This window comes from Leptidea sinapis, chromosome 16 (assembly GCF_905404315.1).
Source record: "Leptidea sinapis chromosome 16, ilLepSina1.1, whole genome shotgun sequence".
NCBI lineage: Eukaryota > Metazoa > Arthropoda > Insecta > Lepidoptera > Pieridae > Leptidea > Leptidea sinapis.
Genome location: NC_066280.1, coordinates 115,267 through 403,624, shown reverse-complemented (window position 1 = coordinate 403,624; position 288,358 = coordinate 115,267). Strand labels below are relative to the sequence as shown.

Below are 288,358 nucleotides of genomic sequence, written 5' to 3'. Positions count from 1 at the left end.
ATTAATATACATAGCCATAATAGCCATCTTAAAACTAGTTTTAGGTAATGTAATATTAGAAAAGAAAAAGAGAGAGAAAATGTATATATGGACAAAAAGACGTGAGTAATGATGGTAATGGTATATTAAATTTATTATTTAAATAATTGAAACTAATTAAGAAATTTTATATTAATTACAAATAAAAAAATTTAAAAACAAAATTTTGAACGATGCGTGACTCGAACCCGCGACCCGAGAGGGTTCCATGCGAGCGCTCTTTCCACTGAGCCAATCGTTCAAGTGACGTATCGTTGATAAATTTTGTATGTATTGTTCAACTTTCAGGTTGTGGCTTCAAGTCAAAGGTCAAGCGATGGTAAATAGTAAATGTATATAAAACTAGAACATTCGCAAGACCAGTCATTTTGTCCCTAATGATTCAATTCCCATCGAACTTAAAAAAAAACCTTAAGGCTATATATGAAATAATCTTATTACGGTAAAAAAGTACAATTTGAGAATACTTGAGCCTGAGTTTAACACTATTCCCACTGATTTGCTAAAATTGTAAGAACACACATCAAAAAAGTCTAAGCAACATGCATGATATTACAAATTTACCATTTATATTAATTAATTACTAAGTCTTTATTCACTCAAAGTGCATAGGTATGTAAACTTTTTTGTTATTGATGACATACTGGCTGGTTGTAAAAAAAAATTCGATTATGTTTTGTTTTTTCATAAAATTAAATGAAAGGGAATTTGTTTGAATTTAAGTGCGTTTTTATTGCTACGCTTAGTCTTGATTTTATAATTTTACCAACCATTTAAATAAAGTTAGCGACTAAATTGAATTGTTAGATATTCTTTACGTAATGGAGCGACGTCATTTGACGGCAAATGAAATGCAAAGGCCGTAGGGATGTTGCAAGCGGGAAGTAATCAATCTCAGGTATCTCGGCATTTTGGCATTTATAGAAGTGTTATTTGTCGTCTTTGGCAGCGCTTCAATAATACAAGGGAACCCGCTGAACAGCATTCAGGCCATAAAAGGAGTACAACCACTCGGCAAGACCATACATACAACTAACTGCCAGCCGATGTTAACCGCTCGAGAGATAAGTTTGAGGCTACAAAATTCAGGTGGTGTTGATGTAAGTCCCCAAACTGTGCGAAATCAACTAGATGAGTAGGGCCTACGAGCTGGACGCCCAATTAGGTGCTCACCGATACGTCACGGGAATCGCGCTCGTCGAAATTAATGGTGTAGAGAGCGCAAAACATGGACCCAGGAACAATGGGATAAAATTATGTTTTCCGATGAGTCGCGATTCGGGTTTAGGCCTGATACAAGAAGGGTGCGAGTGTACCATCAGCCCTGAAATACTGAAAGGCTTAGGTGTATTCAGGAAGCTCAACAGTTATGTTATGGACGGGTATTATGAAAAACAGGCGAACTGAGCTCGTTTTTCTAAATGGAAACATGAACGCTGAAAATTACGTTGAGGATATTCTCAGACCTTATGTCCATCCATTTGCACAAAACTTTGGCTCCGAATTTAAGTTAATGCATGACAATGCGCGTTCACATACAGCTTGGCGAACCAGTCAATACTTGGCAACGGAGAACATCCGGGTATTGCCCTGGCCTGCACAATCACCAGACCTCAACCCCATGGGCACGGGGCCCACGGGGCCCATGCGGGCATGAGCACGCATGGGACATGCTCCAGAGACGTGTTTTGACCTGGATGGAGTGACAACAAGCCAATAGCTGAAGGATTTGCTACAATTCCTTGGGAGCGAATACCGCAAGATGACATAAACAGTCTCATTAATTCAATGAATAATCGTTGCCAACAAGTTCTGAATAGCAGGGGAGGCCATACTTTGTATTAAATTCTCCTATTCTTTCACAATAAATTCATTTTCTTTAGAAATTTGTTAAAAAATGTTTAGTTGCGTATGTAACCTTAGTTTCTGCAGTATATTCTAATATGGTTAATTTCTGTTATTAAAAAACTTATAAACACAACAGCTGTTATTCTTACATCACAGGACCCTAAAAATATTATATTAAAAATAAAATACAACGCTATAATGTGAAAAACCATCCTAAAATTTAAATTAGAACATGTTGCTTAGACTTTTTTGTAGTGTGTATAGTGATCAAGTTGAACCGAATATTTTGGATCAGTTTTTGACTTATACTAGCCTTTCCGTTGTGGGAATTTCTGATCGCGCGTCTTGGCTCATATCGGCGTGATTTTGGGGCGTTCGCGAAGCGTTCTGTAAATGCGTATTATTTTACGTGTATTAATAGATTGCTTATAAGTAGGATGAATTGAGTGAATGTATCTGAAAGCTATTGAAACAAGCTATAAGACCATGCAAAATAAACCATCAAATAAACATAATAAGGGTTAGCACTTGATGAGGGAATAGTGTGCCGTACGGCACTATCGGTTCGGTATTCGTGTATCTGAAACATCGAGTACCCTGGGGCACTGCCGATTTCGGAAGGCTAGACCATCTCAGTGAACCTTGAAATAAAATATTCTTCCAGAAGGAAGCGAAAATAATAGAAAACCGAACGAACGAACGAACTTAGACAGGGTCAGTCTCACTGTCTAGCAATTCAAGTTATCTAAGTGTAAAATTGCAAAATATTTTGTAACATTTTAGCCCTGTCTAGTTGCTATACATCCGTTTTCAGTGATATATGTTTGGCCTTTACACAACGGCAATTTTGCCATAATGGTGGATATTGTGAAGTTCGGAAGTCTTTGCAAGAACATTTCCTAACTTTTAAACTAACTTTCTTGATATTGAGAAATTCAGCGACTGTTCAGCTCTGAAATTCATTAATACATTCTATATAATACAACGGTCTCTTTATATGATGCTTACTGTGTTTTGTACTTACTTGTACTTTACTTGTATAGGTCAATATGGGCCTGTACTTTCATATTAAAAGGCCGGAAACTCAGTATTTGATTACTCACAAGTATGTAACCGCACGTAAGCGGCCTTATGAGGAAGCTCATTGTCTCTCAGCGGGCAATTGAGAGGGCTATGCTCGGACTTTCACTACGAGATCGAATCAGAAATGAGAAGATCCGTAGGGGAACTAAAGTCAGCAACGTAGCCCAGGTAGTTCGGAAACTAAAGTGGCAGGGGGCAGGGCACATACAGTAAAGTCCTCGAATGACGACCAGGCGACTTAATATTGATACGCCCCTCACAAGATGGACGGACGATCTTGTCAAGATCACCGGTATACGTTGGATGAGGGGCTTTTTGATTATTAATTAATTATTAAGGTAAATAAATAATAGTCTACATACCATTTCTTAACTAGTATTTTAAATAATAAACTACATACTACTCCTTAGTATTTTAAATAATAAACTACATACTTCTCCTCAGTAAATAGTAAACTAGCTAACATACAGATTCACAAATCAAAATTGGTCACTCATTATGCTGTCACGCCGTGTATAGGTTAGTTTATTCTAAGTCTATATCACGAAATACACAAAGTAAAAGACAAAAGCCTTTGCAATTTGGTGATTTTAATGCTGTTTGATGCAATTTAATCAAAGGACAATAGCAAAATAATTTTCAAGTTGGGTGGCTTGAATCTCCGCTTTACACACGACTCAGGTACATACCCTCGCTTCGCGCAGGAGATAATGTTAAAATTGCTTCGGTCGGAACTCTCACCATGGAGGAGTGGCACAAATGTTTTCAAAATTAGTTGAGTCGTATGAAAAAGTGCATTAACGCAAAGGAAGAATATTTTTAGAAACAATAAATTCATTTTTGACCTTTAATTATATTTTTTTCTTATTAATTCCGGAAAACTTTTAGTGCGCCCCACGTATTACACGGTATTTTATAAAATATACGTAAAAACGTTTTGTCTTACTTGTATAAGTTAAAGGAAAGAAAAATAATAATTAATCTTTAAGAAAAACTCAAATGAGTTACGACTACAGTAGTTCCATCAATCTACACACACTGTTAACAAGTAAAGGTATTTATTATGCGAGCAATTATAAACTGAAACTGATAACTTAAGGCGACACTAAATGCCAGCGACCTTGAGCGATATGAGTTCACCGCTGCCGGCCCGCCATCTATGTAACAAAGCCAATATTTTCAAAATTCTTGCGTGGAAAACAGTTTATATATATTACAATCCTCGTTATTCACTACTAATCTGAATAAATGAACCTACACAAAAAAGTTCAAGCTATAAGAATAACTTTTATGAGAGAAGTACCAAAAAAATGCGTCACGCCATGCCAAAAAACTTGTTTAACTTCAAAGAAAAGTAGTAGTTCAAAAAGGCTCGGCAGTGTTAACTATAACCAACAGCTAGCATTAGCAACCTACAAATAAGACTTAAGGATATGTTTGACAGGATTAAGTAGTGTTCATAGCTCGAAATGCTATACTTTCACCACAAAACTTGTCTAAAAACACCATGTTTGCGTGTTTTCTGCTTACTCTTCACCTTAAACTGGAACCTATATTATCAATATAAAATACAAGCTTAAACCCGAAGGCAGGTCCCACTATCGCAGGTCGACTATGGACATATCTTAAGGAAGGTACTCCCAGGGAACTCAACTGATGTGTAAAATAATTGCTCACAAAATACCTACCAGCACCACTCACCACGAACAATCTTGTATTTGTGAGGTCCACCGTTTCGAATCTAGAATATGCAATATATAAAATGAGTTATTCTATTATGAATTTTTGAATAGCTACCGTTCAAATAGCTCATTAATTTTTTTTTTCATTTTCTATAAGGATTTTATAATAAAAGCTATTAAATAAATATATACAAATAGAATAGATTCACAGGAAATCGTGGGAAAATATGAAGCAAAAAAGATACGTTAAAAGTAATGGTGGACTTAAAATATTCACAAATAATGAATAATAACGCTTCGTTTAATTGGAGTATTATATTCTGCTTCAAAATTTTTATTTATTTATTTTATTTTAATTTTTCAAAAATATATAAATAATGTAATAACTTAATATAGAAGGGCCCTAAATAAATTGACTGACTTGGTATTACATGAATCTCACAACTGAGTTGCGAGACTTTGCTTTTTTACATGTTATGTTTATGATGGCATCTCATTTCTTTATGTAGATAATCCAACTTTATTTCTTTCCGGTACCTTCTACTTTTTGATTACCAACAACAGAATTTTCTTAAGGCCCACTGTACACTTATGAGCTTTTTTTATTTTTGTAGGTAATTTTCCTCGCTTTTTTTCCGATACTACGTAATGAGCTTCTGTGAAAGTTTTTCTCAATGTCTCTATGCTTTTTTCTCGGAGGATTTCAGTTACACATTTATCACAAATCGAGATGGTAAATGCATCTTAGTCAAAAATTGAGAATTCCTGCGCCTTGATATATCCAATGTGGGCATTAATTAGATGTGACTCTAAAAAAGTGTCACGTAAACTTGCCACCACCACCTGCATAAATAGCTTTGTAATATCATATCTAATGTATGGAATTACAAAGTTATTTATGCAGTTAATGTATCTAGAAAACTGGACCGAAATTGCAAAACATTTAAAATTTTCTTAGATTTATACATAACACACTAATTATATTCTAAAATTGAAGCTTCTTTGTCTTCTAAAAGTACCTTAAACTTTTGATGATCGATCAGTAAGTCAGTCAGTGAGTTACAAAATTAAGAAACTTTGCCTAGTTATAATTCTTATACTACTACTGGTTCAACTTGAATGAAATTTGAAATATAGAGTGTTTATACAATGTTTGCTTGCTTTTCATCATCGTTCTTATCAGACTTCTAATTTTATCCTCAACGAGGTTATAGGGGGTCGAAAATGGCCTGAACTGCTTCGAGAAAAGGATAGTACGGGCCGTACCGCTTCTTTTTGGTCGACTTGGCGGGGGCAGTAAAAATACGACGAAGTGTCATTGAAGATGGTTGCCCGGTGCATCCCCAGGGTGAGGCGACTGAGGGCTTTTATGCTTCCTAGGTGGTACACCGGGTTCCGCCGCCAAGCAATAATGTGCAAGCATATAGTTTCGGTTTAAAGAGCGCAGTAGCTAGTGAAATCACTGAGACTACTACTAATATCTTATGTCTTAAAATGACGAGCGCAATTGTTATTCCGCTCAGACTCAGACAGGGCACGTCACTTACTATCAATTGAACGTCTGGCTCGTCCCGACACTCTTTCTTATAGACATAAATTAAAATCACTCGCCTTTCCATGACGGAAACAAGAAAGCACCTGTGCACTCTTTTCGTATCTAGCTCGATCCTGATTAAATGATCACCACCATTCATGACGCCATAGGTAGTGTCCCTTAAACTTTTATAATTTGTGTGGGCCCGATAGCATTCCCCTTAAAGTGCTGCACACATGTGTGTTCGAATTTGTGTCTGACTTTTCCGGCTGTCCTGGTCATCAGACAATTTTCTACAAAGTTATGGAGCTCTTTATCAACCGCCAGCTCTTGGGAAAGCTGGAGGAGCAATAGCAATAAATGTTGTAAAGTGTGGCTTCACTACCTTCTCAAGAATGGTATCTAGACTTGTGCTGACGTTATGCTACCTTTTTCACAAAAGTATGGCTCAGTCACTGCTTCATAGCTACCAAACCATCACTGAAGTCGGATAGTAAGATTATTGTAATTTTTGGAGTCGGTGTCATCCAAGATAGGTTTGTTATTACATACATAGTTATAGGTGAGATGTGCTTGAGTCGTGAGGAGGCAAGAGGCGAGAGCGCGTCGCGGCGGTAGGACACCGATTCCAAAAATAACAATAATCGTAACTAGAATAAGATTAATTAATTATAAAAATACGCAATTAGTTTTATACTTTTTAGTGCACATTATATCTATTGTTTTGGAATAGTGTTTTTGAAGGCGGTTGTTTTTTTGCGGTTTTGTTGGCGGTTGTTGAAGCCTCGTACAGAATCATTTCACTAAAACCAATCGTATGAAGAGTTTTAAAAATTGCATTTGGCTCCATACCTACTCTGTGTAATGCAATCACAGCGATTCGGTTCTCTTTATCATTTTAATATCGCAAAATATTGTACAATATATTGGCGCCAAAATGAGACAACTCAATCAACAATCATATAAAAATGATAGATTCCAAATTGTATATTTATTCAAATGTAATATTTTGTTTATTTTTAATTGTAACAGTATTTATGGCCAGACTAAGTATAATAATAATGATACGAGAATTTAATGGATCGAGTCTTTATTTGCGTTCACTTTTAAAACTTGCACTTCGCCGGTCTGCCGCTGTTGTCGATGGCGGTGCCTTCAGCAGATCGCATCGCACAAAACACTAGTACTGTTCTATCTTCTTTTTTCTTCTTAATCACTTTCCACTTTTTACTACTCCTTCTCTTATCTTCCTTTTTTCCCTTTTCATTTTTGAGACTGAACTAGAATTGTCGTAGGCCACGCTTAGTACGGCTTATATACCCCCGGATCTGTTCTATTTTCAAAATGATTCTCCCAATACATTTTAAATTTAAATTGTACTAGAAATTTCTTTTAACTATTTTTATCCTGCTTACACATTTTCCATCCTTTTTACTCTTTTCGATTTGAACTTACTAGAAATTTTCATTAACTTTACAAAACCCAAAATTTCAATACACTGGTTGGTGTATCGAACCCGGGTCTACAGCGTCTAAAGGAAACAATTTTCAACTGAGCTACGAGTATTGCTGACGGAGATGTTGAAATTATTACTGTCTAGAAATTTGACAATTCTCGTCATGTACGTTGCTGCACGACATGAAGTTTGACAATTACTCTCGGCATTTACGTCGAACATTGCTACGCGGCAATAATTATAATTATGACATATATTATAGTTACAGAGGTCCTACCATCAACTTTAAATAAGCGATGCGAATCCGACGCAGTTCAGTTTAGGTACCTTGACTTATTATTTATTTTCAGTATTTTGCTTTACAAAAAAGTCCAATAAAGTATTCTCATCTCATCTGTCATCAATAAAATTTTCCTTTTCTGTATGTTTTCACTATATTTTCAAAGTTATTAACAACACGATTCACTTTCCTATTGACCAGTCAATAAGGACGTATTGAAAGGTCTGCCCTTACTACTAGGCAGTTCAGAAGGAGAACCGTGACGCTTCATTGAATAATAATATTGTGTCTGGAAATGCTCTGATTTCACGAAAAGCTTATTTAAATTTGTAAAATTGAATAATTTTGTTTGAATAAAATCTTATCTTATGTTGTAAACCAACAAATCAGATACATTTCGTAAATTTAAAGTAATTTTTAATATCAATTTAAATCACAACATTCGCTTTGGGAACCAACTGCGCCGCGATAGAGTAACGGCACAAGAAACTCCACACAACCGTCCTTTTTGAACTCGTTTTTACCAACAATACAATGCTGGGTGGAAGCGTTATTAAAAACGCCAACGTTGATGTGGTTTTTCTCTCTGTGTGTTGATACCGTATCAAAATATATTGTTTTAATTAATTAAATTTTACTTTTTTATTACAATTAATTATATATAAATATAGCAATTCCTCTCCACTAATGCACAGTCAGTTTATACGTTTGTGTTTGTACAGAGCTATATCATGCCGATGGCGTTATTAAACAGCAAATCTGGAGTTGATATGGAAGAGGTATATATTTAATGATTTTTTTTATAAGCTTTGATAACTTTAAAATATTGTGTGTGTGCTTATGTACGCACGCAAGACAGTCATTCTTGGGCGTAATAAAACAGAAATCCTAAAAAGTATTTATGCCTTGTGCTATTTTACGTTTATATAGACAGATTAATTTTGTAATAACGAAGGTATAATTCCAACTATCGTCATCATCAGCAGGAAGATGGAATGCTGGTCAAAAGCTCAAAGGTTTCCACGACGATTGGTCCTGCGCTGCTCACATCCAACGCATTCTAGCAATAATCTAGGACTTTACTGCCCCATCGGCCATCTGTCCATCGAGTGTGCAGGGCACATTTCGTGAGTACAGTTCCCAGTTGTACGGGAGTAGGTGCGACATGGAAAATTTACATGACCTTCGTCTTGTCCATGTTCATTTTGAGACCTACTCCTACTGATCCTGGAGATGGACTGACATGGGGGCATTTCAATACAAACACTGCAACGCTTCGATATATCGATAATCAATGTGGGGCCTCTGGAGAGACAGAAGTACCGCTCAGGTCTCGATCGAATCAAAGGCTGTCTCATAGTCCACGAACGCCAAGCATAGTGGCTGGTTATACTCATCCGTATTCTGTATAACCTTCTACAGCGTATGTATTTGGTACATGGTGCTAAGTGCCTTTTTGGAATGCGGCTTGAGCGCACGAGACGACTCGTGATAGCCCTAGAAAGCAGCTTTAATATACATGGCTCAGAAGTGGTATGGGTGTCAAGTTCTTCAAAAGCGTTTTATCTCCCTTTTTGAAGTACACTGCTAGCGGCGTTTTGCCCTCGCGGATGATGGAGTCGAATAGCTTCAGGAGGATCTTAAGCACAGGAGTACTACTAGCTCTCAGAAGCTCAGAAGCCCCCCCAAACACAATACAACCAATTTAAATATTAGAATGCCACGTAAAGTTAAGGTTATTTAAATATCATAAATTTATTTCTATAAAACTAGAGAGAAATGACTTTTTTTGAAGTATTACTTCTTTCGGCACGTTAGGGAAAAATTAACATAGTGAATTTTTAAGATGCGCGCGCACATCGATATCTGACTACGTGTTAAAACCAATAAAATAAATGCACCTAATAATATACCTAAAAGCCTACTTCACTGAAATTATACATAACTTTGTTTCTAAGTACCTACCTAAAAATCTGAACCTAAGTATGTATTGTATTCCAATATACTAGATAATTATTTAATAAATATCACAAAATATCACAAAAGCACATAAAACCATTTAAAGATATTTAATTAATACATAACTACCACTACCCACGGACGAGTAAAAAAAGAAGGACTCCGCGCCGTGATATAAGCAAGTGAAGCACCGTTATGCTAGTGTGTGTGCGGTTACGGGGGATACTAGTTACATAATATTTTCTCCCTTAAATAACCATCTGTGGCCACAAATACTTATATAGTATCGTTTTTACACTTTTACACAACGCACGACGGCATTTTTAAAATATTTTATTGAGACGCCAACTGATCTGTCACAGACAATGACAATTCTCATAAAGGCCGCCTATTGGCCTGTAGTAGTGTAAGTGTGTGCATGGGGCTATGTATTTACACGTTAATCGGCTTGTTTTGGTGCTACACTGTTATGTAAGGTGACCCTGAATAATTTCAAGGAAATAATTATTCATTTCTTACATAACTTTATGGTGCCCATATCTAACGACACTTAGAAGCAATGAAACGAAACAAAACCTAACACATTTCGGAAAATCACAGGGTTAGGCTAGATCGAAATAATAATAAAATTTAAAGGTTTATTAAAGTAAACAGTACATTAAAGAACCAATATGGCGTCTAGTAAGCATAAAAATAATTTCTAACAAAATCTCTTTTACTAATTAAACCAATTTACAAATCAAATATCTTTTGATACCAATACCGTTCTTACAAAGAACACAATTTTACAAATTAGAGGTAGGAATATAGGCCAAGTGGCTTAAATACCATTTTTAAAACGAAGTATCACTGATTCTTACAAATTAAAAATAACAACTTCCGCCACTTCCGTCGTTGCCATTACAATAGATTTCATTAGCTTGACTAAATCAGCGTCATCTAGTTAAATTCAGCTTCATCTTCTTCATAATTAAGTAGGTTATCATGACGTAGGTAGGTAGTGCACCCACCATAGGTACCTGGTAAACCCTTTATTCACATACGATTGACGTTACTTTTATCGATAGAAGAGAAGGTTTTATCAATGTGAACTTGGAACTGTCAAAGTTGGCTGGCTTACTACGGTGAATTCATTGATTCGATTGTACAAAAATCTTGATTTGAATGTTGAGTGAATCTTGCTTCTACTATAGTGAATCTATTGATGCTCTAAATTTGGATTGTATAATTCAATACAAATGACCAATTAATGTTCGAGCTGGAAGAGTTGCTATCGATCACATTGTGGATGATACAACTAACATTCCTTCTAATGGCACAACAATAAGATATTTACTTAAATAATCGTTATTAAACTAATCATGCGGTATAATAATATTTTCAATGGTTATTTAATTACAGTTTAGTTTAGTTACAGTTCTTTCTAAAAACTTAAATTATGAGGCATAATTTTTTTGAAGGATAATTATTTTGTTACGACAAAGAATTATAACTTCATGCGTATGTATTTGCGTACTTCATAACTATTACATATTGAAATTTATTTAATTTTTGTCTATTGGTTGTAATTCAGTATAGTTATTGAGTTACAAGAGGCTTATGATAGTTGAAGTATGATACAAATAGTCTAGTTGAGCAACTAATGTCAGGGTGTAGAATTTCAGTTTCACTGTGAGTGCGTAAGAATTTACTGTGATTATTATTTTTCCCTACCGCGCCCAAATTATTATAACGTCAACAATGTATAAGTTTATTAATACACTAGCTGATACGCGCGACTTCGTGCACGTACACACATGACGAAGCACGTAGTACTTACAAAGGACACAATTTTACAAATTAGAGGTAGGAATATAGTTCACCTGGCTTAAATACCTTTTTTAAAACGAAGTATCACTGATTCTTACAAATTACAACAACTTCCGCCACTTCCGATGTTGCCATTACAATCTTTGTTTCTTTAAACTTTATTACCTTTATATCAAATGAAGACATCGCAATTTTTTGTCTAGATAAAAGCCAAGTGGCTAAGGACTAAAACTTAGAAATCTTAATTATTAAAATATAATATCCACTAGGTTTTCCATGATGCGCACACAAATGAAAATCTCTATCATTTTATTTATATTGATATTATATTACTTGGTTGTTTTTCTTGTTTGAGTGGACAAGAGTGGTAACAGGTGCGAAGATGGTTCTCATCCATTTAATATCTCAATTCAATTCGATAATTCAAAAATCTTCGAATGGCTGGTGCCTGGGCCGTGGGGCGGGTCATTCTGGTCCATGTGCGTGAAAGGTTACTGCCTTGTATGACTTGTCGATCCTATCATACCGAACTTTGCATTTCTTGGTATTAAAAAGCGTGATGTTAAGTATTTTTTATAAATTCAAATGTTGCTATAGCGTAGTAGTTGGGTGGACCTATTGTACTCAATAGGTTTTATTGATGTTTAAGTACTTAGCTCATTTAACTACCCACGTTTTAACTTAATCAATTAATTCGAAACGTTCGAGTTCTGTCTGTCAAGACACTTTATCTCGGGAACGCGTGGAGGTATCGAGTTCAAATTAAAGCTGTAAAATATACAAAAATATACGTTAACGTAAACAAGATACCGCTAAAAATAGATAAAATATATTCAAATATACGTTGGCCGCAGATCCGTACATTTCAACATTCTCAAGGGAATCAAAGTTTATAGGGTGTAGCAGCTGCCCGCGACGTCGTCCGCGTATGTGCTATAAGGCACTCCCGATTTCTTATTCAAATCAATCATTGTGGCAGTCAATAGAACTTTAGATCCAATCTCTATAGTAGATAGTCACCATCCACCATTAATCATATCATTAAATCTGCTGCCTACCAGATATTTAAATGTAAATAAATCTGATTATAAGCAATTATTTAGTTTTCATAAAGGGAATTATGAAAGTATAAAACAAGAATTATCATCTACAAACTGGTCATCTATATTTGTTGACGGTATGGACGTTGATAAAATGGTTTTAAAATTCTACTCTGTGCTAAACAAACTTATCAAAAAGCATATTCCCCTAAAGCGTAAACGAAATTCGAAATACCCTCCTTGGTTTACAAATTCTCTTATTAGGTTACTAAATGAAAAAGAAAAATTTCGTAGACGATACAAGAATTATAAAAATGAAATGGATAAAATACAGTATAATTTATTAAAAGACAGAACTCAAGTTATCTTAAATAAGGCCTATGATAAATACATAATGAAAATTCAAAATGATATTAAGACAAATCCAAAAGCATTCTCGTCTTATATAAAATCCAAGCGAGACAATAATTCCAACTTTCCTGCAGTTATGAAATATAATGATATATCAGCAAACGACGGCAATGACATTGCAAAATGTTTTGCAGAATATTTTTCTTCGGTTTATATAAAACCACTATCTTCTTCATTTACGTCAAATAGCTTATTAAGAACTAATTTCAAAAACTATTATAACAAATTACAAATTAGAACTGAAGAGGTAATAATTTTACTTGATAAAAATAAAGGAGCTGGTATTGATGATATACGCTCTATATTTTATAAAAGTTGTGCAGCTGAACTCTCGTTGCCGCTAACAGCCATTTACAATGCATCTCTAGACAATTCATTCTTTCCGACGGAATGGAAGCGAGGTCTAGTAGTACCAATTTTTAAACAGGGCAACAATTAATGTGATATTAAAAATTATAGGCCTATCACTGTCTTGTCCACCCCTGCAAAAATATTTGAATCGCTTATTTATCCACACATTTCGTGGCAAACTAAACATCTAATTACGGAAAAACAACACGGTTTCGCAAAAAATCGATCCACTCTTACAAATTTGTTAAATTTTACTGGATCAATTATAGATAAAATAAGCGATGGAAATGAGGTTAACGTAATTTATACTGATTTTAGTAAGGCATTTGACAAAGTTGAGCACTTCATATTACTAAAAAAGCTTAAAAATATATACACAATTCCGAAACAAATTCTAGCGTGGTTAACTTACTTATCACATCGACCACTGGTTGTCAAACTCAATGGATATCATTCCAATGAATTTCAGCAACTTTCTGGTGTCCCCCAAGGCTCTCATTTGGGCCCGTTACTTTTGAAACTTTTTATTAACGATATTTCAAAAAATATTATTGATTCTAGTTATCAATTATATGCTGATGATCTAAAAATATATCGATCGTGTGTCACTTTGGTGCGCTACAAACCTTATGCAGTTTAATAAAAATAAATGCAATCATTTAAAAATATCAAGGAAGCATATAAAGTTTAAAACCACGTATAATATAGATGGCGTTTTGATTAAAAATACTGATGAAATTAAAGATCTAGGCGTAATTATAGACAATGAACTTAGTTTTAGCAGCCACATTGATAAAATTGCACAAAAAAGTCATAAAATGCTTGGTTTTATTTTTCGAAATACTCGAGACTTCAAATCCACTGAGTCGCTAAAAATACTGTTTAATTCTTTAGTAAGACCTATCCTTGAATATAACGCAGTAATTTGGTGTCCATACTACAAAAAATACATAGCTCGAATAGAATCAGTGCAGAAAAAATTCGTGTCTAGACTCAGTTATATCGATAAAACTTATCATATTTATGATTACCAGAAAAGGCTAATTAATCTTGAAATTGATTCCCTGGAAATGCGTAGAAAGGCGGCCCAGTTGATTTTTCTTGACAAACTCATAAACAACCATTAGGTTTAGTTTAGTTTAGTTTAGTCTATTAAGACTGTCCAGATATTCTTCAAAATATTGGCATTTGTGTACCGTCATTTAATTGTCGAATAGGTACTTATTCCCCAATATTTATTAAATTTTATAGAAATAACTACGGATTAAACTCTCCCATTCAACTCATATATATAAGCAATAATCAAATATTTAAATTAGATAATAACATCGATATATTTTCAAATATTAACTTTTATAAAAAACAGGTGTCCTTGTCATTAAAAGGCTGAAATATAGATTAGTAACTATGTAGTATTAGTAGTAAATTCATTATTGTTATTTTTCTAATTTGTTTTTAGCAATAGTTTTTTAGTTTAGTAACGATGTGCATACCTTTAATTTAGATATGTAAATAGTAACACTTATTAATGTTTAACTTTTCGTATATGTAAAATTATGTATCTAGTTGGTAAGCCTTAATAAATAAATAAATAAATAAATTCATGTCAAAATAGGAAATCTATTTAGTAGTTTTTTCGGGCATACAGACAGACATTCCTTAAATACCTTTTTGGCTTTCGTATTGTTTGCGAAAGCGAGTTTTTTTTTAAATGTATACTTTTTCATTATTACAATTTTATTATCTGTGTAGAATAGTCATTCATCATAATTTACATAGTTGAACAAAAAAATCATTAATAAACTTATTTCTCAAAAGTTTTTTTTCTTGGAAAGCATAACTTTAATTAAATCGGTCCAATAGTTCCAGAGATTAGCCCGTACAAACAGACTTTAGACAAATATTTGAATTATTATGACGATGACGATAAAAAACCGAATGCGCGATATTATGTTGCGATCCGGTGGCGGGCGAATGGAACGGGCGTGCTGGCGGTCGGACAATTGCGGGCGGGGAAGTTCATCATCATCATCAGCCGGAAGACGTCCACTGCTGGACAAAGGCCTCCCCAAACGATTTCAACGACGATCGGTCCTGCGCTGCCCTCATCCAATGTATTCCGGCGATCTTGACCAGATTGTCGGTCCATCTTATGGGGGGCCTACCAACAATGCGTCTTACAGTACGTTGTCGGCATTCGAGGACTTTACTGCCTCAACAGCCATCTGTCCGTCGAAATATGTGCTGCCACTTCAATTTCGCAGTCATTTGGACTACGTCGGTGACTTTGGTTCTCCTGCGGATCTCCTCATTTCTGATTCGACCTCATCGGGAAAATCCGAGCAATGCCCTCTCTATTGCCCTCTGAGCAACCATGAGCTTTCTCACAAGGCCCATAGTTAGCGTACCGTAAGTCATCACTGGCAACACACCCTGGTTGAAAACATTCGTCTTCAGACACTGTGGTATTTGGGACGAGAAGATTTTACGGAGCTTCTCGAAGCTGCCCATCCGAGTTGGATTCGACGAGTGACCTCTTTCGCGTAATTGGACCTGCCTAACAGGATTATTTCTCCAAGGTAGACGTACTGACAGTTCCCAATTGTTATGACATTACGTACGTACATTTCACATGATCTTCTTTTTTTTTTTTTTGAGAGGAGGAAATACTGTTACGTATTTACTCCCCGAAACGGGGCGTAATATGTCGGACTCGAGTGTCCGCGTAAGCGGACGCCCCATACCGACTAAAACCTCCTCTGTGCTGTTAGCAGCCCTGGCTTTCACAGCGAAGTAGGACGTGGGCCGTGGAGGCCGCAAAGACTACGCAACAACAGTCACGGGGCGTCTCCTAAGGAGACTCGAACCTCAGACCGGCTGTGTGCTTGTGGGAAGGAGAGAGAATGAAAATGAAAATGAAGATGAAATGAAGATGAAAAGATAAGAAGAACACACTCGCCGGCGAGTGTGGTGATGTTTAGTGTAATGTATGTAAGTGTGTGTGTATGTGTTTATGATTGTATGTATGTATGTTTGTTGTGTGTAAGTAGTGTAAATGTTAGTGTGCATGTATGTTTGTGTTTGTGTCTGTTTGTGGAGTGTGTTTGTGGTTGTGTAAGTGGTGTATGTCAGTCCGTCAGTCAGTCCGTGTGTTAGTGAGTGTAGTGAAACGATTACAGGACGAGGACTAACGTCTCGTCGGGTATCAAAACAATGTGTGGTGTAACTAAGGTGCGGGCCGCTGGCCATCGTCAGAGTGACGAGTGCCAGTGGTTTGCGGTGGTTGACCGCGCCTACGCCTGCGAAGGCGGTGTGTGCGTGTCTGTGTCGGTGCTTGTGTGGGTGTCGCGTTCGCGATGGTGATGTCGTCATCCGGGTCTACCGTTACGTGTCTGGGACGTCTTATTGGGTTGAGACTATGGTGAAGGGGGGTGTACCCACATGCCTTCCTAACCAAGATGTTGGGATGGTTAGGCGCCTTGTCAAAGAAGCGTCGCGAGATCTCTTTAAAGTGTTGAGCTATCGTCGGAAGCTCTAGGTCGCGGTGATGGTCAACGTTTCGGATGAACCACGGGGCTCCAGTTGCCATGCGCGTGAATTTATTTTGAACTACTTGCAAACGACGTAAGTAGCTCGGTCGGGTGTGCGCGAAAACGACGCTTGCGTATGACAGTATGGGCCGTACGATGGTTTTGTACAGCGTCACTTTGTGTTTGAGCGGAAGTTTGCTTCGCCCACACACAAGTGGATAAAGGCGACTGAGGACAAATCGGGCTCTATTGCATACCGTATCAATATGTTTCTTGAAGTTCATATTGCTGTTGAACGTGACTCCTAAGTATTTGTAATCCTTCACCCACGGTATGGGTGTTTCATACAATTTAATGACGTCGGTCGGTCGTTTTTTAGCGCGGATGCTATTCGCGTTACCGAAGAGTACCGCTGCACTCTTGGTGGGGTTCACTTCAATCCGCCATTTTCTGAACCAGTTGCCTAGTTCATCGACGGCGGCCTGAAGTACTTTAATGTTCCTGCTCAAGGTTGAGCGGTTCAATAGAGCGGAGCCAAAGTAGAGTGCCGTATCGTCAGCGTACTGAGCGAGCTGGACACTCGGAAACTTGGGAATGTCGCTCGTGAAGAGCGAGAAAAGAGTGGGAGAGAGGACTGAATCCTGTGGCACGCCAGACCTGATGGGTCTGGGTGAGGATAGGGTGCCCTCTACTCGATATCGGAAGGAGCGATCAGTAAGGTAGGCTCGTATGATACGCACGAGCCTGTCTGGCACTCCCAGTTGATACAGCTTGAATACTAAGCCGTTGTGCCATACCTTGTCGAATGCCTTCGCGACATCGAAAAACACGGCTGCCGTGGTAGCGTGAAGTTGACGCCGTACGAGAATGTACTCGGTGAGTCGGTGAGCCTGCTGGGGACACGAGTGAGCGGTTCTGAATCCGAACTGTATGTCGGATATCAGGTTGAGCTCCGCGATGTAATGATTAAGACGCGCGAGAATTAATCTTTCATAAAGTTTCCCGATCGAGTTAATTAAGCTAATAGGCCTATAGCTACTCGGATTAGCTTTAGGTTTATTGGGTTTTGGGATACCGATAACAATGGAATCTTTCCATTGTTCGGGGAACGCGCTATTAGACAATAGAATATTAAAAATGGTAACCAATAAAGTAATAAGAGTCGAGGGTAGGATTTTAAGAACCCTATTGTTTATAGTGTCGGGCCCCGGGGCCTTCTTGGAGTGAAGCTCCTTAATGATTAGCTTCACCTCTTCGTAAGAGGTGGGTTTTATTACATCGCCTGAAGGGCTCAGAGCGGAGCGACGTTCAACTTCACGATCAACTTCGTCAACGTGTGTCGGGTCGGCTGCTGCATTTGGAGAGCACTGACTCTCGAGACTATCGGCGAGGCATTCAGCCTTCTCATCGTCATCGAGCGCCGGCTGCAGTCCCGGTCTGTCCAAAGGAGGCATGACAGTGGGCGGCTCCTGTTTGAACGCGCGAGGCAGCTTCCAGAAAGCCACATGTGATGGCTTAAGGTTGCCGAGCAAGCGGTCCCAACGTTAGCCGCGGAGTTCCGCGATACGTTCCCTTACCACCCGCTGTAGGTAGCGGAGGTGGCGCCTATTCTCGACCGACGGATACCTGTCGTAAAGTCTAGTGGCTCTGTGCTTCTGCGTGAGTAAGTTCCTGACCTCTGGAGGCAGGTTTAGGCGATGCGGTTGCATCGTCGGAACCTGCCTGGAGCAGGCCTTGATCCTATTCTGTATATGTGACGTCACATGAGAGATAGCACTGTGAGCCGTGTCGACCGAGTCGATGACGTTCGGTATAAGGTCAAGGTCGTCGGACTTGATAGACTCGAGATCCTTTTCCAGCCGTTGCCAGTCGGTCAATGTTTTCGTCGGTGGTTGAAAGTTAACCGGTGGGCCTAGATTTAGGACGACGGGCCGGTGGTCTGACTCTAATTCGTGAAAAACCTCGATTGAATTTACATTGAGCGTTACGTTCTTAAGTAACGCAACGTCTAGAATGTAGGGTCGGTGTGCGACGTTATCCGGATAATGTGTTGGTTCGTCGGGTGCTATTACTGAAAAGTTCAGCGTGTCTGTCAGCGAATCTAATAAGATTCCGTTTCTATTTGTGGCTCTACTGTTCCAGCTGGAGTGTTTGGCGTTAAGATCGCCACCCACTATGACTGCAGCCCCGTGGCCGAGTATATATCTGTGTATAATACTTTTTTGTTGGGCGGAAGATAAGCTGAAATAACAGTGATCGGCTGGTGATTCGCCATACTGACCCGGATGGCAGAGGCCTCGATGTTAGTGAGGACCAGAGGATCTATAGGTATACAGTGTAGAGACCTGTTAAAATAAATGAGGGTGCCGCCCATACGGGTGGTGCGATCATTCCTGACTAAGTTATAATTAGCGATACGCGGATCGCGTATACGTGGTTTTAGAAATGTCTCTTGCACTAAGAATAGGTCTAATTGATGTTCGTGAGCGAACTCCTTCACCAAGTCTAGTTGAGGCTTAAGGCCTTGGGCGTTAAAATACGCTATACGGAGCGTATGTGGTTTAACCCGTCCGCTTACGTAATTAGGCATCGCGAATGTTTTTATACTTTCGCCCTATATCGGTGAGGGCACGGAATATTTTGCCGTTGTCTGCCATAACTTGCAGGAGCGACGGCGTGTCGTCCCGGACAGCATCGAGCCTGCTGGCCAGGGATGTGATTTTATCAATGTCGAACAGCTCTGACAGTTCGAACATGAAGGCAAAGGTGCTGCCGCCTTTGTTACCTGTTGCCGCGGACGCGGGCGCCGGTGGCCTCGGTCGCGGGACCGACGCCGCCGGGCGGGACGCTAGCGGTGGCCGGAGGGGCGCGGGGGCCGCGAGAGTGGCCTCTGTGGCAGCGTTGGCAGCCAGAGGAGACCTCGCCCAGGCGTTTACCTTCGGCGGGCAGGTTTGAAGGTCGGAGTGAACTCCACCTTCTCTGCTCTGCCTTGCGGCTGGCGGCGCCCTGGGTGACGCTTGTGTTTGGGTGCCTTGGGACACCCGCGATAGCTCGCGGGGTGCCCCTTTTCCCCGCACAAGACGCAGGCCGGGGGCTCCGCGCATTGCGCTGGTCGAGGGCACTCCGGCGTGCCGTGTTTTCCGAGGCACTTCACACACCTCGGGGTGTGTTCGCAGTTGCGTGCCGAGTGCCTATATAACTGGCATCTGTGACACTGACCAGGCCCGCCGCGGTTGCGAGGAGCTTCGGCCCGGATGCCCTGAAGGGAGCAAACCGATTTAATATTAAAAATTTCCTTTCCCTCTTGCGTGAGGTCGAGGACGACGAGAACCATGTTAAATGGTTGTTTGTTGGTGGTTCCGCGCATACGGTGCACCTCGTGTGCAGGGTAACCCTGCTCTTTGAGGTCCGACAGAATGTTGGCCTCGTCTAACTCTCTGGGGACGTTCCTAATAACGACCCTCAGACGCTTCTCCTCAGGCAGGGCGTACGTGTGGAAACCCACACTCAGCTCTCTAAGAAGAGATGTCAGGGCGCGGTGGTCCGCTACCTCACTGATCTCTAATTTGATGAGAGATTGGTACGCCCTCGCCTGGAAGGAGAGCGTCTTCGGGATCCTATTTTTGATAACTAACCAGCGGCCTCGGTCTCCTATAAAAATAGGAGGCGGGCGTTTGGTCGGAGGCGGTACGCGGGCTTTAAAGGGCGCGGGCGCGGACGCGGGAGTGGAGCCAGTCGTGGCCGCGGCTTTCTTGGCGGGTGTGCCATCAAGAGAAGGCGATTCGCGACCGCGCTTCTTCTTGCGACTGACGGTGATGAAGCCGTCAGCATCCGACGCGACACTCTCCGTTCTCGACGGTAGAGCGGTTTCGGGCTGGGCCGGTGAAGCACTGGAAGCCTGAGGGGCTTCCGTGCGGTCAGGACTGACCGCGGGGACCTTAGGGGTCGCCTGCGCGTCAAAGTACGCCTGAAGGACAGGCGGGCGGGCTGATCGGGTGATCACCTTTCTCGGTTTGACCGAGGCCACGGAGCTTGCGTCGGAGTCATTTCCTAATTCCATTTCGGATTCCCCGTCGGAACCCGAAACGTCGGATGACGAGTTATATTTGTTGGATTTCACTTTAATAGCGGCATCCACTGTCTCGTTGATTGATTCTTTCATTAGCGGAGCGATCTTCTCCGTGAATAACCTATCTAGTAGGGCGCTTAGAAGGCCCTCGTCGGCAACCATTGGTGAAGCCATCGTTGTCATATTTAGTAACTAGGTTGAGCGGGCAACAACCCCCGCTGCCCGAGTCAGGCAGAGGGGGAATATAATAATAAAGTGGACAACTATAGTTAAGTTGTACACTTGCACATTAATAAATAATATTAATAATAATAAAGTATGCAAAATTAAAAGAAATTAATAATTATAAATAAGACTTAGCTTTGCTGGATGTAGACTGGCTGGGCCGGAACCCCGATGCACGCTGTGTAGGCCCCCGCGGAGAAGACACACACGGCACGAACTGCAACTCACAAACACACACGATTAGCGTGCAGAATCGCGGAACACAGCACAGGTGCTAAGTAACACGATCGTAAAACCGGGTAATTAGCACAGATAATAACTAAGCTACGTTCCGCGAAGGAACGTAACAGGTGCGAGACTCAAAGAGTCCCGAACAATAGCGCGCGATAACAATAGCTAGCCCAGCTGGCCTGAGCAGATAGTGCGATAACGCAGGTAATAAAAATATTCGAAGGAGGACAGATAACGCGGTACGTGTGCTCGCGTTGCCTGCCTGAATCGAACTCGACAGGATCTTCATCTTGTCCATGTTCATTTTGAGACCTACTCCTTGGGAAGATGTATTGAGGCCATCGAGCATATGGCTTAAGTCTTCAATGGTCTCTACCATGATTACGATATCGTCTGCGAATCGAAGGTGAGGTGATGTACTCGCCGTTGATGATGATGCCCAGTTCTTCCAACTTCCAACGCAGCGATAAACAGCTTGGGCGATATGACTTGATGAGATGGCGATGAGCTTATATACATGGCTCAGAAGTGATACGGGCCTATAGTTCTTCAAAAGCATTTATCGCCTTTTTTGAAGAATAGCACCACTATACTTCTGTACCATGCTTGCCGCGTTTTGCCCTCGAGGATGACGGAATTGAATAGTTTCTGGAGGGTCTTAAGTACAGAGGTATCACCAGCTCTCAGAAGCTCAGCTGTAATTCCATCATCACCCGGCGCCTTGTTGATTTTAAGCTGTTTTAGGGCCATACTAATCTCGTACGGGCTGACGTTTGGGATATCTTCGGTACTGTGTCGGGTTAATTATGCATTTGGGTCTTCAGCCTTTTTGGTACGAGTAACAGGTGCCCGTGTGGTCGTGAATAACTGTCTGTAGAACTTCTCGACTTTCCTCAAAAGTTCGGGCTTAGACGAAACGACCCGGCCGTCAACTGTCTTAAGATTTGTCAGCTGGCTTTGCCCAATAGACAAATCTCGTGCGAATACTTTTGGGCCTTTGTAACGCTCTATGGCCGCCTTCACACAATCTACATTTTGCCGGCGGATATCGCGAGTCAATAACTTGGAGATATGTCTATTTAGCTGCCTATACTGGGAAGCATCGTCCGGTGACTGAAGGGTCATTTGGCGTCTTATATCCATCAAGTTGAGGGTAAAGTCTGAGATTTTTCCGCTTTTTTTTTTTGAACGGCTGGCCTTGAAATCGACTGTATTTCCCCATAACAATATGACCAGAACAACATCTGTCATCGGTCTGCTAGATATTATAACAATATGACCAGAACAAGATCTGTCATCGCTCTGCTAGTTAACATTACAATAACCAACGCTGTTGATTATGCATGTATTAATCGTTAAATTTTGACCAAGAGAAAGGCCGAATTAATAAAAAGAATTATCTTGACTCTTAAATAATTACACAATCTGCAAACTGCAGATTATGTAATATAAAACTTTATATAATTATTACCAAGGATCGTTGTAATGATTATGCGTAATAAATTTTTCTTTCAGAAATTACTTCTTCCATACACTCATATCAAAAAATTACCAACCAAAGAGTTTCGCAGGCGCATCGAAAACTCATTTAACCATTGGCTGCGCGTGCCCCAGGATAAGTTCGAAGAAGTTGTCAACATTGCTGAGATGTTTTACGTCTCTACCATAATGTGAGTAAGAAACTTTTATATTTTGAGAGTGGCTTGAAGGTTTAACAAATGAGATAATCCAACTGTGATTTAGACTCAGGGTATAGCGGCCCTTCTCTCTGTGATCGAGGACCTATTATGGTACTCATAATATACCGTTTTCTCAGTCGTCTCATCGAGACCCAATCTAAATCTCAGATAGCTCAATTAATCTTTCTCAATATTTAAATATCTACCTAACTTTCTCTGATAATAACTGTACGACTTTTATTGTAATAAGTACCATTTATTTTAATATTACTTAACGAAAGTGCTCGATGTTTGTTTTCAAGTCGATTAAATATACTAGATCCAATGAATTATTCTAGAGATAGACTAATATGATGGAATAAAATCTAATTTTGATGTTTGAATTGAACATTGAACAGTTTTGTGTTTAATTTCAGTGAGGATGACCTGCTCGACGGCACAAAGTTACGCCGCGGTGTTCCGACAGCTCATTGCGTATTCGGGCTACCGCATGCAATCAACGCCATCCCTCACGTGATATTGCTGGTTCTGCAACGTTGCGTGTAGCTGCATCCAAAAGTAATCGCCTCGATACCCTTCTGGCATCATTTAAGACATTTCATTCAAATAAAGCAACAGTCACGCAATTCGACGTTGTTAAGACTATAGAAACACGACACACGCTTTGGCTATTAAAGAAGGCACAAGAGGCAGAGGTTTCCCACCACCGTCATATTATATGGTATAACAATAAATACTGAATACTTTGCCCTGTGCTGCCTCGGGGCGTAAAAAGAATAGGGTAGTCCCAGGTCCAAGGGTGTCGTAAGAGGCGACTACGGGCATTTTGAAAGTGGGAGAGTCACGCTGCTGTCTTATGACGTCAGCACAATCGGGCCAGACTCGTCCGGGTTACTTACCACACTCGCACAGAATACCGGCGTGAAGTAGCGGCCTAGTGCCGCTATGTTTCGCATAGGTTAGTGTCAAGGACCGGAGGCCATTGTATCTGTCGTTAATTCGGTAGCATAGAAAGCGTAAGAACTTGTTTCGAATATTTTCTATTCGAGAATATAATATGTAGAATACAAGGGATTCCAGATTTGAGAGGCATATTCTAAGTGATCACGAACGAAGGTGCATTATCTTCAGTGTCTTGACTTGATGGAAATCACGCGAGCTTCTTATAATAAATCCAAAGGCTTCCATAGCTTTTGATATGGTTAAATTTATATGTTAGTTAAATAATAGCTTCGAATCAAGTACAACACCAAGATCTTGATTATGATTAAATAAATAAAAAAAAATGGGTACCCACCCTGAGATATAATAATTTTTTACGTTTAAATTGGAGTGAATTCCCCTGATATTGCAAAAGTCCACGTTGAGCGTGGAGCGGGGTGCCGTGGTGTTATTGCCTCGTTTGTCCTCGGTCATGCGCGGTTCTGTGCCCTCCCCAGAATACGACGGGTAGCCCGAGCGAGAATGCTCGGGGAGGGATCCTCCGACTCTGGTAGAGCCGGTACCCTCCTGGGGTAAAATCTCTTTGAGCACCGCTGTCATATTAAGGAGGAGGGGGGGTGGATATGGCCTCCGGTCCTCGACACTAACCTAGGCGAAAAGTAGCGGCACTAGGCCGTTACTTCACGCCGGTATTCTGTGCGAGTGTGGTAATTAACCCGGACGAGTCTGGGATTGTGCTGACGTCATAAGACGGCAGCGTGACTCTCTCACTTCTAAAAAGCCCTTAGTCGCCTGGGACTCCCCTATTCTTTTTACGCACCGACAGGGCAATTTTCCATAAATTAATTTTTCATTACACCCGCATAGAGAGATTTGTTGAATAAAATTGTAATGGGTTCCTACACATATGGAATCAAAACATTTAACTAAACATATTCCAGTTAGATGATCCGGATCATTAGATTTTGATATATGCCTAGTCCAGCCATAAGTTCTGTTAAAAATAAAAATGCATTTTTTTTAAATGAAGTAATGTAATATCATTAAAATTTATACCTTCATATTTATTAACGTTTCAGCAAAATATTTAACAATATTCTATTCGAAATGGCCACCTTTAGCTTTTATACTGACCTTTATTCTGTATGGCCACGAATCTATCGATTTATGCACTGGGAAATTTCACCGCTGCTTGCTCCAAAGATTTTTTAAGAGACTCAATATCGCCGTGTCGTTTAGTGCAGGCCATGTCCTCTAAAACTGACCATAATTTGAAGTCTAAAGGATTGAGGTCTAGGCTAGATGAGGGCCAGTCTCCAACTCTTAATCCTTAATCCTGACACATATTTAAAACAATGTTGTTTTCTTACTTTCAGGCTGCCTCGATCGTTTCCGAGGAGTGTGTAGAGTTGTTCAGGGGCAAGGAGCGGAGGTATATACGCGGGATAATTTTATCTGTCCCACCGAAGAGGAGCACATGGTGGCACAGGCAAAAAGTATGAAACCAATTAAGTAAGATGTGTAATAAGATAACTAGATAGATAGATATCCATGCTGGTGATCTCCAAAGGCTATTTAATATTGTACATAACCTGCCAACATTAGCATCCAGACCAATCCAGACCAACTGTCAAGCCTCATTACTTTTGATAAGCACCGCCCATATGTGTTTTGGCTATCAGCCCGACAGAAATATTGGCGGTCATTGATAAACTAGCAGTCTTCTGTATATGATAAGTCAAATATATTAAATATATACAAATATATTAAAATGATGGTTATGTCAAAATCGCCGAGCAGCTTTCCAGTTAGCCGATTCGAACACGCAAGTCCTAGTCGCTGTTGAAAGCTGCTCTTGGTAACTTTAACTAGCCGTCCCCGCCGCCGTCGCTCAAAATGAATGTCATTTTGCCCTATATGCCAAAAGAGAAAGCCCATCTTCTGTGCGCTCTTTTGCCTACAATTTGACTCTTGACGGTAACAGAAAATACCGCAGACCATCCTGCGGTGCCAGAGCTCTATGCCTGAAATACAGTTCAGACAGATCGGCGAGCTCTGTGTTCGTTGAAGGTCAGGAAGTCGAGCCTGCCGGGTGGCATTTCTCCAATCGTGATTATAACGCGTGCCCCTGAGTTGACGCCGGTGCTAACACGTTTATTCCGGCATTCTCAGATTCAAGAAGCGTAGTCCCGTGGATGTCAGCTCTTGTCAAGGAGACAGTTCGGATCCGGCAAACTACATGCCTATAGCTATTACCTCCCTGCTCTCCAAAATCATGGAGAGCATTATTAACCGCAAGCGCTTGGTTTACCTAGAAGGTCACCAGTAGATCAACGACCGACAGTATGGCTTTCGTCATGAACGCTCGGCAGGCAATTTTCTGGTATACCTAAGAAATAGATGATTGGCGGATATGGAAAGCAAGGGGGAAAGCGTGGATATAGCGAAGGCCTTTGGTCGTGTATGGCACCAGGCACTTCTCTCAAAACTTCCATCGTTTGGAATTCCCATGATCAATGCAAGTGGACCTCCAGCTTCCTCACTAGGCGCAACATACAGGTCTTTGTCAACAGTGATAACTGCGATACGACTTCAGGTAACGAGCGATAGCTCGAACCTGAAGTCTGTGAACACTGGAGCCCCAAGGCTGTGTGCTATCTTCTACATAGTTTCTTTTGCATATCAATGATACGTTGGACACTTCCAACATACATTGCTATGCAGACGACAGCACTGGTGATGCCGTATACACGAGCCATGTAGGTCTCTCTCGGGAATTCATAAACCAGTGCCGGGAGAAACTTGTGTCTTCAATGGAGGTCTCTCTTCAGAAGGTCGCAAAATGGGATAAAATGAACCTTGTCCAATTAAACCCACAGAACAAGTTTGCGCGTTTACCACAAAAGAAACTTTATGTCGTATCATCGCTCTTCGACAACATTTCCCTTACAGCCTCGCCTAGTCTCAGAATACTGGGTCTTGAAATCTCGAACGATTGCCAATTCCGCGATCATCTGAAGGGCAAGGCCAAATTGGCTTCGAAGAAACTGGACATCATAAATAGGGCATGGCAATACTCCAAGCCGGCCCACATTCTACCGCTCTACAAAGCGCAGGTCCGGCCACATATAGGGTATTGTTGTTATCTCTGGTCTGGTGTACCCCAAAATCAGCTCGATCCATTTGGCCGCCTGCGACGAATAGCTGCTTGAATTGTCCGAGACCCAGTGATCTGTGAACAGATGGATGGCGTTGCGTAGAGACTTTATTGTGTGTCTTCTACCGCAATTATCACGGTGTTCCGAAGAGCTGTTGTTTTACCTGATTTCTGCCGCTGAATTTCACCTTCAAACGACACGCCACAAATTATAATATCATCCATACCATCTGGATGTGTGACGGTCTTCCACATTGCGGTTTTCAAGGAACTTTCACCTACACCTTCCTTAAAGGCCCAAAACGCTCTTGTGATTCTTCTGGTGTTGCAAGAATGTGGGCGGTAGTGATTACTTAATACCAGGTGACCCATGAGCTTGCTTGTCCTCCTTTTCCATAAAAAAGGCTTATATTAAATTATTATTATTAAAAAGTTATTATTTATTATTAAAAAGTTATAATAATAGGTGTTTAGTTATCCAGATCTAACCTGGTACGTTTTTAGAGATCCGATTGGATGATTTTTACGTCCGGAACTATGCCTTTAAACTGATTTTAGTGCCGATATAAATGCGCAAGCACTGGAGTTCACGTTCTTAGAACAGTGAAAGAAATGCTATTGACTTTTTTTACGAGTGGGAGACTCCTTTGCACAGGATGCCGGCTTGATTATGGGTACCACAGGGGTACCTTTTTTTGCCGTGAAGCAGTAATGTGTAATCACTATTTTGTTTTGGTCCGAAGGGCGCCGTAGCTAGTGAAATTACTGGGAAAATGAGACTTAACATCTTATGTTTCAAGGTGATAAGCGCAATTGTAGTGCCGCTCAGAATTTTTAAGTTTTTTAAGAATCCTGAGCGGTACTGCATTGTGGGCAGGACGTATAAATTACCAGATTTAATGATTAATGTAATATTGGTTGTTGATTGAATTCTGCTTAATGTTTCAGAATGGCGTGGCATATTTAATTTCTGTTTGCGTTTGATGCAACTGTTCAGTGACCAGAAGACAGATTACTCTAACTTAGTAATAAAGTTAGGCATGTATTTTCAAGTGAGAGATGATTACTGCAATATATGTAAGCCAAAGGTAAAATTTAGGATAATTCATAGTGTTTCTGTTTGTTATTTGTTATATTTGTTTGGTTTTGGTTATAACTGTTTGTCTTTGGCCTGTGCTTCCCCGGGGTGTAAATAAATAAGGGAGTCCCAAGCCTAAGGGTGTCGTAAGAGGCGACTAAGGGTTTTTAGGAGTGAGAGAGTCACGCTGCCGTCTTAAGACGTCAGCATCGAGGGGCCAGACTCGTCCGGGTTAATTACCACATGCGCACAGTTTCACATAAGGTTGTGTCGAGAACCGGGCAACTTAACATTCATTTAAGTGGCACGTGAACAGTAGTAACAAATTTAAATTTAATTATATTTAATATAAAATCTTATCATATTAAGAATATTTCCAATGTGTTAATAATAATGATGACGATATAGTCTTAATGTTATTATGTATCAAATACAATTATTATTACATTTCAGGCTTTACAAGAATGTTCACCAGATACCAATGAGGTAAGTGTAATTCACTGTAAGGCTAACTAGGTACAAAGTGATTATGCACACTATATTGACTATTATAAGTGATAAAAACAGAATAATGATGAATTCTAGGTGCAGTGTCTATTATTAATAATTCGTCACTAGAATATTACATAACTTCTCTGTTTAAGTCCATATAAGATCGGGGCGGTCCCTTACTGTTAGAATTCGTAAGGCTGTTAATATTTTTAAAGCCACAATTATTCATCAAAATCACATTAATTGAAGATTTCCACGATGCTATTCACTGATGAAGAAATTTTCACGATTGAACAGAACAATAACGAGCAAAATGATATAGAACCTGCTGCATTATATTTATAAGTTATTGAAGTTATTATAATTATGTAATGAATATGAAACAATAATCTTATGGCTTACAGAATTCTGGAGATTTCTATGATGATCTAACAGAGTCCAAGTTCACACTACCGATTATTCATGCTACCAAGACGTTGAAACGTGACGCTGTATTGAGTATTCTTTTTGTTAATATTTACCGTGATGAAGTTTTGTCAGTGTCACCTTGTTGTCTAAAGCACGTACCACTTTAATTGTGACTAATATCCTTAACCCTCTCAGATATATTAAAGCAAAAGACCAACGACCTTACGCTGAAGCAGTACTGCGTGTCTCTGTTGGAACAAGCCGGCAGTCTGCAGTACACTCGGGATCTCTTGACTAAGCTCGATTCCGAATTGCGAGATGAGGTATGGATTATTTAAAAAGAACACAGTTTTCCAGAACGTTTTAAGTCCATGCAAAGGAATACATTAGATGATAGATGGCAACTCATAAAATACATATTGTTTTGAAGGATGCCTTTTTCGTCGGTGGTCGGGTATTTGGTTTCAGCTCTCAATTGGCCGGTACATATAAAAGTCATGGTCGTCGATACCTCGATACACTCCGCTGCCTGTGTTTCTTCACACACCTATAAGTCATTGATATATAGCAAAATTCCTTTTATTATGTGGGACAGAACATAGTGTAGTGAACTTGCTTTTGTGGAATTGCTTGGAATAGATTAGATGATAGATGGCAATAAATAAAATACTTATTGTTTTGAAGGACGCCTTTTTCGTCGGTGGTCGGGTATTTGGTTACAGCTCTCAGTTGGCCGGTTACGCCGGTACATATTATGAAAGTCATGGTCGTCGATACGTCGATACACTTCACTGCCTGTGTGCCTTAACACCTATAAGTTATTGATATATGTATAGCAAAATTCCTTTAATTATGTGAGACAGAACCTATGTTCTGTCTGTGACTATGTCACAGTAGACATAATATTATGTAAGTAGTGAACTTGCTTTTGTGGTCTTTACACGCTGCCACATCAACCTGGTTTTGCTGCCCTTAAGCAGTAATGTGCGAGCAATATTACGTTTCAATTTGAAGGACGCTATATCTTGTGAATATACTGGGTCGCACAGCGAACAGGCACTTTAGTGTTACTCACTGTAGTCTTTGTTTAGAAGAAAGAAATTTACAAATATATGTATTGTCTGAATTAATGAATATATTAATTATCTTTCCAGATTAAGAAGTTTGGAGGTAATCCTCCTCTGGAAGCTGTTTTGGACGACCTTCTTACCTGGCGAGACACATAATTTATATTATAATCTAAATAGCTACATATAAATATGTGTGATAATGTTAACATTAATATTATTTACCATATTTAAAGGGGCAGCGGGCAAGAAAACCTGTAGAAATTATTTAAATTATTTTATGAAATTGTTTCAAGATTTGTTAATTATATCGGTTTAATAAAATATCAAAAGTAAACGCTATTTACTTTTCTACCCATTAATAAATATTTTACTCCGAAAATAAAAGTTCAGTTTGAACAGTTTCAAATAAAATAACATTGTACTAAGAGGCGGTTAGGCTCCAGTTTAGATAAACTCACAATTTTTGTTTTTTTATGAAAATAAGGGACGAGCAGGACGTCCAGCTGATGGTAAATGATACGCGCTGCCCATTACAATGCAGTGCCGCTCAGGATCCTTGAAAATCCCCAAAAATTCTGAGCGGCACTACAGCTGCGCTCGTCACCTTGAGACATAAGATGTTAAGTCTCATTTGCCCAGTAATTTCACTAGCTACGGCGCTCTTCAGACCGAAACACAGTAATGCCTACACATTACTGCTTCACGGCAGAAATAGGCGTCGTTGTGGTACCCATAATCTAGCCGGCATCTTCTGCAAAGGATGCTCCCACTGGTGGTTTTATTTACTATTTTTGACTAGGGCATTGTTTTGACGACAAATTCATTAGATAGGGTTGTGGAAGGACAGTGTTCTGTAGTGCGGTTAGCCACAAAAGTTTTCCATGTACTTGGTAGTTTACGTAACCATGACAAAGCAATCGTAGAATCTGTCTTTGTATAAAGGGAATTATTATTAAAATTGAAGCTTTTCTTTTCTCCTTCAACTAATTTAGATAAAAGAATCGCTCCGCACTGTTCTACCGAATCCTCTGTTGATCCCTTGCTGAAGGCCCCCACCTGATCTTGGAAATATTTTGCCATATACAGATATTAAATCCAATGCCCCATATTCGTACTCGTAAAAGAAATTTCTTTAAGGCAGACTATCAAAGTTTAAATACCGTAGTCAAACAGGTTGAATGTAAGTCACTCATGTCACCACTGCCTGCGATGAGGCTGTGTGTTTTACACGGAAATAAACAATATCGTTGATACATACGTGCCCTTGATGAAACCTAAATCACATAAATACCCCATTTGGTTCAATATAGGTTTAATACGCATTCTCAGACTAAAACAAAAACTTTGGGCTCGTTGGAAAACCTATAAAAATCCTCGTGATTATCAAGAATTTTCTCTGTTAAAAGCGCTGCGAAAATGCTTCTTAAGACATGTCATAATCGGTATATTTATTGTGTTGAAGACAGGGAGTCTCGAGATAAAGCAACATTAAACATTTTTGGAAATATACTTCATCGCTAAAGCAATCTAACTCAGGATATCCACCCGTACGCTGGTTTGTCCTCCTATTCCATAAAAAGAAAACTACGTACAAATTTACGAAATTCTTCTATGTTAAAATTTAACCAAACTTTTCTAAGTAAGAACTGAAATCTTCTAAGTTAATATTGCAGTTGCACGAAATCTTTCTGAGTTATTTATTTATTTATTCACTTTATTTTTGTAATAGTTCACTAGTACTCACTGTTAAAGAGCCGACGACGAAGGTCCAATGTTAACTGTATACTCACACACGCACACTTTGAGTAGAAACAGCACTACTAAAGACTGTATCTCATTTAATCTGTGGTCAAACAGTTTGCTGTACAAAATCACGCGAAAAAATGTTAGCACCTGTTAGCAGTTGAGAAGCGGCATCTAGCCGTAAGTGGAAAGAATAACATAAATGTATCTAACTTACTTTTCAACAAACTTAGGTTTCAACACTTCTTCATATATATTTTAATAGCTACGTTACTTTAGATGCTTTCGCAGCACTAAATTCCACAGCCTGTATTGGCATATTTGGCGTTGATATGCGTTGACGATCAGTTCCGTGGTCACTTGGAAGAGAAGGCCAAACTGGCCTCTAAAAAGCTTGGAGTACTCAGTAAGGCGAGTCAGTACTTCACCACAAGTCATCGCCTCCAGTTGGAGGCGATATAGGGCGCAAATTCGGCCTCACACGAAGTTATGTTCTCACCTCTGGGCGGGTGCTCCCCAGTACCAGGCTCGAATCATCGACGATCAAGACATCTCCGATCGGCTTGATTCTTTGGTATTACGTAGAAATGTGGGTTCTCTCTGCATCTTCTACGCATTTATCACGGGGAGTGCTCAGAGGAGCTATTCGAGTTGATTCCAGTCGCCGAATTCCACCACCGCACATTACCTTATAAATACCACCCGTATCACGTTGACGTCTGGCATTCCACAACCGCGCGTTTTGCAAGAAATTTCTCGCCAGCACCGATACGACTTAGGCACCTTCAAGAAAAAAGCATACTCCCACCTTAAAGGCCGGCAACGCATTTCTTGATACCTATTGTTGCGGATGTCCATGGGCTGTTGCATCACCTCTCCCCGTCCCGTGAGCCTCTTGCCCGTTTGCCCCCTCTTATATATATAAAAAAACAGCAATGTGTCAAATAGCATAATATTATTATGAGGTAGTGGGGAGTGGGATATATAATATGGGAACAAGAGACTCAGATGTATATATAAAGATTTTCAAATTATGAATATTTACAAATAATACATATACCTGAAAATTGCGATGACGATCAACATTTTGGGGTTTTTAAAGAATTCTGATTGATACTGCATGTTAAAAGCGAGGCGTCTTATATTACCTTCAGGTGCAGTTATCTTGCTCTTTTCGTCACAAAGCTAAAAATATTATGAATTATGCAAACAATTCGCCACCAATAATAATAATAATAATAATAATAATAATAATAATAATAATAATAATAATAATAATAATAATAATAATAATAATAATAATAATAATAATAATAATAATAATAATAATAATAATAATAATAATAATAATAATAATAATAATAATAATAATAATAATAATAATAATAATAATAATAATAATAATAATAATAATAATAATAATAATAATAATAATAATAATAATAATAATAATAATAATAATAATAATAATAATAATAATAATAATAATAATAATAATAATAATAATAATAATAATAATAATAATAATAATAATAATAATAATAATAATAATAATAATAATAATAATAATAATAATAATAATAATAATAATAATAATAATAATAATAATAATAATAATAATAATAATAATAATAATAATAATAATAATAATAATAATAATAATAATAATAATAATAATAATAATAATAATAATAATAATAATAATAATAATAATAATAATAATAATAATAATAATAATAATAATAATAATAATAATAATAATAATAATAATAATAATAATAATAATAATAATAATAATAATAATAATAATAATAATAATAATAATAATAATAATAATAATAATAATAATAATAATAATAATAATAATAATAATAATAATAATAATAATAATAATAATAATAATAATAATAATAATAATAATAATAATAATAATAATAATAATAATAATAATAATAATAATAATAATAATAATAATAATAATAATAATAATAATAATAATAATAATAATAATAATAATAATAATAATAATAATAATAATAATAATAATAATAATAATAATAATAATAATAATAATAATAATAATAATAATAATAATAATAATAATAATAATAATAATAATAATAATAATAATAATAATAATAATAATAATAATAATAATAATAATAATAATAATAATAATAATAATAATAATAATAATAATAATAATAATAATAATAATAATAATAATAATAATAATAATAATAATAATAATAATAATAATAATAATAATAATAATTATAATAATAATAATAATAATAATAATAATAATAATAATAATAATGATAACATTTTTTTATATAATAAAGAAAAGAAAAATAACAATATATATAGAGATATTAATTTATTAGAGATAATAATAATAATAATAATAATAATAATAATAATAATAATGATAACATTTTTTTATATAATAAAGAAAAGAAAAATAACAATATATATAGAGATATTAATGCTTTAAAACATGGAAGGATTATTTAATAAATAGAATGTTACCAAACTAGGCAGCAGCGCGAATCGCAAAAAGGAAAGTTCTCAGCAAACGTTAGGACTTATTTTACCTACACTGATATTATGAACTTCCTATATTTTGTTTTCCGTGCAAGCTATTTTGGCATTAATTTGTGAATAAATAATTAAATATTTATTGTATCCTATATCCAACAAACAAAGCTCAGAACTTCATAAATTTATGAATCTGTAAAGAAAATATATATCACGTAGTGATGCGGATACATGCATTAACGAACACCCGCACTAGCTACAAAGTATATAATAAAAATATATATTTATTTATTTTTTTATTTATTTACATTAAAGTTTACAAAAGAAAATACTTAAAGCTAGCATCAGAAAACCACATGGGTTTGTAATATATGCTAACAAAGAGATAAATCAAGGTACATTAACTACAGAACATTAGTGCCAGTTAGATAAATTGTGTAAATATATTTATTTTTAGTGACTTTAAAAGTATGACTTCAGTTTTTTCTTAATATTACAAGGATTTATACAGTTCCGTACATCAGTGGGTAATTCATTGATTAGGCGAGGAACTAGGTAAGCATTCGTTCGTTCGCCATATCTATTGAGCGCGCTCGGAGCGCATAAAAAGCCCCGAGTGACGGCCCGCGTGCATACAGGATGTTGTACTTTATCCCAGTATTTAGTATTGAAAAAGTTTTCTTTTAACATTGAATATTTCATCAGTACCTGCACCGGTAAAATTTTGCAATGTTTAAAAATTTCAGTTTCGGAATAGTCACTATGATTTTTGTTAGGCAAAAGTTTTAATATTCTTTTTTGAAGCTTAAATATTTCATTCAAACAGGAGTTATATGTACGTCCGTACCTACTCAAACCATATTGTATATAAGATTGAGCCAGAGAATTATATAACATTAATTTTACATTAAAGGGAATACGATTTCTTAAAATCGTCATATTAGCAAAAAATTGCCTAAGTAGACGTATTCAATGTGGTTATTCCAATTAAATTTACTATCTATATGTAAAAGTTGCTTATTTAATCAAAACAAATCTTATAACTATATTTACAATACTACGACTACATAAAATTAAAACTATCATATCATCTATATGTAGGCCTAAATATGTAACAGAGTCGACTACTTCGATAGCGGGGCTTTTACAAATGCTGTTATTTGAGTGCAAACAACTATGGTCGTGGGCAAGAATGTCATCCATTGGACGTTTTGCGAGATTTGGTGATCTTATGATTATTAGCTTAGTTTTACCTGGGTTAATTACCAAACCACCACTTATTCAATGAATTAAAATCAGCCTGCAGGTGGTCGCGAGCATTTTTAAGATCTTTATCAGCGATCAGAAGGCATGTATCATGTATCATATAAAAATGCTCGAGTAATATAATATTATATAGATAAAATATATCCATTATGATACCATCCTCACTACAATCGATGTATTTAATTTAGTTTTTGCTCTTGCAATAATAGCTTTTGTAGTTATTCTTAAAAGATTCCTTTGAGTGCAAATTTCGAAGTGGTGCAGTTTATTCCAACACTCAGTGGCTGCGTAGCGAAAGCTACGACGAAATGCGGATGTGTGGAAGATGGGTATATTTAAAGAGTCGTGCGAAGCGCGAGTCTTATGTGGAATGTCAGCATCACTTCTCCATTTTAACTTTTTAAATAGATAAATAGAGATTTCGTTCTTTATTACACCGAATAGTAAAGTAGCAAAGTGCAATTTCTTACGACTCCCCATTTTTAATTATAACTCTCTATTTAAATAAGGAGTAACGTGGTCTTGCCGCGGGATGGAGAAACAATATCGTGCACAAGCGTTTTGAACACGTTGTATGAGATGTTTAGTACGCTCCAATAAGCGTGGACCTATGGCTGCATCCATATAATTAAATTTGGAAAGAATTAAAGAATCACAGAGGAGTACACGTAGGTCTTTCTTTATTGAGTTTCTGATTCGGTATAGTACTTTCAGTCTATAAAAGCAACTGCGAACAATCTGAAGTATATATTTTTCGAAACGTAAGTTTTCGTCTATGAGCAAACCAAGATTTCGTGCCTCGGTTACCCTCTCTATTTGCTAATTATTAATTTTAATGTTGGGTTTACCAGTTACTACTTTTTTAACTTTATGCCGAGTACCTATAACCATATACTTCGTTTTTTCAAATTTAATAGCAATCCATTGGATTTCGACTAGTCAAAGGTCCGATTAAGGTCTGAGATAATTTTATTGAAAGCTTCCTTATCATACGGCTTGAAAGACAGGTAAATTTGTATGTCATCAGCAAACATATGAAATTTCCAATACGGTGGAGGCAGTGTACATGTATGGGCTGGCATATCTTCAGAAGGTCGCACAGAGTTAGTAGCCATAGAAAATGGCACCCTCACTGGGCAAAGATATGAGATTCTCAATGAGTATGCAGGGCCGTATTTAGCAAATATGGGTGATGGATCGATGCTGATGCATGATAATGCCCGGCCACACACGGCTCATATCGTACAAGAGTATATTCAGGAGGTCGGTATCAGCGTGATGGCTTGGCCATCAAGAAGTCCTGATCTCAACCCGATTGAACACGCCTGGGATGAGCTTGGGAGGCTAGTCAGAAATCGCAGACCACCACCTACTACCCTCAGGACACTAAAGCAGGCCCTGGTAGAAGAATGGGAGAATATTCCCCAACATCGGCTCCGAAACCTAGTGTTCAGTATGCCAAACCGGCTCGAAGCTGTAATCAGAGCTCGAGGAGGCAATACCAGTTATTAAAAATTAAATAAAATGTAATACATTTTAGTTTTATTTTTTTACACTAAACTAAAAATGTCTGTTTTCATTGTTTTATCTTTTTTAAGTTAAAAATGTTACTAATGTATAATTTTAGTTTCTAAGAATTAAAGCCTATAAAATTTGCAACAAAACGTTTTTAATCTTAAATCTCTACCTTCTATAGTTAAGAAAAAAATTTAATTTGAAAAGTGTGATACTTACTTTTGCAGGCCAGTGTATATCTAATTTCTCGTTTTGAAGCTGTATATCGATTGACACTTGTTTAACATTAGGTAAAGTAAATTTAATGCACTTCGTTTAATTACCATTAAGTAACAAGTTATTAGCTTCAAACCAATGTACAACTTTAGTTAAAGCATTGTTAATAACATCAAATTTTGGTAAGCAACGGTGTATTTTAAACATGAGTGATGTAATATCATCAGCAAATAACACAATTTGATATTTATCCTTTGGATCAATTCAAATGAAATCAATCAAAATTACTCCATTCATGCAGGTCAAGGAAATGACTTTTCTATTTATATTCCCACCGCCTATGAGGGTTGAGCTTTAATAAGAAGAAATGACAAGAAAGTCATTGTGACAATCACTCATTCACAAATCATTTCAGTTACAAAATATCACGACGTAAGAAAAAAAAAATTTAAATTAATACGTAAAACAAGAGTTATTGAGTACAGTCACGGCCGACTACTACTGTATCATCAATAATAGGTAGTAGGCCATGGTACAGTAGATGCATCAATCCACACACACCATAAATAAATAAAGGTATTTAGCGATGATTTTATTAGCAATTATGAAAAATATAATTTTTAATTTTAAAACCATGAAGCAGAATTTCCGGCTACAGGATCATCCTGCCACCGCAAGTAGCGCCCGTTCACGAGCATGACTCATGGCCTCCCTCGACCCTATTTTAGGGAAGGGAACGACCCGTCCCACGTCGCCGCCACAAGCAGTGACATTTAAGCGAGCATGATGAAAACTGTCACAAAACTCCACCAAATAACAAAAAACAAGAATGTTCATCTACAATATATTTAAAAACACTCACTAAACACCTCTACCTACAATTTGACCATTTTGCTCATATTATTATAATTATAGATACTATTATATTTAATTAAGGGTAATTAAAGCTCAAATCTTGTAGAGCAATTCATACCCAAGCTTTCTTATCATCTAAATAATCCTTTCAATTGTAATACGATTTTTCCATAAGTTTATGTTTAATATAGGCTTTGAACTTGTTGAGGAACATTTCCATTATGTTCTCAGGAAGCTTATTATAAAATCTAACGCAATTACCGATAAATGACTTGTCGCGTTTACTAAGCCTAGAAGTGGGCACAGTTTATTTTTGTTTCTAGTATTTATATTATGTTTTTCATATACCTTTTAAAATTTATTGCCCTTTTTATGAACATATACTAAATTTTCATATATATATTGGTTAGAAACAGTCATAATTAAATAAACCTAGTCACCGAGAACTTTGCTTATGTTGCTAATTTATACTTATATACATACTCTTACATATTTAAAGTATTTATATACGTACCGTTTACACAATAATATCTTTATTTATTTTTAGTGTGTGTGGATTGATCACACCACTTAACCCAATAATTTTTGAGGTTTTTTGATGATTTATTGACTTATTTTATTTTTAGCGTTTGATTATTTTTGTTGAATTACTTTGCATAGATTGTAGGTTTTGCTTATAAATAGGCAATATCGCTAAAACTTCTAATTAATTAAGCTCAATCTTCCGAAGCGATGGTAAATAGTAAATGTATATATAACTAAAGCATTCGCAAGACGTGTTATTTTTTCCTTAATGATTCAATTAGTTTTAATTTCATTTAGAAACACGTTGTGTCAATTTTTAAAAATTTATCAATAGAGGTATCTTTTTATTTCATCACGCGGTCCCTTCGAACATACAATAGATGGTACTTTAGAGCTATAATATGAAATAATCTTATTAGGAAGAGAATTCCATAGGTTAACAGCTTGTACAGCAAATGAATTGTTGAAAAAGTAGGTTTTATGAACAGGTGTACAAAGCAAGAGATTATGGACAGACCGAAGATATAGTTGGTGGTAACTTAATTCTGAAAATTTTTCCTTGAGATATATAGGAGTTTTAGGATCAAATAGGACACGATAGAGATGTATAAGTATATGGGAATTTCTACGCAAGCGGATAGGGAGCCATTTGAGCTTTTTGCGAAATTCAAACACGTGGTCATACTTACGTAGTCCAAATATAAAACGAATACAAATGTTCTGCAATCGTTCAAGCTTATCCAACTGGAGTTCGGTTAAATCGACATATGAAATGTCAGCGTAGTCAAGAATGGACAGGAGCGAGTAAAGTTTTCGTGGGAATAGGAAGAAAGTTTTGGAGATTTTTTTATGATTGAGAGACAGCATAGAGCTTCCTACTAACTTCTTTTAACTGATGGTGCCAAGACAAATTCCGATCAATGAACACGCCCAAGCTTTTAACAGAGCAGCTAAAAGGAATAAGAGTTCCACCTACACAAATGGGAGGTAGATTACCCCACTCAATTTTATGGGTTAGTTGTGAGCTACCAACAATAATACATTGAGTTTTCGACGGATTCACTTTAAGACCATGGGCAGTACTCCATTCCACTTCATTCGTTAGTTTGTTCGTCGCTTATCCATGCCAGATCGGATATCATCGGTAATTTTTGTAAGCGCAGTAGTTGTACTATGTCCTGGACGAAAACCAGATTGGAGAGGGTTAAGACTACTGTGCTTATTAATAAATATACAGAATTATTGATGGACTAAGCGTTCAAGAACCTTGGAAAGAAAAGGTAGTATAGATATGAGGCGATAGTCAGAAAAATTATGTGGTTTAGAAATTTTTAGTATTGGAATAACATTAGCGTCTTTCCAGGCTACAGGAAATTGGCCAGACGTTATGTAAAAATTAATAATATGAGAGATTATAGGAACTAGGATATCTATGACAGGAAGGATCATATTACGACTAATGCAATCACTACCAACGGCCTTAGATGTAACAGATAAAATGTTTTTTTTAACGTCACAATCAGTGAAGGGAGAGAAGTTGAACGGTGGAAAATCAGGGGTTGGGATTAAGGAAAGGGATTTAAGCGTAAGAGCTTTAGTGTTATTGTCAAGGAAAGATGAATTTTGAGAGAAATGTTGATTAAGTTGTTCAATATTTAGATTATTAGAAATTGTTTGTTGTTGCTTCCCAACTCCTAGCGTTCTTAGGAATTTCCAAACTTTACTGGTTGCGCCGTTCTCAACAGACGAGTAGATGTGGCGTCGCTGCGCGTCCCTGCACATTGTATTGCAACGATTCCTTAATCTTACATACTTTTCCCGGTTAAGATCAGAGTTATTCTGCTTATAAATATATTTAGCTCGATTTTTAGAAGTATGCAGTTTTTTAATATCATCAGTAAGCCAAGGGGCAGGTAAATGCTTTATCTTCACGGGTTGAACTGGTGCATGCTTATCATACAGCTGTATTAGCAAAGAATTAAAAAGATCAACTTTATCATTGATACTATTAGAATTAAAAATGACATCCCAATCAATAGTTTGTGCATCTATAGAAAGATGTTGCATATCCATCCCAGAAAAATTCCGCTGCATCAGTATTTGGGGTTTACGTTAAGGGGGGCGTACTTTATAGGAGAGAAAAATGAGTTCGTGAAAGGAAAAAGCATCCGCAGAGCATTGCCCATGCGAGTTTACATACTCGGGCTTAGAGACTATGATGAGGTCAAGAAAGGACGGAGTGGAGTGAGGAAAGAAGTGGGTTGCTGTAAGAGGAAGTATATGGAGATTATAGGAATCAGTAACGGACAAAAGCTTTTTTGAACGATGGTCATCGTTAAGAAGACAGGTATTAAAATCACCCATCAAAATCAAGTGATCATATAGTGGTACAAATTTCTCGAGGATATGATCAAAGGAAGTGAAGTAATAAGTTATTTAGTCTGCGGCTGGTATGTCAAACGTCACAGCTGTCATTAGATAACAGTTGACACGTACATCTGCCAGTCACACATTACACTACAGTCTACACTAATAGCAATGGTAATTTAATAGGTATTATGTAACAACTACAGTTTTCATATTATAGTATCAACAACGGAATTTGATTTATTACACTAAAACTACAATTTATTAAATATATTATACACAGGAAAGAAATAGCATAGGCAATATAAATCTGATATTTATGTAGTATGACATTTACACTGTGTAACAATTGAAAATGTTTGAAATATAAGCTGCATTTAGTAATATCAATGTTTATGGAAAATTGTTTATTTAAAATGTTTAATAAATAGCATAAAATAGTAATATGACGTTCGATTTTATTTTTTGGTATTAAAAAACAGAACAGGAGGTAAATTAATACTGCAGGCATGTTACCAAACTATTAATCTATAACACAAATGTTACAATGTGGTGCATTACATGTTAGGTATATGCATTCTTTATATTTTATCTTAATTATCAACACAGGATGGTAATGAAATTTTGTAATAAGTTATAAATACTAAATAAAAATAGTTTAATTCATATGTATGTATGTACCTACATAACATAAAAATTCATACTAGGATAGCTTAGGCTTTATGTTAGTGACATTGGTACTAAGAAGTTACAAAGAGCTTGCAGTTAACTAAACCTATGAATTGTACAAGTTGTTTAAAGATTACATTACCTTAAAGTACTTACAGATTAATGATACCTATTACTTATTTTTGACCGTTCTTTTGGACCTGGAGGTGAGACTGGCAGTACCCTGAGTCAGGGGCTTAGATGTATGCTGTGTAGTTCAGCTCTCGACTCAGCTCGGTGATGTTAACCATCTGGGGCTATAATATGGATGCATCCATCCCTTGTCCAGCACTTGTTTATGCCGAATCTCTGCCTTGCCTACATAAATAAGTTATGACGACTCTTTGTTAAAAACTCTGACACAGTTATACCGCTGCCCTTAAATCCAGTTTTGGAGAACCAAACCTTAACCCGCAATGCTACATCCGCAAACTTTACCACTATAGGACGAGGTTTCTTTTCGGAAGGACGTCCTAAGCGATGCGACGACTTGATGGTAGCAACAGAGAATCGAGTCACACCAATATGTTCCCCCACAACTTTACAAACACGTGAAGAAACGTCTTCCGACTTTTCTTCGCTGACTCTGTGCACTAGTAGCATTTTGCGCCTTCTACGCATCTCCAGACGATCAACCTCTATACCAAGGAACTCCACCTGTCTCTGCAAAGTATTCATGGCAGAGAGCACAAAGGTCCTGAAGCTGTTAAACTCTGCAGCCAAGGATGTGTTTGTAGTGGGTCCATTATCGAGGCCCCTGATTGGAACTCGCTCATCTTCTGTTCGAACATTTCAGGCATGGCATTGAGTGAGTCTTTAAATGCATCCATGATGACTGGTGACAAGTAGTGATCGTAACAAAGGGATATTGAAGAGGTGAACTTAATTGACTTTCACTAGGAGAATAGGTACTGTCTGGTGGGTACTATTTATCACATTTAACACTAACTCTACTAAAATAATGGTATAAAATTACTATTTTTTAATTTTAAGATTATTGAAAATACGGAGCTCTTTAAAAACAGTGTTAACTTTTTTCACACCTACCCTCGAAAGTCGATGATTTGAGTGAATGTATCTGAAAGCTATTGAAACAAGCTATAAGACCATGCAAAATAAACCATCTTATAAACAAAATAAGAGTCAGAACTTGATGAGGGAATAGTGTGCCGTACGGCACTATCCGTTCGGTATACGTGTATCTGAAACATTGAGTACTCTGGAGCACTGCCGATTTCGGAAGGCTAGTTAACCATCTGAGTGAACCTTGAAAAAAAATATTCTTCCAGAAAATAATAGAAAAGGGAACGAACAAACGAACTTAGACAGGGTCAGTCTCACTGTCTAGCAATTCAAGTTATCTAAGTGTAAAATTGCAAAATATTTTGCAACATTTTAGCTCTGTCTAGTTGCTATACATCCGTTTTCAGTGATATATGTCTGGCTTTTACACAACGGCAATTTCGCCATAATGGTGGATATTGTGAAGTTCGGAAGTCTTTGCAAGAACATTTCCTAACTATTAAACTAACTTTCTTGATATTGACAAATTCAGCGACTGTTCAGCTCTGAAATTCATTCGCATTAATACATATACATATATAATACAACTGTCTCTTTATGTGATGTTTAATGTGTTTTGGTTTTATAAACGGTCCTTGTACTTTACATGTACAGGCCAATATAGGCCTGTACTTTCACCTAAAAGGCCGGAAACGCAATATTTGATTACTCATAAGTACGTAACCGAACGTAAGCGGCCTTATGAGGAATCTCACTGTCGCTCAGCGGGCAATGGAGACTTAAGTACATGTTTGTCACATTAATGACGTGGAATTTCTATAAAATGCATTTCTACATCATTAGTTACAATAATATACATTTAACAAAAGATTAGTAGCAGTATTATATAGTATATAGTCAAGTTTTTAGTTGAAAATATTCGTCTAATGAATATAAGCAGTTTTTACTAAGGTATATTTTCAATTTAGACGAGAAATTCCTATTTGACGATACCTCTCTTATTATTTTTGGGTTGTGATTATAGATTTTTATGCACATACACAAACAGTTTCTCTGAAATAATGTAATTCTACAGCAAGGTACTTGTAGTTTGGTGGGGTCCCTGGATGGGAAAAGAGAAGTGTTTTCATGTTTACTTAATTTGCTAATTTTTTTTCGAACAAACATACAGCACTCAAATATGTATAATTCAACAATTGTTAAAAAGTTATATTTTTTAAATACGGGTCTGCAGCTTTCAAGGGGTCCTTTTCCCGCTGCAGCCCTCAAACTTTTGTTTTTGCGCTATTAAGACTCTTTTTATTACTGTTGAGTTACCCCATATTATGATCCTATACCTAATTAAAGACTCCACGTAAGCGTGGTAGGCCGTTAAAGCCGCTTTTTCCGATATAGTTTTTTTATTCTCCTTATTGCAAAAACAAACTTATTAAGACATTTTGCATAATGATTCAACGTAAGCTTTCCAATTAAAATTATTATCCATTATTATGCATAAGAATTTGGTATTTTCAACCTCATCAATTTTAATTTCATTATATGTTATGTTTCTAAGGGGTGGATAAATGGTATTATAATTTTTAAATTGTATAAGTTTTGTTTTTATTATATTAATATTTAAATTGTTACTTTCTAACCATTTGCCGATTTTAATGATTTCATCATTTATGACCGAGTCGCGTGGTCTTTTGAGTTTGTGTCAGGGATAATTATTGTAATGTCATCAGCATAGAACACACACTTATTTTCTGTAATATTGGGTAGGTCGTTGATATACAGTAGAAATAATAATATTGTTCAAGTACACTGCCCTGAGGTACCCCGGCTTTAGTTTGATTCCAACTTGATTCATATCGTACTATATTTGATCTTCCGTCAATCTTTTCAATCTGGACACACTGTTGCCTATTTTTAATATAACTTTCTAGCCATTTTGAAGTGACACCTCTAAGCCCATATAAATTATATTTGTTTATTAGAATTTCGAAGTCGACACAATCAAAATCTTTGGTCATATCAAAGAATTCTGCTGTTACTCTAATTTTTTGATCTATTTTTGTTATCAGATTTTTAACTAATGTATATGCGGCCATTGTGGTAAATATACAACTGTGTTTTAATACCCCTTATTACACAACAGTTGCATAAATAACTATTACCACAGGCATAAGCATCTGTGTAAAAAGGCACGTCCCATGTGTTCCTTTCATATGCAACTGTTAATGAAACTAAATAATTAATTCTTTAGTTTCATTAACATTTTCTCAATCATCTACGGATTCCTAAAAGCTTGCAGCTTATATAAAATACAGTGCGGAATAGATTCGTGGAAATATAACTTTGGTTTACATTCGGATTTAAAAGCCATTAAGGCTGAAACGTTATTTCGCAATCAATAGCAGTACTCTATGCATCTCAATGTGCTGGAGGTCATATACGGTGTGTTATTAAAACACTTTAGTTATTTATTATTTTACTGGAGTCGTATATTCGCCTACATATCATTGCGACAGTTATCCGAACTACTAGCCTGTAGTAGTATCCATTATATTGGAAATGACATCAAGAAGAATTCTAAAGGAATCAATTGTGAGAAAATAAATGCCTTTTATGCCTTTTTACAATCTGTAATAATTGCGTATATAAGCCTTACTCTCGGTCTAGGTAATCTCATAATTAGCTTTTCATTTACAGTTTTTTACCAGTCGGAGGCTCCTTTGCACAGGATGCCGGCTAGGTTATGGGTACCACAACGGCGCCTATTTCTACCGTGAAGCAGTAATGTGTAAACTGTAACCATTACTGTGTTTCGGTCTGAAGGGTGCCGTAGCTAGTGAAATTACTGGGCAAATGAGACTTAACATCTTACATCTCAATTATTTTATCTTTTGATGATAACTTTCAAATGCTGCAAAAGTTTTCAGGCTATGAAAAAACAACCAATGATACTTTATTTATGGTTTTTAAACGATCCATTGCTTGGCGTGCAAGTATTTGGTATTTGGCCAATAAAATTTTAGTAGTAGGGGCCGGTGTCGACTGTATGGCGCCTAGATCAACGACATAATTATATCATTCCACTTGTTTTACTGCCAGCGCGCACGAATAACTATTATCATCATGACAGTTGTCAAGTCTATGGACTTGTGTGAATCCGCGCCTATCTGCGCGCTAGTGACAACTGTCACCCAGTTCTCCACCAACCTTTGGAGATACTCGTGACAAAGCTGTCACCATGCCACTGGGTTTATATGGATAGGGTGACGAAATATTCTTTCTCTTAGCACCAGATCCAACTGCAAAATTTTTACGTTCATCGAGCATTTAATGAATTTTGTTTTCTCTAAACTCTGAATGTTCTTCACCGATCGTTTTGAAATTTTTGTGCAACGTTTAATTTATAAAGGAACACGTTATTATTAAATTTGATATATAGATCATTTTTAAATATTGTTTTATTTACATAAGTGCAAATTATGGTAAAAACATAAGGCTAGGCGTATGCTGAGATGCAGGTAATGCAGCAGAGTACAGTACAGATTTTGCAGGGCAGGACAGGCGAGGCAGATGCAGGCCACGAGCGTATGCTGCGACGCAGCAAGACAAGTTTTCATTGTCTAGTATAAGGAAGAGGCGTGTTCGATTTGACGAGTATGGACATATGTCCCTTAGGTTAGGCGCCTATTTCTGCCGTGAAGCAGTAATGTATAAGCATTATTGTGTTTAGATCGGCCGTAGCTAGTGAAATTACTGGGCAAATGAGACTTAACATCTTATATCTCAAGGTGACGAGCACAATTGTAGTGCCGCTCAGAATTATTGGTTTTTTCAAGAATCCTGAGCGGCACTGCATTGTAATGGGCAGGACGAATCTATTACCATCAGCAGAACGTCTTGTTATAAAAACCGTCGCCGCCATGGTGTCCCGGTGAAATATAGCCCTTAACCCCCTGTTGTTGCAGATGTCCATGGGTTTTTGCCTCACTACGTTCCATTTTTAAACGTTTGCCCTCTTATGTAAAAAAATATCGATTGAAAATTATTACGTAATTGCTTAGTGGAATATTTCTACCGTAGCTGTTACTGGCTCTACCAGTTAGGTACACTACAGTACTTGCGGTACTCCTCATGTTATGATCTGATATCATATCTCGGCACCCGTGTTCCCCACAGCAGTATGAAACCTTTCGTTTATTATAATACTAGCTATTGCCCGCGAATTCATTCGCATTGAATAGTTACTTTGGGCAGTTTTTTATCTTTTAGGATACTTTTCAAATAATACACATATAAACTGCCCTTTCCGCTGCTGGCAGCGCTCTTCTATTTATTTATTTATTTATTTATTGGTCTACCAGCGATTTTACATAAAAATATTTCTTAAACAATTAACAATTTAAATTACATGTGCAGGGTATGCAAAATCATTTAAAGGTAAACACTACATGCTAATTTCGCTTATCGATACATTATTACAAATCTAAAAGTGAGTTAAAAACTAAAACCGGTGAAAAAAAAGTATGAAAAATTTGAAAGTCTGCAATAATCAATTGAGAATTGTTTAACAGATAGTTCGAAACAAATAATAAGCGTTTTAATTACATACAACTAAGTATAACAAAAATCTAAATCTAAGCTAAGAAATTATATAATAAAATAAAATACACTAATCTTTAATTAAAATATATAACCTATGTTATAACTAACAGAGCAAAGTAATCTATCACACTCGTAACTGGCTGGCTAGATTGCTGATAACTAATTTACGAGTAGTGTTAGGGGAATCAATATTTATATCAATTAATGAACTGAATTTATTATATACTTTACACAAGCGAGGGATAGTGCAGTTGGCGCCAAAGACTGTTCTAGTGCATGGAGGCATGACCGGAGTAATTGCAGTTCGGGGATATCTGCGTGGTACTCGGAAATTAATTTTACATAGTAAACTGGGGCAGTCTAAATTGTTTCTTAGCAATTTATATAAAAAATTTAAGTCCAAAAATTCTCTTCTTTGTTCAAGAGTCATCATGTTAAAGTGTTCTAATCTTTTTTTATAAGACACCACCGTTTTGTAAATATTCGCTGAGTATGATAGATGCCACATGAACCTTTTCTGCACACGCTCCAGTCTTAAGTAGTGTGTAGAATAATGTGGGCGCCAAACAACGCTACAATACTCTAAATGACTGCGGACAAGGCTGTTGTAAAGACAGATTTTTGTTTTGGCATCTTTAAAATTTCGACCTTGTCGCATAATAAAACCTAATAATTTTGACGCTTTGCTTATTACAATTTCTATGTGGTAGAGATAAGTCAATTTCCTATCAAGCATAACACCCAAGTCCCTTATGAGTTCAACTTCTTTAAGAGTATTACCATACAGTTCATACCTTGTCGGAATAATATTATTTTTGCGAGTAAATTTAATATGCACACATTTACTGCAGTTGAGTTGCATGCCATTAGATTCACACCAATTGGTAAGTTTATTTAGATCGTCCTGTAATAGAATCGAATCACTTGGTGAAGAAATTGTTCTCGTTATTTTTAAGTCATCGGCATATAAATATGGTGTGCAGTGTTCAAAACAAGAAACAATGTCGTTCACAAATATATTAAATAAAATTGGGCCAAGATGTGAACCTTGTGGTATACCTGATGTTACCAGATTAGTTGAAGAGCTAAATCCATTAATGACTACATAAAACGAACGGTCTTGTAAGTATGATGAAAGCCACTTCATCACTGGGCCTGAAAACCCATATAACGATAATTTTCCAATGAGTACTCCATGTGGAACTTTATCAAATGCCTTTTTAAAGTCGGTATATATGGTATCCACCTGCTTCTGCGAGTCAATAGCTTCTGATAATGAAGATGTGAAACTAACCAAATTAGTTGTGGTAGACCTACCTGGCAAAAATCCATGTTGATGCTCAGACACGAAACGTTTGAAATGCATTTGAATTGTCGGACAAACTAAAGATTCAAAGACCTTTGCAAAAACCGAAAGAATTGATATAGGCCTGTAATTGTGTATGTCTTTCTCGTCTTCACTCTTATATATTGGAACAACTTTTGCTTGTTTCCATAAAGCTGGAAAACTACCCGAGTTAAGCGAGGCTTTAAAAATAAGATATAAAGGTGAAGTTAAGCTTGATGCACAATTTTTTATGAATGCCGGTGGTACATTGTCCGGTCCCGCACCTTTTGCAATATCGAGACTTTTCAGCTTTTTATAGATGTCATTCTGATTTATTTCTATGCCTGCAAGATTTTCACTAACGTCCAGATAGAGAATCTTTCGTAAATAAGATAATGAGTCTAAATTACAAGAACTATTTGATTCATCATATACCGAAGCAAAATAACTAGAGAACATATTGCAAATTTCCAATCCGCTAGTTGAGGTTTTAATTCCGTTACTCATTGCAGCTGGATATGTGTTAAAATTACTACGTTTACTCTTTAGGAACGTCCAAAATGCTTTCGGATTTTTCTGAATTTTCTTTTCCAGGTCTTCATTAAAATTTTTATAGGCATCACGCGTAATTTTATCACAGCGATCACTAAGCACTCTTAGTTCTATTTCATCCATTGGATTATTATATTTTTTAAATCGTTTTAGCATTTTGTGTTTTTCTTTAATTCTTTTTACAACCTTACGATTCATCCATGAAGGGTACCTACTGCTTTTAACTTTTTTTAAGGGAACATAATCTGTGATAGCAACCTGTAAAATCTCGTAGAATACTTTAACCATTTCATTTATATCACCTCGGTTCAATATCGAATTCCAATCAATTCCCTTCAAGTACTCATTAATGGAATCGTAATCGGCTTTATAAAAATTGTACCGCACGTTTGAAGTATTAGTCGCAAGTCTATGTTGTCTCGTATAAGGAATACTAATTTCAAGGGGGGGATGCATTGGATCAATATTACTAATTGGATTATAAGAGTAACTGACGGAACATACAGGTAAATCTACGAGTACAAGATCAAGTATCTTTTGCCTATTATTAAGAACATAGTTACATTGGCGCAGGCCATTTCCTGATATAAAATCCAGTAATCTCTGAGCTGGGGGTATGTTATAGTCAGCTGGGTTTAAAGATACATTCCATGAAATACAGCTAAGATTAAAGTCGCCAATTATACATGTTAACATATTATGTTGCTCTGAAACTCTATTGCAGTTATTTAAAAAAGTATCGAATAATTTCTTATTTACAGGAGGTGGAATATATATACTACAAAATGCTATATGGCGTATACTGTTAAAATGGGGCACATCTACAACCACCCACAAATCTTCACAATCGCTTTCCCAGTTACAAACTCTGTTTGAAAATATATTGGTCTTGACAGCGATTAGAACGCCCCCACCATCAGACTTAATGTTAAGCTTTGCAGTCTCTCTGTCTCTTCGATACACGGTGTAACGAGTGTCAAACAATTCACTACTTGAGATTGAGCTATTCAACCAGGTTTCAGTCAAAATAATAATGTCATAATTATTAACTGCTATGTTACGGTAAACATCTTGGGTTTTGGTTCTTAGTCCGCGAACATTCTGGTATAACATATTAATCGAGGCGCCTTTTTAGGATTATGACACCATTACGTGACCTCAACCTTACACTCTAACTTAAATTACTAAGAAAGTCTATGCTTTTTATTACTTTGTAATCAGAAATATCGTCCTTGCGCATTAGAATACGACCATTTCGAACCCAAACATATTTATATCCTTTTTCTTTGGCTTTGAGTCTCGCCGCGGCATGTAGAGCTTTATTCTCAGGTGACAGATGCTCCATGACATAAATTGGTTGTTTTTCCCCACTTACCCCGATTCCAATGTGAGAGGTGTTCAATTTATCTCTTGGGTTGGTCTTATTATACTTTATCACTGCTGCCAAAACAGTGTCCCTAGTAAGCGGAGAATTGAATTGCACTATGACAGATCTCGGTCGAGTACTTTGACGATTTACCTTTGCAACTCTCATTACATTCATAATTTTGTCAGTAGCTATATCTAACCCTATTACACTGCCCAGCTGCTCCACGATTTTGATTAGATTTTCATTTTTTCTTTCAGGAACACATTGCAATTCCAGGTTGTTGTATCTAGATCGCTGTTCAAGTTCGTTAACACGTGTGTTTAGGGTATTAATAGTCGCCTCTAGTTTGGCATTATGTTCTTTAAGATCCTTCACAGCTATTTGATTTACATGGTGTTCTTTCAAGAAATCCTCGTACTGGTTGTTTATAAAATTTATAGAATTTTTCATGTCTGTGATTTCTTCCCTTATTACTTTCAATTCACTATTTAGTACGCTTTTTATGGAAGTCCGCATCTGTGTTAGCATTTCTTTCATTTCGGCCCGTACAGTTTCACTCACCATCTCACGTATTTCTTCCAGCTGAGATGATTTTTCTGTTTCTGGTGATGAAACTGCTACTCTTTTGGTCGATCTTTTCGTGACATTTTTGTCATAGGCTAAAAGGGTGTCTTTAGTACGTACGGGTGTGTTCTCACTGTTGCCTTTCAGCCTTCTTGACATACAAGCGGGACACGTCCAGTCATTCGTGGAATCTGTATCTGTGCTAAATTGCCCGGTCGACTTCAAACAAGCACGGTGGTATCCGTTTTTACATTTTGTGCAACACAAATAATCTTCTTCATCATTTACTTCGTTACAACAGTTCATGTGTACCTTGGACATTTTTAAACTTCTTTAATTGAATTTAATTCAATTAATTTTAGCGTTACTTTTTAAATTACTGTGATGAACTCAACAATCAATTTATTAATAATAAAAAAATAGCGTACTCCAACCAGGGGCTCGAACCCCTGACTATGCCTTTACAGTCAAAGAGTTGCCCGCGGAGCTATCTGGCTATGACTTACTACGTTGAAATTGTTGAACGTAATACCACACTAATCATATTTTTTAAGTGGGTAGTCGCAAAAAATCTCTCTAGAGTTCAATGACCGATCACAACATTCGCAATAACAGAATAATATTATAATCATAGAATTTGCATCACAAACACATTGAATCACTGTTTACTAGTCTAATTAAATTGTTACAGAATTAGTGTTTAGTTTTTTACTAACTATCAATCGGTTTTGTTGTTTCAACTTCACTTTCAAAACAATAACTTGACAAGAACACGAACACACGTCTTACTTACGCGGCGTACGCACGCAGTCTATGATACAGCGGATATCCCTTGACATTATGGACATTTTCTTTAATAGTACTTCTTTTTGAACTTTAATAATGCTCGAACAATTAATGTTTATAGATTATTTATATTATGATAGTGCCTAAATACAAATTTTCTATACAATCCGCCATCTCAACCCTTCCATTTAATTTTTCTGTAATAAAAGGTAGCCTATGTCCTTTTTCAAGCTTAGTGGTTTAGACGTGAAAGCGTAACAAATAAACTTAAATTCACATTTATAATATTACTAGCTGAGCCAGCAAACATTGTATTGCCATATAAAATAATAATAAAAAATTTTGAGGTATAAAAAGTAGAAGACGACCATTTCTCAGACCGACCTAATATGGTACATTAACTCTATTGTACTACAATAATCATAATATTCGATTGCCATCTTGCAACTCTATTGGGTATCTGTGGATGGAATAGAATCATATTAAAATCGCGATACAAAAATAGGTGTTGATCGTAGATGGATGAAAATTGAAGTTATATGTATTTTTTAATTCTGAATCATAATAAGATAACAATAAAAAAATTGTCAAAAAATAATTTAGGGGTATGAAAATTGATGTTGGCCGCTTCTCAGACCTACCCGATATACACATAAATTTTCAAACAAGTTGGTTTTGTCGTCACGGAGGAGTTTGGTAATAAACACCGGGATACGAGAATTTTATACTGAGTGGCCGAGAAGTTGACGTCAAAAGCTACAATTTGAATTTGGCTCATTTTATTGGCCAATGTTCTGGAAAGTTTTTAAAAATAGTTAGAAGCCATAGGCTCCCCATTTTATTTTATTTTTGATACCTTGAACGTTTTCATGAATTTAGCTGGAGCAGTTATCTTGAACTTACGACTCAATTCTAAACTAGTTTCGCATTGTCTAAACTATTCATAGTTTCTTATGTGGTTATTGCAACTGTAGTTAATAATTATCAACAATAAAATTAACTGAAAGTGTTCAAAAAAATTTGGAAAAAAGTCCTAAACCACAATTAGGTGAAAAAAGCGGATAAAAGGGGAAAAAAATATTATCTCCTAAACTACGCAGAATCGTAAAACATACATAGGGGTGATTCGGATACTCATCACCATGAGGCTTTCAGGTTTTAGCTTTGAACGTCAACTTCTCGGCTACCCTGTATATAAGAAGGTCAGAAAGACAAGGTGGTATCGACAGATTTCAAAATTATGTTTTCTTGCCAAAGTGTTTGAGCTCATCATCTTTTCCATAATTTTCATAATCAACTTTTCCCTAGCCTTAAAAATGTGTTAAACCAACAACAGCATGGTTTTATAAAAGTAAGATCAACGGTTACTAATTTACTTGTTTTCACTGACTTCTTAACTGATTGCATGGACGGTGGTCAACAAATTGACGTATTTTATACAGATTACACCAAAGCTTTCGACTGCATAGATCATAGAATCCTTCTTCAGAAACCTGCTGGTCTTGGTATTAGGGGTAACTTATTTAGATGGTTGAGTTCGTACGTAAAAAACAGAACTCAGGCAGTTGTTTTAAATGGCTACACCTCCTCATGGATCACGATACCTACTGGAGTTCCTCAGGGCTCACTCCTAGGTCCTTTATTATTTATCTGTTTCATAAATGACATCGATACATGCTTTCATCATTACAATTATTTACTTTTCGCTGACGACATGAAGATATTTCGGCCCATCAACGATATCTATGACGTTGATCTCCTTCAGGAAGATCTCAATAGACTAGCAACATATTTTAGTAATAATAAGCTTTGGCTTAATATACCTAAACGTCTTTTTATAAGTTTTTTCCGTAAAAAGCTAATCATCAAATTTAATTATACTTTAAATAATCAATTTCTATTGCGGGTCGATTGTGTCACAGAACTAGGTGTAGCTCTTGATTGCAATCTAACTTACGAATGTCACATCGACAATATTGCAAATAAGGCATCACAAGCACTTGGGTTTATAATACGTTCAGCGAACTGCTTTAAGAGAATGAAAACATTAAAAATTATTTTTTGCGCTTATGTTCGTAGTCATTTAGAGTATGCTAGTCAAATCTGGAATCCTTTTATATATGATACATAGTATAAGAATTGAACAAATACAGAAAAAATTTAAAATGAAAGAAATTATAAGTTTAGAATTCCCAAAACAGATTACAAAACTCGGTGTACTCGATTTCATCTCCTACCATTAACACTCCGTAGATCCATGGCTGATATTACGACTATTATGAAAATTTCTCAGGGTAAGATTGACAGTCCAACCTTGTTATCTAAAATAAACCTCAATATACGGTACCAACATTCTAGAAAAAAGAATCTCCTCCATATTCCACTCATGCGCACAAACTATAGATCACACTCCTTTATACCACGTACTTCGTATAATTTTAACAAACTAAAATCATCCGAAATAGATCTTTTTTGTTCCAGTTTAGGTACTGTTAAGAAACATATTATACAAGATTATTTGCAAGTCACAGAAAACTAATATAATGACAACATAATATATGTATACTTTAAGTCAATTTAAATTGCAAAAAAACATAGTAATGCCTTTAATAAGTTTAAGCATTTGTAAAAACGTAAAAAAAGTACTATTTAATACCTATTTGTGGAGGCTTTTAATTGGCCTATATATAAACATGTAGATATATGTATTTGTATTGACGGCTATTAGCCACCCTATGAAAATAAAATAAGAAGTACCTAGGGATTATTTATCTGGTTTTTTTCGATGTGACTTGGCTTGGCTTGTATCTGGAATAAGTCCATGTGTATAAGGGACGAGGATCTAGCTTGAATAGTGTTTATAATTTTTATTTCCTTATCTTGAGTTCCTTTACAAATCCCACTCCAGGATAAGGCCACAAAAATATACTCGTTAACGACCAACAGTTCGGGAACACAATTTTTTGTAGGCAATAAATTATTATGAAATCATTTATTCTTTTTGTCACCATCATATAATAGCTACTGCCGTCAAGGTTTGCTCTTCACTGACTCCTAAGTGGCTTAAACTGCCCAGAAATTTTAAATGAGCCCTGTTATATGGGTATCAATTCAAAGGGTAACTGAAAAGAAATAGAAAAATTAAAGACTTTTTTTAAAGATAAGTGCCAAATTGTTATTTGTATATTTAAATATACAAAGAATATACTTTTTTTTATGGAATTGGAGGAAAACCGAGCGAAAGGGTCACCGGGCGTTAAGTGATCAGTGCCGCCCACTTTCTCTTGCAACACCAGAGGAATCACATTTCGTATCATCGTCGAAACACTGCACAAGGAAGCTCATTCCACAGCTTGTTAGTAAGTGGAAGAAATCACCTTGAAAACCGCACTATGGAGGACCGCCATACATCCAGATGGTGGGGATGATATTCTAATTTGTGGCTTGATTATTATATTATTGTACTCAATATATTTGTTTGGGCTGATTCCTCCCTCTGACTTTCCGAATAATCATAATATCGAATACCCACCATTTGGTGAGATTATCAAACAAACTTCGGCATTAATTGAAAATGTACTAAAACGACGTATTCAAAAAAAAATTGCATATCGAGCTTGAAATTCAATGTATCTATTCTACACGTAGTCAGTACAAATTTAAAAGTATTTAATAGTTAAAATTATAAAAATAAGAATTGTTTTTTCCTTACACACGTCTTAATTTTGAAAAATCGGTCCAGCCCTTATGTAGAGTTCACTAACATACACATAAGCAGGAGAATTACATTATATGGATGGAATTGAGAATCTAAACCAACCTCAAATTCACTGAAACACACAAAAAAATCATCAAAATCGGTCCAGCTGCTTAGGTAGTTCAATTGTGAATCTAAACTATTCTCAAATCCACCTGAAGACACACACCAATCTCAAATTTACTGCAATACACAAAAAAATATATCGTACATAAAATTTATCGTAGTCCAATTAAATTATATTCGATTGCCATCTTGAAACTCTATTGCGTATCTGTGGTTGAAATAGAATAATATTAAAATCGCGATACATAAATAGGTTTTGATCGTAAACTGGTAAAAAATTGAAGGTGTATGTATTTTTAACGCTGAATCTTATGATTTATTATTTAATAAAAATTAAAAAAAAATATTTAGGGGTATGAAAACTAGATGTTGGCCGATTCCCAGACCTACCCGATATACACACAGATTTTCAAACAAATTGGTTTAGCAGTTCCGGAGGAGTTTGGTAACAAACACCGGGTCACGAGAATTTTATATTTAAGAGGTAATGTTGATGATAAAAATAAATAATTAAATGAGCAACGTCTCGTGATAACAAGACCATTCATATCACGCGCCGCACAGAAACGAAGTTCCTATAGAACGCTGTTCATTCATTTTGGAATGGGTGGTAGTTTTTTGACTTTCAATAAGTGATTTCACATCCTATTTTGAATAAAAATATTTGAATTTGAATTTGAAATTTGAATATAACATAAATGACTTTCTTAATGATGCCACAGATTGGGAATGGAGTGACCACCCTCAGGCTATTAAATAACAAGTTTAATTGTACAATATTACTTTCTAAACATATATATTCGATGAATTTGTTGCGCCCATTCTTCTCAGGTCTGAGGCATTCATTTTGGAATGGCTGGTAATTTTTTTTGACTTTCAATAAGTGATTTCACATCCTATTTTGAATAAAAATATTTGAATTTGAATTTGTGTTTCTCGGTCGCTTTGGATAGGGTATGTTGACAAGTAGATCCTGCTTCTCCGGTGCGCGGGCACTTACGAGGCAGTGTATTTTAATGGCAGTGCCATTAAATGCCTCGTAAATAAGTGTATCCTATTCTCTGAAAAAATTCAGGTAGTTAAATCACGTGAAATGTTTGCAACAATCTGAAAAAAAAACCTCAATCCTACCAACTCTGTCAACGCACCACATGCCACGACTGAATACTTTGCTGTTGTGAGGTCCGCCATGTTGAATCTAGCGCTGCTGCAATAAACAAAATGAGCTATTTTTCTTTGATTAATTAATGGTTGTCTTCCGTTCAAATTTCCTTTCATAACTTTTTGTTGTGTTCTGAAATGAAACTATTATAATATTAGATATGTGTCACAAATATGCGTGGGAAAATTTTTAACACAATAAAATCATATATACTAATGAATGAATTAAAATGTTCTGCAGAAATAATCACTTATAGTTTTTCTTTTATATTTAGCTTTGTAATAAAATGTTGCGTAATATTTATTTATATTTCATAAGTAAATTTATAACTATCGCAACCACTTGCGCTATGTCGGACTTTGGTTCTCCTACGGATCTCCTCATTTCTGATTGGATTCGATTGCATGTGTCCAAAAAATGTCATTAAAATTTAAAAACAATTTTTTTTGAACGATAACGGACTCGAACCCACGACCTCTGGCGTTCCGTGCCAGTGCTCTGGGAACTGAGCTAATCGTTTGAGTGACATATCGTCATAAAATCTTGTATGCTTTGTTCATCTCTCAGGTTGTGGCTTCATCTACAGGATCTACTTAACAGTTGATAACCTGCTGAACCCCAATATTTGCATATTAGGAAATTGACTTGAGATGTCGCTCTTATAAATCTATACAATTTGTTATGGTTTTAAAGTGATAACCCTCACTTCTAGGATTAATACACGAATAAAATTTGAAAACAAATTATTATGAACGATGCGGGACTTGAAACTACGACCTCTGGCGTTCCGTGCCAGTGCTCTGCCAACTGAGCTAACCGTTCGTGTGACATATCGTCATAAAATCTTGTATGCTTTGTTCAACTCCAAGGTTGTGGCTTCATCTACACTCTACAGGATCTACTTTACAGTTGATAACCTGCTCAACCCTAATATTTGCATATTAGAAAATTGACTTGAGATGTCGCTCTTATAAATCTATACAATTTGTTATGGTTTTAAAGTGATAACCCTCACTTCTAGGATTAATACACGAATAAAATTTGAAAACAAATTTTTATGAACGATGCGGGACTCGATATTACGACCTCCGGCATTCCGTGCCAAGCTCTGCCAACTGAGCTAACCGTTCGAGTGACATATCGTCATAAAATCTTGTATGCTTTGTTCAACTCTCAGGTTGTGGCTTCATCCCGCATCCCCACAGTCCCGCATGTTCATAGCATGTGGTTTTAAAATTTTATTTGTGTATTAATCCTAGAAGTGAGGGATATCAATTTAAAAAAACATAACAAATTTTATGTCAATAAATTAAAGAGAGCATGTACACATATCATACTAATACCAGAATCAAAGAAAAATTATTAATGCCCGCTTATTGGTCAAGTAAACCACTTTGCATAGATTGCATTGATTTAAAAAAAGTGGCAAGGTGTTAGCCACTTGTTTTTATTAAAGCTCAACTTTCTGAAGTGATGATACCTAAATTGTAACTTGATATAACTTTGATATTCATAAGTGCCATTTTTACCTACATTATTTTGATACCGCAAGTATTATAGGCAGTGTTGACAGGGGTTGGTTAAGTGAATCCAAGCAGCTGCTTTTCACCACTAGCAATATGTCAAAATATTAAATCCCAACCACACCACCTTGATGTCTGGCAATGAATAGCCGCAACAGTTTTTATTTATATGAAAATAAGGGACTAGACGAGCAGTACGTTCAGCTGATGGTGTATCAATGATACGCCCTGCCCATTACAATGCAGTGTCGCTCAGGATTCTTGAAATACCCCAAAAATACTGTGTGGCACTACAACTGCGTTCGTCACCTTTAGACATAAGATGTCAAGTCTCATTTGCCCAGTAATTTCTACTACGGCGACCTTAGGACCGAAACACATTACTGCTTCACGGCAGAAATAGGCGCCGTTATGGTAGCTATAATCTAGCCGGCATCCTGTGCTAAAGTACGTCCCACAAGTAACCTGGTCACTGGACACAATTATTCTATTCTATTCGCTATTCAAGTTTGGCTGGAAGTCAACATTCCGAACTTTGCAAGAGCTGAAGTATGCCTATAGTTTAGCCCAGATTTTTTGTCTAATAAATCTCTAGTATAAGCAGTTACTGAAAACAAAAAAAGCGCGTACACCTTCCTTAAAGGCCGGCAACGCTCTTGTGATTCCTGTGGTGTTGCAAGAGAATGTGGGCGGCGGTGATCACTTAACACCAGGTGACCCGTACGCTCGTTTGTCCTCCTATTCCATAAAAAAAAAATCTCAGTGCGCAAGTCTATAGCAACCAAACAGCTGTAAGGCTGGCATCAGAACCGAAGATACTCATTTCAAATGGGATTCTTTATTATTTTAAAAACAAATTAAAATAATTTTATTCAAATTCTCATAGAACTTGTATGATCTTTTAAAGTATTTTTATATGTTTGTATAATTATAATAGACTGTTCTCTCTAGGTCTAGTATCTGTTATTTAATTTAGTAAATCATTTGTAAGACTGTCTGTTTCTGAATAAATAAATAAAATAAAATAAAATAAAATTATTTATTACTGTGACTTCAATAATAAAGTACAAAATATAAGTGTTATAAAAAATAAATACAGTTTTATTGGTAGCAGAACTTATAACAAGACTATGATCACACAATTATTATAATCTACGTACGCAGCTATCTATTTGTTAAGATAAACTGTATTTAAGTAACACTAACGAGGCACAGACAGACCTACGTTCTAAGCGTGCCAAATATGCTGCGCGTTTTCGCTCTGTGTGTTGATACATTAACAATAAGAGTTTATGTATAAATATAGCAACTCCATTCCTCATCAGCATCAGTCAGTTACTACACTTGGGTTTGCACTGTGCTATTTTGTTACAATGTCGAGCGTATACTACGAAGATTCACCTGTCGAGGAGGTATGATATATATTATATATATATATTTTACACAAACTTTCGATTGAATAATTAATCCTTCATTAGATTTAAAATATTTAATAATAGCTGATGAGCATGGTAGAGGGTTTTTTTTAATAATAAGCATGTTTGGAATTGAAGATTATCTCACGTCATATTCTAGTTCCGGTTCCCGCTTTCGCTCCCGTTCCCAACATATAATATGAATCAAGAAAGATTTCAATGGCGTAACCAACCTATTATTGGTATAGTTATAGCTCATCGATGTGAATATCAGTTTTTCACAAATCCCGCGGGAACCATGGAATTTTCTGGGATAAAATGTAGCCTACGTCCTTTTCCCAAACTTAAGTCTATGGCTGTACCAAATTTCATCAAAATCGGTTTAGTTGCTCCACAATACAATGTTTTTTTTTCACACATTCCAAGTCTTGATGTGTCAAGCCTTCACAGAGTTTGTGAGTGAATTGTGACCACGATGAATTATGTTAAGATACTTTAGATAAAATAATTAAATTTATTTAATTTTCAAGTGATTTTGTTTTGGAGAGGGTGTTGATGTTACTTAAAATGACATTAAAATGCATACACTGTTATTTAAACCATGAGTTATCATTACCAGACGACGAAGCTTGGCCGACTTATATAGATATATATAAATTTGTCAATAATGTTACATAATATCAAGAATTATTTTGAAAGTATGCTCCCTGTTGTTATAACACAGTTGTTTCACAGCACAACGCTCAAGCCGTGACTCAATAAATACTCTAATAGAAAATATGTCCATACAAAACAAATATTGGAAATAAAAATAATTATGGGCCCCAAATCGAAATTAAAACTATCCTATCTCTCAAGTTGGACTAAACTGCACTCCATGAAGTAATCCTGTTAAAATCCGTTAATTAGCTTAGTTCACTGGAAACAAAGATCAGCACTCTGGATTTATATAATTATATTAGGATTGGATATAAGAAAATTAATACAATCAGGCATTGTTTGCAGAAATCCATTGCTATTTAAAATTTTACAAATGATGCTCTTATAGGCTACGATCATCGTTAATAATATTTAAAAAAATATAAACCTTGACTTTCCGACTAATAATGACCATTATTAGTTTTACCATTATTGCTATCTTCAACACTTCTCGCCTCGCCTAGTTACGGAATACTGGGTCTCGAAATCTCGAGCGATTGCCGATTCCGCGGCCATCTGGAGGGCAAATTGGCTTCGAAGGAGCTGGGCGTCATAAATAGAGCACGGTCATACTTCAAGACGGCCCTCATTCTTGCGCTCTACAAAGCGCAGGTCCGGCCACATATGGAGTATTGCTGTCATATCTGACCTTGGGGACCCGAGTGCTCTGGTTGGATCACTTGGCGTTCCGTAGAGACGTCTCTTCATTGTGTGTCTTCTACAACATCTATCACGGGGAGTGTTCCGAAGAACTGTTTCACCTGCTTCCTGTCGCCGAACTCTACCTTCGCACGACACCCCACAAATTAAGATATCATCCCCATCTGGATGTGTGGCGGTCTTCCACAGTGCGGTTTTCAAGGAGCTTTCTTCCATGTACTACAAGGCTGTGGAATGAGCTACCTTGTGCGGTATTTCTGGAACGATACGACATGGGTACCTTCAAAAAAAGCGCGTACATCGTCCTTAAAGGCCAGCAACACTCCTATGATTCCTCTGGTGTTGTAAGAGAATGTGGGCGGCGGTGATCATTTAACACCAGGATATAATATATAGGTGCATTATATTTTTTTGTTTCAGCAACTCCTCCTTCCATATACTCACATCAGACAAATACCAAGCAAAGAGATGCGCAAGCGTATCCAAAGTTCGTTCAACCATTGGCTGCGCGTCCCCAAGGATAAGTTCGATGAAATAGTCGACATTACTGAGATGTTACACGTGTGTTCCCTTATGTGAGTAATAAAGAAACATTTCTTAGCACGAAGATTGTCCGCGATAATTTTGCAGTGGGAGGTTCCTTTGCACATGATGACGGCTTGATTATGGGTACCACAATAGCGCCTATTTCTGCTGTGAATCAATAATGTGAAAGCATTATTGTGTTTCTTCCTGAAGGGTACCGTAGCTAGTGATATTACTGGGCAGAGACTTAAGCTTTATGCTCTTATGTCCCAAGGTGCCCCTCAGACATTTTGCGTTTTTAAAGAATCCTGAGCGTCCTGCTCATCTCGTCCATTATTGTCAAAATGAAAAAAAAGTCCGCCTTACGTCTGAGGCTGAGATCTATAGATCGTACTTAGACTTTTCTAAGACTTTACTCACGTAAAACTTAGCTGAGTGTGTGCTTAGCACAATCTTTGATTTGGTATTTATAGTCATTTTACATCTGTAATTATGCTAAGCTTAAGCTAAGACAGCCCAATGCAAAAATAAATTTTTGGGTTTTATCACACTCAGCTGAGTTTTAGGAAAGTTAAGTCTGAGCAAAGTCTAAGTATCTAGTAATTATTGACTAGCTATTTGAAATTCTCATTAAGTTACTATGTAAGAGTAATCTCAAGCACAAACTTACAGCTACGTACATGTAAAGTTAAATACATACACATGTAGGCATTGTGTAAGGCACATGTACCTATACACTACTAAGACCGCGTCAGTTATTCCTTGAGGAGTAAATATTATATTTTTATGTCTATATGATTACAGCGCGGATGACATCCAAGATGACACCCAATGTCGGCGCGGTATACCATCAGCTCACGTGGTTTACGGCGTTCCGCTCGCCATCAACTCTTTCACTATTGTGTTGATGAAGATTCTAGAACGTTGCATGCGGCTGCATCCAAAGGTATTCGGTCCATTACAAACGACACACTATTCAAATAAAGTAAAGTATGAGATAAAGAACGTGTACTGGTTTGGTAAGGTAATACTGTAGACCACGATACCTGACGGGTTTGCTAATAAAGTATCGCCTACTTTATGGCTTTATCAGTAAGAGTGGCGCAAAGGTTTCAATACGGTACGGTAATGTTGTAGCCTGAATCCTTACGATAATTTAAAGTTAAGATGAATTACTAATTTCAGGCTGCCTTGATTTATCGGGAACAAGTTTTGATGATGTTCAGGGGGCAAGGAGAGGAGGTATACTGGCGAGACAATTTTGTCTGTCCTAAAGAAGAGCATTACAAGAGGATGCTGACGAAAAGTACGTAAAAATGTTTATTGAACTGTGAATTTTAGAATTATCGGAAACTATGATGATGGTAAAAATTGTCAATTATATAGTCTCAGGCACTTGAAACATTGAATGTTGAGTTGCATTGTACCACACACACATTTTACCAGTGGAAGGCCAAAATTGCTGGTACAAAAATTTCATTTCAATTATTTCCAGTCTTGCATAGTGAACCAAGGACTTTGAAGACCATATACAACTAGTGTACTCTAATTTTATTTGTAAATATTTATCGTGACACAGCCAAATGGCCCAACGGAAGACCAGCGTTGGTTTTCAAACCAGCAAACATTCTGAGTTGGGACCATTTGTTGAATCGTTTATAGTAAAAATGTTTCAGTTTTTTTTTTGTTTTTTCTTTGTTTATCAATCTTAATTCACCAAAATGGCGGCGATGTGGTTCGCCACCCATCACGTCTCGTTTCTCGGGGGGGCGAAAAGCGGCCCATAGAGCCGTTTGCTACGTTGAATGTAAGAGGAGGAGTGGAGTAAAGGTAGATGAAGTATGTCAGATGATGGATGAACGATCCATAGATATCTGTGCGTGAATGAAACGAAGAGAAAAGGATGTGATACCACGATTCATGGTCCCTACACGGCATACTGGTCCGGAGTCCCCCAAACCAGCCGAGGCTGCCAGGGAGTTGGTGTGATTCTTTCCGCTCGAATAGTAGAATGTGTGATAGAGCATGAATGTGTTAGCCCAAGACTCCTCTGGATTAGGTTAAAAGTCGGACTCACTCGCTTGTTCATCCTTGGGGTCTATGCACCGACAGATCTGTGCGGAGGTGGGTCATTAAAAGCCAAAAAAGAGAGAGAGGAATTTGGGACAGCATGAGAGAGGTCTTGAATAAATGCGGAGAAAATGAACGGATCGTGATGTTAGGGGATTTTAATGAGTTGGGTTGAAGTAAAGCGTGATGGGTATGAAGGAGTTCTGGGTACGTTTGGGGCCGAGAGAGTGAATGAAAATGGGAAAAGCCTGCTTGAAGTATGCTTGGAATGGAATCTTTGCGTGGCCAACACAATGTTCAACCACAAAAAGATCCATTTGTATACAAGAGATGAGGGTGAGTCAAGAAGTATGATTGATTTTGTAATTGTGGATGAAAGACTGAGAAAGAAAGTACTAGATGCTCGGGCATACCGCGGTGTAGGCCTCGACACAGACCACTTCCTGGTCATAGCCCGAATGCGCGGCCTTTTTAAACGTTGGCGACACCGACAAGCTGAGACTACGAGTGTTTTGGACAGAGTAAAAGTGGAAAATCTACAAGAAAAAGAAAGGAAAAACGAGTATGTAGAGAAACTGAAAGAAAGTTTTAAAGGCATAGAAGAGATAGGTGTGATTGAAGATTTGTGGGAGACATTTCAGAAAGGGGTCGCGAATGTTGCTGTTGAGGTATGCGGGGTAGCTAAAAGAAGGAAAGGAAAAAATAACTATAATTTGTGGATGGATAAAGAGGTACAAATGGCGGCGCATGAAAAGAAGAAAGCTTGGTTGGATTGATTAGCAAAAGGCAACGGATGACGAGATAAAGGAAGCAAGAACGAAGTATAAAAGATTGAAATCAGCAGCGAAAGCAGTTGTGTCTAGAAAGAAAGAAAACGTAAGGATGATTTTGATAGGAGGCTCACTGAAGATTTCCAGTCAAACATTAAGTTCTTCTGGAAATCCATCTAAACAGCCAGATGAAAAACGTCTACCTCGGAGCTCAGTATAATCAGGAGTCAAGACGGGAACATTATAAGAGGAGAAGAATGTGTGTTAAAGAGATGGAAAGAGTATTTTGAAAGTTTGTTTGAAAGAGAGGAAGTGCATGAACAACATCCGGCAGCTTCTATTGAAACTAATATAAATGTTGATGAAAGTGAGATAAGCATGGATGAAATAGTGAAAGCATTGAAAAGTATGAGATTAGGTAAAGCTGCAGGGTATGACAGGATTACCGTTGAGATGCTGAGGGCTGGTCAGGACATAGTGGCTAGCCAGCTGTACCGCCTCTTCAATTTGTGCTGGCGAAATGGGCAAGTACCAGGAGACTGGTGCAAAGCTGTAATCGTGCCATTGTATAAGGGAAATGGGTCACGACAAGACTGCAGAAATTACCGCGGTATAAGCCTTCTCAGCATCGTCGGTAAATTGTATGCAAAAGTGTTGATTGAAAGAGTTGTGAATGAAACAGACGAAAAAGTATGGGATGCACAAGCGGGATTTAGAACGGGAATGGGATGTACGGATCAGGTCTTTTCCTTGCGGTGCATAGCCGAAAAGTTTTGGCTAAAAACAAAAAGGTCTATTGCGCGTTCGTGGATCTAGAAAAGGCCTATGATAGAGTGGAGAGGAATTAATTGTGGTCAGCATTGTCCACGAGCGGTGTGAGCAGTGTCCTCATACGAGCATTGCAATCTCTTTATAGAGATTCTAGTGCTTGTGGAAGGATAAACAGTGCATTCACTGAATGGTTTAATATCGAAAAAGGTATTAGACAGGGATGTGTAGCGTCACCGTGGCTGTTTAATCTGTTCATGAACAATTATTGCATGATAGATTAAAAAGAGAATGAAAGTGGGTTGAGAATGAATGAGTTACTCTTCAAATGTTTTCTCTATGCTGATGACCAAGTATTACTTGCATCTTCAGCCGAGGCTTGCAAGAGATGGTAACTGCTATGAATGGAGCTTTTGGTAGAAAGGGAATGAAGATGAATGTAAAGAAGACGAAAGTGATGGTGCTTGAATGAGATGAGGTAGTGACAGACTGCAATATCGTGATTGGAGATGAAAAAAATTAACAGGTGAATGAGTTTGTGTATCTGGGTTCTAAATTTACAAGAGATGGAAAGTATGAGAGTGATATTGAAAGAAGAGTGAATGCAGGAAACATGGTGATTGGAGCTTTGCACTCCTTTATGAACAGTCAGAAGGTGTCTACTAAGGCTCGCTTGGCTGTGCATGAGGGGGTGTTGGTTCCAACACTCATGTACGGAAGTGAAAGTTGGGTATGGCAGAAGAAACATGAAAGCAGAATAAATGCAGTTGAGATGAGAGCGTTGACAAGTATGATAGGAGTTAAACTGAGTGACAGGATGAGAAATAGTGAGGTAAGGAAACGTTGTGGTCTGAAAGAAGATGTTGTGACAAAAATTGAGAAAGGAGAAAAATTGAGAAATGCTGAGAAGGTTTGGACATTTCGAGAGAATGAATGAAGAACGATTGACGAAGAAAGTGTATAAGGCCAATGTGAATGAAAGTGTTGGAAGGGGTAGACCTAGGCGGACGTTTCAAGATCAAATCAGGGACGTCTTGAAAAAAGGCCAGGTCAAGAGTACCCTAAACCGGAGAGCATGTATGAAAGGAATAATGAAAGTGGACGAAGCGAAAGAAGTATGTAAGGATAGTAGTAAGTGGAAAGAAGTGGTCTCTGCCTACCCCTACGGGAAAGAGGCGTGATTTTATGTATGTATGTATCAATCTTCAGTTTATTTTTATTTTATATCTTTTGTATTTCTACATATTCGTTTCAAAATAAATAAAAAATTCTTTCTTTCTTTCTAATATGCTTCTGACTATGATTCAAAAGATTGTTCTTAAGAGCTTTAGAAAGGTTAATAAGCCTGGAGATAAAACCAGAAAGCTTGGAAAATATTTTTATAATGTTTTAAAAATGTTCTCTGAAAGTTAGAGACCTATCAACTATTTCGCATAAGTCTTTTATGCTCTGAGCTTCCTTTAGTTTATGATCCCGCAAATAGTAATTCATAGAGGATGATTTGTTCTTGTTCGAGAAGCATATGCACTTATATACATTTAACAACATTTTAGTAAGGCTGCCGCAGCTGTTTACATTGTTTAGTTCTTCCTGTAATATTATGTGGTCATCATCCTGCTGTATATTCTTAAATCTACTATTTTAAATCATCAGCATACTTTTTAAAATTACATTTTAAGCCTTACGCTAAATAATTTATAAATATGATAAAAAATAGTGGGCACGAGTAAGATCCTTGAGGTGACCTCATGAGTATTGGCTGTGCTCTCGATACACGACCTTAGATTTTAAGGACTTGAATTCTATTTTTGAGATATGATTCGCACCACCTAATCACCTATAATGAGCCATGAATACCCATTGCCAAAATCTTAACTAAAATCTAAGTCGAAAGCTTTACTAAAATCGGCATTTATAACATGCATTTCCATGATGAATACTTTTCGCGACCTCCTCAATAAATCCAATCAAATCTTTGTAGTTGATTTTTTGATAAGAAACTATTGTCACGGGAGTGGGTCAGGGATTGGAAATAATACTCCGCTTATAGGAACGAGTATTTATTTGCGTTCACTTGGAACACTTCCACTTTTCACTACTTCTTCTTCTTTACACTTTCGAGTCAGAACTAGAACTGCCGTAGGCCACGCTTAGTACGGCTTATATACCCCGGGATCCGTTCTATTTTCAAAATGATTCTCCCATTCCATCTTCAAATTTAAATTGTACTAGAAAATTCTTGTAACTATTTTTATCCTGCTTACACATTTTCCATCCCTTTTTTTTGTTCGATTTGATCCTGAACTTACTAGAAATTTCCTTTAAATTTACAAAACCCAAAAAAATCCATACACTGGTAGGTGTATCGAACCCGGGTCTACAGCGTCTAAAGTAAACACTTTTCCGCTGAGCTACAACAATGTCTTGAAGTCTGACAACTCTCGTCATATACTTCGAAGGGTTGCTACGCAACACTGCCCCCTCCCAAGACATGATCGTCCCGATCATCGTTGCTTCCGTAGTACTTAGCCACCCGATCGACATGTACGATTTTCGGGGGATTTCGAGGGGTACGCTGGATCCTGAGAGTCACATCATTTATCCTTGTGATTACTTTGTATGGTCCCTCCCAACTTGGTTGGAGCTTCGGAGACTTCCTCTTTCGCCTTACAGGTTGTGTAACCAAATCAGGGTTTCCTCTTCAAAACTAGGAATATTAGCTCTTCGATCGTAGCGGGTCTTCATCCGTTCACTTGCCTTAAACCCTGTTGTTCTAATTTCCTCATAGATGTCACCATCTTTTTCCGTAACTCATCCACATATTCTGTTATACTTCTTGGAGTATCCGGTGGACAGCCTGAGAGTAAATCAGCTGGCAATTTCAATTCCCTTCCAAAATTGGCGTAGGCAGGAGTCACCGTTGTCGTCTCGTGTATTGCGCTTCCATACGACATAAGAAACAGTGGAATGTACTCATCCCAGTTATCCTGATGACTGTCCACTACTTTTGCCAGATGTCGCTCCAATGTTTGGTTAAATCTCTCCACCATCCCGTCCGACTGTGGATGATATGGCGTAGTTCTGGTCTTATGGACTCTCAACATCTTGCAAACTTCTTGAAATACTTTTGACTCGAAGTTCCGCCCTTGGTCACTGTGCATCTCCAAAGGCACACCGAATCTGCAGAAAACTTCATTCACCAGCTTCGTCGCAACGGTAACTGCTTCTTGATTCGGTAGAGCAAATGCGTCCGGCCACTTCCAGAAATAATCCATCACCACCATTATGTAACGGTTTCCAGATTTGGTGACTGGGAACGGTCCGGCCATATCCAGAGCTACTCTTTCCCACGGAGCCCCAACATTGTACAATTTCACCAGTAAAATCGTTCTTTAATTTTTGTGAGAGTTCTTCTTATTCCCAAATGTCCATCTGAAGAACCATCGTGATAAGCTTTCAGGATCTCGTTCACCTTCTCCATGGGAACGACCAGTTGCAGATGGCAATCCTTTCTTTGCGGGGTTTCCCATTTACGGCAGAGCAACCCGTCATGCATCACCAAACTGTTCCATTGTGCCCAGAGACTCTTGGTAGCCGTACTGTGTCTAGCCACTTCAGACCACGGTTTAAGTGATCCACTTGTTAGCCAATGTAAAAGTGGTTGAAGATCCTTATCATTTTCCTGAGCTCTCCTCATTGCGTCGTTGCTACAGTTCTCGTCGATCGAATCTGTTCTGATCAGCCGGATCATAAAATTCTCTTTCTCCTCCTGACGAATGCAATGTTTGCATGCCATCGGACAAGGCCTTCTAGATAACGCATCTGCATTTCCATGACTTTTTCCTCCTCGATGCTCGATTTCAAAGTCATACTCTTGAAGTTGCTCAATCCATCTGGCCACTTGTCCTTCCGGATTCTTGAATTCTAGTTACCACTTCAAGGCGGCATGATCAGTCCTTACGAGGAATTTGCGACCCAACAAGTACTTTTTGAAATGTTCTAATGTATTCACCACGGCCAGTAACTCCCTACGAGTTACACAGTAGTTTCTCTCCGGCTTTGATAAAGATTTGCTAAAGTATGCAATTACAACTTCTTGATCTCCTCTCTTCTGAGTACTCCACCAATTCCGGTGTTGCTAGCATCAGCATCCACTATGAATCTTCCCTCTGTGTCAGGATATCCGAGGATAGGTGATTCAGATAGTCTTTTCTTCAACTCTAAGAAAGCTTGTTCGCATTCTCCATCCCAGGAAAAGGCTCTTTTCTCCTCCGTCAGTCGATGTAAGGGCTTAGCAACATCGGAAAACCCTTTCACAAAGCGTCGATAATAAGAGCATAGTCCTAGAAATGCTCTCACATTTGTCTTTTCTGTCGGCGTCGGCCAGTCTTTGACAGCACTTATCTTGGCAGGATCCGTCGCAACGCCTTGCTCCGAGATAACTTGCCCCAAGTAATTCACCTGACGTTGAAAGAAGGAAAATTTCTTTGGACTCAACTTCAAGTTGGCACCCTGCAGTTTTTTTAAGACATTTTCGAGCTTCTTGAGATGATCTTCAAAACTTCGTCCAATAATGATTATGTTATCCAAGTAGACAAGGCTGGTTTCTCCCAACATACCTGCCAGCACATGCTCCATCAACCTTTGGAAAGAAGCTGGGGCGTTGCATAATCCGAAGGGCATAGTTTTGAACTGCCATAACCCTTTTCCGGTTGAAAAAGCAGTCTTCTCCTTGTCTTTAGGGTCCAGATCGACTTGCCAGTAGCCACTTTTCAAATCAAGAGTAGAGAATCACGTCATGCCACAAAGTGAATCTAATGTGTCATCGATTCTTGGCAATGGATAACTGTCTTTCTTAGTTACATCGTTCAAACGCCGATAGTCCACACAAAATCTAGTTGATCCATCCTTCTTCTTCACCAGAGCCACTGGAGAACACCATGGACTCGATAAGGGTTCTATCACACCATTTTCTTTCATATCCCGAATCATGTCTTCCACTTCTTGTTCACGTGCAAACGGAATACGTCTTGGTCTTTGCCGTATCGGAACAGTGTCTCCTGTGTCGATCATGTGTTTCACCAAACCAGTTCTTCCGATGTCCCCGTCGTTCTTCGAGAACATCCCGGCGTAGCGTAGTAGGAAATTTCTCGCTTTTATTAACTGTAGCTTGGCAAGATTGTCCTTACAGCCATCCAAAAGTTTCTGTATATTCACATCCTGGCTTGCAGCTACGGTCTTCCTCCCTTCTTCACACTTTCTTAACCAAGCTATCTCCTCACAACCTCCTATCACTGTTCCTTTCCTAATGATTTGCTTGTCCTCATGAGGATTAAACACGGGAACCATCGCAATTTGGGAGTTTCCCACAACAGTCCTGGCTGGGATCCATTTCGTGTCCAATGTCTCTCTTTCTATTAAAGCGCATTTACAAGGTCTTCCTCTGTCATCTCTTGGCAGGACTACCGGGACTAGGGTCTGCGATCTCGGATTTAAAATAGTGTCTCGTAAGCACAACACTTTCCCAAAAGTTCCACCTTTTATTGGAATTTCTTCACCTTCATGCTTCAATACACCATGTTTCATATTAATCGTACACTGATGATTTCGAAGAAAATCCAACCCAATGATGCAGTCATCTGTGATAACCGCGATTACCACTTTTTGCCAGTACAACGTATTACCGATTTTCACGGCCACGACACTTCTCCCCCTGGACTGGTACGCGCTGGCCGGTAGCTGTTGTGAGTGTTAAGTTTGCATTTTCTCGCATATGTCGTCTTCCGATGCTCTCTAGTCTTCTTTGGCTAACGACTGTACGTGAGGCTCCCATATCCAAAGTGAAACGGCAAGATTTTCCATTTATCATTTCCTCTATGTCTGCTTAACGAAGATCTTTGGGTCTTTGCTTCTAACAGCCAGCGCCCACCCCGCTGCCCTGGCCTTTTCTAGTTTTCCTGCTGCTCCAGCGGTGATGTTGAGACCGCCGCATCCTTGCGTTATGCTCTCACGCCTGGAGCAAGTGCTCCTAATGTGTCCTCGCTCTCCACACCCATAGCATACTGGGCTATATGCTTGCCTTCGGCTGGAATCTGCTGGTACAATTTTGCGGAGTCTCAACGCCCGAGAATCGTGGCGAACCGCTTCCACTTCCAACGCATGTGCCATCGCTTCCTTCAAGCTACTATGATGGCTCAGTCGTACGGCTGTTCTTACTTCGGCGTCCGGTATTCCATCGATGAACACTTGGAGCAACGTTTCTTCTATTGCAGCTGGCGACGACTGATATGTTTTACGCACTAGCTTCTCAGCTTCGACGGACCACTGCTGCAGAGTTTTGTTGGCCCTTTGACTGCGGTCCTTAAGCTGCGCCCGATACACATGCTCAAGGTGTTTATCACCATAACGTGCCTCCAACGCCTCAAGAAGGTCTGTGTAGGTTACTTCCTCCTTCCCAGCGCCGAGTGCTTCCAATACGGAAAGTGCTTCACCACGGAGCGCTAGTGTGAGGGCAGAGTGTGCTTCTTGGTCACTCCAACCACTTGCTCTTCTGACCGTCTCTAATTGTAGCTTGAAGGCGGCCCAGGAAGACTTGCCGTCGTAGGGGGGTACTTTCAAACTTCTGGTCGATGTGATTCCGCAGGTGACTCCTGGGTTGGCTGAAGGACCCCCACATACGACCTTCCTATTGAGCTGATGAATAGTTGCTTCCATATCCCCCATCTTCCTTTCCACAGTGTCAATCCGGGCGATCTCCTTTTCTACAGTGTCAATCCGGGCGATCTCCTTTTCTACAGCGTCAATCCAGGCGGAGTTTTTCTGCACCATTGATAAAATTTCCTTTAACTTTACAAAACCCAAAAAAATCCATACACTGGTAGGTGTATCGATCCCGGGTCTACAGCGTCTAAAGTAAACACTTTTCCGCTGAGCTACGAGTATTGCTGACAGAGCTGTTAAAATTAACAATGTCTTGAAGTCTGACAACTCTCGTCATATACTTCGAAGGGTTGCTACGCAACACTATGCTGCTGTGGGTGTATATTCTGTTTTATATGCAAGTAGATTTTCTGGTATACTATCGATTCAAAAACATTCCCGAGAGCTGGTAGGATTGACACTGGACGATAATTTGAGATGAAATTCCTATTTCTTTTTTTGTATATGGGTGTCACGCGTTTTCCTTATTGAGAAGACACGTTCACGTATTATACAACCTACACAAAGTAACAGATAGATTTTCATCATATTTAGTTAATACAATATTGGGAAATCCATCCATGCCCTTACCTTTATATTGGTTAAGTTTTTTAACTTTTTTTAACAAAAACCTTAGATTCACTTAATGAAATTTCACCAATTGAGGAACAGCTTTCGTTTTCAATCAACGACGGAAAATTAATATGTGAATGGGTAGCTAATCCTGGGTGCTGAAGCTTAAATAATGATTGAAACTGTTCTGACAATAATTCGCATATTTATTGTCCACTCAATCTCTCCAAACGGTTACCGTTTGGAGAGATTGAGGCACTGTTGCGTTTTAATTTATTTACAATAGACCATATTATGTGTTTGGAGTTTTTTTCATAGCTGTGGCGGCCTTTTCTTTAAATGTGCAATAACATTCTCTATTTTTTCATATTTATTTCAAAAGTCACTTTGTCTCGAGGATTTTGATATAGCTTTTATATATCTTGTATGAAATTTAATATTTTGGATTACTGAATTAAAGAGCTACTAAACCAAGTATAATTAACATGTAAAGTCTAAGTCTCTTAAGACCCCTATTTCATAATAGTAACATTGAATTAATTCTTATCATCATTCCAGAAACTGCTGGCGTTTTCCTTTTCTGCTACCGTGCATTGCAGCTGTTCAGTGAAGAGAAGATAGATTACACTGACTTCGTGATAAAGCTAGGCTTCTATTTTCAATTGAGAGATGATTACTGCAACATCTGTCAGCAAAAGGTAATAAATGTCTTGGGATTATTTCCAATTTATCGAAATTTGTCGGTACATATTAAACTTTATAATAATTATAATATTATATACAAATATTTTATTTCAGGGATTAGAAGAAATGTCACAACTAACCAATGAGGTAAGTGACCCTATAGATAACACAGCTTATAGTTAATTCTAGCAAAATGACAAAGTGTACAATCATAGCTGTGACGTAGTTTCGCAAGTGGCCGGAGAGGTGCAGCGCGGTAAAAACACAGCAGCAATCATGGTATAGTGTCTTAACTATTTATTGATGCAGACAATCTATGAAGTCGTATTTCAGCTGACGTTTATCAAGATGGCCTCTTAGTTAATGTTGTTAAATCCCTAAGTGATACACTTGCAAGAATCTGCTACTTGTCACAAGCAACTAATTACGCAAGCCTGGCTCGAAGCCAACTTCCCTATTTAATGCTGAGATGTATAGAGTGTACTTAGACCTTAACCAGACTTTACTTAAGTAAACTTAAGCTTAGTGTAAGATTAGCATAATCTTTAATTAAGTTTTAATAGTCATTTGACAGCTGAAAATATACAGAGCTTAATCTAAAACAAAAGTTGCATTGCATTGCAAAAGTCAAGTTTGAGTTTTATCACACTCAGCTAAGTTTTATGTAAGTTTAGTCTTAGCAATGTAAAAATAAGTACGCTCTTTATAGATCTTAGTCTAAGAGCTGTTTCTTATCAACAAAAATATCTACCCATGCCAATTCATAGACTTTAGACAAACCTACCATAAACTTTCTATAGTAGCGTAATAGGCAAATTATATTGTAATGCAATTTTAATTGAAAAAGAAGAAGAAGGCCGCTGGATTTTTTGTTCTAGAAGACCAGAAGAACCGAACGGAGATCTGTTTTTGATGTTTAATAAGTTTTTTTGACGGCCGATAATGGGTATATCATAAAATTATAATATTATAAACAATGCTAGCAGTATTCTTAATTAATTAATCAACCGGATTGCATGTGTGATAAACTTAGTACAAGTACGATTCTTCAGAAACACATATGGCTCAAATTCACCTACCCAACTTATTTCAAAATTATATAACAGTAAATTCCATAGTAATAGTAGTATAGATATAAATTTAAATATATTCGGCAATTTTAAAAATACGCTTTTGAACCCTTTTAATTTGGATGCTTAAAATTATAGTTTTAGTAATAGTGAACATACATATTATAGTAGTATTACTTAACTTACAATAATAAATGAAGGCAACGCTGTGCATACCTATAAGTTAGATATATAAGTATTCAATATAAGAAATTTTACATTATAAGTAGTCATAATATTAAGTATATATCTAGTTGGTAAGCCGTTTTTTAATAAAGAAATAAATAAACTTATTGATTTACAGAACTCTAGAGATTTCTATGACGATCTAACAGAGGGCAAGTTTACGCTGCCGATTATTTATGCTACCAGAACTTCGAAGGCGGACACTGTATTGAGTATCCTTTTTAAATTATTTCTATGCACAATATTGATAACCTTGTTTCTGACGCTGTTAAGGGTTAACAGCGTATCAACCCCTGACTTCCGTGATTATAATTTCTCAATAATTTCCTTCCTTTGATTTGATTGAGAATAGTATATTCTTGCACAAAATAACGGATCTTAGAGAGTCTGCTATATGATTCAGCGATAGATACATCTTTTTACCGTAATACCTTAAGAGTTTCTTGCTGCGTCCAGTGAGAAAGTTGGAGTTCCACATACATAAACTCTCGGGAAACCCAAATGATGGACGTTTTGAGAGAAGCGCCTTATGCCATACACGATCGAAGGCCATCGCTATATGCAGGCTAATTGCGAGGCCTTCCACTTGCTAATTAATTCATAAGAGCTGCCCATCTATGTATTGGGTATACCAGAAGATCGTCTGCCGACCGACCATAGCGAAAGCCGTACTGTCGATCGTTGGTCAACTGGTGTCCCTCTAGATATACCAAGAGCTGGCGGTTAATTATGTTCTCCATGATTTTGGAGAGCAGGGAGGTAATAGTTATACACCTGTAGTTTGCGGGATCCGAACTGTCTCCTTTTTTTTGGATCGAATGGACAATGGCTGAATTCCATCTTATTCTTATCTTATCTATCTATAGCTTTGTCTATATCTATAGAAATCAAGTATCTATCTAGACAAGATATTTTTTCTTATCCAGTTTGTGTGTTTCCAGTATGTACAGCTTCCTATTAAGTGCTAGTCCTTTTGGACAGCCTAGCTAAACTCTCTAAGAAAAAAGCGATTGTATGAACCATGCAGTGATTGATAGATTCACAGATGATGTCTACAATATTGTAAAAAAGGGATAGCCAAAATCCACTACGTTTTCAGCAGCTGTTCCCCTTCAAACTTAGCCCGATTATACTTCGTCGCCATATTATTTTAATTACTATTTCAAACTTATCCCAAATGATTGCACGTTTCATACTAAACTAAATTTAAATTTTTACGTGGTATTTACATTCTCTTTGCTTTTGAACGTACATTTTTTCACACACATGTTTTTCGCCGCAAGGGGTTTTTTTAATATGAACAGAGCAACGTCTGTCGGGTCAGCTAGTATTATAATAATTGCGTTTGTTGTCACGAAAGCCATTCTATCTGTGCGTGATGCTGAAATACAACCTATTACAAAATGTATAGATAGCCTTTTTAAGCAAGAACAACAATAACTTAAAATTTCCTTAGCCCTCTCAGATATACTTAGGCAAAAAACTCGCGACATTACGCTGAAAAAGTACTTCGTGAGTCTGTTGGAAGAATGTGGCGGTCTGCAGTACACGCGGGAAATCATGAAGGACCTCGACTCCAGCTTGCGAGATGAGGTAAGAAGCTATATTCCTTAAAAAAACACAGTTCCAAGGAAATTCCTGAACGTTCCATGTGAATGCATAGGAATTATCGATATAGATGGCAATATGCTTATACACTTCACTGCCTGAGAATGACTACCCGGTAACAAAACTTAGTGTAAAGCTACCCGTGAATAATGCATTCAGTTACTTTTGCCGTGAAGCAGTAACGTGTAAGCATAATTTTGTTTCGGTGTGAAGGGCGCCGTAGCTAGTGAAATTACTGGGCAAATGAGGCTTAACATCTTTTGACTCAAGATGACAGGCGCAATTGTAGTGCCGCTCAAAATTTTTGGGTTTTTCAATAATCCATAGCGGCACTGCATTCTAATAGGCAGGGCGTATCAATCAACATCATCTGAACGTCCTGCTCGTCTTGTCACTTAGTTTTTATGAAAAAAAGTTATATCATTAAATATTTGGTTTAAAACACCTTTAATAAATAATATACACACACCTAAAAGGGTAGCAAGCTGCACCTTCGGTTTTGTTAGTAATGGCTGGAGTGGTGATTATCCACCGGCAGGAGACCTACAGTATCATTGTTGCTCGTATTCATAATATTTGTACTACTGGCCAGCAACATATTGCGTATTTTTATGAGATAAAATAACGAGGCGAGACCACGTCCACCTGTCGGTGAGTGATAAGCCTGCTCGGCTTTTTCAATTTATGAATTAAGAAGTCTCATTACTCCGTACGAGGCTAACTTCACAGGGTGCCCTTCGAACCAAAACAATAATGTATGCAGGCAACCTGTGCAAAGAAGCTTCCCCCACTGGCTTTCCGAAACCGCGAGAGTTTCAACTTTAATTATGTTTATATGTTATTACCATACCAATAGTGGCAGATTCAATCAGTCCTAACTTCATGTGCATGACACCGAAACAATAGTTGTTTGGTTTCCATGAAATGTAGTAATAACGTATCAAACATTTGAAATCTAATTCTAGCATCTACCCATAAAGATTTGCCATGTGAACTTTTTTTTTATTATGTTTTCAAGTCGTATAATATATAATGATATAATATATGAAGATAATGTATTGATTTATTTAAATGGAATGATATAATATATAAAGATAATGTATTTATTTATTTATTTAAGATAAAGAAAATACAAGATACATTCCACTACAACTACAACATACTTTAAAAAAAGGATAATTCCGTTTCTACTTTCAGGCAATCACATAAATTTTTTTGTGACATGAAGTGTAACGTAAATAATATTTTACGTTTATTACATTCCAATAGGGTAACAATTGATAAAGTAAGTTTTAATGAAAAATAAATACCAAAATCCAGGCCCGCTGATAGCACACGGGCTAGAATCTGTTCCTCTGTAGGCTTTGTTAAGTTACTCGGGTATACATTAATATTTTCATGACTGATTACAGATTAAGAAGTTTGGTGGTAATCCAGCCCTAATTGCCGTTATGGACGAGATGCTCAGCTGGCAGAACTCATAGATAATGTTGCATATATCAATATAACACAATAATATGATTTATTATTCTGATACATGAATGGTTAATAAAATTGTTAAGTAAAATCCGACCTGGTACCTGGTAGGGATCCAGAAACACTGTATAAATTATATAAAACATGTTATTATAAAGTTATATTAAAATTGTTAATTGTGTGGGTTTAAATAAAATTAATAAAATATATTGAATTATTATTTTCAAGCCATTTCGTAAAGTCATGTTCACTAGCTTTAGTTGCAAGTAAAGGCTATTTACGAAAAAAAAATATTTCCTTATATAATAATAACGGAAGAACTTTATCATGGTTCATTACAATATTCATTTAAACACAGGGAAATATTAATACTTAAAAAAAGAGTTTTCGATATGATATACTATGTAAAGAGGATCATTATAATATCAAAACTTATTATTTTTTTAAGGAAGCTGAAAACAATAATTAAGAACATATTTTTTTATATAAAAGGAGGACAAACGGGCATACGGGTCACCTGGTGTTAAGTGATTACGACTGCCCACATTCTCTTGCAACTCCAGAGGAATCACAGCGTGGTCGGCCTTTAAGGAAGGTGAACGAGCTTTTTTAAAGGTACCCATGTCGTATCGTCCCGGAACATCGCTCAAGGAAACTCATTTCACAACTTTGTCGTACGTGGAAGAAAGATCCTTGAAAACCGCACTGTGGAGGACCGCCACACATCCAGAAGGTAGGGATGATATCCTTATTTGTGGCTTGTCGTGCGAAGGTGGAATTCGGCGGCAGGAATCAGGTGAAACAGCTCTTCGGACCATTCCCTGTGATAAATGTGGTAGTACACACACAATGAAAGCGACGACTCTACGCAACGCCAAGTGATCCAGTCGTTCACAGAACACTGGTCGTTGACAATTTCAGCTGCTCTGCATTACACGTGGTCAAATGGATCGAGCTGATACTGGGGTGTGCCAGACTAGAGATGACAGCAATACTCTTTATGTTTTGGCGTGTTCTATTTATGACGCCCAATTTCGCTTTGCCATCTAGATGACCGCGGAATTGGCAATCGCTCAATATTTCGATTTCCCAGTATTCCGACAATAGGCGAGGCTCTAAAGGAATTGTTGTTGAAGAGGGGTGATTCAAATTCAAATTCAATTTTTTTTATTGAAAATAGGATGTGACATCACGTATTGAAAGTCAAAAACTACCACCCATTCCAAAATGAATGCCTCAGACAGACCCTTATTCATAGAATAAATATGTTTACAAAGTAATATTGTACAATTAAACTTATTATTTAATAGCCTGAGGGCGGTCACTCCATTCCCAACCCGTGGCATCATTAAGAAAGTCATTTATGTTAGCCTGAGGGCGGTCACTCTATTCCCAATCCGTGGCATCATTAAGAAAGTCATTTATGCTATTGTACCTTTACCACCACACAAACCTTTACCACACAAACGTTTTTTAACAATTCTTTTGAATAACGTGATACGACAAATGGGGTTTTTTTAGTGGTGAACGCGATTTAAAACAAATGGAGATAGTTCAGACCCTGCTATCTATAGGACTGTATCCTCTCAATAAATAATGTCGAGTGGTATTCTACCATTTGTTTACCCAGGGTGTTAAAAATAGTTCGCGAAAGACGACCAAAAAGCCGCGTTCTCCTACATCATGACAACGCTTCCTCATACACGACCAACAAAACTAAGTCAGTTTTAGATTCCAAAAAAGGGCAACTCGTCACCCATCCTGCACATAGCCCTGACGTAGCACCCTGTGATTTTTGTATTTTCCCCAAAGTCAAAGATTTGATAAGAGGTATCACTTTTACCAAGTCCGAAGAGGCAGTGATAGCGTTAAATGTTAAATCAGTACGTAGAAAACATACGTTCAGATCTGTGGTCCTCCTGTATTAAAAAAAATTAACAAATAAACAACTGACTTCAAAAAAACACATCCAAAACAATAGATAAATAGATATGCACTAAAAAGTATGAAAATAAATGCGTATTTTTACACAATCTAATTAATTAATCTAAATCTATTAACGATTATTGTTATTTTTGGAGTCGGTGTCAGCCAAGGTAGGTTTGTAACTACATACATAGTTATAGAAATATTAAAAAATAATTATCAAAATCGGTTCACCCACTCGAAAGTTTTGAGGTAACAAACATAAAAAAAATATACCGTCGAATTGAGAAACTCCTGCTTTTTTGAAGTCGATTAAAAAATGGTTCGATCGCATGAAAAGATGTTTAAAATATCAAGGAAAATATTTTAAGAAGCAATAAACATAATATTTTGGTTATAACATGTTGTTATTTTAAGTTACGCAAAACTTTTAGTGTGACCTACGTATCAAGAAGCCACCGAGCAATAGTGGAAAACGTCACAAGTGTACCAAGATGAGATTTGAAGTTCAAATTCAAATTCAAATATTTTTGTTATTAAAATAGGATGCGACATCACTTATTAAAAGTCAGAAACTACCACACATTCCAAAACAAATGCCTCAGACCTGAGAAGAACGGGCGCAACAAACTCAGCGGGCTTTTTTTATCGTCGAAAAAATATGTTTACAAAGTAATATTGTACAATTGCAAACAAAATTTTACAAACTTATTACTTAATAAATAGCCTGAGGGCGGTTGCTCCACTCCCAACCTGTGGTATCAATAAGAAAGTCATTTATGTTATTGTAACCTTTAACACACAAACGTTATTAAACAATTCTTTGAAGAAAGTAATACTTTTGTTTTTTGTTTTGTGATAAAATCATATAACTCGACTTAGCTGAGATGTCATGACACATGACATTTTCTAGCAAATTCACTTTTGTGTCTATGAACATACATTACTTTATCAAGAATATATTGAGAAGCAACAGTCAAGATGTGATGTGAATCATGATGAATTTTGCTCTCAATGATTTTTCGGGACCTAGGCTATAAATAGCGCGAATAGCCCTCTTCTGCAGCACAAATATTGTATTAATATCGGCAGCGTTGCCCCATAGCAATGTACCATAGGACATAATACTATGGAAATACAAAAAATATACTAGTCGCACCGTATCTATGTCAGTTTATTATCTAATCTTTTTAACCGCGTATGCTGCAGAACTAAGTCTGTTAGCCAATACTTCAATATGGGGGCCACATTGTAATTTCGAATCCAGAGTAATGACAAGATCAATATCACCTCTCCGTTTAACAAAACGGTACGGAAAATTTTATATATTTCGTTTTATTGCTATTTAACAATAGGTTATTAGCGCTTAACCAGTACACGATGTCAGATAGAATATCGTTTACTTCGTCATACATAACTTGGTTTCTTTTCACTTTGAAAATCAGTGAAGTGTAGTCCACAAACTATTGTTGCGTAGCAACGCTGCAACGTAAATGACGAGAGTGTCAAACTTCAAGACATTGTTAATTTCAACAGCTCCGTCAGCAGTACTCGTAGCTCAGCGGAAAAGTGATTACTTTAGACGCTGTAGACCCGGGTTCGATACACCTACCAGTGTATGGAATTTTTTTGGGTTTTGTTAAGTTAATGGAAGTTTCTAGTAAGTTCAGGATCAAATCGAACAAAAAAAAGGGATGGAAAATGTGTAAGCAGGATAAAAATAGTTAAAAGAATTTTCTAGTACAATTTAAATTTAAAGATGGAATGGGAGAATCATTTTAAAAATAGAACAGGTCCGGGGGTATATAAGCCGTACTAAGCGTGGCCTACGGCAGTTCTAGTTCTGACTCGAAAGTGTAAAGAAAAAGAAGAAGATAAGAAGAAGTAGTGAAAAGTGGAAGTGTTCCAAGAAGAAGAAGATAGAAGAGACTTAGTGTTCGGTGCGGTGTGACGCGTTGAAGGTACCGCCGCCCACAAGAGGGACAGCGGCAGACCAGCGAAGTGCAAATTCAGAAAAAGTGAACGCAAATAAAGACTCGTTCGTATAAGCGGAGTATTATTTCCAATCCCTGACCCACTCCCGAGTCGATTGGTGTCAGAAGTGGGATTGGAAAGATGCCATTAGTGCCCAGGAACGAGAAGGGAGTGACCACGCGAGCGGGAGCAGCTGCAGCGGCAGAGGACGAGTCACATGAAGCATCCGGCTCTGGACTCAGTGCGACCGTGTCAGCACCGTAGTCTCCTGCCGTAGACATCAGCGCGCTCATGCAGTAGATGGCCGCCATGATGCAAGAGCAAGCGCGCCGACAGGAGGAGCACCTGCGGGTCCGGCAAGAGGAACAAGCGTGCCGACAGGAAGAACAGCTACAGGGCTTGAAAGAGGAACAAGCACGCCGACAGGAGGAGCAGCTGCGAGGCCTACATGATGGCCTTTCCAAAGACATTTGATCCGTTGTGCAGAAAAACTCCACCCGTATTGACGCTATGGTAAAAGAGATCGCCCGGATTGACAGTGTGGAAAAGAAGATGGACAAAGTTGAAGAAAACTTTCAACGGAAGATGGGAGAGATGGAAGTTACCATTAATCAGCTCAGTGGGAGGGTCGTGTGTCCTTCAGCCAACACAGGAGTCACCTGCGGAACCACATCGACCAGAAATTTAAAAGTACCTCGCTACAACGGCAAGTCGTCCTGGGCTACATTTGGAGAAGGTCAGAAGAGCCAGCGGTTGTAGTGACCAAGAAGCGCACTCTGCCCTTACACTAGCACTCCGTGACGAAGCACTCTCCGTATCGGAAGCACTCGGCACTGGGATGGAGGAAGTGACCTACTCGGACCTTCTTGACGCATTGGAGGCACGCTATGGTGATAAACACCTCGGTTGTTTCCGGGACGATACGACATGGGTACTTTCAAGAAAAGCGCGTACACCTTCGTTAAAGGCCGGCAACGCTCTTGTGATTCCTCTGGTGTTGCAGGAGAGTGTGGGCGGCGGTGATCACTTAACACCAGGTGACCCGTACGCTCGTTTGTCCTCCTATTCCATAACAAAAAAAAAAGAGCATGTGTACCGGGCGCAACTTAAGGACCGCAGTCAAAGGACCAGCGAGACTCTACAGCAATGGTCTGTGGAAGCTAAGAAACTAGTGCGTAAAGCTTATCAGTCGTCATCAGCTGCAATAGAAGAATTGTTGCTCCAAGTGTTCATCGATGGAATACGGGACGCCGAAGTTAGAGCAGCCATACGATTAAGTCATGATACCAGCTTGAAGGAAGCGGTGGCACATGCGTTGGAAGTAGAAGCGGTACGCCACGATTCTCGGGCGTTGAGACTCCGCAAAATCGTACCAGCAGATTCCAACCGAAGGCAAGCATACAACCCGGTATGCTTTGGCTGTGGAGAGCGAGGACACATCAGGAGCACTTGCCCCAGGCGTGAGAGCACAACGCAAGGTAGGAAGGATGCGGAGGTCTCAACATCACCGCTGGAGCAGCAGGAAAACTAGGAAAGGCCAGGGCAGTGGGGTGGGCGCTGTCCGGTAGAAGCAAAGCCCCAAGGATCTTCGTTAAGCAGACAAGTGACGGAAACACTTTAGTTATAGAAGGAATGGTAAATGGAAAATCTTGCCGTTTCACTTTGGATATGGGAGCCTCACGCAGTGTCGTTAGCCAAAGAAGACTAGAGAGCATCGGAAGACGATATATGCGAGAAAATGTAAACTTAACCCTCACAACAGCCACCAGTCAGCGCAAACCAGTACAGGGAGAGAAGATCGTGACCATAAAAATCGGTGATACGTTGTACTGGCAAAAAGTGGTAATCGCGGATATAACAGATGACTGCATCATTGGGTTGGATTTTCTTCGAAATCATCAGTGTACCATTGACATGAAACACGGTGTATTGAAGCACGGAGGTGAAGAAATTTCAATAAAAGGCGGAATTTTTGGAAAAGTGCTGTGCTTGAGGGACACTACCTTAAATCCGAGATCGCAGACCTTAGTCCCGGTAGTCGTGCCAAGGGATGACAGAGGAAGATCCTGTAATTGCACTATGATTGAAAGAGAGACATCGGACACGACATGGATCCCAGCCAGGACTGTTGTGGGAAACTCCCAAATTACGATGGTTCCCGTGTTTAATCCTCATGAAGAGAAGCAAATCGTTAGGAAGGGGACAGTGATCGGAGCTTGTGAGGAAATAGCTTGGTTAACAAAGTGTGAAGAAGGGAGGAAGACCGTAGCTGCAAGCCAGGATGTGAACATAGAAAAACTTCTGGATGGCTGTAAGGACAATCTTACCAAGCTACAATTAATAAAAGCAAGAAATTTCCTGTTACGCTACGCTGGGATGTTCTCGAAGAACGATGAAGACATCGGAAGAACTGGTTTGGTGAAACACAAGATCGGCACAGGAGACACCATTCCGATACGGCAGAGACCAAGACGTATTCCGTTTGCACGCCAGCAAGAAGTGGAAGACATGATTCGAGATATGAAAGAAAATGGTGTGATAGAACCGTCGTCGAGTCCATGGTGTTCTCCAGTGGTTCTGGTGAAGAAGAAGGATGGATCAACTAGATTTTGTGTGGACTATCGGCGTCTGAATGATGTTACTAAGAAGGACAGTTATCCATTGCCAAGAATCGATGACACCTTAGATTCACTTTGTGGCATGACGTGGTTCTCTACTCTGGATTTGAAAAGTGGCTACTGGCAAGTTGATCTGGACCCTAAAGACAAGGAGAAGACAGCTTTTTCAACCGGAAAAGGGTTATGGCAGTTCAAAACAATGCTCTTCGGATTATGCAACGCCCCAGCTACTTTCGAAAGGTTGATGGAGTATGTGCTGGCAAGTATGTTGGGAGAAACCTGCCTTGTCTACTTGGATGACATAATCATTATGGGACGAAGTTTTGAAGATCGTCTTAAGAAGCTCGAAAAAGTCTTTGCAAAACTGCAGGATGCCAACTTGAAGTTGAGTCCAAAGAAATGTCAGGAGAATTACTTGGGGCACGTTATCTCGGAGCAAGACGTTGCGACGGACCCTGCCAAGATATGAGCTGTCAAGGACTGGCCGACGCCCACAGAAAAGACACATGTGAGAGCATTCCTTGGACTATGCTCTTATTATGTATCATGTAGCTGTTATAATAGAGCATACAGTCATATTTACATATTTCATGAAAAGTTAAATGTTTTCAGATCATTGGTTTGTGATAATTTAAATAATTACTGATTTTTTTTATCCCCATTGTTACATTTTTTTTTCTAAATACTTATCTCATTTGTAACTAATTCATTATAGTATTGTATAATAGGCGTGTATAGTATTGTGTAACTTATATAGCTTGTAATTAGTTGTTAATTTGTATTACTTTTGTTTTGTGGTTTTTATCTTACCGTTGCTTACCTTTTAACTAAAAGTGTCGTATAAATTGTTGGAAACTTCACTGGTGAAAGTGTAAGTTTTAAGATTTGTTAATATTTAAGTATCATAATACTGTTTGTTTCCTATACATGAATAAATAAATAAATAAATTATCGACGCTTTGTGAAAGGGTTTTCCGATGTTGCTAAGCCCTTAACATCGAGTGACGGGGGAGAAAAGAGCCTTTTCCTGGGATGAAGACTGCGAACAAGCTTTCTTAGAGTTGAAGAAACGACTATGTGAATCACCTATCCTCGGATATCCTGACACGGAGGGAAGATTCATAGTAGATACTGATACAAGCAATTCTGGAATTGGTGGAGTGTTATCTCAGAAGAGGGGAGATCAAAAAGTTGTAATTGCATACTTTAGCAAATCTTTATCGAAGTCGGAGAGAAACTACTGTGTAACTCGTAGGGAGTTTCTTGCCGTGGTGAAGACATTACAACATTTTAAAAAGTACTTGTTGGGTCGCAAATTCCTCGTAAGGACTGATCATGCCGCCTTGAAGTGGTTACTAGAATTCAAGAATCCGGAAGGACAAGTGGCCAGATGGATTGAGCAACTTCAAGAGTATGACTTTGAAATCGAACATCGAAGAGGAAAAACTCATGGAAACGCAGATGCTTTATCTAGAAGACCTTGTCCGACGGAATGCAAACATTGCATTCGTCAGGAGGAGAAAGAAAATCCAATAATCCGACTGATCAGAACAGATTCTATCGATGAGAACTGGAGCAACGATGCAATGACGAGAGCTCAAGAAAATGATATGGATCTTCAACCACTTTTACATTGGCTAGCAAGTGGATCATTTAAACCAAAATGGTCTGATGTAGCTAGACACAGCATGGCTACCAACAGTCTATGCGCATAGTGGGACAGTTTGGTGATGCATGACGGGTTGCTCTGCCGGAAATGTGAAACCCCGAAGGGAAAGGATTGCCATCTGCAACTGGTCGTTCCCAGGGAGAAGGTGAACGAGATCCTGAGAGCTTATCACGATAGTTCTTCAGGTAGACATTTGGGAATAAAAAGAACTCTCACAAAAATTAAAGAACGATTATACTGGTTGCATTGCCGCGATGATGTGGAAGACTGGTGTCGTAAATGCAAGAGTTGTGCATCTGTCAAAGGACCTCAGACCCGGAGCAGAGGAGCTATGAAGTTGTATAATGTTGGGGCTCCGTGGGAGAGAGTAGCTCTGGATATAGCCGGACCGTTTCCAGTCACCAAAGCTGGAAACCGTTACATAATGGATGGATTATTTCACGAAGTGACCGGAAGCATTTGCTCTATCTAATCAAGAAGCAGTCACCGTTGCGACGAAGCTGGTGAATGAAGTTTTCTGCAGATTCGGTGTGCCTTTGGAGATGCACAGTGATCAAGGGCGAACTTCGAATCACAATTATTTCAAGAAGTTCGCAAGATCTTGGGAATCCATAAGACCAGAACTACGCCATATCATCCACAGTCGGACGGAATGGTGGAGAGGTTTAACTGTATGCACGCGGGCCGTCACTCGGGGCTGTTTATGCGCTCCGAGCGCGCTCAATATATATGGCGAACGAACGAATGCTTACCTAGTTCCTCGCCTAATTAATGAATTACCCACTGATGTACGGAACTGTATAAATCCTTGTAATATTAAAAAAAAACTGAAGTCATACTTTTTAAGTCACTTAAAATAAATATATTTACACAATTTATCTAACTGGCCTAATGTTCTGTAGTTAATGTACCTAGATTTAACTCTTTGTTAGCATATATTAGGCTTAGCTAGGCGGGAGAGGGATAGATGGTTCTGGTCCTTTTGCTGTCATCGCTGAGCCTCTCCTGGCCAATTCATCAGCGGCATCATTCCCTCGTGAGTTACTGTGACCCTTTATCCATTGAAGAGTTACTTGGTTGTTATTTTCGCATAACTCCCTCAGACATTGGTGACAGTTGTATATTAGCTTAGAGGTGATAGTGTGGCTTTGTAGGGCTTGTAGTACTGATTTGCTATCTGAAAGGATGCGGATGGAGTAGTCTTTTACCTTTCGAGTCAAAGTAGTAGTGACTGCTTCTATGATACCCATACATTCTGCTTGGAAGACAGTGTTATGAGCTCCTAGTGATGCAGCTATTCTTATATTTAGGTCATCCGAGAACACTCCGTATCCCGTGCCCGACCTTGTCTTTGAGCCATCTGTGAAAATCCTGAGGTTTTTCGTACTGAGGTCCTCTTTCAGTTCTTCATACAGCTGTATTTTGTATCTCTTATCGAATATGTATTCCTTTGGAGATCTATCACTTACTGCCAACAGCAGAGGCTCCTTTTCAATCACCTCATTTAGAACCTCTGGGTGTGGGGATTGAGTGGTTTTCCAAAGATTTAATGTCTTCAACCTTACTGCGGCGCAGGCCGCCTCTTGTTTTATATAGAGGTGTAGTGCCGGAAGGTTCAGCATAGCTTCTACAGCCGCGGTAGGTGTGGTTCGCATACATCCTGTGATAGCCATACACGCTAGTCTTTGGAATCGTTGCAGTTTATTACAAGTAGTGTTCAGCTTGGTGCGTGGCCACCATACAACTGCGCCGTAACATATCATAGGTCGTATCACAGCTGTGTAGAGCCATAGTACGATGTTCGGGGCAAGTCCCCATGTCTTTCCTAACATTCTACGGCATTGCCAGAAGGTTACGGTAGCTGTATTTATTTTTGTTTCCAAGTGGGCCGCCCAGTTTAACTTGCTGTCAAGTATAACTCCTAAGTATTTCACTTCGCTGTTTAGTTGGAGTTCGGTGTTAAACAGTTTTGGCAGTTTATAGTTACCCAGAACTCTTTTGTTTGTGAACATTACCAATTCCGTTTTATGTGGGTTGACTGATAGGTCGTTATCTATGCACCATCTTTCCACGATTTTCAATGCTGCATTTGTTACTTCACATATAGTACTGGCAAACTTTCCGCTTATTAATATAGTTAGGTCGTCTGCGTAGCCTACCGTAAAGTAGTGATTTTCGTTTAGAGTGGTAATTAGATCATTTACTACCAAGTTCCATAAAAGAGGTGAGATAACTCCTCCTTGGGGGCAGCCTTTAGCTACAAATGCTTTCTGTGTCTCACTTTCATTTAGTAATATCACTCTGTGTTTGAGCATGTTTTCAATCCATGATGACAGAGTTGTACATACTCCATGGCGGTGTAATGCTTCTTTTATTTTTGTAAATTTTGTCTTATCGAAGGCTCCTTCAATGTCCACGAAGGTTCCTAGACAAAAGGTTTTTTTCCGAAAGTGCGCCCTCTATAACGTTCACTACAGCGTGAAGTGCAGATTCGGTGCTTTTACCCTGACTGTATGCGTGTTGGTTGGGGTGTAGGGGTATGTTCTTAAGGTAATTCTCCCTCAGTTCTCTTTCACACAGCCTTTCTAGGGTCTTCAGGGTAAAAGAGGTAAGACTTATGGGTCTGTAAGATTTAGCGTTAGAATAGTCACTTTTACCTGGTTTAGGTATGAAGATCACTTTAACTTCCCTCCATATCCTAGGGATGTATCTATGCGCTAGACACGCCCTGAAAATGTTGATCAGCCGGTTGTGGAGACCTTCTCCTCCCCATTGCAACAAGGCGGGAAAGATCCCATCGGATCGCCATCGATCCCATGTGCTATTTGGTTTTCGATGTTATCTACTCCGATTATCCTGGCTGGGAGTGTTTCGTCCTTTAGACGCGATTCCATCAGCAACTTGTACTGAGTAAGATTCGTTCTGCGGGGTTTCCTCCATGTTAAAAAGTATCCATCTGTGGTCTGAGCAGGATGCTTCTTTCGACACATGCCAATTGGATATATAATCAGACATTCCCTCTGTTGCTAAGGTGATGTCTATAATTGATTTGCTCCTTCTATTTACAAAGGTGGGTTCTGAACCTACATTCAAAATATTAAGGTTAGTAGAAAAAAGGTATTCAGTGAGTTGCTTACCCCTTTTGTTGGTTGTTTGCATGCCCCAGAGCGGGTGATGTGCATTGCAGTCTGCAGCCACAATAAGCTCGCTCTTGGTTGTCTCGCAGTAGTTCACCAGTTTGACAAGTTCTTCCGGCGGTGGGTCTTCCCCGTCAGGCATATAGACGGAGGCGACCACTATCGCTCTCTGGTGAGTTGGAAGGATGTGTCTGTCCAGTATTTTTATTGCGCATAAGTCTCTGTAACAAAAATCTGTTAGGGGTTGCACATGTAGATTATTAGAAATGTAGATACAGGCTCTAGGGTGTTCTGGTCCTGAGTAATGTATAAGCTTACCTCCGATATTGGAGAGATGGCATATCCGGCCCCGCCTAACCCACGGCTCCTGGATTAGGGCGAGAGCTGTAGGGTTAACCTCCAACCATTTCCGAAGTTGGGCCGTTGCGGTTTCGCTATGGTGGAGGTTTATTTGGATGGTGCTGCACTTAGAAGGGGATGCCATCTTTGGATAGCACACCCTCCTCGCCATCCTCGATGCAGAGCTCTTCAATGCCCTTGGTGCAGTCGGCATCGCCTTTGGTGCCCGCCGCCAGAAGCTCTTCGAGCTCCTTTAGGCTGTCGAGCACTTCCTCCGAGGGAGAGCTAGTGGCGCAGTTGCCGTCTGCTGGGTCAATTGTTTGAGCGTCCATGGGTTCCGGCAGTGCATCACTGTCGTCTATATTATTCCCTGTTGTTGTCAATGCCTCACCGTTTGTATCCTTAGAGGGGGGGGGGGTCTCGGTGTATTTACCTCCTGGCCCCTGGAACTTCAGATATACTGAGCCCAGCATGAATGATAGCCGGCGCTCATGCTCCAAGATTTTGGGGATTTGGTCCTCCAGGATGCTTACCACTATGAAGCTGTGGTCGTTGTGGTGATAAAGGGCGTGTAACAACCAGCTGTCTACTTTGGCCCAAGAGTTTTGGAACCGTAGCATCCCGCCGATTGCTTTGGTGTCCTTCCATTCACCTGGTAGTAGAATGCCACACCTGACGCGGTTGGGAATTTCCCAGATGTTTTTTACTGCCAGGGTGTCACCGTTAGGGAGTTGGATTTCCGGGACAGCTGTTTTCAGCCACTCCAATGTTTTAAGATTAGAGCACCACAGTTTTAGGATGCCCCCATCATAGACGGGTTTGCCCAGAAACGCAGGTCCTTCTCTGTCTTCATTCATAGCGGCCATCATGGCTGTCATGGTCACCCCTCGGAGAGTTGGTGTCATCCAAGCGAGTGCGTTTGGTGGATGTCGAGGGTTGGGCTACTCTGCCTGCTTTGTTGGAAGGAGGCCTTCGGTTGTCTGGGGCCTTCCTAGGATCATACCGGGCTTGCTTGACCGGCATATCCGAACCTCGTGAGGTGCTGGGTTGCGGTTCGGGTTCAGAGGAGGGCATTGAGGCGCTAGCTTTCTGAGCGTTGGCCTTGCGAAGTCGAGCTGCTATGCGCCTTTGCCGCCTGTTGGGTCGATGGCGATCTGTGTTGTCATGTGCCGAGTGACTTTCCCCTATTCGGGGTTTGTTTTGGTTTCGGCCCTTGTAAGATACGAGGGTCCAACCTGCCTCCAGTCTGCTGACTGATTGGGCAGACACTGCTGATGCGGCGTCTGTGCCCATAGACGGTTCCCTATTAGGCTCCTTGGTCTGGAATTTCTGGGTGCCAGCAGTGCTGAACACGCTCCAGAGGTCTGTGTGGTCCCGGTGGATTTCTCCGCCGGGGAATTAGTTTGTTTTGGGGTTTTTTTGGATCTTGGGTTGTCCATACTTTACCGGGTAAAAACTTCGTTCCCCTTGCTCCCCACCCTCCACCGAGCCCGCAACTGGGGATGGTTAACTTAACCATCAGGGCTGCAAGGGGAATATAGGTCCAGCTGGTTGGCCTCTTGCGCGACATCGGGAGCTCGAGATGAGCGGCTGATGGATTCGATCCTATCCATCAGTTCCTCCACCCATTCTTACCCCGTCAGCATGGCTGAGCACCTCCCCTTGCGGGGACCATCCGAACCTCGCCTGTGGCTTGTCCATTTGACCATTACCCTCGTGGCGGCTACTCACGGGGCTACCGTTTAGCTTGAAATCAGGACCGAAGGAAGCGTATTACGTTACAGGGGTAACTAATCCCCGACCCCTGTCCCGCTCAACCTCCCAGGACTCCGTCATCCCCGCGTACGGCGATCAACTGCGCAGGCCAAAGACGCAGGTGGATGCTGTAAAATCTTCCGGTTGGCACCCACTAACCGCCGGAAGAGTGGAGCAGATATTAGCCATTGGCCAGCAAAGGACTGCCATTACGCAGCGATTAGTGAAAATCGAGCGCAATAACAAATCAGTCACAGGCGCAATGTTTCCAGGGTGCACCGGAGAGGTAGGTGTCACTCTATTCAGAACGCCTAAGAGAGGTTTCATCGTGGATCGACACCACCACCCACACGTGGAGGTTTCTGCTAAGCACCCCCCTATCCGGGGGTATATAAGCAGTACTAAGCGTGGCCTACGGCAGTTCTAGTTCTGACTCGAAAGTATAAAGAAGAAGGAGAAGAAAAGTGGAAGTGTTCCAAGAAGAAGAAGATAGAAGAGACTTAGTGTTCGATGCGGTGTGACGCGTTGATGGTACTGCCGCCCACATCAGCTATCAGTGATTCTCTATCAGTGGCAGACCGGCGAAGTGAAAGTTCAGAAAAAGTGAACGCAAATAAAAGACTCGTTCCTATAAGCGGAGTATTATTTCCAATCCCTGACCCACTCTTGTGTCACTATATTACCTTATATTTTTCTTATGATTAGGAATATCATTTATAAAGGAAGAGGAACGGTCAAGAATAGACCCTTGTGGCACCATCGATACTGAGAGGAGGAGATCTCCTGCCATTCACATCTTCTGAATTCTATTGCTTAGATATGAAGTCAGAAGATCGACCACAGTACCTTTTATGCCATAGTGACATAGCTTCCTGACCAGCGTTGAATGTTGAATACAATCAAAAGCCTTAGGTAAATCACAGAAGATGCCAAGTGCATTCTGCGATTTCTCCCAGGCATCAAAAATATTCTTGATTAGCTCGACACCTGCCTCCATTGTTGAACGTCCCCTAGTAAAGCCAAATTATTTGAAATGAAGTAACTTATGAGAGTTAAAGTAAGTAAGCAATTGGCTTAAAATAATATTTTTAAAATTTTTACTAAGGGTCGGCAAAACCGACACAGTACGATAGTTATTTGGTAAAGAACATTCCGACTTAAATATTGGTATAATTTTACTATGTTTCAGAAGGTCAGGAAACACACAACGATTAATAGAGATATAAGAGTGAATTTGACGTTTGACGTTGAGGTGTAAAAATCGTTCGCATAAATAAAATTTATAAAGAAATAGTTTCAAAACATATTAAAGTATAGAAAGCACTTGTTTTTGCCTATAGCTGTGTGGCCTAGTGTTTCAAATATAAAACATTTGGAGAAAAACAGTGAAGTGTTGTGTTTAGTGAAATAACAGCTGACGATCAGCTGACAAGTCAGGTATTCCTTTGTTCTCTCAACGGTCACGGAACGTCTATGTTTTTGAATCTTAAACGCTATCTAAACTGTTTGAAGGTCTGTTTTGATCATATACTTACCAGGTTTTGTGTAATAGATAAATCAAACTTATCAGCTGTTGCCTAAACATTAATACTTATATATTTTAAATAAAACCAGACTCAGTACTATAAAAAAAATCGGACATCTAGTGACTTTTCTACGAACTCACGCAATAAAATACGTCCTTCAAAATAGTGAATTACAAATGCTCCTCTTGTGGAAAATTCTTGTCGACAGCAGATGGCGCTAGGTGCATCAGCTGTTATTCACTATGTCATAAACAATGTTCACTCAACTTAAGCCCAAATGCAAAACAAGCGAAATGGCAATGCAAAACATGTCAGAGCAAAACTGCTGAAGCGTTGAACTCTGAGGATACATGCATGCAAGCTGAGCAGCAGCAAAGTGATGATTCGTCTGTCTTAGCCCGGGAAATGCGATTGTTACGCGAGGAGATTTCGGCATTCCGATCAGAACTATCCCGCCTTACAAACGTGGTAGATGAAAAGATAGGTGTTGATATGGATGAAAGTGATATAGTAAGTGCGCAACGTGTCGGACGCGGACCGCGATCTACTACCGGCCGCGACGCGAGCGCGGACGGCCGAGGTGCGATTACTGCCCCGCTCTCGAGTACTGACCGCGACCCCCCCCCCCCCCGCAAGGTCCATAGTTGTGCGATTTGTGCGCCTACGCCTGCGCGATGCCATGCTTCAGGCCGCCCGAGTACGGCGAGGCGTTGATACATCGGGAATTGTTGCGCTGGGCCCGACACGTCGAATTTATGTTCATGAGAGTCTGTCGCAGTACAACCGATTTTTATTTTATTTAGCTAGGCAGCAGGGAACCAAAAAAAATACGTTCCGAAGAAGATATATCCAAGGTTTTTGGATGCAGTCCGGTTTAAAAGTTACAGTAATTGTTATTAATGTATGCGTTTTATTTTTAATAATATCGTTGGTCTGGTATGTGTATTTTGTTTTCTTGTCGCGTTATTATTATTATTTTTATCTCATATTACTGAACAATCATTATTATTTTTGGTTGTCGAATTTAAAACTCTGTTACAACTTACTGACATTTTCTTGCTGTATTTTTTATCGTAGTTTACTTGAAATATTTTTGAGATGGTTGTATCGCGTTTGGTTGTGTTGCTCACGTTGTAAAAATTAAACAAACGTTAATATACATTTTCTGCAAATGTCATATTTTGTTGATATGATTTTAATGGTGCCAAATAATGAAATTTTCTTGTCCCACAAATACTTTTTAGTCAAAGAATTTTTTGATTTATTGAAAAATCTAGGTATAAATTTATTACCTCCAGCTATAAAATTCACTTTAATCTCATTTTACATCAAAGCAGTCGTGTGGCAGTGTTCTATCTTCATATTTCTCTTTTATAAAGAGTCGTATTATAATTTTTATACAACTGATTTGTTGGGAAAAGGGAGAATAGAATCAGTATTAGTTTATCCTTATTATTCGAGACTGGAGGGAGACCAAAACAATATAAAACTTTTCAAATATTACTTAGGTAACTTTTTAGATTTTTTTTTCTAAATCCGGGTTCGCTAAGCACTAACCATGACGAATTTATTGTAGCAATGGAAAGACACGCTGTTGATGTAATGGCCATAAATGAAACTTGGTTGAGAGATGGGGAAGAAGGTCGTGTACCTTTGGTACCCTGTTATAGACTAAAACATATCCCACGTCCTATAAGTGTCCGAAGACGTGGGGGAGGTGTAGGATTTTACCTAAAAAGGGTCTTAATGTACGTATACTTTCACACCCACCAAGTCCACAGGTTGAACAGCTATGGATAAAGATAAATCTCAGTAGAAAATCCATCGTTATAGGTACGGCCTATCAACCCCCTTGGATGGATAGTAACATGTTTTTGGACGCTTTATCAGAATCTATAGGATCTTTTGCATGGTGTGACCATGTCATATTACTGGGCGATTTCAATATAAACCTTCTGAATCACGACCACACTAACACAATTAAATTACACAAATTCATACAAAGCACGAATCTTACTCAACATATTACTGAACCTACACATTTTACTAACAACAGTTAAACGCTACTAGACCTAGTATGTACCGATGCTCCAGTCCACAATATTACTGTTGATCATATCGAAGTACTTAGCCATCATGCTTTTATATCCTGCACCCTAAAAATTATGAGGGAAAAATTCAAGCCTAAATGGATAACCTATAGGCCTATCAAAGATATAGATATGGATCTATTTTAAGTCGCACTAAAAAAAATTAAATTAGACTACATTTGCGAACTGAACCACGTTGGTGACATGGTACAGAGTCTAAATCAATTGATAATCACCCTTTTCGACTCCTACGCACCCGTAAAAACGACATCTATTAGGGAAAAATCGTATCCGTGGATCACGTACAACATCAAACTGATGATGAAAAGACGCGATGATGCCCTAGCCTTATCCAAAAGAAATATTCAGCATAGACTATACTATATTGAGCTTAAAAAATATACTAAAATGGCAATAGAGAAGGAAAAGGCTGCATATTTTAGTAAATATGTTAATTCCAATTTTAACAAACCTAAGGCTCTTTGGATGCACATAAAAAACCATGTACGTATCAAGCCGCAAAAAGATATCGTCTTACCGTCACACCTTAATGATCCGCACAGTTAACCAGATTTCTACTGTTGATATCAATTTTTTTTTGAATTTTTAGTGAATAACTCATACAGTAGCACCGTTTATAATTTTGAACCAGTATATGAGTCTACAATTTTAAAAATTCTAAAGACATTGAAATCTCAAGCCATTGGTAGTGACGGTATTTCTCTCGAAATACTACGCCTCATCCAAGCTCACATTTGGCCAGTCCTGATACAGATAGTGAATAATTCTATGACCACAAGTACCTATCCGGATCAATGGAAAAAAGCAATCGTTCGTCCATTCCGTCTATTCCATAAAAAAAAAGGTACCAAAGCGTAGCTGTTACAGACGATAATGGTAGCACACGTTATTCCCGATATAAGTCGATATCAAGAGGTGTACCTCAAGGTTCTATTCTTGGTCCATTACTTTATAACCTTTACACTGCTGATATAATAAATAATATACAGCATTGCAAGTACCACATATATGCGGACGACATACAGCTATACATTTCGTTTCCTACAGAGCAGACTCAAGTAGCCATAAATTTGTTGAACGCTAACCTTCAACGTATTGCTGAATGGTCGTAACGAAGTGCTTTAGCCTTAAATGCAGATAAGACTAAATATATGATCCTTGGTACACCTTCTCTGATAATACACTTTAAAAGAGCTAATCCATCGATAAAGATTAAGGGAATATCGCTGGAACGCGTGAATGAAGCTCGAAATCTTGGCATTGTGTTCGATGAAAGCTTAAGGTTCTACAAACATATCGACCAAGAGATACGCAATTGCTTTTATCGCCTAAAATTACTCTACTCTACTACTCTATTTCTAATAGAAATCAAATCACTCCTAAACTCCGGCAGAAGCTATGTGACGCTTCGGTGCTTTCTAAATTAAGCTACGGTGATACGGTTTATGGCAACCGCATACTTGTTCGAACACAAAATTATATTCAGCGAATTCAAAACGCGTGTGCTCGCTATTGCTGGGATATTCCACCACGATCGCACATTACAACATATTTGAATGATGTCAAAGTTCCCAATATGGAAAGTCGTAGGCGCACACATTTTGCAGTTTTACTCTTTGGAGTTATAACATATCATATGCCTCCTTACCTATATAAAAACTGTCATGGCTAGGGGATAAAAACAGGGCCTATAGGACCAGGGCATCACACTGGATGCTAGACGTGCCTAAACATCATACAGCTGCCTTCAGAGGTAGCTTTCGTTATAGCGCGACCAAATGCTGGAACAACCTGCCACCACCATTGCGGGACCTCAGTACAATATCAAACTTTCGAGTAAAAATGAAGCAATACGTAATGGCGGGTCGGATTGGCCAGTTCTGGTTGCTCAACAAATAATGGGAATTAACAGTACTAGGTTGGACATTTTGTTGGTTTTTTTTTTATTTTATTTTTATATAATATTATGTTGGGATAAATATTTATAACTGCCTAATAATTTATAACTCAGCGCCGCAACGTCAAGCGTCAAACGGGAGCTACTGAAAATCAGTGCTGTGACCAATAGTCACGGGTAACCTGAGTAGCATCCCTTTTGACACACACTGCCAGCTGCTATAATATAATATCTGGGGAAAGTTACTTATTTAAGCTTTGTAAAATATGTTCTAGGTTAGTTTTTATAATTTTTTCCTTTTTTGTTCTTATTTTTGTAGCTATGTATTGTTTTATGTGTGTGTCAAATAAAAGATATTATCATTATTATTATTATTATTATTATTGTTATTGTTATTGTTATTGTTATTGTTATTGTTATTGTTATTGTTATTGTTATTGTTATTGTTATTGTTATTGTTATTGTTATTGTTATTGTTATTGTTATTGTTATTGTTATTGTTATTGTTATTGTTATTGTTATTGTTATTGTTATTGATATTGTTATTGATATTGTTATTGTTATTGTTATTGATATTGTTATTGTTATTGTTATTGTTATTGTTATTGTTATTGTTATTGTTATTGTTATTGTTATTGTTATTGTTATTGTTATTGTTATTGTTATTGTTATTGTTATTGTTATTGTTATTGTTATTGTTATTGTTATTGTTATTGTTATTGTTATTGTTATTGTTATTGTTATTGTTATTGTTATTGTTATTGTTATTGTTATTGTTATTGTTATTGTTATTGTTATTGTTATTGTTATTGTTATTGTTATTGTTATTGTTATTGTTATTGTTATTGTTATTGTTATTGTTATTGTTATTGTTATTGTTATTGTTATTGTTATTGTTATTGTTATTGTTATTGTTATTGTTATTGTTATTGTTATTGTTATTGTTATTGTTATTGTTATTGTTATTGTTATTGTTATTGTTATTATTATGAATAATAATAATACAATTATTGAAGACAATTGCAAGGTATGGTGCTATGATATGACACAATTATTGAACTTATTATTTTAACAGAAATGCCCCATATATCAGCAGTTTTTTTTGTCTAGAGAATCAAAAGTTTTAATTATTTCTGCAGGACTAACAAAACTAAAATTAAAAATTTGTTGACATTCTCTAACATTTTCCAGAAGAAGTGACTCAGCAACACTGGTGGAGGAGTAGTAAGGTCTCCAAGTCCTATAACCAATAATGATATTTTCAGTGTGAATCACCAGCGCATTATAAAGCGTGGTTGAAAACAAATATTTCTGAGTTCATCTAAACTGGAGCCTAACCGCCTCTTAGTACTATGTTAACCTGCTGGATTATGATTTACACGCTCATATTATTATTACGTTCAAACTCAATATCCTACTTTTATTTTCGGAGTAAAATATTTATTTATGGGTAGAAAAGTAAATAGCCTATACTTTTAATATTTTATTAAACCATACAATAAACAAATTTTAAAACAATTTTTAAAATTATTTAAATATCTCGCTGCCCCTCTAAATATTATTTTCCAACTACATCTAAATTACCACGCCACTACCACGCCATCTATATATGTATATGTAAATATATATATTATAATATAAATTATGTGTCTCGCCAGGAAAGAAGGTCGTCCAAAACAGCTTCCAGAGGAGGATTACCTCCAAACTTCTTTATCTGGAAAGATAATTAATTTAATTATTAATTCAGACAATACATACACTTATAAACATAAAATGTCTGTTTGCTGAGTGACTCAGTAATTGCAGCGTCGTGAAAAGACCACAAAAGCAAGTTCACAACACTATATTCTGTCCAACCTCACATAATAAAAGTAATTTTACTATACATATATCAATGACTTATAGGTGTGAAGGCACACATGAAGTGAAATGTATGGATACGTACCGGCGTAATCGGCCTATTGAGAGCTATAACCAAATACCCGACCAACGAAAAAAGGCATACTTCAAAACAATAAGTATTTTATGAGTTGCCTTCTATCATCTAATGTATTCTTTTGCATAAACTTAAGACCTTCTGTTAAACTGTATTATTTTTATAGAATCCATACCTCATCTCGCAATTCGGAGTCGAGCTTGGTCAAGACATCCCGAGTGTACTGCAGACTGCCGGCTTGTTCCAACAGAGACACGCAGTACTGCTTCAGCGTAAAGTCGTTGGTCTTTTGCTTTAATATATCTGGGAGGGCTAAGGAAAATACACACAATTAAAATAGTACGTGCTTAAGACAAAAAGATGACAGTGACAAAACGTGTTGTTTATTTATTTTTATTATATGCAAAAAAAACACGAATTAAATCTAAAAATAAAATTTATGAACGATGTGGGACTCGAAACAACGACCTCTCGCGTTACGCGCGAGCGCCTTTTCCGCTGAGCCAACCGGTTGAATGACGTAAATTTCATAAATCTTGTTAGTTTTTTGTTGAACTCTCGGGTTGTGGCTTCATCTACAGGATCGACTTTACAGTTGATAACGTGCTCAACCCCAATATTTGCATATTAGGAAATTAACTGATTTGTAATTCTGAATACACACATTATGTTGAAAACTTATGAATGCCCGAAATTAAGACCGCATTGAACCGATGCAAGTTGACGAGTATTACTAGAAATAATGCGTGTAAATTAATAATAATATTAACAAAAAGGATACTCAATATAGCGTCACGTTTCGACGTCTTGGTAGCATGAATAATCGGCAGTGTGAACTTGCCCTCTGTTAGATCGTCATAGAAATCTCCAGAACTCTGTAAGTCAATACATTATTGTTTCATATTCATTCCATACTTATAACAAATACTATAATCACCAGCATCGCGTCCGGATGCCTGCAGAAACTTAAAAAGACTCCTAGACTTCTGGAATGATCTGGGCTGGTTGGATTAAGAAGACATTTTAAAAACGCACAATGGCCTAAGTGACTTAGTATGATGTATGACGCATCAAGAGACTAAGTATGTAATTAGCCCAGGTACACTAACTAATACTTATAATAACTTCAACAACTTATAAATATAATGCAGCAGGTTCTTTATTATTTTGCTCGTAATCTTTCTGTTCAATCGTGAAAATTGCTTCATTATTGAAGAGCATATTTCTGAGAAAATGTCCTAGCGGAAATGTTCAGTTCACGTGATGAACGGTTTGTTATGTTTGTAAAGTGATAACCTTGACTTCTGGGATTAATGCACAAATAAAATTTGAAAACAAAATTCTATGAACGATGACGATGACGGGACTCGAACATATCACCACTCGCGTTCCGTGCGAGTACTCTCCCAACTGATCTACCCGTTCGAGTGACGTAGGTATCGTCATAAAATCTTGTTTGCTTTGTACAACTCTCAGGTTGTGGCTTCATCTACAGGATCTACTTTACAGTTCATAGCCTGCTGAACCCCAATATTTTCATATTAAGAAATTGACTTGAGATGTCGCTCTTGCTAATCTAAAAAAATGTTATGTTTTTAAATTGATGGCCCTCACTTCTGGGATTAACATACAAATAAAATTTGAAAACAGTTAATAAATGATGAAATTTATTCTTCTTAATTAGAGTTTTGATGAATTGTGTTTGTGGCTTCAACAATATTGACAGTCTTTGTATTTCTATCGGTACGGGACCGCTCTGATCTTACATGGACCTAAACAGAGAAGTTATATAATATGTTTGTAACGAATTATTAATAATTGAAAGAAAGAAAGAAAATGTTTTATTTTGAAATGTATAAGTGAGTAGTTTGTGCAAATACAAAAGATGTAAGATAAAAATAAAAATAAACTTAAGAGTAATAAACAAGCAAAAATCAAAATACTGAAATATTTCTACTATATACGATTAAAAAAATGGTCCCAACTCAACATGTATGCTGGTTTGAAAACCAACGCTGATCTTCCGATGGGCGATTATTATTATTTTTTTATATGAGAGGGGGCAAACGGGCAAGAGGCTCACGGGATTGGGAGAGGTGAGGCAACCGCCCATGGACATCCGCAACAACAGATGTGTCAAGAAATGCGTTGCCGGCCTTTAAGGTCCCTAAGTCATATCTGTTCGGGAAGACCGCTGCCGGTAGTTGCTTCCACAAAGTGGCTGTGCGAGGCAAGAAATTTCGAACAAAACGCGCGGTTGTGGAATGCCAGACGGGATGGTACTTTGCACGTAATGTCCGGTGGTGGGATTCGGCCGCTGGAATCAACCCGAACAGCTCCTCTGAGCACTCCCCGTGATAAATGCGGTAGAAGATGCAGAGAGAACCCACATCTCTACGCAATGCTATAGAATCAAGTCGATCGGAGATGACTTGATTGTCGATGATTCGAGTCGCTCTTCGTTGTATGCGGTCAAATGAAAGAAGCTGGTACTGGGGAGCACCCGCCTAGAGGTGAGAACAGTACTCCATGTGAGGCTGATTTTGCGCCTTATAAAGTTGCAGGTGGTGGCTTTTAGTGAAATGCTGTCTCGCCTTACTGAGTACACCAAGCTTTTTTGAGGCCAGTTTGGCCTTCTCTTCCAAGTGACCAATACAGGCTGTGGCAGTTAGGGGAGTGGTCTCGAATCGAGGAGATGTGACAAAGAGAGACTTTTAGTGGTGAACGCACAAACTGGTGTCATCTTGGGGTTGAATTGGACTTAATTTTGTCGGCCCCATTCCGAGACTTTCCAAAGCATAGTCTAGATTTCAGACACAAGTTTGTTCCGGTTCTCGTCGACGCTATCCCAGAACATGTTGGCACGGCCGGTGTAGGAAGCATACCCTGTGCTGTCGTCCGCATAGCACTGAATATTGCTGATTTGCAGCATTTCATTGATATGCAGAAGAAACAGCGTAGGGGATAGCACGCAGCCTTGCGGGACACCAGCGTTTATGGGTTTTAAGTCGGAGCATGCATCGTTGATAACAACCTTGATGCTCCGATCAGCTAAAAGCTAGTGACCCATTTGCACAACTTCCCGGGAAGCCCATAGGATGGCAATTTCGCTATAAACGCTTTATGCCACAACCGATCGAAGGCCTTCGCTATGTTCAAACTCACCGCCAACGCCTCTCCCTTCGACTCAACCGCTTGCACCCATTTATGGGTGAGGTATTCAAGAGGATCACCAGCTGAGCGACCTTGACGGAAACCGTACTGGCATTCGCTGAACAGCTGGTGCCCCTCTAGATACCCCAAGAGCTGGCGGTTGATGACCGTCTCCATTACTTTGGAGAAAATGGAGGTAATGGCAATGGGGCGGTAGTTGGACGGATCTGAGCGTACACCTTTCTTAAGGATCGGGTGCACTAAAGCCGCCTTCCATAATTTCAGGACTACGCCTGATGAGTAGGAGAGCCCGAAAAGACGGGTAAGGACCGGCGCCAGTTCCAGATCACATGTCCGCAGCACAATCGGGGGAATGGAGATGTCCCAGGAGATCAGCTTTCTCTTTCGCGTCATGGGCCAGCGAGTCATCATCCCTGTGCAGTGGCGGAATGGTTGGCTGGCAGAAGTTTCCTTGAACAGCCTTGGCGAGCGACCAGAACGCACGTTCTGCACGAGTTTCCGTGGGAAGGTGTGCAAGTCTCTCGCCAATTCTGCCAATGTGCTTCGACTTCGCGTCAGCAATAACTCTTTTGAAGGACCTAGAGGCATGATTGAAGTGTTTTTTAAGTTCGATGAGTGTAATTCACATCCTTAGATACCACCGCATTGACCCAAGCCTCATAGCACTTCTGCTTTCGGCGAGAGGCCATTTTGCAGGAGCGGTCAAACCATGGTTGGGACCTGCCACCGATAGGCACAGAGGAGGATGGAATGAAGAGTTCCATACCTTGCAGTACTACATTAGCAACAGCGTCAGCAGCGGCATCTGGATCTCCCAGCAAAAAATAGATCTGCCTTCACGGGTAGGATGCAAAAAAGCACCGCAGCTCGTCCCACTCTGCTGACCTATAATGCCACACGCGGCGACAGCCTAAGAAGCGGGGCCGTGTTAGGCGCGTGATCGGCACAGTGCTCCGGATCAGGCAGTGGTCCGACGATCCCAGAGGAGGGTCAACGGAAACTAGGTAGCCGTCTGGATGTGAGGTCAACAGAAGGTCCAACAGTGAACATGTATGATCTTGCATACCTGGAATTCGTGTTGGCGTAATAACCAGTTGCGTCAGACCATATGCTAAGGCACGACTGAACAGATCTCCCTGCATGATCGGTGGTACGTGAGCCTAGCCGAATGGCTAGGAGTTTAATAGCGTGGTGGGCGTGAAAATCGCCAAGAAACACGATCTCTGCAGTGGGGATCTGCTCCAACACGGAATCTGTAGCCATTTGGATGTGTTCGAGGAGCCGGTCAGTCTCTGCGTTACCGCTATGGGACCTATACATGCATGCATGCCGGCATGCGTAGATTCGCGGATGGTCATCGCAGTCTACACGCAACCAGATGATGGATAGGTCCTGTCCTTCAAGAAAACTCAGGCGTCGAGAACAGACATCCTCCCTGACGTAAACGCACACGCCAGCCTGTTGTATAAAGAAGTGTCCCAAATTATACCCCGGGTATGAAAGGTAAGATGAATCGGCCAGGGAGGATATCTGTGTCTCGGTTAAAAAGAGCAGGGCTGGCTTCGCCGCCTCCAGGTGAAAGTGGACGGCATTTAAATTTGAGCGAAGACCCCTGATGTTGCAAAAGTCCACAGCTAGTGTGGAGGAGCGTGTTTTGAGCCTCCTGCTCTGTTTGCCCCGAGTCAGCGCTGATTTGCCCCCTCCAGAATACGCGGGGCAGTCTGGGCAACCACTATTAGGTACAGGCCCTAATTGTGGACGCCCAGGGACGGATTCTCCAGGGCTGCATAGCCTGGTATCGTCCTGGAGTAGTCTATTTTTAGTCCGTGCTGCCATTTGTATTTGGGAGGGGGGGTGTAGGCCTCCGGATACCCCACTCACCGAAAGAAACACAGCGGCATAGCCGCTATTTCACGCCGGTTTCGAGTGGGGGAGTGGTATTTCTCCGGGAGTGCCGGCCCAATTCGATTGTGTCCGTGAGGACCCAACATGGCACGGCACTACCACTCCTAAATTCCATTTAGTGACGTCAAGAAAAATATTTAGATATAAAATAAAGCAATAGTTTTTAATGGTAGGAAACTAAAAGTAAAGTGGTATAAAAATAAATCTTATAAACTTACATAATGTAACTTAATATATAATACATATTGTTTCGATCTGATGTAATTAACGATGGGCAATAAATGAGTTAGAATGTTGTACTTGTATACTCAGTGGCCGCATGTAAATAAATAGGTAATTTCTCATAAAAATCCCAAAAAAAAAGAAAAAATAAGTAATTTCTGTTTGTTGCTTGTTATGTCAACTGTCAAGTATAATAAAAATAACAATCCATAACAAATAGTTCATAAAACTGCTAACCGCCAATAAATAACTGACAACTGCCTAAATTATATATTTAAAGATCTATTTAAAGATTTAGAATTGAGAGTATATATTTTGGATTGAAACAAACTTCACCTCACAAAGATAATGGAGAAAACATATTTGATGAGTACCTATTCTTGTGCATTGTAATAAATAAAATATATTAGGTAAAATACTTTTACAAATACTGGTGTCATGTCTCAGTTTTTCCTCTTGTTTCTGATGATTTAACAAAGATGTGTTTAATTTTTAATTTAAAACTTTGTTTCTTGCATTGCAGGCTCCTCATTGGTGGTGGAATATTGTTCCAACACTTGGACGCAGCATAACGAAAAGTTCATCTAAAGGCTCCGGATCAGGCAGTGGTCCGACGATCCCAGAGGAGAGTCAACGGAAACTAGGTAGCCATCTGGATGTGAGGTCAACAGAAGGTCCAACAGTGAACGTGTATGATCTTGCACATCTGGGATTTGCGTTGGCGCAATAACCAATTGCGTCAGACCATATGCTAAGGCGTAGTCGTGAACAGATCTCCCTGCATGATCGGTGGTACGTGAGCCTAGCCAAATGGCTGCTGAACTGTGTTGTGGTATTATTCATAGCAGCTTTTCGAGTATCACAGGATCTATGAGTCGAAAACCAGGAAAGCTTTTTATATAATTAGTAGGAACTTTGTATTTTATATCGACAAAAAGCAGGCAGGCTAAGTTACGTCTATGTCTCATTTTTAGGATGCAATGTTTATTTAGGTATGGTGTCACATGGGTTATGTTAATCAATCATCAATCATTAATGTAATGTTAAAGCAAAAACGAGTACATGCATTTTGAACACGCTGGATAATATTCTGGTTTTTTTTTTAGTAAGCGAGGACCAACTACTGTGTCCATGTAGTTAAATTTTGAAAGAATTAGTGACTCAACTAATTAAACACGTAAACTGTCAGTAATCTAGGGTCTTAAACAATATAGATAAGTTTGCAACCTGCTTCTCAAATTGCAATTCACTGTCCTTTATCAACCCCAAATTCCGTACTTCATATATTTGCTCAATGGATTTGCCTTTAAGCCTCACTTTCTCTACTGTACTGATTTTACTAACTTGATGCTTACTACCACATATCATAAACTTGGTTTTATCTGAGTTGCGTAGCAGGTCATTTTTCTCGGACCCCATGGCTATTCTGGCCAGGTCTACATTTAGCTTTTGTATAGTTTGATCAATGTTAGCAGGCAAGCAAGAGGGATACCTGTATATCATCTGCATAAATGTGAAATCTTTTTAATATGAGCATCATATAAAATGAAAAGAATGTTACCCAAAATAGAACCTTGGGGTACTCCTCTTTTTATATTCACCTTTATTGATAATAATGCATTTTTCTGTAGTTTCACATATTGAGAGCGATTGTGCTTGAGCAATTGAAAAATGGTTTAATAGCTACTTGTAGCTATTAAACCATTTTAAAGCAATGTTATCAACACCATAATATCTGAGTTTGGATAACAGCAAAGTAAGATTAATTGAGTCAAATGCTCTAGAAAAATCTAGCAATACTACTAGTAATGTACACATTACACTGTCTTGGTCATGTAATATATTGTCTGTAACATCAAGCATAGCAGTCACTGTACTTCGACCTTTTCTGAATCCTGACTGTAGTTCAGGTAAAATATTATTCTCTTCAGGATATTTTGCAAATTGTGTACAAACAGCTTTCTCTAACACCTTTGATAAACATGGTAATACACATATAGGCCTGAGATCTTTAATCTCACAAGGGTTTGAATTTTTTGGTAAAGGCTTCACAATTGCTGTTTTTCTTATGTCAGGACATGTGGATGTGCTAAGAGACATATATAATATGATGTTTTTTATTACCTCTAGTGTATATGGAAATGTCATTATAAGCATGTCTAGTGTAATGTTATCACAACCCTCAGCGTTTGACTTAAGACTCTTTATAATTTCGAAATTTTTATCAAAATCAACCATCTTAATGTGAAACACAGCATCACTGTAACACTTATAATATGTATGACTACATACATCTATGTAAAACTAATAGACACTGGATCTTCATAGAATTAATATTCATTTTGTTTTATCACTTACTAGCTGTACCCGCCCGCTCCAGTGGGCGAATTTAATAAATTTACAGTTTGGAAATGGGAATTTAATATTCTAATGCCCACCACCGAAATCTTTTTGGCGATCGGTTGTAAATCCGCTTTTAGATCATTTCTGTATCACATCTAGATGACTCTTAACTAAATTTGGAGGCTGTAGGAGCTATGGTTTCAAAAATTAATGTTTTTCTGAATGTAAAAGAACATAATCCGTTTAATATACTCCGTGGAAATCCAAAAAAGAATCAAGAAAAAATGTTTGTCTTTTGTTTAATTGTTAGTTATTAGCGAGAAAATGTTCATAAAAGTAAAACAGCAATAAAAAATGAAGGAATTCGAAAAATAAGTAGTCATAAACCATCTAGGATAAATTTCGCATCGGATTGTGGTAGTTTCATGTCGATACAATCAGTGCTTAAGCGTGAAAGAGCCTCAAACAACGACCATTTTCATTTTAAATAAAGATTACAGTAAATATAATATTATGCATAATCACTTTGTACCTAGTTGGCTCTTGCAGTCAATTTCACTTACCTCATTGGTAGCTGGTGAACATTCTTGTAAAGCCTGAAATGTAATATAAATCATATTTTATACATACTAACGTTAAAACTATATCGTCATATTATTATTATTAGCACATTAAATATATTCTTAAGACGTTAAAATTATGTTAGTTAAATTTAAATTAGTTACTTCTATTTACGTGTGCGCCACTTTAATGAATGTTAAATTTTTACTTAATAAGCCTGAGCTCCAATGGGGTGGGCTCCAGTTCTCAACACTAGCTTATGTGAAACATGGCAGTACTAGGCCACTACTTCACGCCGATATTCTGTGCGAGTATGTTAATTAACCCGGACGAGTCTGGCCCGTCATAAGAACGCAGCGTGACTCTCCCACTTCTAAAAGCACTTACTCGCCTCCTACAACACCCTTGAGCCTAGGACTTCCCTATTCTTTTTACGCCCCGGGGAAGCACAGGACTAAGATAAACAGTTATAAACAAAAAAAAAACTATGAAGTATCCTAAATTTTACCTTTGGCTTACAGATATTGCAGTAATCATCTCTCACTTGAAAATACATGCTTAACTTTACTACAAAGTCAGAATAATCTGTCTTCTGGTCACTGAACAGTTGCATCAAACGGAAGCAGAAATAATATATGCCACGCAATTCTGAAACGTTAAGCAGAATTAAATCAACACCCAATTACATTACCCATTAGATCTGTTTCTGTCTAAGGACTTTTAGTGTTCCGTACCCGTTGTCGGTCTAACTAACCGTTTGTCCATCTGTCTGCAGGCTGTAAGCAAAGACCGATCTCCTGGCCACTTTATTTTCCACGAACTCGACTCTCAGCTCTTAAAAACAATGTAAATACACCGCCAAGCATTCCACGTTTTCACGTTGTCTAAACCCACAAATCAGATAGAAAACTGTTCACCGAGTTCTGTTTTCAAAGGACCGTAAGAAGATTGTTTTTATGACAATTAGGGACGAGACCAAGACGTTCAGCTGAAGGAACTTGAAAAACCCAAAAATTCTTAGCGGCTAGTGCCGCTAATTACGCTCATCATCTTGAGACATAAGATGTTAAGTCTCATTTTCCCAGTAATATTACTAGCTACGGCGCACTTCAGACCGAAACACAGAGATACTTATACTTTACTGTTTCACGGTAGAAAAATCGCCACTATGGTTCCCATAATCTTGCCGGCATCCTGTGCAAAGGAGCATCGCACTAGTAAATTTAAGTAAAAAAGTCGATCGCATTTCTCTCACTATCCTTAGAACGTGGGCTCCCGTTCATTTATATCGGCACTAAACTCACGTTAAAGGCCATAGTTCCGGACATAATAATCAGCCAATCCAATGTTTAATACGTACCTGGTTAGATGCCAGACGTCTACGTGGTGCGGGTGGTACTTTGCAAGTAATGTCCGCCTTACTGAGTACACCAAGCTTTTTAGTGGCCGGTTTGGCCTTCTCTTCCAAGTGACCACGGTACTGAACGTCGCTCAATATACTGAAGACAAGTATGCCAATATAGGCTGTGGCAGTTAGAAGAGTGATCTCAAATCGAGGGGATACGACAAAGGGAGACTTTTTAGTGGTGAACGCACAAAATTGTGTCTTCTTGGGGTTGAATTGGTCTAAATTTTGTCGGCCCCCTTCCGAGGCTTTTCAAAGCATAGTCTCGATTTCAGACACAAATTTGTTCTGGTTCTCGTCAAAGCTTTCCCGGGTTTAGTTGGCACGGCCGGTGTAGGAAGCATACCCTGTGCTGTCGTCTGCATAGTAATGAATACTGCTGATGTGCAGCATATCATTGATATGCAGAAGAAACAGTGTAGGGGATAGCACGCAGCCTTGCGGGACACCATCGTTTATGGGTTTTAAATCGGATCATGCACCGCTGATAACAACCTTGATGCTCCGATCAGCCAAAAGGCTAGCGACCCATTTGCACAACTTCTCGGGAAGCCCATAGAATGGCAGTTTCGCTAAAACCGCTTCATGCCACACCCGATCGAAGGCCTTCGCTATGTCCAAACTCACCGTCAACGCCTCTCCCTTACACTCAGCTGCTTGTGCCTATTTATGGGGAGGTATGCAAGAAGATCACCAGCTGAGCGACACTGACGGAAACAGCACTAGCAGTCGCTGATCAGCCGGTGCTCCTCTTGGTATACCAAGGGCTGGCGGTTGATGGTCGACTCCATTACTTTGGAGAAAATGGAGATAATGTCAATAGGGTACCACCCTACCCGTTGGACGGATCCGAGCGTACACCTTTCTTAGGGATCGGGTGCACTAAAACCGTCTTCCATAATTTCGACGGGTAAGGACCGGCACCAGTTCCGGAGCACATGTCCGCAGCACTATCGGGGGAATGCGATCGGGCCTGCTCGATATGTGAATGTCCAAGTTGAGAAGCGCTTTTAGCACGTCGCCATGCCAAATTTTTACCTCCGGCATGTATGACTCGCACCTCGGAATATGCGGTGGTGGTGCACCTTGGTCATCCAGAGCCGAGCTGGACGCGAAGAGGGAGCCCAGGAGATCAGCTTTCTCTTTCACGTCACGGGCCAGTGATTCATCATCCCTGTGCAGTGGCGGAATGGCTGGCTGGCAGAAGTTTCCTTGGACAGCCTTGGCGAGCGACCAGAACGCACGAGTTCCCGTGGAAATGCGTGCAAGACGTTCGACTTCGCGTCAGAAATAACTCTTTTGAAGGACCTGGAGGCATGATTGAAGTGTTTTTTAAATTCGCTGGAATTCATATGTTTAGATACCACCGCATTGACCCAAGCCTGATAGCACTCCTGCTTTCGGCGAGAGGCCATTTTGCAGGAGCGGTCAAACCATGGTTGGGACCTGCCACCAATAGGCACAGAGGAGGATGGAATGAAGAGTTCCATACCTTGCAGTACCACATCAGCAACAGCGTCAGCAACGGCATCTGGATCACCCAGCGAAAAACAGATCTGCCTTCACGGGTAGGATGCAAAAAAGCACCGCATCTCGTCCCACTCTGCTGACCTATAGTGCCACATGCGGCGAAAGCCTAACAAGCGGGTCTATGTTAGGCGCGTGACCAGCACGGTGCTCCGGATCAGGCAGTGGTCCGACGATCCCAGAGGAGGGTCAACGGAAACTAGGTAGCCAACCGGATGTGAGGTCAACAGAAGGTCTAACAGTGAAGGTGTATGATCTTCCACATCTGGGATTCTCGTTGGCGTCATAACCAGTTGCGTCAGACCTTATGCTAAAGCCAAGTCGTGAACTGATCTCCTTGCATGATCGGTGGTACGTGAGCGTAGCCATTCGGCGTAGTGGGCGTTAAAATCGCCAAGAAACACGACCTCTGCAGTGGGGATCTGCTCCAACACGGAATCTGTAGCCATTTGGATGTGTTCGAGAAGCCGGTCAGTCTCTGCGTTACCGCTATGGGACCTTTACAGGCATGCGTGGATTGCGACTATGATTTCTACAATCCAAAATGGGACATTAAGGCTTTTTTTTAAAGAGATAATTATGCTTCACTTGACATAATACGACTGGTCTCATTAGGTACATTTGTACATAATAGTGGCGACGGGGTAACGCCCACATGCCACTTCCATTAGTTTTTTTTCTGTTTTCAGAAGACCACCAATATGGCTGTCGGGTTGATACCCTGAACTCAGTTTTTTTATACTGCTTCACGGCAGAAATAAGCGTCATTGTGGTACCCATAATCTAGCCGGCATCCTGTGCAAAGGAGCCTCCCACTGGTGATAATGGGTGGTGTTTATTAAAAGGAATGAGGCTTGACAGTTGGTCTAGATAGGTCTAGATGTTATTGTTGGCAGGTTATGTACAATATTAAGTCACCTTTCGAGACCACCAGAATGAATATCTATTTATCTAATCATCTTATTACACAGCTTACATACTTTTTTCCTGCATCGTCATGTACTCCTCTTCGGTGGGACAGATAAAATTATCCCGCGTATATACCTCCGCTCCTTGCCCCCTGAACAACTCTAAGGCTTCCTCGGAAAAGATCATGGCAGCCTGAAAGTAATAATATGACATGGTTTTAAATAAGTGTCGAGGTATGGGCTACAATAAAACTTTGATTTCAATAAGAATAAAAACATGCACATGATTATAAGATACATTTGTTAACGGCAACGTTACCCCATTACTATGAGATGCTATCGGCATCCCTGCCGATATACTTGCCGTACGCCATATTGAGTAGTTTTTTCCGTGTGTGCGTTGAGTTTTTGATTGTTTTTGTATTTATACCCAATATTCAGTAAGTTGCTATTATTATAACACAGTTTTATTATATAAGACATCAAATTATATAAGTATAATAGTATGGATATAAAATAATTGTTGATATAAATTCTACTTGAAATGTGTGTAGTCCCAGGCCCAAGGGTAAGAGGCGACTAAGGGCTTATTGAAAGTGGGAGAGTCTCGCTGCCGTAATAAAACAGATATTACCGCAGGAGGCCTTTGATCGTGTATGGCACAAGGCGCTCCTCTCAAAACTTCCATCATTTGGGCTTCCCTCTCGGGAAATTTATTCAAGTGGACCTCCAGTTTCCTCACTGGGCGCAGCATACAGGTCGTTGTCGACGGTTATTGCTCGAATCCCAAGCCCGTGAACGCTGGAGTGCCCCAAGGCTGTGTGCTATCTCCCACGCTGTTTCTTCGCAGAAGACAGCATTGGTGATGCCGTATAAGGGCCATACAGGTCTCTTTCGGGAAAACGTCGACCATTGCCGGGAGAAACTTGTATCTTATATCGAGTCCTCTCTCGAGAAGGTCGCGGAATGGGGTAAATTGAACCTTGTCCAATTAAACCCCCAGAAGACTAAAGTTTGCGCGTTTACCACTAAAAAAAAACCATTTGTCATATAGCCGCTCTTCGACAACACTTCCCTTAAAGCCTCGCTTAGTATTGGAATACTGGGTCTGAAAATCTCGAGCGATTGCCAATTCCGTGGCTATCTGGAGGGCAAGGCCAAATTGGCTTCGAAGAAAATGGGCGTCATTAATAGAGCTCAGCAATTATTCAAGCCGGCCCACATTCTAGCGCTCTACAAGGCGCAGGTCCGGCCCAGTATCAGCTCGATCTATTTGACCGCTGTCAATCCGCAGTCGCGGACCCAGGGCTCTGTGAATGGCTGGATCACTTGGCGTTGCGTAGAGACGTCTCTTCATTGTGTATCTTCTCCCGCATTTAGCACGGGGAGTGTTCCGAAGAGCTGTTTATCCTGATTCCTGCCACCGAATCCCAACTTCGCACGACACGCCACAAGTTAGGATATCATCCCCACCATCTGGATGTGTGGCGGTCCTCCACAGTGGGGTTTTCAAGGAGCTTTCTTCCACGTACTACAAAGCTGTGTAATGAGCTTACTTGTGCGGTGTTTCCAGGACGATACGACAAAGTTGATTCAATTTCCTATCGTTCAGTGTATAAATATAAAGTCTAAATACTGAACACCTATTCACATAAGGGTTATGAATGTACGGTCTAACGCGTGCAATCTCTGTTCATCGCCAATTTCGTGGGTGTCGCTCTGCAGCAATATCTCAAATTATTACTATGAAGCATGTTAATTTCAGTTTGGTGAAAAGAAATAAAAATAAAAGTTGATTATAAAACCATAAACACTTATAAACAAAACCAATTGTTTTCCTTGAAAATCCTCATTTATTCCTAAATATAACTGTTTTTCAACTTTTGTCGAAAGAAAGGTCTGTGTAAAATAAAATAAAGCTACAAATCAAATAATTTGCACTTATTATAATACATTATGTCACTAGCTTACAGATAAATTCACTGAAATCACCGTAACTATAAGCATTCTTGTGCTACACGTAAAATAGTACGCATAGATAACGCGCCGCGCGCGCGTTTATCCTCTTGGTAATTGGGCGATTTTCAACAATCAGAGCGCGGATAACTTAATAGGTTAAACTATCTTTGTTCTACATATTCGCGCTATTTATAACCTAGGTCCTAATAAACATCTTAGCTGTTGCCTCTTAATATGATATTCTTCATAATTTTATGAATGTACATATAATAATAGGCACATAAGTGTTTTTGATAGAAACTGTCATAACCATAATGTTAACACCAGGAACAATCCTCTCGCTTACCGTCGCGGATTAGATAAGACGCTCTTTCGGTATCTCCTAATTTAAATTATTAATAAGTGGTTTCAAATGTTTTTTTGTGGTCAAATTGTACACAGTTCAATTGTTAATTAGTGAATAAATTTAATTATAGATAATACAATTTCAAACAATGATGTTGTAATAAATAAACAATTGCAAAGTTTTGTGAATATAAGAATCATTGTGTGAATAGCAGTGAGCACGTTGCGCATTAGCGGACAAACCGGTTGACGCCTACCGTCAGTTTTTTAATACTGCTTGCTACACTTGATTTCTATTGAAATGTATAATTGCAACGCATGTAAAAAATCAGTGCGCCAATCTGAGAAAATCATCTGCTGTCGTCCTAATTGTACGAGATCTTATCACTACCAATGCGTCGGATTGAGTTTAGACAATGCTAAGAAAATACCTTCGTGGAAATGTCCATTATGTGTGAGCAAACTGCCCAGAGCTGGTGACAACACAGATACCCCGGTAAAATGTCTCGAGGATGTATCGTATATCACAACCAGGAAGGCTAATCCATCAACTGCTCGATCCACGGAATACAGTTTGGGCAGCCCGAGTGCGCTAAAAGACGAGCTACCTTTATTAATTTCTAATGCTATAAAAAGTGAACTGTCGTCGGTTAAAAGCCAAATTTCATCTATAGAATCAACTCTCACTTACATAAGTAATCAATATGACGATTTGATAAAAAATCTGAGCATCACTTCTGCCGAATTAAAACGCCTGAGAGAAGAGAACGAACGGCTACGAGCAGATGTCGACACGCATACCACGCGTATAAAACGTTTGGAGGAAGAAAATGCAAGCCAACAACAGTGGAGTCGTTTGCAGAATATTGAGGTGGTGGGTGTACCAGAATCGAAAGATGAAGATACTACTGACATAGTGCTTAAACTGGCTGAAAAGATAGGTATTAGCATTCAGAGTGATGATGTGGAATTTGCGCACCGAGTCCAGGCCCGTCGAACAAGTAGTGCCGCTAAGGGTCGCACCATCATTGCTCGTTTCCGTCATCGTCGTACTAAGGACGCGATCATAGCAGCATCCCGTAAAAACCGGAATGTTAAACCGTCTGATGTTGGAATACGTGGCGAGGTTAGTACATTAGATAATACCAAAATTTACATAAATGAACATCTTACTAAGAATAACCGTACACTGTTTAGAGAATGCAAACAAAAATGTAAAGATATGAATTTTAAATTTATTTGGACAAAAAACTGCCGAATTTTTGTACGTCGCAACGAAGCCTCGCCACCTATCTCTATTATAACCTCGGGGGATTTAATCAAAATATGCTAATTAGTTTATATGTACAGTTGTTTAGTTTTAATTTGTTACTCGTTTTTATCACTTGTTGTAATTTAATATGCATCACACCATACACTTTACACAACAACAACACATACAATAACTATACGAAAGAATACCAACACAACTTAGTAATAACTCACATTCACACTAAAAAACTGTTTTACACACATAATACATCTACATCTACATCATAATACATAACTCTTTCACAAAACAATTTCTTTTACAGTAATTTCAAAAATAATAATGTATTTCCAAACAATTGCAAAAAGTTTTGTATCTATATTTTTTATACTTATTTTCCTGATAGTAGATACTGTATATATATTATATTCCCGTCACATATTAGTTAGAGCTGATAACTCTCGGTTACAATCAACTAATAATTACATAAAATTACAAATAAAATTTAAATCATTATTTTCTATTCAATTTATCATTAACTTTTACGGACAATGCATAAAATAATTACTTATTTATTTATTCATTATGTCTTCCACACTGAATAGGCAAAATATAGGATTAAACTTAATCTATCAAAATGTAAGAGGACTGCGGACAAAGACAAACATATTTTTTAATAACCTATCAATATCACAAATAGATATAGCACTTATTACTGAGTCGTGGTTATGTCCTAGTATTTTAGACTCGGAATTGTGCGATTCTGCGCGATTCGACGTATTTCGTCGTGACCGTACCACGAGTGGTGATGCGTTTGGTGGGGGAGTATTAATTGCTTGTGGGAAGCGATTCGGTGCTCGCCGGCGCTTTGACCTTGAACACGATGATCTGGAATGTATGTGCATATTTATACCTGGCCGCACTCTAGGCTCACTATGTGACTTAAATATAATTTGTGCTTATATTCCTCCTAACCAGATACTTCCATCACGGATACAGAAACTCTGCGAGATATTATCGCAATTATTTATTTCTCACCCTGATGATCATTTTATTCTGGCAGGGGATTTTAATTTGCCATGTATTGATTGGAAACAGGGGCATCCTATTGTACTAAAAAAAGGAAGCATCGTTATCCAGAATACTGCCACGGAGTTATTAAACTTAACAGCATTTCTTGGGTTAATTCAATATAATTTCTTTTTTAATACTCATAACAACCTACTAGACTTAATTTATTCCAATACATCTTTAATTATCAATAAATCAAAATCACCTTTAGTTAAAGAGGATATTTTCCACCCTGCAATTGATATTTGTGTTATTGATATCGTATTACCGTCAATAAAACGTACTAATACGAAACGTTATTTATATAATAAGGTAGATTATAATGCTGTAAACTACTTTTTTTCTAATTACGATTGGACTTCGCTTGAATGCTTACCACTGCATGACGCGATCGATAAATTTTACTCCATATTGTATGAATCGATATCGCAATTTGTACCTCATAAAACTGTTTCGCACACTTACACATATCCTATGTGGTACACTAAGGCTCTCATAAAAATAATAAAAGAGAAAGCAAAATATCATCATCTATGGAAAAAATACAATAATCCGAACGACTATGCTTCCTTTTCTAAATTACGTCGGCGTGTTAAAAACGTTGAAAAAAGTTGCTATTCAGAATATATTAGGAACTCTGAGGATAAAATAAAATCTATACCTAAATTAATCTGGACTTATGTTAAATCCAAAAGAAATAATAAATCTGCTTACCCTGGCGTGATGCTTTATAAAGATGAGACTATCTCAAATCAATATGATATTTGTAATGCTTTTAATGATTTCTTCTTCAAAAATTTTGTTTCACCTGCATCGCAATATAAAGTTTTTTCAGAGGAACGGTCCATTTGTCATGATACAATCAGCAATATTCAACTTACGATTGACGAGGTAAAAAAATTACTAAAAACTCTTGATACATCAAAAGGCCCGGGTTGTGATAAAATTCCACCAAGCTTTCTGGTCGCTTGTTCTGCATCACTATCAGCGCCTATAACACTAATTTTTAATCGCTGCTTTCTTGAAGGATATTTCCCAAAAATATGGAAAACTGCTAATATTGTACCAATACATAAAAAAGGGTCTAAAGCATCTGTTGAAAATTATAGGCCTATATCAATACTTAATACGTTAGGTAAATTAATGGAAAGGGTAGCACACAATTACCTGTACCCCATAATCATTCGTTACTTACCTCTAGATCAGCATGGTTTCATACATGGTCGCTCCACTAATACCAATCTTGCTGTTTTTACTAATTACGTTCAGCGAATGGATGATGGTTATCAAATTGACGTAATTTATACTGATTTTGAGAAGGCGTTTGATCGAGTCGACCATATTATACTTTTACGCAAGTTGCAGGAACTAGGGATTCGTGGTGATCTTCTTCGTTGGATGGAGTCTTACCTGTACAATCGTTCGCAAGCTGTGGTCTTGGCTGGGCATCGTTCTGACCTTGTGGATGTTCCTTCTGGAGTTCCGCAAGGGTCAATTTTGGGACCATTACTATATTTATCTTATTTATATGATATTGGCGACTGTTTCCAGTTTGCTAAATTTCTTATGTATGCTGACGACACTAAAATTTACGCTCGCATTAAGACTGAAATAGATTCAATAAACCTTCAGAGTGATTTAATCAGACTGTGTGACTATTATCATGACAACCGTATTGGAGTCAATGTAACTAAATGTTTTCAAATCACCTTTACGCGAAAAAGAAATAAATTAGAATACCAATACACATTACTTGATGTTCCTTTAACACGAACGAATAGCATTAGGGACTTAGGAATAGTGTTTGATACAAAAATGTCAATGTCAGATCACATTGCTGCAATAACTGAAAAAGCTTACAGGAATCTAGGTTTCGTTATACGTGTAAGTCAACCTTTTTCAGGTTTAGAGTGTATAAAAGTTCTTTATTTTTCATATGTTCGTAGCGTCTTAGAATACTGCTGTAATATCTGGAACCCATACTATAGGATATATATCGATGAAATAGAGAATATACAATCAAAATTTGTAAAGGTATTAGAATATCGCCTTCAGCATTATGGTTCTAGTTATGAGGAATCCTGTAATCACCATAAATTAATGCAATTAAAAAACCGGCGAACTTTACTAGATATGTTATTTCTGTATGACGTGTGCAACAACAAAATTGACTGCCCCGAACTTACATCTTCATTCATGCAATTTAGAATCCCGAATAAGCGTACAAGGCATACCACCCTTTTTAATGTCCCAATTACTCACTCTATTTATGCACAGAATTCGGTGGTCTGCCGTACCCTTAGCTGCTATAATAAACATTTCTTACCAACAGATATATTCGTCCATACTAAAAGCTCTTTCAAAAAGGAAATAATTTTAAGTATACTGTAATCGAAGAGTTGAAAACGACTTAAGACATACGCACATACACTCACACGCACATACACTCATACACACATACACTCATACACACCTTTATATTTATGAGTTAATTATTTTTTATTTTGATTTAATCATAGTTTAATTAGAGCGTTAAATGTTATACCATAAATAGTGTGAACCTGTAATTGGCAGTCGGCCATTGCATAATATTTTTGTTATTAGTTTAATTTTTGTGTGCTGTTGGTTCAATAATAAAATAAAAAAAATAAATAAAAAAAAAATAAGTTTATAATACTAAAGTCGAATTAGTGAGTCTTTTGTGGGGCTTATGTTTATGCTTTTACATGATCCGAGAAAAAATTCAAAACAATTGTATCATGAAATTGTTAAAAACGTTAGTGCAGTGGTAAAGATTGCTATAACATTTGACTTCTTAATGATACCACAGATTGGGAATGGAGCGACCAATCTCAGGCTATTAAATAATTAATTTTATTCTACGATATTACATGGTAACCATTTACCATATGTTTATGAAAAAAGTAGCCCGCTTAGTTGAATGTGCCCATTCTTCTCAGGTCTGAGGCTTACTTTGTCCAATAGTAAGTATAACAACAGCTATAAGTTCGGCCTTAACTCAGGAATTATCAAAAATAACAACTGCACTATCTGATCTAAATCCAAATGTATCAAAATTAAACAAAGAAACTTTAAATATAAAAAACTCTGTATCTGAAATGGGAACTCGGATCCAAGAGATTGAAAACTCCTTAGATTTCGCATCGGAAAAACAAGCAAGTTTAGAGAATAAGATTAAAGAAATTGAATACAAAATATCCCCTATTACTACCTTGTCTACGGATTTCGAAGGAGTTAAACAGAAATTATTAGTGATGGAACAACAGGCAAGATCATGCAATATTGAAATATCAAATCTTCCAGAAAGGCGTGGCGAAAATTTACTTTCCCAGTTAGAAAAACTATTTAACGCGATCAAGCACCCACTTAATGCGTCGGACATTGTATCAGTCCACCGTGTTCCACATGCTGATCAAAAAAAGCTTATCCCCTAAGAACATCATTGTGAAGTTACCGACACGCATAATGCGAGACAACTTAATCGCAGCCTACCGAGCAGCCAAGGGCTTAACTTCTACACAACTATCCTATATATTACGGGCCCCGCTCATAGAATATACATAAATGAGCATTTAACGCTTAACAACAAGCGTTTATTTCGCTCACTCGCAAACTCGGGAAAATGCCAAAAAACATAACTTTAAGTATGTTTGGGTTAAGAATGGAACCATATTTGCTCGTAAAACAGATACATCACCCATTATTGTTATTCGTTCACAACAAGATATCGGTAAGATTAATTAATCTGGTGTTATTTAACAACAAGTATATTGTAATTGTAGTAAAAATAATTACACTACATGAATTTATGCGATTAAACCTTAAGTATAGAATAAGCCTTAACTATAGTCAGCTATATAACTATTTCATAAAGTCTAATAACTATAAATTAAAAACAATAATTTTAAAAGTTACCCATAAATGCATTTCAAAACTATCCATATCAATATCATGTTTATCTGTTAATATGTATCATAATGATTGTCATTGTAGATATAGTAAATATTTATTAGTTACTTATTTTAAAGAAATATTTCTGTTTTGTAAAACATATTCTGATTCCATGTGTGCAAGGCATAATTACATTTAATGAAGCATATTATGACATGTCCATCAAATATATTTCTTACTATAATATTATTCAATATCTTGCAATTACCGTATTTTTGATGTGTCTATTAATTATCAATAATATATATATATATATATTAGTACTACAATTAATTTCAAAAAGATGTACAATGGATAAATACAATCTGTGTCTTTTCTATCAGAATTGTCAACTTAAATTAAATCCTTGTTGTCCCAACATAATGACTAGGATATTTACTTTAATATTTGTGGTCTTGGAACTTATTGGTAGGTGGTATTTAATAAATTTAGGAATATGCTTTATATCCTTATTATCGTGTTGTGTGTTTATAAAAAAAATAGCAGTAGATTTTTAAATGACTCTTTATTATAATCTCTCAATTTTAATTTGCATATTTCAGAAAGGGATAATTAAAATCTTTGATGCAATCATGTTTCAATGTGCTATACATATGTCTATTAATTCTATAGTTAAAACCTCTATTATTATTTTCATAATATCCAATGGCTATTAAAAACACGCTTAGTATTTAATATCAGAACTGCAGGGGCATTCGTACAAAGTTACACACACTTTACACTAACATATTGACTAACTGCTATGACATTATCCTACTTACAGAGACATGGCTTATACCTGATATAAATAATTCTGAATTTATTGACTCCCGTTACTGTGTGTTCAGACATGACAGAGACCGCTCCATAACTAACAAAAAAGATGGTGGAGGAGTTCTAATAGCAGTGCTTGAACACTTCCATCCCATTCCAATGCATCCATCTATGGTAAGTGCTTATCCAATTGAGTGTATTGCTTTACAACTACTAAGTGCTAACCCCCATGTAATTAACATTATTATAGCTATTTACATCCCGCCAAATGTATCTGACGATGTCTATGTCAATTTTCTTGACACATTAGCAAACCAAATGAACAAGAGTTCCGTTAATAAGTTCATTATTGTTGGTGACTTCAATCTGTCATCTATTGACTGGATTAGGTCTCAGGATCACATAGATATATCCGATAAATGCCCACTAACGACACCCAGAATTCATTTGCAACAGTTTTTGTCATTAACTAATAGTTTTCAGTACAACCCATTTAAAAATCACTTGAACAAATTGCTTGACCTAGTCATTAGCAGTGTGAACTGCCAAATATTGCAACCCAGTAAGTGTCTAGTAAATATTGATGTACCCACCACCATCCGGTGTACATCAATATTGGGTGGATACCCATATATATTTTAACATTTTTTGATATATTTACTCCACTATTAAAGAAAAAGGTTATGAGGTATAATTTTAATAAAGCTGACTATATATCAATTAACAAGGAGATTGATAATACTGACTGGGGCTCGTTACTAAAAGATACATCCTGCGAGCTATCCGTAGCAAAGTTTTATGAAATCATTAATACTACTATTAAAAATAACATACCACTTTTAAATCTTAAAATTATGCAATTTACCATTTGGTTTTCACCGTCTCTAATACACATTTTTAAAAATAAATCCCGAGCATGGAGTAGGTGGAAGAAATATAATAATATCTCGGATTATGAAACTTTCTCAATGTTTAGAAGACGTTTCAAGAAAGAATGCGGATTATGTTACAAAAGGTACATTAATTCTGTACAGGATAGTGTTCACTCTAATATTAAATATTTTTGGAACTATGTAGCCAACAGTAAAAAAAAGATTGGTATTCCACATCATATGACATACAAGGACTTCTCTTCTAGTAATCCTGAAACTATTTGCGATATGTTTTCTTCTTTTTTTGAATCTTCTTATGAGCCATCAAGTCTTAATTTAGATAATTGGGCCCCCCTTTTATGCACAAACACTAATAACACTAATGTAAATAATCTGAGTGTCACATTATCAGATATAAAAATTAAACTGAAATCTCTGGACCCTTCAAAAGGACCGGGACCTGACGGAATTCCAGCTAGGTTTCTTAAAAATACATGGGAAACCATCTCCTATCCAATACAAATAATATTTAACAAATGTCTAAATGAAGGAATATTCCCTAGCGTTTGGAAGCATGCAAATTTAGTTCCGATTCATAAAAACGGACCTAGAAGTAATGTTGAAAAATACCGCCCTATCTCAATAATTTCATCTTTGTCAAAGGTCTTTGAGAGTCTTGTACATCATAAAATTTACCCCCTACTTCACAACAGTATATTAGAACATCAGCATGGCTTTGTCAAGGGAAGATGAACCACAACAAATTTTATTTTATTTCCATAACATTGACCAAAATATTCAAACTGATACTATTTACACAGATTTCCAAAAGGCGTTTGACAAAATTGACCACAAAATATTATTGGATAAAATCTCCTACAATGGCATAAAAGGCAACTTGCTTCGTTGGTTTGCATCCTATCTTACTAACCGTACCCAGAAAATCATCATTAGTGGTTATGAGTCTCGACCTGTTAACGTAACATCCGGTGTTCCTCGGGGATCTATTTTAGGACCTTTTCTATTCGTTCTATTTATTGTTTCCACATGTTTCCTAAATTCAAAATTCTTACTTTATGCAGACGACCTGAAGATATATAAAACCATATCAAATCTGACACTATTCTCTTGCAACAGGACTTAAATAGACTCACCGACTATTGCAACGCAAATAAATTGTTCCTGAGCATTCCCAAGTGCCACTCTATAACGTTTTCTAAAAAAAGAAATATTATTACTCCCAATATTCCCTTTGCAGTTCAAATCTAGCTAAAATGTGCATTGTCCTTGATCTTGGCATACAGCTTGACTCTAAACTACATTTAGACCAGCACATCAACAATATTGTAGACAATGTATAGAAGATGTTTGGATTAGTCATGCGCGTATCCCGCCAGTTTAAACAACATACAACATACATAACACTTTACAAATCACTAATACGTCCTCAACTTGAATACGCTGTACAGGTCTGGGATCCTCTGTACAGTAAATATACCGATATGATTGAGACTATACAGCGTAAATTTCTAAAATCGACTCATTATAGATGTTACCGATTTAAATTATCATACCCCGATCTGCTACAAAAATATAACTTACAGACCCTAAAGTCCAGAAGGAATCTTCTTGGGGCTAAAACATTATATGGATTATGTAACAACAAATATGACTGCAGTGATTTAGTACACAATCTAAACTTCCAGGTCCCAAGAGTTATATGTCAGCGCAGTGTACGAAAGCGTCCCCTTTTTGCAGTTAGCCCAATTCGAACCAACTCCGGCGCACACGCGCTTCTGCAACGCCTATTTAGCATATACAATGAAATCTTTTCAGATATTGACATATTAGGTATATCGGAACGACAATTCAAATCAGCAATTAATAGCACATTGAAACAGCATCAACTTAATTAATGTTATTTAATTAAATTTAAACTTAAATCTCATTGTTATGAAATTAAATATTCTCATTAGAGACTTATATGTAACATCATAATAATATTGTAAGCAACCTCTGTTTGTAATAACTACTTTTCTTTCTTGTTACCTAACATTTATTTAGTAACCCGTGGACATTGTCGTTGGTTATGCACTTAGTACTACTTATGTTTTTTTATCTAGTGTGTAATTGTTTTGTCCCAAATAAAAAAAAAAATAGGTAGTAGTTTTTGACTTTCGATAAGTGATATCATATCCTATTTTGAATAAAAATATTTTATTTTGAATTTAGCTTATGATTTTATTCGCTATTCATCACAAAGCGACCTAGTAGCGTACTGCAATTCGACTCGATTACAATGCAGTGCAACTATAACCCCCTGAGGCTTTCGCTATTTACAATTAAATATTCATTATCATCAGATACTTGACTCTCTTACGCATCTCATGGCAATCGTAAACATATAATTATATACGATGGTGGTGGGATATCTCTGCCTCTTTTGCCTTCTTTAATAGCCAAAACGTGTCCTCCTATGGTCTTCACTACGCCGCATTGCATGACGTGTCCTTTCTTTGCTTTTTTTTTATTAAATTTCTCATATTATGCACGAAGACGTAGTGTTAGGGTAGGTCCCCCACAAGATGAACCGACGAACTGGTGAAGATAGCCGGAATACGTTGGATGAGGGCAGCGCAGGACCGATCATCGTGAAAATCTTTAGGGGAGGCCTTTGTCCAGCAGTGGACGTCTTCCAGTTGATGATGATGATGCCACAAGTGCCTTGAGGCGATTACCTTTGGATGCAGCCGCATGCAACGTTGCAGAATCAGTAATTGCAAGTGAGAGATTGAGTTGACTGTAAGTGGGAGCCCGAACGTGGAATGAGCTGTCGGAACACCGCGGCGCAACTTAGTGCCGTCCAGAATGTCATCCTCACTGAAATTATATACAGTACTGTTAAATCTTCAATAAAACATCAAAATTAGATTTTACTCCCTCATATTAGTCTGTCTCTAGATCCAGTGTATTTTTTGGACTTGAAAACAAACATTGAGTACTTTCGTTATAATATTGAAATAAATCTGGTGCTTAGGTATTAAAATAAAAGTCGTTCAGTTATCATCAGAGAAAGTTAGGAAGATATTTAAATATTGAGAGGCCCAATTAATGGGCTGGCTGAGATTGAACCTTTTAGTTCTAGATTTGGTCTAGATGAGACGACTGAGTAAACGCATTAAACACATTATGTGTACCATAATACGTCCTTGATCACCAAGGGACGGGCCGCTATGGCCTGAGTCTAAATCAGAGATGGAGAAGATGGATTATCTCAAAATGTAAAAGTTTCTTACTCACATTACGGTACAGATGTAAAACATCTCAGTAATGTTGATGACTTCTTCCAACTTATCCTGAGGCACGCGCAGCCAATGATTAAATGAGGTTTGCATGTTCCTACACCACTCTTTTGTTGGTAGATTTTTGATGTGAGTGTATGGAAGGAGTATTTTCTGAAAGAAAATTTTATTGTGCACATAAACAAATAAAAATAAAATATTTTTATATTAAATAGGATATAAAATCTTCTAACTTATTAGCCGAAAGGTGCTTCAGACCAGTGAAAGAACGGGCGCAACAATATCAGGGCTTCTTTTTTTTATAAAAATTTGGTTACAATGTAATATGGTACAATAAAATTTATTATTGAGCAAAGCGAAGCTGAGCGGACCTCCCACCGGGTGACTCCAGTTGATTTCTATGTTAAATTGTTTCCGGGCCATTTCTGGACCGAAGTTAAAAAAATTTTGAAGTCATAGAAAGCTTTCGAATTTTTCCTTTATTGTCTGTCGGCTGGTATTGTCGAGAAATAAATTTAAATTTCGACTTGATTCAATTATTATAATTAAAAACAGACATAATTTACAAATTTATGTTTATTTAAAAATTGAGCCGATTGATCAAATCACACTAAGTTTTAATTGTAACACTGCTAATTTAGTTTTGTCTTTGTACAGAGACTTAGTTTTCCTCGCTTTAGTCAAATAGATATACGCCGCAGCAAAGCGGTCCGACAAGCGACTGAGGCATCCTAATTTAGTAGCAGGCAATAGGCCCACAGGTGGGCGGTCGCACTATTCCCAATCAGTGTTATCATTAAGAAAGTCATTTATGTTATAGTACCTTTACCACGCAAACATTTTTTAACAATTCTTTAGAATTTCGTAATACATATGTTTTGGACATTATCTGGGCTCTTGTTTTAAAAGCATATACAACACCCCACAAAAGACTTACCTACTCGGCAGTAGTAGGCATTGTAAGTTTATATTTGTTCCTGGCATTATATATCCATATTAACATTATGGTTATGACGGTTTCTAGGAAATTCACTTATGTGCCTATGTACATACATAACATTGTCAAAAATATATTGTGAGGCAACATTCAAGATGTTTATTTCTTTAAATTTTGCTCTCAATGATTCTTTATGACCTAGGTTATAATTAGCGCGAATATGCAGCTCAAAGATGGTATTGATATCGGCAGAATTGCCTCATTGCAATATACCATAGTTAGGACATAATACTATGAAAATAACTAAAGTAAACTAGTCGCGCCGTATCTACGTCGGTTATAAGTCTAATCTTCTTAACTATTAGCCAATCCTTCAATATGGTGGTAGTAAAACTGCATTGAAATTAGGTATAATGTGTCATTGATTTTATAAAAATATAATTTAATATTGATTATAATATACAGACACATTGATAATATTAATTATTTATATATAAAATAATAAAAAAACATACAGACACCAAAACAAAACCGAAAGGTATCTACAGTAAGGGTCCCATTTTTACAAATTTACTAACAACTGCTCCCAAAAAGTTTTAAGATTACAATTATTATTTTTTGTATCTAATATTATTTATGAACGTCTTTTTGTTTAGGGTTTATTACAATAAGGTAATGGGAGAAGAAGAAAATGATCCATTAATTCTTCTGCAGTTAGCAAGGGATATACTGAAAAAACTCCTGCGTAAACAAATAGCACTCACTGTCTACATCCGCTACCTACCCTAAAACTTGTTTTAGTAGTTTCATAGTTCAGCTACCTATATACGCACTTGTTTATTAAAAATTATTACATTCACTGCAACAATGACTTTTTTACATCATTTCCTACATCATTTCTACCTCGATCATCCCACAACCGACAGCATCAATATTTTGTCATTTCTGTGCGTTAATCTATGATCGGCTTGGCGGCGATCGGCGTTGTCATGGCAACATATTTATTTGTTAGATAAAGAATGAAATCAAATAAAATGTTATAATTCATGATTTCTTAATTGTGTTATGTAATTCTATGATTTTTTTTCTACTTTCGTAATAAGTTCCCATAACACAAGACGGCATTTTAATGTAGTACCTATATCAATGATTTTCGGAGCGCTAGTGACATATTTACCTCTTTTAAATCTATAATATCATTGCTTACGCTACATATACCAAAAAGAAACCCTGGAAAATATATGGAAGTCTCGGAAGGAACTCAAAATTTAAATAACCAGTTTTACTAATTATATGAATAAAAATATTATATTTGAGTATTAGTTTCTCTCATTAAACCTTACCTTAACTTATAAAATCTGAATCCCTTTAGAAACGTAAAGAAGTAACAAATATAAACTCAAGCCAATAAATAAACATACAAACTTTCCCCTTTATAATATGAGTGTTATTTTTGACTAAAAACGAAAAAAACCTCCGACTGAACAGATCTTGATCGGAAAATGGGACAGACCGACGAACGTAAAACTTATAGCAACCCACGTTTTTTCCTGAATTCAAAAAAATACCTAACTACTACTCCACCGATGTCACTGTCCAAATTGGGTTCTAATTTCAAAATACGCAGCTCAAATTGAAATAGTGTTTACATTGCTGCCTATTGACCAATTATATTTTAAACAACTGCAGAAAAGGCAGAAATGTATAGCCATAGCAGTCAAAGATTATTATGGTGTCATTTGTGGCGTGTGCCATATTTCAGCTTTGATTTTGTATGAGGTGCATTGTCTATAAGTATAGAACGTCATTGAAACTAGCAGACCGATGACAGATGATATTCTGTTCATATTGTTATGTTAACTAGCAGACCTATGACAGACGTCGTTCTGTTCATAGTGTTATGTTAACTAGCAGACCGACGACAGACGTCATTCTGTTCATATTGTTATGTTAACTAGCAGACCGATGACAGATGTTGTTCTGTTCATATTGTTATGTTAACTAGCAGACCTATGACACACGTCGTTCTGTTCATATTGTTATGTTAAGTAGCAGACCGATGACAGATGTTGTTCAGGTCATATTGTTATGTTAACTAGCAGACCTATGACACACGTCGTTCTGTTCATATTGTTATGTTAACTAGCAGACCTATGACACACGTCATTCTGTTCATATTGTTATGTTAACTAGCAGACCTATGACACACGTCGTTCTGTTCATATTGTTATGTTAAGTAGCAGACCGATGACAGATGTTGTTCAGGTCATATTGTTATGTTAACTAGCAGACCTATGACACACGTCGTTCTGTTCATATTGTTATGTTAACTAGCAGACCTATGACACACGTCATTCTGTTCATATTGTTATGTTAACTAGCAGACCTATGACACACGTCGTTCTGTTCATATTGTTATGTTAAGTAGCAGACCGATGACAGATGTTGTTCTATTCATATTTTTATGTTAACTAGCAGACCTATGACACACGTCGTTCTGTTCATATTGTTATGTTAAGTAGCAGACCGATGACAGATGTTGTTCAGGTCAATTGTTATATTAACTAGTAGACCGATGACAGACGTTGTTCTGTTCATATTGTTTGTGAAGTAGCAGACCGATGACAGATGTTGTTCTATTCATATTGTAATGTTAACTAGCATACCTATGACAGACGTTGTTCTGTTCAATATTGTTATATTAATTAGTAGACCGATGACAGACTTTGTTCTGTTCAATATTGTTATATTAACTAGCAGACCGATGACAGACGTTCTTTTCATATTGTTATGTTTACTAGCAGACCGATGACAGATGTTGTTCTGTTCATATTATTTCATATTATTATATTGTTGATAATGTTCTGTATATTCATAAGCATATTAATGAATTTGCTAGAAATTGCGACAACCATAATGTTAACAAGAGGAGCAAACTTCTTCAAACTCAGGCTATTTAATTATACATTTTATAGTACGATATTTTAACAAAATAAAATAAAAAACCCACTGAGATTTATTCATCTTTATTTCAATTTTTTTATGGTCCAGCCGTTCTCCTGTTATAAGTGTTCGAACAACTATATTGTGTATTGTATATAAATTGGAACTAAATATTTTTTATGATGATCGCACACATAGGGATTATAAAAGCTATAGTTTGTAAGGCTATCTAAGTTTACCTATCTAGGTACGAATGTATAATATGATGATTAAATGCAATATACTCGTATGAACTATGCTAAAAGTTTTATTTCGGTCAGCATAAACATGCAGATTTTGCGACTTAGAAACGCGTGACCAAGCTACGTAGAGCTTGTCATGGGTAAAACATGACGTGCCAAAATGTATGCCGTTTACATTTAAGGTTTGTGATTTGTTGAAAGTAATTGAAAATGTAACTGCAGACGTTTAAAATTAATAACTCACTACGTCCGCAGTGAACCTACAGCGCGCCCGTCCCAATCGCCCGCCATCGGACCGCAACATAATATCGCGCACTCGGTTATTTATCTTCATCGTTATCACTATTTAAATATTAGTCCAAATGATGTAGTGTAAAAGACAAAGTTTACTTTAAATACCACATACGATAAAAGCATTTTTTTGATATAAGAATTAACTTGTTACTACTAAATGTGCGTTACAAATAAATTAATAATTTTTATTTCATTTATGGTTCACTTGTTTTGCGATAATGACTGACACATAAAAGATAGATATTTATAATATTTTTAACTCCTACGGTATTTGCAGGACACGCATGAATAGCTCGCAGATTGCAAATTGTTTCCTACTTACTTGTTGACACTTATCTTTATATTTTGGATAATTCACATTCTTATCTTTCCTATATGTAATTCTGATGGGCAACCTATATTATTGTAAAAATTCATTAAAATCCACTCAGTGGTTTTTGCTTGACAGAGAAACAAACATAAATTTTTTTAACTTTCGCGTTTATAATATTGGTAGGATAACATAATCAGTACAATGTAGTGCGGTCGTAGAATAAGGTAAAATGCTCCAAAGCAACCTTGTTCAATTAACCCCACAGAAGATTACTGCTTTCCCCTTAATGCCTCGTCTAGTATCGGAATACTAACAAGGCCATTTGGCTTCGAAGAAACTGGGTTCATAAATATATTTATCTACACCCATGCTCTAAATCCTCTATTAAAGATTCTGAAACAGTTAGCTTATTGCCAACATAAAAACACCCAATGTTCTAATAACCATTACATCATCCAAAAGAGTGTTGTAATGTTGTACTGAATTTCATAACAACACTCCTATGTTTTTTTTTATCCCTTCATGCGCAAAGAGTTCCAACATACAGCCACATTCTTATTGCTCGATGCGTGGTAGGTATCTGTGTGAATTTCAAAAAAAGAACATTTTCGTTTACGCGCGCTCCACACTCCCAGAACGTCGCACGCCGTAAAAAAAAGTAGGTTATTCGAATCCCCGCCATTTTTCTTCGATATTTTTATTGTTTTGTTTACAAAAAATGAGCGATTCATTTTAAACGCTGCAAAAGAACATTATATTCGAGTGAATTTTAATTATTGCACTATACAAAATGTAAATTACTACTAAAATAAATAATTGTTTCATAAATACTTAGTTTATTTGTATATAGTCAGTAATGAATGATATTAGGTAAGTAAGCTAACTGTTCCAGAATCTTGTAGAGGATTCATATTCTGGGTGTAGATAAAGTCTTGTATGCAACTATTGATAATTAGGTATTAAAACTTTCATGTGATACTATTATCACACTCGGCTTCGCCTCTTGTGATAAATCCACATTCATGTTTTAATACCCCTTATTACACAACAGTTGCATAAATAACTATAAAATAATGATAGGGATTAATACAAGCCTGCCCACATTTAAGCGTTCTACAGAGTGCAGTTCCGGCCATATATGGAGTAGTGTAGGCGAATCCCAGTATCAGGTCGAACCATTTGACTGAGTGCAATGCGGAGCTGTTTGACTTGTCGGGATATGTGAACGGCTAGATCATATTGCCGTTGCGTAGAGAAGTCTTCATTGTGTGCTTTTTACCACATATTCCAAAGAGCTGCTAGACTTGATTCCTGACCCCAAAGTCCACCTTCGCACGACACCCCACGAATTAGCCCACCCCAATATCAACCCCAACATCTGAATATCTGGCGTTAATCTATCACGATCAAACAAACTATGAAATTAGCTTAATGTGGTGTTTCTCGGACGATACGACATGGGTAATTTGCAAAAAAAGGTAGGTACACCTCCCGAAAAGCTCGGCAACAATCCTGTGATTCTTCTGTTTTTGCAGGAAAAGTATATTATTCAAACTGTACGTAATGTGTGTAACTTTATGTATTAATAAAACTTTAAATCGTTGAAGTAAAACTTTTTAGGCGCGACTTGGGAGAACAATATTTTTTTAAAGTACTTTTGTAATAAATAATATTATATATCTATATATATATATGAGATTTCCACGTATATAGTCACTCATCACGATATCTCTGGAACTATTAGAGCTAAAACTTGAAAGGAGACATTTTTTTTGGGCCCACTGGATATGGTGATGTTTATTAATCGTATTATGCTAGTAAAATTGTAATTAATTTATAATTGTCAACAGGCCATATTTAATTGTAAAATCTAACCGGGTTCATGAAATTATAATAAAAAGGCAAACACTTGATATATTTCCTGCATACAGTTGCGGTCACCATGGCAATAAAATGCGTACAATGAAACATTTGTAACATTCATGTGAGAAAATTAAAATATTACTGAAAAACATGGTGGTAACAGTGTTAGTCATTTCAATTATTGTTTTAGAGATTAAACTAACTAAGCATCAAGTACATAGTTAAATATTACCGTGCAATGGAATAAAGTAACATAGACAAGGTCTATATCTGTGAACTCACAGTTCACATCTGTCCTTTTTATTTTTATGTTGTCAAAACGGAATTCCGTACTTTTCGTTTCTTTCGAGTTACGTGAAAGTTTATTTTGCATTATGATAATTATTTAGTTTCTTTCATAGATTTTAATATCGCATTTACAGCATATTATACTCCAGAGAGTCGTTGTGTAAATTGTGCAGTACGATTTCATCGTAATGTGCGAAAACATTAATTAGTGTCTGAGATGCCTGGAGACTTGAACTGGGCCTCCGGAGAACACAAAATTGTGTTCAAAATAAATACCTTCTACGGGGTAGGATACATTCAAGGCACACAAGAGAAGAAACTTATCTACTGTTTGACCCATCGATTTCTAATACTAGAGCTGCTCTTGCCGGATATTGTTGCAATGGTTTGGTGGGTAGACATTCTGTTGGTTGCTGTGAACATGAAATGTGTGTTGGGTGGTATTTAGGGAAGGGCATCATGATGAGATTGAGCCACCTGCATCGTTTCTGGATAAGATTCTAAATATAAAACATGATAATAACTATTTAATTAATATATGACTAATAAATATTTATACCATATTAACAATGTGTTTTTCTTCCTATGATGAACAGTGTACAATACCTTACCTCAATAGTATTTATATGAAATACTTATTTTATTAAGACATGACTTTGAAATTATAATCATGGTTGTTAAGTATTTTTTGCAAGCTTTCTGGTATAGTGGTTATGGTGATTGCCCCGACTGCTAAACTGAAGTATTGGGGTGTCAGTGTACACCCACCTGGGACTATCAATATACTTGTGTGATGAACATTTTTGTTCTGTGCATCATTGTAAACCATCTTTTATCAGCTGTATCCTTACTTTTCGTGCAGGCTCTGTTTATTTTGATATCAGATAGTACTACTTACACCCCTACTTAATTATGGCTGTTTCTGTTTTATGTCAAGATATTACGTAATAGCTTATTACTAACATTTCTATATGATTTTTAGGTTATTTTGACGTTCATATTTTGTCGTATTTCTCAGTATTCCGGTTAGACCATTTCTAACTTAATATACCGTTGTAATCTAGAGATTATAAGGAATAAATTAATATAATATGTTTCAATACTATACACCATATTTCGAGGTGGGCCTAAACGTCGAACAAAAAAAGAATGTCTCCTTTGGTAGGAATATTCTTTTCACCGAGTAGAGGTCAGCTAAGAACGGATTTTACAAAATTCCACCAGCACGAGGTTTTTTTATAATGAACACAACAACGTCTGTCGGATCAGCTAGTGTATTAATAAAACTTTAAATTTTTGAAGTAAAACTTTTAAGGCGCGACTTGGGGGAACTTTATTTTTTTAACGTAATTTTTTCTGACGGAGGTAACGCTGAGTAACAAATTCAATTGAAACAATTTTTTTAGCCGTTATAATTTTATGGTTTTAAAATAAACATTTCAATATGCTCAGTAATATTTTTTGAAAATCTCCAAGGGTATAATTTGCTTATTTATTACTATTTTTGTAATAAATAATATTATATATGATGGCAGAATTTTTCTGACATTTGCGACATTTCTTAATTTGTTTTCGGTTTCTTCGTCCATTATTAATATTATTAAAGAGTTCGAGCCCATACAGCCATATTCGTTAATATTCAATAACAACGTCACATAAATATTATGTACTAATATTATCATCAATTTCTTATTATCAATTATTTTATTTAATGAGTCAATATTCTAAAATATGCGAATGGTATTAATGAATTAAAAATAGAATATAAAATGAAAATAATAATCAGTCAAATAAAATGGCGGAATCCCAGAAACATATTACTCTTTCATCGAATGTTTAATTCACACTGAAATAAAAAAAATCAACCTCCTCGTTGTTCTTGTAGTGTTGTATTGTTTGTAAATAAAATAATCACTCTGTATAAAAAGCAACAATACTTGTAGTGTTAATATTGAGGGTACTTTAAATTATAATTATTTACTTGTAATTATTTAGTTTGTAATGATGTTCATAAAATTTCTTAGCACCTAAATGTTTATGCTTATGTTTTGTTATTTTTTTTCTGTATAATTAATATTTGTATGTAGTTTTATGTTGTTTCCTTTTTCTTTTAAAATTAATTAAGTATTAAAGTTTAAATTTAAATAATATTATATGTATTCCGACGACCACATTGTACACGGTAAAACTCGAATGAGTTTATATATGTACAATAATTTTGTCATCTATAATATGTAATTTGTTAATAAGAAATAAATAAATAAGAACTTTAAACCCATAACACTTTTGAGCCATGTATATAAGCTGTTTTCTAGGGTTATCACGAATCGTCTCGGGCGTAGGTTCGGCGGTTTCTAGCCTCCTAATCAAGCCGCATTTCGAAAAGGCTTTGGCACCATATACAGAAGACGGAGGAGTAAAAACAGTCACTATGCTTGGCGTTCGTGGACTATGAGAAAGCCTTTGATTCGGTTAATACCTGAGCGGTGCTTCAGTCTCTCCAAAGGTCCGACATTAATTATTATCGATATGTCGAAGCGTTGTAGTGTTTGAATCGAAACGCCACCACGTCACCACGTCAGTCCGTCTCCAGGATCAGATCTCGAAGACTCTCCGACTTTGCCGAAGATCACCGCTATGGACAGACTGAGCATCAATATCAACTGCGAATACATCACTCACCTTCGATTCGCAGACGATATCGTAATCATGGCTGAGACCATGGAAGACTTAAGCCATAATATGCTCGATCGCTTCACTACAGCTTACTAAGTAGATCTCAAAATGAACATGAATGACAAGACGAAGATCATGTCAAATTTACATGTCGCACCTACTCCCGTAATAATTAGGGACTGTACTGTACTATTCTCGTTCCAAATATCACAGTTTCTGAAGACGAAAGTTTTCAACAAGTGTGTGTTGCCAGTGGTAACTTACGGTAGGCAGACGTGGTTGCAAACTATGGGCCTGATGAGAAAGCTCACGGGTGCTCAGAGGGCAATGGAGATGACTATACACAAAGTTTTCCTGCGAGATCAGAAACGAGGAGATACCTAGGAGAACCAAAGAACGACATAGCTCAAATGATTGCAAAACTGAAGTGGCAGTGGGCAGGGCACATAGTTCGACGGACAGATGTCCGGTGGGGCAGTAAAGCCCTCGAATGGCGACCTCGTGCCGGAAGACGCAATGTTGGTAGGCCCTCCACAAGATGGCCCGACGATCTTATCAAGATCGCCGAATACATTGGATGAGCGCACCGCAATACCGATCGTCGTAGAGATCTTTGGAGGTAGCCTTTGTCCAGCAGTCCATCTTCCGACTGATGATGATGATGGTTCTAATTATACCTTCATTTTTACAAAATTGTTCTGTCTATATATACGTAAAATAAAACGAGAAATAAAAACTTTAAGGATTTTTGATTTATCATGCTAAAGAAGTATAACTTCTAGAGTGCACACACATTAATTTCAAAAGTTATCAAAGTTCATAAAAAAATTATGAATAATATACCTCCTCCATATTATCTCCTGATTTGCTGTTTAGAAACGACATTGTCACAATATAGCTCTGTACAAACACAACCTAAAACAAACACACGTATTAACTGACTGTGCATAAGTGGAGAGGAATTACTATATTTATATATATTTAATTAATTGTAATATAAAAGAAAAATTTATTTATTTAAAATAATATAATATTTTGATTACGTATCACCACATAGAGAGAAAACCTAAATCAACGTTGGCGTTTTTAAGGACGCTTCGACTCAGCATTGTATTGTTAGAATTTTTTGAAACGAGTGCAAAAAGGACGGCTTTGTGGAGTTTCTTGTGCCGTTTCTCTATCGCGGCGCAATCAACCGAGGTACATTTGTACATGGCGTATTTGTATGTTTTTATTTGCCTTTTAGTACTTATCTTTCATTTAAAATAGTGATATTTGCGCTATTCAAAATGGGTCCGTAAAGATATACATATATTATATGGAATATATGAAGTTGTTTAATATATAGGCATGATGGTTCAATATGTTTTTTGCTATTTTTATCTAAGCCCATGCTTTAAATCCTCTATTAAAGATTATAAAACAGTTAGCTTATTGCCAACATTAAAAAAGCCAGTCCTAGGAACCATAACGTTCGTAAACGTAAACTACACACACGGACTAGTTAAAATGCAAGGACTCCGCGCCGTGATATTAAGTGTGTGCAGTTACGTGGGATACCAGATAACACAAATTATGTCCCCTTATAAGTCATAGTATTTTATAGCCACATGACTTTTAACTCCGATTTTTAATTTCTGGTAGTCAGATTGTTTCCTAAAATAAAAATAAATATCGCAAGCATAGTAGGTATGAGTAAATAAATAAACTACATATGTTTTTATATGTACACTACAGAACACTACAGAAACAGAACAGAAAGTAAGGGTTGCGGGTTTAATTCCTGTGTCCATGTCTTGTTTGCAGTGTCTTTGTTTTATTTGATATAAAAATTACGTACTAACATTTCTTATTTCTATGAATACCAACACAAAATGCATTCTAAAATTCGTTTGTTTGCCACTGACGTGGTATCAAATAAGTACTTTATAGTGATTTGGTTGCTAAGTAAATACAAGTGATTGAAATTTTGACAGAGTACTGGATCCCCGACAGTTCGAATAGCTTTGCGTTGCACGCGATTTAATGTTTAGAACTGATACTGGGATGCACCAAATCAATGATGGGAACGATACTCGTATTGAAGTAGTGCTCCACACTTCGTTAAAAAAATGTTGTTAAAGACATACCTGTTATCACTGCATCTTGAAACAGATAGTGACTTATCTACTTAGACCACCATTAAATGGATTACCAAATTTTTCGGGTAAAGTCTCTGTTCATTTTCCGGTCACACTGGATGTTACTATCACGCCTAGCGGAGGTTTTGTGTCCCAAACATCGAATTAATTTGTATTATGTAAAGAACAAAAAATAGTGTGATAACTAAAATGTTCTATCTATGAAAGGTATTTCCTTAACACTTTTATTGCATCCTTTAATGCGACGTAAACTGATCCGTCACAAACGATGGCAGATGTCATAATGGCGGCTGATCGGCTTATATTAGTGTAAGTGTGTGCGTAGGGCTATGTGTTTACACGTTAACAGGCTTGTTTTTATGCTTCACTGTTATGTAGGTAACACGGAGTCCTTATTTTTTTACTCGTCCGTGACTACACAAAGAGATTTAATGATTTTTATAGAAACAATAGTGCCAAAGTTTAAATTATCAACTTTATGCATACGTAATAATTTCCAAATTAGAACAGCTAGAAATACGTGTATTTTTGCAGTTTATAGAGCTGTATTAAACTTTTTCACTGCTAAAAGCTTTATGTAAAATGTAAGAAATGTATTAGTACAGAGGAGGACTTCATTTCGTCTTCGTTTTTAACACCATTTTTAATACCTTGGGCTTAAAATATTTCAGCCGCCCTTAGTTATGTTGAAAGATTAGCTATATCAAACAGAAAAGTAGAGAAAAAACCGTGTGGTGACGTGGGACACCGAGTTGGAATGAAGTTCTTTCTTATAAAAATATGAACTTTACTGATTTACTATAAAAATATGGGCAGTTTCCACTGTCTAAAATAAAAATAAAAGTGTGAGTATACTTATGTATGCACGCAATAAGTTATAATTCTTTGGCGTAACAAAACAAATCCTGAAATTTATTTATTCGTCGTGCTATCCTGCGTTTGTAGAAAGAACTGTATTGTAAAATTGGTGAAATAAATTATTGAATATTAACTAATACGGCAATATTGGCTTGATCCCTTTTCCTGTCCCCATAATGTACGAAGAAACCAAAAAATTTAATTAATGTCGCAAACGTCAGAAAATTTCTGAAAACTTTTATTTTTAGATCTGCTTGTGCGCGCGCAACGTATAATAGTCAAATAAGTTTATCTTCAATAACATCGCGGTCGTAAACGTTATTATGTTTTGCTTTTATGTCAATGTAATTTTGCAGTTATAAACCTATTTACATATGATTTAAATATTCGTTTATTGTATTTTGGTTTGATTTGGCCTTGTTACCAATGCTCTAAATAAATAAAATAAACAATAAATAATTTGTCAGAAATGTGTCAAATGTCAATAATTGTTACTCGTCAATTATTTGTATATCTTGCTGATGATTATTTATATAATATAAATAATAATAACAAGATATTATCACGTAGCAACGCTTCGACGTACATGAAGAGAGTTACGTTCCGAACGTTTTTTCCCGGTTAGGGTACCCCTCCACATCGTCCCATAAGGAACTTCGTTCCATAAAACGGAACTATAGACGGCGGCTATCGAAAGGAAGGGTGAAGATCTGGAAGTTAGCCTAGATATAGCGAAGGCCTTAAGCTTCCCTAGAATTTGTGCAAGTGGACCTCTAGTTACTCACTGGGCGCAGCATACAAGGTGTTGTCGATGATTATTGCTCAAACCCGAAGCCCGTGAACGCCTGAGTGCCCCAAGGCTGTGTGCTGTCTCCTACACTGTTTCTTCTTCCTGTTTCTTCTGTATGTCAATGATATGTTGGACACCTTCAACATATTATATTGCTATGCAGACAGTACTGGTGTTGCCGTATGCACGTGCCATGCAGGTCTCTCTCTCGAGAAATTTTCGACCAGTGCCTGATGAAACTTGTGTCTTCCATCGAGTCCTCTCTTGAAAAGGTCACGGAATGGGTAAAATAAACTATGTCCAATTTGATCCCCAAAAGACTCAAGTTTGCGCGTTTACTACTAAAAATCCCCATTTGTCGTATCACCGCTCTTCGACAACACCTCCCTTAAAGCCTTGCGTAGTATCGAAATACTCGGTCTCGGAACAAATCGAACGAATGGCATTTCCGTGGCAATCTGTAGGGCAAAATTTGTAGATAAATCGCCATGCGAAGAAAACCGGCGTCAAGTGCAAGCTATGTTGTCGCATTTCAATTGGTCAGAGTGAGTCCCGGAGGCCCACTCCCTTTACTTCCACCACAGTTCCGTAGGTCTACCCCCTTTTCCTCCCCCAGAGCCCCGTAGGTCCTGCTTCACTTCCCACACATTTTCCTGAAAAGCCAGTAACGCATCTGCAAGATCTCCGGTGGTGCAGTTTTACATGGGCGATAGTGATCACTTTCCATCAAGTAAGCCTCATGCCCGTTTGCTCTTTTTTCCACAAAAAAATCATTATTACTATTCGAAAAGTACGTATTTTTTAAAATAGACTTTGTTTTTCTAAAAATACTTAATTCAAACCTCGATCAAAGGCCCAATGACAAGAATTCATTAATATTTAAGAAAATCGCTTGATTTTTACAATAAATATATTCAGCAATTATAGTATTTTACTATTCTTTAACAAAATCATATTTAAGATGATATGACAATATTACTAAAACTAAAAGTGGCTTAATTCATAGTTCTGTTTTTGTCAGTTAATGAGTTCCTGCACTAAACCGATCTTATAGTTACAAGGACTGGCTTTTTTAATGTTAGCAGTAAGCTGAACTAACTGTCAGAATATTTTATAGAGGATTCATATTATGGGTCTAGATAAAGTCTTGTATGCAACTGGTGATAATTAGGTATTAAAACACTCATGTGATACTATTATCACACGAGGCGAAGCGAGTTCCCCACATTCGTCCGAGTTAACCCACATTCGTGTTTTAGTACCCCTTATTACACAACAGTTGCAAAAATAACTATTACATAACCTTAACTAGCTATAACATGCACAGTCTTGTATTGCAAAATCAATAAATTAATATTAAAGTTTCACGAAAAAAGACTTTGCTCGAGAATTATTGATTCTCACACAGGAGTGAGGTCCACACCTCAACTCTTATGTCGTCTGTCAACAAATCTCTGTTTTTGTGTATTCTCTTCCCTTCCAGGCTATATTTGTTTTTCGCGCTAATAACATTCTAAGCGGTATGTGTCTGCCTAGAGTTTTTCCAGTTTAAAAGCTTCGGTAAAATGTTGATAAAATATTTTTTAAGGTAAGAGTGCTGTAAATTGTCACACTAACCACCAAACAAAACCATGTAAGTAGCATTTTATAACAAGCTGATAGATAGATACTCGTAGATCAAAGCCCACGCTGACGAAGTAAGTAGTGGGCACAAGGATAAGTAGGCATAAGGAATTTATTGATACATTAATTTATATATTTTTTAATAAGTAAATATTTCCGCAGCTAATTATAATACTCCAATTAAACAAAGCCTTATTCATTATAACTCTATATTTTAAGTCAACCATTACTTTTAACGTGTCTATTTATTTTGCTTCATTTTTTCCCACGATTTCCTGTGAAGCTATTATATTTGTATCTACTTATTTAATACCTTTTATTATAATATAATTACAGAAAATGACATTAATTAAATGAGCTATTTGAACGGAAGGTATTTAAATATTCATAATAGAACAACTCATTTTATTTATTGCATATTCTAGATTCGAAACACACAAACGTTGATAGAATTCGGCGTGTGGAATTTGTCGGCCGAAATTTTATCACTTTAGTGTAGGTATTTCGTGAGTCATCTGCTATGTTAGCATTTTGTAGTTGAGTTCCCGGGGCAGGGCTTGACCTTCCTTAAGATAAATGTCCATAGTCGATGCGTCATGCTCGTGAACGGGCGCTGCTTGTGAGGCATGGTGGGCGCCGCCTTCGGGTTTGTGTTTGTATTTGTATATTGATAATATAGGTACCATTTTTAGTTATCAGTTTCAATAATATATACTTACTCGCCCCTAGAAGCCTAATCTAGGCCTGCGAGACGTACATGAAATCGAATATCGTTTGTCACTTTCTAACGGTTGAAGCTAGCGCGACGTGCATTTTAGCCATCTCAGTGGCCGCCGGGAGCTTGCGAATGGTGCCCGTGACGTTAAGGTAAGTCCCGCCATTTTAATTGAAGTATAGTACGCCTGCGAGACGTATGTTGAGGCTTTGTGTAACTTTTAACTAGATTTGTGATTTTACTTTTGTTTGTTATTAATGTCTATTTTTGGCATTGTTTCAAGGATAAATATGTCACGGTCTAAAAGATTACACGAAGATTAGCAATCTTGAATGAGGAAGATAATTCTTCTTTGGGAGAATCAGATTCAGAAGTTGAGAATGACCAGATTATCGACGACATTCAAAGCGAAGATGAAAATAATTATGTTACTGATTACGTTTCGTCTTTACAAGAATTTGGTCCCTCTGAAGAAACCAACCCAGGCTTTGTAGCAGAAGCTGATCCATCAACTGACGCTGACCATGTTTCACTACTTGCCAACTCGGGGCGAATTTATCGTGTTCGTAGTAATACTCTTCGAGGTAAGAATGGACACATTTGGTCAACTGTTAAAGCTCAAACATCTCACAGAACTCCAGCTATGAACATAGTCCGCATCTATCAAGGTCCAGCTCGCATGTGCAAAAATATTTTATGATCCTGTGCAATGATATCTAAACGCCAAAAGGTAGGAAAAGTAACAGCGACTCATAGAGATGTCATCGATTTAGAAATTCGTGCATTCATTGGATTATTAACTTTGACTGCAGTCATGAAGGATAATCATCTTTGAACACATGAACTATTTATTATGAGCAAAGAAAGATTTGAGTTTATAGTTAGATGCTTCTGGATGGATGACAAGACTTTGAGATCAACTCTCCGACCGAATGATGCCTTTGTAGCAGATAGAAATGTTTGGGCACTGTTTATAAAGCAATGTCGAATCAACTACATTCCTGGATCTGGGGTGACAATTGATGAACAGTTACTCAGTTTTAGAGGTAGATGTCCTCTTCGGATTAATATACCAAACAAGCCGGCTAAATACGGCATCAAGCTCCGATGATGTGTGATGCAACTTCCAAATACATGATTGACGCTGATCCATATATAGGCAGAAGTACAAATAGTGGGAGGGGGGTACCACTTGGTGAATTTTATATAAAGAAATTGTCACAGATTATTCATGGATCGAATAGAAACATAACTTGTGACAATTGGTTTGCATCAATACCGTTACCCAAAAATTTACTTCAACAGCCTTATAAATTGACTCTCGTACTTACTATACGATCAAATAAACGGGAGATCCCTGAACAATTCGAAATCACGTCCCGTCGGTAGCTCTATTTTTTGTTTCGATGGCCCTCTGACACTTGTATCGTATAAGCCATAGCCTTGCAAAGATGGTATAATATCTTCTATCCTCTTGTGATGAAAATGCAGTAATAAATGGTTCAAGTGGTAAACCTGACATCATTCTTTTTTTACAATGAAACGAAAGGCGGTGTAGATTCATTTGACCAAATGTGCTCCTCAATGTCGTGCAGCCGCAAGACTAATAGATGGCTGATGGATGTATTTTATAGCATCCTGGACATGGCTTTTGTAAATTCTGCTATTATATATGGCGACAACATGATCAAATATAATAAAAAGCCATTGAACAGAAGAAAATCTATGAAGCAACTCAGCACAGAGTTGGTCTCGCCTTGGATGGAGAAGAGACTTGAAGCTCCAACATTGAAAATATCATTGCGAGAAAATATAAGCCAAATTCTAATTAAACCTACTCCTTCAAATAATTAAAATCAAGAAGAAGAAAAAAACGTAAATACTGTGCCTTTTGCTCCGATAAAAAAAGAAGAATGTCAAAATTAGTGTGCTATAAATGTAAATATCTGTGTGTGGCGAGCACATGTGTGTAGACTGTTCCTAAAGTTTAACTAGTCTTAGACTGATAAGTTTAAATGTTTTACAATTTGCGTTAAAAAATATATATGTTTCTGTTGATTTTGAAGAAGTAATTCTTTTTGTTCTAAATTATGCATATTGTATGTTCGTTGTAATCAATGACTGTGATTATAGTTATAATTTATAACAGTGTTGTTTCATTTTGAGTTTATATTTCAAATTTTAATTTCTGCTAAATAATATTTCTTTTGATTATCTTTGCAAACTGATGGTAATTTATATATGTACGCCTCTGAGACGTATATTAAGGCTTTATGTATGTCCGAAATAGATTAGGCTTCCAGGGATATACTAAATACCTTTACTTGTTATCAGTGTGTAGAAATTGATGGCCCTACTGTACTCGTAACTCATTTGAGTTTTTCTTAAAGATTATTTATTATTATTTATTTTTTTTATTTTTTTTAACATAAACAGGTAAGTCAAAACGTTCCAGTAATTTTGGTGCATAATTTATGTATATTTTGTAAAATACCATGTAATACGTCGGGCGCACTAAAAGGTTCCGGAATGAATAAAAATAAATACAATTAAAGGTAAAAAATGAATTTATTGTTTCTCAAAATATTCTTCCTTTGCGTTAATGCACTTTTTCATTAAACTAATTTGAAAAATAAAAACTAGTTTTATGGAATAGGAGGTAGTTTTTTTAATTTTATAATTTTTAGTGTCACTTTATAAAGTAATATATAATCAAGCTTAATGAAAACTCATAAAAAAGCACACACAACAAGCGTACACAAGCGTACACAAGATACAGACTCAGTGCTCTGTGAACGGCTGGATCACTTGGCGTTACGTAGAGATGTGGCTTCATTGTGTGTCTTCTACCGCATTTATCACGGGGAGTGTTCCGAAAAGCTGTTTAGCCTGATTCCTGCCGCCGAATTCCACCTTCGCACGACACGCCACAAGCTAGGATATCATCCCCACCATCTGGATGTGTAGCGGTCCTCCACAGTGCGGTTTTCAAGGAGCTTCTTCCACGTACTTCAAAGCTGTGGAATGAACTTCCTTGTGCGGTGTTTCTAGGACGATACGACATGGGTACCTTCAAAAATGCGCGTACACCTTCCTTAAACGCCGACAACGCTCCTGTGATTCCTCTGGTGTTGCAATAGATTGTGGGCGGCGGTGATCACTTAACAACAGGTGACCCGTACGCTCGTTTGTCCTCCTATTCCATAAAAAAAAAAACAATTATATCATCGAGATAGACAAAAATTTTCATAAAAAATGTTCATAAAATTAAACTACTGGGCCAAACTATATAAAAAAACTATGGGACGAAAAGAATTACGTAAATCTCAGAGTTATTGGTGTGCATACATAAAAAAAATACCGATCGAATTGATAACCTCCTCCTTTTTGAAGTCGGTAAAAAACATTTGTGCCGCTCATCCGCGGTGACCTCATAAACGTGTTTTTCATACTCTTAGACAGCCTCTTCTGGTGATGAATATCGTTGACCGCTGGTTCTTAATATTTGGGAACAGAAAAAAGTCACAAGGTGCCAGGTCGGGACTGCATACAGGATGGCTCATAAGTTCACGTTCTACGTTTTTCACCTTCAAATTCGCCTCTTAGTACGATATTAACCAGCTGGATTACGATTTATTTACACGATCATATTACGTTCAAACTGAATATTATGCATCCTACTTTTATTTTCGGAGTAAAATATTTATTTATGGGTAGAAAAGTAAATAGCCTATACTTTTAATATTTTATTAAACCATACAATTAACAAATTTTAAAACAATTTTTAAAATTATTTAAATATCTCGCTGCCCCTCTAAATATTATTTACCAACTACATCTAAACACTAACACGCCAATTATATAATTATGTATATTTATATTATAATATAAATTATCAGTCTCGCCAGGTAAGAAGGTCGTCCATAGCTGCTTCCAGAGGAGGATTACCTCCAAACTTCTTAATCTGGAAAGATAATATAATTATTAATTCAGAAAATACATACACTTATAAACATAAAATGTCTGTTTGCTGAGTGACCCAGTAATTGCAGCGTCGTGAAAAGACCACAAAAGCAAGTTCACAACACTATATTCTGTCCAACCTCACATAATAAAAGTAATTTTACTATATATCAATGACTTATAGGTGTGAAGGCACACATGAAGTGAAATGTATGGATACGTACCGGCGTAATCGGCCAATTGAGAGCTATAACCAAATACCCGACCAACGAAAAAAAGGCATCCTTCAAAACTATAAGTATTTTATGAGTTACCATCTATCACCTAATGCATTTCTTTGCATAAACTTAAGACCTTCTGTTAAACTGTATTATTTTTATAGAATCCATACCTCATCTCGCAATTCGGAGTCGAGCTTGGTCAAGAGATCCCGAGTGTACTGCAGACTGCCGGCTTGTTCCAACAGAGACACGCAGTACTGCTTCAGCGTAAGGTCGTTGGTCTTTTGCTTTAATATATCTGGAGGGGCTAAGGAAATTACACACAATTAAAATGGTACGTGCTTTAGATAAAAAGATGACAGTGACAAAACTTCATCAAGGCGAGGTAAATAATACGAAATACATACTACATATTTTGTTTTATATTCATGAAGTATGCAAAATTACACAAATTAAATTTAAAAAGAAAATTTATGAACGATGTGGAAATCGCGACGTCTCGCGATCCGTACGAGTGCTCTTCCGCTGAGCCAACCCGTCGAGTGACGTTAAGTTCATAAATCTTTGTCTTTGTTCACCTCTCGGTTTGTGGCTTCATCTACAGGATCTACTTTACAGTGGATAGCCTGCTCAACCCCAATATTTGCATATTAGGAAATTTATTTTAGATGACTACTTTAAAGAATAACAGTTAAAACTAATTTTTAATTCTCAATACAAACTTATGAGTCTTCTCGCGTTAGTTTGAATTCGCGAATTTAAGTCCGTATTGAACCGATGCAAGTTCACGAGTATTACTAGAAATAATGCGTGTAAATTAATAATAGTATTAACAAAAAGGATACTCAATATAGCGTCACGTTTCGACGTCTTGGTAGCATGAATAATCGGCAAGGTGAACTTGCCCTCTGTTAGATCATCATAGAAATCTCCAGAATTCTGTAAGTCAATAGATTATTGTTTCATATTCATTACATACTTATAATTACTTCAATAACTTATAAATATAATGCAGTAGCAGATACTATATAATTTCGCTTGTTATCGTTCTGTTCAATCGAGAAAATTTCTTCATCAGTGAAGAGCATAATTCTGAGAAATTAATGACCTAGCGGATCTTCAACTCACGTGATGAAATTTATTCTACTTCATTAGAGTTTTGATGAATTGTGGGTTTAACAATATTGACAGCCTTTGCATTTCTATCAGTTCGGGATCACCCTGATCCTATATGGACTTCAACAGAGAAATTATATAATACATTAGTGATATACATGTGATAGAATTCATGTTCATTCTGTTTTATCACAAATTACAGTCAATATATTATGCATAATAACTTTGGACCTAGTTAGCTCTTTACAGTAATTTTCACTTACCTGATTGGTAGATGGTGAACATTCTTGTAAAGCCTGAAATGAAATATTGATTTTATTTAATTCATAATAACGTTAAAACTATATCGTCATATTATAAGCACATTGAAATATTCTAAAGACGTAAAGATTTTACAAAAAATCCTTTTATCGACCTAGAATTTATTCCTATTTCGTCTCGAAAATAAGAATAATAAATAATTGAAGTGAAACTTCTTTAGAATCGTTGTGATTTCAAACTCGATGAAACGAAAAAATAAGTCCATAGAGACTTGTTGACTTGGTTTTTTAAAAATCCAAGATGGCCGTCGCTCAAAATAATGATTTCAACATTATGGATATTGTATCCGAGGTTCTCGAGGCTGCAGAGAACGAATTTGGGATCATTTTTGAAATCCAAAATGGCCCCCGCGCAAATTTACGAGTTCAACAATATGGATATTGAATCCGAGGTTCTCGAGGGTGCAGAGAACGAATTTGGGATCATTTTTTAAATGCAAGATGGCCGCCGCACAAAATTATGATTTCAACAATATGGATATCGTATCCGAGGTTCTCGAGGGTGCAAAGGACGAATTTGGGGTTATTTGTGAAATCCAAGATGGCCGCCGCTCAAATTTATTATTTCAACAATATGGATATTGAATCCGAGGTTCTCGAGGGTGCAGAGAACGAATTTGGGATATTTTTTTAAATTCAATGTCTATATGTACCAATAAAGTGTCACGTAAATGTGGGACATTTTTATCCAAGAAGAGGGAGAGGGAGATTGAGACCGCTTGAGATAGAGCGTGAAAGGGCGAACTAATAATACGAATACAGGTTAAGCGCGCGGTCGCGAAAACGTAGAACATCTTCCTCGTTAGCTTTGTATCGTGCAGGTTTAGCGATTTAGATTAGGATGATTGATATAAACGAGATTTGAAAATTAGTTTTCCAAAGAAGTTTCACTTCTGAAATGTGTACTTTGTACGCACGATATTTTTTATTATTTTATTCTTGTATAGTCCTAATTTTGGTTCTTTATTCGCTTCGGCTATTAATTTATGTATTTTGCAACATGTTTTGTACGGACAGCGTACAAATTATTGATTTAATCTTATTTTTAACAATGTATTATTAATGAACACAACAAGTTAGTACTCAATACTAGAAATCAATTAATGCATACAATATAATACTTTTGTGTATGTTTATAATAACCAAATATACTAATTCAAATTGTTATACAAATTGGTTTTAAAACAATATCTTTAAAAAAACGTATACAATGTGTGTCCGTTAGATTAAATTAATTTTCTTGTATAGCGGTCTTTATTAGTGTGATAATTTTAAATTATTGATAGAATAGTTAATATAGCTATATGTGATTTGAATTGTGATTTATTAATAAATATTCATTATTGAATGATGATTATACAACTTTATTTATGGTTAAATAGTTTTACTTAAACTTTTATCTACCGCTTTTCTGGCTGAACTAAAATAAAATTTTATGAAGTGACCCGAAACAGGTATAAAAATAAACGTGGAACGAAACAGGAATGTGGGAGGATAATTCGAGGCGAAACAGGAACAAATCCATAGTCGCTTACGACACCCTTGGGCCTGGAACTTATTATTTTTACGCCACGGGGAAGCACAGGGAAAAGTTAAACAGTTATAAACAAACAAAACTATGAAGTATCCTAAACCTTACCTTTGAGTTACAGATATTGCAGTAATCACCTCTCATTTGAAAATACATGCTTAACTTTACTACAAAGTCAGAGTAATCTGTCTTGTCGTCACTGAACAGTTGCATCAAACGGAAGCATAAGTTAAATATGCCACGCAATTCTGAAACGTTAAGCAGAATTAAGTCAATAGCCAATATTACATTACTCATTAGATCTGTTTCTGTCTGAGGAGCTTTAGTGTCCCGTACTCGTTGTCTGTCTAACTATCCGTCCGTCTGTCTGCAGGTGTAAGTAAAGGTAATACTAAAGGAAGGAAGGAAGAATTCGGCATGAGTCAGTAAAAACAGCTCATCGGTACACTCCCCGTGATAAATACGGTAAAACACACATTAAAGTGACATCTCTACGCAACGCTAAGTGATTCAGCCGTTCACAAGCCACTGGGGACAATTCGAGCTGCTCTACGTTGCACGCGGTCAAATGGATCGAGCTGATACTAGAGTGCGCCAGGCAAGAGATGACAGCAATACTCCATATATGGCCAGACCTGCGCTTTGTAGAACGCTAGAATGTAGGCCGGCTTGAAGTATTGCCGTACTCCACTTATGACGCCCAGTTTCTTCGAAGCCAATATAGTATAACCTTCAGTCTGACCATAGTGGGCAACTTATAAAAGTAAATACAAAATTGGACAATGTCAGAACAAAAAAGGTGACGATTATACCAGTTACGGGTAGCCGTCTTGAGAGTCTTAGGAATAATTTGGTAAATACCATACCATTTTACACTGTGGTGAAACAGCTAATTTTCACTATAACTTAGTTTTCAATTTCTTCTGTGATTAATTTGACAGGATTTTTACTCCAGTAACGGTAACAGTAACGGTAACAGTAAACAACAACAACAACAAACAACAAGTTATATGACCTTTATTATGAGAAACATTACAATAATAGTGTAGAATTTAAAATATATATATGTAAATAAAAACTCCACGCTCTTTGAAGTAGTTGGTCATGAAGCGAAAACACGTAATGTGTTGTGTAGTGAACATGAATGTGAAGTGAACAGTGAAACTGGTAGATTAAATTGCCGTAACACCCGTATCTGTTTAAATATTAATAATCGCGTTATAAAGACGGAATTAGAAATTGCAAATGAATTTGATAAAGACTACTCCGAAATTCCGATTATCACCAAATTACCATATTACCAAAGACCTTAACTCTTCATCAAAAGCAGCACATGATATGCTTAAATTACACGTACCAGTATCTTCCCTTGATTTGGAATTTAAGTATATTACAGGTAGCGATATAATAAAAATCTTAAAATTAATTAACCTAAAAAATACAAAAGACCTATGGGGCCATTCGACTTATATTGTAAAATACATACTTGACATTATAGCACCTGAATTAGCAATAATATTCAATGAATGCATAGACGAGGGTGTGTTCCCTGACCTCAAGAAATACAGCAAAGTTATACCTTTGTTTAAATCGGGCAATTCTTTTGACCCTGCTAATATCAGGCCTATTTCAGTGCTGCCTGTTTTTAGTAAAATTTTTGAAAATTTTTGCTTCAACAACTACAAAGGCAATTTTGTAAATTAATGAACAAAAGTCAATTCGGTTTCACTAGGGGCTTATCAACAATTAATGCGGAACTAGACTCATTGAGTTCATCTTTAACGCCTGGGAAGAGTCACAGGATGCATTGGGCATTTTTTGTGATTTGTCCAAAGCATCTGACTGCATCCACCATGAAACTCTACTCCTAAAACTAAACCATTAGAGAATGAAAAATAGAGCCCTAAATTTGTTGAAATCATATTTAAGCGAAAGAGTTCAGATAGTCGATGTAAATGGCAAACGGTCTTCGGGTAAACCTGTGGGAATAGGTGTTGCACAGAGGTCTATTCTCGGTCCTTTCTTGTTTCTTATATTTATTAACGATCTGTCGTTTGTGGTAGATGATAGCCACGAGATTGTATTGTTTGCTGATGATACTTCACTTATTTTTAAAGTGAAGCGACGTGTAGATATCGATGACGAGGTAAACAATGGACTCTCAAAGATAGTGCGTTAGTTTGAATCGTTTCAATCGTGCAGATTATTCGTATAATCTGCACTTAAATAGTAAAAAAACAAACAAAGTTTACGGTTCTTTACACCAAACACAGTGGAGGTACAAACCAACGTACTTATAAATGACCAGAGATTGGAACTTTTGGACACTACAGTCTTCATGGGTATCACGTTAGATAAAAAGCTTGAGTGGGGTCCACATATTGCCCAACTAGCAGAAAGAATCAGCTCTGCGGCATATGCTATTAGAAAGATTAGAGAGTACACAAATGTTGCGAGCGCTAGATTAGTGTACTTCAGTTATTTTCACAGCATCATGACGTACGGTATTTTACTGTAAGGTCATGCTGCTGACATTGATATAGTGTTTGCTCTGCAAAAGAGAGCTGTTCGTGCTTTATATCAGCTTGGTTATAGACAGTCTTTTCAAGAAGAATTTAAAAAAATAAATATTATGACTGTTCATTGTCAGTACATTTATGAAAATTTAATATACGTTCACAAAAATCGTCACCTTTTTGCTCTTAATAGCGATTTTCATTATATAACACAAGAAATAAGGGATTACTTGTAACTAAGTCTAGTAGGCTTCATAAGATACATAATAGCTTTAAGGGTAAATTTATACACTTTTATAATAAAGTCCCAGCCTCTGTTCAGGCATTATCTATAAATAAATTTAAGTGTTTTATAAAAAAAATTGCTTTGTCGTAAATCCTATTACTCCACAGCTGAATATCTAAGTGATCGGACAGCCTGGGACAAGATTATGATTATTTTATAGCGATAGAAATGACTGTACAATATTGTATATTTTTATTGAAAAGAGCGCAAAAAAAGAATGCTGGAAGAGTTTCTTGCGCCGCTTCTTCTCTCTCAGAGCGCCATTTGTTTTCGAAGCGGTAGTAGTATTTAGTATATTAGAAATTACATCAAAAAGAATTCTTAAGGAATCAATTTTGAGAAAATAAATGCCTTTTGTCAAGAAGCCTTGGATTTGTCTTGTTTGATGACCGCAGATTGGCAATTGCTCGAGATTTCGGATACCCTGTATTCCGATCCTAGGCGAGGCTGCGAGGGAAGTGTTGTCGAAGAGCGGTGATTCGACAAATAGGGTTTTTTTTGTGGTAAACGCGCAAACTTGCGTCTTCTGGGGGTTAAATTGGACAAGGTTCAATTTATCCCAATCCGCGAATTTCTCAAGAGAGGACTCGATAGAAGACAAAAGTTTCTCCCGGCACTGGTCGACGATTTCCCGAGAGAGACCTGCAATGCCCGTGTATAAGGCATAAACAGTGTAGGATATAGCAAACACCCTTTTTGACGTTTTTGACGACGTGCTCCGATATAACACTGGCGATTAGCCGCTTTAATAATCTGGAGGCACGGTTATTTTTTCCTATTTTGAACTTTGCAGTTCGGATCCTTTGAGCCCAGTGCAACCCATGTTCAATAGGCCTGTTTTTTGCAGTCAGATGCTGCTTTAACTAACGCATCGAACCAGGGCTGTGACCTGCTTTCCAGAACTATTGTCATATATTTGTATATATTTAATATATTTGACTTATCATATTCAGATGACCGCTAGTTTATCAATTACCGCCAATATGGCTGTCGCGTTGATACCCTAAACACAGATGAGCGGTGTTAATCAAAAGTAATGAAGCTTGACAGTTGGTCTAGATAGGTCTGGATATTATTTTTGGCAGGTTATGTAAAATATTAAGTAACCACCAGCATGGATATCTATCTATCTTATTACACATCTTACTTAATTGGTTTCATACTTTTTGCCTGCGTCGTCATGTAATCCTCTTCGGTGGGACAGATAAAATTATCCCGCGTATATACCTCCGCTCCTTGCCCCCTGAACAACTCTAAACCTTCCTCGGAAAAGATCAAGGCAGCCTAAAAGTAAGAATATAAAATGGTTTTAAATAAGCGTCAGTATATAAACTACAATAAAACATTAATTTCAATAAGAATAAAAAAAAATATGCGCGTGAGGTTAAGCTATATTTATTAACGGCAACGTTGCCCCATTGCTATGAGATGCTATGGGGCAACGCTGCCCAGATAAATACCATCTTTGTGCTGCATATTCGCGCTATTTGTAACCTTGGTCCTAAAGAATCGTAAAGATCAAAATTTAAAGCTATAAATATCTTAACTGTTGCCTGTCAATATATTTTTATAATGTTATGTATGTACATAGGCACATAAGTGAATTTATTAGAAACTGTAATGTTAACAACAGGAACAAACATAAGTTTATAATGCGTTCTTCTTAAGTCGAGTTAGTAAGTCTTTTGTTGGGCGATGTTCATGCATGATCAGAGAAAAATTTCAAAACAATAATTATTCTATTATGAAATTCAAATGAATTGTTATAAACGTTAGTGCAGTGGTAAAGGTTGCTATAACATAAATGACTTTGTTAATGATACCACAAATTGGGAATGGAGCGATCAACCTCAGGCTATTAAATAATAAATTTTATTGTACGATATTACATTATAACCATATATTTATGAAGAACGAAGCCCACTGAGTTTCTTGCGCCCATTCTTCTCAGGTCTGAGGCGTACTTTGTCCAATGGGTGGTAGTTTTTGACTTTCAATAAGTGATATCACATCCTATTTTGAATAAAAATATTTCAATTTTAATTTACCCTACAGCAATACGTATGGTTTCATTCACTATTTATCACAAAAATACATCGTAGCGTACTGCAACTCGACTCGATCACATTGCAGTGCCACTATAACCCCCTGAGACTGAAAGATATAATGAACTAGTCAATCAACCAAGGCTTTCCCTATTTCGATTCAAATATTCATTATCATACTTGTCAATCTTACGCATCTCATGGCAATAAGCCCATCGTCAACATATAATTATATATGATGGTGGCAGGATATCTCTGCCTCTTTAATAGCCAAAACGTGTGCTCTTATGGTCTTCACTACGCCGCATTGCAAGACGTGACCTTTCTTTGCATTATTTGAATGAAATGTCCCATATTATGCCGGTAGAGGCAGTGTTGGTATGCCCCCCACAAGATGGACCGACGATCTGGTCAAGATCGCCGGAATACGTTGGATGAGGCGAGCGCAGGAAATCGTAGTGTAAATCTTTTAGGGAGGCCTTTGTCCAGCAGTGGAAGTCTTCCGGCTGATGATGATGATGGTGATGACGATGTCAGAAGTGCCTCGAGCCGATTACCTTTGGATGCAGCTGCGTGCAACGTTGCAGAACCAGCAACAGCAAGTGGGCGATGGAGTTGACTGTAAGTGGGAGCCCGAACGTGGAATGAGCTGTCGGAACACCGCGGCGTAACTTGGTGCCGTCCAGAATGTCATCCTCACTGAAATTATAAACAGAACTGTTAAATCTTCAATAAAACATCAAATTTAGATTTTACTCCCTCATATTAGTCTGTCTCTAGAACAGTGTATTGGATCCAGTGTATTTAATGAACTTGAAAACAAACATCGAGTACTTTCGTCTTAATATTAAAAAATAAATCTGCTGCTTATTAAAATAAAAATCGTACAGTTATCATCAGAGAAAGTTAGGAAGATATTTCAATATTGAGAGGCCCAATTAATGACTGATTGAGTAAACGGTTTATTATTTGTACCATAATACGTCCTCGATCGCCAAGAGACGGGCTGCTATGCACTGGGTTTGAATCAGAGATGGAGAAGATGGACTATCTCATTTGTACCTTCAAGCTACTCTCAAAATGTAAAAGTTTCTTACTCACATTACGGTACACACGTAAAACATCTCAGTTATGTCGACAACTTCTTCCATCTTATCCTGAGGCACGCGCAGCCAATAGTTAAATGAGGTTTTCATGTTCCTGCGCCACTCTTTTGTTGGTAATTTTTTGATGTGAGTGTATGGAAGGAGTATTTTCTGAAAGAAAATTTTATTGTGCACATAATTACAATGAATCAAATTCAAATATTTATTTGTTATTTATATTATATGAATATGAATTAAATGACAAAACAAATCTTATAACTATATAGAAATCTTATAAATAAACAGAAGAAATATATATATAAAAATTTGCTAGAAGTTACTTGCTGACCATCTAAATTATTGCTTGTTTTACCATATAAATTATTTTTAGTGTTGGGCCTATGTGGCTTTCTAATTTGGGAACATATTTTTCAAAATCGGTTCAGTAGATCCAGAGATTATTCCCTAGAAAATTGTAATAATGATGATACAAAGTATTTTTTTTTCGTCATTATTCTTTTTATGGTTCAATCGTTCTCCTGTTATAAGTGATGAATGAATGGATGATTCAATGAATGAATGAGTGAATAATTGAATGACGAATGAATGAATGATATATTTATTTATTATAGCCTTATACATTTTAACAGGGCTACTGGTGTTTGAATATTACATAAAATTTAATTAAATAAAGAAAAAGAAACAAGATAGGATTAATAAGTTAAGTTATACATAAACTTAATTAAAATAAAAGTGATGATTTAAATGTCAACATAATAAAAGTGCAAAGCCAATGTACATAACTTTAAAATATCGTTAGCCGTTAGGTAGTCCTAAAAAATTAAGATAAAATTATCACTAAAGAATTCTGAAATATTATAATAGCATTTGTTTATGAGCAACTCATGAGTTCTCCTTTTTAATTTTTTTAAAAGTACTGCTTTTATAGTCGTCAGGATGTTTATGGAACATAGTCATTGCCATGTAGTGTGTACTCTTTCCAAACATCTGTAGCCTTTTAAGAGGCACAACTAGTTTTCTTCTCTTCTACCTTCATCCAACTCATTATAAGTTTTAAAATAGCTTGGATTTTTCTTAACTAGTAATACCAATTCATATATATATATGAATTAGTATTACTAGCTGACCCGACAGACGTTGTTTTGTAGATAAAAAAAATACTGTTTTATAGGAATTTGCCAATAATATTTCAAAACATCAAGAATTATTTCGTAACATATGGTCCTTGTTGTTATAATGAAATTGTTTCACAGCCGAACAGTCAAATCGTGCGTCACGAAATTCTCTCATAGAAAATATGTGCATACAAAACAAATATTGAAAATAAAAATAATTATGGGTCCCAGATCGAAATAAAAACTATCCTATCTCTCAAGTTGGAGCAAACTGCACTCCATGAAGTAATCCCCACTAAAATTCGTTCATTAGTTTAGGAGTCCATCGCGGACAAACAACGTGTCACGTAATTTATATATATTAAGATATAAACAGGGAAAGGGAAGAACACGATATTTCTTAAATAAATCCAGTGGTTGCAGTCCACATAATGCTCTCAGACAGCCTTTTTGTTTTATAAAAACTTTATTAGAAAAACCTAGTAACCCCACGGGATAATGCTATACCTTAGTAGCGATGAAACATACCCTTGGTAGGCTGTTAATGCAGTTGTTCTAACAACTATATTGTGTATTGTGTATAAATTGAAACAAATTATTTTTTATGATGCTCTTACTAATAGGTACGCTTTAGTTTGTAAGGATAGATAGGTACGAATGTATATGATGATTGAGTGCAATATACTCCTATAAATGAAAAAGAACAGTTTATTTCGGTCACCATAAATATGCATATTTTGCGATTTAGAAACGCGTGAACAAGCCACGTAGAGCTTGCCATGGGTAAAATATGGCGTGCCCAAATGAATGCCTGCTACATTTAAGGTTTGCCCCTGCGATTTGTTGAAAGTAATTTAAAATGCAATAGTTAATGGGAATTTAAGGCGTTAATAATTAATAACTCGCCCCGCACGCAATCACCATAGCAAGCCAGCTAACTTTGACGGTTCCAAGTATACATTGGTAAAACCTTTTATTTTTTATCGATAAAAGTAACGTCAATCGTATTTGGGGGGTTTTCTGAGCTTCTGAGAGCTGTGGTACTCCTGTGCTAAAATCCTCCAGAAGCTATTTAATTCCGTCATCCTCGAGGGCAAAACGCCGCATGCATGGTACAGAAGTGTGTGTGTGTACTTCAAAAAAGGCGATAAAACGCATTGAAGAACTTTAGATCCATATCACTTCTGAGCCATGTATATAAGCTGTTTTCCAGGGTTATCACGAATCTTCTCGTGCCTAGTTTCGGCAACTTCTAGCCTCCCGATCAAGCCCCATTCCGAAAATGCTTGAGCACCATATACCACATATATACGCTGCGGCAGGTTATACAGAAGACTATCGACCAGTGGGAGGCAACTTTGCACAGGATACCAGCTAGAATATGGGTACCACAACGGCGCCTATTTCTGCCGTGAAGCAGTAATGTGTAAATATTACTGTGTTTCGGTTTGTAGGGCGCCGTAGCTAGTGAAATTACTGGGCAAATGAGACTTAACATCTTATGTCTCCGGGTGACGAGCGCATTGTAGTGCCACTCAGAATTTTTGTGTTTTTCAAGAATCCTGAGCGGCACTGCATTGTAATGGGTAGGGCGTATCAATTACTATCAGCTAAACGTCCTGCTCGTCTCGTCCCTTATTATCATATAAAAAAAGACTATGCTTGGCATTCGTGGACTAATGTAAAGCCTTTGAATCGATCGAGACCTGAGCGGTGCTTCAGTCCTTCCAGAGGTCCCACATTAATTATCGATATTTCGAAGCGTTGAAGTGTTTGTATGGAAACGCCACCATGTCGCTCCGTCAGCGGGGAGTCAAACAAGGCGATGTCATATCGCCGAAGATCACCGCTGCGGAAAGACTGAGCATCAATATCAACGGCGAATAGATTACTCACCTTCGATTCGCAGGCGATATCGTAATTATGGCTGAGACCATGGAAGACTTAAGCCATATGATAGATGGCCTCACTACAGCTTCCTAAGAAGGTCTCAAAACATAAGAACATGAGCATATCTAAGAACATGGACAATTATGTAAAATTTCCATGTCGCGCTCCCGTAATAATTTGGAACTGTACTCTCGAAATTGTTGATATTGGATAAACAATCCAGTTAAGCAGGTCCAATTTCGCGAAAGAGGTCACTCGTCGAATCCAACTGCAGCGTTTCGGAAGCTCCGTAAAATATTCTCGTCCCAAATATCACTGTTTCTGAAGACGAAGGTTTTCAACAAGTGTGTGTTGCCAGTGATAGCTTACGGTAGGCAGACGTGGTCGCTAGCTATGGGCCTGATGAGAAAGCTCATTGGCACTCAAAAGGCAATGGAGATGACTATGCTCGGAGTTTTCCTGCGAGATCGAATCAGAAATGAGGAGATCCGTAGGAAAACCAAAGTCAGCGACACAGTCCAAAAGATTGCAAAACTGAAATGGCACATAGTTCGACGGACAGATGGCCGGTAGGGTTATTACGTCGTCGAATGGCGACCACGTACCGGAAGACGCAATGTTGGTAGGCCCTCCACAAGATCAAGATCGACGATCTGGTCAAGATCGCTGGAATACGTCGGATGAGCGCACCGCAGGACTGATCGTAGTGGAGATCTTTGGAGGTGGCCTTTGTCCAGCAGTCCATCTTCCGACTGATGATGATGGTTCTAATTATACCTTCATTATTCTCTCTATAAACGAATATAAACTTCTATATAAACGTAAAATAGCACGAGAAATAAAAACTTTAAGGATTTTTTTTAATATGGCAAAGAAGTATGACTTCAAAAGTGCACACACAATTGTTTTTAATATCGTTTATTTTATTCTAAAGTTATCAAAGTTTATAAAAAAATCATTAATAATATACCTCCTCCATATCATCTCCTGATTTGCTGTTTAGAAACGACATTGTCACAATATAGCTCTGTACAAACACAAACGTATTAACTGACTGTGCATAAGTGCAGAGGAATTGCTATATTTATACTCGTATATAATCAGTTGTTATATAAAAGTAAAATTTAATTAATTAAAACAATATATTTTAATTACGTATCACCACACAGAGAGAAAACCTACATCAACGTTGGCGTTTTTAATGACGCTTCGACTCAGCATTGTATTGTTGGAATTTTTTAAAACGAGTGCAAAAGGGACGGATTTGTGGAGTTTCTTGTGCCGTTTCTCTATGGCGGCGCAATCAACCGAGATAAATTTTTTACATAGCATATTTGTATCTTTTTATTTGTCTTTAAGTACTTTTCTGTCATTTTAAAAGGTGATTTTACTTTGCGTCATTCAAAATGGATTTGTAAAAATATACATTTAAATGGAATATATGAATATATTATATCATGGTTATATTCATTAAGTTGTTTAATATATAGGCAACATAGTTCAATATGTTTTTGGTATTTTACATTACCTTAAGCTTTGACATACACAGCCTAAAATTGCAAAATCAATAAATTAATAATAAAGTTTCACGAGAAGAGATTTTGCTCGGGGATTATTGATTCTCACGTAGGAGTGGGGCCCACACCCCATCTCTTATTGGTCTGCTAACACATCTTGTATCAGCTATAATTGTTTTATCCGTCTAATAACATTCTAGACGGTATGTGTGTCCTGCCCATTGCTATTCCAGTTTTAAAGCTAGTAAAAGGTTTTGGTAAATTGTTATATATTTTTTTTAAAAGAGCAAATTTAATAACAAGGAAACTGTTTGTAAAAATGCCAAAAAAAATACCAAATAAAAGCTCAGATAAAACAAAAGTTACATGGAAAATAATAAATAATAAAATCGGCAAATCTCATAGTAGGATATAGAATATAGAATCCGAACATAAATTAAATTTAAATGGATAGATTGTAATATCTTTAAATATTGAAGTAACTTCCATTAAATTAATGATTTTTTCACTAATAATCCTAAAGCAAAAACAAAAGCTGTGAATTATACTCCTTCTCTCACTCAATTACTGTTAAGAAAAGAAAAAAATCCTAAATGTTAGAATATATAACAGTTTAGGTATGATACTTGTAAGAATATTATTAAAGCATTCAAATTACTTCACCTTAAGAAAGCTAAGGATCTCTGTAGAATATATACCATATTCTACAATCGCTGTAATACCATTTCTTAATCATAACTTAAAGGGAAGCCCATCGCAGGGTAGCTAAGCAAGGACTGGTTTAGTCACAGCCATTCGAGGGCTTCCGTTAGTTCTAGCACGCACTGCGAATTTAATTCGCGCGATTTCTACCGCAAACAAACCACGATGCGGATTTTTTACGTGGACGTTACCGCTCAGTCGCGTTTTGCCTATGAGAGAAGGATGTCGTGCTCTTTACCTTCTGTCTTCAAACTAATGATTATATAAATGACATGATGAAGAGAACACACATGCACATATTTAATTTTGAAAGAATCCATTCCAAAATTTAATATATTTCATTAATAATAATAATATAAGCCTTTATTCAGATAGTATCATTTACATATATACTTACAAAGTATCCTTAACTAAGTATCTATCACTATCTGGTTGTCTATTGACAATGGCCTGTTCCAACTTCTTCCACTCTTTTCTATATTTAGCCAACCTATACCATGTCTTGCCTGCTATCGTCCTAAGTTCCTCTAACCATCTCCTGTATTGTCCCCCCGGTTTCCTTTTTAAGTTTCTGGGATACCAGTCTGTGATACATTTGCTCTATTTGTCTATACATGTGACATTAGTGATTTTTGTTTTCTGTCTTAAGACTGTGTTTCGTACTTTATGTGTTTTATTAATATTCAGCATACTCCTCTCCATGGCTCTTTGGCAAGTCTCTAGTTTTTTAATCTGTCTCTGCGTAGGCGACCAAGTCTGACAACCGTAGGTCAATACGGGAAGTACACAATTATAGAGTTTTCTTTTTATTTTTATTTTGATATCTTTGCTTTTCATTACTTCTTTGAGTCCCCAGTATTTTTTCCAAGCATGTCCTATTCTTGTATCAATTTCTTTGTCTTGATCTTTTGAGATATAACTTGTCCTAGGTAAGTGTATTGATGTACATATTCGATATTGTTATTGCTTACTAAAATTGGTTTTTCTAACCTGCTTGTCATTGCTTTAGTTTTGGCAATATTCATAGTCAGACCCACTAGGTGACTTTGTTTTTCGAGGTCATGTATCATTTCCACTAGTTCCAAATGAGAGGAGGCATAAACTATTAAGACATCCGCAAATCTTAGATTGCTTAATTTTATACCATTAATATTAAGGCCCTTTTCCATCCAATTAAGATTTCGGAAGATTTCTTTTAGAACTGCGGCAAAAAGTTTTGGTTATAGGGGGTCACCTTGGTGTACACCACGCTCTATATTTATTTCTTTTCCTTCTCAGTCTAGCTTTACTTTACTTTGCTTTACTGTTTTTGTAAATATTTCTTATAACTTTGATATATTTGTTGTGAACTCCCTGGTTTTTGAGCGCCTGCCATATACTGTCATGTTCAATTGTATCAAAGGCCTTTCTATAATCTATATTTCTGTATAATATATTTCATTATAGCTATACGTATATACTGTATGGGATAAAGGGGGTCACTTAGATGAAGATTTTAAAATTATGACAATTGACATGGACGCTTTTCTCAGCTGGAAGAGCGCTGGGACGTAACCCTAGAAGCGTCTGTCCTCATCCCACATCGTCCGAATTTCAAATCCACATCTTTAAATTATATTTGTATAGTTATTTTATTTTTATGTCAATAGATAGTCGATAAAATGCTTGCATACCTTTACATACAGTGTACATGTGGATTGATGCAGCTAGGTACTACAATCATCATTCTTTTGAGACTAACTTCCAGCTTAGTCTTCTGTATACAGAATATATTATTTAGATAGATTGATACATTACTACTAATCTATTAATGTGCCTGATTTAATTTCATTATATTATTTTGTCGTCGACACAAGTCGTATGAGTAGTATGGGCGGAACAAAATCCGACAATTTAAAAACAAATCGGTATTTAACTTTTAAACTGTCTTAATTTCCATCCGCATTTTTAGTAAAAAGGTACTTTTTATATTTTTTTCCTACACCAGTATTGGTGACATCATTTGACACAAGCGTCTCGGCTGAGAACTGAGTACAAACTGATTTAAATCGCGCGGAATTTTTACCGCAGTGTGTGCTAGTTGAAACTTACTACGCGGATTTTAATTCGCGAAAATAATCCGCGCAATTCGCAATGCGTGCTAGGCCTTAATGTCCACTAACGTCTCTTCCTTCAAATTATCAAAAATAACATTTCAATGCAATATAGTCATACTATAATACAGATAAGTGTTATTGTTTATTGTATTTATATTGTACATTGGCTATGGTTGCGGCTTAGTTACGCAGATCATTATCAAATCTAGTATATAAAGTGAGTGCATAAACAGTAAAATATATTAATATATTTTCGGAAAAATATTATCTGTAATGAATTTAATTAAACTCCAATTGTTAATTATATTTGAAAATTTTAAGTACACCATAACTCTTAATGTACTTATTATGCTTTGATTATTCCCACAACTTTTTTGTGAAGCATTGCAGTGTGATGCTTCACGCTTATTATTCTAACATAATTTAATTAAACGACAATAAGTAATGTGAGGGCGAACGGAAGGCATTCCAAAATTCATTTTATTTATTGCATATACAATATTTAATTTTAATCTAGAATACTCTAGATGAGAAATTGCGGTCTTTATAACTGAAACTCGTTCGTGGTCTGTAGTGATATCTACCAGATAGGACTTCGCGGGAAGAATGATCTGTTTTTTAACCCACTTCAAAAAGAAGGAGTTTCTCAATTCGATTGGTATTTTTTTATGTATGTACACCGATTACTCGGAGATTTATGATCCGATTTACGTAATTCTTATTTAGTTCAATGCAGAATAGATGCCATTTGGTCCCATAAAAATTTATATAGTTTGGCCCAGTAGTTTTCATTTTATGAACATTTTTTATGAAATTTTTTATATATCTGGATGATATAATTGTTTTTTGTGTTTGGCTTTTTTAGGAGTTTTCATTTAAGTTGATGATAAAAAGTAAAAAAAACTACGTTTAAAAAATCCGACATCAAAAACTGAAAAGTATCAAATAACTAAAAATGTAATATAATACACCTCTTATACAAACCTTTACCTTTAATATTTATAACATACTATTGTTTGTATGAATCAAATCAAATCAAATCGAAATATTTTATTGCAAGTCACATTTTACAGTAGGGTGGTACATTAATGGGTAGACAATATGTGACGCCCTGCAAGGGCACAGCAATGTTATACATAAAATAAATAAGTCTTATACATTTTATACATTCTTATAATATTAAAAATACATTCTTATACTATATTGTAACAAATTCTCACACTTAGTGTAATTAAAAAATTCGGGTAAATCGTAGAAGCATTTTGAAACTAAAAAATGTTTAAGATGTCTTTTAAATACAGAAGGCTTCTCTTTATTTTTAGTATCATTTGGGATGTGATTATAAATTTTTATTGCTATATGGTGAGGGCTCGATGACACTAATGACATACTTGTTTGGAGAATTTTTAATTTGTTTAAATTTCTACATAAAAATGTGCTACATATTGATAGCTTTTAAGTCGGTGGTTTTTTTGTGTTACATTTGTTTTAGATACAATATCTTTTTTGGAATAGGATAAACCAGTTGCTAAACTATGCCACCGTCGCCCACGCACCGGAGGAGTTGGTAGTACTTCTTTAGGTATAGGTTCCAAAACGACGGAGAAACATGGCTGCTGTAGGAATTTCGTTTACATATCATTCGCAGTCTGATAACGGAACGGCAAAAGTGTGCTTAAAGACAATGTAATCACACTTTTCTCCTTAGTCGTGTGTCGACTGTGTGTCAATCAACAAGGCTAGGTGTGCTATAAAAAGTGCTTAAATAATACATTAACGACTCAAAAAAAACATGGTGTGACTTATCATCGGTAAGGTTATTTCATTTATAAAAGATTGATATTTTTTTTCTTTTAATATGGTACAATATTATTGACAAGTCCCCAGACAAGACCCGCTTGTCAGAATGGGACAGATGAAAGAGCACAGTCAGAAATGAAAACAATAAAGTCGCTCTCTTTAACCGACTTCAAAAAAGGATGAGGTTCTCAATTATTCGGTATATTTTTAAGCTTGTTACCTTAAAACTTCGGCTGGCTGAACCGATTTTGATAATTATTTATTAACCGACTTTAAAAAACTCTATACTCCACTTACTGTCCAAATCGAGTTCTAAATTCATTATGCAGCTAAAACTGAAATAGTGTTTACATTGCTGCCTTGACCAATAAAATTTGAAAAAACTGGAGTAAACGCAGAAATGTATAGACATTGCGGTCGAAGATTATTATGGCATGTGCCATATTTCGCCTTTGATTTTGTATGAGGTGCATTGTCTATATTATGTATAGAACCAATATTGAACGTGATTGGCGGTGCACAAAATATTTTGACGTATGATTCGTTCAAAGTGCAACGTTTCATCATAATGGGAGCATAGGTACTGTGATGTGTCGGAAAGTGAGCGAATGAACATTTCAGAGTTCATCATCATTGGATTTGACATTAATCTTGATTTTAATCAATGTAAAACTGATTTTGGTAAATCTCTAAACTTTTTTTAAAAATTATTTTATATATCTTATATAAGTATCAAAAAATAATATAAAGTAAATCTTTTTTTTTCAGGTATTATGTTTGCATCGCTTGTTTGTGATATGATCAAAAACTATGAATTGTTAAAACACGTTTGTGTGGGAAAGGTTATTATAGCATAAACGATTTTCTTAATGACACGGACTGGGATAAAGCGAACACCCTCAGGCTCTTTAATTATAAATGTTTATTGTACGATATCACATTGTAATCCATATTTTATATTAAAAAAAAGCCCGCTGAGTTTCTTGCGCCCATTCTTCTCAGGTCTGAGGCAGTCTCTTTTAAATGGGTGGTAGTTTTTGACTATCAATAAGTGATTTTAAATAAAATTATTTTGAATAAAAATATTTGAATTTGAATTTGATCGAATCAGCAATACGCTGTGTAGTGTTGGCTAAATAATGAATAAATTTCATACACGGACGAGTAAAAAAAAAGGACTCCGTGTCACCTACATAACAGTGACGCATCAAAACGAGCCAGTTAACGTGTAAATATATAGCCCTAGCCCTTTTGAAGGGATGACTGAAGAACGAAAAGGTTACTAGGCTATGAAACTTGATAATCTTGTTAACAATTAAGCTATGTAGATATTATCTACTACACAAATTGATTAAATTTTATTGGTACCTGGCATAATAATTTTACTATATCAAGCGATAGAATTTTTAAGATGTGTTGTAGATGGTAAGCCAAAACCAAAAGGAAAAGTCATTACTACTGTTGTTGTAGTTAACCTATAGAGTAACTTGATGAAATGACATTAAGGTATTTGGTTAACCAGCAAAACTAAAATTAAAAAAAAAAATACCCAATAGAGCAGGGATGCTCAAACGGTCGAGAGGTCGATCGCGAGTGCTTTTTAAGTCGATATCGATATAAAAATCCGGTATTATAAACTAAAATCGGTAATTACGTACCATCTTATGAAAAGTATGCTCAGGACATGCAGTTTCATGCAGATACAATTTTCTCAACACTCACAATATAAAGTAGACATTCTATGAATTTGATAGTTGTTTAATAGTATCGCTAACAGTAAGTGCTGAAAGTAAGTAATAAATTTATGCTATGATTTTATATTATGTTAATCGATGTTTAATTTTGTTAATTTGTAGGTTATGAATTTGTCAACAAAATTGCATAAAACTCATGCTGAAGTATGAATGGACATCTTCTTGATCTGCAAGCACAATCATTACCATTACATAATACCATAGATATCTCTGAGTGTATTATTTTGTACATGTTTTATTGAAATTACTTTGATTAAGATAAATGTATCTTTAAGTTAATTAATACACTACTTTTGTAGCACAAAATAATTTATAAATTCAGAATGAGACAAGTATTAATGAGATTAAAAATTTAGGTATAATCCCTAAATTTAATCATAATTAATCATAGCTTAATAAAACATAGAAAACAAGATTTGATTGCAAACTATTCTGAAAATTAAAAAAAATATTTTTTAGGTTGAGATAGTTTGTTCATGTTATCAATTTTAGTATACAAAGGCGTGGGGTGCTATTTTATTATATTTTTATAAAAAGTAATTTATCAAACTGAAGACCTATTTGCAAAATATACAATTAATTTTTCATACGGAACAAACTCTCTGTACTAAAAATTATTCTATACTTTTTAGGAGAGTTTGCAATGAAAGCGATTTTTAGGTACCTATTTAAAACTATAATTTCGTATTTGTTGGCTTCTAGATCTAGAAGGAAAATATTTACTCTAGCTGTATGATATTATTATTAGTATTGTTGTTGATGTTGTTGTTGTTATTGTTATTTTAAACGCAATTTAAATAGCTCACATAAATTGTCTGAAGTTTGCTCATGCGCGACAGTAAATGCAGGTGTAAATTGTAATGACATAAAAAATATGTTCCTGTGATTAGTGATAAAACAAGGAAAATGATGTAGGTATAGATGTTGGACAATGTGTAGTAAATTAATAAACAAAATAATGTGTTTTAGGTACCCATTAGATCCAATACTAAAAAAAATGAATAAAAGCAACAGGACGAACACATATATGGGAACCAAATAAACATGAAAGAACTTCTTCAGTCCACTTTGATAAGACACAAATAATAACAAAAAATATAAAGAAACGCCTCATTGCACCTTGCATTTAAAATGAATTCATGTAAGTGAATAAATTTCCCGTTCTCACCCCTCGCCTCGTCACGTTGCACAAGAGCAACACAAGCACATCTCACTATAACTATATATGTAGTTAAAAACCTACCTTGGCTGACACCGATCATACATCATGTTGTCGTAATAATTTGATTGACTTTTAGGTAGTCTAATATTTTAAAAAATCTTCATTTTACTTAGGAAAACCCAATATTTTTTTTCTTTTTAGTGCATATTATATTGTTTTGGAAAAGTTTTTTTGGAGTCGGTTGCTTTTTATAAATTTCTTTTAGATTTTTAGTGAATCTGAACTACACCAACAAATTTTTTCTGAATAATATGTGGAGACCTATTTTAAACGTGCTGCTCATACGAGACAGCGCTGTTTTAAAGAAACCAACGAAGTCAGGGAGTTACGCCTATCTCAATAGAGAAAATCTATCTCGAGGACAATTTCAAAAGAGACTTGCGAAGATCGCAAAAATAGATAGAACGTTGCATCATGGTGCAATGCAGCAACGAACGTCAGCGCATTGCAATATGATTACAGACAGTTTTAAATTCTGCCACAGATAAGGAGTAAGCTAAGTAAGCCGTTAAGGGTTTCCATTGATCATTATATTCGACCACGACAATTATTACTTGAGAATAAAGGCGTTTCGAAAGATGACTCAAATATCCGGATAGCATAATATAAAATATTCGGCCGAGTATCGTTAATTTGCCCCTAAGAATTGAGGATTTCTGTGAATTTGTGATGGATTCCATAATTATAACTTAATCAATCGCTCGTCAAACTACACTTGAAGTATATCCTTTCCAATAAAAAAATCATCAAAATCGGTTGGCGTCATATTAAATTATTCATCCGTTTGTCGCATACATACTTAATGCAAATTTTAGACTTATATGGTTTTCTCGTGAGTCGTGGAGCATCCACGACACATTGTCAGGACTAGACCAAGTTAAAATGGGACTGGACCACACGGGAACCCAGATGACCCGGTAACAAACATAAAAAGAAATACAGCCGAATAGAGAACCTCCTCCTTTTTGAAGTCGGTTAACAATACGGTTATTAATAAAAATAATTCGTACTATAAATCCGTACCAGAGCTGGTTCTTGGGAGTGGTCTATCATCACGGGCATGATTATTGTCGCCTTTATAAGCATGATAATGTGGTTGATAACTGATCCCGGCGCCAGGCTGTTCTCGTCGAAATCCCTATCCCATATGAAGACTTCCTCATGAAAGCTGAGAAGGACAAGTTCAGCAAGTACATTGACTTGGCTAACGAGATGACCGACGAGACGTTGACTCGACCATCATAGACCGGATATTTCTTAAGGCGGTCTTATAGCGAAAAGCCTCAATATATCAAAAGGTTCACGCTAAGCGATTGGCTCAAATATCAAATACAGACGCCTCTGTCTGCGGCCCTGCCGTTGATAGCTCAGCCCTTGGGCATGACTCCGCTGGCGGCGGCACTCCAAGCTAATGATATGTTGTTTTCGTATTTGTCTAATAATATAAAACATAGTTTTTTTTACATATTTTAAAAACTTAGATTTATGAAAATAAATAAATACATGTGAATAGAAATAACAAATAACACAATATATTTCCTGATCATTATAAGAGTTTAACTGTAGTATATTTAAAGAGGTGGTAAGCGATTTAATATTAAAATAATTTTTGTTATGTTATAGTCTAAGAGCATGTACATTTGTTTCAGGTATAAAATAAGAAAATAAAACTTGTTTCAATCTTTAGCACCGGTCACTACCAATCAAAATAGAATAAATAAATACTCTAAGCTTGGTGGTCTACTTTAACGTGACATTGGCAAACTTGTGCTATAACTTCCACGGGAGCCATAGTAGGAAGAATAGAATAGAATAGAGGGGTAATTTTAGTCATATTAATGATATGACAAAACCTAAGAATACTCCTTTCAAAACTATTGCTATATAAAAGGGGCACGCGGAGACTACTTCTATCACGCAACAGAAAAAACTAGTAGAAGTGGCATGTGGGCGTTACTCTGTCGCCACTATTGTGTACAAAGGTACCTACTTGAGGCTCAAGTGAGACCAGTCATTTGATGTCAAGTGAAGCATAATTATCTTTTAAAAAAATACAAATATTACGCTATTTTTGACTGTAGAAATCATAGCCGCAATAAAAATAAGTCCAACGAAAGGATTAACTATCATCGGTAATCATAATTTTCCGATTTAAATACAATTAATAGTTCTTATGTGTTGTCAATATATACGTTAATTTTTAAATATAGGCAAACAATTTTTTATTAAATTTTAATAATTGGCATAAATTGAGGTTCCACCGATAAGGTTGAGTTGAGGTGTAGTAGTTGAAGAACCTCATCACATCATGCATTAGAGGAATTACGTCATAAAATTGTAAAAAAATAGATCGCAAAACCATGAATTCTGGGAATGTTTGCCATCATTGTAGCATAAAATGTAGGTACATCATACTATAAATTATCATAAGACTAACAAGATTATTCTTATATAAGATTATACTTTCGTATAGCTTCACTTTTTATTAATCATTCGTTAATGCTTGTTTTGGAAATTTTCTTTTCGCACGCGCAATATGTATGGAATTAGTAATGCTTATAAAATCCCATGTCATATTAGGCCCTGGGTTTATACAGAATAACGATGAATACTTATAAAAAAAAAACTATGTTTTATGCGTATATAGCTTCCCAGGTAAATATAATATTGGTATTGTAACATTCCGAGACTATTCGTGTACGCTATCTTGATTTTATTTGAATTAAGCTAAATATTATCCATCCTTTTAAATAAAACTATACCTAAGGAAAAATATTGGCTAATCATTATTTTAGCTTACGACGTACTTTATCGGTAATATACTTTATCAACCCTGTCTAGTTGTCACTAACTTATCGATATGTTTATTCATTTTCGTACAACACTAGGTATTTTGACAATAGTCAAATCTATGGTTATAGAGTTCCTATTACTTCAAGTTTTTATATGTTATTTTTCGCCATTTAAGAAAAAGTTCTGAGGTTGTCATAATCACTTTAAGAATATGAGGTTAGCTTAATTGTATCAAGTTCGAAATTGCTGTAAATAAATTTGTAGTTATGTCTTTTCGTGATTGTGAATTTAGGCCTATCATAAAGCCGGAATTAAGTGTGTGTATCAAATATTTAACAGATAAATGTGTGAGTTTGGCGACATCGGTTTTCATAGTAAAATGACATGATGCCACTTCTACAATTTTTTTCTCTTCTGTGACTTCTATGGTGTCAAAATTCAAAGCTCTTTATCATTGTTTCAAGATTCAGGTTGAAATCAAATTTTCATTTTTTTTTTTTGAATGATCATCGAATAATCAATAATTTTTACGACAGTCAAGTACAAGCGACGAACAAACGAATTAGCAAAAAAGTTGATATTGTCAGCCAACGAGATCATGCCTCTCGATAGAGTCAAAGAGGGTTAGAGTAATAGACGTGTTCTGTGTCAGTGGTAGCCTACCTCTACTTGACATGGTTCAACTGTGGTGACTTTTCCACAAAAGCCACAATTTAAAAAATAGAATAGAAAATAAGTGTCAAATCATCAAATGTCAATTTTTTTTAATTTCTAATTTTACTTAGTTTGTTATCTCTTTTTTTTTGTTTAGTGCTTAAAATTGTTAATAATACACAGTTTTTCTCATTAATTATATCATATAAAAACGGGTCAAGTCTATCATCTCAATATACATAGAGAAAGTGGAACGTGCACACACCAATACCCAAAACCAGTCGCGATAATGAAATATGTCGAATCGGAGTTATGGATGCACGTACAACAGAACCAAACGAAAGTAAATAGTTGATCGTGTGGTGTGATTGTATTATTTTGATAAAATGGCGCAGACAGTACGGCGACCAATTGCAGGGCGATATCCTTCGTGCTATATTCCTAGTAGATTAAAAGAGAGACGTGCTAAGGCTAGAGCATTGAGGTAATTATGTATATAATATCGAGATCATTGACACGAGATTGGTATGACCTCTTCATCAGCATGAAAAAATCAACTTGTAATTAATGGTTTGATAAATACTTAGTCTTAATTATTAATATAAATGTGGTCACACAAGTATAAACAATATTTTGAACTCTAGTAAGCAAGTTTGACAATAATTACAGAACTTACTTCTTACATCTGATAATTCTCATCTTTAGATCTAATAACTCTGATCTTTAGATCTGAATCTATTACCAACATCATCAAGATCAGGTAAACTATGACATCAGCTGCTATTTAGGGTTTTTTGTAATAATTTATTATTGATAAAAAAAAATAACCGTTTACAGCACATTAAAACAATGTGGAAATAAAATTTTTAATAGTGTTACATGCTCAAAAATGAGTTTTGTCAGTAGGCTAACTACTATAGATAGTACAAAATACAACAAATAGTTGAGTACTCTATAATACTAATTTCAACATGATATCTGTGTCTATTACTCTTATTAAGTTATTATGACTAATAGCTGATAGTTTCTCTTCTTGACCTTATTTATATAAAATGCTATTATTATTATTTGCACTTTTCAGATTAGAACAGAGGCGTAAGCCTGAGAAACCAGAGGACTTTGTTTGTTACTCAGATAGTGATAGTGAAGAAGAGACACCAACACAACAACACCGGATTCTTTGCACATCATATAACTTTGTAGACTATGTTCGTTCTCGAGAAATTCTTGCACCTGAGGTAAGTGCCATGCACATTTCATCCAATTCATTAACAAGTGGCCAGTAGTAATTTTTATACACATGGAATAGTTTAAACTTTATTAGTATGGGTACCAATTTTGCCAAAACACACTATTTTTGCAATACACAGAAAATAATGATATTATTGGCAAAAATTTAAAATATGACACTTGTGTGTTTTTAACTGGACAGTCCAGCTGTTGCTCATATCATAATCATGTTATGGAACTCTTCATTCCATTCTCTTCAATGTCTATCAGGTCTCGACCACAGTTTCACCACTCCTACAAATTGGCCTCTTGCTGCAGGAGTGCTATCATCATCTTGGGTCAATGTGGTGATATCTAAGAACTGTACCTGAAGAGTAACCAACTGGTCACTACTCGGTCATGCTCCAAGACAAAATATACTTCACATTATCTATAACTTTTTACAGGAACGCTCGGTGGACCCGTCATATGGGACGCGACACATGCTCACTCATGATCTGTTCCGTGAGACCCCAATCAGCCTTGGAAACATCAACAAAGTTTTCTGCTCACAATGGCTTTCTGACAGGCAGATCGTCTTTGGTACTAAGTGCAATAAGGTAACCTAAAATACCCACACACAATTCAGAATTGTAACAAAACATAAATCATAATCTGTTAAAGAATATATGTTATCATGGTGATCTATTAACCCCTTGCGTTAAGATGATCGGGAGCATTTAGAAATATGCATGCCTCATTCGATTTCTGGTTTTATGGAAGTATTATTTCCCTTTGAACTTATAATAGAATGAAGATAGATTCGATCATTCTATACAACACCTTATAAAAAAGTGTGTGGGAACATAATGTTTAGTGAAAAATGTGTAAGAGCTGTGATATTTTGATAGCTGCTCATAACCTCTATTTTTAAATTTATGCTTAAATTTAAAAATTAAAAGTTACTGTTACTGAAATTTATGTACTGGAAGCTAGTTTATTTGTTAAGAACAATTTAAATTTATTCATTCGGTTTGGAGACTTTTATTTGTTTCCATCTCATGATCCTACAAGACTGAGTTGCCCACATTAGAACCATTTTGTACCAAAAAAAAATGACATACTATGTGTATAAAATATTTAATAAAATTAAGGTGTTAAATGCATTTATACATAATTATTAAAAAACATGGTGGTAACTGGCACCAATATAATGCTTATTATTATAATTTTTAGTGATTATTTTTACTATATTATCTGGTTTAATGTCAAAAAATCTTAATATATATAAATTATGTGACACATTGTCTGTCCGCAATGGACTCCTAAACTAATGAACTTTAATGGGGATGACTTCATCAAGTGCAGGTTAGTCCAACTTGAGAGATAGGATAGTTTTTATATCAATCTGAGACCCATAATTATTTTTAATTCAAATATTTGTTTTGTATGGAAATATTTTTTATAAGAGAATTTATTGACACATGGTTTGACAGTTCTGCTGTGAAACAATTTCATTATAACAACAGGAAGTATATTTTACGATATAATTCTTGATGTTATGAAATATTATTGACAAATTCATAAAAAAACAGTATTTTATTTATTATGACGTACAGAACAATGTCTGTCGAGTCAGCTAGTAATTAAATAAGAAAGTGACAATGTAATTGTATATTGTAAGGTGTTTTAAGTATACCTTTACATTAACCAACTTGAATCTCCTATTATTAATTTATATTAGCACTTCTGAATCTAATTTAGTTATAATATTAATTATTAAAGATATACTTACTGAAATGTAACCAACAAAATATTTGCATGTCTTTTAATATGAAACATCTTGTATGTCAGGATTCAACAAAAATACGTAAAAAGTCGAAAACTATGAAAAATCGCAGTAACCGCCTCTCTTACCAAAAATCTCTTAGCAAACAAAATTACAGCAGATAAAATATTTATTGTTGATCTTACTTATTAATTGTATAACTTCACACTATTTTTGCATAGCCACTTGATTTGTGTTTGGTCTGACGTGTGGCTGGATAAAGTTCCAACTTGTCTCTCATCTGCTTCACCACACACTTTCTGTTTCAATCAACGGTGTAGTTACTTGTGTTGACCCGGCCTAATTTTTGGATGAATAGTTGGTAATTTTAAAATATCATATTGTATTTATTTGTTTTATTACTGATTACTTTATGATTTGTTCTAGTTAATGGTATATGACGTCCGGTCCCGTGCACTGGATTCTATACCGACGCTTCGACCGCGCACACCATGGCCCGGCGCCGACCACCAGACTGGCATACATGCGCTGCAGATTAACCCTTCTAAGTTTGTTATGTCACTATTATAACCTTAGAAATATTTGTGTGTTCTCATGAAGGCTTTCGAAGTAACAGAGTTACCATCAATAAACCCTATCATTCGGCTTACCCATATCTAAGATATCTACCTAGTCTTGCCATAAACACTAAAACAAAGAAAAAACAATTATATATTGCAAATAACATTTATTACTTTTACAGCATGTTAGTTTAATTCATAAATATAAAACAATTTAAAATATAAAAAGCTTATTCGAAGTGGTCTCCATTGGCTGCAATACTGTGCTTTAAATGTTGAGGTCAGTTATCAATACAAGCATGCACTCTTTCCATGGGAAAATTCTTCACTGTCAATCGTACTGATTGTTTTAGGGACTCCAAATTATTATATTATAGGGGCTTCAAGCTTCTTAGCTTCTCAAGAATGGTATCTATACACTACTTGTGCCCATGTTTTGATACCTTTTTCACAAAAGTATGGCTCAGTCACTCCTTCGTGCCCATGTTGCACTCTGTCGACTAATTGGGAAGCTTCCTTAGAGCTTTGAGCAAAAATACGGTCATTTTGTTAAAATTTTGCACAATTGTAAAAAATTCTCATCTGTAAATAAAATTTTTCTGTGACCTCCCTATGAGTACCGCTTCAGTAGTTGTTTCGATTTTACCACCCTATAAGTTATAGGTTATCATGGGCTACTATCCGCAACTCGACGACTACAGCGCGCCTTTTTTGCGTGGTGAGGTGGGCGGCTAATTATGCCAGCCCAGCTCCTTAAGGTAGTGTATCAAACCTGTGATGTCACCCGTGACCTCGGTTAGAGTCCTCGGTGACCCAAGGTGTTAAGCCCGGTATGTGGCCACACTCCTACTCTCTAGAATGATGTGTGCGGCTGTTTCTTCTGCCTCCATGCAGGCTCTGCACAGTGGACTGTCGGTGACACCTATATTAAACAGATGCTTGTTAAAAGACCCGTTAGTACATGAGTTATTTTACAAAACCTATGTCGTGGAAATATTACTAGCTTTCGAGAGAGATTTGGGTCTATTTGAAGTTCTTTTGCTTGTCTTCACCCACTCACTTCCATCGAGTGCTTATTATGTAGTTCCTTGGTGTGTTGACTTTTTTTTTTTTTTTTTTTTTTTTTTTTTTATGGAATAGGAGGACAAACGAGCGTACGGGTCACCTGGTGTTAAGTGATCACCGCCGCCCACACTCTCCTGCAACACCAGAGGAATCACAAGAGCGTTGCCGGCCTTTAAGGAAGGTGTACGCGCTTTTCTTGAAGGTACCCATGTCGTATCGTCCCGGAAACACCGCACAAGGAAGCTCATTCCACAGCTTCGTGGTACGAGGAAGAAAGCTCCTTGAAAACCGCACTGTGGAGGACCGCCACACATCCAGATGGTGGGGATGATATCGTAACTTGTGGCGTGTCGTGCGAAGGTGAAATTCGGCGGCAGGAACAGCTCTTCGGAACACTCCCCGTGATAAATGCGGTAGAAGACACACAATGAAGCGACATCTCTACGCAACGCCAAGTGATCCAGCCGTTCACAGAGTACTGGGTCCCCGACAATTCGAGCTGCTCTGCGTTGCACGCGGTCAAATGGATCGAGCTGATACTGGGGTGCGCCAGACCAGAGATGACAGCAATACTCCATGTGAGGCCGGACCTGCGCTTTGTAGAGCGCTAGAATGTGGGCCGGCTTGAAGTATTGCCGTGCTCTATTTATGACGCCCAGTTTCTTTGAAGCCAGTTTGGCTTTGCCCTCCAGATGGCCACGGAATTGGCAATTGCTCGAGATTTCGAGACCCAGTATTCCGATACTAGGCGATGCTTTAAGGGAAGTGTTCTCGAAGAGCGGTGATACGGCAAATGGGGTTTTTTTAGTGGTAAACGCGCAAACTTGAGTCTTCTGGGGGTTAAATTGGACAAGGTTCAACTTACCCCATTCCGCGACCTTCTCGAGAGAGGACTCGATAGAAGACACAAGTTTCACCCGGCACTGGTCGACGTTTTCCCGAGAGAGACCTGCATGGCCCGTGTATACGGCATCACCAGTGCTGTCGTCTGCATAGCAATGCATGTTGGCGGTGTCCAACATATCATTGATATGCAGAAGAAACAGCGTGGGAGATAGCACACAGCCTTGGGGCACTCCAGCGTTCACGGGCTTGGGATTCGAGCAATAACCGTCGATAACGACCTGTATGCTGCGCCCAGTGAGGAAGCTGGAGGTCCACTTGCATAAGCTCTCGGGAAGCCCAAATGATGGAAGTTTTGCGAGGAGCGCCTTGTGCCATACACGATCAAAGGCCTTCGCTATATCCAGACCAACTGCCAGGCCTTCCCCCTTGCTTTCAATAGCCGCCGCCCATCTGTGTGTTAGGTATACCAGAAGATCGCCAGTCGACCGACCATGGCGAAAGCCGTACTGCCGGTCGTTGATCAACTGGTGACCCTCAAGGTATACCAAGAGCTGGCGGTTAATTATGCTCTCCATAATTTTGGAGAGTAGGGAGGTAATAGCAATAGGCCTGTAGTTTGCCGGATCCGATCTGTCTCCTTTTTTTGGGATCGGATGGACAAGGGCTGACTTCCATGAATCAGGGACTACGCCTTTTGAATAAGAGTGCCGGAATAAACGCGTTAGCACCGGCGTCAACTCAGGGCAGGGGCACACGTTCTAAGCACGATTGGAGAAATGCCATCCGGCCCGCTCGACTTCCTGACGTCCAACGAAAACAGAGCTCGCCTAACAGTTTTCTGTCGGAACTGTACTTCAGGCATGGAGCTCTGACACCGCGGGATGGTCGGCGGTGTTTTTCCGTTGTCGTCAAGAGTCGAGTTGGAGGAAAAAAGAGTGCACAGGAGATCGGCTTTCTCTTTTGCCGTATGGGCCAGGGTGTCATTCCTCATGTGCAACGGCGGCATGGACGGCTGGTTGAAGTTACCAAGAGCAGCTTTCGACAACGACCAGAACTTGCGTGTTCCGGTCGGGTAACTGGAAAGCTGCTCGCCAATTTTGACGACGTGCTTCGATTTCGCACGGGCGATTTGCCGCTTAAAAAATCTGGAGGCACGGTTATATTTCCTCTTCAGAACTTTGCAGTTCGGATCCTTTGAGCCGAGCGCCGCAACCCAAGTTCGATACGCCTGTTTTTTGCAGTCAGATGCTGCTTTAACTGACGCATCGAACCAGGGCTGTGATCTGCCACCGATCGGTACTACAGAGCTTGGTATAAAAATATCCATGCCCTGCAGTATCACATCGGCTACTGCAACGGCGCAGGCACTAGGATCATCTGAAAGGAAACAAACCCCGCCCCAAGGGTAGGATGCAAAAAAGGAACGCATCCTATCCCAATCTGCTGACTTGTAGTGCCAAACGCGGCGGGTCGCTGGTGGTCTGCGACGTTGGCGTCGGATAGGCACTACACTCCTGACCAGGCAATGGTCGGACGTTCCGAGAGGGGCGTCGACAGAGACCTGGTAACCATCGGGATGTGTAGTCAGCGGAAGATCTAATAAGGACGGCATGTGGCTATCCACATCCGGGAGCCGCGTCGGCGACTCAACCAATTGGGACAGACCATACGCCAATGCAAAATTATGCACAGATCGCCCTGCGTAGTCTGTGGTACGTGATCCAAGCCATTCGGCATTGTGCCCGTTGAAATCACCCAAGACTACGATTTCAGCGGAGGGGATCTGAGCAAGCACGTCATCAAATGCCGCTTGAACGCAGCCCATGAGGTGATCCGTTTCTGCGTTACCACTATGGGACCTGTAGACACACGCATAGATGCGGACGCGGTCCTCTAAATCTACGCGGAGCCAGAGAGTAGACAGGCCCCTACCCTCAAAATTGCCGAGACGGCGACAGCAGATATCCTCCCTAACGTACACACATACCCCGGCATGAGGCATGAAATTATGCTCAATTTTGTACCCGGGGTACGTTAAATATGACGTATCGCTAGGTCGAGATATCTGCGTCTCCGTAAGGAAACACAAGGCCGGCTGCGCCGTCTCAAGGTGGTGGTGGACGGCGTTTAAGTTGGAGTGAATTCCCCGGATGTTACAAAAGTCCACATTAAGCGTGGAGCGGGGTGCCGTGGTGTTGCTGCCCTGTTTGTCCTGTGACATACGCGGTACTGTGCCCTCCCCAGAATACGAGGGGCAGCCCGAGCGCGAATGCTCGGGGAGGGATTCTCCGGCTCTACAAGAGCCGGTACCCTCCTGGGGTATATTATTTTTTAGGACCGCTCTCATATTTTGTTGGGGGGGGGGGGGGGAAGGACGGGGGGGAATGGCCTCCGGTCCTCGTCACTAACCTATGCGAAACATAGCGGCACTAGGCCGCTACTTCACGCCGGTATTCTGTGCGAGTGTGGTAAGTAACCCGGACGAGTCTGGCCCGATTGTGCTGACGTCATAAGGCAGCAGCGTGACTCTCCCACTTTCAAAAAGCCCGTAGTCGCCTCTTACGACACCCTTGGACCTGGGACTACCCTATTCTTTTTACGCCCCGAGGCAGCACAGGGCAAAAACGGCAGACGTATGACCGTTGCAGGCCAGCTAGACGGGAGAAGGATAGTTGGTTCTGGTCCTTTTGCTGTCATGCTGAGCCCCTCCTGGACAATTCATCAGCAGCATCGTTCCCTCGTAAGTTAGTTACTTGGTTGTTGTTGTTGGTTGGTTTACCACCCTATTCATTTTTAAATTATCAGTTAAAAAATGACCAGTATGTCTCATATAGGCTGCAAGTCCTAAGTCATCTTTTAAAATAACTGACATGGTTCTAAGTGCTCTCTTCATCTCCTGAGATAAAACATTTTGCTTTCAGACAGGATTTCATCGAATTCTTTCCCTTACTGCTTTGACCACCTTTTTCGTACGAACACTACGTGGACGGCCAGATCTTTTTCTGTCACAAGCAGAGGAGGTCTCATAGTAGTAAGAATTCTAAAGGAATCAATTTTGAGAAAATAAATGCCTTTTATGCCTTTTTATACCTATTAATAGCCCGGTACACAAATATTTTACTAATACCAAGCGTATGGAGAGTTTTAAAAATTGCATTTGGCTCCATACCTACTTTGTGTAATACAATCACAGCGATTCGGTTCTCTTTATTACCCCACTCCATTTTAATATCGCAAAATATTGTACAATGCAATGGCGCCAAAATGAGAAAACTCAATGAACAATCATATAAAAAAGACAGATTCCAAATTCAAATGTAATATTTTGTTTATTTTTAATTGTAACAGTATTTATGGCTGGACTGAGTATGATTCTGTGGAATACATTTCCTTGTGATGTGTTTTTTTCAAAACGATTCCACACAGTTAACTCCAAAAAAGCGCGTACACCTAAATAAAAAGCTGGCAACGCCCGTCATGATTATCAACCACCAGGTGGCCATTGACTCGTTTGTCCTTTTATTCTAAATGAAGAATGTGTTTTTAAAGTTGAATGAAATAATAAAAGTAATGTTTTTTTTTTCAATGTAGAACAATGCTCGCGACGGGAGCGCGGAACTCGTGCGAGCTGGCTATCTACCGCCTGCCTACGCTGGACCCCGTCTGTGTCGGGGAATCACATAAAGACTGGGTAACTAATTATTATATTGTGCCTATAATTCCTTGTTTAATCTAATACTTTATTTATTTGTTTTTTTCTTCTAATATATAAAATTCTCGTTTCACGGTGTGCGGGACCGAACTCCTCCGAAACGGCTTGACCGATTCTCATGAAATTTTGAGTGCATATTGGATAGGTCTGAGAATCGGACAGCATCTATTTTTCAAATTTGTTTGATTATGAGTCAGCATAAAAAAAAAACATACAACTTCAAATTTTCACCCATCTACGATCAACAGTTACTTTTGTATCGCGATTTTAATATCGGCAATACAAAGTTTGCTGGGTCAGCTAGTAACTTTATATAATATATTTATTTGTTGTTTGATATATTTTGTAATTAATGGCATATTTCGTTTATGCATACTTAATGTTTTGTGCAATCGAGCTTCCCAATCGTGCAGAATTGCCCTGCCTGCAGTTCCACTGGTGTTTCGACGTGGACAAACGCTGATATTTAGCTGTTATATGCGAGCATAAACTTGTCTTGTCATATTACTTGTCTAGAACACCTCGAATGTTTTGTAGGCTTCGAGACTGGAATCGCATTTAAGTTTAAGCTATTCGGGAATTCATCAGTGTTTCAAACCGCGCTATTGTATACGGACTATTATATACGGACCTTACTTTACAAATCGGTTGTGTATTTTTATATTTCAAAGGTATTATTTCAATATAATTTAGGTTTTTCATTGGGCTTTTGTATATTATGCAATTGCATTTGGAATAGTGTGTTGTGTTGAAGTTTATTATTATACACTTAATGCTGATTGGTGGTTCCATGTCCATTCAAATCAAATCAAAATTCACTTTGTTCACGCAGGTCAAGGAAATGACACTTATGAATATCAAAAAAATATTTTTCTTATTGAATCTACCTCTACTTTGTAAAGGGTTGAGCTAATGAGAAGAAGTAGCAAGAAACTCATTGCCACTCAAAAAAAATTTGAAAAACAACAAAATTTTATGAACGATGCGGGACTCGAACCCTCGACCTCCGGCTTTCCGTACCGGTGCTCTAACCAACTGAGCTAACCGTTCGAGTGTCGTATCGTTATAAAATCTTGTATGCTTTGTTCCACTCTCAGGTTGTGGCTTCATCTACAGCATCTACTTTACAGTTGATAACCTGCTCAACCCCAATATTTTGATATTAGGAAATTGACTTGAGATGTCGCTCTTGTAATTCATTGCCACTCCTTTATATCAAGATTTACATTTCAATCGATTTACAAATCATTTAAATTAGAATATAATATGTTAAATGATGCAACAAACATACTTGTGGCTATTGGCATTGTCCATCAAGCAATGGATACTGCTTGGTGGAACATGGTTCAAGACTATTGTAAGGGCTCATCGGATCATTTCTCATACTTAATATTATGGTGAAAGATAAAAGATGATATGACTTCGTGCATACTGCATAGCAAACATTCAAACATTTTCAATGGTTCTAGCTTGATCAGAGCCAAAGTAGCTTTACATAAAACTTTCAAATCCCATTAACCATAGTTTCTCAACCTTATTTTGCTCACCGCCCACTTTGAGAATATGTTTTTTTCTAGAGTATTTTCGTGTATTTTTTTGCCTTTTTAGACTGTATTTTTTAATCTACTCACGCCCCATCTGCGCCATCTCAATGCCCCCTAATTTTCTCTGGGTCTTCTACTGCCCCCCCGAAAGTCTCAAACGCCCACAAGGGGGCGTTATCGCCCACGTTGAGAACCTATGCATGATTAATCCCTTCTGAAGTTCTTGTAGAGATAGAATTATCTTAATCCATTGCAAAAGAGATTTTTTTATTTTTTTTTTACTATACATTTTTGGAAAACTTAGAGATAGGTTAAAAAATCAGTTACATACATAATTACAGAAGGACAATTAAAAGTTTTCACAGATAGGATAGGTCATATTTTGACCGATGTCTTTTATAAAATGTCCTAAACACATTTTAATTATACAAAATGCAATGTTCTAAAGGGACAAGTTTTTCATTTCAGATACTAGACATGTGCTGGCTGGATGACGAGTTCCTGGTGACGGGGTCCCGTGACTCCACCCTGGCGCTGTGGCACGTGGCCGACGAGGCCGCACCCCCGCGTGCTACGCCCCATCACGACCACATAGCGCCCACCGCCACGCGGGACTGTCGCACCGGTACCGTACTGTGTTACCAGACAGTGTATAAGTGATGGCTGCACGTGACTACTGAAGGATCGATCCACTCCAGAATATGTCTCTAACGGCCGTTCCCAATATTCAATCTATCTCTTACTTAATATAAAAATCGTAACTATTGTTGACTTTTCTGTCCCAATAAACTTATCGACGTATAGCTTACCAGCGATTGAAGTTTGTATGGAAATTGCAATTCACGCGTCCCAATATAAGGCGATAAGAATGACTTATCGGGTATATTGGGACAGCTTCAGATTATCATTAGATGGTAGTAATTTATCTCTATCTGTAGATAGTATATTGGGAACGGCCGTTAGGGGTTGCACTTTAGTTTAATATAAGCTTATCACTTATACTTTTGTCTAGGACACATTCGACAGCACAAAAATTCTAAAACTCTCTTTAAGAGAATCATTCAATTGTCAGAGGTCAATTCGCTATACTGACAAACGTCCATTAGGTGTCTTTGTTGATAAAGACAAAGAAATTATTATTTGAATTCGAACTAGGCTCAATTTGGGGGTTTTCGAGCATGCATTACTTTGCGACCGTTTTAAGCTAACACTGCAGTAATACTTAAATAATAAGCAATTTATAGTTTTATTGCACACAAACTTCAGCTAGCGAGAAGTAAGCTATTACTATTCCTCGGGTTTCTTAAAATTGGCAGTGGTAACGCCAGTTGTCCAAATAACACACAACCGTTTCCTTAACCCCTTACACCTTTATCCTAGCAACTTAGCCGGTACAAGTTAAGAATAAACCGCGAGCCGCGACATCTATGGTCGTATGGCGTAACACACATTCCGTCAAGTAACCGCACGCGAAGGTTGAGCTCCCGCAACATTTAAGTATAAATCCAGGAAATCCTCGTATTCCTGTTGATTTGCCGCCGTGAGATCGTAGTGATTTCTTCGTTAAGTGTCTCGCGATATATATATTGTGATTCGCCAGCACACTCAGGCGAATATAGAAGAACCCAGGATCTTGCAGAAGAGGTGAGTACCGGCTATTCCCTTTACTTCAATGATTCCTATTCTGTTCACCTGAGTACCCCATTTTTATTAATACAGTCCACTTTAAATTCCCTGGCGCAACCAGGCAGGATAACATCAAACGTGTGGCAACAGGCTTTCGTTCATTTCGTTACCAGTGCCAGCCGTGTCTGTAAGCTTGCAAAATAGGAAAAAAAATAAGAAACACATGCTGTTTTCGAAGTGAATATTTTCCTTAGTTTTTTAATTTTGCGGGTCATTATAGTTTTTGCGATGTCTATAGTGCTTGGTTGATACGTTTTTGCATTTATTTAGTGAAGAATATAATTAAATATCTAAAAAACAAGGTGGTCGCATACTCATACATGGATTTTGTAGATATTTTATTTTGCGGCCGGGTGGTCGGTTAACTGACATCTTGAGTCATAAATAATTTGTCTTTTTACTTACACTTAATACAATTAAAGTCTTGATTTACGAATATATTATTAATATCGTGGCGTGATGAGAGCACTACTGTTAGTTTGCGGCCGCCAAATAAAGGCATAAATGGCATTTATTTTCTCAAAATTGATTCCTTTAGAATTCTTTTTGATGTCATTTCTAATAACAACTAGACTAGACAACTACTACCGCTACTGGCGACTGACTATTTTGGCGAGACAACACGTCCTGAGGATGCCTCGTGTAGAGGTGAAACACGTGTCGAATTGTTTAAAGACAAATATTGGCGGAATTAACACTAAAGAAAACACAAATCATTTGTATAATGGATTTCCGCAAAGTAACGCCTACATCAATAAAAAAATATATGTTACGTGCACATAAAGTAAAATATGATGTTTAATAAACATATGCTATCTGTTTTATTTTACAAAGTGTGCTGTTCCGCTAATCGGTCGCAAACTAGCGAAATGACCCTATGTGCTGTTTTCGAAGTGAAAATGTGAGTAAAATTGAAAGTTGTGAGCGTTGGACCCACAATCAAAGATATGTAATAAACCTAGATGTTCCTCGGTTATCAATGTGTATAGTTATACCGTAACTCATCAGTACAGTTACTGTGATGTGTTGTTCAGGTCAGAAGGTTCGCGCGGTGACCTTCAACAAGAAGTGGCGGGAGATCGCAGCGCTCACTCTCAACGGCTACATCCACGTGTTCAGCGCGGAGACCTTCCGCCAGACGCTTTCCAGAAAGCTACCCTCGTGCCAGGACCTCGTGTGTCTCGCCACGCAGGTAGCCCATCACATCAGATATCTTGTCAAGCCTTTTGATTATGGAACTGTAGGACAGAGGGGTTTACGAGACAGCTTAAGTGCTCACCACCAACCAAACTCTCTTGTATTATCAAATCAAATCAAAATCAGTTTATTCACGTAGGTCACGGAAATGACACTTATGAATATCAAAAAAAAAAAATTTTCTTATTGAATCTACCGCTACTTCGTAAAAGGTTCAGCTAATGAGAAGAAGTAGCTAGAAACTCATTGCCACTCTTGTATATCACGATTTACATTTAAGTATATCTATTTACAAATCACAATATAATATGTAAAATGATGCAACAGACTGAGTACAGTACTATTGAGTACAGTAGCTGCATCATCCACATACACCATAAATAAATAAAGGTATTCTGTGAGCATTTTATAAGCGATTATAAATAAATTAATAAATATGTATAATATCCATACATATATATATATATATACATATTACCTATTATATTATTCCAAAATGTAGCGCCTTTATAAATATAGCCTTTCTAAAAATAAGTGACAGCTAGTTCTGGCCAGGTTTTTTCTAGGTGAATAAAAAATTTAGAATTTGTAATTGCTAATCCCTTAAATGGCTTTAGTTACGAATATGAGAGAACTATATGTTCGCATTTTGCTTCATGTTGAAAAGATCGTTCTTATAAAAATTCCGTGTAACAAATTTATTACTGGGCAAATGAGACTTAACATCTTATGTCTCAAGGTGACGAGCGCAATTATAGTGCCGCTCAGAATTTTTGATTTTTCAAGGAACCTGAGCGGCACTGCATTGTAATGGGCATTATGCCAGCTAGATTATGGGTACCACAACGTCGCCTATTTCTGCCGTGAAGCAGTAATGCGTAAGCATTACAGTGTTTCGGTCTGAAGGGCGCCATAGCTAGTGAAATTACTGGGCAAATGAGACTTAACATCTTATGTCTCAAGGTGATGAACGCAGTTGTATGTTTGTTTGTTTTTTGGGGTTTCAAGAATCCTGATCAATTACCTTCAATTGAACGCCTTGGTCGTCTTGTCCTATTTCCATTAAAAAAAAAAACAAGACTACAGTAGTCGGTTAGTCAGATGTGGCTGCACTGCTGCTAAAGTCTGGGTGACTCCAGCTGTGCTTGTGTCTTGTGTAGGAGAGCGGTCTGTACGCGATCGGCTGCAAGTCGTACACACTGCTGTTGGACTGTCGCACGCTGCAGTCCGTCAAGAAGATCACCTCTCGCTACAACGGCTGCGGGATCCGCTCTGCCAGCTTCCGCGGAGACATGCTCACCATCGGCACGGGGCTCGGTCAGTTACTCCGACGACCTATTGCATTGATAAACAATCATTATGTCACTTCAAATTTAAATATTTTTATTCAAAATAGGATTTAAAATCACTTATTGAACGTTAAAAACTACCACCCATTCAAAAGAGACTGCCTCAGACCTGAGAAGAATGGGCGCAAGAAACTCAGCGGGCTTTTTTTTTAATATAAAATATGAATTACAATGTGATGTCTTACAATAAACATTTATAATTAAAGAGCCTGAGGGTGTTCGCTGTAATCCCAGTCCGTGGTGTCATTAAGAAAATCGTTTATGCTATAGTAACCTTTCCCACACAAACGTTTTTTAACAATTCTTTTAAGTTTCGTGTTTCTTTTAAAATGTGTTACATTTGTTATGTACATTTTCTGGGATCATATTGTAGAAGCATACATCGCCCAACAAAAGACTTACTAACTCGACCCAACGGAGTAGTAGGCATAACAAGTTTATGTTTGTTCCTCGTGTTAACATTATGAATGTCACAGTTTCTAGAAAATTCTTCAATGTGCTTATTAACATACAGAACATTATCAAAAATGTATTGAGAAGGAACAGTTTGTTTATTTCTTTAAATTTTTCTCTTAATGATTCTTTAGGACCTAGGTTATAAATAGCGCGAATAGCCCTCTTCTGCAGCACAAAGATGGTATTAAATTGCCTTACTTCTGGTGCTATATAGGGTGTTTTTTTGAGAAGGGCTGTAATGACCAAGTCGAAAACTACGAGACTTAAAGACGAAACGCGGAACCGACGAGTGAAGTAGTAAAAGGAGTAATGCCCTCGATTATAAGAAACCAGTAACTGCATATTTAGTTTTTTAAAATATCTTCCTTCACCCGAATGATTTTTCAAAAAAATTACATCCTGTATTATTGGACTAATGGACGCTGTTCCTGATAAGGATCAATCTTTGCAAAGAGATTTATTACTAAAAATGAAAGCAAATCTTCATCAAAGGCCGGCAACGCTCTTGTGATTGCTCTGGTGTTGCAAGAGAATGTGGGCGGCGGTGATCACTTAACACCAGGTGACCCGTACGCTCGTTTGTCCTCCTATTCCATAAAAAAAAATAGAAATAAATTACAAACTGCTTTTCGTATCTCACTATCACCTAATTATAAGTTGCTCAAAATGGTTTCCGTTGACTCCAATGAATAAGTTAATACGCCTCTCTAATGACCTCAGCGCATTTGATACCATGACAGAATTTATGCTCGATAGAATATCAACAAAAAAGTAAGATTCATCATAACTTCATTCATAACAACATCACCGCCCTTCTCAAAAAACCATCCTGTATAATGAAATCGCCGTTTTATTGTAATAGGTACCTCGAATGACACAGAACCTTCATGGTTTGAGATTTTTGAGTGAAACTTTTTCCACATGGTACCTATGTAGTTCTTCTTTTAAAAGATCTGCAATTTCATACAATAATTCTAATTGTATGTTAGGGGTTAAAGTTTAATCCCTATTGTTGAATATGTTTTTAATAATCAACAATCAATAAGCAGAGATTCCAACCCGAAATCGTACTTAATTTCTAGCAGAAATGAAAATTGGATTAAGCCATGTCAAAGTCAATACCTACTTCAAGACACCATCATTTTGTTTTGATCTATAGTCCACTATAAAAGAAACTTTAGATAAGTAATGCTGTCAGTAATGTCTATGTGTATACCACTGACCTGTATAAATACCACTGGAAAAGCAAATTTTTTGTGCCTATTTGAAGCGCACCTCGCGAGCGTCCAGAAAAATAATTTTGACGTATAATATAAATGGCCGCGAAGAAACGTACAATACTCTGAAGTATTTTTGCATTTTGAAATAATTTCGTTCGTTTTCCGTGTTATTCAAGAATCAACGTAATAAAGTACACCATTTTTTTGTAAATAGTTTCCCACCATCTATCGATGTTTTCTGAGGTTGTCATAACTAGTTTTAGTACCGCAGACTCTCGCTATATGGCCAAAATATTGCTATTGATTGTGTTATCATATAACATAGCACTGAGTCTTTAAGTTATCTACTCGCAAATACAAGAGTATAAATTTTTTCATTGGTAAATTATATGAACGAAAAATTTCCTGTTTGTTTTGGTCCTTCGAGACTGAATGAAGCCGTCGTTAGTATAAGTAGATTGCAAATACTCAAATAATATTAATTGCTGTACCTCTAGCACTGAGTCTTGACAGTGTAGTGCAAATAAAAGATTATAATTTTTTGCATTGGTGAATCATATGCGTGAAAAGTTTACTTTGTTTTTTTTGGTCCTTCGAGACTGAATGAACCCGTCAGCAGTATAAGTAGATCGCAGATAGTCAAATACTATTAATTGCTCTACCGCTCATAGCCACTGGGATTCTAGAGTGATTATTAGATCACTAATAAGAATATGTAAATTATAGGTCTACTGATGTTCTACGACATTCGAGCGGGCAAGTATCTTGAGAGCAACATCCATTCGTCCAAGACGGTCACACTTCGAGCCTCCAGGGGCTATGTGGTGAGTTCCATCTAATCTTTATTTTCCGCAGAGATGTGATAAAATTTCAAGTAGTTACTTCATTGAAGAATCATGCTTCTTTTTTATTTTATATTTCTTGGAGACATCCCATTCTAAACATTATGCTATAGGTACACACTTTCACTAAAAGTATAAAAGATAGAGAATTTAAAAACAATCAATGATGTGTTGGACGCCTCAAACATGCCTTATTATGCGGTTGATAGTACTGGACATGTCGTATACACGGGCCATGCAGGTCTCTTGGGAAATCATAAACCGTGAAACTTGTGTCATATATGGAGTCCTCTCTCGAGAAGGTCGTGGAATGAAGGCGAATGTGGAAATATTAATTTTAGCCAATTTTACCCCCAGAGGACTGAAGTTTGCAGGTTTATCATTAAAAAAACCATTTGTCGTATCATCGCTCTTCAACAACATTTTCCTTACTGCCTTGGCTAGTATTTTAATACTGGGTCTCGAAATTTAGAGTGATTACCAATTCCGCGGTCATAGGCAAAGCCAATTGACTCATAAACAGAGCATGGCAATACTTAAAGCCGGCCCACATTCTAGCGCTTTACAAAGCGCAGGTCCGGCCACATACAGAGTATTGCTGTCATCTCTGGTCTGGCGCACCCCAGTATCAGCTGGAACCATTTTGTTGCAACGCCCTGTGCTCGATTTGTCTGGATCCAGATCTCTGTGGACGGCTAGATCATTTGGCTTTTGGCGTAGAGATGTTGTTTCATTGTGTGTCTTTTACCACATTTATCACGGGGAGTGTTGCGAAGAGCTGTTTGTCGTGATTCCTGCCTCCGAATTTTAGCTTTGCACGACACCTCACTTTTTACGATATCATCCCCACCATCTTGATGTCTGGCTATTGCTGTTGTCGTTTAATGTGTATAATATGTAATTAAATAAGTGCATGTGATAATCATTTGGTACTACAAGTTTGTTTAGTAACCAAGTCGCATGTAACGCAATTTAATTAAATAAATAAAATTTGAAAACAAAATTTTATGAACGATGCGGGGCTTGAACCCATGTGAGTGCTCTCCCAACTGAGCTAACCGTTCGAGTGACGTATCATCATAAAATCTTTTATGCTTTGTTTAACTCTCAGTCAATTTTATTTGTGTACTAGCTGACCCAGCAAACGTTGTATTGCCGATATTAAAATCGCGATACAAAAGTAACTGTTGATCGTAGATAGGTGAAAATTTGAAGTTGTATGTATTTTTTAATGCTGACTCATAATCAAATTTTTTAAAAAATTGTCAAAATAATTAAAAAAAATCGTTTGGACCACCCTTAACTTTTAGGGGGATGAAAAATTGATGTTGTCCGATTCTCAGACCTACCCAATATGCACTCAAAATTTCATGAGAATCGGTGAAGCCGTTTCGGAGGAGTTCAAAGTTTAACACCATGACACGAGAATTTTATGTATTAGATTAATCCTAGAAGAGAGGTTTTTCACTTTAAAAAAACATAACAAATTGTATGATATGTAATTAAGTAAACGAGTTTCTGATTGTTTGGGTGCGCAGTTCCCAGACGAGGAGGCGGAGGGGTTCAACCAGGTGAAGTACGTGCCTGCCATCTACACACACTGCTACGACGACAGCGGCACTCGCATCTTCACCGCCGGCGGCCCACTGCCCGCGCCTCTCGTCGGAAACTACGCCGGCATCTGGCAGTGACGGCCGTCACCCGTACGTCGGGGAAATAAATAGCAGGAAGAGAAATGGCGCTCGAAACAATACCATTAAAATAATATAACCCTGATTCCTGCCGCCGAATTCTACCTGTCCCTTGAGCAGGGTTTTGAATAGTTACATACAATTTGATTGGAGGGGACCCGGACGGTTCTAATTATACGAGTTCATTCGGGTCATTATATAAAAACAAAATGGCGCTGAAAAAAGGGACGTGAAGTGAGGTACAAATAATTATAATATTGACGTGGCATAACGAAAAACAATGGACTGTATTCAAGCGAACACGGGGTGTTAGAAGTAATCGAATCCAAATGTAGTAAAAAATTTGTTAAAATCGGAATGTATTTAATTTGGTTTCTTGTGAACTTTTTTATTTTATTCATTTTTTTTATTCATCGCGGGATTGTCTTATAATTGGACTTAGTTTGTGAAAAACGTTCCAATCCATTTGTGGCTTGTGGATGGTTGTATCACCTAAGGATTTTTTGTTTAAAGTATAATAAATATTAGTGCATTCCATACATGTGGGTTGGGCTACTTAGTCATGATGTCATTTAAAGACTGACAGTAGGGCTGCCATTTTTTGTCAGTCCGTTAATATAATAATAATATTGACACACTTTTCACACAAATTATCTTGCCCCAAATTAAGGATATATAGCCTGTGTTATGGGTTACAAGACAACGATATATTTAATACAATATACTTTCTTATACATATAAATCACGTGACCAGTTTTGTTCTTAACTCAATTTCGACTTGATTGTGGTTTGCAACGGTTTTCTGGAATTACGTCAAATTGCTCTCGACTGCAGTTGTCTTGTTAAGTGGTATTCAATGCCACTACTACCTACCTCGTATACTCGGCTCGCTTTATGGTGAGAAGCCGCGGCCTTTCCAAATGTTAACATTACTGTTCCAACTAGTATATAAATTTATAAGTACCCTCATTATTAATATGACCAGATCAGTGAGAAAAATGACGGACGTGTTTTAATTGATAATTATTAAGTGAGGCTGTGTGCAATTTAATATAAGACGAGAACATTTATGAGGGCAAATGAATCCCCCTCTCACATTTAGCATGCACACAAACCGTGTGTGTCACTCTATAACTCCATTACAAAAGCGTTTAAGTTTAATATTACATATCGGGAGGTACATTTGTAATGTCATCAATATCGGACGCCCTATTGTAACAATAATTGTAGCGGTTGATTATTGTTAATGAAACCGCCGTTAAAATAAAGTGTATGAGTAGATATTTTTAACCGACTTCAAAAAGGAGGAGGTTATCAATTCGATCGGTATATTTTTTATGTATGTACACCGATGACTCTAAGATTATGATCCGATTAACGTAATTCTTTTGTTTGGTGCAAAATAAGTACCATTTGGACCCATAAAAATTTTACATAGTTTGGCCCAGTAGTTTTCATTTTATGAACAGTTATATGGAAAATTTCGTCTACGTGGATGACATAATTGTTTTCTGTGTACTGCTTTTTTTGGAGTTTTAATTCGGGTTGATTATATATTATTGTTAACTGACACTAAATCGTAAAAAATAAAATGTAAACTACGTTTAAAAAAACCGACTTCAAAAACTGAAAAGAGTCAAATAACTAAAAATTTATTTAATACACCTCTTATGCAAACCTTTACCTTTAATATTAATTAAAATACTATTATTTGTATGTGCTACATGTTGATAGCTTTGAAGTCGGTGCCAAGCCAAATGTAATAAAGGTACCTACACTCGCCACGCGTAACTTTGAGCGGCATAGCTTCGTCTAGAACAAAACAACCCAAGCGGACAGACATGCGTGGCGAGACAACCTAAATAATTACAGTAAGTAAACTGTTTATAATAGTAAGTTTTATTTTGTTTCGAGCTTGGCACTGACTTAAAACCTATCAATAGGTAGTACATATAAATAATAGTATTTTATTAATATTAAAGGTAAAGGTTTGCATAAGAGGTGTATTAAATTAAATTTTTAGTTATTTGATTCTTTTCAGTTTTTGAAGTCGGTTTTTTTAAACGTAGTTTCGTAAAGAGGACAAAACATTTCTCTATAATCGGTGTTAATTCCTTGAATACCGTAAAATATCATGTGAGTATTGAAAGGCACTGCTTGATTCCAATATTCTGCGCGAACATTGAGATTGACTTCAAATATTTATTGGAAGTATCTTCAAGATTAATGAAGGTATTGTGTTATGGGAAATGATTTTGTTAAATAATCAGGTTTAACAAATTTACACGTCGAAACCGTTTGTTAATTTTAATCGTTACAGCCATATCACAGATACCTTGAATTAGATTTAAATATATTTTAACGTATATTTTACATAATTTAATTCACAGTACACTAGCATTTGTATGTTTTATTAAACTTAATATAGCCTCATTAGCCGCCATCCCCCATTTTACATATATTTTGTATCTAACCGGAGACTATAAACAGAAGAAAATCTACAAAAAAAAATATGCTACAATATACTAAGCGTATAGAACATCTCTAATGACGATACAAGATGGAAAAGGAATCTATTGTTACTGTATTACCGATATTGATGTACAAGTCGTAAACAGTCAGCCACGACCTTGATACTAGCACCTTAGTATTTTGAATATTTAACAACTAGCAAATGCACACATTGACATCGGGCTGTCAGGACGTCTATATGTTAGTATATTGTAACCCCCTTATTCATAATAGTCTGCTAACTTAAAGCATTGCTAATTCACACTCTGTCTTCTTCTATTGACCTAAGTCAGAATGAGAAAAAACACTTCTTAGCGGCTGATTAAATTTAGCGGACCATTATGAATAAGGGGGTAAGTCTTTGCCTAAGACTAACGTTATAGCTTCGGTATGACGAAACGATAAACCTCATTATTAGGGGTTAAAGTATGAAATTGCCGATTTGTACTGAAAAATTTGAATTCGTTTTTTTTTTTAATGTAACATATTTATTTAATAAAAATTATTACTATCATTATCTATACATTGCTGCCATGTAATAGAACTGTGGTGATCTAGATTCGACAAACTTTGTGAAAGCATTTTTCCTGCCTCATGAGAAGAAAACTTTATTACGTATAAAATTGTGCAAATCATGAAAAAAAATGGTAGTCCGTTGGAGCTAGGTCTGGCGAATGGTTTCTAATTGCAGTTCCTGTAGAGTTCAAACGGTTTCTCGTGCTGTGTGAGGTCTCGCGTTATCATGGAGCCATAACGGTGAAGATCGATTCATGAGTCAGGGCTGTTTCACTGCTAGTTTTGCTATCGTTGTCCGGAGTTGGCACAGCAGACATCTGCCGTTATTGCTTGACCATATCGGAGAAATCTATAGTGAATAACACCATGCTGAGACCACCAAAGAGCTACCACTACCTTTTTTTTGGTAAGCTTTGCTTTAGGATACTTGCGGCGTTTGATCTGGGGTCAGCCATCGCTTAAGATTATCATAAAGAAAACAAGGCAACACAAGTTTTAAAACGCGTTTCTTTCTGCAGACCAGTCAAATCATGAGGCATCCATTTTTTGATTTTATTGATATTGCCGCAACATGGTTTACCGCTTATTCCTGGGTAGTTTGGATCGGATCGGTTTCGATCATGTCTTTCAATTCATCGTTATTCACCTATGTGGGCGGTCTGCCACGTGGTTCGTGCTTCAAATCAAAGTTTCCACCACGAAAGCGTTTAAACCAAAATCGCACGGTGCGTTCATTATCAGTCCCCTCTCCAAACGCAACATTGATATTACACGTCGGAACTCGTATTCAAAAATCACTAGAATTTTCGAAATATCCATCTTTCTTGTCAAAGCTAATCTTGTCAATAAAAAAGAACTGAAAGTAGATAATCGCTGCATATTTTGCAAAAGAAGAACTACATACCTTAAAGTTCCACTCAAAAATCTCAAACCATGAAGGTTCTATGTCAATTGGAATTACCTATTACAATAAAACGGCAATTTCATAGTTTAACCCCTGTATTATCTACGGTAAGTAGTTCTTGTAATTAATTAAAGTCTTAAAATGTGATCCAACCCTTGCTGGGCTTTTAAAATATTAGTTAAATTTAGTTGTACATTGTGTAAATAAGTGAACGTCACTCGGCCGATTGTCATACATTTGTAGAATGAACTGCTAGTTGTCATGCATCGTCTGCGTCAAGGCATTACTGTATTATTATAGATGTAAATACGTTTGAGTTGTAGTGTGTTTGTGATGTGAACTGCAAAAAGGGTGTAAATACTACGAAATGAGAGACGGGACTGCCTGAGTAAAAATTGAAATTTAGTTAAGTATGAAACGTGCAGTGATTTAAAAAAGTTTGAAATATTATCCGGCTAAGCGAACGAAGCGATTTGAAAGCGACCAGTTGCATAACTGCCATTTTCAAAAACCTATCTATCCTAAGTTTAACTTACAAGAGGTAGACAAATCTATCCTTTTACGCTTACATTTCAATAAACTATCGACAGATAGCATTGGACTATATTGTACATAACTATGGATACATAAGATCTTGTCATTAAACGGTGATAGCAATGTATCCGTTACTAGAGATACGTTATTGAAAACGCGTGCACTGAGTACAAGACAACGCCATGGGACACTGATACGAATTGTGAAATATATGACTTAGTTGGCTCTCTACCATATACTAACTAGGATGCCACAGGCCGTACCGCTTTTCTGCGGCGTATATTTGAGCGTAAACTAAGTCTGTGTACAAAAACAATACAAAATTAATCCAAACAAAAACAAAAAAAGAATCTTTTGTAATTTGGCGCCATATTTAAACATGAGGAATTAGCGCCTTATTTAGGCAATCATGTTTGTTTTTTATTATAATAATTGAATCGAGTTGAAATTCAAAAGTCAGTCTGGACAATACCTAGTAAATTTTGAAAGCTCATAAGTTCAAAAATTTTTGAACTCATCACTCGAATTTTTATCGTTTGTCTAACAGCAAGAGACTATCTAGACGTTTTAGTTATAATATATACCTTAGATAACTCTTTAATATTATTTAGTGGATTTGTACAAAATATATGTATAATTAATTATAAACACAAAACAAATAGTACCTACTTATCTGAATTCAAATGACCCTTGGTCTATGTGATGGTGCGGTTCTGGCGTCATGTACGAGCAGGCTACCTTTAGGCCCGGTTTCACCACAGCGGAGAGCTTAGCTTCGAAGAGGAGAGATGTCTAATATTTCTTTGATTTTGTGGCGCCAGCGAGCAATCGGCCCGGCAGAGCGGAGCTGTCTGTGGTTCGGCTCTTGCGCCCCTCTTCCCGCGTCTCTCACACCGGAAAGCGTCAGTTATTCGATTGACTCATCTTGAATGCAAAAGGCGTTCCTTACGTATTTTTAACAGACTTTTGTTGTTTTGCAAAGTATTTTAACTCAAAAAAGAGGAAACTCCGAAAACATTCTTATAGAATTGCATTAACTCTTGTATACATGATACAGTCGGTAATAAATTTGATTATTTTTTCACTTTTAGCGTTTGCTGTTATTGAAGTCGGATTTTTTTTATATTTTGATGGATGGAGGATGACGAACATGTTTCCGTCGATAGTTTAAATATTGAAGAATTAATTAACTTCTACTTCCCCTTCCTCAAGCAAATAAAAATATAACTTTAGATTTCGAGCTCTCACAGCTATCTCTCCGCTACTCATCTCCTCTCCGCTTTGGTGGAAACCGGGCCTTATTCTTTAAAAAAATTGTTTCGACTAATCTCAGGAAACAACCACCGGGGGCTCAAGTAATGTTTAGTATTAATACGAGAATACTGTATCTAAATATTTATAAATTAAATAACCAACTTATGAAGAGGTTGTCCATTGCAATTTGTATGTAAAGACTTTTAATCAGAGGCATTTTAAAATTTCTATTTCTAAAAAATGGTAAATATATGATTTTCTACATTTTGTGTTTAATTCATGGAATATTGCGGTACATAAGGTTATCTGTCACAGAAAATAAATCTGTGGCCTGGTGCTAAAAGGGCCAAAGTACGTTTTTGTATGAAACGAGATTGTAATGCCAGTTTATTGTAAAAGTATGGTATTTTTTTGTGCTCAAAAGGGCGTTAGTGTATTAAAAATCTTTCAAAAGTAAAAAAGGCCAATGTAGTGTGCGCTTTCATACAGTTAAGTAAAAAGAAAGATAAAAGGACTGCAGTATACTGAAGCCGCTAAGAAAATAATGATTATTGACATTGGCCCTATTAGCACCAGGCCACAGAAATATAGGTGCTGTTATTAGTGTATGTACACACGCGACAGTAGCTTCGGTCATACTCTCGCAACACCAGCGGAATGGCAGGAGTGGCAGCGTCGTTTTAGATAGGTGGATTCACGAGCAGGTCTGTCTCACTCCCCGTGTAGGTATAAAATCGTCAGTACGTACGGCGGCCTCTACAGAGTAGGCCAGCCAGTAGTGACTCACGAACGAGCAGTGACGCGAGAGCTTTTTTGTCACCTTCTTCACAGATCCGAACGATGTTTTAAAAATGGAGAAACATAAATAGAGCAAAGCATATTAAAGGTCATTGTGATCCAAATTTAAATTTTTTAAGCTTCCTACAGACGTTGAAACAATCTAATCTAAAGTGATTATTATTATAATGAAATTACCATTTACAATAGCTACCTATTTAGTTCCTTTATACTAAGTAGGTTTGACTATGTCGTGTGTTTCCATCGCATACATTACTATCTGCAACTAATGTAGGTTTGACAACGAAGGAATATTGATTTAAAATTACGATTACATACCTATTTATGTTATAAAAAAATATGAGCTACTTTTATAAGATGACTTTATAGGTAAGGTACAGTTTTAGATGAAGAAGTCAACCCTAATGTCGTCAGAAGAGGTAAGAGTCACGCGATAGAAAGAGAGGCAACTTCTAGGTGAATAAAAATGTAGGTTAGTAGCGCTGTGCTGATCAGAATTACACCTTATTGTACGACCGTAAGAGTCCCTATTTCTTTAATTGATTTTGCAGAGTTAGACTTCCGTACTTGTACTATTGTAATATTCTTTGGCACGAGGAACAGGAAAGGAATATATTCTTACATGTGCGGTGTTCATCACCCAAGTTTCAGTATGCAGGGAGCCTAATGGAACAGTCCATTAACCACCATTGATCACCTAATAGCGAGTACAGACTCGCTATTAGGTGATCCATGAAAATTAATATTATTTGGTCACTCCCGTTTTCCAGAGAGTTAAACATTAATTACGGACCTCCCATTTGCAGTCATAATATACATTCTCGGACCACTCTTTGACCAAGCAACGTTTCTTCTGGTATCATTTAGTTAGCGTTTCAATATCACAATTTGAATTTATAAATTATTAAGTACTGTTTTTTTCTATGTGTATTCGGGTGAGAGAAACTTTGCCTGCTTAATCTTAGGGTGTTTTGATTTTTTATTTTGTTTTTAGTGACGTTCATATCCGTGTATTGACAATAATTATCAAATATTAACCAATATGTCATTTTCATTATAGAGGGTGTTTTTTTAACCTAGATAGAACTTTAAATTGTAAAAAGTAACACAAAAAATTAAATTTTGATAAAACATTTTTTTTTATTTGTTTCAGTATACTCTGACAAATCATCATGAATAGACTCACGCTTGAACAACGCTACGAAATTATCCAAATTTACTTTGAAAATCAGTCGTCGATTCGCGCAACTTATAGACGACTTCGTCATTTTTATGGCGTACATAATCGTCCATCTGAACAAGCCATTCGTCGAACTGTGGATAGATTTCGTACCACATACTCTAGAGGATGCAATAAGACCAACACGTCGAAGGAATGTGCGTAGTGAAGAGAATATCGCCGCTGTAAACGAAAGTGTGGAAGAAGATCCAAATTTATCGATTCGTCGTCGGTCGCAGCAATTGGGGCTCTGTCCGTCCACTACGTGGAAAATTTTGCGCAAAGATCTCGGCCTACACCCGTATAAGATCCAGCTGGTGCAGGAATTGAAGCCACGAGACCATTATATGTGTCGTTCTTTCGCCGATTAGGCTCTAGAGCAGTTGGCAACTGACCCGTTGTTTTATCGCAAAATTGTGTTCAGCGATGAGGCGCATTTTTGGCTTAACGGGTTTGTTAATAAGCAAAATTGCCGCATATGGAGTGAGACCAATCCACAAGAGACCATACAGACTCCATTACATCCAGAAAAATGCACCGTTTGGTGCGGTTTTCACGCTGGTGGCATCATCGGACCTTATTTCTTCAAAAATGAGGCCGGAGCTCGCGTTACGGTCAATGGAGATCGTTACCGCACCATGATCAATGATTTTTTGTTTGAAAATATGGATGACATTGATCCGGAGGAGATGTGGTTTCAACAGGATGGCGCTACGTGCCATACGGCGAACGCAACCATCGACTTATTGAAATCAAAATTTGGCGATAACTTGATTTCGAGAAATGGATAAAAAAAAAATTTTGATTACAATTTAATTTTTTGTGTTATTTTTTACAATTTCAAGTTATATCGGGCTTAAAAAAACACCCTTTATAACTAGCTTGCTGGATATACCATTTCCTTCTTGTGCCCGTTTCCTCTGTATACATTGCAGTGATTGCCATATGGCTTCAAGCTTCAGCCAAAGAAATAAGAAAAATGTGTACTAACTACAATCAATATTATATACAATAATCAACTAATAAAAACCAGTCTTTCTATAAAAGTTTTATTTCGAAGCAGCTTAAATGCAATACAAAAGTTAAGAGTCATCTTACTATTATTACAACGAGTAAGTTTGACTGGGCACAACCCATCCCGCTGGCAATGCTGTACCTTCACTATGTAAATACTGATCCCATCCACACCTGCAACAAAAAGAGATTTTATAAATTAACCATTCCCGACTCGTCTTTTGTCTCTTAATATGTTTTGGCTTAAGGCGACACTAAATGCCAGCGACCTTGAGCGATATGAGTTCACGGCTGCCGGCCGCCATCTATGTAACAAAGTCAATATTTTCAAAATTCTTGCGTGGAAAACAGTTTATATGCTTACAATCCTCGTTTTTCACTACTAATCTGAATAAATGAACCTATACAAAAAAGTATAAGCTATAAGAATAACTTTTCTGAGAGAAGTACCAAAAAAATGCGTCACGCCATGCCAAAAATCTTGTTTAACTTCAAAGAAAAGTGGTAGTTCAAAAAGGCTCGGCAGTGTTAACTATAACCAACAGCAAGCATTAGCAACCTACAAATAAGACTTAAGGATATGTGTAACAGGATTAAGTAGTGTCCATAGCTCGAAATGCTATACTTTCACCACAAAACTTGTCTAAAAACACCATGTTTGCGTGTTTTCTGCTCACTCTTCGCCTTAACTAGGATGCCGCAGTCGCTCGTACCGCTTCGCTGCGTCGTATATTTGAGCGAAGCGAGGTAAACTAAGTCTGTGTACAACAATTAGTTACAATTAAAACTTATTGTGATTTGATCAATCAGCTCAATTTTTTAATAAATATAAAAAGCGTGTGCTAATTTAGAATAATTGGAACGAAGTTCCTTATCGCACGTTGTGAAAGGGGGCTAGATGGAAAAAATTCTTACGAAAAGTTGTCACGACACTTTGCTATTGTAAGCTGTGCGGCGTGCGCATGTGTCTCTGGATAATAATAATAAATATAAAAAATATGTATATTAAATATATTAAAATAATATTTAAATAATTATATATTAATAGTGATTAATATATAATTATTAAAATTATTTATATATATATTATTTATTTTTAAATACTTTTAATATTTATATTATTATTTTATTTTATTATATTTAATATATTAAATTTTATTACAATTCCTTCACTAATTAATCGAAAGGAACTTCGTTCCATCCGGGTGTCCCTTGACACCTTTCAACTTTTTATAAATCATGTTTGTTTTTAATTATAATAATTGAATCAAGTTGAAATTCAAAAGTCAGTCTGGACAATAACCTAGAAAATTTCGAAAGCTTTCTATGAGTTCAAATTTTTTTTAATTGCTCCAGTTATGGCCGAGAAACAATTTAACACAGAAATCAATTGGAGTCACCCGGTGGGAGCTTCGCTAAGGTTCGCTTCGCTCAATTAAGTTCACACGTTACCTCTATTCATTAATGTTATCACGTGTTTCGAATTGAGTGTTAGTGTATAATTTTTGTCAGCCACATAACCTTGTTGGACATCGTCAAATTAAATGGAAGTTACACAGCCGAGTTGTTGGTATATACATTGTGCTACCTCTCTCTTGCCTCCAGAATTTATCGCTGAGGATGGTATTTTTTTTTATGGAATAGGAGGACAAACGAGCGTACGGGTCACCTGTTGTTAAGTGATAACCGCCGCCCACAATCTCTTGCAACACCAGAGGAATCACAGGAGCGTTGCCGGCCTTTAAGGAAGGTGTACGCGATTTTTTTGAAGGTACCCATGTCGTATCGTCCCGGAAACACTGCACAAGGAAGTTCATTCCACAGCTTTGTAGTAGTTGGAAGAAAGCTCCTTGAAAACCGCACTGTGGAGGACCGCCACACATCCAGATGGTGGGGATGATATCATAACTTGTGGCGTATGGTGTGGTATTATGCAAAGAATGAAGTGGGACACTTGAAAGTAGCATTACATAAAAACTCGTCAATAATTCTAGCAGTGTTTGTACAAAAGATGAATCAAAATTACCTAAGAGGTTTTATTAGTGGCGTAATTTAGAATATAAGTGCTCACGAGTGATATGTGGACGGAATAGCCGAAAGCGGAACCTTTAACTTTGGAACTTTGTTGGACTAAGTCGTTAGGAGCCAAAACATACTAACGGCTGTTCCCAATATTCAGTCTATCTCTTACTTGAGATAAAAATCGTAACTATCGTTGACTTTTCTGTCCCAATAATCTTATCGACGGTAACTCACATTATCCGTACACGCTGTCTATGTATGCTCAACGTATAGCTTACTAGAAATAGAAGTTTGTATGGAAATTGCAATTAGCGCGTCCCAATTATAAGGCGATAAGAATGACTTATCGGGTATATTCGGACAGCTTCAGATTATTGACAGCTAATTACTGACAGTAGAAGGTAGTAATTTATCTCTGTCAGTAGATAGTATATTGGGAACTGCCGTAAGTCTTGACCCCTCTGATCTAAGCCCTAGGAACGACAGCCAAAAATGCCGTCCACAATCATTCGTTATCTAAGCTATCGAGATTGATTGATGGTATTTAATAAAATAATTTAATTTTGTATTAACACAAACGTGTAATTGTCCAACATCCGTGTTATATGGAGGCATGAATTCACCTAATATGCAAACATGTTATAGGCGGAGGTTACTGTATATTTATTTACCATATGGAGTGACAATATCGATATAATATTATTATGAATATTCAAACATTTTTTAAAACCTCATTTCTAAATCATCTGTCTATCACCCTCTTTACTTGTAATCTAACATATTAATTGAAATAACAATCACATTACCTAACACCAATGAATTTCCCAATGTCACCAGAAAAATCAAACTGAGGGAATCCACTCCCAAATAGCACTTGCTTCCATTGAGCCAAAGCCTCTTCTATATCTTTATCTGCTTTGTTTATGAGTGGCTTCTCACTCTCCGATAATTGTGTTCGTAAATCATTTTCTTCTTTATCATAGATTTGTAATCTTTGTATCCATAATAGTCGAAGCTTTTCTGTAAAAAAAGCATACCAAAAATACATTACAAGCAAGAACAGACATAATCTTATAATGCCTACTACTCGACTTAGTCGAGTTAGCAAGTCTTTTGTGGGGCGATGTATATGCTTTTAAAAAAGGATCCCAGAAAATGTTCAAAGCAAAAGTATTACGTTATTCAAAAGAATTGTTAAAAAACGTTTGTGTGGTAAAGGTTACTGTAACATAAATGACTTTCTTAATGATACAACAGATTGGGAATGGAGCGACCACCCTCAGGCTATTAAATAATAAGTTTAATTGTACAATGTTACTTGTAAATGTTACTTTAATTGTAAAACATATTTTTGATGAAAAAAAAGCCCGCTGAGTTTGTTGCGCCCATTCTTCTCAGGCCTGAGACATTCATTTTGCAATGGGTGGTAGTTTTCACTTTCAATAAGTGATTTCACATCCTATTTTGAATAAAAATACAACAACATAGAATAACCTTCAAAAGTGACTTAAGACATAGTGGAAGCACTTTTCGACACTACATCATTTGTAGCCCCATTTATCACATGTAGAAAGGACACCAATGTAGCAGCAGTGTGGGTATGTTTGTGCATGTGAAGTCACACACAAAAATAATTATCTTTGAAATCATTATTATAATACTATCAAGCTTAGATTGATCTTAAAACAAAATAATTGTGATAATACTTATTATAAAAGGTACAAATTTTAATGCTGATTACAAACTTGGTTCAAACAAGTTAAACGAAATAAAAGGACGATAAGATATAATATGTAAGCAGCCAATTCAAAACTGTTGGCGAAACGGTAATGCTCACAAAGGGAAAACAACAAATACAGATGGGAGTAGTAGAGAGAAAAATTGACTGTCATGCTGCAAGAAAATATGGTTCTTGATGCAAGACAGTGGGAACGATGGCATGAGAAGCACCTGACAGGACTGCAAATGTCCAACACATTTACAACCAAAGATCACAGAAACAGGTACAGAGGCACAACTGCTCCACAATAATGTCACACAGCTCGAGAAACCATTTTAATACTTCTTGTAAAACATTTTAAAAACCCTGAGACATTCTCCGTACACACTATATTTTTTACTTTTTAAATATTTTAAGAAGCAATTGGTTTCTTTTTAAACTCTTCACACATTGGTATTGTCAAGTAGTCCTGATTCCGGAGGCTAGTGGATTAGTATTGTGTTTGAGACATTCAATATATTGTTTTTATAGAATTTGATTTATGATGACACTGTTGCGATCCCCAAATATTATGTGTATTTAATTATTCTTCACAAACCTCATACCACATTACATATAAGCTGTTTGCAGTTTGCACTCTACAGGCAGACTACATTACTTTATATGGCAATTCCCCATATCCAAATAATAGTTTATTTATTTATTCAAGTAGGTAAGTAACATTAGATACACAATTAATCTTACACTAATTATTAATTAATTATTCTAAATATTAACACTAAAAATTTTTTTTTTGCAAATTTAATATAAACAGCTGAAAAATACAAATATAAAAATATAATGCCATATGTCCATTTAAGTTTCAGAATGAAATTATAAGTCAATAGTTTATTATTGAATGCTGTATTTATTGGCCAATTTATTGAATATGTTTTGTGAGCGAAACCACCTGATCTTTTTATACATTTCACTCATATGCTATGTAAAAAGGCATAAAAGGCATTTATTTTCTCAAAATTGATTCCTTTAGAATTCTTTTTGATGTCATTTCTAATACCTACTAGATACTACTACGGCTTCGGAAACAAATGGCGCTCTGAGAGAGAAGAAGCGGCGCAAGAAACTCTCCCAGCATTCTTTTTTTGCGCTATTTTCAATAAAAATATACAATATTGTACAGTCATTTCTATCGCTATAAAATAATCACAATCTAGTCCCAGGCTGTCCGATCATTTAGATATTCAGCAGTGGAGTAATAGGATTTACGACAGAGCCATTTTTTTATAAATCATCAAAATCAACCATCAAAACATTTAAATTTATTTATAAATAATGCCTGAACAGTGACTGGGACTTTATTATAGAAGTATATACATTTACCCTTAAAGCTATTATGTATCTTATGAAGCCTACTAGAATTAGTTACAAGCAATCCCTTATTTCTAGTGTTATAATAATGAAAATCGCTATTAAGAGAAAACAGGTGACGATTTTTGTGAACATATATCAAATTTTCATAAATGTACTGACAATGTAAGCTTGGTACTTGGTACAAGTATATCCAATAACAACACTTAATCTTGTAGAGGTATTTTATATAACTGTACTTTGGGAGTGCCTTCTTTCCAAGCAATGCCATGCTACGAATCTCCTCTTCCACACTGTTGAGTTATGATAATAGTATGACATGAGTGTTTTACCTAATTATCAACAGTTGCATACAAGACTTTATCTGCACCCATAATATAAATCCTCTATAAAAGATTCTGAAACAGTTAGCTTACTGCTAACATTAAAATAGCTGGTTAGCTAGTGACCATTACATCATCCAAACAAGTGTTGTAATGTTGTACTGAATTTCATTACAACACTCGTTTGGATGATGAAATGGTTATTAGGACATTGGGTGTTTGGATGTTGGCAAAAAGCTTACTGTTTTAGAATCTTTGATAGAGGAATTTTAGCATGGGTGTTAATAAAACAATATTTACCAATTGCAATTTTATTTACAAGCTAGTGTATCATACAGTTTAACCTGTAATTTCCACAATCACTCTGGCACCCAGTTGTTTATCCAGATATGTCAGAAGCTGTTGTGTTAGATCTACAAAACTCTTTTAATAAATAGACTCGACACCTGAAGACAGTTAAACAATTCAGTGCTTAAATTTGTGACAGGCAAATGACAATAGAAGCATAAACAGTGGATGTCAAAAAACAGCTAAAAGATGCTTGCTCATAATATTAGGGGAGCCCAAGCGGGGATTTCGGGATCTACTAAAGCGCGGCAGATTAATATACAGGGGGATATCTTGTACCCGGTTAAGTACCTCCACCAAACATGAGGCCCATATATAAGGCCGCCCGTGAAGGATACAGGATCAGATTTAAAAAAAATTGACCATCAGAAATTCTCGAACGCGTCAGATTAAGGTAGGGTGAGTTAATTACATCCTAAAAAGTGTATATTCCACTAATCTAACAATTTGAGAGTAACGTAAAGAAAGGGGAGGGCAGCAAATTTGTAAAACAAAAACGTCATCTCGACATTCTCGAGCGTAGCTAAATTTTTTTTATTTTGAAGGAAATAATTTGAGAATAATGAAAAATATATAATCTGACGATTTCCGCAAGCCGAAATAACAAAAATTCGTCGATAAAGTTAAATGCGTGCAGCTGCGTGATGCCTACATTTCCTTCTCCGCATTTCTATTCCTCTTCACTGTTTCCCTATCTATTACTCTCTCACTCCGTCCCCACTCTGGTTTCCACGCCATCATAGCTGATGATAATGACTCGTTCGTGGCATACTGTTTACAACATGTTTCCAACGTTTTGGCTTTTTTTGCTATTTTAATATTATTTATGAGAATTAAAGTTTATGAATATTTAATATGAGTGATATTAATTTAAAATTTGTATTCTGTGGTGAAAGTACCTTACAAAAAACAGTTATATTTACAGTAGAAACATTAAAAAAATGTGTAAATATTTTGGAATATCGTCGGAGCAAGCCGGTTATCCGAAAGTCTCGCAGAACATATTATGATAACCTCGAATTGTCCATGGAAACATTATTAAATGATTTATATCACGCACAGTGCTATAAAATTTTTTTTTAAGTGTTTTTTTTTTGGAATAACTTTCAAACAGCTTTATCGATCAACTTCAAAAACTAATCCGCATTTGAACTTGAAAAATCACGTCGGTTGCCACCAAGCTGGTCAAAATCGGTTGATTCGTTCGAGAGATATCGTGAACGAAAGAAACCCGAAAAAGTGTTTTTTCGGGATTACTCCGAATTTCGTGGTTCGATCAATTGAAACTAGAAAATTACTTATGATGATGATGATAAAACTGACGACAATCGAATGCCGTCAACCGCGTGAAAATTGCTTGATCCATTCAAAAGTTATTGCGGTTTGAAAATTCCAAAAATAGTGTTCTATGAAACTTCTATCAGACTTTCGAGCTGGGAGAGCTCAAATGCATAAAAATATTATTTCTTTTAACTCAGCGAGCTCAAAATATCACATAAATTATATTTTGAGCTCGAAAATTTCATAAGTACAATTTTAAGCGCCCAGGAATGGAATTAGCGGGAAGTTGCAGGGATGGTCTTTAGGGTGAACCGTTTTTCTAATTTTTTTTTGTCAGATCAGGCGAATCCCTCTAGATGATCGTCAGATTATGAGACAGTACGTTTAGAACATAAAGATAAACCATATATATCTTAATCTGACGCGCTTCAGTATTTCAAAATGGCGAATTTTTTTTGCACATTATGAAAATGGCCGCGAGTTTGCGTCCCATCGAAATCGTCAGATTAGTGAATGACAGCTTTTTTTTGGTGCACTTAACACTCCCTTAGAAAATCTGACGCGCTCGATTAATTTTTTTTTTAATTTTCAACCCTTGCATACAACCACCCGCATCATGCAAACGATCAGATTAACATACGTACATTATTAAAAATACGTAGGGCATTGATGCTATCAATATCTGACGCGCTCGAGGATGTCCATGCAACAGTTTTTTTAACATATTTAAAAATCTATAGCCGCTTCCCCCACCGATGAAAAGGTATATCATATAACATTTTTTTCTTCTTATCATCTAAGCTTTGCAACCGAATAGGTCTCTACGACGCTCGAGTAAATCCCCATTTATCATCGTGGGCTCCCCTACCATAGTAAAATAATACTTAATATTTTATTTTTTCAACATGAAGACAATGAATGGCAATGAATAAAATTAACACAAGTGCCAAGAAATTACTGGGCAAATGAGACTTAACATCTTATGTCTTAAGATGATGATTGTACCCATCTAGCCAGTCTCCAAGAAGTGCCAAGAAATTACTGGGCAAATGAGACATCTTGTCTCAAGGTGATGAGCGTAATTGTAGTGCCTCTCAGAATTTTTAGGTTTTTCAAGAATCCTGAGCAGCACTGCATTGTAATTGGTATGGCCTATCAATTAGCATCAGCTGAATGTCCTGCTTGTCTCGAGCCTTATTTTTATTAACAAAAAAATGCCTACCAATATTCATCTGGAACACAGAGGTCTCATTGTCAGAGATAGGTTGACCCCTGCCCTTGGCAGTATTCTGTCTAGCCCTCCGCAACTTCAACAAGGCATCAAGTTTACTAACTAATTTCTTTGCGTCAAGTTTTTTCTTCTGCACGTCTTTGAGGACAATATCGGCATTTAATTTGGCTTTCTCTTGCTAAAAAATAATTATTTAATATTAAGCTGATAATTGTTTATAAAATATGTATACTCTCTAATTGCAATATACTATCTTCAACAAATGAAAACAATGTGTACTTCATATCCAGATCGTCTGACATGCTATTTTATTATTTGTTATGAATCTTTATTGATAATTTAATTCCACAGGATGCATCACCATGCACACCTTTGAGTATGGGGGTTAAATGCCTCCTCAACTGAAGAATCGGCTCATACTTTCAAACCATTGTTGGGCCAAAGGCAGAAAATGGATTTAAATAATCATCTTTGGATAATAAACATACCTAAAGGCTTTTTTATGAGAAAAAGTGGTTTGTTAATGAGAGAATGTGATGAGTTGAGTGAAGTGACCTGATGGTATGTGATACCCCTGCCCATTACTATACAATGCCTCTAAGGGTTCTTGAAAAACCCCAGAATATGGAGCACTTGGAGCTATTGGAGGCTACTTGGCAGCAGAACAAGGTGATGATTGTACCCATCTAGCCAGCATCCAAGAAGTGTCAAGTGTCGAAAGCATATGTAGACTCGGGACGCGACTGTCATTGGTGCGCGTGATGTGTCGCCGCGGCAAGTCGATACTGCGCCGGCGTATGCGCACCGCGATCTCTTCGCAGGCTTTACCAATCGACAACGGGTTTTGAGACTTTTAGTGAATGCGATTTATTTACGTCAGATTCATTATGTGTTAATCTTTTAATAGTACGTGTTCTGTAAAGTATATTAGAATTGTTAGCAAATAGTAACCTTCTGATCAATGAAAATATAGTGTGTTTGTTTGTTATAAGTAATTTAGTTTAACACCAACGCCCCTACATACTAAATAATTTGCTGCCTGTACAAATAAGTGAATGTATCCTAAAGCTATTGAAAGAAGCTTTAAGACCATGCAAAATAAACCATCTTATAAACAAAATAACGGCCAGAACTTGGTGAGGGAATAGTGAGGCGTACAGCATTCTCGGTTTTTGGTGTATCTGAAAAATCTAGTGCCCTGGCGCACTGCCGATTTCAGAAAGTTAAAAGCCCTACAACAATAATATTGAGATGATTTTATGATGCCAAATATTTCTGCTTTTCTCAGTTGATAAATATTAAGATAAAATTAGTATTCACCTGTTTAATCCTATTATTTTCATCTTTAATGTTTTGCAAATATTCATCTATCTTTCTGGAATGTTCCTCTTTCTGCTTTTTCATTTCTATCTTAAGCCTTGCTCTCCATTCTCTCTGTCGCTTCAGACGTAACCGTTTAGATGCTCTCTTTGCTACATACTTTTTAACCAGCTCTATATATGACCCACCTAGATCATTTACTTGCTTACCAATTACATCTTTCTTGTTACAAATGTCTTCCATTTTCAATTTCCATTCACTATCAGAAAGATTGTCTACATTTTCTGTTAAATTTTTCAAATTATCTCTAGTCTCATTAAATACTTTTATTAAATTCAGTAATTTCATTTTGATTTCTCTTATTGTGATATTATTTAACTTGAATTTAACTACATCCATTTTTATGTCACACTCAAATTTCTTCAATATTTCTTGATCCGACAAAACAGATGCAGATGAATATGGTATAATGGGTGGAGCTGGAGGGAGTGGCAATGGTGGGTACTGGGGGTAGTTACCATGGAATGTATAAGAGTGATCCGGTACATTGTTAACAGGGTATGTGTAAGCTCTTCCTGGTACATTATTATTAAAGTTATAATTATAAGCCATGATTGAGTACAAATTAATATTAATATAATTATAAAGAAACACTATAGACTAAGCTAACTCAGGGAGTTGATTTTCAGCTTCTTTGAGAATTTCTATTGCTGTAATGTAGTCTTCATTTTCTTTTAGATCTTGTTCTGTTTCAAGTGTTACTTTCAAGTCACTATATGCTTTAACAAGTCTGAAAAAAATAATTTCAATAAGGCAAGCTTAGATAATTAATACATCTAGATAGTCTCTTGCTGTTAGACAACCGATAAAAACTTTGTGTGGTTGACAAGCTATGTCTTACACTCGAGATTTGTATGACACTGTGTTAGTGTGAATGAAATATTGCTCAAAATACAGGATAGTTCTGAAGTCGATTTTTTTTCGTCGTTTTCACAGCTGTCATAGTCTATCTAGGTGTATAAATGATCTAAGAAGGTGAATATGAATGAACAAGCATTCACATAAAGCAAAATAGCTTAAAAAAGCTTATACTAAACCACAGTTTACTTGTGATATTAAGGGTTGATTTTTATGAACAAATGTATCTGAGAATTGAAATGAAATGAGTAACTAAATGTTCTGTAAAGTTTGCCTGCCACAAATACTCATTAAAAATTATCCTTAATATGAATAAAGGTTTAGTATAAAGAAAATAAAGTGTAATATGCTTAATCAGAAATTACAGACCGCATTGTATCACCTAACCTCGAAAATCATCTGTAACAACTTATATGAAACGAATTATGAAAATGATTCACGATTAGATAATTAAAATGCATGAAAACTTTGCATATACAAAAAATATTTAGAAAATACACTGACCGTCTTTTACAGTCAGGGATCATCATAAGGCACTCCTGCAGAACCTCCTCTTGCTTCCGAATATTGTGCTCGTCTTGACCTTCGTCTTTACATTTCTGTATCCTCTTGTTTTGTTGATCCACTTCCTTGTCACAAACAATTTTTTCTTTTGTGATGCGTTTCAGAACACCTGATTTGATTTTTATTTGTCTGATACGAGGATCTGCCATTATAAATAAACAAAATCAAATTATATCAAACCAAATTCAATTTCCGAAAACCGAATACCTACCGAATTGATAGCACAAAAACCTCATATTATGTCATCTGTCATCGTCAAATGTGACAACTGACAGGTAGAGTAGCCAATCTAAGAGAGTAGCAACAGTCGTAATGGGAGGTCCGAACCTACATCAAGAATGGTTGAGACTCGTTTAGAGTAGCTACCACGCGTGAGTCGTATTTCAATTTCATTTTTTAGAGGGCTTTGTCTACTTTTTATTTGATTACCGCAGTTTTCTTTTCTTTTATTGGTGGTGTAGTGTTGATTTTGGTGAATGGCTTAACAATTTAACACATATACGTTCTTTGTTTGCTAACTCAACTAAGCTCCTACTAATTTTTTCATTTTGGAGATTTGTCATCCCAAACCACCGGATACACCGGATATTTCTGCACCTACCGGCTCGAAGCAGCGCCTCGAAGGGACAACATTAGACCTAAAAAAACAATAACGAATACCAATATGGCTTCTTTTTTACGATACATTTAATTTTTTTAATTGGTAATATTTTAATATCATTTGGGAGTTTATTAAAAAATATAACACAATCCACTTTAAAAGATTTAGCAATTTTACGGAGCCTAGTAGATGGTATAAAACAATAAAACCTAGCTATAAAACCATATACACCATCGCATAAAGGCCCAATTTTAGTTCATGTTTCTCGTACGTAAGAAGATCCTGCCTCTGGCCTGACTATTAAGCCCATTAAATTCGGCCAGTTAGTCCACAGGCGCAAGAGTGCTCATATCTGTCCTGATGGAATTAAAAAGTAGGACAAAATAAAAATAGCAATTTTATTCAAATCGGCTACAGATGCTAATAAATTTCTAGATAACCCACTTTTAGCAGTCAAAAAATACTCGGCATCTATTACTAACCTTAACATCACTAAAATGGGTATAGTCCGACAGGTAACTGTGGACTTATCAATGAATGAGTTTGTGGAGTCTCTTGTTACTCTTGTCACTGAAAAGTCGTTGAGGAGGGTAGAGCTACTTGAATTCCAACCCAAAAAATTGTTTTAACATTCCAAAGTTAAATTAATTAAAATTATTACTTCCTGGTAAAATTTTCCTGTTCCACAATGCTGCCGCTTTGGATATATTAAAACAGTTTGTAGGTCTATGCAAAGATGCATGCATAAATGCTCTGAATCCTATTCTGGTGATGCTTGTGATTGTAGTGAAAATAACGCAAGATGTATTAATTGTTCTGTTCAACATTTTGCATTTATCAAGGCATACAAGCAAATGTTTCTTATGAGGAGGCAGCAAATCGTTGCCCAAAATCAACAAGGCCTTACCGAGAAATTGTTCTTAACTCACAAATAAAATTTTATGAACGATGCGGGACTCAATCCCACGACCACTGGCGTTCCGTGCCAGTGTTCTACCAACTGAGCTAACCGTTCGAGTGACGTATCGTTATAAAATCTTTTATGCTTTGTTCAACTCTCAGGTTGTGGCTTCATCTTCAGGTTCAACTTTACAGTTGATAACCTGCTCAACCCCAATATTTGCATGTTAGGAAATCGACTTGTGTCGCTCTTGTAAATCTAAAGAATTTGTTATGTTTTTAAAGTGATAACCCTCACTTCTAGGATTAATATTTAATACACAATAAAAATTTTATGAACGATGCGAGACTAGAACCCACGACCACTTTTCTTAACTCCTCGGTTCCCCATAACTCTCCCACAACTCCTATGAGCCAGTCACCCGTTTCTCCTATTGTCAGTTACAGGAAAACTGTATCACTCCCTCCACGTTCCAGACCCCTTTTAACCAAATCGTATCATGGTACTGCTCGTCAGGCTATAATTGCTGATGTTCCGTTATCCTACCCGAATGGTTCTGCACTATCCCATCAATCCAATTTCTCTTCATCTGCACAGGATGACAAACTCTTGGAGATTCTCTTGTCCATCATTCTATCTCTGATAACTAAAAACAATCTTAGCTTACCGTATAACTTTGCCCATCAACTTTCTCAGATACTGTTCCTAGGTAAAAACCATGGCCCAGTGTTCATTCTGCAATGGAACACCAGAAGTCTATGTTCTAAGAAACCCAGTCTCATACACTTATAAATAAATATCTCCCTTCTGCCTTCACCATCTCTGAGACATGGCTGGTCCCTGGATGAAACTTGGATCATCTTACATAATTCCCATGGTAGTGACCATCCTATAATCATATCCATCCCTAACAAAGTAATTCCCCCCCACCCAAAACCCTTCCTCTTTTTTTTTTTATGAAAATAAGGGACGAGACGAGCAGGACGTCCAGCTGAAGGTCATTGATACGCCCTGCTCATTACAATGCAGTGCCGCTCAGGATTGCTGAAAAACCCCAAAAATTCTGAGCGGCACTTCAACTGCGCTCGTCAGCTTGAGACATAAGATGTTGTCTCATTTGCCCAGTAATTTCAATAGCTACGGCGCCCTTCACACCGAAATACAGTAATGCGTACACATTACTGCTTCACGGTAGAAATAGGCGCCGTTGTGTACCCATAATCTAGCCGACATCCTGTGCAAAGGAGACTGGTAAATACTCCTACTAAGTACTCCTCATCTCTTGAATATAAATTAGTAGATGCAAATTGGCTTAAATACTCTTCTTGTCTCTATATAAAAATTGCAGTGTTTCCAGTACTAACGAAGTATCTCATGGGGCGATGCGTAAAAAAGTAAAAAGCGTAAGATTTTATGTGTAGTTTATGTATGATGGCTATACATGATGAGTATGAACGTGTAAACAACATTTTATTTAATGTTTTCTTGGAAATATTTTTTTGGTAATAATAATTTTTTTAATTTTCATTGAATATTGACGTGAATCTCGGAAATATATGTTTAACCTAATAACCTTTGTTCGTTGAAGTTTCACTTCTACCACAGTTTTAAAAACTTTTAAAAACCCTGCAGTCATCCCACGAACATGTCTAGGCGGTTATTTTTTTTTTGTGAGTGATAATTAAGAACAATTCATGTCTACTTCGAGATACAAGCTGACGGATATGACTATTTTAAAAAAATCAACATACTTACTTAGGTATCATTTTCGAGGTTTTGGGGAGTGTCATTATCGAATATGACATCTATTTAGATCCAAGATGGCAAATGTGACTTTAACAATAAAATCAATATCCATTTTCAAGATTTTCGGGAGTGTCGGTGAGCACACAATTTTATTCCCAAAGTCCAGCATTATCGGCTTCAATACTCTCGAGAATCATGAAAACTACACCCATGATAAAAATGTTGATAATGTCGTGTAGCTCCAACTTGGATTTACATTTTTACAGCACTATCAGTTTCAATATCCTCAAAAACAATGAAAACCACACCCATGACAAAAAAGTTGTCATTTTCTTGCAGCCGCCATCTTGGATTTACATTTTGACAGCACTAGATGCTATTTCCAAGAAAAACATTCAATAAAATGTTGTTTAAAAAATTTACTTAGCATTTGTCAACATTTAGATTATAATATTGCTTTGACACTGTATAGCCATGATACATACACTATACATAAAAATCTTACGCTTTTAAATTTTTTACGCTACGCAACACACTAGAAGGAGCTTTGTTCCAAAAATACAGTCGAATTGAGAACATCCTCCTTTTTTTACAGTCGGTTAGAAAAATAACCGGACAACCCTATTGCTTAAATGGAGTGTATGCATGTGTTGGTAAGTATTTTATCAACAAGGCTTAGTTGCCATGCTGGTACATAATATTATGTATACTGTAATATCACGTAATATGCTAATGTTTCTAGTTTTCAACGTTCAAAATTCAAATCATTACACACTCCCTAGGGAGTTAATACAATATTATTTTACTCTGTGTTTTAAATAGAAAATTAAGTGTTATAATTCTATACTAAGACATTTAATTGAACCTTATCATCTCTCGAGAAGGAGGTGTGAAAATATCGGTGCATTACATAATATTGACTGCGATGTTGGTATCGAAATGTTCGATGTGTTGCTATTTATCTAAAGCACTTTAACAAACAAACCACTTCATTGTGACAATATCGCGTGGTAATCTATTTAGGAACATAAGTGATAAGAAGCTTCGTACCCCGTGGTTATATTACGTGACCAGAAACCAATAAGAAAAGTAGACACTTTTCTTAGACAGCTGTAGTCTCATCCCTAAAATGCGAAGCACTATAATATACACCTATATTTCTTCTATGAACTGTAATAATATTTATACATGCCATCCAAAAAATGGCTGGAGATTGCGGGCGGCAGAATCAGGTGCCACGTAGGCTCTTTAGTCCTCCAAAAAAATAGAAGGTGTTATTTATGAATAATTATTGTAATAATATTTTTTATTAGGTAGTTATTTCAGTAAAAAGTTTGACAATTCGCGCCAGACGTTTCTCATACATCCCGAATGGAACATTAGTAAACTGTTTTAAACATGAACAAGTATTTAAATATTTCTGAAAATAATATACTTATTTAATAATGTATTTAGCAAAAGCAACCAGTTGGTATTACGTCAGTTAGCCCTCCAAAGTCCAATTCTCCTATAATGCCAACATATTATCTCAGGAACAGTCCGGCCATCTTGTTCATTGCCGTCTCTTTCTCTTTTTTCCGTTGTCACGATAACACTTTGCTATCATTGGACCTTGTGCCCAGTTCACTTTTATCGAAGTTTTTTCAATGTATGTTTGTAGATTGATAGCGTTTATATTATGTTTAACCAGTTTCCTATAAGAAGTGCTACATGAACATATTATACATATACACTAATCAACATTGTCTGAGAGCGCATTCGCACTACGTCCGATCAGAGTCCGATCCCTACCCGTGAAAGCACAGTCCGGAGTAGTCGTAGAACTATTTCTATGGTAGTTTACGAACTAGATCCGGCTTCTGTCATCCGATTTCTTTCTGTCAACCATTATAGCGTAGCACTACGTCTGATTAGAGTCCGATCCGTTAAATACTGGTCTAAAAATCTCGGACCGTACGATATTGCTCGTATATTGCTTACACACTAGTCTGATCTCTAATCCAATTCCAAGCAATTCAGGAGCAACTGTTTTGTATACGGCATTTTACGCGAAGCCACATCAGAGCATTCACGCCGTTGATCACGAATCCTTTCAATCCGCGTCACCTCTTGGCAATGTTATAGTTCGTACGAAGGCATAGAAGCAAAGAATTCTGGGTGGTGCACCCAGATTGATACTCTTAGTGGACCGACGTTTAAAAAGAGCTTTTTACAATCACCACACAGTTTCACGTCAATACGACAGGCAATTACTACCGAATAAGTGTGTCCACTTTCGATTTTTATTTACATAACATAAAAGATAATATTTTGCGACGAGACACAAAATTTAGACAGTGTATACCGCTAGAAGAAAGGCTTGTAGTCATATTACAGGGTAGTTCTAAAGCCAATCGCAATCGCACGCAACTCCAACATTGCAATAATACAGAGAGCCCAAAATGGCATCCATAGCATTAGATATCAGGTTAGGTTAGGTTAGGTTCATAAAAAAACAATGAACTTCATGAAGAGCTTAAATTTATAACGATAAAGGAAGAAATCAAAGAATGCTCTTCAAATGAACGCCTAGCAATTCCTCCAAACCCATTGGCAGTGTAGTTACTAACTAAAAACCATCCAAAGAGACTCCTCAAGCGAAGTAGTATTGTATTAATAGAATTGGAATTGAAGTAAAGGCAAGAAAGGTCGATGATCCACTCTTCCCACAAAATTGTAGATGTCCAACATAAACTGCTCATAGTTTGGGGACTGATTGCAGATATTAAAAGGAAAAAAAATAAGTACTTATGAAGGTAGATCAACACGTGTACCCTTGTTATTCGGATTCGGATCGGACACAGTGCGCGATGGTTCATACAAATAATACTAGGGCTACTTCGGTCCGTCAATAATGTTCTCCGGAACAGAGATTAACGGTTTTCGGAAAGAAATCAGATGACGGAAGCCGGATCTAGTGCGTAAACTACCATAGAAATAGTTCTACGACTACTCCCGACCGTGTTTTCACGGGTATAGTGTGAAGGCGCTCTTAGACTCAAAATATTTTTTATATAATATTGACACACACAAATTTGACGACCCATATAGCCGAATTGTTAGTGACCCTGACTACTAAGAGGTCCCGGGGCCGAATCCCGGTAGGTGCAATCATTTGTATGATGAATATGCATGCTTGTTTCCGAGTCATTAATGATATACATATAATCTAAGTGAGTATATCTACACTATACTGTATTAAATATATATATATATATATATATATATATATATATATATATATATATATATATATATATATATTGTCTTGTACCCATAGTACAGGCTATGCCTAGTTTGGGGCAAGATAATTTGTGTAAAAGTGTGTCAATATTATTATATTATATTATGTTATTTTTAAGCATTATAATGCGATATGAATTACGATTTAAAACAAAAACACTGTATTGTGTTGGTCATCTTCAAATAAATTCACAATTGAAAAATTAAATTTTCACAAATTATCTTGCCCCAATCTGCACAGACTTTGTTATGGGTGCAATTCTTTATATAATGTTTTATTTACCTAGACATATTATTTTAAATTTAAATTTAATAAGTATTTATAAGGTAGGTAAATTAATTGTATCGAGAGCATATAATACCTACTAGATATTAACGAAAAGTACTAATAGGTACGTATACAAGACAGTACCTAAGTATTAGTTCTCAGCCCTTCAGAAAGTTAGAGATTTAGCTACAGGGGATTTGATATCTACTAAGATATCTTATATTATTATCTACCTGAAGAATTTATCAAACTAAAAGCCGGCTAGATAACAGCTGATACCAGTTAATATTAACTTCATCTTACATTTTTTTAACTCGTAGACATAATATCTCGGCGAGATCAACATGCGGTGGTTCTTACTATTGGCGGGTAAGTGGAATTTTCTACTATAATGAAATATATCTAATCGATTAAATGAATAGATAGAAAGGCATAGTATATACACAAATATAATGTTCACAATAGGTACAACGAACTTCCCTTTACCTACCTTTATGATACAATATAAAGAAACTACGTTTAAACAAACCGACTTCAAAAACCCAAAAGTATGAAATAACTTAATAGATATTTAATTTAATACACCTCAGTAAATCTTATACATTTAATTTTAATAAAATACCATTATTTGTATGTGCTACCTATTGGTAGGGTTTAAGTCATAATATGGCTGGGCGCAAACGTTTGGAAACCGGATTAGGTCCTGATCAGGAATTCAGATTCGGAATTCCGTGAGACTAGCAAACAGCCGGAACGAATAGAGACGCTTAACAAAGCACACGCACGTATTATCAGGGACGACGAAGACGAATTGATTACTATTGCACTTTACTGGCGCTAAACAAGAAGAAGAGGAATCGTCGTTATTGGGTACAATTTTGAGAAAATAAATAAATGGCTAAAAAAAGCCATGGATATTGTTTGACTGCCATTATTAAATTTTCCGATTCACACATTTTGTGTCTGTGTGTCGACGAATCTACAGACGTCCACTCGCTACAAAGCTCGCACAAATCGGAATTGAAATTTCCGTGTGTGTGCGGCGGTTGAGCCGAAATGTACGCGAAAACATTAGTTTAGGAGTCCCCCCCCCGTAAAACCCCTTCATTAGTTTAGGAGTCCACTGGAAACTAACATCAGGATACTGGATTTATATACGTTAAAGTTAAGATAATGTTATGTGATGAGTTACACATATAAGATACTGTTCAGTTCGATACCACCAGCTGAATTCTACCATCGGATATTAGTCAAAATGCGAAAATCCATCCGCATCATGCTGACAGCTGATTTCTGACATTCTACAGCTGTGCGTACAATCATCTTCTATGTCGTTGCAAATTTTACATGTGTGTCATCATTTGAGGTGTAATTCCAATCAATAAATCCAGGTGCAGCCGTAGTGCTGGGTGCCGCACCGCGGTCACCAGCTCCTAGGGACATAGACCTTCAAGAACACGACGATGTTGGCTTCATCATCACCGCATTCACAAATAATGGTAATTATATATAATTATTAGTACTGAATACTATTTACTAACTGTAAGGAGTCGGTCTGAGTTGGTAATATTAGTCTGCGGATGTTCATCTCTTTCCCGACAGTTAAAAGTATATCGTATTCGAGAGTATGGTGGCTCCACACGCTTGGCAAAGAACATCCAAATAGTGTACACAAACAGCAAGTAAGCATGTGCATGGGTTTGTTCTGAACACAAACCTGTTCATGTTCGTGATTGTCAACAATAAATCACCAATTTCCAGGATGTCCAAAATACTAAGAGGTAGTTGCAAAACTTGGACCCTTTCGGTGACTCACTCACAACATTCCGTAGTAAAATTTTTTTATGTGATAGATTCAATAAATTTATAATATTAACAAAATAAAATGAACTGATTTTAATACAGCGAACCGCCTGTGATCTAGAACTATTCCATTGTGATTATTTTTTCGGTAATAAGTTTTTTACGTTTTTTTATTTATGTATAAGTAGGTACTTCAATTGATTATACCATATAAATATTTGTAAGCTTCATAATAATTCCATGCTGTAGCTGCCTTAAAAGATAATGCATTTAGAATTAAGGCGACACTAAATGCTAGCGACCTTGAGCGATATGGGTTCACGGCTGCCGGCCCGCGATCAATGTAACAAAGCCAACATTTTCAAAATCTTTGCGTGGAAATCGTAATATTTTAACAGGCGCAAACAGTTTATATGCTTACAATTTTCATTATTGATTACTAATCTGAATAAATGTACCTACACAAAAAAAGTACAAGCTATATAAATACTTTTTCTGAGAATAGTACTAAACAAATGCGTCATGCCGAAAAAAAACTTGTTTAACTACAATGAAAAGTGGTAGTTCAAAATAGCTCTGAAGTGTTAACTATAACCAACAGCAAACATTAGAAACCTACAAATAAGCCTTAAGGGTATGTGTTATATGATAAAATAGTGTTCATAGCTCCAAATGGTGTATTTTCACTACTAAACTTGTCTAAAAATGCCTTGTTTGCGTGTTTTCTGCTTACCCTTCGCCTTAATTTAATGTAATTATCACAGGTGCATTGAATAAATAAATAAATCAGTATTGCGTGTAGGCGTTAACTACGTGTTTGTGCTGGGTGTTTGTACTCCGTGTTTGACTATTGTATTTGGTTAGAAATTAGGTCAGTGACCAGCCCAGCTCATGTTAATCGTGACGCATTCGTCACCAAACAAGCTGTGGTTAAAACTTAGTATCCCTTAGCACGAATTATGAGGTAAAAAATATTGTAATTGATAGAGCTTTAGTCCGCGATTACAATGCTCTTACTCTTATTACAAGGTAATGCACCGTGCCAGAGAAAAAAGTATTATAAACTAACCTTAAATTATGACACTTGTAAGGGTTCGGGACATTTTTATGGGGAGAAAAGAAAGGAAAACGCTTACAATTCGTTTCTGACATTCGCCGACCGCGACACGATACGCTCGACTCGTTCGTTGGTCTGTTCTAACATAACCTAATCTAACCAATTTTTATAAATTGTTGTTTATAGAGCTTTGGTCCACGATTATAGTGCTATTAATCTTATTTCAAGGTTATGCACAGTTTTTAAGAAAATAAGGAAAAAAATTCTAACCTCTAATCGGGTATAACACGTAAATAAAACACAGAACACAGGAACATTCACGCAACTACGATAACGCAACGGAATAAACATTATACTTACAGGAAAACGGAATAAAAATAAAAGGAAATAGAAGAATAATAATAATTGTTTTTTTACTGGCTTTACAACTCTGGGTTCTAGCTTTTTTCGTCTAAAAATTATTATTAATGAAGCCATCTAGTCTGTCCCAGACTATTTTTTACATTTCATTTTACTGTTATTCATTTACATTTGTCAGTTATTACCACGTTTTTATCATCACGCCGCCCGCGCCATGCCAGCGCTCATGTATCGTTTGATTTAGGTGATTTACCCGTTTTAGGTTAGAATATTTTTCATTATTTTCTTGAAAACTGTGCATTACCTTGTAATAAGAGTGGTATCATTGTAACCGTGAACTAAAGACATTCCAATATTTTTTACCTCCTAATTCATGCTACGGGGTACTAAGTCCAACCAAAAGCTGTACCTGTTATTATTGCACTGATGGGTTTCAATTCAGATCAAAACTGTAAAAGTGGGTTTTCTGCGGTAAATAGAATACTTATAACATTCTAATAAATACTTATCTAGAAGTTGTCTTTGAATTTGGGCGCTCGAAAGTTAAAAGTTGCTACCCACTGCACCGGACGAATACTGTAGGTACAAATGAACAGTAATTCTTCGTGCCTTAAAGAAGTGGTTTGGTATTCCAAATCCAAGGAACAAATAATTTGTTCCTGCAACATAGGCTTATGCAGTAAAATCGCTTTGAGTATAAATTGTGAGAATGAATATAGAAAAGCTATTGCTCCAGCACCAAATAAAAGATATCAATTATATTAGATAAGGAAGACTTCACTGGCCACATCGGTCGCCGAGTGTCTGCCGATGACGATGACGTGTCCTTTGAGAAGACGTCAGAGTACTTCGATGACGTGGATGGCTACCGGCTCACCATCACCTGGGACGGCCCAGCAGACAGAGTATTTGAAGACTGCTATGATTTCGGTAAGCTGAAGCTAATATTTCTCTTACTAGCATACAACTAGTAACGACCCGCAACAATTATTTACTTGTAGATAGTTCAAAGATTTGAGTCACACATTCCTATGCTTAATAGTTATCAGTTACAAATATTCTTATAGGTTCCCGACAGTGGTTTGGAGGTCCGGAACAAAAAGAACAATACTGGCCAATTCAAAAGTCTAAGCTCGAAAAATACTCAACTGTCTCTAAAGAGGACGATAACTCAGCTGTATCAGAAAGATACTGGCTCAACTCGGAGGGAATCTATATTTACGTCCACCCTGAGGCACCACTGTTTGTTGACTACCACAATATCCTGGACAACCACATCTGTCTGGTAGCTGAAGTAGCTGCTCCGTACTCTTCCAGACGTACCCACAATGTTCTTAAATACGATATCTGGTTTTTTAATAATGCAAAAGTAGCCCACCAACACGCAGTAGACACGTATTTAGGGAAACCATCCGGCGTTCCTGATTACAGAATGATCCAGTATCCAGTATGGTCTACTTGGGCTAGGTATTCCCGTGAAATCGATCAAGACTCACTGTGGAACTTTGCTAGTGAAATTAAGAACAGTGGCTTCCCAAATGCTCAGTTTGAAATTGATGATCTATGGGAGATTTGTTACGGATCCTTGACAGTAGACGAAAGAAAACTGCCAAATTTAAAACAATTAGTTCAAGACATTAAGGGTCTCGGATTTAGAGTGGCTATTTGGGTTCATCCGTTTATCAATCAAGACTGTGACCCTTGGTATTCCGAAGCTCTCGAAAAAGGGTAAGTTCTTTTATAAAGGGTAAATAAAATTAATAACTTAAGTAAATTCTAAATGAAGTCTTACATTGTAATACATCGTACCTTTTAATTAAAATATTTCAGATACCTCGTCCTCAACGAAGAGGGTAGCCCAGACACCACTTGGTGGAACAACAACGGTTCTATCCCCGGGTACATTGACTTCACCAACCCTGAGGCTGCCGCCTGGTACACCACGAGGATTCAGAACCTCGTCGACGAATACGATATTGATACGCTGAAGTTCGATGCTGGAGAATCTAGCTGGTCACCTCAGGTAATGACGATGCCAATAATTATTTTAATGAAAAGTATTTTAACTTTTTTTATTCAACCAATAAAATGGACAGAGTTTACGAGACTTAAACTTAAGTATTTAAATTATCCGCGCGCGCGGGATTACGAGCAGCTGCGATACTTCGCCTTTTAGTGCGTACATCACTCATGATACCCACAGACCTATTCGCTCCAGTATGGCTTAATGACACACCATACAACCCAAAATTTAAACCTCTGAAGACCCCATAGCAATTCACTTTTTTCTCGCCCCTAGTAGATATAGGATATACCCTAATGCCCTAGAGGCCTTGAAGGTCGTGCTTTTCGAAGAACTGCATGCCGATTTCCTTTTTCATATTCATCGGACAGGTATAGCAGTAATATTAGATACGGTTATATTTATGTTATAGATACCAGTTCAGAATGGAGACATAGATCTACATCCAGGACATATTGTGCAATCCTACGTGCGCGCGGTCGCTCAGTTTGGACCTATGATTGAGATCAGATCTGGAATGAGGTAATGTTGTGTTTATTAAATATCAAAATATTAGCACCAATTATCATTAAACGAAATGCTAAAGTATAATAAATTATCTATTTAAGGTAAAAGACAAAGTACAGCTTTAATTTAATAATGTTTTTCTATGGCTATAAAGAGACAAATTATTATGCGAATCCGTATCTATTAGAGTGCCGGTTCAAGTCAAGCCTGCGTTTGATCCTCAGATAGATATTCATCTTATATAACAATTAAATCGTATTTCAGAACTCAAGACCTCCCAGTATTCATCCGCATGGTCGACAAGGATACGTACTGGGGCTTCAACAACGGTCTGCAGACTCTCGTGACCACACTCCTGGCCATGAACCTCAACGGATACACGCTGGTGCTGCCCGACATGATTGGTGGGAACGGGTACAATCATAAGCCCAGCAAGGAGCTGTTCGTGCGCTGGCTTCAGGCTAATGTGTTTATGCCCACGCTGCAGTACTCTTTTGTACCCTGGGACCACGACGAAGAAGTAAGCAAAAGAGATAATAAGTAGACAGTGACTTATATCTCAATATAATTGTTAAAGTCCTGCTATTTTTCGGTAGTTTGATACCTAAGTAATCATATAACGGATAGAGTTCAAAAACGCACTTTGCATTTTTAATAATAGGTACAGCAACTATCAACGCTTCTTTCCTTTTCTGCTATTTCGTTAAATTGCCATTCTGAGCTTCTAAATGTCGCGATTTTTTTTCTATATTTTGGGACGTGATGTTTTCAGGTAGCATCTGCCCAAGTTAGTTACTTATTAATTCATAAATTGCGTTCCACGTAACTTAGTGACTGAACAAATCAGCACGAAAGCACCTAATTATCAGATGCGTCTCGAAGGACCTTTCCAAAAAACCAGCATTTTTTCTTACTTAATTCTACAACATTTTCCAGGCGGTAGAGATCTGCCGTAAATACACCGAGGTGCACGCAGAGTATGCTGACGACATTCTTAGGGCCATGGAGGCGTCGGTGAGCAAAGGCACGCCGGTCAATCCGCCCGTGTGGTGGCTCGACCCCAGCGACGAGGAGGCACTTGCTATCGGAGATGGTAATGATCTATTTCAAGTAAAATAAAAATTGGCCTGATAGTAAAAATATTTTATTAAACCAAACAAATCTTATAACTATATTTACAATACTATAACTACATAACATTAAAACTATCATTATGTGGAAGCGTACCAAGAATACTGACAGAATTTCCGCGTTGGATAGCTAGGCTAATCCGTTGACCGAAATAACTGCCATCGCTTGGATTTACAGTAGCCCTATAGAGGCACGAAGATAAATACTTTGTACATTCTCCGCGCCTCTGGACCCCACTGGTCAAGTATCTCGGGACCAAACGATACAAAGATGTATCACTTACTGAGACCGACATAATTGCGAGGCTTGCTGTCTTCAGCGGTCGAAGCAGCAGCCCCAGCAACAAACGCAACAACACGCCAGAGTGTCGACGCAAGTCGCGTCCCACACCACCGCCCTTACCTGTGCCCAAGCCACCAGCGTCATTCCATCCAAGAGCATCTACCTGAAAGCCACATCTACAATAGTGTGGTTCATTCAGTTTTATACCTAGCTGAAATAATCACTTAATACTATGGAACATAGATGCTGTACTTATATGTAATTAAGGATGCAATTTATACTTCTGTGTATCAGTAAATAAATGGATATAAAAAAGAGTTTCCTCAGGGGTCTATCCATTAATTAATATTATTCAGTGTCATTCCAACACGTACATAATTTTACGTCTAGAGCCAAAGATACGATACTAAATATCTACTTTTACGAGACAACAAATATATGCAAGAAAACACATTAAATGCCATTCGATATAATTGAGATATTATTAATCGCAGGATAATCTCCAGGCGGAAATTAAAATCTTGCGTTTCCCAAGGCTTTTGTGAACACAGGTTTAAAGGGAAATTTTTCAATTGGACAAGCAACTTTCCAAGCATTCTTAGTAGCTTCCGCAAACACCAGCAGCAGCAACCTAATGACGGAAATATAATTTGATTAAATAAATCGCTGTCACTTTGAACAGAAAATACAACATTTTTTGGATGCCAATTTTGCCAAAACGAATGCCTGGTGCCAAGAAATATCTGACAGTGAACAATTCAAGATTTTCGATACTAGATTTCGTATAAAATCGTCCAAACTTGACAAGAGCAACTATGTCACGATCGCAAAGAGGGCAACATGGGAGAACATTAACTTAGAGACAAAACGGCAATAACGTTGAATTGAAACTCTTCTATCAAAACATACCAAATCTGAAATAAAAAGTTCACACTTTGAAAAGTTGAGTTCTAAGCCAATTTCATAATTTTTTTTTAAATAAGTGAGATCTCTAAGAACTGTGTTGGTTTCACCTCCTAAAGTGCCGTCACCTAAGTACCAAATTTTTAATTCAGAGTTTAGTGAAGTAATTATTGGGTGGATAACATTGTCCCTACAATATAATCTTGACTCCGAACCATAACATTGCCAAAGATAACTAAATGTGACTAGAATTAAATTTCTGACAAATTGTTTGATCTACTTACCGTACTGAAAGCATTTTTTACATCCACTTTCAAGACACTTTACTTCCACCTCACCAAGTGTGTATACTACATCCAAGCTGCAGTGAATGAATCTTTTCAAATAGTTTGGTCATAAAAACTTTGGAAGCTCTTCGTCTATAGGTGCAAGCTATAGGAATCGGCCTAATGCCGCCATCTTTCTTTTTACGTGCATAGATTGGCACCAAACAGAACGGACGCTATATTTTAGGGTAACTTGCCTGGCAGCATGACGTTTATTGCAATGATATGCGACAAGAAGGTTCGGCCGGTGTCGCCAGTGGAACCAAAGTCGAAATATTTTATGTGTTACGTTGTAAGGCCGTCCAGGCCTTCAGTCGAACCATTCTTGAAACACATCAACACTGATGTCTTTAACTGTGACCTGCAAAGGTCGCTAAGCGATATAGTTAGGTTATAAATTATAGAAATCGTTCCTGGTTGAGACCATAATTGATATATTCCTCAAATGATCCGTTTGGGAGTCCAATAACTACATACAATATCTTTTTTATTACTTATTCTCTTAATCTACTCTTAATTAAACTATATCACAACAATGTTAATAATAACTTGCCATCAAAAGATACCATTGACATTTTCCCCTCCCGAAAATGCACCAGCTTACTATCCAAAATATGGTAACATGATACCAAATTAAATTTGTGACCAAAATTAATGAACGATGCGGGATTCGAACCACTCTTCCACTGAGCCAACCTGAGTGGTCGCGGGTTCGAGTCCCGCATCGTTTATAAAATTTTGGTTACAAATTTAATTAAATTAATCCCAGAAGTGGATATCGCTTTAAAAATAAGAAATTTTTGTGAACATGATACCAATATTGTGACTTCACAAAACTCGTCACCTTTTTGCTCTTAATAGTGATTTTCATTATTATAACACTAGAAATAAGGGATTGCTTGTAACTAATTCCAGTAGGCATCATAAGATACATAATAGCTTTAAGGGTAAATTTATACACTTCTATAATAAAGTCCCAGCCACTGTTCAGGCATTATCTATAAATAAATTTAAATGTTTTATAAAAAAATGGCTCTGTCGTAAATCCTATTACTCCACTGCTCAATATCTAAATGATCGGACAGCCTGGGACTAGATTGTGATTATTTTATAGCGATAGAAATGACTGTACAATATTATATATTTTTATTGAAAAGAGCGCAAAATAAGAATGCTGGGAGAGTTTCTTGCGCCTTCTTCTCTCTCAGAGCGCCATTTGTTTCCGAAGCGGTACTAGTATATTAGAAATGACATCAAAAATAATTCTAAAGGAATCAATTTTGAGAAAATAAATGCCTTTTATGCCTTCTAGTTCAATTACGTGTTGTTGACATAACTGGATTTCTTCAGAGTTTCTCCTGGGCGAGCGTATCCTGTCGGCTCCGGTGATGGTGGAGGGCGCGGTGTCCAGAGACGTGTACCTGCCTCGCGGAGACTGGCGGGACGGAAACACCGGGGAGCAGTACTCCGGCCCTCTCTGGCTGAAGGACTACCCCGCACCGTTGGACACGCTACCATACTTCATACTTGAATAACGTTGAATTTTTTATGACAATAAATACATGTATATAATATAGTATGAGTAATTGAATTAAGTGCAATAAAATATGTATGATATTATCGGATGAAAATATAATATATTTGTTTATATGTTGATGGAATTAAGAAAATTAAATTCATATATATATATATATATATATATATATATATATATATTTCTTTTGTGCGTCTGTTGCGTTATTTGTGTTGTTGAACTCCTCCTAAGCGGCTGGACCGATTTTGATGATTTTTTTGTGTGTGCCAGTGAATTTGAGATTGGTTTAGATTCTCAATTCCGTCCATATAATATAATTATCCTGCTCATGTGTATGTTAGTGTACTCCTCCTAACGCCTGGACCGATTATTCAAATTTAGGACGTGTGTACAAGACAACGTCTGTCGGGTCCACTAGTATTATATAAAATTGCTAAGCTTCTAAGAATGAAGTACGCATTACAATAATGACTAATATTCATTTAGGTATAAAAGAAGATGAGTTCCATAACTGAACAGATCTTAAAAATTCTCTGTACACTGAATGAAGTTTGAGCAAACTTGAGAGATTTTATTTAGATTCGTTCGATTATTATACCAACTTCAAACGCATGCTCGCGTCCGGCTGTTCGGTGGTGAACGTAGTGGTTAATTTCTCTTTGACCGGTGGGCCGTTCTTTCAAAAACGCATATACAGAGTGGTGAAAACAATATGACTTTTAATTAAAACAGGATCACTACTAGTCAATCAAGACTTTGTAATAATTAAATCGGGCGTTACATCGACAAACAAAAAACGAAATTTTCAAACAAACTAATTCCGAAAATAATCTTAACAAAAAAGAACAGCCTTTGATCATGTTTCTTCTGACCTCTACTGACCTGTAAGTACTACGGGTACGACCGGCAACGTCTCTACACGCCTATGTCACAGCATAGTATTTACATTTCATTCATGCAGGTAGGCTAGGCAAAGACGCCCGCGCTAAAAATCATAATCGTAATATCAATGTCAAATTTTACACAAAACAACAATGCGCGCGCGCCTAACAACTTATTTAAAAAAAAGAGTTCTCATAAGGGTAGCTAGTCACGCACTGGTGGTCTATGGGTATTGGGTAGGTAACCGGGAATAAACAAATTGCTGTATCAATCCCAGACGATTTCTTTCTCTTTCTGACATACTAATTCTTCCTATTGCGGAAGTGAATACGAACTATTAATTCTGTTTATGCTTAAAAGATGTCAAATTGGCAACGTAGCATTTCTCTGTCTGTTAATACTGTGCCGACGACCATACTAACAGAGCAGCTCGGAAATATTTTTTTGCTAATAATAATAAGAATTTTAGCTTTTTAGTAATAAGGACTAAATTTAAGCAACAATATTGTGTTACTTCTAAGTAACCGATGTTTTCTGAGACGCACATTTTATTTTGTATGTGGTTTACGCATGTAGGTAAATCTAAATTGTTATGGTCCGTCTAGGTGAATGACCTAGTAAACGAAACTTGCGAAATCATAATGTATTTACAGCATGTGTTTAAATTATAAAAGTGAAAATAATTCACTGTGGCTATACCGTTCAATGTAATTTGATGAAAGTTGGTGTACGAACTACTGTCATGATACCCAATATGTGGTTTAAATTAAAGTCATAATGTCGTCACCACCTTGTATATCAGTCTAGTCGTTTCTAGCTAGGCTAACGTGCAAAATAATTTATTGTCCTCGGTACTATAAGCACACTCAAAAACTACTGCACCGATTTTTATGCTGATTTCACCAATAGCGTGGTTCTCGAGGAAGGTTTTAGTATATAATTTGTTAAGTTCTTGTATGCTATTTGTATCTATATATTAACGATATCATTCAAAGAAATCGCTATAAAAAGTAATAATGGCTGTAGTTTCCTTGAATTATTATAATGAACAACGCCATTGTTTAGGCGTGACTTGGGGGTAACTCAGATAATTTTTTTTTAATTTGTTAGTATTTCCGGCAGAAAAAATTCAATTGAAACTCCGAGCCCATAGAGCCATATTCGTTAATATTTAATAACAACGTTATATTAATATGTGTGATCAGACAAGCAAAAAAAGTATATATGTATCTGTTAATTTCTCCGAAAGTTAATTAAAATTAAGTTTTACTTCAATCGCGCGTAAAGTAGGCACACACTTTGTTTTTTTATGGAAAAGGAGAACAAACGAGCGTACGGGTCACCTGATGTTAAGTGATCACCGCTGCCCACATTCTTTTGCAAGACCAGAGGAGTCACAGGAGCGCTGCCAGCCTTTAAGGAAGTTGTACCCGCTTTTTTGAAAACACCGGACAAGGAAATAAATTCCACAGCTTCGTGGGGATGATATCCTAACTTGTGGAGTGTCGTACGAAGGTGGAATTAGTGTGTTTCTGGATAAAGTAATATGTTAAGGTGTACATGGTCCTTCTTGAGTGCCGGAACTGGTGCCTTGCGGTTGATTGTGTCAAGTCCGTTCAGCGCCTGTTTGTGGTGATCGGTACTCTTCGATGTACCGAGGGAGCACCTATTTGGGCCTGAACTTTTAAAAACTGAGGGGAGCACCCCCTTAGTCACCTGTCTGGAGAGGCGTCAGGAGCAGCAATTGCAGAGGGGAGCACCCCCTGGGACACCTGTCTGGAGAGGAGCAGCAATTGCAGAGGGGAGCACCCCCTGCAACACCTGTCACAGCAACCCACGTGCCGTCCAAAGACAAGTAACGTCACTTGTCATATGTCATCTTACGTCAGAAGTTAAGTGTGTGTATGTGTGGGACAACTACCGAAGATTAATCGTGAGTATAAGTTTGAACTTTAATTACTAGGAAGATTTATCTTAGAAAATTCAAGATAGAAGTTATTATTGACTTGTTAAATTCAAAGTGTTTAGGACTTAGAATAATTTGTTAAAAAGTGATCCGACGGGGAACCTATGCCCGATTTTAAAGTGAAAAGAATAGTGTTAAAAGACTTAGAAAAATTTCAACGATTTAGTCTTTAACTTAGAAAAATTTCAACGATTTTGTCTTTAACTTAGAAAATTATTTTAACATTTTTGAGATTTTGTTGATTCAATTTTTATATTGTTTTCGATTTAAACTAGATTAGTTGTTTTAACTTTTAGTCATGGGTGATAATTATATTAAACTTCAGGATGATATTTTAAGTAAAATTGAAAGAAATTTATGTAACTTTAAAAAATCTCCAAAGGAAAGAATAAGCATAGGTTATCTTGAAACGCGCTTAGAAGCTTTAGAGAAATTGTGGTCTTCTTTCTTCTCAAATCATCAAAAAATTGTTTATGAAATGAAAAAGGATGTGTTGATACAAAATGATTATGTTTTAAATGAAGTGTTCGATAACTGTGAGGAAATGTATCTAGATTATAAGTCATTATTGAAAGATAAATTATTAATATTAAAAAAGACATATGTTGTATCCGTTGAGAATAAAACGAATCAGAGCAATGTTAAATTACCTAAGATTGAGATACCTAAATTTAGTGGTAAATATTCGGAGTGGCCAAGTTTTAGAGATTTGTTCCTATCGTTGATTCATAATGAGACTACGATTGATGATGTACAAAAATTGCACTATCTTAAGGGTTGTCTCACGGGAGAGGCGGAGCAGTTGGTGAGACACATTTCATGTACTGCGGATAATTATTTAATTTGTTGGGAGCAGTTAGAAAGCCGGTATAATAATAAAAAATTTCAAGCTAACTGTATTCTTAAAAGGTTAACAAATCAAAAAGCTCTGTCGTCTGAGTCATCGAGTGCAATCAGAAATTTGTTAGATACTACTAAAGAATGTTTGAGTGCGTTAAAAAACTTAGCTATCGATGTAAAGTCATGGGATATAATAATTATATTTCTGATAAGTCAAAGGTTAGACTCAGAATCACGTAAACAGTGGGAACAAAAGGCAACCGAGATTTCTGATTTACCAACTATGGCATCATTTGAGGAATTTTTACAAAATCGGTTTAGGTCCTTGGAGTTTTTAGACCCTAAATTAATTAAGCAAGAGAAACCTACGTGTACTCATGTCGCCAATACTAGTTTTAATTGTGTGTTTTGCTCTGAAAATCATAAATTATTTAATTGTAAGAAATTTTCTAAGGAAACGGTTGACTCACGGCGTAATTTTGTCCAAACCCAGCATTTATGTTTTAATTGTTTGACAACTAATCATTCAGTATACCAATGCAATCAATTTACAAGGTGTCGAATTTGTAAGAAAAAGCACCACACTTTACTTCATACCAAATCTCCCAAATCAGCAAGCTTAACGCAAGCTGATCAACCTGGTGAAGGAAATACTTCGGTAGTAGGTAACGTTATTCATTCTTCTCAGGCTCAAGGTGAGGGTACTGATCGTCCTATTTTATCTTGTTTTTCAAACACAAACCATCAAGTTTTGTTAGCGACTGCTTTAGTGAAAGCAGTTTCACAAGCTAATACTACACCGGTTGTGTTGAGGTCCTTGATTGATCAAGGGTCTCAAGCCTCTTTCATTACAGAGGCTGCAGTTCAACTGCTTGGTCTCAAAAAGCATTCTGAGACAAATTTTATGTCAGGTTTAGGCGGCGACCAGAGTTTAACTTTGCTATCAAAGTCCTCTGTAGTTTTGAAAATCCAGTCACGTCTAGATCCGAGCTTTGTCATTACAATCAAGGCTCATGTTTTGAAAAAACTCACAACATTCTTACCTAGTAAGAAAGTTGATGTTCAAATGATACCAACTCTTTTGTCCATGCAGTTGGCGGATCCCTCGTTCCACACACCTAGCAAGATTGATCTTCTTTTAGGTGCAGACGTGTATAGCCAAATATTGTTGAAAGGTTTAGTCAGGGGTCCGCCAGGATCTGTAATTGCGCAGCAAACAGCACTTGGTTGGATCCTCTCTGGCAAAATGCACAATGGAGAAACTGTAATTAGGAACGGGACGTGTGACAATGTAGTTAGCATGCAAGTGACACACTGTAATGAGAACGAATTATTAAAAAAATTCTGGGAGTTGGAATCTGAATCAAGTAAACCTAAGAAGTATTTCACTCAAGAGGAAGAAAATTGTGAAAGGTTATTCAAGGCAAGTACTTCTAGGGATGAAACTGGTAGATTTATTGTCAAACTTCCTTTTAAGTCGGATAATCCGCAATGTAAATTTGGTAACTCAAGAGATATAGCTCTTAAGCGATTTCTTATGTTAGAAAAACGCTTAATCAAAAATCCTGGTCTTAAAATTGAGTACTCTAAGGTAATTAACGAATATCTTGATCTTGGTCATATGGAAGAAGTTTTAGCAGAGGATGTTGATAAACCAGACGCTGTTTACCTACCACATCATGCGGTGATACGTCAAGACAAACTTACATCTAAGGTTCGTGTGGTTTTTGACGCTTCATGCAAGGGATTCAACGGGGTATCATTAAATGATGACTTAATGGTTGGTCCCACACTTCAGCCTGAGTTACGACATTTACTCATGCGATGGCGTTGTTACCCGATTTCACGATTGTCAAAATGTATCGACAAGTGAAGGTGGCGGAGAGCGACGCAGATTATCAACGTATATTATGGCGTGATGACCCAAACGATGTAATAAGACATTTTCGTTTATTAAGAGTCACTTTTGGTACATCATCAGCACCATATTTGGCTGTGTGAACTCTTCAAGAACTAGTCCGTAAGGATGGTAAAGAGTTTCCGTTGGCTTCAAATATAATACTAAAGGAGTTCTATATCGACGATTTAATGTCCGGATGTCATACGGTAGCCGAAGGCATTCAAATATATGAAGAGATGACGGAATTACTGAATCGTGGTGGATTTCCATTACAAAAGTTTTCTAGCAATAGTCAGGAGTTGCTTGAAGAGATTAAGGCGAAAGAAGCGAGTCTAATGAAGCCATGGAAATTAAAATTGATGAAGTAATGAAAATACTAGGACTCACCTGGAATAGAGAAAAGGACAAGTTTCAGTTCACTGTCAAGCTTTCTTCGGTGGAATCACCAATAACAAAACGAAAGGTTATTTCCGACATTGCTCGTCTATTCGATCCATTGGGTTGGATAGCGCCAGTTGTGACCAAGGCTAAAATATTTATCCAACAGCTATGGTTATCTGGCGTTGATTGGGATAGCGAGCTTCCTAAGTCATTGCTTAAAAGCTGGTTGGAGTTCAGGAATTATTTGAAATCTCTTACAACCTTTCGCATTTCTCGATGGATACGATCGAATTCAACTGATCAATGTCGAGAACTACATGGGTTCTGTGATGCATCAAACGCAGCCTATGCAGCTGTTGTTTATGCTCGCATAATTGATAATAGTGGCAACGTGCATGTGAGTTTGATAACTTCAAAAACTCGGGTAGCACCCATAAAGCAGGTCTCAATTCCACGTCTTGAGCTGTGTGGAGCTGTTTTGCTAGCAAGACTTTTAGATGAAGTTGGTCTCATTCTTGATGTTCCTAAACATCAAACTCACGCTTGGACGGATTCTTCTATCGTCTTGGCTTGGCTCAGAAGCCATCCAAGTCGATGGAAGACCTTCATTGCCAATAGAGTTTCCGAAATACATACCTTGTTGGATGGAAATCAGTGGTCCCATGTTATATCAAAAGAAAATCCCGCTGATTGCGCTTCCAGGGGATTATCTGCAACAGAGTTTGTACACAATGACCTCTGGAAACTGGGCCCTGAGTGGTTGTACAGTAGGTACATAGATTGTAGCAAGGGAGAAGAGAGAGACACATCTTTGGAAGAACGCAAACATAAGATTAGTAGTCACACTGTAACTAGTGATAAAGACGAAAATATATTTTCGAGATTTTCATCTCTAAGAAAACTTACCAGTGTTGTCCTTCTGCCGTCGAGTGTTGTACTGGAACAAACCTGAAAATGAAAGGTACATTAGTAACATTTTAACTGCTAAAGAATTACAAGAAACACTTATGATTTGTATTAAGATTTGTCAAAAAGAAAATTTTGAAGAAGATATAGGAAATATAAAGAATAATGAAAAATTAAATAAAACAAGTAAACTTACCTCGTTGAATCCATTTCTGGGACGGGATGGTATTCTTAGAGTAGGGGGACGGTTGCATAATGCTTCTTTGTCCGATGATATGAAGCATCCTATAATCATTCCACACAAATCACATTTTACTTACCTTCTTATACACGATGCTCACGAAAGGACTCTTCATGGTGGTCCACAACTTGTCCTTAACTATTTGAGAAGCAAGTACTGGGTTATTGGAGCTAAAAGTGTTGTAAGACAATTTGTTAAAAAATGTGTGATCTGTATTCGCCATTCAGCCCAGGTTAACCAACAGATGATGGGACAGCTACCCGTGTCCAGAGTAACAGCACATCGACCTTTTCTTAGAAGTGGAGTGGACTATGCCGGTCCAATCAGTATTCGTACCACCAAAGGCCGTGGACATCGCTCAATGAAGGGGTACATATGCCTTTTTATATGTATGGCTACACGTGCCATTCACTTGGAAGTAGTCAGTGACATGACTTCTGAAACCTTTTTGGCAGCCTTTAAGCGCTTTGTTGCTCGAAGAGGTCACGTCGCTGAACTTTGGAGTGATAATGGTACTACCTTTGTTGGCAGTGCACGAGAGCTAAAGAATTTATTCAATTTGGAAAGGTCTACTGTTGCTGAAGATATTCTTGATTTTTTATCCTCTAATGGTACTGCTTGGCACTTTATCCCTCCTCGTGCTCCAAATTTTGGAGGATTGTGGGAAGCTGGCGTAAAGTCTACTAAGTATCACCTTAAGCGTATTGTAGGTGACAAGACACTCACATATGAGGAGTTATCTACCGTATTGTCCCAGATTGAGGCTTGTCTTAATTCTCGACCTTTGACTCAGTTGTCCAACAATCCGGAGGATCCTCAGCCTATTTACCAGCGCATTTTCTGGTGGGAGAACCATTAGTGTCTGTACCTGATGCTAACTATGAAATGTCAACTATAAGTAGCCTAAAAAGGTGGCAGTTAGCTCAGAGAATGGTTCAAGATTTCTGGCGTAGATGGTCTCAGGAGTACTTGACGCAATTGTATCATAGATATAAATGGAACGCTACCATTCCAGAACCAAATATTGGAAGTGTGGTTTTAGTAAAGGAAGATGATTTACCTCCAACTAAGTGGCTTTTTGGTCTAATTGTAGATAAACATCCAGGTTTGGACAATCTTACTCGCGTAGTCACCCTCAAATACAAGGGAAATCTTATTAAACGGCCCGTATCTAAATTGATTATACTGCCTGTTAAGGATTAAATTTTTATTTTGTAGTAGATATGTAGATTTTATATATATAAGATTAACTGTATTTAATTTTACACTGCGAATATTTTTCTTCATTTGTATTACTTGTAAGTCACTGATGTTTGCTGTTAAATTTACGATTTAGATTAAGATTCATAGTATTGATAAGTTGCATATAATATATATAATATATATATTGTATATAGTATTGTTGTTTTGGCTGGACTACGTCCATGGCGGCCGGTATGTTAAGGTTTGTAATCGATTACAGTTTGATATTGTTCATAGATGTCGCCCTAAGCCATCAAGGACGCATTATCTAAGTTTATTATAGAACTGTGACCTTACTTATTATGTAACTGGTGAATACACGATTGGTACGCCCCTATTAAGTGTTTTAATACCTTAGTTAGTGTGATACTTTTGGGATTTGTACAATTAATTTGAAACTTTTATTATAAAAACTACTGCTAAACCAATGTATATAAATGATATACTATTGAAAAGAATATTAAATTTCCTTGTGCATTAAATCAAAAACAATATAAAATTATATCGAGAAAATAAATTCAAATGAGGTGTGTTGAATTAAATCTTAATTAAGTTATTTTATACTTTCTAATTTCTGAAGTAGGTTATTAAACGTAGTTTTTTAAAAGATCTTTCATTTTCTGTATTTGTTGAATATATAATACTATTACATTTATGTAAAAGCACATAACTATAAAACACAGAAAATTTACACCTCCTCCTCAGTCGTTCACTCTTGGCAGAGTGGTCGTGGTTGCATGATGAGACTGTAGGTACACACAAGACGTATCTGTGGTGGATGATACAGCCCTCGCAATGCGCCTCCACTTGCCACGATCTTCAGCGTTACGGGAACATTGGACCATAGATAATACAGTATATACTAGAGATATTGGACTATGGTGGTTTTTGTCGCAGCCTTTATCAGAAAATTTACTACAAAAGGATTAAAAAGAAAGGAGGACATAAAATAGTCGCGTTAAGGACTTGTAATTAATACCATCTTAATTATGTTACTGCGTCAGTGTCCAAATTGAATAAAAATACAGTATAAAATATATTTCAACAATCTGTTTCATTGTGACAATATTTTTTTATATACATTCCATAGAAAAATATTACGGTAAGAGTCTTGAAACATTCATCACGTATCGTTCGTATTATCAATTTTCGCGCGTTAAAATTCAAATACCTACTTTGTGTAATAGTCAATGCGTCATTTAAAGTTTCATAGATAAGATCAGTTTATGCCAATTCACATAATATACTAAGGGTATGTTCCGATATGCACTGCGACCACTGTACAGTGTGACGTCAATTTACTATACTGTGAAGCCATACCTTTATAGCCAGTTATACTAGTTACTTTTTAAGACGGATGGCAATCCCGTATACTGTCAGCCAACATATTTTGACGCAACATTCAAATGAGTGTATTAAAGTTTTCTAGTTCATTAAAAAAAATGTTTTTGGAATACTGTCAAATTAAAAATATTTATAAAACGTAAGGCACTCGAGTGGTCTGATCTGGACTGATCAAAGTACGTGGTCAAAGTACTGCGAGTACCTTACCTCGAAAACGCCAGTGCTCACAGTAGAATATGGCGGCTATTTATGACGTCATATATTTCCCTAGGGTACTGCGGCAGTATACTGGCAATCCATAACGGAACGAATTTTTCTACAGTGATAACACTGTGCAGTCCTCGCAGTGCATATCGGAACATACCCTAAGTTTAAAAAACACTGAGAACGTTATATATTTTTAAAAATTTGAATTTAGTTCGACGTCACCTTGCCGTGGCGCTCAGACAACGGCCGCGCGCAAAGGTTGCAACGATAAGGTTGCGCCTGCGCGATGGCCGGGTAGAAAATGTAGCCACTCCATATCAAATTCAAATCCAACTACATCGACAAAACAACTTAATAATAGTTTTGAGAACGATACTTGATACCACTAAATTTAGTGAAGTCAATTGACTTGCGAGGTTTGAATCTATCCCTCCACAAGCAGAAACTTTTAAACTATGCGAGAAGAAAGGCGTAAATCAACATTATTATACGAGTATCTTGGGTAACTAACGCACGTTCTAGAAGTGAAGAACTTTTGACTTTACCAGAAGACATATTCTTTTATAGATTTGATTTGCGTTAGGTCCCGTAAGTCACACGTGTCAGGAGATTGGGAACCGAAGGGGCGTACGGTATTTCGGGGACCGAGACTCTGCGGGCAAATTATAACCTCGGCTTCACCCTCGACCTTATATAACCTTCATTAAATTTGTTGTTATTACCACGTTGTTATTATTTCTATCAACCGCTCAAATAGCAATGTGACATAAGGTCGAGTGGCCATCACTCATTTGGCCATCATCACAATTGTAATAAATTTAACGAGAACACGTAGAATAATCTTCCAATACCTTCTACCCTACTTGCCAAAGTGCAGTTAAAACTTAACCATATTAAAGTATAAATCATTTGATCAGGTTAAGGATACACCAACAAGTGAAAGACTTTCCGAAATACTCATTAAAAGTGACCACAATCCTCAATTACATTTATATTTTATCTCATCTATGTGGCCTTGAATTGTGATTCTGTAGATAACAAGAGAAAACGCAAAATCGGCTTTTAGTCAAGGTATCAGTTGGTGGATTTTGATTTTCAAACCAACCAATTAAGCAATGAAAAATAGTTCCCTATCCGACCGCTTGGGATGGTTTTAGTCACTGACGTTCAACTACCTATGTGTTCGGGAGATGATTTTCACATCGAAGTTGCGTATTATCTTAACAGAAGGTTAAATGTTTATCACAATTGGTTAGTTGAAGAGTTGATAACAGATAAAGAATCAAGATACATATAACCACAAGTCAGTGGTCGCTGCTGAGAGGATCAGTGATGTTGGTTCAATTTATTTTCGGTACGTACCTACTACAGTTTATTTGGATTTCTATACGGGATGTATGTTCGGGAAAGATAATAAAGCGTGTGCCAAGAAAATAATCTTTAATTTCAACGGCACTAACACATGATATTACTTTTTCACATAGAATAGAAGTACTGATTCTGAGATTGAGATTAGAAGAGGACGCGTGTTACATCACAATTTATTGACTCTTAAGAACAAAGCAGTTTTTAAGAGCCAAGAGCAGATCTGACCCAATAAGGCTTTTAATAGATTAATGTTTTACGTAATTAGCTTAAGTATTTAAAGTGCAGCCACTTAAGAGCATAGTCGGTTAGCGATGGAGTTAAGAAATGGGTAGGATGTATGAAGAAACTATTCCCGTCATATTTGACCTCCTTCTCCTGTTATCTCTTTCGAATGCGATACGAATAAGTAATAACTACAGCTTTGACCCATTATAAATACAAAAAATGCTTTATCACCGATTTGAATACTCCTGTTTGTTCCTCCAACATTAACAGCATTCAATGATTTTCCATTTATAAATACGAAAGAGTAGAATATGGTCTATCCACGTTTTGAATTTTTTTGGCAATCCTGATCTCGATGGCTCAAACGGAGTATTTTAGGAAGGTTATTTTTGCTCGGGTTCACTACACAGGAAGGAAACACACTCTTAACATTTAATACTCCTTTGTTTGGCTGTGTTTGACAAAACTAAACTGAATTATAAGGGCGTAGAATTAGATATCATTCGACACCATTAACACCCTTACTATGTGTTAATATGAAACAAATTATATTATACGGCTGCTCCTTTATTCTTGTGATTTGTGAGACAAGCAGCAACGACAATAACCCACTGGCCATATTTGTATCAGGGTCCAACTAAAAATAACAATAATCAAAACAATCTCCCAAAACATTTAAATAATATAACAATGTCATTGTATGGACGAAATTAGGAGGGTGTAGTATTTGTACTTTGTATGCTTATCCAACTCAATGGCCACCCATGTGGTTCTTCTGGTAATGCTAGGGATTAGGAGCTGTGATGATCATTTTTTTTAAGGAATAGGAGGACAAACGAGCGTACGGGTCACCTGGTGTTAAGTGATCACCACCGCCCACATTCTCTTGCAACACCAGAGGAATCACAATATCGTTGCCGGCCTTTAAAGAAGGTGTACGCGCTTTTTTTGAAGGTAACCATGTCGTATCGTCCCGGAAACACCGCACAAGGAAGCTCATTCCACTGCTTTTTAGTACGTGGAAGAAAGCTTCTTGAAAACTGCACTGTGGAGGACCGCCACACATCCAGATGGTGGGGATGATATCCTAACTTGTGGCGTGTCGTGCGAAGGTGGAATTCGGCGGCAGGAATCATGTTAAACAGCTCTTCTGAACACTCCCCGTGATAAATGCGGTAGAAGACACACAATGAAGCGACGTCTCTACGCAACGCCAAGTGATCCAGCCGTACACAGAGCACTGGGTCCCAGACAATTAGAGCTGCTCTGCGTTGCACGCAGGAATTCAAATGGATCGAGCTGAAACTGGGGTGCGCCATATAGGTACCATTAGGTGATCTGCTGGTTTCTTTAAATTTGTTAACTTTGAATTAATTATCCATAATTATTGTATTACTTCGGATTTCCGCGACCACCTACACAAGCTGTCAACGGGATCTCTATGCTGAGTATTATGCATTGTGTCAGTCTATGTGTATGCCGTTATGATCTGATCTGAAATCTGCAATTTTAACACTAGTGGAAGTGGGACGCTCCTTTGTACAGTATGCCGGCTAGATTATGGGTACCACAACGGCGCCTATTTCTGTCGTGAAGCAGTAATGTGTAAACATTATTGTGTTTCGGTCAGAAGGGCGCCGTAGCTAGTGAAATTACTGGGCAAATGAGACTTAACATCTTGTCTCAAGGTGACGAGCGCAATTGTAGCAGCGTTCAAAATTTTCTGGCTTTTCAAGAATCCTGAGTGGCACTGCATTGTAATGGCAAGGCATATTACCATCAGCACGTCCTGCTCGTCTCGTCTCTAAAAAAAAAAGTTACAGCCTGCATGATTGGATTGTACAGGACTGTTAGCGGCTTGCACGCTATCAGCAGCGGCACCAGTTTCCATCCGAGCTGATGATGTAGAGTTGACGCTAGAGCCACAGTTAACTGGGGGATTTCTACTCGCTCTCACTACAGGTAATAATTCTTTTAAATTTTCATCAATTATTTCATTCTTCAGATCAGACTCAATGAGCAAACTACTTTTTGAAAATTACCTTCTGGCATATTTTCCAGAAGACTTTATTTCACATCAGCTCTCTGATTAATATTGAAATTGAATTTTAAAATGTCGACCATACACATACTTTTTCAAGGAACTTTCTGCATGTACAACCATAATGTGAAATGCCTTATAATGCCTGCATAAGCCTTCTTGCTCGGTGTTTCCAGGAAGAAACGAGATGTGTACCTTCCTAAACAGCTGATAAAGCACCTGTCATTTCTGCGTATTGCAAGAGCAGTGATCACTTAACATCGTACCCCGTACGCTCGTTAGTCGTAAAAAAAATACATACTGGCGTTATTATTGGAAAATTTCGAAAGTTCTAGAATAGTTTCTGAATACGTTGGTCTTCCTTCCTTAACTCATATTTATCATTCCTATCTTTCAAATCCAATCCAGGTGTATCCGAGGCGGGCCGCAAGTAAATAATGAATTGTATTTGTTCATCAGATGACGTCAAAACTGTGTATGGTCACATCGGCAAGAGTTTGTACTCAGCCGTCATCGCCGTGGAAGTTGAAGGTGGAGTGGACATTCAGATCGGCGCTGCGAACTTGACCGTACGCACACTCTACGATGACACGACTAAAGCTAGAGGAATCAAACTTGCGTGGAACACCAATGAACCGCTACGATTTGAAGATTGTATTGATTTTGGTAAGTCAGTCAATTCGTTATTTTGATCCTTGAACTGAACCACAATTTCTTGATGAGTTGCTATCGTTTTCGTCATGCTCGCTTAAATGTCACTGCTTGTGGTGGAGACATGGAAGGGGTCGTCCCTTTTCCTAAAATATGGTCGAGGGAGGCCATGGCTGGCCCATGCGTCACGCTCATGAACGGGCGCTATTTGTGGTGGCAGGGTGATCCTTTAGCCAGAAACTGTGTTTCATGGTTTTAAAATAAATATTTTTAATAATTCCTGAAAAAATGGTTGGAAAATACCATTATTTATTTCTTTACGATGTGTGAGTCTACTGTACTCAATAACTCTTGTTTTTACGTATTAATTTACATTTTTTTTACTTACTCGTGTAAGGCGTTACTCGCAAAATGCCTTAATTTATTTACGGTGTGTGTGGATGATGCAACTATTATACTAAATATCTTTTGTTTTGTATTAATTTTTATTTACTTTTTAGAATTACTCGTGTAAGGCATTGACTATTTGACGTTTGAGAATGTTTGTTACATCACTTTACATATTGTAATTGAAATGATCTTGTAAAACGCTGAAAATCTTGTTCAATCTTGAAAAATTTTAACGAGTGGCAATGAATTTCTTGCTACTTCTTCTCATAGCTCAACGCTTTACGAAGTAGCGGTAGATTACATGAGATTTTTTTTTGACATTCAGAACACATTCTGTGACCTACATGAAAAAAGTGATATTGATTTTATTTACGAGAGAAATTGATGGAACTGCCAAACTTTGGATCATGTTCCTCATTTGGAGAATTCCCAATTTCGTTTTTGGATTGAGAGAGTCCGAAGCAAGACAAACTTGTTTATACACAATTCACTCAATTTCCTTAACCTAAGTTTTAATAAATACCTACCTACGTATAAATGACACTGCTTGAAAACAATTTTATGATATCATCGATCATATCATTGGACACTTTGATAGCTATCGTTGCTACTTGTAGTGATACTTCTGCATGTCAGGATATTTTTATTTTCCACACGACCAACAATATATACATTATTAATATATATATACCAGTGGGAGGCTCCTTTGCGTGAAGCAGTAATGTTAGCATTATTTTGTTTCAATCTGAAGGGCGCCGTAGCTAGTGAAATTACTAGGAAAATGAGAATTAACATCTTATGTCCCAAGGTGACGAGCGCAATTATTGTAGTGCCGCTCTGAATATTTGGGTTTTTCAAGAATTCTGAGCGGCTCTGCATTGTATTGGGCAGGGCATTAATTACCATCAGCTGATAAGCCTGCTTGTCTCATCCCTTATTATCAAAAAGAAATGACAAGTACAACGGCCGGAAACTTATAATAACGCTTAGAATAACATTTTTCTAAGCAAAACAACTTAAATATCTCTTCATCGTGTCGTCACCCTGTTAGAATATAATTTAGCTTGAAAATAGGAAGAAATCTCGAACATCTATTTCTGCTGTATTTTCAATGCCAGCATCTCAAATTGCAGCCATCGCAACCTTCAGCCGTTATATTGATGTAGAACGATTGTTTACCTCGTAGTTTTACGCAGATTTAGTTACGCAATTTTTAATTTGTTCTGCTAACAAAGAGCGTGTAATAGTAGCCCGATGTTCGGGGCTTTCCATAATGCCTTTGCCTCTTTATTGTATATAATATCATTGTTTGACATCAAAAAAAATCATGATCTAAGTATCCTGAAGAACGACCTACATTACATTTTTAGGATAGAAGGTGACTTTTTTTCATGTTAAAGAATTATATTATTAGATTAGTTATAACTTGAATATACATCTCTCATAACAACACCTCTACCCAGAAAAAGTAGTTCATAATATTTCCGCCGGTTTGGCATCATCGCTTCGCACTCGCTTTTTATTGAATGCCCTGCATATTTACATCAATATTTACATAAATCCAACAGAAATCTAGCAATACCTTAGCTTATACAAATCACCTCATTTAAATTTATTAACGTAATGCATAATACTGAAGAAGTACACCGTACGTGTAATCCATTTTCTGTGTTTAATATGACAATATCGATATCATTTACACGAATCTGATTTTGGATGAAGAATTTGGATGCTGGGAACAAACAAAAATACGATAATGTATTCCCACTATCCAACCTGGCAGACGTTGGAAGATAACATATAAAGTTAACCTAGGTTGGAAGTTGGGAATAAGACGCCGTAAAAGCTTATATTTTATTTATTGGTTTTAAATTTATTTTCCATAAACAAATATTCTATAACAAGGATAATATAATATATAATTACATATTGTATGTAAAATGGCGGCTGTCTTGTAATTTAAGACAGAGTGCTCCGTGAAATTTAAATTAAATTAAACTTATTACATTGCCAGATAGTCTTGAAAGTATAAAGTACCAATAATTAAAGGTGAAATATAAAGTGACGAAATAGTGCAAAGTGTCTATCTATCAATCAAGAAAGTAAAAAGTGAAAAATATTTAACAAACAAGAAAGCAGAAGTGAAAAATAATTTACAAAACTACGTACTGTGCAAAGCTCCTTGGAATAGATGTTTTCTCTTGTTGTTTCTAAATCTTAACTTTCAATTTAAAAAAAAATCGAAGCACTGTAGTGATCATTTGTAGAAATAGGAGTGGAGAAGTGAGTTTTACAAAAAACAGTAAGTGGTCATAAAAAGTGTGAGGGTAGATATAAATTCATATTTTGTGATAAAGTAGATGTACTTACCCACACAATCCTTTCTTAAATTATTATTTTGCAACTTTAACTTTACTACAGTAAATTCAACGTATAGCTCAATGAATCTTTGGTCAAGTGGTTATATAGTCAGAACTTGTACATGAAAGCGTCAGGGGCGATAGTTCAAATCTCGGCCGGGAATATAAAAAATTATTTTCATATTTTTTATTTATAAGATAAATTAAAATTAAATTATACAATATTAAATTTAAAATTGGCCTAGCAGTGAACAAATGAAATAATAAAAACTCGACCTCGCAAAATTGAGATTTACTATAATACGAGTACAAGACAGTCTGAAGAAGACCTGGTCTGAAGATCGACGGACCCGAATTCGATTCGTGCGAAGTTTTGTTAAATATGGCTTCAAATAATAATAATTATTGTAAAGGATGTGACAAGTTGACCGACATTCGTGAATCTATGAAATGCTTGATATGTCACAAGTATTACGACTTGGATTGTGCCTCAATTTCTATAAAACGATTCTAATGACCTTGGAGAATAAGCAAAACTGGAAATGTAAAAATGCATAGAATCAAACTCATCGAATATAGAAAATTATAATAATATACTCAATAGCGTACCTGCCAGGCAATCAAAAAGTTTTTAAATATCAACGCCAACAAGTAATCTCTATAAGAACGTAACAATAAGAAGAAAAGTACCAGTAATCACCAATGAAATATTACCAGATTTAGACAATTCTTTTTTATCTTTAGAATCCGAACCTACAACCAGTTTAATCGATTGTTCGACAGTGCAAATGAGTGAATTTAATGAACTTCAACAACTATTTTTTGAGATAAAAGCGAAACTCGAATTAGCACTGACAGAAATAAAAGAGCTTAAAATGAAAATAGAAAAAGATAATTATAAACAGCCTGCTACTATCTCAATTACATCCACAAATAATGACACGATTACCCCTATAACTACAGAATACTATGAATCAGTTCCAAACACGTCAAACATAAATTCTCAGTCCCGTACATGTAAAACTTACCCACAAACAAAAGTATTCAATACAGTGACGGATCAAAAGAAAATACATAAATTTGGAACGCAGCGATGTATTGGAATAGGCTCTCAGCTTACACACAGGTTGTCTACATCTCTCAATTATTCCATATCAGCTAATATCAAGCCTCAAGCTCCGAGTGATGAAGTATTAAAACATTGCTACAAGCTAAATACAAACTCCTCGGATATCGTTATAATTTGCGTTGGAGAAAATGACCACTGTCCGACACAAACTTTGTCAGAACTTAATACTACTATAAATAGAATAAGTGCGCGGAGTGCCTGTAGTGTTATAGTAGTAGGTGCATCGCATAATAAATATCTATATTATAATCTTAATACAGAGATTAACCACTTGTGTTCTCGCTTTAAAAATTGTACCTATAAAATATAACAAAGGTAATTACAGTACACTGTGTGATAAATTACTGCATTGTATAAATTATATAAATTATGAGCGGACATTTCTTAATTGTAAAGAATTAAAGAAACATATAAATAGGTGCAGCAGGTTTAACAAAAATGTACAAAGCACAATTTCCATGAGTAGTTTACCCGTGAGTAATTTGAGTAACGCTATCAACGACCGTATTGTAGACCGAATTCCGCCGCAAACGCAAACAAGACCGAATTTAAATGGTTTTCGTTCCTAACAAGAAAAAAAAACTAAATTCATTTTCCGTATTTCATCAAAATATAGCAAGTATATTAAGTAAAATAGAAATTTTTGAAATAACGTTGGAAGAATTGTGTAAAGCGCAGATTTATCCCAAAGTAATATGTTTGTCAGAAACATTTTTAATTAAGGGTCAGGAACATTACCTTAATTTAAAAAACTATTATTTAGCATCGAGTTTTAGTAGAAATAAACCAAGGGGGGGGGCGTGCGTATACTTCTTAAAAATGATTTATTGTTTAAAAACATAGCTCTCACCGATTAAACATTAGAAAAAAAGTTTGAATGCTGTGGAGTAGAAGTAGTAGGATACGATATTATAGTTATTTGTATTTATCGGACTCCTGACTCTGATGTGAACTTTTTCCTTACCCAATTAAATTTATTGTTACATAAAATCTGTGAAAAATATTATAAGAAAAAAATTATATTAACAGGTGACTTTAATATTGATCTATTGAAACAAAGTAAACATTCGAATGAGTTTAGAGATTTAGCAAAAACGTATAATCTTACATTTCACATAGATGGTCCAACACGAGCTCAGTCCTGTTTAGATCAAATATTAAGTAATATAAATAGAGTTAAAGCGCAGTTGCTACCTTTACACCTCTCAGACCATGACCCAGCTCAATTTATTAGTTTCAAAATATCTGACACAAAACGAAAATCGAATAAAAATGCTATTACGTGGCTAATATACAAAAGAGACTACAGTGAAGAATATATTTTCAAATTTAAAAATTATCTCCAAAATTTAAAATTTTTTGACATATTTCAGGAACGTAATTTAAATCTGGCATTTAAAAATTTTTATGACACTTTCTGTCTTTTCTATAAGCTATGCTTTCCACTAATAAAAATTAAATTGAGAAATAACAGCAATAAGTGTTGCAGCAGTACTAAGCGAAATTTACGATACCGTTATTACCAAATGAAATCGGATATAAATAAATCTAATTATTTAAAATACTCCAAAATTTTGCGTAATTGTATACACAAGGCTCAGAAAAATTGCAATATTCATTATTTGAATAAAAGTAAAAATAAATGTAAATCAACTTGGAAAATTATAAAAAACCAGTTAAATTCTCAGAGTAGACGTACCGAAATTTATTCACTTACACTAGGTAATCAAACAATAATAGACCCTACCCAAATAGCTACATCTTTCAATGACTACTTCAATAATATTGGTATACTCAATGCAAATCAAAATCAATGCTGTCAAAATCCATTCAACATTAGTCAGAATCCCTCTTCTATGTACCTGAGACCCATGTCTGAACCGGAAGTATATACACAAATTATGTCTCTAAATAATACCACTGCAGAAGGATATGACGAGATATGTACAAAAGTAATAAAACAATGTCAAGCAGAATTGGTACCCGTGCTGACACATTTAATTAACATATCCTTTTCATGTGGTTCTTTTCCTGAAGAACTTAAAATATCCATAATTAGCCCCCTATTCAAGAACGGAGATAAAAATAACATTGAAAATTACAGACCCATTACTCTCATACCTATCATATCAAAAATCTTTGAGAAATGTATGTGTTTACAGTTAAAGGAGTTCAGTAGTAAATTTCATTTAATTAAAGATGAACAATTTTCCTTTCAGAAAAATAGATCTACTAATGATGCAATCTATTCTTTATCACACTCAATTGCTCAAAATATTGACACAAAAACATTGACTACAGTATTGTACTTTGACATGTCAAAAGCTTTTGATAGAGTGTCCCATGACTTATTATTAAAAAAATTAGAGGCATATGGAATACGGGGGCTTGTGTTAGATTGGTTCCGATCATATTTAAAAAATAGGAAACAAAGTGTAATTATTACTCGGACTAATAAAATTAGTGAGAAAGAAACATACAAATCTGAATATACATTTAACCAGTGTGTTGTACCTCAAAGGAAGTGTCCTGGGGCCAATTCTATTTTTGTTTTACATAAATGATATTATAGACGTTACAAATAATAAAATATTTCTATACGCGGATGATATTTCGATAATTTTTGAATCTGACATTTAAAACTTTGATATTATGAAATTTAACAATGACATTATAAATAATATGGACAAAATGATTAAATGGCTTGGTATAAATAATCTTAAAATAAATCTAAATAAATCGAACTACATGACATTTTCAAATGTTCTACGTAATAATTTAAAAATAGAATATAATGACGTCATTATGGATAAAAAAAAGGAAACTTCATTTTTAGGTATTATTTTAGACAATGAACTTAAATGGACATCACACATAAATGAGGTCTGTGGTAGAGTAAATAAATTTGTTTATGCCTACGAAAAATTACAGATTTAGGTACCACACTGTCAGCTTACCTTGCTCATATTGCATCTATCTTGAGATACGGTCTTATAATTTGGGGTAATGGCGTAAACATCCAAAAAGCATTTATTGCACAAAAAAAATGTATCCGTGCGATTTGTGGGGTAGGTCCGTACGAATCGTGTAGACCGCTGTTTATTAAACTGAAATTGTTAACCTTGCCGTGCCTATACATTTACGAAATAAGCATTTTTGTAAAGAGGCATAAATATCTTTTCATCACTGCCAAGGAAATGTATGACCGCGACCAACGCCATCCAAAAAGACTTGTTTACAAAAAAGCACCCAGGACTACTTTGCTTACTAAAAATTGTCATGCCATGTGTATTCAAATATTTAATAAACTTCCCAATACTATTAAAATGTTCAATATCGGTCCTTTTAAAACTCAATTATATCAATGGCTAATTAGTTACAATTTTTATGCTGTATCCGACTTTTTAAATTTGTGATTTTCTTTTTTTTTATAATCTTGTGTATAACTTTGACTACATAATATGTATATGACATGTATATTTTGTGTAGATGCTAATGTAATATAACAATGAAATATTATGTGCTGTAATCTTAGAATTTTATTATTATATAATGACATGGAGGTAATGTAATTTGCATGCCCTTTTTGGCTAATGTGTTGATTCGTATAGAATTATTTTGCTAACTTGTATACACACATTATGCAAATAAAGAATTATTATTATTATTATGTTTACAAAACTTGTTAAAGTGATGATTTAAAATATTTTTTAATTTTAGGTGACAAGCACTGGTACGGTGGACCTATGCAGGAAAATCAGGTGTACCCAATACAGAACGCCCAGTTCGACTACTCCGCCTATGTGACAGCAGAAAAAGACAACGCAAACATTATGGAGAGATACTGGCTCAATTCAGCCGGTGAATACATCTACGTTCATCCGCAAGTACCCTTGTTCGTGGACTATGGACTCTTGCAAGCAAATCATATCTGCTTCGGCGCTCAAATCGCGGAGCCCTACTCCTCAAAGCGTAGTCATACAGAACTCTCATACGATATCTGGTTTTTATCTGACGTCAAGGCCGCTCACAAACACGCGGTCGAAAACTATCTGGGCAAGCCATCCGGATTGCCGGATTACCAAATGGTGCAACACCCAATTTGGTCAACGTGGGCGCAGTATTCTTATGGTGTTGACGGATGGAAAGTGATGGAGTTTGCTGAAGCAATCCGAGCGCACGGTTTCAATGATTCACAGTTGGAGATTGACGATCTGTGGGAGACATGCTACGGGTCCATGGAAGTGGATACGGCAAAGTTTCCTAATATGACACATTTGGTTCAGGAGTTAAAGGGGATGGGTTTCCGAGTGACTATTTGGTTACACCCATTTATCAACAGTAACTGTGAGCCCTGGTATACGGAGGCCCTGGAGAGTGGGTAAGTAAAACACGGCACTGATAACTTAATTTTGAACGATGTAAGAAATACTTTTTAACACCCCTCTTCAGTCATCGTATGATCATTTTCACCGCACGATAAGAACGCCTCATGTCATCGTATTGAAATTACTGGGAAAATGAGTCTAGAGAACTTATGTCTCAAGATGACGAGCGTAATTGTAGCGCCGTTCAGAATTTTTGGGTTTTTCAATAATCCTAATAATCTACCGCATTTATCACGGGGAGTGTTCCGAAGAGCTGTTTAACTTGATTCCTGCCGCAGAATTCCACCTTCGCACGACACGCCACAAATTAGGATATCATCCCCACCATCTGGATGTGTGGCAGTCCTCCACAGTGCGGTTTTCAGGGAGCTTTCTTCCACGTACTACAAAGCTGTGGAATGAGGTTTCTTGTGGGGTATTTCTGCGACGATACGACATGAGAACTTTAGAAAAAGGCGCATATACCTTTCTAAAAGGCCGGAAACGCTCCTGTTATTCCTCTGGTGTAGCAAGACAATGTGGGCGGCGGTGATTACTTAACATCAGATGACCCTCAAACTCGTTTGTCCTTCTCTTCCATAAAAAAAACCTCACATTGCATGGGATAGTAACTACAAAGCAATGGAAATTTTTTCTAGAAGAATTTATTTTTCCTTTGCCCTTAGCCAATAATTTATCTCGCAAACAAAAGGCATAAAATCTCAACGTTTTGATCGCGGGCTGACATTTAAGATAAAAATGATGTGTTACCTACAGCTGTATATATATATATTATAAAATAACTAGCTGACCCAGCAAGCGTTGTATTGCCTAAAGTAATAAAAAAATTCAAAACTTAAAATATTTGGGTTACAAAAAACAGAGTTTCAGACTTACCAAATATATCGTACTACAATAATTATTATCGATTGCCATCTTGCAATCCTATTGCGGATCTGTGGATGGAACAGTAATTTAAAAATTGCGATACAAAAATAGTTTTTGTGGGTTTTAGGGTGGTGACATTTAGAGGTGTGAAAAATAGTTGTTTGCCGATTCTCAGACCTTCTATTACTTTACATTTAGGAGATCAGATCTTTATTTCAATAGGACAATATTTTCTATCACTTGACAGCCTCGCAGTCTCTTCCCGTCTAGTGCCACCTTCGAACTGGTGGCAGTCAATCATAAAACGTTTAACACATAATAATAATAAAAAAAATATTATTCAATCAGTTGTTAAATATGGCGTATTTTCAGAGGCTATCATTATGATATGAAAATTAATTTTTTTACAAGGTTGTGACTTTTTCTTACGAGTATTACGTAGTATTTACATACTCTTTGCCAACAAGCTCCATCATTATTTTAGTCTTAAAATATTAACATATTCTTAGATTTTAGTAGTTTAGTCTTTTACAAAGCGATTTAAAAAGTTTTGTAGTAAGGAGTTCTCATACATAGAATAAAATCGTAAAAGGTTTTATTCGAGGAAAATAAACAATTCCTTGAAATGGTTGCTTATTATATTTATTTTTTAAATTAATCATTTTCACATCAACATTTACCAAATATCGAATTGACTGTAGGTATACGCGAAGGAACCTGTTGTTTTCAATAAAGATATACAATATTGTACAGTCATTTCTATCGCTATAAAATAATCACAATCTAGTCCCAGGCTGTCCGATCATTTAGATATTCAGCAGTGGAGTAATAGGATTTACGACAGAGCCATTTTTTTTATAAAACATTTAAATTTATTTATAGATAATGCCTGAACAGTGGCTGGGATTTTATTATAGAAGTGTATATATACATTTACCCTTAAAGCTATTATGTATCTTATGAAGCCTACTAGAATTAGTTACAAGCAATCCCTTATTTCTAGTGCTATAATAATGAAAATTACTATTAAGAGCAAAAAGATGACGATTTTTGTGAACGTATATTAAATTTTCATAAATGTACTGACAATGAACAGTCATAATATTTATTTCTTTAAATTTTTCTTTGAGAGACTGTCTATAACCAAGCTGATATGATGGTTTGTTTTTTTACTATTTTCGACAACATTATTGAAAGACACGGGTAAATTTATTGAAATAAAATTGAAACATGGATGTGTTGGTTGTCATACAACCTGTTATATGAATGACAGCTCTTTTGCAATAACCTACTTCCACCCTTGTATCATAATGTACTTATATACATATTTTAAGGTACATTGATATTTTATATTCAATCTAACATAATAGACCAAAGAGGATGTAAGTACTAAGTAATAAGAGGCTGGACTGCCTAAATAAAAATTGAAAATTAATTTTGTATGAAACGTGCAGTCATTTGACATAAGTTTTAAATAGCAGTAATTATAGTAATGCGATTGGCGACGAAGTATAATCTGGCTAAGTTTGAAATCTAACAGTTGCTTAAAACGTTGTGGACTTTGGCTATCTCCTTTTTTTACAAGATTAAAGCCGTCATCTGTCAATCTGTCAATGACGTTTCATACAATCGAATGAATCGCTTTTTTCTTAGAGTTTTGCTAGCTTGTAGTAGACCTTCTTATTCATTATTATTTATGTTTGGTTCATGTTCTAACTTGCACTATTTGTCCACTCTTACAATTCTAATCATGCATCGCATTGTATACAATGTCCAGTGTGAGGCTCCTTTGCACAGGAAGCCGACTAGATTATGGGTACCACAACGGCGCCTATTTCTGCCGTGAAGCAGTAATCTATAAACATTACTGTTTTTCAGTCTGAAAGGCGCCGTAGCTAGTGAAATTACTGGGCAAATGAGACTTAACACCTTATGCCTCAAGGCGGAACGCAATTGTAGTGCCGCTCAGAATTTTTGGGTTTTTCAATAATCCTGAGTGGCACTGCATTGTAATGGGTAGGGCGTCATCATCATCAATCACCATCAGCTGAACGTCCTGTTCGTCTCGTCCCTTATTTTCATAAAAAAAATGTCGCTCCTATTTGTACGACAGATACTTCGTCGTGAACGAGCAAGGCAGTCCAGATGCGACCTGGTGGAACAGCAACGGCACTTCTTCAGGTCTGATCGACTTTACAAACCCTCGCGCTGCCACCTGGTGGTCCACGCGAGTCAGGAACCTCCTGGACACGCACGGCTTTGATAGCGCCAAGTTTGATGCTGGACAAAGTAGCTATTCACCTCAGGTATTTTAGAATGATCTATAATTTCAAGGTATAACAAATTTATACCGCTAAATATATTCTGGATAAAAGATATGGAGTTGTAGAACAATCTAATGATAAGTATTGAGAATGGAATGAGCTGTATATTGGATGCAGATCCGAAATCTAATTTGTTAAAAAAATCCAGGGAGTTTCTTGGATATTCTTCTTCTCTCTGACCCACCATGGACATTAGAAATAATCTGCCTAAATAAAATGTTTGGCAGATTATTTCTTTGTTTCAATCATATCGATTTTATAAACTACAGGTAATAGAATTAGTTAAGCTAATCTTACCGAAGCGGGTTATTAATACGAACAAATGGCGTACACTATCGAGTATAAATATTTATTTAAAGAAATATTAGAAGTGAAGTTCCGTCTCGCCTTACTGAGTACAGTGTATACCAAGCCAAGAATTGGGCCATCTCTTCCAAGTAACCACGAATAATTGTTCTGACGTTAAAGCCTCTTTCTTTGACTCAACCGTGTCCGCTACATATATGAAAAGCTCACGAGCTGAACAACCTTGACTGAAACCGTACTGACAATCGCTGATCAGCTGATGTTCCTCTAGATATGCACGGCGGTTGATAATTGACTCAATAATTTTTAGTCCAAAATGGAGGTGTGATGTGAACACTTTCTTGGGGACCGGGTGCACTAAAGTCACCTTCCGTAGTTTTAGGACTATGCCTGATGAATAGGAAAGCCGAAAAAGACGGGTAAGGATCGGCGCTAATTCGGGAGCACATGTCTGTAGCACTATCGGGGAATCCTATAAGGCCTACTTGATTTATGAATGAAAATATGTATAGCACGTTAAGCAGGGCGCTACGCTAGAATTTTACCTCAAGCATGTATGAGTCGCATCGCGGAATAAGTGTTGGTGGTGTAGCACCTTGGTCATCCAGAGTAGGAGTAGGGGCTAGTCACAAAAAGAGAGCCCAGGGGGCCTACTCCTGAAATCAATATTCGATATTTCGTGGCATTAGTCGTTTCGAATCCTACTCTTAGTTACATCGTATTCAATGTCGAAACGATGATTGAACGAACGAAAATTTTTTCGTTAATATCGGTGCTAACCCTACTCTTAGTTGAAAATGTCAGAGACGAATATTCGAATTTGACAAATAATCAAACGTCACTTTTACGATAATCTCAACGACACCTTCTAGGCTGTCGTTGATATTATCGTTTCAAGTTGTATAGATATATTTGCCATACAATATACATACTTAATAAATATTATTAAAATAATAATATGTGATTTACTATTCAACAGGATTTTATTATTATTAAGTAATTTAAGTCATTTTGTTGATTGTTTATGCGTAGAAAGTAATGCAAATGGCCGCCTGAGAAATAGGAAGTCGACGAGAAGGGTTGAGTTACTTTTTTTTACATTTTACTATCCGCAAGTTTTGTATTATTTATTAAACTTTAAATGGTCATATTATATTCATCACATAATTTGTGAATATTTACATTTTGTGTAAATGATACCAAATTGGTGGTGCAGAGTCTGGCATGATTCTTGATTTTATTGTATTGACAACGACACGGCTACGATTTATTTAAATATGTATAAGAGATTTATTTACATAATATGTATTTGCGCAGGTCCCGGTTCAAACGGGTGACATAGATCTACACCCGCACCACATTGTGGATACATTCGTCAGGACTTGCGCCGAGTTTGGGAACATGATTGAAGTCAGAGCCGGATTCAGGTACTTGATTACCTTTTTTTTCACAGACTTCTGTTTTTTTTAAAACATACCCTTGATGAGATTCTATAAATATTACCCCATTTGGTCTCTTGCAAGAGGAACCTTATGAGTACTTTAATTTATAAGTGTCTTACTCGTATTTTTTAGTCCGACCTGTATAAACACAGAAACACTGTATAAACAAATTATTTCTATGCTTAGGTAGGTATTACGTGGTAGGATATCCTGAAAAGTCACAATATTTCCAAGTTTATATAATATTATATGACTGCTTTAGCCATCAAAGGAATTCAAACACTGACTTCTATCAACGTTTTAATATTTTATTAAAAGTTTACCAACCATGAGACCGTAAGTCGTTACATTGCTGACTTACTTACTTGCTACTTCCAGGACTCAAGATCTCCCAATCTTCGTTCGGATGGTGGACAGAGACTCCATCTGGGGCCTCAACAATGGCCTGTCCACCGTGGTCACGACAACGCTACAGATGAATCTAGTGGGCTACACGTTCGTTCTCCCGGACATGATTGGAGGCAACGGACTCAATCTGAACCATGAGCAAGCCGACATGCCTTCCAAAGAGCTCTTCATCCGATGGCTGCAGGCAAATACCTTCCTGCCATCGATGCAGTATTCTTACGTGCCCTGGAACTTCGATAATGAGGTTAATACTTGAGCGTTAGCAATTTTTTCCTCTGTTTGTTCTGTTCACCTCCCCAGCACCAGTTCCTTCCATTTAAACGCTTTTAACGAAAAGCGCATCCATTCACTGTTGAGGCGCAGGCGCGTTAATATCGGGTCTCTTTTCATCATCTACCACATATACTACGGGGAGATTGTAATAGAAGTGTATAGGTCATGTTGCTGCTGAACGAGTAATAAATCGAATCTTCTAATAACGGGCGCCCACCAATTGCCCGTATAGATTTTTAACCGACTTCGAAAAGGAAGCGGTTTGCAATTGGATTGGTTTTTTCTATTTATGTACACCGATTGCGCTGAGATTTATGAACCGATTTACGTGATTCTTCTCTAGTTTGATACGGAATATTTGCCATTTGGTCCCATAACATAGTCTGGCCCAGTAGTTTTCATTTAATGAATATTTTTATTTAAGTGGATAATGTTATGTTTCTGTTTATGTAATGCTTTTTTATGAGTTTTCAGTTAGTTTATTAACTCGTTTGCCGATAAGCGTATCTTAGGCTACCTGTCCTTACCTTGTACCTTTTTTAACGTTTACCTTATCTTATCTTTACCCTTATATTTAAACAGTTAATGCTATGAGAAATCTGCCACAATCACACAATATGACAACCCCATTTAATGTACAGACCCGGAACCCCGATTATATTAGATATAATATAATGAATGTATAGATAGTTTGTATTCATTGTTGTGTGTTTTCCTTTCTGTTTTTGTACATATTAACAAATGAATGAAATTCCTATAAAATCATCGCATCGCCAATTAAGTTAAATGGTATCGTGAGAATCCATTAGTGACAGACACCTCTATTAACATAATAATGTTAGTGTCGTGTTCAAGCATCTGTTAGTCTAATTACAATTCTATTGTTATACAAATACGGAAACTTATCGTAGGTACCAGTGGGAGGCTCCTTTGCTCAGGCTGCCGGCTAGATTTTGCACAACAGCGCCTATTTGTGCCGTGAAGCAGTAATGTATAAGCATCACTGTGTTTCGGTCTGAAGGGCGCCGTCGCGGAGCTAGTGAAATTACTGGGCAAACGAGGCTTAACATCTTATGTCTCAAGGTGACGAGCGCAGTTGTAGTGCTGCTCAGAATTTTTGGGGTTTTTCAAGAATCCTGAGCGGCACTGCATTGTAATGGGCAGGGCGTATCAATTACCATCTGCTGAACGTCCTGCTTGTCTCGTCCCTTATTTTGATTAAAACAAAGGTACGTGAAAAACGCGAGTGAGTTGTAGAACACTATCCTCTTTCCGCGACTTTGTCTATGTCTATGTCTGCGGAGCCCACGAAAAAATATCAACTGAATAATAATTAATAATGTTTAAAGTATTCTTTCATTTACCCGGACAATAAGTGTCAAAATCCAATAAAGAGTCCAGGCTCTTCTTACGAAAAGCTCGGCGAAACAACGTTGTCACGGACAGTACTTGCCACCGCACCTTGTACATAGGGGCACGTTTATGACCTCAAAGTGCAGTTGTTTTTTCACTCACCCAGTTTCCGAATAGCCACGGTTTTCTTAAGTCATGTTGTCATATTAAAAGGTTTAAAAAAGCACAAATGCACAATTCCCAATAACAATGATATGACAATATTCTTCACCAATGTCAGTTGTCAGATTAACGTCAGATTTCTGATTTATCAGATCTGTATCTGAAGTCAGGTTTTCTACGTGCCGATTAAACGCTATCACTGCCTCTTCAGAATTGGTAAAAGTGAAACCTCTCATCAAATCGTTGATTTTGGGAAAAATACAGAAATCACAGGCTGCTAGGTTGGAGCTATGTGCAGGATGCGTGACGAGTTGAACTATTTCGGAAGCTAAAAATGACCTAGTTTTGTTGGCCGTGTGTTAAGAAGCATTGTCATGATGAAGGAGAACGCGGCTTTTTGGTCGTCTTTTGCGAACTTCTTTTTAACACCCTGGATAAACAAATGATAGAATACCACTCGGCATTAACACTCTTTTAATCTTCAAGTGGAATTGTGCACATGAGACCCGTAGTAAAGAAAAAAATGCGATCATTTTTTTACCAACGTTTCTCGCCTGCCTCACTTTTGTTGGTCTGTTCTCATTTTCAAACACCCATTCACATGATTGCTGTTTTTTTTCGAGTTCAAAACAATAACTCCACGCTTCGTCTCCTGTGACAATGTCATAAACAGCATTAGATTTTCCGTGGTCGTACTTCATTAGCATCTGTGAGCACCATTCCACGCGATTCATTCTGCTTCGCTGTTAGTTCATGATCCAATGACAACAAAGTTTCCGAACTTTCAATTCTTCATGTAAAATTTTCTGAATTTGGCTCATACCAATCTCTTATATTCCTCGAATTGTCTCATAGGTAATCCGCGGGTTTTCTTCAATTAGACGCCTAACAGTAGCCATAATATTTTCGTTGACGGCAGTTGAAGGCCGCCCTTCACAAAATTCGTCATGTAAAGAAACCCGACCTCTCTCAAATTCAGCAAACCATCGCCTCGCGCTGCTCAAGCAAGGTGCTTCTCTCCCAAAAGCATTTCGAAGACGAGCGGCACAGTCTTGCGGAGAGAGAGAACTTTTAAATCATAAAAGTCATCGCTCTAAAATTTTTTCGACTTAATTCCATTTTCGTTGCGTACGTAAAACTTTTATGTGTGATACAAAACAATTGAGAAATGATTTCCCGCCAAGGTTTTTTTTATTTATAAGAATTGCAATTATATTATTCTATGGAGTGGATAATTATTATGCGTATAGTGTTTATCTGTGTGTATGATTGTGTGTGATGTATATCATTACATGAGTGAGTATGCTAGGGAAACGTGTATCAGTGTGAGTAAGTGTTTCAGCATTCATCGGCATCGTTCTTATTAGTGTTTAAATTCTCTTTGGTTCTTATGTGCTCGATCACTAAGTTAATAAATTTATTACGGCTGATGAAAAAATTTCAATATCTTTAAATCTACAAATTTGGTATACGGGGATACGGATCATGCAGCATGCGGACGGTTGGCTTAGTTGGTAGAGCGCTTAGACGTATCCTGAGAGGCACGGGTTCGTATCCCACGTCGTCCATATGTTTTGGTACAAAATAAATTTGTATATGTAATATCCCACAAGTGAGGAATATCACTTAAAAATAAAATTTTTGGTCTTAAATTACTGTCCTATGTAGAACTAAATGTTTGCCATAATTAGTACGCGGCTGGCCAACGTCCTATCCGTTTGGTTAGAAGTGAATAATCGATTACAGAGTTTAGCCACATTTCATGTCTGTCATTTTCTGTCTACCTTCGTAAGTAGGCCGAAAATTGTAATACTGTCCTCTTAAACGTCATTTCTTCAGAGAACATAATTCAGGCGATGCGTAAAGGACCGCTGTATGGACTCCAACTGAGCTATGTAAATTACATTGCAGGGGACCAGATCCTCCATAATGCTACAATATAAACAAAATACAAAAAATTATGGGAGTATTTCTCAGTTTTAAAGTTTAAGCATTCCTATGTAAGAATCCGACCTTTCTTTAAGCTTACAAAAGCTAATCATAATGATACGTGTCACACTTGTTATCCGTCATAACTCCAAGATCACGAACATGTTCAACTTTGGTAATAATGGTACCTAACATTAAAAGAATAAATATAAGAGATAGTCTAACATATTTATTTTGTCAACATTTAGATCCAGTCCATTAATTCTACAGTAATTTGAGAGTCTACAAAGGTCTGACTGAAGTTTATCGCAATCAACCAAACTATTAATTAGACAAAGGATTCTTTGATCATCGGGGTGCATTAAAATTTGAGAGTAAATGAAGCAAGTTATCATGCAGGTATATATTGAAAAGCGGAGGTCCCAGGTGAGATCCCTGCGGTACGCCAGAGGGGACACGTTTAAAATTTAATATATTGACACCAATAATAACTGTTTGTAATCTGCCCTTAAGATAAGAGATCAATTATTAATTTACATATACAATGATCAATACGGTAAAAACGCTTAGAATAATCGGTGTACACAAAGTCAACCTTAGAGTACCCACCCCTGCATTTAGTTAAATAGTCTGTGAATGCAGTGAGGTATGTGATGGTCGATAAAGCCGTGTTGAGGGGATGGAATATAAGCGACAGCTGGATGCAGGTGGTCACGAACAATGGACTCTTAACAATTTTGCAAAAGCTGGCAAAATTGATGTAGGTCTATATTAAGTTTCAACATTTGCAGTAAATGAACTTGCATGATTTGTATCACAAATGTAATTAATTGCATGTAAAACAAAACCATGTCTCTAAGTACAGAGGCCATGCGGTGACCAGTATAGATTTAAAATGGTTATCTACCTTGAAATGAACTATCAGGCTGAAAGTCTTGTCACTTCACCTGTTGCATTTTAAAGGTGGTTTGGTGGTTCAAGATTCAAGATACCCTGGAAGGCCAGAAAGCATGTTGGCCGAAGGATAAATTTTAATTGCACATTTTACAAGTAAAATGAAGGCATGACGTCACCGTCATTATCGAATGCACTGCCTTCTTTTATAAAAAGTATATTATATTTATCTTCCATTACATTGAGTGAAATGGAATGCAAAGTACTTACTTAATAATATCCGAATTTGTCAGTTGGCAGAAATACATCAAGTGTCATCACATGCGAGTGTTTTCCAATCATAATTTTAATGGTTACGTTGCAAGTTGTAACTCTCCTAGGTATGAAAGAGTTACGTTCACCGAACCGTTCCGTTGCACTCCGAGGCAGGCCTATTTGAGGAAATATTGTTAGTAAAGAGTACAAGTATTTTATCTGGATTAAATGCCTTACAGACACAGAAACCTCACACTCCTCTTGTCTCTACTATCACGAAAATTGTTTTTGTTTCATACATATTCTGCAATAAATTATTACTTTCAGACAGTGGAAATAAGTAAGAAGTATACCGATCTGCACGCGGATTTCGCTGATGACATTTATTCTGCAATGGAGGCTTCGGTCAGCCAAGGATCTCCAGTCAACCCTCCTTTGTGGTGGCTGGATCCCACCGACAAGGAGACATTCGCTATTTGGGACGGTACTTAAATACTTCTAGTTTTAAATACTGTAGGAAAATCATTAATAGCAATGTTGCTTGCTTCGTCTAATTGCTTGTAGCTCAAGTACTTACAGAGAGTGTTCCAGAATACAGAAACATTATGTTAGTCTTACATTCTACTAGATATCAATGATGCAAAAAGAATAGCTTGATTAAAACACTATACATTCGACTTTACCTCACAGGGGCCTAATATTCTTTAAAGTTATGCATGAGCGACACAAACTCCTATTTGGTGTGCCTTCTCAGAGAAATTTTTAATGATATCATTTCTGTATTGTATTCAAAATAAGCTGCCAGATATATAACAATCTCTTATTGTATAGTAACTACGATCGACTAAATTGTATTAAAATCTAGCACTTAGCACAAATACAATGCTGGTTATACTTTTTATTTTATTGTTTGTTTATGTGTTGCTTATTTAATCAAAACAAATCTTATAACTATATTTACAATACTACGACTACATAAAATTAAAACTATCATTACGTGGAAGCGTACCAAGAATACTGGCAGCATGACCGCGTTGGATAGCAAGGCTGATCCGTTGACCGAAATAGCTGCCAGCGCTTGGGTTTCCAGTAGCCTTATTGAGGCGCGAAGATAGTATTTTGAACATTCTCCGCGCCTCTGGGCCCCACGGGCCAAGTGTCTCGACACCAAACGGCACAAAGATGTATGACTCACTGAGACCAATATATTTGCGACGCTTGCTGTCTTCGGCAGTCGAAGCAGCAGCCCCAGCACCAACTGACGTAACTTGGACATGAGAAAGAGCCAGAGTGTCGACGCAAGTAGCGTCCCTCACCAGCGCCCTTCCCCGTGCCCAAGCCAACAGCGTCATTCCATCAGGACGCTTGCCATCGCGGCGGGTAATACCATTTGGCTCTAAAACAGCTGGTATAATAAGAGCAGCAAATGCCCTGCGGATGACTTCATTAATGCTGGCGTGACGACTGATACGGCCTGCCGATTTTAGGCAGGATAACCCGTGGCGTCCAAGAGCATCTACCTGAACGCCACATCTACATTGATGTGGTTCATTCAGTTTTATACCTAGCCGGAGTGATACGCATATTGACAATGTCATATTGTCAAGTAGCGTTCCAATCGGCGCAGAGGGCAAGGCTTGTAACCAAAATGTTTGTTTATTGTTCATTATTTGTAAACGCTTATAGTTTCTTATATGCGAAAACTGTCAATGTTAAATAGATGTATACTTTTTTAACCTATTTATGTTATGTAATACTGTTTGTTTTCTTAATAATATAAAATCCTTGCAAAACATCTCGATCAGTTGACTTTTTGAATAAAGTTTTTATTCGGCTTTAGCGGCTATTGTTATATATTACAGAATTCCTACTCGGTGAAAATATCCTGGTCGCGCCGGTGCTCAACGAAGGAGCAAGAACTCGGAACATCTACCTCCCCGCCGGTCGCTGGTTGGAGGAAGGCGACGCAGAAATTGTCTACGAAGGACCCATTTGGCTTAAAAACCACCCAGCCCCGTTAGATTACCTGCCTTACTTTGTTAGAGACGCTAAAAGTGCACCTAGCTCCACAACACTCCATAATATTACTGTTTCCCTAGTACTTCTATGTTTGCTTGCTAGGCTAGCTTAGGCTAATTAATTGGCTTGTCTAAGTGTTAAATGTGTGGTGTAAATTATTTGAAAGCTCGAATTATAATACAAAATGTTAAGTATATTAAAATCTTCTGCAACTAACAGTAGAAATTTTTAGTTTGAAATGTTAAGAAGTGAAAATCTATATATCCGTAACTGTAATTTAATGTTAATATTTAGTTATTGTTATAACAATATGCTTAAGTTATTGTTTTATTATCTTAGTAAATATTGTTTAATTAATCTAGATTATTATTTATCCTCGCAAATTTCATAAAATTCCAAATTACAAGAAAACTGTTCTTAGTAGAATAACTATGCTACCTAAATGAATTATTTCTGTAATTAAATAGACTTTCTTAGATACTTCATAGTACTTCCGAATTTCGTGAATGGCACAGAGTTGTGAACCCTGAAAGAGACAATCCAAAGACGCGTTGACGTCTTTAAGATGTGAAGCTGGCGGTGTACGTTACGCAACCTTTAGACAGCTCTTAGGACCAATGAGTCGGATGAATGAGCGTACCGGTAACGGGTCGTTGTTGACTTGACAGTAAGTGCGATTTTCAAGGATTTTTGTCAAAGTGCAACCGAAGGATGGAATGAGCTCCCCTACTCGGTGTAGCCAGGAAGATTCGTTATGGGTGCCTTCATAAAAATCATGCTAATGCAAAAGGCCGGCACCGCTCCTGTGATATATATACACTTTTGCTAGAGGGTCTGGTGACAGTGGGTGGCTCCTATGTACAGGATGCCGGCTAGATTATGGGTACCACAACGGCGCCTATTTCTGCCGTGAAGCAGTAATGTGTAAGCATTACTGTGTTTCGGTCTGAAGAGCGCCGTAGCTATTGAAATTACTGGGCAAATGGGACTTAACATCTTAAGTCTCAAGGCGACGAGCGTAGTTGTAGTGTCATTCAGAATTTTTGGGGTTTTTCAAGAATCCTGAACGGCCTGCTCGTCTTGTCTCTTATTTTCATAAAAAAAAATAGACCTGAATCACACGAGCGATGCTGACCCTTTAGAGTGTACGCTGATGTCAAATCGTCCTGGAAACACCGCGCAAGCCAGGTCTTTCCACAGTATGGCTGTACGTGTAAGAAAGTTATACCAGCTGCGGTATACTCTTATCATTATATGACCTGCAAGCCACACCTAGGTGATGATGATGACATTCAAAGATAAATAGCTCTTCAGATCTGTCTTGAAGCTTCTTAATTAACCCTCGCACAAGATTGTACATAGCAATAGTATAGTACCTAAATAAAATTTGAAAATCAAATTTTATGAAATTGTTCATAAAAAATTTCGAAATGCGTGGGTGCGAGTCCCGCCGATGCGGCGCTCACTCTGCGTCCACTGGCGTTCCGTGACAGTGCTCTAACACTGAGCTAACCGTTCGAGTGACGTATCATCATAAAATCTTGTATGCTTTATTCAACTCTCAGGTTGTGGCAATTTTGGTTTGTAACAAATATAGTACCTATTCCTAAGGTATATTAGGGGTTGAGGAATCTATATTCTTGCACTTAATTGGTAGTCAAGGCTGAATCTAGTAGATACATTATTATTTTAATGAAAGCAAATGAAACTTCAAATTTCGTTACGGAATCAAAGGTTTCCACTGCATACTATAATTATTATAACTTGAAATGGAATTGACTCTTCTACGCATTTAATTATCTAATAATAGCGTATCATATAAATGCGGATATTTGTGCAATTAATGCGTAATATAGAGTTGTCAACGATTTAATCACTAAGAAGATACGATTCGCCTCAAATTTATGAGCTTTTGACATGAACTATTTAAGATAAGTCTACACTTTATATAATACAACTAAGCCTCTAATGTAGGTATCTAAATTCATCAACTTATTACTTACTTAAAAAACTTATCTTACTTACAAAAGGTTAATAGCATCAAAAACCTTTTTTTAATTTCTACGGCATGCTTAGAATTAATGATGACAGTTTTTAATTAATTTTTAACGGTTGTTAACATAAATTTGAAACAGTGTAGGTCCAAACTCCAAGTATACAACCCTGGGGCACTCCAAAATGTAAGGGTAAAGGTACACCAAGGTACAAGACGTCAGAGTACTATCGAGTTTTATATTCAAATAGATTTTAGATCTTATGGTAATGCCACATTTTACAAGCAGTTCTTCATAATACATATATCTATATACGAGTTACATTTGAGGAACCAGTTTAATTACAATCGTAAATAAGCATAATTTATATCATAATGATACGCAATTCCTTCCTCCCAAAAATGTAATACAATAAGTATGGAGACTAGCTCCTTCCATGGTTTTGCATACTTAGTATTTTCACACAAACTCTAACTCACACTCACAAAATATTTTTATGAACCTATGTTCATAAAAATATTTTGAATTTAATTTTTGTCACTAAAACAGATTATATCAATAACACAGCAATATAATACAATGTTACAAATAGATATAGTTAGAAATTAAATAAGGAAACTAGCCTCTCGTGTAGACCGTCCCTATCTATTATTGTAGTAATAAACAAGTACAATCACGAGAGAACAATAGATAATTATTAAGCTTGTGTGTCAGTTAAGATTCCTTCCCGCCAATTGCCATCGAGTCATCGAGCAATCGACAACAGATACGACTACACTATCGATATGGAGCGAGCTTTGCTATGTAAGTAAACTTACCTGTAACAAAATACATGAATAGAAATAAAAGAAAACAAACGGAATCTTGAGAGGTGCTTGATGAAATAACTTCAATGAGAATTGCTATCATACCTTGTCGTAAGTGGGAACTTGCAATATGATACAAAAATTTCTTTACTTTATAGGAAGAAAGCACTACTACGTTACTAACAGCTAATATTTCTTTAGTAGCCAGTACGGGTTAGCTTGGGCTCACGGGTTATGTACTATTCAAATAAAACTTGGCACAGATTGGGGTCGAGTACCCAGTCTATGCAGTACTGTAAGTCTCTATTGAACTAACCGTTCGCAAATGTTAACTATGGCTATTTATCTCATCGGGCTTATTTTAAATTGTAACTATCATTCACCTTGAACATAATATTTATACTTTAAATACAAGCGCTCCTATTTGCCATTGCAAATATCGTGCAATAATGACGGCCATAAGGTAAATTAATTTATTACTAATAAACTGGTAATTTTAGTGTTCGCAGTATTTTCATGCGCTATTGCAGCTGACATATACTTGTTAGAGACATCAAAATTGAAGATATTCCTACAAAACAACACATATGGAGGCTTCAATGTTGTCACGGAGCTTAGTAAGTTCGATTAAGTAATTTAGGTATTATTTTATGCATATAATCAACAGTTTTTTTACCTGTTCTGTGTATATAATATACGTCGAGGAACTGCCCACAGAAGATATCAGCACTGCAGCTCATAGGGATATGCAAAGACACAAAGAAAAAGACCATCGGCATAAGATACCTATTATGGATTAAAATTGCAATTTGGAAGTGTTTCCGATTTACTTTATAAAAAACATTATGAGACGTGTAACGCTGATAAGTGTAATGCCGATACTCGTAGATGGCCAATAATATTTCTTATTAATCTGGCTACCATAAACATAGAAGAGCACGACTCGACACAATCTTCGACATAATCCTCATCATCTTGAAGTGTGGCGTTCCTATTCAGTGCAGATTTCAAGGAACTTTCTTTCACGTACAAACAAATCCTGGAACATCCTTGCGTGTTATTTCAAGGGCAATAGGACATGCGTACCTTCAAAAAAGTTCGTACATTTTCTTAAAGGGCTGTCTCCTGCGAATTCTGATAAATATTTTGAATAGATTATAAATGTAATGAATACCTTTGTAAGTCAAAACAGTTTTAGAATTCTGGTTTTAAACATTTCAGAAGGCATAAGAGATATTGTATCAGTTATTGGACGGCACGCTGGAGAAATAATAAATGTTGCTAGAAACGAAGACATTGTTATTACATTTGAAAACAAGACAAGCGTAAGAATAAGAACTAAGGAAATAGAAGGCCTCAGAAAAGGGCAATTGGTTACTTTTGACTGGGAATCACCCAAAAATTACCGTTTGGAAGACTGTGTTAATTTAGGTAAGAACTTGGGCAAGGGTTAGAACGCTGATAAGAAAAAATTATTAAATCAAGACTTTTTCTTCCTATTGTAAAACATATGTTACGTTCTACTTTTAAAACATTTAAAAGATTTTTTGTTAATTATACAGTTCCGTTTTTCGATAATAAAAACAGTTGTGTCATTATTTATCAAACATGATGTTATGAATTGAAATGGAAATTTTGCTTTGATGTATTGCTTAAACCTAGTTGAATGACCCTACTTTAAATGAAATTACTAGTAGTTCTAAATAGATACTATAATACTTATATATGCTATGGCTTGTACTTACAATTTTTTAGTCTCTATAACCTGATTGAATAAACTTTATTATTATAATTGATAAGTATATCTTGCTAAGAGAATTTATTTATAACATTCATCTATATTTTTCTCAAGGGCTTTATCACTGGTATGGTGGTCCTCAACAGAAGCGGCAGTTTTGGCCTATAGAGCGATTAGTACTCCACGACTACTCCTACGTGACTAAAGAGGCTGACAACTGTGCCATTGCTGAACCGTACTGGCTCAACTCTAACGGCATTTTTTTCTACTTCGACAAGAAAGTTCCACTTTTTATTGATCAAAACAATGTCGACAAAAACGCGGCGTGTTTCATAGCAGATGTAAAACCTCCGTACTCAAATAAACGAGAAACAAATGAATTAGTTTATGCTCTGGGTATTTTTAATAACCCAAAAGAGGCGCATGAGTTTGCTGTTGAAAAGTATTTGAAGAAACCAACGGGAATACCCGATGAAAGTATGATTTCATACCCAGTTTGGTCTACTTGGGCCCGCTATAAAAAAACAGTCGATCACGATACTGTTATTAGATTTGCTGATGAGATAATCAAACACGGTTTTAAAAGCAGTCACATAGAAATTGATGATCTTTGGGAATCATGCTACGGCTCGCAAGTTGTTGATTCGAGAAAGTTTCCAGACCTGAAGAATACAGTCGAAAGCTTAAAATCCAAAGGGTTCAGGGTCACTATTTGGTTACACCCATTCGTAAATAAGGGTTGTGAACCTTGGTATTCAGAGGCGAAAGGAAAGGGGTATGTAAAACTACTACTGTAATACTACGAACGAACGAATATTTTTTCGGAGAGAGGAGGACCTGCTTGTCCCGATCCTGCCAAATTCCATCGGCACCATCTTTATGTGTGACGTTCCTTCATAGTGCACTAAGGAACTTTGCTATTTTTACAGTGTGAAACTGTTTTACAAACTGTGAAATTAACTTATTTGTGTAGTATTTCTACGTCTTTGCCATACGTACTTTCCCAACGTTCTACACACATAGACACATACTCACGCCTTGTTCCCGTCGGGGTAGGCAGAGACAATAGAATGCCATTTGCTTCTATCCTTACAAACCTCACGCGCTTCCTCTACATTCATTACTCTTTTCATACATGCTCGCCGGTTGCGGGTGCTTCGGACCTCTCGTTTTCTCAAAACGTCCCCAATTTGATCGACGAATGTTCTACGAGGTCTCCCGCGACCGACTTGCCCACACACACTTGCCTTATATATTTGATGCGTCATTCTTTCTTCACTCATTTGCTCCACGTGTCCAAACCATTTAACCCAACGTTCTAAAACACCAAAAAGCCCGTCAACCTTCGATTCATCTGGAGATCAATAATCACTTTTACCATCAGGTCGCATCACCACAGAATAAGAGTTTTAGTAGGATTTGACGTTTATAATTATCCTTTAGGTTTTTAGTAACATCAGAATATGGGTCTGTGGAAACCAGCTGGTGGAATGACAACGGAACAACGACTGCGACTATCGACTTCACGAACCCTGAAGCACGGACCTGGTACTCCGAGAGGGTCAGAAACTTGCAGCGTGAATACGGATTCGATGGATTTAAATTTGATGGCGGGGAGTCAAGCTGGTCACCGCAGGTACCTACTATAAATAATCTTGTTAAAGCTTACCGAAATGATTTGTCATTCTGATATTCTCAACTTTGATCTTGTTCATAAAGTTAGATGAAATTGATTCATTCTTTATTTTTTAATACCTTCAACAAAACAAGCAGAAAATCTGACTTCATTAATTACCTACGTGAAAAGATTTTCTAGTTGTTTTGGAATATTCTAAATAGGAAAAACGATAAGTGCCTGCTCTTGCAAATTGAAAAAACTGAAATAGATTCAAACTCCACTTATGATAGATGACAAATAGGTACTCTGTGGTAGATGCTATGTATAATATGTCTCAGGGATGCCCTGTATCGAATCGTAACGATCGACAATACGGGTTTCGCCATGGTCGGTCGGCAGGTGATCTTCTCGTATACCTAACACATAGATGGGCAGCGGCTATTGAAAGCAAGGGGGAAGGCCTGGCAGTTAGCCTGGATATAGCGAAGGCCTTTGATCGTGTATGGCACAAGGCGCTCCTCTCCAAACTTCCACCATTTGGGCTTCCCGAGAGCTTGTGCAAGTGGACCTCCAGCTTCCTCACTGGGTGCAGCATACAGGTCGTTATCGAAAGATATTGCTCGAACCCGAAGCCCGTGAATGCTGGAGTGCCCCAAGGCTGTGTGCTGTCTCCCACGCTGTTTCTTTTGCATATCAATGATATGTTGGACACCTCCAACATTCATTGCTATGCAGACGACAGCACTGGTGATGCCGTATACACTGGCCATGCAGGTCTCTCTCGCGAAATCGTCGACCAGTGCCTCTTCTTCTGCCTCTCCTCTTCTATCGAGTCCTCTCTTGAGAAGGTCGCGGAATGGGGAAAATTTAACCTTGTCCAATTTAACCCCCAGAAGACTCAACCGTGTTTTTGTGTGTGCGCGTTTACCACTAAAAAAACCCCATTTGTCGTATCACCGCTCTTCGACAACACTTCCCTCAAAGCCTCGCCTAGTATCGGAATACTGGGTCTCGAAATCTCGAGCGATTGCCAATTTCGTGGTCATCTGGAAGGCAAAGCCAAATTGGCTTCAAAGAAACTGGGCGTTATTAATAGAGCACGGCAATACTTCAAGCCAGCCCACATACTAGCGCTCTACAAAGCGCAGGTCCGGCCACACATGGAGTATTGCTGTCATCTCTGGTCTGGCGCACCCCAGTATCAGCTCGATCCATTTGACCGCGTGCAACGCAGAGCAGCTCGAATTGTCGGGGACACAATGCTCTATGAACGGCTGGATCACTTGGCGTTGCGTAGAGACGTCGCTTCATTGTGTGTCTTCTACCGCATTTATCACGGGGAGTGTTCCGAAGAGCTGTTTAACCTGATTCCTGCCGCCGAATTCCACCTTCGCACGACACGCCACAAGTTAGGATATCATCCTCACCATCTGGATGTGTGGCGGTCCTCCACAGAACGGTTTTCAAGGAGCTTTCTTTCACGTACTACAAAGCTGTGGAATGAGCTTCCTTGTGCGGTGTTTCCGGGACGATACGACATGGGTGCCTTCAAAAAAAGCGCGTACACCTTCCTTAAAGGCCGAGATTGTGGGCGGCGGTGATCACTTAGCAACAGGTGACCCGTACGCTCGTTTGTCCTTCTATTCTATAAAAAAAAGGGATGATAATAACAGAGCTTCGGTAAAGGGGCTTCAACATTTCATTCATGGGAGTGGTGCCAGGGGACTCAGGATATCTAGACATAGACATAGACATAGACATATTTTATTTCACATCATCATCACACAATTTAATTTACAAAGTTTTATTATACACCTTAAAGTAAAACATAACAATATCGCTTAAAGTTAAATAATATTTGTGAACATAATTATATATTTTACAATAGAATCGATAATGATGCGAAAATGGACACCGCTCAGCGTATGCTGTAGCAAATGCTACAGCGCTGGTTTTCAGCGTAGCCCATTACGAGACAAACACGCGCTGTGGTTTAGAAACGTTTTAAAATTTTTAATTACTTACAGCATAACACATACTTACTTAAAACTGAAAACCTACCCAAATACCTTATACGTAGAAAAACCAACATTAAAGAATAAAGAAAGACAAAAATTACCAATATAAAAGATACAAAATATGCAAAACTTGATAAAAAAATATAGTACACAACAAAAAATACAAACGCTGCGATTACAATATAAAATTAAAATAAAATAAAATAAAATAAAGCCAGTTCAGAAAATATATATATTCAGTTTACCTAAGATAAGTGGGGACTATTTTGCCACCTATTTGTAAATCTTTTTGATAGTTTACTAAATAGTTTTTGTATTTTAATTTAAAACTATATATGGAGCAACTATTCCTAACTGGTGGTGGTATATTGTTCCAACACTTAGTGGCAGCGTAACGGAAACTACCACGAAAGGCAGAAGTGCGTATCTCCCTCTCTTCCCTCTTCCCCTATACAAAATATACAACATTTTTAGCAAATTATGTCTAAGTCCTATCAAATAAACCTTTTAAATACCGAAGAAAATACTTTCTGTCATTTCACGGAACCAACTCTGGCATTTGGTCAAATCACTAGATTTGTTTCGAGAAATGATAATATCGTGTTGTTATTTTAACATCTTCCGTGATATGACCAAATCTCTGTTTTTATCTAGACATAGACATAGACATAGACATATTTTATTTCACATCATCATCACACAATTTAATTTACAAAGTTTTATTATACACCTTAAAGTAAAACATAACAATATCGCTTAAAGTTAAATAATATTTGTGAACATAATTATATATTTTACAATAGAATCGATAATGATGCGAAAATGGACACCGCTCAGCGTATGCTGTAGCAAATGCTACAGCGCTGGTTTTCAGCGTAGCCCATTACGAGACAAACACGCGCTGTGGTTTAGAAACGTTTTAAAATTTTTAATTACTTACAGCATAACACATACTTACTTAAAACTGAAAACCTACCCAAATACCTTATACGTAGAAAAACCAACATTAAAGAATAAAGAAAGACAAAAATTACCAATATAAAAGATACAAAATATGCAAAACTTGATAAAAAAATATAGTACACAACAAAAAATACAAACGCTGCGATTACAATTTAAAATTAAAATAAAATAAAATAAAATAAAGCCAGTTCAGAAAATATATATATTCAGTTTACCTAAGATAAGTGGGGACTATTTTGCCACCTATTTGTAAATCTTTTTGATAGTTTACTAAATAGTTTTTGTATTTTAATTTAAAACTATATATGGAGCAACTATTCCTAACTGGTGGTGGTATATTGTTCCAACACTTAGTGGCAGCGTAACGGAAACTACCACGAAAGGCAGAAGTGCGTATCTCCCTCTCTTCCCTCTTCCCCTATACAAAATATACAACATTTTTAGCAAATTATGTCTAAGTCCTATCAAATAAACCTTTTAAATACCGAAGAAAATACTTTCTGTCATTTCACGGAACCAACTCTGGCATTTGGTCAAATCACTAGATTTGTTTCGAGAAATGATAATATCGTGTTGTTATTTTAACATCTTCCGTGATATGACCAAATCTCTGTTTTTATCATATCCCTGCGACATCCATTCCGCGACTTTTGATCTATACGTGTGCTATAATAAGGTAAGTATATATTTAAATGGCTGACTTTAGAACAATGCAGTTGATGTACCTACTTAAAGTTTAAAATAGGACTATGCTATTTGTTCAGATACCTGTTCTTAAAGGCGACATAAAGGACCAGCCTGGTGTAATAACAGCTGACTACGTGAGGACCGCTGCGCAATTTGGGCCTCTTGTGGAAGTCAGAACGGGATACAGGTATTATTTGTGGTACACTATTATTTGTGGTAGCCCTCAGAGGAACTGCTTGGACTACTTCTTAGTAGTCAACAACTAGCTAACTAAGGATTGATAATTTATTCACTTACAAACAAAACAATCTTATTAAAGTTAAATATTACTAGCTGCTGCCCGCGACGTCGGTCCTCCGCATAGACCTTTTTAAGCAGTATATGTATCTGTATCTACCCTGACAATATGGAACCTATATTATGTTTTCCCGACCTCTTCTTAAAATTGCAAAATTTGAATTAAATCTATTTCGTAGTTACACCGCACCATAGTATCGCGCACTCGGTTGTTTATCGTCATCGTCATAACTATTCAAATATTTGTCCAAATTATGCAGTGTAAAAGGCAAAGTTTATATACTTTAAAGACCAGATCCGTTAAAAGTATTTATGTTGATATAAGGATAAATTTCTTACTGACAAATTTTCGTACTTACCTGACAATCATCGTAATATTTTTAATAATTCACACAATATCTTTATAAATTATATCCTATGTGATATTCTTTTGTGTAAGCTGTATTATTGTAAAGTTCCATCCAATTCCATTCATTAGTTTTTGCGTGAATAAGTAACAAACACACACATTTACAAACTTTCGCCTTTTTATTATTAGTGTCATATAGATGTAACTGCGCCCTATGTTTAAAATATAAGTAGATGCTGGTACGAGTGTTTTGATAAACTGAGAGGATATAAAACCTAAATTTCTATACTGTATGGAAATCACTCATAATATATTTGGAATATTAACACCATAATATTCTAAGTTCATTGAAATAAAAACTTAAATTCAAACGGCCTTACAAATAAACTTGGTATAAAGTTATATCTAAGCATAAACAAAGAATATGTGAAAAATTTCCGATATCTTTGACAACACTATCAATACACACTGACTACTAAAAAAAGAAGGACTCCGCGCCGTGATATTAGCAAGTGAAGTACCTTTATGCTAGTGTGTGTGCGGATACGGGGTATACCATTTACACAATTTTTTCTCCCTTAGGTAATCATATATCCACAAATACTTATATATTATTGTTTTTATACTTTTTCATAACGCACAATTTTTAAAATATTTTATTGCGACGCAAACTGATTTGTCACAGACGATGGTAAATCTCATAATGGCGGCGGATCGGCTTGTATTAGTCTAAGTGTATGCATGGGGCTATGTATTTACACGTTTAGCGGCTTGTTTTGGTGCCTCACTGTTATGTAACTGACACGGAATCCTTATTTTTTTACTCGTCCATGTCAATACAATGATAATTCTGAAGTTTTCCGAATGACAAGCAGCCTTGCAGATAAACGCAGGAAACGTTATACGTCCGAATAAACCAATCGTAAGCAAAATGTCTATTTGTAATCAATTTACATTTTCTTGCTTTATGATTAGTTATAACTTTATGCCAATTTTATTTGTAAGGCCGAAAAAGTTTAACTAACTGTTAGACAACGTACTGTTTCGATTAAAGAGTCAAAAACAGTTTTTACCACAACCTTATAAAATTATTTGTGAAATGAACTGATCTTTGAAGTGCAATGTATAAAAATATAGGCATATTATTCTGCTGATTGATAAATATTAAGCTACGATTTAGGGTAAAGCCAAGTTCAGGGTTGTAGTAAAAACCGGTATGTATTGGTATCTTGACCCCTGCAAGAGCAGTAATGAAGTAGGTACGACCTGTGGGTAGAACGTAACGTGCGTCGTGATAGTTTGCACTGCGTGGCAACGTCTCGCCCATCAGTGTTCAATAATTGAAGTTCATTGAATCATGGATCTAGTGATCCAGTTCTACAAAGCGCTTCCAAACTTCCAGTTTGCTCGAATCCTAGTTTTTGGCCTAATAAAAAAAATGTAATTGTAAAGTCATCATTACAGAACTCAAGATTTGCCAGTGTTCATCCGAATGCTGGATAAAGACACGTACTGGACGTTCGAGAACGGTCTTCCGACGGTCATCACGACCCTGCTCCAGCTCAACATGAACGGCTACCCGTTGGTGCTGCCCGACATGATAGGAGGCAACGGGTACAGTGAGCCACCCAGCAGGGAGCTCTTCATACGATGGCTGCAGGCCACCGTTTTCATGCCCAGCCTGCAGTTCTCGTATGTACCCTGGGACTTCGATAATGAAGTAAGCAGATCATTGTCGACCTCATAGCCTAGTTGTTAGTAAGCCTGACCTCTAAAGCTCTAAGCTGAGCGTCACGGGTTCGATTTCCTATAAGAGCAAACACTTGTAAGTTACAAAAAAAAACATTATATTGGCTATATTATGTGACCTGAGTAAAATTAGTATAAATGATATTATTATTATATTATTTATTATATTGCATTAAATCAATTAAATAAATACATAAATGTCTGACACCGGCAATACGCCGGTTATGTCAAGTACTATGCTTATTGAATAGGTGTAATGCTGGATAAGTTGTACGTAAGTGAGATTATTATTATAATAATTGTTATTGCACTGCAATATCAAATTCCTTGTTATATTAATAATCTTCACAGATCATTTTGACATAATTATATTCCTGCCGCCGATTCCACCGTCGCACGACACGCCACAAGCTAGGATATCATCCCCACCACCTGGATGTGTGGCGGTCATCCACAGTGCGGTTTTCTAGGAGCTTTCTTCCGCGTACTACAACGCTGTGGAATGAGCTTCCTTGTGCAGTGTTTCCGGGACGATATGACATGGGTACCTTCAAAAAAAGCACGTACACCTTCCTAAAGGCCGGCAACGCTCTTGTGAATCCTCTGGTGATGCAAGAGAATGTGGGCGGCGGTGATTACTTAACACCAGGTGACCCGTACGCTCGTTTGTCCTCCTATTCCATAAAAAAAAATATTAAGTTTGTTAATTTTGATACGATGTATTCTTAAGTCATAAAATGCAGACGGCATTTTGCATATATTGACCCGGATATGGAGATACTCTGATAACCTGTTTTAAGACATAAAATAACAGTTACTCAGGCTGCATTTAACACAATCTTACAGTAATTGGTACACCAACACTGACTGTTGTCTTCCGATCATACAACCATATCTACAAAAGTGCTGGAATGATAAGTAGAAAATATGTTTTATAAAATAACTTTTTTATGAAGTGAGAGCGACAAACGATCGTACAAGTCATCGAACGATAAGTGATCATCTAATATATAAAATTGTCGTGTCACGGTGTGCGGTACCGAACTCCTCCGAAACGGCTTGACCGATTCTCATGAAATTTTGAGTGCATATTGGGTAGGTCTGAGAATCGGACACATATATTTTTCATCCCCCTAAATGTTAAAAGTGGTCCACACGAATTTTGATTTTTTATTTTTTTGACATTTTTTTTTAAATTTGTTTTATTGTGAGTCAGCATTAAAAAATACATACCAGTTCAAATTTTCACCCATCTACGATCAACAGTTACTTTTATAACGCGATTTTAATATCGGCAATACAACGTTTGCTGGGTCAGCTAGTACTCATATAATATCAAGAGAGTGTTGGAAAGCGATCGTACATTTATTTGTCGTCCGTCCTTCCATAAAAACCATTAAAAGCCTCTAATAGAGTACCTACTGGTTCCCTAAGGGTTTGACTTACTCTGCTTTGCACGCGTTCAAATGATTCCAGCTGACACTGGTTTTCACTAGACCAGAGATGACAGCAATACCCGAATCTGCGTCATGCATTGTCATCACAAGTAGGTACATAATCTTCTTGTTTAAATCATTTAGATAATTTTGTATTTCAGACAATCGAAATAAGCAAAAGAATGGTGGATCTGCACGAACGCCACGCGCCACAGATAATAGCAGCTTGCAGAAGAGCGGTGCTGCAGGGGAGCCCGGTCAATCCGCCCGTGTGGTGGGCAGACCCCGACAACAAGCAGGCTCACGACATATGGGACCGTTAGTCTCTTCTTATACTTCAACTTAAACTTTTTATAGAGGACAAAAGAGCACGAGGGTCATCTCATGAGAAGAGACCAGACGACTGACGTACATGCTTCTTTTGTTAGTAACCAAGTCATATGATCCCGGAAACACCACGTAACGGAGTTCGTCCCAAAGTTTGGTAGTAGGTGGTCGAAGTTCCTTGGAAACTGCACTTCTTCTAGCAGCAAAATTTCTTCAAAAGCAAACCTCCAATAGTATTTGACAATAGATTGCTTTGCACAAGGTCCGGTTCTGGACGATCTTGAGCTCCATGTCTCACTCATGTCCAATCTACCCATTCGCTTCTGCAAATTCCGCTCGTCGCCGGGTATGCTTAGGTCGACTAGGTTTACGTTCACCTTGTGCATATAAACATAGGGCTAGTGACTAACCCGACTTTTGACTAATCCAACAAACTTTGTGTACTTAGTAGTATATTAAGCTATACCTAATACTTCTAAAGCATAGTTTATATAGCAGGGCGCCAGGTTAGGACTGTATCTCGAAACCTGCCATAGTCAAATATTCAACAGTCCGTTTTGCGGATTGCGCTGAAGCATTGTCGTGGTGAAGGTGGTGAAGGATCCGGCTTCAAGGGCGCTGCTGTCGAGTTTTTTCGAAGACAACAGGCAAACAGCGATGGACATACCAGTCTGCAGTAACTGTCCTTTCAACTACTAGCACAACTGTCGCGAAATGACCTTTCTGACCAAAGAATGAGGCAATCATCTTTTTTCCACACTTCTTTAGTTTCGGGTTCGTAGCAATATATCCAGCTTTCATCACCTGTGACGATGTCAAATACAGCATTTGAGTCACCTCCGTTGAACTTATCTAACATTTGGCGACACCAGTCCATGCGAAGGTGTTTCTGGTCGTCGGTTAAAGTATGGGGAATCCATCTGGTACAAAGCTTTCTGACGCCTAAATGTTCGTGTAATCTTTTTTGAACTTGACTCATATCAATGCCTAGGCTTGCCCGTATCTGCTGATAGGTCACTCTCTTATCTTCCTCTATCATGCATCGCACAGCACTGCACCTTCAGTAGTGCCTGTTAAAGGACGTTCCTCCCGCCGGCAATCATTGAGATTGCTACATCCACGCTTAAACTCGTTAAACCAACTATAAATAGTGGCACGAGATGGGGCTTCATTAATAATTCCTAATCGCAGCCTATCATAGCTTTGTTGTTGAGTATGCCCACAACGAAAGTCATAATAAATCATTGACCAAAAATTTTCTCGCGTTAGGTTCATTTTCACGTGTAATAAGAGTTTTAGATTTGCCGCCAATTCTCTAAAACAAATGATAAATGAATGCAATATACTACATTACTTTTACATTATTAGTTCTAAAATTGAAATTTATAAAAGTTTTCATAGCAATGTTTCTGACTCGCCAGTTCTAAAAACGTTCAGCGTCACCCACGTACATCCTACTAATATCATCCCTTTCTTGGCGTGCGTCTGTGAAGAATGAGATGTCGCTATGCCAACTTAATGGCTGACAGGCTTGCGCTGCATGTTTCAGTGTGACAACTCTCTCTGTTATCCCTACTTAAACATTTTATTGAGATATAACCTTTAGTTGCGAATGCAACGGGCAAGAGTAAGAGGCATTATTATAAATGTTAATAAATCGTTTACAGAATATCTGCTGGGTGACAATATTTTAGTGGCTCCTATTTTGGAACATGGAGGAACATCTCGGGATGTGTATTTGCCGAGAGGCAGGTGGCAAGCGCAAGAAAATGGGCAAATTTTTGACGGAGGAGATTGGATCAGAAACTACCCAGCACCGTTGGATACATTGCCATATTTTGTAAAGATATTATAAGATTTTTGCGATCTGAGATCATAAGTTCCCACAATCAGTAGTGAGAAAAATAATATGTACACCTAGCTAGTACGTACCTACTAATGAAAAATTTTATGAACAAGATGAAAATTTAAAACTGATTATTATTTTTAACTACCTTACAAATTTTTAAGTATACACTTTGTGTTACAAAATTATTTAGATTTTTTTTTACTTTAGTCTATTGACTTTTATATTTAATATGTAGGTACTTAAGATACTCATTAGAAAGCCTTCTAAATTTTGATTTCGATATATTAGATATTTTCTTGTAGGTACACCCCGTTCACATTTAAATTCCTTCTCGTAAAGTAAGGTTAGTAAGCCTACCCGTAGTCAACACAGACTTGTGACGTCGATACATTATATTTGTATCCATACCACACTTCCTTGTTCCAAATATTAAATTCAATTCAAATATATCTATTGATAAAGGACATTACAATTCGATCAATAGGAGCGTCCTACCGCGGTAATTCTTTGTAATTCTTGGCCTGAAAGTAATTTTATGAGTAACTAGTTGACCCCACAGACGTTGTTCTGTATATCATAAATAAAATAATGTTTTATATGAATTTATCAATAATAATTTCATAATATCAAAAATTACTTCATAAAATATGCACCCTGCTGTCGTAATGAAATTGTTTCACAGCAGAACTGTCAAACTATGCGTCAATAAATTCTCTCATAGAAATGATGTATGGACACATCAAAGGAAAAACAAATTTGTTGTTTTTATTTTATTTAGCAGCATTTTCCTATTTATTCACCTTTTAAACCTTCTCTGGACTTCCACAAATAATTCAAGACCCAAATTAGCCAAATCGGTCCAGCCGTTCTCGAGTTTTAGCGAGACTAACGAACAGCAATTCATTTTTATATATATACTAGTAGACCCAACAGACGTTGTCCTGTCGGAAATTTCGGACACACGTCTTAAATATGAAAAATCGGTACAGCCGTTAGGAGGAGTCCACTAAAATACACTATATGGACGGAATTGAGAATCTAAACCAATCTCAAATACACTGGAACACACAAAAATATCATCAAAATTGGTCTAGCCGTTTTGGAGGTAGTTCAATTGTGAATGTAAACCATTCTTGAATCCACCCGAAGACACACATCAATCTCAAATTCACTGGAACACACAAAAATCTCATCAAAATCGGTCCAGCCGTCTAGGAGGAGTTCAGTGACATACACACGCACACAAGAATTATATTTATAAAGATATATATTATGTGACCGTGCATTTTGTCTTGGAACCGCTAACCTTATTCTGTTTAATAAGTTAAAACTTTGTAAAAATAATACTACTAGAAATAAGAAAGACACTGGGATCGTATATCATCAGGAAGTATGTTGTATTTTATTAATTCCAATGTAAAATAACACGAAGCGTGTGTTACAAAATTTGAAAGATGTCATTCAGTGTCAAAATACCACGCACACAAGCATCTAATTAAGATAAGCCTTACTCACCAGATTATCAAAATCAGGTGGTATCAAACTCAATTTATAATCTAGTATGAGCCCGAGATCATTTATTTCATTGACGATTTCTAATATGTTGCCATTTATACTGTACTTTAATTTAATATTTCTTACTTTTCTACTGAAGGTAAGATTGTAAATGATTAAATTTTAAATTATTTTCAAAATCATATCAAAATATTTTACTGCAAGTCACATTTTACAATAGGGTGGTAGGTACATTAATGGGTAGACAATATGTGACGCCCTGCAAGGGCACAACAATGTTATACATAAAATAAATAAGTCTTATACATTTTTATTTTATTTATTTAATAGGTACACACAACAGAATTACAACAAATATATAATAAACAAAAAAAACTATCAGCTAAATACAAGATAGGCTGCAACTCCACGAGAGTGTACTCAGCATGTTTAGCATAAATTAATAACTATGAAAATACAACAATAATAGCGATTTTCAAACTAGCTTTAGGAAATGTAGTATTATAAAAGAAAAATACAGAGAAAATATATATTTGGATAATAGTAATAATAGAAGTGAATAATTATGGTAATAATATTTAGATTTTTTTTTCAAATTTTAGTTTAAATTTATTATTAAAGGAATTTATATAAACTAGATTTCTAGAAACTACAACTAGATTGTTTTAAACAAATTTATATTCTGCTAGGATGTAAATTGAAGTAAGAGTTAAAATTTTGTGTTTAATAAAATATGGTCTACATGAATCCATCTGCTGAATATTTTCTAAAATTCTGATACATTTTTTCTGTTGAATATATATATATCTTTTATTTCACTATAGTTTCTCCATATTAACATTCCATATGATAATCTAGAATGTGCATATGCATAATAAGCAGCAAGGGCTGATTTGAAATCTGTTACGCGTTTTAGTTGAACAAACAAAACTATCGCTTCTGGGGCACCGAAATACTACGAGTGATGCACGAGGAGTTATTACACCCGCTCAAAGTGACTGCATGGTGCGCTGTTCACGCTGGTGGAGTCATCGGGCCATTTTATTCGAGAACGCCGCTGGCCAAACCACAACAGTGGACGTTGCGCGCTATAGGGCCATGCTGTCCAAGTTTTTCCTGCCGCAATTGGACGAATTAGGACTGCAGGACATGTTGATCCAACAGAACGGAGCAACGTAATACACTGCGCGAGCCACACCCGATCTTCCGTTCCCGGGACGCCTCATCTCTCTTTTTGGCGATTTGCACTTTCCCGCAAGATCGTCCGATTTAACCGTTTCAGACATTTTTTGTGGGGTTTTTTGAAGTCCCGTTTTTACGTGAGCAAACCCGAGACTCTGGAAGCCCTCAAGGACAACATTCGACACGAGTGCGAGAATCTGTCGCCCAAAGTTATGGCTGAAGTGATGAAAAATATCATAAAAAGAGCTCGTAGGACAATTATATCATCTTCTCGACTTGACCAATACAATTCTAAAGGTTCAAATAAACATTATCAAAAAACAGAATTGAAGTTTTTCATTTAGAAAAACAAAGAGAGTCAAACAACATCGAATTACTTCTTTTGACCCACCCTGTATATCCTTAATTTCACTTGGTGATACTTCACAGTCTATATTTTTAAAAAGAGAAGAAGTCATGTTTATTAGTTTTTCTTTGGTCTCGTCAGGCACGATTGCCACGTTTTTCAGCTCAAGGACAGTCTAACGGCTGCTGATTTCAGAGTTCTCGAGTTTATTCTCTAAGAGAATAATGTTGTCCATATTATCTTTGATATGGTCCTCCAGAGTAGTTATACGGTTTTTCAACTGGTTATTTTGTTCTGATAGGAAATTAATCGAACTCTGGATTTCTATATTTGTTTGTTTTAATTCTCTGAGAGAATTATTTATGTTTCTGATGAGTTCATCTTTCTGTGAAGCTTAAAAGTCATTAATTAGTTGTCGCATTTCTGCCATAAATCCATGAAGTGCATTTGGTGAGTCGGCGCTAGACTCATATTCATTACATCTACGCGAGCGTAAGTTCACGTACCCGTCTTTAATCTCACTAGTGCCCTCCGATCATGGACATATTTAATTCGGGCTCATTGTTTGAGCACTCTAATTTGTTGGGCTTGGCGAATATTAGATGTTGAAGGCTAGTTGAGGCCAACGATAAAAAGTATGAGGCAGACACGATATCCGTCAACGCAGCGACACCGTTGTGCGCGCGCCGCCAATAAGTCTCAACGACGTATCGTCGACCCGCGCACGTACCGCGATCGAAGCGCCCTTCGTACGTCGAGTCCGCCTACTCGTTTGCACGCTCACGTCGGGCCGAAATAACACGTGCAGCGCACGGGACGCGAATCGAAGGCGCAGCCACGCACGCCGTTCACATAGAGAACTCTGCATAGATTAATTAAAATTAATCACGAGATATCCGCGTGTGACAGCGAACGAGCGCGCCCCGGTGCCGCGCCCGTCTCCGTGACCCACGTCGGGCGTGAGGCGGAGACGGCGCTGCACGCAAACAGCACCACGCGTTGCGGCTTATTTTACATTTTCGAACGGATCGAGCGGGCCCCGGCGAACCGGCGGGGTTTACCCGAGCCCGGCCCGAAGACCGTCACTCGTTTTACACGTTTTTTAGGCGCGCAAACAGTGTTGTCAGTATACAGCGACGGCGTCGTCGTATTCTTTTATGCAGCCGGCCCTCAGACAGGAGTGGTCCTGGATATTTCTCCACGGACCGCAATGTGCGTTCGAAATGTCGATGTTCAAATGTGTCCTGCAGTTCAGTGTGAACTGTTACGACGCGCAGTTAACTGCGTTCTTCATCGACCCGCGAGCCAAGTGATCCACCGTTCAGGGTAATAGTTTTTATATTTAGAAAATACGTGAACGATCTCTGTGTGTAACAAAATATTATGTGACGCACGCATTGCGCGTACGTCGTGATCTCGACTCGCTTCGCACTCGACATGAGCGCGTCGCGAGACGCACGCGCGTCGCGTACATGCGAACCGCGCCCGCCGAAGCTTCGTGCCGGAGACGTCGTGCCGGACGGCCATGCGGCGGGAGACGGCAGCGCGCGCGCGGCAAACGCGACAACGGAGCACAGAGAGCACATCGCGAGCGCGAAAATAATCAGTGATTGACACGTGATTGAAGTTATCATCGTCAACAGTCGGCTGTGAGCGAAGCGTGTCAGCGACAACGCTCGCGCACGCGACCGTTACACGTTAATGATTCTTCCTAAACTTCCCAGCAACGCCGACGGCCGCGAAGCCAACGCGTGTCGGTCCGAAGACCTCACTAAATTATTCAATCGGTAGTAACGACGGGCGGTGTGTACAAAGGGCAGGGACGTAATCAACGCGAGCTTATGACTCGCGCTTACTAGGAATTCCTCGTTTATGGGTGATAATTGCAAACCCCAATCCCCAGCACGAAGGAGTTTCAACGGGTTGCCCGGGCCTCTAGGCCAGGGAGAACATGTTGATTCCTTCAGTGTAGCGCGCGTGCGGCCCAGGACATCTTAGGGCATCACAGACCTGTTATTGCTCAATCTCGTGCGGCTCGAAGCCGCCGGTCCCTCTAAGAAGAATTTTAATACGCCGCCAGTGAGTTGCGCGACCCTGAAGCCGCGCACACCTAAATGACGACGCCTATTTAGCAGGCTAGAGTCTCGTTCGTTACCGGAATTAACCAGACAAATCGCTCCACCAACTAAGAACGGCCATGCACCACCACCCACCGAATCAAGAAAGAGCTGTTAATCTGTCAATCCTTCCGGTGCCCGGGCCTGGTGAGATTTCCCGTGTTGAGTCAAATTAAGCCGCAGGCTCCACTCCTGGTGGTGCCCTTCCGTCAATTCCTTTAAGTTTCAGCTTTGCAACCATACTCCCCCCGGAGTCCAAAATCTTTGGTTTCCCGGAAGCTGCCCACCGAGCCATTGTAGTAACGTCGGCGGATCGCTAGATGACATATTTACGGTTAGAACTAGGGCGGTATCTAATCGCCTTCGAACCTCCGTTCCGAACTGAACCGAACTTTCGTTCTTGATTGATGAAAACACCTTTGGCAAATGCTTTCGCTGATGTTCGTCTTGCGACGATCCAAAAATTTCACCTCTAACGTCGCAATACGAATGCCCCCAGTTATCCCTATTAATCATTACCTCGGAGTTCTGAAAACCAACAAAATAGAACCGAGATCATATTCTATTATTCCATGCACGAAATATTCAAAATATTTAACCGAAACAATTTTAGTATACGCTATTGGAGCTGGAATTACCGCGGCTGCTGGCACCAGACTTGCCTCCAATTGTTCCTCGTTAAAATATTAAAAGTGTACTCATTCCGATTACGAGGCCTCGTAAGAGTCCCGTATCGTTATTTTTCGTCACTACCTCCCCGTGCCGGGAGTGGGTAATTTGCGCGCCTGCTGCCTTCCTTGGATGTGGTAGCCGTTTCTCAGGCTCCCTCTCCGGAATCGAACCCTGATTCCCCGTTACCCGTGACAACCATGGTAGTCGCAGAAACTACCATCGAAAGTTGATAAGGCAGACATTTGAAAGATGCGTCGCCGGTACTGGACCATGCGATCGGCAAAAGTTATCCAGATTCATCAAAATTAACGACTTCGGACGCGAGGCCCTCCGTCGATTGGTTTTGATCTAATAAAAGCACTCATCCCATCACTGGTCAGAGCTCTGATTGCATGTATTAGCTCTAGAATTACCACAGTTATCCAAGTAACTGAGTAAGATCTAAGGAACCAAAACTGATATATTGAGCCATTCGCGGTATCGCCTTAATACGGCTTGCACGGAGACATGCATGGCTTAATCTTTGAGACAAGCATATAACTACTGGCAGGATCAACCAGGGAGCTGCTGCAAACAACGATTGTTGTCGCGCTCAGCGCGTCATGCGTCGCGATCTACCCTTAGGGCGTCGCGACTATGACATCTTGAACATACGTTGAGATATCCGTTCGCGCACTGTATACTATATATCTCAAAGGCATACGGTGCGCGTTGAACGAATCATAAATCGGCGATGGGCCGATTGTATGTTATGAAAGTTCAGTAACGAGAGTCCCTTCGGGTAATAATAAAAATGATGACACGCAATAGAAGCGGTATCAACGTATTAATATCGGTACACGTCGTGATCACAAATCGGATCGACGCCCGGTGCTTGAGAGGAGCGTGAACGTCTCGCACGCGTGAAATGCGCGACGCGTTCCGGCTTGCGGGCCCTCACGTTAAAAATCTTAACAGAGGGAAACCTTCGAAGCCCAGTCGGCGTCTTGGTGCGCGCAAAAAATTTTCACGATCGCTTTCAACGTGACGAGGATCGCCGCAGCGTATGATACTATAGAGAGAGTGAAGAGAGGAATTATGAGAAACGAAATCACAAAAAACCTTTCAAATCACCAAATCAAATATCATCCGCATAGGGAAACTCGAAAACGCTCGATCGACACAGCGCGGTGAGTCTGTCTCATTTATACACATATATTACATATTGTAAAAAAAGAACATATAAAACAACGCGCGACACAAACACAGACACACAGCTGCCCCGAGAGTACCGTGTATTGTTATATCAACGTTATCATCGCGCGTATTCACAAACTTACTCAAATATAAATATATATTAAATAAAATATGAATGACGATGACGACGACGAGAATAATAAAACAGCAGCAGTTGTTGTGGTGGGGGTGGTGTTGTGCGTTTGTATTTTCTCGCGTGCGTTTTTCACTCTTTTTACAAGAAAAAACTTGAGCGGCGTTGAATTTGGCGTCGCGAACCGTTCGCTACGGACTCGACTCTCGACGCCGACTGCCGTATGTGTGGTGCACGCATTTTATTATTATTTTTTTTTATTTTTTAATAACGAGTACGATCATTTTCAGTTATAAACGCGCGACATGTATATTTCATTTTCCCTCCGAAACCCAAGATATATTTCAAATCAAATCAAAATTCTTTCTTACTTACTTACTTACTTACCTATTTACTTACTTACTTACATGCTTGCTTACTTACTTACTTACTTACTTACTTACTCACATTCGTTTTTCGCGATTTTCAGCAAAACGGTAGGTAAGTTTTATCATAAAAGTATCTCGGACAAAAATTGTAGATCGTAAAATTATCCATTTAAAATGTATCAATACTTTTTTTTCTTACGAGCCACCGTTTCTGAGATATATCGATTCAAAAAGTTAGTTTCCACGCCACCTATGAGGTAGTGTACTTAGCGCGTTTTTGTAAGTTTTTGAATAGTTATTATCTCAGAAACGGTGGCTCGTAGGAAAAAAAGTATCGGTACATTTTTTATAGATAATTTTATGATCTACACTTTTTGTCGGAGGTATTTTTATGATAAATTAATAATTAATAATTTATATTATTTTATTTAAAAAAAAAAAACGGACAGAACATGCAATTATTAGGAGACACGAATATTGGTCAAAAACTATAATGTTCTGGTTTACAAGGAACAAGAGAAGGATGGGAAGGAGGTGGGCCCACAAGAAGATCTATTGATGGAAAAAAGGCCACAGCGGGAAGTACCGCCTCGGAGTGTGGCGTTCTTTTAGAGTGCGGTTTTAAATGAACTTTCTTCCACGTACTACCAAGCTGTGGAATGAGCTTCCTTGTGCGGTGTTCCCAGGGCGGTACGACATGGGTACCTTCAAAAAAAGCGCGCACACCATCCTTAAAGGCCGGCAACGCTCCTGTGATTCCTCTGTTGCTGCAAGAGAATAAGGGCGGCGCTGATCACTTAACATCAGGTGACGAGTACGGTCGTTTGTCCTCCTCTACCATAAATAGTACATTTTCAATTTTGGCTACTGACAGAGGAAAATGGTTACAGTTGGAAGAAATTGTTGAAAGAGGGACACAGACGGATTTCGAGGCAGATGATTAGTTTAAGCATCAGTGTATGTCTTAATATTATTCTAATATTAGCTTAAGGGATAATTATCATTATTATTATCTTTATATATATAATTCTTCTGTATGTGTGTTGACAGTGAACTCCTTCTAAACGGCTGTACCGATTTGGATGAATTTTTTTGAGTGTGTTCAAGTGGATTCGAGGATGGTTAAGATTCATAATTGGACTACCTGCAAAACGGCTGGACCAATTTTGATGATTTTTTGTGTGTTTCAGTGAATTTGAGATTGTTTCAGATTCTCATTTCAGTCCATATATACTTCTCCTGCTCATGTGTATGTTAGTGAACACATTCTTACGGCTGGACCGATTTTTAAAATTTAAGACGTTTGTACAGGGCAACGTCTGTCGTGTCCGCTAATCTTACATATAAAATTCTCGTGTCACAATGTTAGTTACCTTACTCCTCCGAAACAGCTTTACTGATTTTTACCAAATTTTATATGCATATACAGTAGGTCTGAGAATCGGCTACTATCTATTTTTCACCACAAACATTTTTTAAATTTGTGTTAATATTTTCTTAATTTGACGACTCATATAGCCCAGTGGTTAGCCTTATAGTAAAAGTTACAACATCACAAAGTTAAAAAAAGAATAATTGTTATAAATTCTAAATTTAGCTTAATTCATCAAGCGACGAATTATCTATATATAATATAGTTCCTGTTCCTGTGCATTAGATTATAGTTTTGTTTTTGTCAATTCGCTATTCGGTCCTCCATTCAAGTAAGTGAGATATTCGTCCGGGGAGACCGGCAGGGAGCGCCGCTGACGCCGATTTCGAAATCATGATAATATTATGTTATTATTATTATAATATTATGTTGGTGGTGTGTGGTTTGGCTGTTGTTTGTTTGCACACAGCTCTGCTCGGCGACGATGCGTCCTCGGACGAATCACCTGGCGTAAGGGCTGAGTCTCAACAGATCGCACCACGACGCTGCTCTACCGAGCACAACACCCCGCCAGGAACGTAAGTCGTCTACAGACTATTCCGAGCCCCGACATCGAACTGAGGTAAATTCGTAACTTCGACGCCGTGGTGCACGTGTTAATACCGCTCGCACCGTTCGTCGCGTTCCAAATGGGCTTCGACGTCGCGTCTTACGAATAAAACGCGACTAGTAAAGTCACATTGTTTAGTGCCTCCCGACACTCGGGGCTCCACAGTGAGTATATCCTTGCCGGATTCGGCTAGGCTGGCTTCGGCCTTAGAGGCGTTCAGGCATAATCCCGCGGATGGTAGCTTCGCACCACCGGCCGCTCGGCCGAGTGCATGAACCAAATGTCCGAAACTGCGGTTCCTCTCGTACTGAGCAGTATTACTATCGCAACGACACGCCATCAGGAGGGTAAAACTAACCTGTCTCACGATGGTCTAAACCCAGCTCACGTTCCCTTTTGATGGGTGAACAATCCAACGCTTGGCGAATTTTGCTTCGTAATGATAGGAAGAGCCGACATCGAAAGATCAAAAAGCAACGTCGCTATGAACGCTTGGCCGCCACAAGCCAGTTATCCCTGTGGTAACTTTTCTGGCACCTCTTGCTAAAAACTCTTTATACTAAAGGATCGATAGGCCGTGCTTTCGCAGTCCCTATGCGTACTGAACATCTGGATCGAGCCAGCTTTTGCCCTTTTGCTCCACGCGAGGTTTCTGTCCTCGCTGAGCTGGCCTTAGGACACCTGCGTTATTCTTTGACAGATGTACCGCCCCAGTCAAACTCCCCGCCTGGCAGTGTCCTCGAACCGGATCACGCGGAAGTTGTACGGCGACGAGCGTTGCCGCCACGTCGCCGCTCTGCACGCTTGGAACGAAACACCGTACGCCCGCCAATATTATCGACCGCGCACCGCTACCGCCCAACCGGGTAAGTAATGAAACAATGAAAGTAGTGGTTTTTAGGCGATGACCGCGAACGATCTACCACTTATGCTTCACCTCTCATGTTTCCTTACAATGCCAGACTAGAGTCAAGCTCAACAGGGTCTTCTTTCCCCGCTGATTCTCCCAAGCCCGTTCCCTTGGCTGTGGTTTCGCTAGATAGTAGATAGGGACACTCCCCTTCCCAAGGACTTGTCAACCTTTCGGTTATAAAGATCTACATCCCATTTGCGCCAAGCCACTACGAGTCCGACACCAATGAGCCAAATACCCAGTGAGCTCCCCTCCCTCATAGCCCCCGTGTCGGTAGAGCTACCTCCACCACGTTTGACGGGTAACCGCCGAGGAACCTTTCGGTACCATCTACTTCAGGTCAGTTGAAGGCCACCGCGCCCGTTGCTCGGAAAACCGAGATGAGGTGGCTACTTGGCCAACTTTTTTGGGTGAGCACCATGAAGTACAGCTGAACACCATATACCGACTGTCCACTAACAAACATGACAACATACATCGCGCCTGTTTCCAACTTTCCCTCAAGGTACTAGTAGATAGGGACATAACCCACCTCCTTCCCATGGTCTTACCGACCTTTCGGTCATCAAGACCTAGGTACCGACCGAAACAGCGGGAGTTGCTATCGCCCGACGTCGGATGATACTTACTGTCTGCCTTTCTAACTGCTAGAATCCCAACGCACACCGCCTACTAGGTAGGTTACAGTACAACAACTTTCGCTCCAGTCCCGGTATAGTGCGTTGGTCAGACGTAGAGGGTCACAGACAACCAATTACGACTCTTCAATTTCGCCTGTTAACCCAGGCGGCAAGCACCCCCAGTCGCGGTACTCCACAGACGTTTCGCCCATACGAACCGGAGGCGGAGATCGGGACCCAGCCCACACTGGCCGTCTCCTATTGAGAGATATGCTATACGCAAACAAATGGACAACAATCTCCCCACATTTGTCCTATCAACACCTGGCGCCAAGCCACTACGAGTCTGACGCCAATGAAGGGGCACTGGTAGCCTCCCAGTGGGCTCCCCTCCCCCATAGCTCCCGTGTCGGTAAAGCTACCTCCACCACGTTTGACGGGTAACCACCGAGGAACCTTTCGGAACCATCTACTTCAAATCAATTGAAGGCCACCGCGCCCGTTGCTCGGATAACCGAGATGGGGTGGCTAATTGACCAACTTTTTTGGGTGAGCTCCCTGAAGTACAGCTGAACACCCTATACCGACTGTCTAATAACAGACGTGACAACATACATCGCGCCTGTTTGTTTACCCGCGCTTGCTTGACTTTCTTCACGTTGACATTCAGAGCACTGGGCAGAAATCACATTGCGTCAACACCCGCGGGGGCCATCGCAATGCTTTGTTTTAATTAGACAGTCGAATTCCCCTTGTCCGTGCCAGTTCTAAGCTGACCGTTGAACGGCGGTCGTACAGTACCGCGCCGATCGCGCACGAGACGAAACCGACGCGGACTTACGGCTAGGAAGATCTGCGAAAGGCCGGAACGCGGGTCCGGATTCAGCACGACGCGCGAGACCACCTTGCGATGGAGACACGCGCGAGCATCGACCAGGTCCGGCACCGGCCGCATCCGCTTCCCGTCCAAACACGACACGCCCCGGTCCTCAGAGCCAATCCTTATTCCGAAGTTACGGATCCAATTTGCCGACTTCCCTTACCTACATTATTGTTGCATTGTTAAAAAAAGAACAGGAAGCTGAAAATTTTAATTATTGTGTATGGAAAGAACTTCCCTTATATTTTTCATGATTAAACCATAACATTTGCAACTCGTTTCATATTACATTTAAACTGACACATTGACACACACTCATATATTTATACAACACACACACTCACACTCACAAATACACTCATAATTTATACAGAGGTTGATACATTTAGAAAAAGTTTAGATCTGCATTGTTATCGTTATTAGTTTGCCCTCTTTACTATGTATCCCACCTTACACCTTAGGGAGATGGGAATGGCTGAAATCCAGCGCTGCATGAAAATATTATTTCAGGCAGCATAAGCTGAGCCTACTCCCTTTTGTCTTAATGTATGTTTTGTAATAAGCTGATATTGTATACTTAAATTAAGTTCAAGGCAATAAATTTTATTATTATTATTATTATTATTATTATTATTATTATTATTATTATTATTATTATTATTATTATTATTATTATTATTATTATTATTATTATTATTATTATTATTATTATTATTATTATTATTATTATTATTATTATTATTATTATTATTATTATTATTATTATTATTATTATTATTATTATTATTATTATTATTATTATTATTATTATTATTATTATTATTATTATTATTATTATTATTATTATTATTATTATTATTATTATTATTATTATTATTATTATTATTATTATTATTATTATTATTATTATTATTATTATTATTATTATTATTATTATTATTATTATTATTATTATTATTATTATTATTATTATTATTATTATTATTATTATTATTATTATTATTATTATTATTATTATTATTATTATTATTATTATTATTATTATTATTATTATTATTATTATTATTATTATTATTATTATTATTATTATTATTATTATTATTATTATTATTATTATTATTATTATTATTATTATTATTATTATTATTATTATTATTATTATTATTATTATTATTATTATTATTATTATTATTATTATTATTATTATTATTATTATTATTATTATTATTATTATTATTATTATTATTATTATTATTATTATTATTATTATTATTATTATTATTATTATTATTATTATTATTATTATTATTATTATTATTATTATTATTAT

The 288,358-nt window shown here is 37.2% G+C and overlaps 8 protein-coding genes, 1 long non-coding RNA gene and 3 pseudogenes across 14 annotated transcripts in view; 6 read left to right on the top strand and 6 right to left on the bottom strand.

Annotated features, from left to right (window-relative positions):
- The first annotated feature begins 8,620 nt into the window (after positions 1-8,620).
- On the top strand, positions 8,621-30,607 carry LOC126968659 (terpene synthase-like). Its single transcript, XM_050813690.1, has 9 exons — positions 8,621-8,701; positions 23,063-23,217; positions 23,643-23,784; positions 25,545-25,664; positions 28,274-28,413; positions 28,857-28,889; positions 29,300-29,393; positions 29,499-29,626; positions 30,458-30,607. Exons 4-9 carry the CDS (start codon positions 25,646-25,648, stop codon positions 30,527-30,529), a joined length of 486 nt encoding a protein of 161 aa, XP_050669647.1. The 5' UTR covers positions 8,621-8,701; positions 23,063-23,217; positions 23,643-23,784; positions 25,545-25,645; the 3' UTR covers positions 30,530-30,607.
- An 11,745-nt stretch (positions 30,608-42,352) lies between these two features.
- LOC126968619 (uncharacterized) lies at positions 42,353-43,688 on the bottom strand (annotated as a pseudogene).
- Positions 43,689-60,174: 16,486 nt separating this feature from the next.
- Positions 60,175-78,286, top strand: LOC126968657 (terpene synthase-like). Its single transcript, XM_050813688.1, has 9 exons — positions 60,175-60,249; positions 62,032-62,186; positions 62,941-63,082; positions 63,322-63,442; positions 73,575-73,714; positions 73,815-73,847; positions 75,114-75,207; positions 76,461-76,588; positions 78,016-78,286. Exons 1-9 carry the CDS (start codon positions 60,211-60,213, stop codon positions 78,085-78,087), a joined length of 924 nt encoding a protein of 307 aa, XP_050669645.1. The 5' UTR covers positions 60,175-60,210; the 3' UTR covers positions 78,088-78,286.
- Positions 78,287-98,501: 20,215 nt separating this feature from the next.
- On the bottom strand, positions 98,502-157,373 carry LOC126968656 (terpene synthase-like). 5 transcript variants are annotated; one of them, XM_050813683.1, is made up of 9 exons: positions 157,298-157,373; positions 153,318-153,472; positions 152,774-152,915; positions 151,335-151,455; positions 147,478-147,617; positions 145,782-145,814; positions 145,248-145,341; positions 99,143-99,270; positions 98,502-98,745 (listed from the first exon to the last, which is right to left on the bottom strand). In XM_050813683.1, exons 1-9 carry the CDS (start codon positions 157,337-157,339, stop codon positions 98,674-98,676), a joined length of 927 nt encoding a protein of 308 aa, XP_050669640.1. In that variant the 5' UTR covers positions 157,340-157,373; the 3' UTR covers positions 98,502-98,673. The 5 variants fall into 5 exon arrangements, with proteins under 5 accessions (XP_050669640.1, XP_050669641.1, XP_050669643.1 ...); XM_050813684.1 differs by lacking the exons at positions 145,248-145,341; positions 145,782-145,814; positions 147,478-147,617; ... (2 more) ...; positions 153,318-153,472; positions 157,298-157,373 and adding exons at positions 99,749-99,842; positions 107,175-107,207; positions 107,681-107,820; ... (2 more) ...; positions 124,534-124,688; positions 134,935-135,027; XM_050813685.1 differs by lacking the exons at positions 98,502-98,745; positions 99,143-99,270 and adding exons at positions 143,952-144,182; positions 144,573-144,700.
- Positions 157,374-168,978: 11,605 nt separating this feature from the next.
- LOC126968652 (DDB1- and CUL4-associated factor 12 homolog) lies at positions 168,979-191,893 on the top strand. The gene is made up of 10 exons (XM_050813678.1): positions 168,979-169,349; positions 169,947-170,103; positions 170,542-170,694; positions 172,290-172,411; positions 177,926-178,025; positions 180,059-180,215; positions 182,311-182,468; positions 183,634-183,790; positions 186,225-186,322; positions 187,879-191,893. The coding sequence occupies exons 1-10, from the start codon at positions 169,252-169,254 to the stop codon at positions 188,029-188,031; spliced, it is 1,353 nt and encodes a 450-aa protein (XP_050669635.1). The 5' UTR covers positions 168,979-169,251; the 3' UTR covers positions 188,032-191,893.
- A 4,909-nt stretch (positions 191,894-196,802) lies between these two features.
- LOC126968654 (uncharacterized) lies at positions 196,803-207,006 on the bottom strand. Of its 2 annotated transcripts, none has more exons than XM_050813679.1 (4): positions 206,395-207,006; positions 205,066-205,252; positions 199,610-199,823; positions 196,803-196,955 (listed from the first exon to the last, which is right to left on the bottom strand). In XM_050813679.1, the coding sequence occupies exons 1-4, from the start codon at positions 207,004-207,006 to the stop codon at positions 196,871-196,873; spliced, it is 1,098 nt and encodes a 365-aa protein (XP_050669636.1). In that variant the 3' UTR covers positions 196,803-196,870. The 2 variants fall into 2 exon arrangements, with proteins under 2 accessions (XP_050669636.1, XP_050669637.1); XM_050813680.1 differs by lacking the exon at positions 196,803-196,955 and adding an exon at positions 196,972-197,539.
- Positions 207,007-207,043: 37 nt separating this feature from the next.
- Positions 207,044-208,099, bottom strand: LOC126968658 (tubulin-specific chaperone A). Its single transcript, XM_050813689.1, has 2 exons — positions 207,817-208,099; positions 207,044-207,184 (listed from the first exon to the last, which is right to left on the bottom strand). Exons 1-2 carry the CDS (start codon positions 208,023-208,025, stop codon positions 207,055-207,057), a joined length of 339 nt encoding a protein of 112 aa, XP_050669646.1. The 5' UTR covers positions 208,026-208,099; the 3' UTR covers positions 207,044-207,054.
- A 6,895-nt stretch (positions 208,100-214,994) lies between these two features.
- On the top strand, positions 214,995-224,755 carry LOC126968651 (myogenesis-regulating glycosidase-like). The gene is made up of 9 exons (XM_050813677.1): positions 214,995-215,043; positions 216,066-216,173; positions 218,660-218,824; positions 218,962-219,622; positions 219,725-219,917; positions 220,330-220,439; positions 220,689-220,944; positions 221,361-221,517; positions 224,417-224,755. Exons 1-9 carry the CDS (start codon positions 215,019-215,021, stop codon positions 224,599-224,601), a joined length of 1,860 nt encoding a protein of 619 aa, XP_050669634.1. The 5' UTR covers positions 214,995-215,018; the 3' UTR covers positions 224,602-224,755.
- An 11,067-nt stretch (positions 224,756-235,822) lies between these two features.
- LOC126968788 (myogenesis-regulating glycosidase-like) lies at positions 235,823-257,776 on the top strand (annotated as a pseudogene).
- A 4,256-nt stretch (positions 257,777-262,032) lies between these two features.
- LOC126968655 (myogenesis-regulating glycosidase-like) lies at positions 262,033-265,459 on the top strand. The gene is made up of 5 exons (XM_050813681.1): positions 262,033-262,091; positions 262,594-262,710; positions 263,315-263,524; positions 263,946-264,606; positions 265,283-265,459. Exons 1-5 carry the CDS (start codon positions 262,073-262,075, stop codon positions 265,323-265,325), a joined length of 1,050 nt encoding a protein of 349 aa, XP_050669638.1. The 5' UTR covers positions 262,033-262,072; the 3' UTR covers positions 265,326-265,459.
- A 13,872-nt stretch (positions 265,460-279,331) lies between these two features.
- On the bottom strand, positions 279,332-279,496 carry LOC126968860 (5.8S ribosomal RNA; annotated as a pseudogene).
- Positions 279,497-280,230: 734 nt separating this feature from the next.
- The window catches only part of LOC126968650 (uncharacterized), a 24,015-nt gene continuing 15,887 nt past the window's right edge, over positions 280,231-288,358 (bottom strand). Inside the window, exon 2 of the long non-coding RNA XR_007730267.1 lies at positions 280,231-280,653. This is a non-coding gene — a long non-coding RNA (uncharacterized LOC126968650). The remainder of the gene's footprint in view (positions 280,654-288,358) is intronic.

Coding starts and splice junctions, on each gene's coding strand:
- LOC126968658 (XM_050813689.1), bottom strand. CDS start 208,025: ATGGCAGATCCTCGTATCAGACAAATAAAAATCAAATCAGGTGTTCTG. Junction 207,185..207,816: donor ATCCCTGACTGTAAAAGACG/GTCAGTGTATTT, acceptor TATTTTTTTCAG/ACTTGTTAAAGCATATAGTG.
- LOC126968655 (XM_050813681.1), top strand. Junction 262,711..263,314: donor CAATGTTGTCACGGAGCTTA/GTAAGTTCGATT, acceptor TAAACATTTCAG/AAGGCATAAGAGATATTGTA. Junction 263,525..263,945: donor GGAAGACTGTGTTAATTTAG/GTAAGAACTTGG, acceptor ATTTTTCTCAAG/GGCTTTATCACTGGTATGGT.
- LOC126968656 (XM_050813683.1), bottom strand. CDS start 157,339: ATGTCGTTTCTAAACAGCAAATCAGGAGATGATATGGAGGAG. Junction 153,473..157,297: donor CAGGAGATGATATGGAGGAG/GTATATTATTAA, acceptor ATTTTCTTTCAG/AAAATACTCCTTCCATACAC. Junction 99,271..145,247: donor GAAACGTGACGCTATATTGA/GTATCCTTTTTG, acceptor TAGCCCTCCCAG/ATATATTAAAGCAAAAGACC.
- LOC126968652 (XM_050813678.1), top strand. CDS start 169,252: ATGGCGCAGACAGTACGGCGACCAATTGCAGGGCGATATCCTTCGTGC. Junction 178,026..180,058: donor GGGAATCACATAAAGACTGG/GTAACTAATTAT, acceptor TTTTCATTTCAG/ATACTAGACATGTGCTGGCT. Junction 180,216..182,310: donor CACGCGGGACTGTCGCACCG/GTACCGTACTGT, acceptor TGTGTTGTTCAG/GTCAGAAGGTTCGCGCGGTG.
- LOC126968651 (XM_050813677.1), top strand. CDS start 215,019: ATGCGGTGGTTCTTACTATTGGCGG. Junction 218,825..218,961: donor TGAAGACTGCTATGATTTCG/GTAAGCTGAAGC, acceptor ATATTCTTATAG/GTTCCCGACAGTGGTTTGGA. Junction 220,440..220,688: donor GAGATCAGATCTGGAATGAG/GTAATGTTGTGT, acceptor ATCGTATTTCAG/AACTCAAGACCTCCCAGTAT.
- LOC126968659 (XM_050813690.1), top strand. Junction 29,394..29,498: donor GAAACGTGACGCTGTATTGA/GTATTCTTTTTG, acceptor TAACCCTCTCAG/ATATATTAAAGCAAAAGACC. Junction 29,627..30,457: donor ATTCCGAATTGCGAGATGAG/GTATGGATTATT, acceptor TTATCTTTCCAG/ATTAAGAAGTTTGGAGGTAA.
- LOC126968654 (XM_050813679.1), bottom strand. CDS start 207,006: ATGGCTTATAATTATAACTTTAATAATAATGTACCAGGAAGAGCTTAC. Junction 199,824..205,065: donor TGTGTTCCAGATGAATATTG/GTAGGCATTTTT, acceptor CTTTTTTTACAG/AAAAGCTTCGACTATTATGG. Junction 196,956..199,609: donor GGGAAATTCATTGGTGTTAG/GTAATGTGATTG, acceptor TTTTTGTTGCAG/GTGTGGATGGGATCAGTATT.
- LOC126968657 (XM_050813688.1), top strand. CDS start 60,211: ATGTCGAGCGTATACTACGAAGATTCACCTGTCGAGGAG. Junction 60,250..62,031: donor AAGATTCACCTGTCGAGGAG/GTATGATATATA, acceptor TTTTTGTTTCAG/CAACTCCTCCTTCCATATAC. Junction 76,589..78,015: donor ACTCCAGCTTGCGAGATGAG/GTAAGAAGCTAT, acceptor GACTGATTACAG/ATTAAGAAGTTTGGTGGTAA.